General features: G+C 42.7%; 7 protein-coding genes across 21 annotated transcripts; 3 read left to right on the top strand and 4 right to left on the bottom strand.

Moving 5' to 3' along the window:
- Positions 1-3,678: 3,678 nt before the first annotated feature.
- On the bottom strand, positions 3,679-10,019 carry LOC139679679 (cytochrome P450 2K4-like). Its single transcript, XM_071571645.1, has 9 exons — positions 9,819-10,019; positions 8,238-8,400; positions 7,912-8,061; positions 7,467-7,627; positions 6,331-6,504; positions 5,660-5,801; positions 4,924-5,111; positions 4,326-4,467; positions 3,679-3,935 (listed from the first exon to the last, which is right to left on the bottom strand). Exons 1-9 carry the CDS (start codon positions 10,014-10,016, stop codon positions 3,748-3,750), a joined length of 1,506 nt encoding a protein of 501 aa, XP_071427746.1. The 5' UTR covers positions 10,017-10,019; the 3' UTR covers positions 3,679-3,747.
- Positions 10,020-17,015: 6,996 nt separating this feature from the next.
- COX19 (cytochrome c oxidase assembly factor COX19) lies at positions 17,016-19,080 on the top strand. Of its 5 annotated transcripts, none has more exons than XM_071571366.1 (4): positions 17,016-17,218; positions 17,325-17,436; positions 18,012-18,057; positions 18,571-18,667. In XM_071571366.1, the coding sequence occupies exons 1-4, from the start codon at positions 17,137-17,139 to the stop codon at positions 18,583-18,585; spliced, it is 255 nt and encodes an 84-aa protein (XP_071427467.1). In that variant the 5' UTR covers positions 17,016-17,136; the 3' UTR covers positions 18,586-18,667. The 5 variants fall into 5 exon arrangements, 4 of the variants coding, with proteins under 4 accessions (XP_071427467.1, XP_071427469.1, XP_071427466.1 ...); XR_011699208.1 differs by lacking the exon at positions 18,012-18,057 and adding an exon at positions 18,881-19,080 and having other exon boundaries at positions 17,018-17,218; positions 18,575-18,684; XM_071571365.1 differs by lacking the exon at positions 18,012-18,057 and adding an exon at positions 18,881-19,080 and having other exon boundaries at positions 17,019-17,218; positions 18,571-18,684.
- Positions 19,081-31,399: 12,319 nt separating this feature from the next.
- ADAP1 (ArfGAP with dual PH domains 1) lies at positions 31,400-81,707 on the top strand. Of its 2 annotated transcripts, none has more exons than XM_071571361.1 (11): positions 31,400-31,742; positions 40,945-41,075; positions 42,589-42,680; positions 51,531-51,613; positions 73,149-73,261; positions 75,079-75,225; positions 77,897-77,980; positions 78,858-78,920; positions 79,268-79,339; positions 79,765-79,993; positions 80,381-81,707. In XM_071571361.1, exons 1-11 carry the CDS (start codon positions 31,658-31,660, stop codon positions 80,407-80,409), a joined length of 1,128 nt encoding a protein of 375 aa, XP_071427462.1. In that variant the 5' UTR covers positions 31,400-31,657; the 3' UTR covers positions 80,410-81,707. The 2 variants fall into 2 exon arrangements, with proteins under 2 accessions (XP_071427462.1, XP_071427463.1); XM_071571362.1 differs by lacking the exon at positions 31,400-31,742 and adding an exon at positions 33,884-33,902.
- A 1,067-nt stretch (positions 81,708-82,774) lies between these two features.
- GET4 (guided entry of tail-anchored proteins factor 4) lies at positions 82,775-94,997 on the bottom strand. Its single transcript, XM_071571363.1, has 9 exons — positions 94,816-94,997; positions 90,444-90,522; positions 89,984-90,065; positions 89,523-89,672; positions 87,785-87,923; positions 85,778-85,918; positions 85,619-85,694; positions 85,386-85,458; positions 82,775-84,347 (listed from the first exon to the last, which is right to left on the bottom strand). The coding sequence occupies exons 1-9, from the start codon at positions 94,974-94,976 to the stop codon at positions 84,259-84,261; spliced, it is 990 nt and encodes a 329-aa protein (XP_071427464.1). The 5' UTR covers positions 94,977-94,997; the 3' UTR covers positions 82,775-84,258.
- Positions 94,998-95,552: 555 nt separating this feature from the next.
- SUN1 (Sad1 and UNC84 domain containing 1) lies at positions 95,553-127,814 on the bottom strand. Of its 9 annotated transcripts, none has more exons than XM_071571338.1 (23): positions 127,761-127,814; positions 117,385-117,481; positions 111,515-111,709; positions 110,996-111,186; positions 110,503-110,529; positions 110,226-110,417; positions 108,427-108,549; positions 107,358-107,441; positions 106,933-107,043; positions 105,468-105,566; positions 104,721-104,814; positions 104,545-104,603; positions 103,201-103,346; positions 102,839-103,063; positions 102,254-102,340; positions 101,886-101,929; positions 100,786-100,921; positions 99,921-100,175; positions 99,352-99,436; positions 98,827-98,942; positions 98,209-98,376; positions 97,705-97,797; positions 95,553-97,272 (listed from the first exon to the last, which is right to left on the bottom strand). In XM_071571338.1, exons 2-23 carry the CDS (start codon positions 117,459-117,461, stop codon positions 97,159-97,161), a joined length of 2,721 nt encoding a protein of 906 aa, XP_071427439.1. In that variant the 5' UTR covers positions 117,462-117,481; positions 127,761-127,814; the 3' UTR covers positions 95,553-97,158. The 9 variants fall into 9 exon arrangements, with proteins under 9 accessions (XP_071427439.1, XP_071427438.1, XP_071427436.1 ...); XM_071571337.1 differs by lacking the exon at positions 127,761-127,814 and adding an exon at positions 124,367-124,457; XM_071571335.1 differs by lacking the exon at positions 127,761-127,814 and adding an exon at positions 124,013-124,096.
- A 2,131-nt stretch (positions 127,815-129,945) lies between these two features.
- Positions 129,946-157,821, bottom strand: DNAAF5 (dynein axonemal assembly factor 5). The gene is made up of 13 exons (XM_071570711.1): positions 157,238-157,821; positions 156,483-156,667; positions 155,325-155,449; positions 154,831-154,946; positions 150,571-150,803; positions 147,937-148,149; positions 145,663-145,806; positions 141,634-141,802; positions 138,871-139,018; positions 134,819-134,969; positions 133,344-133,500; positions 131,335-131,526; positions 129,946-130,847 (listed from the first exon to the last, which is right to left on the bottom strand). The coding sequence occupies exons 1-13, from the start codon at positions 157,776-157,778 to the stop codon at positions 130,708-130,710; spliced, it is 2,514 nt and encodes an 837-aa protein (XP_071426812.1). The 5' UTR covers positions 157,779-157,821; the 3' UTR covers positions 129,946-130,707.
- Positions 157,822-159,965: 2,144 nt separating this feature from the next.
- PRKAR1B (protein kinase cAMP-dependent type I regulatory subunit beta) lies at positions 159,966-253,388 on the top strand. Of its 2 annotated transcripts, none has more exons than XM_071570713.1 (11): positions 159,966-160,178; positions 161,024-161,227; positions 170,714-170,884; positions 173,917-174,008; positions 211,990-212,051; positions 212,800-212,846; positions 220,589-220,747; positions 229,591-229,651; positions 233,180-233,301; positions 250,400-250,481; positions 250,906-253,388. In XM_071570713.1, the coding sequence occupies exons 2-11, from the start codon at positions 161,051-161,053 to the stop codon at positions 251,076-251,078; spliced, it is 1,146 nt and encodes a 381-aa protein (XP_071426814.1). In that variant the 5' UTR covers positions 159,966-160,178; positions 161,024-161,050; the 3' UTR covers positions 251,079-253,388. The 2 variants fall into 2 exon arrangements, with proteins under 2 accessions (XP_071426814.1, XP_071426813.1); XM_071570712.1 differs by having other exon boundaries at positions 160,098-160,178; positions 161,044-161,227.
- The last annotated feature ends 15,769 nt before the right edge of the window (positions 253,389-269,157 follow it).

Raw genomic sequence — 269,157 nt, 5'->3', positions numbered from 1 at the left:
GGCAGGGAAGGAAGATGACCTGATCCAGAGTGGGCATAGCTATGGTCAGCAGGGTCCCAGAGCAAATGGTGCTGGGTTGCACACTGAAGCTCTCTGTGTGGTGTGGAGATGTTACAGCACAACAGCCACCCAGAAGCAGAGGCAGTGAGTGTGTTGCAACATTTCTGGGGTTTATTTTTTTATTAGTTTCCAAGAAATGGGCTGGAGGCAATGGTTTCCCCCAGAGCATGCCTAGGATGACTCAACCATGCCTGCTCCAGTGAACGAAGAGGCAGAAGGGCTGTAAAGACAGGCAGGAAGAATCAGGGCTGGCACAGGGCACACAGCGTGGGCATTGTGATGAGAATTTGCACATGCTCTGCACCCTGGGCAAAATGTTTGTTCCTGCAGGATTTTCTTTGATCAGTAGAACCCTGTGGTGCAAAAGCTACGTGTTGCTGGCACTCTCCTGGTATTTCATCCTTGTCCTGGGAACCTCTGGTATCATAAAAAAGCCTTTCAGAAAGAGACTTAAATTATCTCTGAAAAGTCAGGGGGAGTGTATTGTGTTTTTTTCAAGCCAGGCTCTGAGTGCAATGCATTAAAATGACAAAGGTAAGTTAAACTCTTGCGATGACAAGAAATTCCTGTCTCAATAATGTGTCTGGTACGTGTTTCGCTCTGGAGCCGCGCTGCTACGTGCTCCCCTGCCTGAGCACACAGAGCTGAGCATAAAACACCTGCCAGGCTGACACTGCTCTGGGTGCATTCCTGGGGCAGCCGGGCCCCTTAAGGGTGCTCTTGGCCTTGTTGTCCCCCATCCCTCATGCCCACCTGGCATTCTGCCACTGCATGTGAACCGGGTGGTGCTGGTGAGGGTGTGGAGCATTGGGTATCGGCCACTTACAGTGCAATCACTGCTCTGCCAGAGACAACCTGGGGAGAGTAAAGCACCAACCCTGCATCCTTTAACTTAAATCCCCGCAGATCTCTCTGCCAGTCCCATTCTGGACCAGCAGTGCATCCAGGACTGCAGCCTCAGGTAACTCCTGATGGCTTTTACTGTGGTGAGTTCCTTGTAATCAAACGCAAGAGACACAGGGACCCCTGTAAGGGGCCACATCAGAGAGCCATGCAGAGGCATGTTCTGCCTCACACAGCAGTTGTGAATTTCTGGAGTTAGCAATTTAATTATTTCCTTTGAGCTCTTTGTGCCTATGAGTATTGCTCACTCTTTGTGTTGCTAAAGTTGTCCTGGCTACATGTGCTGTCCAGGGATCCCTGTGGGCACCTCTGAGGTGTGAGTGTATTGAAGGTGGTGCAGCCCAGCTTGATCAGTTTGACTCAAAATCAACTTCATATTGTAACACCAAATAGATGCACAGCACCAGGACAAAATATTTAATGATCAAGTAAGTGATAAGGTCAGGCTTGCAGTAGTTTGACTGCAAATAGAGCAACAGCAAAACAAAGGTAAGCAAGTACAGCAGCAAAGGCTTCCTTGTTGCACAGCTTGCCCAGCAGACTCCTTGAGCTTTAACAGGGAGCTGGCCCTGTGGTACAGCACGTGTACAAGTGCAATACCAGTACAAGTACAAGGTACAGTATAACAGAGTGCTGCTGTTAATTGTGTGAACTAAAGCTAGTGAGGAGAGTCAGTGGTCACCCTACTTTGTCATCTCTTCATATCCTTTCTCCTTTATTTCCTTCCATTTGCAGCACAGATCAGCTTTAGGTGACAGCAACTTTAGTTTTATGTTGTAGGTTTGCCATAACTGCTCTCTCAGTCTCTAGAACTTTCTATTTGTCCTTTTTTCGTGGCATTGTAATCTTCCTTCCCCACTTCCAAAACAACACAAAAGGATCTCCAGTGACCTAGTTCTCCCCAACCCACATGTGGTTTCCTGCCTATTTCATAGCACACAAAGCAGCCTCCTCTCCTGTACCTGCACCACTGTTCAGATTTCACACACATATCACACTTCCCTCAGTGGGTGTAGCCTTGCAGGTACAGTGAGTTGTTCCTACTCCTAATGGATGCTACATGAAATAAATCATTAATAGTAGTAATCAAACAGCTGCTCTAGGACACCTGAAGTGTCTGGGGTGTCCCCAGCTTCTCACAGAAATTCCCATACAACAAGTTAATGGTACAGGGTGAGCAAATTGGCAACAAAGTCTAACCTGCTTCTCCTTCCAGACTCTATTACCAGTTTTATGTCTGTTTTCACAATGACTGCATTGAAAATCCTATTAGCCTTGACAGGGATGCAGAATGTCTGCTGGCAGAATGTGAGCATTATCAGCTCTGGATTTCTAACTTTGGTTCCTACATAAGCAACCGAAGTACATTTTGCAAGCACCAAAATTTTGCTTTCAGTCTCATTGCAATGGCCCTGCTCCTGCTGTACTGGGCACATGTAACTCCCACGGGATCTCATGGCAGTGGTATGTGCTCAGCAGTGCAGGGTGATCACTTGCTCTGCCTGGACATCTTGCTGCCTATCCCTGACCAAAGACATGTCTGGAGAGGCAGACAACTTGAAACGCCAGGGACTTTGTATCTGGTGTAAAGCTAAAGACAGACTTCCTAAAGAGCTGAAGCTCCATTTCTGATCAAATGGAAAATACTGTCCCAATTCATCACAACACACCTGCTACATGAGACTGAAGTTTGGAATTAGGAGCCTGTGGATGTTGGTTCACCCTGCAGTCAATGGAGAGATTGAGCAATTAAAACTGTAGGGCAGTGAATGATCCCCTGAAGGATCCTCTTTCTTTGTGGGGGGTACAGTGAATCTAGAGAGGAACTACAGCTCCTGAGGTGCCAGTGGAGAAGAGGGCTGAGCCTCCCCCAGCTCTCTGATGGAGCGTGGCAGTCCTGCTGCCCAGACCCAGGCTCCAGTGCCCTCACACTGCCAGGGACTTTTGTCCCTTCAGCCACGCTGATTCAGGAACTCTTCACTTGCCATGGCTGGTAATTTTCTCCCAGTTTAGGGATCTAAGATGGCCCAAGAAGTGATTGGACAAATGCCAGAGCCAGAATGAAGCCAGAAGAGGTGAGGGAGTGGTAGAAATGCCTTTGTTAGCAGCAGCAGCAAGCTGCTAAATTGGTCTCACCATAAATAGGCTGTTCAGCATAAAGTACCTGGTGTGAGTTGGAATGAACCTACTTCCCAAACCTCTCAGATGTTTTCTGATAACTGTCCCGTGCGTGGGTCTTGGCATCAGCCCATGTTACACCCTCATGTCTGGGACTCTGTAATAAAGATAAGGCAGGTTGTATCACACAATGGAAGCTCAGTCTGGGGCTTAGCTGAACAACCATCCTGAGGAGATTTCTAGATCCATTAAGTGTCTGTTGTCTCCAGCTGGGCCATCAGTAATTAGCTCTGCTGTAGAGCTTGGACTTCGGGCTGAGAAATTCCCCGTGGAGGCTATCAGGGGGGAGCCTCTCATGGGTTACATCTATAGAGGAGACTTGAAGGCATTTCATTCTTTCAAACAGTCCTGAAAACAGCATCTCTGGTGTGCTGTTCCCAGAATGAATCACACTGTTTCTGAGAGCAGTATTCAAGGCTGTCTGAAGGGTTTGTGTTATAGAGGCGCCTCAAGAGCTGTAGGAGTGAATGGCATGAATGAGAAAAACCAGCAGGGCCTGGTGTCTTCCTTTCCCTAAATCTCAGATACAGACGGCTTTTCCCCCCTGTAACTCTAGACTTGCTTTCAAGCTTGAAGTGTTCACTACTCTAAGGCCATGTCATCTGATCATTCACAGGGCACAGCACAGACCAGGTGAGGCATGGGGGTCAAGGTAAAGCCAACATCAGCAGTGAGATCCAGGTCTGACTTATCCACTCCTGGAGGGGGTTGGAAAACAAATTTGCGGAGCAAGCCCGCAAAGAAGAGGAACAGCTCCATTTTGGCCAATCCTTCACCAAGGCAAGCCCTTCGTCCTGAAAACAACCAGGAGAGGAGTTAATGATCAGCGGTAGAACTCTTACTATTGATCTCTCAGACCTAAACTGGAGCTACAGTCTGTAAGAACAGGCTGTTGAGGTAGGAATTCTTTTCTTCCTTCTCTCTGTGTATTAGAGGTGCCACTGACTTGGTCTCAAGCTATACAGAGGGCTACAGGTGTATGAAATTATTCAGTGACTGTGAGTAAATCCGTATCTCAGAGATCTCCCAAAGAAGGGGTGGTTACCAACAGCAATGGTGGACATAAGAAATGACCAGAAATCCCTTATCCTCTGTTTTGTGTCCCTGTCTTTCATACTTCCTTGGAATCAGGGGGAACTACCATTAGCCTACCCCCAGGTGGTACACATACCCCCCCCTCTCACCTATGGAGAATGGAATAAATGCTTCTCTCCTAATGAAGTTCCCATTGGCATCCAGGAAATGGGAAGGGTTGAACTGATCCGGGGTTTTCCAGTGTAACTCGTCATTCAGAGCGGAAGTGAGCAGTGGAATGATCTCAGTACCCTGAAAGGGATCAAAGAAACTCACAGAAGAGGAGATTACTCTCCTAGTTGAGCCAGACTCCTGATTTTTTCCTGATGTGAAGAGGCAAATAAGACTAAGCTGTGACAAACAGAACTGGGGATGCTTCCCTGCCCTGTTCTGTAGGTGCTGTTTTATTTTTTGGACCACAAAAATTCCTTTCTTACAGTCAGATTTTTCAAGAAAGATACTGAAGTAGAGTCTCCACATTTGACATAAAAGATTCAAACCAGTGTAATTTAGTTATGATTATCCAAGATTCAAACAGCTGTAACAGACCACAGTCCATTGTATGTTCTAACGTTATCTGGGATCCAAAGGGTCACATCACAGATTAAACCATGCCTTATGGTGATTTTAGTTGTATCTTTTCTTTGTCTGCTTTAAAGAAAACTGTGAGGAATGTGTATAGCATAAGATGCTGGCCTCAAAGCTCACCTTAGGAATCACGTAGCCTCGGAAATTCACATCGGTGGGAGTTGATCGTGATACACCCATTGGGACAATATTGGCAAACCTTTGTATTTCATGTATCACTGCTTCTGTATAAGGCATTTTTTTCCGGTCCTCCAACTTAGGCAGCTCTCCTGGTTGAATGACATGGTTCATTTCTTCCTGAATCTTTCCTTGAAGGGAGGAAAGGATTAAGAAGGTGATAATAATCTTACCTTGCAACCGAAATGGCTTCCAATTTGGTAAAGATGAAGAAAAGGGAAAACTGTTGAGTATTTGGGAAGAGCAGAAATGGGTAAGTTAGGGCATGGTATGGCTCTTTCAGGTTGTGTTGTTGACCCAAGGGAGCTTGAATGGAGTCACTACAGTCCACCCCACCTCTGATTCTGACTACACACCTTTGTTACTCCATAACCTTCGACAGAAAGTAGATCAGAATCAGCTCCTGAGGAGACCTTTGGTGACGTAAGCCCATAGCCTGCAGGTAAATAATGATGGGGGAGTTTTACTGTAACTGTAGACTGCCCCTTAGCCTCTCCCACTTGGCTGGCTGGTTTATTGCAATCCAGCTGAAAAAAAATTCCTTTGTAAAGTCAAGAGTTGTTATCTGAGAGTACTCAGAATAATTACTCCAGGCAACACTGAATGAGTTCCACTCCCTTCCACAACCAAAGCCTCAAGCATGCAGCAGTATATTGTACAAGAGATGTGTCAGCCTTACTCTGAATTTCTGGGTACTTCATCATCAGAAGGAGCCCCCAGCGCACAGTTGTAGATGTAGTTTCAGTCCCAGCAGCAAAGAGGTCCAGGGTTGAAAACATCAGGTTTCCGTTGTCAAACATAGTGTGGGGTTTCTTCGACTCCTTCAAAACATACAGGTAATGGCCATAAGTTACAGCAAGTGATACCTGTGTGTGACTGTGTTGCCACCATTTTAATCTGCATTTTAGCTTTGACTCTAAACATGCTGGAAAATGAAACATTTAGTATTTTACCAATAAAGCCTATGCTGCATGGAATTTGTCTAGTTCCAAGCATATGGGCAATAGCCAGGTCAAGATATAAGATTAATTGGAATTTATTTACTGCAATGCAGTTTATCAGTGTGATATTTTTGCAGGAAGGTTTGGGATGATCTGCTCCTTAGGTGTGCAGAGTGGTAACTGACCTCACCCACGTGGGACATCTCAATAACTAGATCCCTCTAACCAGCAGTTTCAGTGGAACCATGGAGCGAGTCCAGCACAGCTCACTGTGAGTATAAGCTTTGATATGTCCTGTTCACTGCAGTTCTTCTGTTTCCACGCTCTCCCAGTCCCTGACAGATGGCCAGTCCTAAGAATAAGTCAGAGCTAAGAGAATAGAAAGACTCTGAGACTCAGCTTTAAGTACCTGTTGTTGCTTTACCAGAAAGGCATCAACAAAGCCTGTTAAGTCATTTTCATTAAGCTCCTCTTTGTGTTCCTGGAAGAGCTTCTGAAGAAAAGCGTTCAGTTCACTGATATTTTGTAGCACAGTCTTGGAAGCTCCAGAGAGAAATCCAAGGGATGGGTAGAAGTTATATAACTGTGGAGGATGAGAGCTCTGTTATTTGACATTTTGAACACATACTGGTATCTCAAATCACTGTGCTGGTCCTTTGTCCTATGCCCTGACAATTTAGGCTGTAGTTCTCCCACAATCACTTGTACAGCCCAAGCAGCTCTGGATTCCTGAAGAAACAGAATGTTCTGCTATGCCTCTGCATGAGTCTTTGCCATGACATTTGGGAGACTGACCAGCTTAACCTTTCAGGGCTTACAGGTGTGTACGTGGTGGGACAGAGGGTTTCAGGTGTGAAAGGTGGTAATGTGAGCATTGTACTTATTCCAGGAAAAGTCCTCAGGTGGAAGGTGGGAATGTGAGCGTTGTAATTATTTCAGGAAAGGTCCTCAGGTGTGTCACACCCTATGGCAGCAGAAAGGACTTGAACTGACCACCTCCACAGGGAGTGTTGCTCTGACCTGTGCTCTGGTGGTGCTTTTTGGGCTTAGCTAGGCTGGGGTTACAAATAGACCTCAGTGCAGCTCACTCTACTGGTGGTCAAAGCAGAAGATTTGTGTCAGGAAGGAACAGGTTTATATCAGCTATTAGTTTGCTAATGTTGAGTTTCAGTGGCTAAAATAAGAAAAAAAGAAGTTTGTCAAACCTGGTTCTAGGGGAAGCAGAACTAAAACAGTTATTACTGAAGGTGTGATATGAGAAGGCAGGTTTGACATTGTGTTTCTGCTCTTCAAAGAGGGTAAAGTTCCTTTCGTGAAGACTTTGGAGGGGTTTTTTTCTTTTACTAATAAGTTTCACAGACTAAGTGCAGGGGCCTGGAAATTCATGTGTTGCAGATACAGAACCACAGATCTGTTCTGTACAGCTGGGTGGCTGATAATGTTCTTGTTCTCAAGAAGCAAACTGTGGAATGCCGGGAGAACAAACATGGATAATCTGATATCCCCCAAAAATCTAAAAGTTAAAACACAAAACAAAGTTCTTACCAGTACCATAGGGGAGCCCAACAGCTTAGTATTTTGATTTATCAGCTTCAGCAAAGTTAGAAATACAGGATCATCATATTCAAACCTCTCTCCAAACAATATGGAGCAGATGACATTGGATACAGCATTGTTGAGTATCATTTTCGTATCAAATGGTTTCCCTGTGTTTCAAGCAAGGAAAACAAATGACAGTGTGACTGTGCTTTTTTCAGTCTGGTTTCCTATGGAAATTTAGTCCTGAGCTCCCAAAGAAAACTCATTCCCCACCCAGAATGCATAGCAGGTAATTCAGTTTCAGTGTTTTAAGGCCTCAGTTCAATAACCTACTGCAGTGTATCCTGAACTTTAACCATGAGATACCACTTGCTCAGAGTTAAACTTTCATTAATTTTTATTGTTCTGCTAGACCTGTTTTGTGTCTCTGGAGGAAAGTCTTGACACTCACCATGGTAGGATTCAAAATATTTGATAAGGGAATTTACTTCCTCCAGGATTCGGACCTCAAGGGTTCTCTTTCCCATTCCAAAATCTCGCAGTGTGGACAACGTAAATCTTCTCATAGTTTTCCACAGTTCTCCATGGCTGAATGCTATGCCTAAAATAAAGGTGTAACATCCCATGTTATCTGTTGTTCACAGACATTTGTAAAGCTTTCTTACACACTGGTACCTCTTACAGGTCACAAAAAGTGATCTGTAAGAGGGCAATACACTCTGCTGTAAGGATATACTGAACAAACTGCAAAACCTATCCAAGCAAAAGGTCAATTACCATTTCCTTGTGTCATTTTCCTAAATATGGGTATTTCTGCCCTCTCTCCAAATTCTTCAGCATGATTTAAAAGGGCATCCTTGATGGTTTCATATCCAGCCAGTACCACGACTTTCCTGGGTCCAAAATGCACAGTGAAGACATTGCCATATAACTTGGAGAGCTGTCAAGGTGAATAAAAATGTTCACTCAAAACCAGATCTGGACTCAAACTCTAGTACAAGCCACCTTAGGTGGTTTTTAGACCAAAAGGGGCCTCCTAGCCCTGCCTAAAGTCTCCAGGTGCTGCTGTAATTCAAATAATGAGCAATAGTTATCGATTGCCAGCATCTCAGCTTGCACCCTGTTTGCACAACAAGGTGTCTGCTATCACTGTTCCTATCAGAGGAGTCAATAAAATGCCATTGCATTCCTGTGGTGTTCTGTAGTAACAGGCCAGTGCAGAGATACCACCTTGGGAGTCTGGTAGGAGAATGCTGTGGCAGGCAGGCCTGTTTATTGTAATGCTGGTGACCTGAGGCAAGCAGGCGTGCACACACCTTTGAGGCTGAAGCCACAAACACTGCAAAACCAAAGCTAGACAATAACTCTTTCTTTCAGGACAGCACTTGTCTCTAATTATGGCAAGGTGCGTAGTGTTGCAGTCATTGCAAAATTATTTGCTGGCCACCAGAATCTTGAATCCAACTAGGAAGCATGTTCTTGTAGATAATGTCACAGGAGCACTAGGCTTGTATAGCAAATTAAATATGGATCATCTGTTACACAGAAAGGTGGCTTTGACAAGCTAATCATTCACTTGGTATTTTAGACTTCGTTTAAACACACTTCAAGCCACCAGCTCCAAATGTCTTCTTGTTTCTGATGTGCCTGGGTTACCATTTGCTATGCATTAGATACATTCCACAAATTGAATTTCAGATTAGAAGCAGCTCCTGTTATTACAACAGACAAATTGAATTTGTTTTCATCAAACGGTGGTTTGACGGCTTGGGAGATAACATGAACACTGGTTCTTTCATCCCTGGCAGCTCACAGAGTGTGTGGCAGAGCCAGGGGCAGGGAATCACAGATGCCTCTGAGCCATCCTTTGGCCATATCTTTGCATTAGTGCTTCTTGGCATCCACTCTGTTTTCACTCAGCAACAGAAGTATTGGATGTGGAAGGCCCAAAAGCCTAAATTAAGCTGCTTGGTAGATTATGGGAAATTAGTCTGGTGCTATCACATGACATTTGTATTATAAAATCCCCTAGTACTGTGAGAAATAGTTGCTCTTTCATACCATGTAGCCTCTGAAGGGCTTGAAACACCAACAATATGGAGCAGATTGCAAGGGATGGAGGTCTACATTGGAGCGTGTATAAAAGAAGGACTGTGTGTATTATATTAATATATATAGATATGGGTATGTACGTGTACACCTCTGAAGGTAGAGTCACTCTGCCAGCCTGCCTATAAACCAAATATCTCATTTCTGCCCTCCACGGAAAGCAAACAAAGCCACATCTCCATTTCTCTAGTTGCATTTCTCACTTCAGGAATTGCACATTTTTGCCCTCCCTGCTCACCCTTCCCCTACCTCTGTCAGTGACTGGAACGGCTTTTTCAGGTCCACCACATTCAGGTTTCCGATCAGAGGAAGAGGTCTTGGCCCAGGAGGCAAACTGCAACCTGACTTCTTCGAGCTGGTGAGAAAGTAAAGGAGAGCAAACAGCCCTGCTGCCAAACAGAGCAGTGAGCTGGAGCCCACGTACTGCAGGAAACTCTGCATGGCCATGTCCACATCCAAGTGTGGGCATGAGCATCATGGGGTCCCTTTATAGCCCTTCTGTCACTGCCTGAACACACCTTCTTGGGAATTGGCTAAACACAGAGAAAAGGGCTCTGTGGTCTTGTTTATGTTTATTTAGACCAGATGTACTTCATTATCCTGACAGATAAAACACTCTATTTTATTCTGAGCCATGGATTATCATAATCTGAAGCTCCTATTTCACATATAACACTGAAACAAGGTGTTTGTTTTCCAGTGAAAATCTATGTTATGGGCATGTTGTTTTCTACAAGATTTCAGGAGCAGAACTCAGGGACAAGACTCACGATGGATTGCTGTCACAGTGCCAGGTCACAGGACCCAGCTGGATCACTGGTGATGCAACAGAGAAACAGGACACAGGAGGAAAGTCCACAATAACACATGGCACAGGGTGCAGCTGGCAAGCAAGCCCTCAGGGAAGACAAGACTGACCATGGAGGAATTGGAATGGTGGTTGCATGAAGAGGTGCTAATTCAGGATTGCCGACGAGAGTAGTCCTGTTTACAGGTGACAGCCCTGATTCCCTTGGCTTTCCTGTCACCCCAGTAAAATCACCTTCCTGAGCAACACAGTGTTTTCATTGTCATTTTGTTGTTATTGATCTTTGTCCCAGAAATCCCCTACCAGCAATCCCAAATTGCCCCTGAAACCACTTCAGTCAGTATTTTGCAGTTTACTCTCTAGAGGACGGGGTGTCCATGGCTGGCTCTGTGTTTGGTGATGACTCTTTCTGTTTATGAGCAGATGCATGCAATAGTCTAGGAGAAGCCATCCCTTCCAGGCAATCCTTCTGCCTAGATTGGGAGAGATACTGAACCTTTGTAAGCTGGGAAGAGCCAGGATCACATTGCTGCTGGCCAGGCAGAGGATGGAGGCTGCCTGGGCAGCTGTTGCAGAGGGGGTGGCAGCTGGAGGAGCACAGAGGCAGCAGTTTTGGCCCTCCAGGTGCACTGAGTCATGCACCATGCCAGGGCAGGGGCCTGCAAGAGCCCACGTGCCTGGGCGAGAGCTCCCCCAAGAACCACCTACACCCTTTGCATCCTGGGGGGATGACAACAAAGCTGAAGTGATCATGAACAGAAGGCCACTGCTTGAAATGGTGGATCTGGGGGAAGGAGCTGATTTGCTGTTCTATCACATATTCTGAGCTGGGGATATTTTGCTCCCCAGTTGCAGATTCTGTCAGATTACTGGGCTGTGCTGCTATTCAGCCCTTTAGAAATCTTTAGTTTTAATAATATGTTCACTAGGATTCTTCAAGGCTCCCGGGTGCAGGCTCCACTGATGGGAAAATGATGATTATTTATTAATAATAATAAAAGTACATTAGCCGAAGGCAAGGGGAATCAATAAACTCTAACTAGATTGACATGAAAAAGGTGCCTGCACATCTGCCTGTTCTCCAAAGCTCGTTATCAGGACTGGAGTTTTTCACAAAGGGGAGCTTCCCTGTGGAGAAGAGGACTAGGCAGCGTGGGCAAAGAAAAGAGGGGAATGGATGGTCATGTCAGTTTCAAGATTTGCTACACAGCTATGAGGTCTTGTTCTGCACCCTCTTTTCCCAGACATTTCCAAGAATATCAGATTCCTCTCTGAGCAAATGGTGTGACCACTGTGACTCCTGACACCTTATAATATGCAGTAAGAGAGAGGAAAAAACTCTACATAGGGCCACTTCAGCAGCAGTGGAGGAAATCTGTTGTTTCTGTTTCAATATAGCTCTGTTGGAATGGACCTGGCTGCTGCCATAGCAAGCAAGAGCACCTTCCCGAGGGCTTCCAATCTGTTTCAAGCTTCAGGCTGTACCTGGTGACAATACAGGGTGAAACCCTTTCTTGAGTAGTGAGCCCACGGACCTGCAACCTGCTGGACGGGTGCATGCACTGTGGGAAATAATGGTGGAGCATTTCAGCAGGAGGGAACGATTGCAGTTTTAAAATATGGCCAGTCTGACGTCCTCATCTCCGCTTCTTCCTCACATACCTTGGCTTCTAGCATGAAATCCTGAACACAACCTACAATTGGTTTCTGGCTTGCAGGTGAGGCAACCCACACAGGACTGGGGAGAAAACGTTGCTCCCTGCTCACGTGTCTTTGTCTTTCTACCAGCCCAAGCCAGAACAGATACCATCTTAAGGTAAGCAGACTTTGTGGGCACAGCTCAGTTCCTCCTAGAAAATGAACCTGTACATTAAACAGCCACAGTAACTTCTGTGTGCTCATCTGGAGAAGGTCATATCATCCTCTAATGGGACACAGGTTAGCAATGCTACAGTAACCATAGGATAATGCAGGGAAAGAGTTATTATAAGGCCATAATTCAGTCAATGACGGCTGATAACATAATAAACCATGAGAGTGAACACCAAGTGCTTGTATGCCTTGCAAGGCTCTGCCACTGATTTACAGCCTCTGGAGATGCCTATCAGCCCATGCATTGTTATCAGGGGTATATAAAGCCTGAGCACACCCTATTAAACATTAACATTTTTAAAGACCCTGATGTGTTAAAACTCAGGCTGCTCCTTGCTAATGGATTTTGCTTGCCTTGACAAATGCCACTGCAAAAAGAAATCAAAAGCTTCCCGACTTTGACCTCTTTCAATTTTTCATCATTATTGCATTGTTTTATTGGATTACACCCACTTCTTCCCACTCTGAAAATCTGTATGTCTACAGGATTACTACATGTAGTGATCAGTATCTCAAGGGTTCACTGTGCTCATTTTTATACAAATAACTTGTTGATTTCTTTTCACTTATCTATGAAATCAGAGTGGGTTGCAAATCTGCTTTGGGAAGGAAGACTCCTGAAAAAATATGTATAAAAATCATTATTTCACTGCAAAAAAATGCCTAAGGTGAGAGTATTTCCCACTCCTGTTAAGCATTTACCATTCTTGGGAACTTTGGTGCTTTTAAAAGCCTTCTTATTGTACTGAATAGATGCAATTCTTTCATGAGTCTCATTCAGTGAAAAAATACATGGGGTATCCTGGAGTTTGGTGCTGATAATGTACTTTTTAATAGGCATAACTACAAAAACATTTGCAGTAAAAGCCCTTATGACTATAGCCAGAACCATGATCTTCCAGATTCCACAATTACACCAACAGATCGTGGCAGCCTGACCTGGGAAATCAGTATTGAGAAGGTTGAGTTATGAAGTGTTGATTTTCAAAATGCAACTGATCAAATCAAATGCCTTGTCATAGCTCCAAGGATTTTTTTTGTTCTACGTCTCTAGGTTCAGTCTATCTCAATGAAGTATTGCAGAAATTGTATTAATCCAAGAGAAATTTGGGGCAGATCATGGAGGGGGTTAGTTGGTAGGTATCTACAGTCCCAGGGTGCCAGCATCTTACTTCTGGGCCCCTGTCTTGATGCAGGTAGAGATGTGGATTTAGATATACCAGAACTGCAACTAGCAATGGAAGATAAAGGTTTGCTTTGCCTCTCAGTACAGTGTTACTATTTCTACAATGTTCCTCTCTACCCTGATAAGGCTTTGGCTCAGTAGTAACAGAAAATGAGCTATCACTCTATACATCTTTGTAGAGCACATAACATATTAAGGCCCTGACCTCAATGGCATGAAACTATGATTTCCCTGTAAGTGCAAAACAATAATATTTCATTAATCATCCACAACAGAAATCCCCGTTCCCCAGACTATTCTGGCAATATTCTGCATTTTTGCTTGTCTAGGAACCTGAATTAAAAGGGAGAAAAATGGTTTACAACAGCCTGTGGCAGTGATGTAGCAAGAGACCTTATGTAAGAGCTGGCGGCATGCTCGCCCTGCGAGGGTGAGGTGTAGAAATGAGTGATCCTGGAAGGATGTTTCTCTGAGGTGTGTTCTGTGCCTGGGCTGGGAACAGCAGTCTTAAGGGCACAAATTCCAGCATCTGAATGTGCTTGGTCTTGTTCATCCCATTAATTTCTTACAACTATCCCAAGACAAGCTACAAAATCCCCTAGTACTTTACTCAGAGCCTTTCATGGCTTGTCAGTAAATTATTTTCAAATTAACTACCTGATAATTTGAATCTGCAGGCTCTTAAAAGATGCAGTGTGGTGCAAGAAAGAAAATAATGGAAGTCACGGACTTTACCCTGCCCATAAAAAAGAAGAAAGGTTCTTCTCTGAAGCATTATTCGGTTTGGTGCTTCTGACAAGTAATGGTAAGTGTGTAACAACTCCTTCTGAAGAAATGTTTGTACAATGTCCACCAATAATGGAATAAGTTTTCAGCACTATCTGACAACATCGTAAAAGAACAAACAGTTTTTAAATATTACTCTAGTCCATAATTAATGACTCTTTAGTCCATAATTAATGAATAACAGCTCTGATTCAAACAAAGAATTTTTGGTTTTAAATCTATCAAGCTGTGTACCTTGAAAAAGGAAGATCCAAGATTTTCCCTAGTTTGGGAAGCTTTTTAATTTGAGCCTTCTAATTTTTGGAATCTCTCTTGTACAATGGGCACTTTTTTAGTGAAGAAGGTACTTCAGATTTTCCTGATGTTGTCAAAGTCTCTCAGTTATTTGAAAGATAATATGGGAAAAGCATTTAAGTCTCTGTTTGTGGCACTGCCCTTTGTGTCTCTGTTTTTATTGAATTTCCTTGGAACTGATTGGCTTAAACTGCAAAGGAGATTTTCTTTTTTTTTTCACATTGATTATCTAATGTGGGTTTCATTTGATCTCCTTGGGAAAAATACATCCTAAATTGCTAAAGCACGTGTATTAGGTTGTATGACAACATGTACCTTTAAAGGAAACTCTAGAGGACACAACTGGCATTTCCAATAAAAACATTAAGTAATCACAACCAAACACACCTGCTACTATATCTGACCTAAATGTGGGTAACTACAAATTTAAGACTCCAAAATCAGTTAAAGAATAGGTAATAAAAATATTTAAATATAATAAAATATAGCAAGTTGATATAGCCTTTGCCTAGAATTATGGAATTGTTTCGGTTGGAAAAGACCTTTAAGATCACAGAGACAGCAGTTCCCCCAGCACTGCCAAGGCCACCACTAAACTGTGTCCCTCATCACCACATCTACACTTCTTTTAAATCCCTCCAGAAAGGATGGTTCCACCACTGCCCTGGGCAGCCTGTTCCAGTGCTTCACAACCCTTTCTGAAAAGAAGTTTGTCTTAATATACACACTTCCACCCCACTGGGTGTCATCTACAAACTTACTGAGGGTGCACCAAAACCCCTCATCCAGATTGTTGCTGAAGATATTAAACAGAACTAGAATGGACTGTCACTGTCTGTCTGGGAGTAATTCTGCTGTGGGATTCCTGTACATTTTTTCTTTTGACTTCTTCCTTCATCACATGGTGAATCAGCAAGTCAACCACTGTGCCAGAAAGTTTTGAGCAGTTTCCTAAAATCAAATGCCTTGACATTGCAGTTAAACTTGTCCCGATGAACCAAAACTGCTTCTCTTCTGCTCAGTCCTCTGAGATCTGGGAGAGTTTGCTGCATGTATTTAGGAAAGAGGAGTATCTCCCTTTTACTGTTAAATGTTGTAACGAAGTCAATGCCATTTGTTGTAAAATAAAAACCATCTATTGTTCATAGCACCAAAAACCTAATAATAAAACCTTATATTTCAGACTGTTTAAACCAGTTGCTTATGTAATAGAACATGGTGTAATTTGCCATTTAGAATTTCAATACTGTAATAAGAAAGCAGTCAAAGCATAAGCAAAACACACTTTAAACAGGGCTGCAGGTAATATTTCCATAATGACTGTCCTTAAAAATTGAAGCTATTTTTTTCCAGTCTTGAATTCTTTCTACTTAGCTCAGTCATTTAATTAAAAGAAAGTCAACTTAAAACAGATGAAAGACTGTCTTAAACCATTTGCAGCTATAAGCAAAGAAGAAAAAAGACCAGTGTAATCCACTGGTCACACTCAGGTAGTTGAAATTAAGGACGTTTCTCATTCTCCTTTCAGGAGGAGATTGTGGATCTGCAGAGATTGTGCTGTCAACCTGCAGGCTATAGGGGTGTTATTCTTGGTCATCCATCCCAAGGATCTGAAAGTTCACCGTTTTCCAAACACCTGCCAAAAATTGCTTGGTTTTACTGGCATCATCAGGATGATGGGAAACCTCCTGCCCACCCATCGCTTGTAGGAGGCATTAAATAACCTGGTGCTGTCCATCAGGTTTGTGCACAGTGTTAAACCACGAGCGCTGACAAGGGATGAGTGAGCACATCCCTGCAGCTGATGGAGGAGTTCATGCCACAGGGATGGCTCCTCCAAACTCCTGCTGGGTTTCCAAGGGAAGTTGGTACTGCCTTCCTGCAAGTGCCATCCCCAGGGCTGTGGGATCACACCAGCCAGGGCTGGGTCCTGAAAAATGTGCTTTGAGTCAAGACCCTGTGCTGTCAGCAGCAGCAATTGGGGAACTTGTGCTTCATGGTGGAGGGGAAGGAGGAGCCCTGGACAGAAATGGGAGAGTCACTAAGGCTGGATCCTGCATGAAGGGATGTGCTGACACCAGGGTCTGAGTCTGGGTCTTTTCCTCTCCATCCCAAGTGCACAAACACCAAGGACAGACTGTTTTACCAGGCCCCAGACCATCACTGTCACCCACAAATCATTGAATCATGGAATATCCTGCGTTGGAAGGGATGCACAAGGATCATCCAAGTCCAACTCCTGGCCCTGGCCAGAACAGCCCTCAAGAATTATTCAGAGGGTTCAGAGGGGAATGAGGACAGCAGGATGGGGTTTTATGAGGAGGAATCGGTTTATTTCGCAGAGGGCGACGGATCCCTGGGTGCGGGAGGCGGGAACACCCCGGACCCGGCCCAACATGGCAGTCGGCGGCGTCTCCATGGTGACCAGCGCATCCCTGTGGTTGCCATGGCAACGCGGACGCCGTGCCATGGCGGGCGGCCCCGCCCCAGTCACGTGCGCGGTGCGTGCGCGCGGCTGCCCCCGGCGGCGGGACGGACCGAGGGACCGGGACGGGCACCGGGACAGGGACAGGGACCGAGACCGAGGGACTGTCCGCGCCCCCACAGCCCCCGTCGCCGACATGTCCACCGCCATGAACTTCAGCAGCAAGACCTTCACGCCGCGGCCGCCGGACAAGGGCGCCTTCCCTCTGGATCACTTCGGTGCGGTAACGCGGCCGGCCGGCCAGCTCCAGGCCTCCCTCCCTCCCTCCCTCCCGCTGTCCCCGCGGCCCCCGTGGGTAGCGCGGCCCCTCGCTGTGTGTTGCAGGGGAGTGCAGCGCCTTCAAGGAGCAGTTCATGGAGTGTCTCCGGCACAGCGGCTACGAGAGCGCGGCCTGCAGGCAGCGCGCCATGGCCTACCTGGAGTGCCGCATGGACAGGCGAGTGGCCCCGAGCGCCGGCCCTGCCCGGGACCCCGGGGGCACCTGGGGGCAGCCCGGTGGTACCCACGGCGGGGACGACCAGCCCGCAGGCTGTGCGGGATGGGGAAGGCAGCCCGTAGGCCTGCAGGATGCTCGTGTGCTTGAAGGTGTGGCATAACCAGGTTATTTGGCTTATTGTTCCATGTTATCCAGCCCGTATGGTGGGATAACAGCGAGACGTGGGCAGTTTCCATCCCGCACAATTTGAAGCTTTTTTTTTTGCCTTTTTTTGCAGCTGGACTTGTAACCTGCGTGGCTGCAGCTGGTGCTTTGCTCACCTCCTGCGTGGCCTTCTGTGCCAGCTCTGAGTGTGTCTTTAAGACCCTCGATAGGTGTTTGTATAACTTAACTATGAATTATCAGAGCCAGTGGTATTTCTCTTGCATATATTAATACAATTAAGTCTTAATCAATGCTGAGTTCAAGCAGTTTGGCCTGTTAGCCCCTTAGAACTATGTTTCAAGCAGGCAAGTTAAAAGTTTAACTTGTTCCTCAGTTCAAGTGAAAAAAGGTGTTGGTGTTTGGTTTTCCAGGAATGTTTCCACTCATGCATTGCTCTGCAGCGCTTCCTGTGCAGCGGTGAGTCAGGGGACTTTGGGAAATGCACGGATTTCCCTGTTTTAAGGAAAATACACTGCATGGACTGGTGGCAAGGAAGGCTGCAAATCAAAAACCAGTTTGAAAACCACTGCAGCAAAGTTTAGTGGCACCACCAATGCTGTTCTAAGTCACATTTACTTAAAAATGGCAATTCACTGTGACAAATGGCACAGCTAGAATTTTAAAAAGCTCTTATGCAGTCTGGTAAAGATAACCAGGTCAGTTTTTGAGGAAACTCTTATTCGGTATCTAAAATCAGGAAACAATGCATTTAATCAGAAAACCAATGTTAAGGAGAAAAAAAAATCCCTGAGTGTTGCTTTCCAAAAACTGAAATTTCTGAGGTCTTGCCAAACAGCAGTAACTCTTCTGAGATGTCTTTGATTTCTTTAGGGTAAATAATACTAAATGAAAAAGAGAATGCTGCTATTTTCTTGGTTATAGACTCTTTTCTCTAAAATGTTTTTTGTTGTTTTCTTCTTTTTGACTTAGACAGCTTATGGCTAACGAACCACTGGAAAAATTGGGATTTAAAGACCTGATAAAGAAGAAATCAGACGAAAAACCTGACAAGTCATGATGAAGACAGACAACTTTAGTCCTCATGTATGGAAAGCATAACTCTAAATGTAGTACATATTGTACGTTCTGTTCATATTGCAGTGGGAAGTGTTTCCTGAAGGAACCTTTGTTCCAAAGTTTAATTATCCTAAAATAAGACTATTTTTTTAAATGAGAAAGAGTACTGCCTTTGTCTACTTTACTCAAATATTTCTTAACTTCTTTCTTTTAATTTCTCTAGAGGGAAAACCGTTATTGCCTGAAGTGTTCTCCATGTCCCTGTAAGAACAGTGAAGTCTTATTTTGAAAGGACAAAAGTCCCAAACCAAACAGCCCTTTATTGTGTAGATCTTGAACTACTTATTAATCTTATGTGGGCAGCACTAATATGTTCACAGCAGTTACTTGTTAGGTGGAAATAAAGCTGTTGTGGTACTTGCAGATTGCCTTTCATTAAATACTGGTGTTAGTGCCCCTCTTTGGGGTGATCTCCTTCTCACCTTGCTGTGGAAGACACTTTGGCACTGTGGGGGTAGTTAGGGTGGGCTTTTTTCAGTCTTAAAATCTTCCATCGTTGTCAGGAGAGTATTTCTAGTTCCAGACACCAGTCAGGCAGTGATGCTGCTTTTATGTAGTGTGCCAGCAGTGTTTACCTAACTTCATCATTTAATTGGGAATCTTTTATTCTGAATACAATCATTTATCCAAGCAGAGCTGCCGTATGATTGTGGGGTTTAATATCTTTATGATGAAATCATTGTGAAGACAGAAATGGTATTTATTTGTGCACTAAGTTACAAAATATACAGGTACATAATGTGATTGGACAATTCTTTTAAAATCAAATGTTTTATATTAAAAACCAGGGTAGATCAGGAGTTAGCTGTCTAAGAAATCCAGTGTTTCTTTCCAAACCATGTGTTTGCAGCCTGGACATTGAGAAGGCCATGCAGCAGGTGAGCAACCAGCTCTGAGTATGTATTTAAGATCCCTGATAATTTTGTATAATTTAACCATGAATTACTAGAGCCAGTGGTATTTCTCTTACATGTAATAATGCAATTTCTTAATTGATGTTGAGTTCAAGCAGACATAATTTGGCCCTGTCACCCCTGCTTCTTCTTTTGGTTTGTTTTTGGTTTTAACCCAGTGACTCATTTCTCTGTGTAGCTGGCTCTTGAACATTCAGCTTTAGGGTCAGGGCCTGCAGACAGTGATACACACTCTGTTTGCCAGGGTAATTCTCCAACACTTCCCTCTTTATTTTGTGTCCCCTCTTTGATATGTCTCCCCTTCCTTGCTGTCTGCTTTTGCTTCTGCTTCTCTCCACTGTGCACCTGCTCATACTGAGCTCCAGGAAAGGGTGAAAGAACATTTTCTGCTCTTCATATTGATCACTGGAGCTGAGACTTAAATTGTTGCTCAGGTCTAATCTGATGGAACAGAGTGCACACAGCTCAGAGCAGGTTCCTGTTTGAAAAGAACATTCGTCTGCTGCTGCATATTTTTATTCTACTTCATTTTACTGTTCAAATTATATCCTTTGGTGAGATTAGTACATTTATAGAAAAGAAAGCAGAGATTGTATTGCTGCAATAGATATTAAAAGACTTTATATTAAACCACTGAACAAGAGCTTTCTTTCAGTGATACCAAGTTAGAATTAAAATAATCTCCAGCATCTTCAGAAGAAAGAAATCAAATTTCATGCTTCTGTGCTCCTTGAATATTATAAGGTGAAGTGAATTCCTGGTAGGTATGAAAACCCACCAAGGGTGGGGGAGTTATCTGGGCTGTTATCAGTGCTAGTTTCATTTTTTGGATGTTGCTCTGCACTGTCGTTTGGCCAAACAGTTCCTTCACGAGTTCAGTCCATGTTTTTCTGAGACATTGATACCAGCTCTGTCCTCTGGATTGTTCTGGAGTAAAAGGGGTGAAGTTTTTGAGGTGTCGAGTGGTTGCCACCCTAGCAGGGACTGCAGGGGTGAGAGGTTTGCACCTTTCACCAGCCCTAAGATCACATCATCATCCTGTCCAGATGCATAGGCACGTTTCATCCTGCTTCCCAGCACTGTCCCCTCATGCCAGGGCAAGAAAGCTGTGAATGGATAGTTGAAAATTCAGGGAGTGGGCAGAGGCACATATTTCCTGTAAACATTAGCTGGAGAAGAGAATATGTTCAGTGGGGCTGTAAGGTAAGCTCAGAGCTGGTGAGGGACATCAGACATTGGGACCTAATGCAACTGAGAAGTGGTGGGGAAAAAAGCCATTAATCAATGCCAAACCTGAGGCAAACAGTTTTCCCAGCTTGCTCTATGGGACAAGTCCCTACAACATCAGAGTCATCTGGGAGAATTCCCAGAATGCTCTTCAATTAACTCCCATCAACAAACAGATCATTAATTAATGATTAATTTAAAACCTCTTTATTTTAGCTCTGCTTGTGGTATCCAGTTATGTGCTCTATTAAAATGACAGCAGAGTACAAGCAAAAGGAACGCTGTGAGTTCATAACCATCTTTCCTGTGCCCATCCCAAGGAAGAACCTCTGCCACCAAACTGGGGAAAATCTGTATTCTGGAAACGCTGAGCTGAAGTGTGTGTGCTACAGGGGAGGCAGTTTGTCAAGGGCACTGATTGCTTCGTGGAGCTGTTTGGAGTTGATGAGCTGCTCTGCTGCGGGAGTGGTCCCACGCAAGTGCATTAATCTTCATGTGAGAAGCCTGCCAGGTGCTGCCTGAGCTGCTGTGAAGCTCCACCTGCTGACAGATCCGGTGAGCTGGAGACAGGCAAATGGTTGGGAAATGAGGTTCGGCTGGGATTGATGTACAGGCTTCCAGCCTGGATGTGCAGGTGTGGAAGGGATAGCCCAAAGCAAGAGAAAGTGGTGACTGTGTTGGAGTGAAGATCTATTTAAGCTGTTACCACAGCAATAGCAATAAGTGAGGGGGCTGCAATTGTCTTTTCTGTAGCTTTTCTTCAGCAAAGCCTCATTCACATGCTCTGCTGCTTGGGATCACTCCCAAGGAGTCCCCAGAGGGCTCTGGTTCAGCAGAGCTTTGCTGTTGGCACTGGGGAGAGCCTTGCCCACACATTCCCCCTTTCTTTGCTCATATTAAAATCCACTGAACCACAAAGAGCTTAACCTTGATCATGGCCGTTATTTACAGAGAGAACATTGCTGCAAGCCAGCCGTCGTCATGTCTTCCTGGGAGACCTTGAGCTCTAGGTGTATCTCTCCAAACAACTGCAGTGACCTGCAGAACAAGGAAGAAAGGGTTTAATAAACATTTCCAAAGCTCTGGGTGTGCTTTCACAGAAAATCCTACACAAAGCCTCCTGTGCTTGCTCTGGAAGTGGGCCATGGTCCAAAGTCCTTTGAGGGAGGACAATGAGCCTGTGCCTCTGTGCTGAGGAGGGATTGTTGCTGCATCTGCCACCTGAAATGGCAGATCTGGCCTAGCAGAAGGGTTGCATCTGTCAGCACCCGTTAGGGGAATGTTTGGGGTTGTGCACAGTCAGAGGCAGGCAGTGGGTGTAGCTGCTGACCTTCACACTTGGTCCTTTTTCAAAGCCGCCTTCCCAGTTTGTCCTGCCTGCTTCAAATCCAAGGAATTCCTTGTGGCTGGGCATTACACTTAAGGTCAGTAGTCACCCGCTTGGTTTCCTTTGGAAGACCATGGAGTTGCTGGCCTTTGCAGATGATTGGTTGCCCTTTAGGGCAGCAATTAAAACAGCTTCCTCTTAACTGGTGCTTTTGTAGTTTTGGTTTAACCCGTTCTAACAGCGAGTGAGAGAGAACTGGGGTTGAAGCATCTCTTAAATTTCACCTCATTGTCTCACTCCAAGGTGGCCTGGAGAGCGCTGAGAGGCAACAGCATTTTCACTGAGCCTCTGGAACAAAATGTGGGTTGTGAGACTTTGAGAGAAGGAGCAGCCTGCTCCCATCCAGAAAGTGTAGCATCACTTCTTCCTGTAGGCTCTCAAAGTGTCTTGGGTGTTCTGGTTCCACTGGAGAGCAGTATTCTTCTACATTTGTTATCCATAATTCCTGGGATGGGAATGATGCTTCTGCTAGAATGCAGAATATGTGGTAGCAAATCCAGTGATCCCAGAGGACTTAGCTACTTTTGTGCCTGGAGGAAATCCATTCTGGAAGAGATCCTTCTGCTAAAATGGGAATGTTGTGTACGGTATCAGGTTTCCCACAAAAATCAAAGCTCTGACTCAGATTAATTAAAAAAAGACTATTTGAAGTGGACATGCAAGGGTCCATTTCCCCTTCCAGGGTATTTCAATGAAAATTGGATGTCTGATTAATCTTATCCTGTTTTTTTTTCCTTAATGATTCTGCTTCTGTGAATAACTGGCAATGTTGCATTTTTTCAGGATGCAGCAGATTTTCTAGCTTACAGATTTCAAGACAAAATGCCTGCCTTCTGGAATGAAGGTGCCATATGGCTTGAAATGCATAATTGATCACTGCTCAAAATAGAAGATTCATAGAAAGTCACCTAGAAGTCCAATGCATGTGTGCAGGGCACTTAATAGGCCTTGATGCATTTTTTGTTTCCTGAGACTGATGATGATATAGGGAGAGGTTTTTATGGCTCCTCTTAGAGCTTCTGGTGCTTGTGCTCTCTCATTATTCTGGGAGATCTTGGGACTTGCATTAACAGGTGCATCAGTCTTATGCTTGCTGATTCCTGCTGGACTTGGCTGGATGAAAAACACCCCAGACAAGCCTGGCATTCACCATATAGCCCGACAAAGACCACAGTTATCTCTGGGAGTGTAAAACAGTTCAGTTCATCAAATCTGGTGGGCCGAATGCAGCCCTTGGTGTCCCACACTTCCCCACCTCGGGTGGGATGCCTGCACAAGCAGTCTTTCCCAGCTCCTACGCAGAGTGAGGTATGTTCCCACTGATGTGGGAGAGACATTGGGGTCTGTCTGGCTCTGTGTCCTGCTTCCTGGTACACCTTAGACCGCCTAGTATTGTGGATGCTGTTCTGGTCCTCATGAATTATGTTAAACTCTGATAGAAGCAGTGGGGGAAAGTTGCCTTGCCTAAAGAAAGCAGAGCAGGAAAGAAGGCAGGGCGACTACCCAAAATGATTCAGGCTTTTACTTCACCTTGATAGGTTTAAAAAGCAGGCAGTGGAGGTGCTTCTGCAGTCCCTTTGGGCAACTGAGTCCTTTGTCTATTTTAGTAACCTTCAAGGAGTTGGCAGCTCTGATTTCTGGAGAATTTCTAGTTTCTCACTGCTAGCAAGCCCTGCTCAGCAAGAACTTGCTCACACACTCAGTTCTGATCCTGCTTGCAGAGCTGCTAATCAAGGATAGCATGTGGGAAGGCAGCCACATGGAGGGAGTGCTCTGTGAGGGAGTCAGGCCCGGTTTTGTTTGCTCAATTTACATTTCTCTGTTACTAAACCATGTTCTGGGTTTCAGCAGGTTTTGGAAGCACTGAATCTCTCCTTAGTGGACGAGGTGGGAAAATGACAGCACTACAGAATCTGGGATACCAGGATGGCCCTGAGGATTTGATGTGATGCTATGTACTGCAGCCATCTGCTGCCAGTCTACCAAGGGCTTTTCTCCTCCAAGTTGCACTGGCAGCCCCAGGTAGCATGGATGGATGGATAGCCAAAAGCATTTTACCACACTGAGGAAACCAGGTGTTGGGCAGGCAGGCTCAAATGGGAAAAAAAAATTGCTGCTGCCACTCAGGATTGCAGAGAAGCTGCAGATCAGATCAGTGCTGAGAAAATTGCTGGTAACTCAGGATGCTGAAGCAGGCAGGAGCAAAACCCCCCACTGCTAAATGAGCCTTCACAGCCCCATGAACAAGCACCAAGTAGGAAATCCCAGGGGTGTAATAGGGCTGGCTGCTTGCATTCTGGGGTTGCCTCCCTGGGCTTTTGCTCTTTAGTGTGGAGGTGGGAGTTACACTGTGCTGACTTCAACCTCTGGACTTAGCAGGATGCCTTTAACCCCTCATCCTCACCACCTGTTGCTGCAGCCCAGCCAGAACAAAGCACACGCTCCAGGGTGTGCCTGTTTGGCACATCTCTGTGTGTGTTCAGAGGGTTGCTAAGGCAGCATAAGTCTGTCCCCCTGCCTTCAAATTTCTGTCTGATCTAGAGGTGTAGGTGTACCGTGTCCATGCAGCTCAATCCCAGAGCAGTATTCATATGGGAGAGCAGAGGCAAGGCCACGGATCAGGTGTTAACAGTCTGTGTGCACAGACATCAGTGTGAATGGTACAGGTGAGTGGAGTGTGGGTTTTAATTTAGTTCCCCCCCTCCCCAAACTGTGCTGAAGAGCCTGGTGGGAAGGAGGGACTGTCCACTGGCACCTGCAAGGACACAGCATGGAGGTGAACATTTCTGACAGGAGATACACCCTGACCTCTGTGAGGGGAGATGCTCAGTGTGTGTGTGCATGAGCAGCTCAGAGATGTCACAGGAACCAGATCACTGCAGAGCTCTGGTGACAGGAGGTGTGTGAGTTCTGGTCAAAGGAACAGAGACACTGAGGTCACTGGCTGGTGTAAAAGAACCAGGTAAGTGAAAAATGAGAGCATGTCTGGAACATCTACCTCCATCCTTCCAGCATGCATGGCAGGAGACTTGCAGGTGTGGTGGTGCCAGCTAGAAGGACTCATTTGAGCATTGAGATGTCTGGATTGATGGCTTTATTTCAGCTTATTTTAGCAAGTAATAGGCAGGGGGGTGATGTTTATCACTGAAACTGGAGCTGGCTGTACTTTAGATCACAGCTCTAATCGGTTGGACTGACTGGGACAGTAAATCACTTCAGCAGCACTAATAACACAGTGACGGGTGTAGTAAACCCTCTATTGCAGCAATAACCTGGTCCTGCTGGTTTGTTCACTCAGGTTAGTGCTTCTGCTCTGGTTTGTATATTAAATCTCCTTCACAAAAGTCACCTGGGTGGCTGCTCTGAGTCAGCCATGGAAATGGCTGTTCTCCTGCCATTCCCCAACCTGGCTGGGCTCTTTTTATAGCCTGCTATAAAATTGTTTATTTTTGCACCTGTTTAGAAAGGCTTTTTTGGCCACAGGGGTCTCATGATGTTGTTTTCATGGCTTCTGGAGCAGGGCTGCTCTGTTGTTACTAGAAATAATTGCTGTTAATTAATTCTTTGCTGATTTTTCTTTGGCAAAGCATACTGAAATAGATAAGTGAGCAGCATGCTCTGTATCTCGTTGTGGGAGCTTTTAGGAGGCATACAGTGACATCCAAACAATCCCATCAGTAGCCAGAGGAAGGGCAGGACATGGTCCTCAGCTTTCTGTGGACAAAGTTAATTGGGGCGAGGCTGAATTGCCATCTCTAGCTCTTTGACAGCTTCCTCCAGGCCATAATTTTAATCTCTTTCTAGAGAAAAACCGCAGCCTTGTTTCCATCTAGTGCTTTATTCAAATCAGGGTTGAGCAATGTTACAGAAAGCGATGTGGTCTCAGCTGTCTGAGCTGGACCAGCGGCTGAAGGCAGCAGTCTGTGATGTAAGACTGACTGCTGGGCCAATAATTGCAGTATTCTCTTCTGTGCCCTTTTAAAATGGGTTGTTCTTTTTCTTGGAGGGACTCAGACTCTGCTGCAGAGACTTTCACACCAGAAGTGAAGTGCTGGGCTTCAGCCCCTCTGACCTGGGATCGTGCCTGTAGCATCTCTAACATTCTCTTTGCTCTGGGATCCTGAAAGGATCAGCCACTGCTTCCCAGGAACGCAGAGCTGGCAGCGGCTGGCTGGGCTGCTTGTGTCCCCACCCTGGAATAGGGCATCATGCAGCCCAGTCACCTGCTTGAATGTCTCCCAGCTGTTCTTGGAAGGTTGAGCCATTTGAGCCAGGAAGAGATTAAATTATTGGAATTGAGCAAAAGCAATTTCCATGATAAATGCTTGCCCTGTGGTTTGCACATTGAACCTGTCCTGCTGTGTCTCTGACTCAGACTGAGTTGATGACGTTCTGCTCTGAATAATCACTTTGACTTTTCTTGGAGGAGCTGATACCCCGACATATGAATGTCTTCACACATATGTTGGCTTCCTCCATACTGAGATTCCACAGGCCTAAGGCTTTTAATTAGGATAAATCAGGAATAATGCTTAAAGCAGTGGTCTAGCACTGACGTAGCTGAATTATTGACTTCATTGGTGTAATTTCATCTTCTCTGAGAGCAGGAAAGAGCTAGTTACTAGGCTGTAGAAATCAGCATAACTCTAGCCAGGTGCCTGGTAGCTGCCATGGAACCAATTCCCTCCACTGCCCCCTCCATGTAATATTTTACATCATATGAAATGAATTTGGTAAAACAGCAACAGAACTGTTATAGAGCTGCTTTTTCTGGGTTGAGTTTTCCCTGTGTGCCATGGAGCAGACATACAAATATCCAACATCTTCAAGCTATCAATTACTCCCTCACTCTCTCTCTCAGATGTCTCTGGGCTCCCAACCATACTGGCTGAGCAACTAAGCAGCCCCTGCAACCACATACCGAATGCCAAATCAGCCCATTGCCGCAGTGAGCTGACCAAAGGCAGGCAGAAAGGAAACTGAAAGGACATCCTGAGCACATGACAGGCTGGTGGTTGGAGAACTTGCCTTTTTGTTGGCAGTATGGCTGTGAGAGATCAGTGATCAGCTCTAGGGTGTTGCAGAAACCTAAAAAAAAAAGGTGCTTAAGGAAATCAGCAGAGAGATTTTGTTCTGAACCCCCTTCTTGTCCTCATTCTCCCCATTTCTGCTCCCTTACAGAGAATCTCTGTGGTCTGATGTGCATGATGTTACCTGCATGACTATTAAATTATGGGAACAAGGAATCCCCTTTTTTCACACTGGGCTGCAACAGGGTTAACCACCCTGCAAATGGCATGAAACCCTCACCTGCAAATCACTCTGCAGTGAGGTACTTTTAGAGATGCACAACACTTGGCCTTTTTGAGTACTGGTGCAGGTGCAGAGCAGCTCTGCAGACACAGGACTTCACTCTGTTATTTCTGCACCCTCACATCATTTTCTCCTGCATCATCCTCTTCAACTTGACCAACACATCCTAACCATGAAAATGCAGCAAGTGTGCTTTTCCCCATATCACAGGAGAACCACAGGGTCCATACAGCAATTTGCTCAAAATCAGAGAAAGTTGGCATCAGAGTTGGATTTTCAGTTCAGGAGTTTTTAATTCCCCTGGTCTGAGCAATCTGATCTGTGGCATTCCTCCCTCCCAGCTGTACCCACTCTTGATTCAACTGGATAACCCAGAAAATAAGATACATAATTTTTTTAAAGAAAAACATCCAGGATTTAAGTTTCTTCCTGTTGTTTTTTTTTTCTTCTTGTTTTGAACAGGAAACCATACTGCAACGGAAATGAGCTGCTTTAGCATAGGTGCAGGTGGCCAGTGCTGTAGCTCGTTCACACAAACCTCCAGCTGCAAAAGCTGCCTCCCCTGTGGTGCTGAGGAAGCCTAGAGGATCCAGCCTGGTGTATCTGCTACTTCAGAGTTTTGCTTGAATGCAGTTGCAGTGGCATGAATTATTGATATTTCTGTTCAGGTTTGCTGTTCACGCAGGAATTTGTAATGCTTCCCCACCTTACTCTGTGAATGTGCTCCTGGGTCACACAAAGGGTTGTGTTTAACACCCTTTCACTTGCATGGTTGTGACATTGATTTAGCCATTTCAGGGCTGGGGCTGCAAAGTTAACTAAAGCCCAGTGTAAGCAGCTCTTTCCTAACAAAACAAGGTAGTCTCAGGGTGAAAGAAGCTAGTATGGAAGGGCAAGGAGAAGGTATAGTTATGTCTGTGCATTTTCAGAGTGTCAACACAAAGATGATGGAAAGGTTTCCTGGAATTTCTGAGCATTCTTTGCCCTGACCTCAGTATCTGGCATTTCCCGAGGCTGCCCTTGCTGCCACTGTGCTTAGCACCTCGAGAGATCACATTAATAAGGTCCGTTTCTAAGGCAACAACCTTGTGATTTAGAAAAGACTGAGTTAAAAGTATGCATGTTTACAAACAAACATATCTTACACATAAATATGTAAGTATATACATACATATGTATATAAATTTATATCAGACCTACAAGGCACTTAGCAGTGGAGAGACAGAAAGCATCTGAATGAGGGTGATGTATTGACAGTGACAACCTGTCTCCAGAGAGTTTGGCCAGAGACTTTGCAAGAAGTAGGAGCAAATTCATTTAGCATTCCCTGACAGGTCATACCCACATGCAAAGTGTGGGGCAAAGCTCAGAGGAGATGTTGACTTGTGTGGTTACAGGCAGGAGGGAACAGTCTCACGTGGACAAGCCTGAGCAGTGATGCTCATCAGCCTCCGTGAGCCTCTGCCAACCCTGCTGGGGCAAACTTTGCCCTTTACCTCTTGTGAGACTATAAACTCAGATGCTGTCCCTGCTCTACATCAGGAATCACAATCCTTAGAAGACAATGTCCATCAGGAGAGTCTCACTGCCTGCCCTGGATCAACATTGGGCCAATCAATACTGGGACAATACCCAACCTCTTAACCTTGAATAAACCAGGAGTAAATTTACAGAGATACTCTTGTATATGTGAGATTGGTTGAAGCCTTTGATTTTCCACTGAACAAGTTTATCTTCAATTCTGGCTCATTAAGTTCCAGCTTTTCTCCCTGTCTGTGTTCCCTCCACCCACGTGGGCTGTTTGTTTCCCCATGTGAAGTCTGGAGTAATTCTGATGAGATATAAATGCTGAGGATGCTGCTGATCGACCCTTGCTGGCTCTGCTCTCCTGCTCCTCCTGTCCTTTATGAAATGCTCCCCTTTCATCATTGACAACAGGCTCTGTTTTATTTGATTTTATTACAAGATATAAATTTCTGTCTGCAGCCCTGGCTTCCAGCACGCACAGGAGAGAGAGGAATTGCCTAGCAACCAGGAGAACAAAAAATTAAGAGAATCGATAAGTCTTAATGGAAACCTAAACAGAGACTTTCAAATCAAACCCCTTCTCTCCTCTCAGCCTCAGCCCATGGTAAGTTCATGATGATGTGCAGCATCCGGGCTATCACATGAAGCCTTCAGCAAGTGCCTCTTCTGGAAAACCCAGAGTGCAAATGAAAACCTGACCTAACTTGGGCTTAGGTAAAGCTCTGATCCTGTAAGCATTTACACTTCAAGCTTGAGCATAGCAGAGGTGTGGAGGATTAGGACTAAGATAATGTGCTGAGCTGGTTTCACTCAGAGGATGTTAGAAGTCAGTGCTCTGCTCCAGGTAAGTATTATTGACTCGGAGGCTGAACAAGGTGAGGTTTCTGGATGCAATAGCTCATCTTCCCCACAAAAGGCCTGGGTGTGGGATTGTGCCTTTGGTTAGCATGGGAATGAGTTTCCAGACATTATCAGCCTATGTGTGTAAAAGCAGCAAACCCAGTGCAATGCATGACATTGGGCAGAGTCAGCAAGGAACAGTCCAACATCAGTTTAAAAAAGTCAGAAATCAACCTAGTTACAGTGGCTTGTCTGGCAGCACAAATGCAAAGGTCATTTAGGAAAATGTATTCCAGGGAAGTGGGACAAATATAAATATATCAGGCCATGATCCTGCCTGTATTTAAGGGTGTATGCTATTTTCTCCCGCATACTGTTCTCTGGAACCTGCTCACACCTCTGTATTTTTGTAAGATCAAGATGGTGATTTCATTGTGGAAGTTTCCCAGGAGCTACTGGCAGACTCCTCCTGCAGATGTTCATGCACACCCTGAATCTCATGGGCAGCATGAACGACATGAGCTGAGCTTACAGGAGGGCTCTGCTTTGTTGGAGGAAGCAGAAAGTAATGATTTGAATGGGGGATTTGCTATGCAAAATCAAATTTTTTTCTATAAGGAGAGCTGTATGAACCACAAACTGGACATACCAGCATTGCAGGTGACCCATACCTGAGAGGAAGGTTTCAGCAGGAGTTAGGGCAGCAGCCTCGAGGCATAACTCTGTATCCCTCCTTGGCCAAAGGCTTCCCACTTCACCACCCTGAGTGACCCCCTAGTTCTTAGCTGGTAGAACAAGGACAGGAGCCTTGCCTGTAGGTAACATGAGATGCATGAGGGGCTGCAACCCTTGGTCCCATCAACACAGACATGACAAACCAGGGAAGCTGTGGTTCTTCCCCAGGGACGTTTTCTTCCCTGATGCTCCCTTGACACCATGGAGGGTGTGAAAAGTGTGGGAAGATGCTTGGAGGATGGTCCTGCCAAGACGCAGACGTGGAAGGTGGTGGTGATGTGTGGAAGGACAGCAGTGAAGGAGGAGCGTTTTGGAGCACGTGTGGCTACCAGTGAAACGTTCACAAGTACCCCCAGAGACGCTGATGTCAAAAAGGCTCCCCAAAAGTGCTGCCTATCAATATGTCAAGGCACTGGAATGGTGAGGCCCTGGCCAGTGAGGGTTGGGGGTCTTTGCGCCGGGGAGGTGGCAGCTTGCAGCACCTCGGTCCCCACCTCCCACTGCCCTGCCGCCTCTCACCCCACGACCGATCGCATCCCCTCCGCGGGATGCGCATCACCATCACCCCAAGTTAAACTAGGGTGGGGACCACTGAGCGCTGGGGACACCCGGAGGGACGGGACACCCTGAAGCTCGGGGACCCCCCAGGGTGGGACGGGGCGGCCCGGGCCACGAGCAGCCGCTGGAGGTCGCGGGGGAGCCGCCAGCCCCCGGAGCCCCGCGGGAGGCGGAACCGGCGGCGTGCCCGGCCGGGCGGCCCCAACAGCGGCGGGGACAGAGTCGCCCAGGGCAGCAGCAGCAGCGGCAGCAGCAGCAGCACCGCCCCGGCGCGGCGCGTCCCGGCGGCCGGAGAGGCGCGTTCAGCGTGCGCGGGGCGAGCGGGGCCGAATGGAGCCGCCCGGGCGCCGCCCGCCTCGCCAGCGCCCCCCGCCCGCGCCATGAGGCTGCCGTAGCGCGGCGGAGCGAGCGGAGCCCCGCGGAGCCGCCCGCCGCCCCCATGGCGAAGGAGAGGAGCAGGAAGGCGCTGGTGGAGCTGCTCCAGCGGCCGGGCAACGCGGCGTGCGCTGACTGCGCCGCCCCGGGTAAGGGCAGGGCAGGGCAGGGGAGGGGAGGCGGGGGGCGAGGGCGGCGGCCGCACCTGCACCTGTCCGCTCCGCTCCGCTCCGCTCCGCTCCGCACCGCATCGCGTGTCACAGTACCGCACCGCGCGGAGGCTGCCACGGCGCGAGGGGCTCTGCCCGCTGCGGGAGCGGCGGGGCTTGCGCCCCGCCGAGGGGGTGCCCGACGCCCCCCTCCTCACCCCGGGGGATGCAGCGGGGATGCTCTTCAGCCGGTGAAGGGATGCGCTGCCCTGCCGCGGTCCCCGCGGACCGGCCCCGGCCGAGGTTTCCCCAGTACCCCCCGCCCCGGCCCGGCTGCTCGCCCGGCTGTGAGCGCTGATGTCATCCCGGCGGGTCCCCGCGGGCTGCAGCGCTGCCGGGGCCGGTAGCCGGGGCTCTGCCGGGGATGCCCTGTGCTGCTGCGGGGGCGGCGTGTCCTCCGTGTCCCCTCGGCTGGTCCTGCCCTGTCAGTGAGCAAACAGAGGGGACTGCCAGAGGCATCGTTGCGGCCACCCTGCCGACCAACCTTTGCCCAACTGCCATCGATGGGTGCCTAAGCTAAGCAGGGAGCCGGGCTGGAATATCCACAGTCGTCTTCGTGCGCAGACTGGAGAAAATCTCGGCTGGGAACGTCTTCCTAGCCCTTTGGATAGTGAATTGTTGGGGTCAGGGTGTGATGCTCTTGCTGAGCAGGGTCTGCATGAGGCGGTGGGACCAGCCTTTGAGAACAACCTTAGAAAAATTGCAGACCAAGTAGCTTTTCTTTTTTTTTGGGGAAAAAAAAATCACCACATAGAAACACGTAAATTTGTATTAGCTTGAGCAGGATGGCTCTGAAGAGGTATGGAGAAAGGATGTCCTTCTCAGCCTATGTCATTCTATAGGTTAAAGAAAAACCCTACACTTAGCTGAATCTTATTTTCCCAGCTATTGATTTGTTCAGGATTTCAAGATCTATTGGATACCACTATCCAGCTCATACCGTTACTAAGGGTTTTATAGCCCTAATCTGCATCTCAGGACACTGCAGTTCACTTTCAGATGTGTTATGTCCCCCGGTACCCAGCTAGAAAGGACAAAGAACTTTCAGCACAGTGTGAAGGGCTTTGCAGCGCCACGCTGCTCTGCCTGCTCCCACCCATCTGCTGCCTGGTGCTGCTGTCTGACTGTACCAACCCACCTCTGAGGTGTCTTGCTGAGCACAGCTTGGGCTCGCTGAGTAGGTGTCTGCCTAAATTATTCCTTCCTGGAGAAAACTTTACAAACCTTGGCAATTTGGGTCTCTGGGATGATTCTCCCTCACCTTCTGCAAAATGGGAAGTTTCTCACTACTATCAAAGTGGAGATGAGGCTGTAGGACAGTAAAATAGCTCATTTCAGGGACAGAGAGTTGCTGGTACAGGCTCCAAAAGAGCTTGTAGATCAACAAACCTGTATTTTGCTTTTGGTGACATTTGCATACAGAGATGTCTTAGTGAATCTGAAACTTGAAGAGAATTTGGGCTGGTGGCTTTTGTAACACAAGATGTGCTATATTAATATCATTCAGCCTCTTCTGAACTCTTGTGGCATTGCATCCCTGGGACCAGTTCGTTGTTCATCAACCCAATTTCTTTAGTGACTACTTTGCTTCAGTTCCTTTGGCAAATGAGAGCTACTCATGCTGCTGTAGAGTGCTCATCTGCCCGGGGGTGACAATAACTTGAGATGCCCTGGGCTACTTAAGATATTAACTTGTGTCTGTAGTTGATAAAGAAAATGTTCTGCCTGAATTCAGTTATTCATCCTGGGCAGGTGTGGCAGGCCAGGTATTTCTGGGGATAAGGTAATGCAGGATAGACAGGATAGAGGTTAAGAGAGCCTCCAGAATGGGGTGCAAGTATGTTCTTTGCTGAGAAGTGGGACATAGAGAAGAAGGGAGATAAAGGTGAGAGGTGGAATCCGGTGGGCAGATGACACTGGAAAAGTACCAAAGCAGAGAAAATAAAGCGAGAAGGAAAGAAGTGGGAGGGTAATGAACAGAAGACGAGGAAGGCAGGGCGGACTTGTGCTTTCCCACATGTGAGTATCATCATAGGGCTGATCTGGTACAGCTGGGGAGGAAGTCAAAGGTCAGGATCCCTCATTATTTCTGCTTCTCAGGTGGGTGTGTGCCTTTCCCCGAAATCCCTAGTTAGTAGCTTAAGAGACAGCCATTTAGCTCAGGGATCCTGATAACAAAGAATAGGATGGATTGGAAATGTAATTGTCCGTTAGTCACTTTAATGTCTGTATTTAGAAGCCAGCTGGGTTTTCTTTTTCTAATGGAAATATTTGTTTTAGAAATCAGCCAGTCAGTGAAAGTTTGTTTCCATTGCCTGCTGTCAAAAAGGGTTATTTTCTTTTGTTACTGTTTTGGCATTTGGGAGAGGCTTAGTAGCCAGAACGCTGAAGTCACAGCTTGTCCCAGGTATTCTGTGTCTGTAACAAATCCCTGGGTTTCTGATGCAAAGAAACTCACAGTTTGGCATCGTTGAACCAAGCTGTGACCATGCAAGAATAAAGCTGAGGATGGATAGGGCACGTCGAGGGAGGCAGTGCTTTTCCTCCTGGGCTGTGTAAATGACTTCATCCCCCACAGGGTTATCACATCTCCTTGGGGAGATCCAGGCACTACCTGCTGCTTGCCTGGATCTGGGCCAGAATTTGCCACTTAATCATGATTGAGGATTATTTAAGTGGCCAAGTCCTGCAAGCCAGGCTGTTGAGTTTGAGATGTGAGTTCCTCTGGTCTGTGCACAGGATATGACCACTTGCAGCTGGGTGGAATGTGGTATTGAGTGTGATGTTCAGGAAGGTCAGATTTGGGTCTTTCCCATGACCAGTGTATGTGTCTGGCAGAAAAATCTCTTGTGCAAAAGTAGAGCTTCTGAAGAGTCTCCTGGATTTTGAGGACATGTCTCAGGTGGGGAGAACAGTCTTACAGTGGCCCTGGCCATGACATCTGGGAATGCAGAAAGGATGGTAAAGTAGAACATGAAAATTGAAGTGGAAAATAACCTGAGAGGTTACATTTTTCACTTGCAGGCTTTTTGTGTGTGTTTGGGTTTTTTAAAGTTTCTAGTTAGGTTTTTATTAATTGTATCTTTACAAAACCTTAAATTGCAGCAAAAGGTTATTTTGAATAAAAGACATTCTGGTTGGAAAAATGTCATCCATCTGTAATGAATAATGAGATTGCCTTGGTTACATCTTTGGAACTGACTTCTGGGGTAGGAGCCACTGTAATAAAGTCATTAGATGGGGCTTCTGGTCCCCTGTCATTATATACATCTGTGTCCTGGGTGTTGGTTTGCAGCATGTTTGTTTTGTGGGTTTAAAGCTGTGTTTCATAGTGAAGACAGCATGGTAAATGCAGTCTTAAGTGCAAACTGAGCAATGTTGCTGAATTGCTGGTGTGTAATGGCTCTCTGTGCATTAGAATAATCTTTTTTGCTTCAAGACTAATGTGGCAGTTCAGCCTTTTCTTTCCTAAATGATTCTTTGTCTCAGGCAATCTTTGCTCACATCATGAGATGGATGGTTATCTTAGGGCATAACAAGACCTTGAGTATTTCTCTCTTTACTCTGTTTTTCTGTGACTTAGTCTTGTGTTTCCATGGAGTGAGAATCATTTTGTATTGTAGGAAGACGGGGAGGCTCTGAAGACAGAAATGGAAATCCCATCAAAGCGATCCTGCAGTTTAAACCCTCTGGCAGCAGTTTACATGGCTTGTTATCATTTTCATCTTATTTAGGATGGATTACTGGGACATGGATCCGGGGTAACATCATCGGCCTCTGTGCCCGAAGCTCAGAGGGGGTGAGGGACACAGGAAGAGCAGAAGGCACACCCTGAAAGGGAGTCTGGTATTGGAGCTTTGTGCTGCAGAGCTGAACAGATCTGGTGCTTTGGTGTAACAGTACGTATAAAAGCCTCAGGGTGGGTGGTGTGTGGCTGAGGTGGTCATAAACACCTTTCCTCCAGGCCCAGCATCTTCTCAGTTCTAAGGCAGGTGAAGCTTTTCTGTTCCCTTGATGTCACCAAGTGAAGCTGGTGCTTAGAGGGAAACACATGAGTGCTGGGGATTACTTGATTTGCTCAGGATTAAGGAGGGCACTGAACAGATTTGATCTCAACCCTCTCCTTCCTCTATCCAACTGCTGTTCTTAAAAACCCAAATCTGGAAGGCAACTGAGTCATTGGGTCCTGCCTTGTGTTGCCATCTGCAGCACTCTCCCCATCCCCTCCGGGGAGTGATGGGGCTCTGCCTCGCAGCCTGTTCTCTCTCTTGCCCCCACTGCCTCCCACTGGAAAGCTGTTCTGGAACTCTGCCGCTCTAATGGCATGAAACAGGCTTTTCATGTTCGAGCTGAAAGTAGAAACTTGTTCCTGCACCTCCATTGTCCTCTCATTGAAATAGTGAATTTTTTTTTTATTTTTTATTTTTTGGAAACAAAGGAGGTTTAATGTGACGGTGTTTTCTGTCCGGTCCTGGTGTGTGGGCTGCCGACAGTGAGAGGGTGCTGCTGGAACCTGCCAGCTGAATTAAGAGACCTTGGCAAGTTTAGTGCCTTCACTGAAAAATTTTCCTGCTTAAAGAGGAGTGTTGGTGGGAGGCTGTTTGGCTTCAGTGTTAATGTATTTTATTGTTATTTTTCAGCATGCATGACCAGGGTCTGTTTATTAATCTCCTAATCTTTCCCTAAAGGAAATAGCTACAGAACTTTAGTGCTGAGCACAAGGTTCTCTGACTGGGCCATGTTGGAAATCAGCAGCAGCTGAGCAGCAAAGACTTTGTGCTTTTGTGGATCACATCAAAATCCCTGATTCTATCCCATATTGTTGATTTACCTTTCTAGTGCAGGGTAAAAAAGGTTTTGCCTACCTGGAGAGGTCCTTCTCTTCCTTCTCATCAGCTTTATCAGTTCAAACAGGAAAGAGATCAGGAAAATCCTTTGAATCTCCATCCCAACCAAACACCAGCTCCCACCCAGCTGGGGTGGCTGGGATGCAGCCAGACAGCTAATTAAAGGTCAAGCCATCATTTGTGTGCTGGAGAATGTGTTAAGGGTGTGTTGCTGTGCATTCTCACAGATGTTTGCCTTGGTCATCAATATTGTGCTGTATCTAGTGGTAACTGTAGTTTAAGGCAAAAGGTGGAGTGGGGGCATCCAGCTGAGTTTTGGAACTCCTGAGTTCTTGTGCTTGCCTTGTGTCTATTTTCAGCCTGTTGCCGCTCTACTTCATGGGATTTTACTTGGACTGATGGCATGTAGGGATTTTCAAACTGGAACCCTATGTTTATATTCTGGATACAGGAAATACCGATTATTTAGTAAAAAGAAAAATTACCATTGCGCTTCCAGTCTTTCTAGTTTGAATAATTGTCCTGTGTCTTCTGTTTGTCTTCTTCCTTAGTATTTCTCTGTCCTTGTTATTCCTTTTTTTTCTTATGTTCATGAACACTGTGTTCAAGCTGCAGAGTTCCCTGTTCTCTGTGCTGTGTGTTCCTGGGGCATATGGAAGCAAAAATGGCTGGGTGGGGAAGTTAATTTCTGAATTTAGCTGTGTCACCCGAGTGTTTTAGTTTTGTTTTGGATGCTTCTCTAATCTCTGGCTTTGCTTTCCCTCTCGGATCATTGAGATGGGAAAATACCAGCTCAATGCCCTTCTCCTAAGTTTCATTTAGCTTTGCTTGTTTCTTTAATTTTTAAAAGGAAGTTGACTCAAGTCTTTATTTTGGAAGTCATTATAACCTGTTTATAAGTGACCAGGAATCTCTAGCACATTGGGTAGTGAGCTTTTAGAGCTGGAATCAGTTGTTCAGGATAAGAGACTTTCCACATTTACAACACTGTATTTGGTTTAATATTCCCCTTGCTCCTGTTCATCTTTATTACTTTTGGCCTGAAATAATGGAATAAAATAATTTGTATGGAACTTAGGGCATACTGAAGAGTTTTCATTAGGCTTCACTGGTGTTTGCTCAAAACTCTGGAGGCTTAGGAAAAAAATAATCTTTTTTGAGCCGTGCCCAAAAAGTCCAGATTATGATGTATTGCTGTTTTGGTGTACTTTCTTTGGCCATGCCTGATTACTGAACTCTTTGGCCTTGCCATTTCTGGACTCTCAGTAATGTCCACCATGGAGAATGTGTTCCAGCTGTTGAAGTTTCTAGCACCAAGGTGGACTTCTCCCAGCTATGGAGAGCTCAGCTTGCCAGCCATGCAGCCTGGGATCACTAGTTCACTAATGGTGCTGCCCCCAAATATGCTTGTTTCATGTGAAGATGCTTATGAAAATTTATTTGCATGTTTGATAACATGTTGTCTTATCTCAAAACAACAGTGCAGTCATTTGAATGGTGGGAAGCTGCGATAACACCAAGGTCGGAGATCACTGGTGTTATTCATCCTGTTCCTGTTCTGAGAATTTTTCACGTTGATGATCTGGAGAGCAGAAATGAAGAGTGTGCATAAATACCCTGTGATACGATCCTGCTTTTGTTTTCTTAATTACACAAAGCTTGCCATGGTGTAGAGCCAGGGGGAGCATGTTTAAGAGTCTGGTCTGATGAAGATACTGTTGGTGTGAGGAGAACACTTTAAAGCCCAGGTGTGCTTCAAATCTGTTGCTTGAGGTGCTGTTTACCCAAGAAGAGACAGCTTGGGTATGAGCTGACTTGGTGTCCACTAGAACTGGAGTCTCCTCTAGAATCTTCTTGCAGGATGTTCTTTTATCTAAATGTGTCCTCATCCCTGGTTGGAGGAAAGCCTAATATCTCCTGGTCCTGTCACACAGAGCAGTGCAGGTAGTGAAGGGGTTACCTCTTTGAGAGGACTTTGGAAGCCTGAGTCCTGGAACTTGAAGACAACATCAAGAAATCCACCTGCATGTCTAAGATAAATCTGTTAAAATAAAACAGGCTTTGGGACTCCCAATAAAATCCGTTTTATTGGGCAGTGCATACTTTGATACCCATTTCCCTGGGTCGGGCAGTGCTTTGATCAGATCTCATTACACTGTAAAGGTCCGAAGCACAGTTATCCTGGAGCAGCTGTGCGGAGCAGAGGGAGTCAGTGGCCATTTAGCTCCCAGCTCCAGATTTTGATGCCATGGCTTTGTTATCGCTGCTCTGTGGCTGCTTCATCCTCTGGACACTTTCACCGTTCCTTGTTCCTGATCCTCTGCGTGGAAGTCGGCGATGGATGTTTGAATAAGAGACTCGGTGCTTTTGCCTTGCCCGTTGCCTCATTTTGTCCCCTGGGCTGCCACGGGACAGCAGAGCTGCACCTTGGACTGCTTGTGATAGGACTGTTGGCAAGTGCCAGACTTTGATTACAGCCATGTGTTTGGAAATTGGCAAGGACAACATGAGGAGTAGTTAAAAGCACAGAAACAGAAACATACATGAGTGTTCAAAACTCTTGGTTCTTGTTGCTCACCTAAAACTCAATAATGGGCCACAGTCTTTGTGGTTGGAATAAGTGAGGGTGACCTGGGGTGGGATGTGAAGCCAAGTCACTCAGTACTCACAGGTGGAGCAGGCAGGATGTGAGGATTGGGGCTGGTGGGGCAGAGGACCCTGTGTCCTCACTGGCACAGCTGGATGTGGGCGGCACTTGGCTGCTGCTGCCATGCCCTTAGATCAACCTGACTGGTTTTATATTTGCCAGGCTTGAGCTGTAGTCACTGGGGTCTGGCACAAGGATAGGAGACCATATGAAACAGAAGAAAACTCCTTTATTCATGTCTGCTGGTGCCAGCCCTGTGCCCAGGGAGCTGCGACTGATGGGACTTGTAACAGCTTGGGAAATTGCTCCTCTCTCCTGGGTGGGCACTCAGCCACGTCTGATGAAGCTGCTCATTTAGCTCTGGGGTTTATATCTGAGCAGAGCCACCTCTGGAGAACTGAATTGGTCTTCCCTGGGGTGTGCTGGGGGAGGCTGGTGGCTGTCCCTGTTGACAGGGCTGGTGGCAGCCCTTGGTACCCCCTCAGAGGAGGTGCTGTTCTGCCCCATGCCAGCTTGCTCCCTGCACCAACACAGCCAGAGCATTAAATATGTATAGGGAGGAGAAAGCGCATTCCCTTGCCTTTTATAAATAATTGCTGCGCTGTGAGGAGCATGTGTTTAGTGTAATTACTGCGGGGGAACAAACAGATGATGAGGATTTGTGAGAAGGGAAGACCTGCCCCTACCCCTCGACAACCTGTTGTGATGGGGCAGCTGAGAGACTCCCACCCCTGTGGGTTTGGGGAGGATGGGGTCAGGGGACATCCATGGGGGGGATTTAGTGGCTGACTTGGTGACTTGCAGGGAGGCTCTTTCTGCTGGGTTGCAGCTGGTTTCGCAGGCGCTGACATTTGCCAGTGGGAGTTCAAACAAAGATCCCTGTATTGGCTTTACTGATGTGGCAGTGCCAGGAACACTGGTGGATGTGTCCTGACCCCAGCCCCTGCCCTGCTCTGGCTCCTCTCTCGTCTCCCTGCTTCAGGCAGTGCCTTTCCCAAGGAGGAATTTGGAGGCAAGGGGCTTGTGTTTAAAGTGCTTTGTGTGAGACATTGGCTTGGGGCTGTAAACAGCGCGTGGTTTTGCTCAGAGAAAGTACAGAGCTGCCACTGGCAGCATTTTTCCATTAAGGAAAGGGCTGGAAACCTCCTGGCTGGAGGGCTGGGCTGCTGGGAGCCACAGCTGTGGGAGAAAAGTCTCTCTGAGGAGCACATATAATAAATAAATAAAAATAAGGCAAGGGAGCAGCATAGTGGTTTCCGTGAGCTGTTTGTTTTAATTTTCTGTTTTTGAAGTTTCCATTCCATCCAGTGTTTGGGTGGGATTTGCTAATGAAATATGGAATCATGTGAGCATGGAGTGAGTTTGGGAAGTATTGGGCACATACATTTGTCTGTATATTGGGGGTTTGTGAATAACAGCTGCATTGGAGATTGCAAATCTGTTAAGTTTTAGTTTAATTTGTACTACTATCAGTATGAACAAGGACACATCCTATTTTGCTTGTCTATTTATTTGATTGTTTTAGAATCAGGGAACTTGGACCTGGTGACTCCTGGACTCCCCTGACATGCCCTGTCCTGCCCTGTCTCTGCTTCCTCCTTCCCTGAATCTGAAAGATCATTCAATTCTCTTTCCTTCTTGGTTTCAGACCCAGACTGGGCATCCTACAGCCTAGGGATCTTCATCTGCTTGAACTGTTCAGGAATCCATCGCAATATTCCCCAGGTCAGCAAAGTGAAGTCAGTCCGCTTGGATGACTGGGATGATGCTCAAGTGGAGGTACGTGCACCTGGGGCTGGGAACCAGAGAGTTGGGGTCCTGCCCTTTAGAGTCCTTTCTAAAGATGTCACAACAAATTTGATTTCAGAAAACATGTCTAGATGATTCCTGAATATGGGAATGAGGTCTGTGATGCCGATTGAAATAGAATAGCTGTTTTGTGAAGAGGTTGTGGGGGTTTTCCCCACCTCTATAAAAATGTCAGTGAAATAGAGTGTGCAGAAATTATTAATTTTTCATGAATTGTCTTCTGTTTCTTGCATTATCTCTAGCCTAGCCTAGACCTCTAGTCTACCACCCCTGCCCAACTCAGATATTTCTGCCTTGTTCCTCTTGGTGCTGAAGACTCTTAAACTCACATCTTGAAAAACTGAACTCTCACAATATAAATTCTCTCTATCTATGCCACACACCTGCCGGATTTGAGTGATGCTGCCAAGGCCAGGCCTACCCGGGAAACCTTTGTGCTTTGACTGTTGGCGTCTTTAAAAGCATGAAGAACACTACCAGTCATTGATCTCTATCTTCTGTGGGTAGAATTGAGGTTTTTCTGAAAGCTACAGCTCATGGAGTCATGTGTTTTCTGATAAAAATAGGCCTTAATGTTGCATGGGTTTTTCCTTCTCTGATTTTGTTGGGGAATAGATTGAATATTTAAATGTGAGTAACTCAAAACCATGACAATAATGAAAAAAAGCTTAGCTCCTTGTTATGTTTGTATGCTTGGCTTTTGGCACAAAACAAAATGTATTTAGCACGGATGCCTGGAAAAGAATGGGCTTTTTACACTTCTAAAGTGACTTACATTAAATAAAATATATGAATGAGAAAATAAGTAGTTTTCTTTGCAGAGTTCTCGACTAGCCATTTGTATGCAAGATCAGAAATAAAAGAGGGCTGTCAGGGCAGATAAAATACATTTATTTATTGGAAAGGAGGGCTGTCAAGGCAGATAGAAGATTTGTTTGTTTATTTATTTATTTAGCTATTTGTCACTTTAAGCTCCTTTCTGAGGTTGCTGGCATGACTTTGCAAAAATAAAATTATCCTTTTGGCACAAGTCATGTGATCCAAAGCAAAGGATGTGTTGGCAGAGACTCTCACCTTGCTGGAGCTGTAGCACATGAAGACTTAAAGTTAGTGTCAGATTTTGCCCTCTGGTTACCTGATTTCTGTGCTGGATTCCCTGAGAACCATCTCATTCTCATGCCAGTGAGAAAATGTGCTGCTTTCTGCTCCTGTGGGAACTGGTGGGGGTCACTGTGACAAGAACCTGACCTCAGCATCATATTAGCCTGTAGGATCCCTGGCAACAATAATCAATATTAATTTCTGAGCCCAGGTTTACAGGCACAGTTTTTACAGCATCGCTTCTGTGCACAGTCCTGAGGAAACCTCTCAAAGTGAACAGGTGCCTCATCCCAATAATTTCATTACTCTGTAGAAGCAAAAGAGAATAAAGGAAAACACTGTTAACATTTTATAATTACTTCTGCTTTTTCTCTTTTTACAGTTTATGGCCTCGAATGGAAACAATGTAGCAAAAGCAAAATATGAATCTAAAATGCCACCGTTTTATTATAAGCCGACGTTTCTTGACTGTCAGTAAGTAAATACCTCTGCTGGTAAACAGCATTTATTTGTTTGTGCAGCTGCAGCCTCTGTAATTCTTCAGTTTTAGTAGAATTCTCTTTTTTTTAGCCACAAAGGAGGTTTCATTTATAAAAGGCCCTGAAAATACTTTTTCTTCTGCACACATATGGTAAAGTTTATACTACGTGTGGGATCTTATTTAATAAGTACAGTTGAGATGATGCAGGAAAGTCAATAGTTTGTCTGTTCCCCAGACTCTTCCAAGTTTCTACAAAAATGCTGATTTCTACCCATTGATTTCCTCTACCTTTTCAAATCACCCTCCTGCATCAAAACAGAGTTTGCTGATCTGTTGTGTGAGATGCTGCATTACTTGTAAAGCAAAAATGTTGGGGTTTGACGCCAAGGGAATGGATTTTCTTTTTTTTTTGGACCTAAATGAAAAATTATCTCCATGAAGGCAAGTAAAAGTATTTTCTCCCATACAATAGAGAATAAACCTCCATAGCAAGTTGGGGCGGACTTTGTAGACCCAGAGTGTGCTGCACCACCCAGGGCACAAGAAGATGAACTAAAATTGCTTTTTAGGGTTCTACTCAGTACCAAGTTGGTCTTTTTATCTTTGTGTAAGTGGCGATGCCTGGCCTGATGAATAAAACCCCACCCATTTAGGCAGTGTTCTGAGCTCCAGAATCCCAGCAGTTTGGCTGTGCCACTTTGAGATTTGTATGTGCTTCTGATGTCAGGGTTGGAAAAGCAAGACTTTTTTCCACCTCGTTGTCACTGGTAGGGGAAACACAATTCTAGAGATTTTAACTTTGTTTACTCTTAAGTTTCAGTTAAGTTCAATTAGATGCTGCCTATCTGATATTCAGGTTGTTCAGGAGCAGAGTCCTGGTTCTATCCCTTGCTACATCCCTGCCTGAGGGAGTGCAAAGCTTGGGCTGGAGGAGCCTGGCTGGAAGTGGGGCAGGTCCCTCTCCAGCTGGGGTGTCCTGAGATCTGGTTGCAAATCAGGTCAACTCCCCAATTCCCCTTGTGCGGGTCAGGCTGAGAGACAGCAAGAGCTGGTCCTGCACTCAGGCAGCTTGGAGACCACAAGCATTTTCATTCCTTCTGCTGTCAGGCTGGCAGAGGTGTCTGTGGCTGGTTCTGTGCTCGGCTGGTTTGGCTCTCTTGGATAATGCAGCTCAGGCTTTGCCGCTGTGATATTTTCCTCCCTCCATCCTACGCTGCGGTTGCACTCTGGGGAGCTTTGCCAAGCAGTGGCTGAGCTCCAGCCCCAGCCCTGCCAGAGCTGTCTGGGATCACACAGGGACTGTGCTGGGGTGGCTGTTCCATCCACAGCCCTTCCCAATCCCTGATGGAATGACATGCTGCTGGGCTGGTAACCTGTGAGAAACAGGAGCAGGAGAATTAAAGGATTTTTTTTTTGTTGTTATTGTTTCTTTTTTGTTATTTATTGATGGATTGATTCATTGGGAGGATGAGGAAAGGCCAGTCTTGTTGCAAGCAGCTGGAAGACTAATTTTTGACCCTTTTCTGGTCCCAACTTACACCTACTCTGCACTGGGATAATTAGCAGCCTTGCATGGCCTGATTTCTGAACTCAGCCTGGAGCTCCGCTCAGGAAAGTGTTCTCCAGACTGGTGCTGCTGGGTCTCTGCCATAGCATCAGGGTGCACTAGGATACACGTGACCTCTCTCAGTAGCAGATCTCCTCCTGACACTGCTGCAGTATCAGCAGCTGTGGACACATTACTTATTGGGGATGTCTCAAGGATGCTGTGCCAGGTTGTGTTTTTCTTTCCCCAGTTAGAGGCTCTGTGCCTTTCCACAGATGCATGCTAAACAAGTGCAGGGGAGTGCTGCTTTTTACAGGAATATATATTTAGCTTTTTCCCCGCCTCGCTGCAGTCCAGTCACTGCAATAGCATGAGCTGTTCCCTGCTCACAGTCCTGGGTGGCATCGCCGTGGATGGAACCTCCATCCAGCACTGGCACCGAGCCGTTGTGTTCTGACCCACGTTCTGCAGCATCAAGAGGTTTTGATGCTTCTAATTCCAACACCAGCATGTACTGGGCAGGTGCAGTGCCTGGGCAGGCTCTGGGAGCTGCCCTCAGCACAGCAGGATGCTGACATGACAGCCTTAACAAGGACAGGCTGTTGCTTCATTTGAAGCTTAATTTTGTAATGCTCCTTCTGGAATTCCTCTGCTTTGGTTGCATGAAGAATTGTGAAGTTCAGAGCAAGAGGGAAGAAGTGCTGCTGCAGCACCAGCTTGTCCTTTTTTCTTCTTGCCTACAATGTTGTGTTTGATTCCTTGGGAAATCCGTGGTCCTTCCCTGCTGCATTTGGCTTCTGTATCTTTCTGAAACCCCATTGTGGCTTCCTGGTTCTGTATGACCATTGATAAAGGTTAGAGTAGTTGAAGAGATGCTCTGGAACTGCTCAGGGAAAATTCACCAGCTGTTCACAGGCAAAAAGACCCCACTCAACCAAAAAAAAATCCTCTTCTGACCTTTCATCTCACCTTCTGTCTGCCAGCACCTTGACTCATGCCTCATGAGCAGTGAACAGAGCAGCCAACTTCTGTACCACTGGGGAGTCCCTGAGAGTGAAATGAGTCCCAGACTCTGGGATGTTCCTACACCACAGCAGTGTTGGCCCAAAGAGCCTTCGGTGAGGAACTTAAACCACAAACCCCCTCTTTGGATGGTCACGAGTGGTCGTGGCTCAGCTTTGTACACCACAGCAGCAGACTGAGAGCTGTAGAACAACCTTTCCTGGGGCAGATGCATTGGAAGCACATAGCTGAGTTTTGAGTCACCAGTGAGTAACAACATCACTCTTGAGTACAAACAAAGGAAAAAGGCTTTGGTCAGTCTTTTGCCTGGCTGAAAACTCCTAGAAGAAAGTGGAGATAATCTCTTGTTGGACTTTTACAGGACTGGAAGTACATCCATGTCCCTGCCAAATACTTACTGTCATTTTCTGTTGCCTTTTTGCTTGATTTTGGAATGCAAATCATCGTCCTGCAGAACTGGGTATGAGCTGCAGTGCATTGCTCTGCTCTTCTGTGCTTGGATAAGTGGGAGCTACATCTGCTCCTCATGCAGAACACTTCAGTGTACTGACTACCAGCACATTTCAGGACCTTTGTAGGAAAAATGGGGCAGACTGAAATGGCATGAGTTGTACTGGGTGGTTGTCTTATCTGGAACAAGATGATACATCATTCAGAGACAGGATGTATTCCAGTGAGGCTCACATCTTGAGGAGTCATCCATGGAGTCATCTAAAGAACAACAATTATTAGTGAAATGGCTTATTGTATTGATTAAAGTGTGCAGAGCGAAAATTACCAGGTAAATATCTAGATTTTTTTTTCTTTATTATTTAAAGTTTGCTTCATTTGGTAGAGGAGCTACCAAGCCCACCAGTTTGTCTGAAGACCAGTGTGGCCCCCTCCTCTCTCATGCATGGGGCACGATAGTCCGGTGCAATCTTCTCACCTGGTCTCCTCTTCCTCTGTTACCTCCTTTTCCTAGTCCTTTATACATAATAAGTTGTAATGGTTAATGTTCAGAGTGGTAAAATGAATTTTGCTCAGGCTCCTACTTATTATCCATGGCTTTCAAAAGTCCCTCATTTCTTGGGTGTGAAGCTGGAGGTGCTGCAGTGTGGCCTCTCGGAATGGCTGCTCATCAGTTCCCAAGTGGTGGAGCCTCTTGTGGTGGCTCAAACTGGGCACTCAGCCTTGGGAATTCTTAGTCTGGGAATTCTTTGTCTGAGCATCGCCCTGCAGTCAGCTGAGTGCTGAGATCTGCCCATTCCTTCAGTCCTGACTGGCCAAGGGGCTTTTTTCTCCTTGTTCATTTTTTCTTTGCTGTTAGCTTGTAAGCCTGTTAAATCATATCGATTCCTTTAATTTCCAAAGGAAATTGCTACAAGGTTAAGGTAGTACTGACACAGGCTGTTTCCTACATGTTTTCAGTCAGTGTTTAACCACTCTGAAAAATAGCATTGAGGTGAACTGGACCGTGCATGTAAAACAACCAAACCAAAAAGGAACCAGTTAGCGTTTTAATTGAAGATGTTGTGATTTGCATGCTCAAATTCAGCTTTAACTTCTCCAAATCCATAATGTAAGCGCTTTATGCCTTGATAGCCATAACCTCTGTCATTTTGCTCTCCTCCTGAGTTTGTTGTTGGGCACTGGTCCTGGTGGGGGCCTGGCACATCACTCCGGATGCTCTGCAGGCTGAGGTGATGCCCTGAGCACCTGGAAGAAGCCCCCCAGCTGTCTCATTACTCCACAAAGCCCTTTAAAAGCAAGTCCTCACAGCAAGGACTTACTAGATGGGAAGAGAGGGTGAAGCTAGACAGGCTTTTAGTCTACACTGCTGTAGCTCTCCTTGTTGTCTGACCAAAATAATTGGACTCAGACTTAAAATTTCATTAAAGCAGTTGTTTGATAGAAACTTGGCATAGCTGCATCCACCAAGCTGCCTGTGGAAAGCAGATTATTTTTTTTACTGGAAAAACCTCTGACAAATTCCAGAAGCTATAAATTAGGCTTTTGGAAATGGCATTCCTGGAGGACATTTGTTTCTTTTGTCTTTCTTGGACTTGATGGTGCCTCACAAGGATGCAATTAGAAAGTGGTAGTGTGTGGTGTTTGATGTCTTTTGGGCCACTTTCACCTCTGGCTGGGGTTTCTTGCCTGTCATACGTCTCCAAAAAGCTGCAGAGGCCATGCAGCCTGTGTGGTGTGTGCTCCATAGTGCAGCAGCCAGGCCAGCTGAGAGTCTTGGGAAATAATAAATTGGAGACCTGAATTTGGCTGGCCAGTGCTCCTCCACAGAGCACACTGAAGCCACGTGGACACAGTTTGATATTAAACTGCTTGAGCAGCTTTTCCTGTGGTGCTTTTTGCTGTGAGCAAAAGGCTTTGAGTAGGTGGGAACAAGATAAAACTGCTCCAGTGGCTTCTTCTGGAATCTTCCTTGCTGGCCCCTGGGCAGAGAGCCCTAGTTTTGTGTGGGTAGTCAGGCAAGCAAACAAGTGCCTACAATGAGGTTTGGAGCTCTTGGTGTTGGCAGTGTTTTGTCAGCCCCTGGACCTGCTGCCTCCTCGGTGAAGCCCAGTCTGATTCCATCTGGGGGAGTGAATTTTCCCTTATTCTGTTGGAAATGTGGATTTCCTTAGTGTTTTGTTTTGTTGGTGGTTTTTTTCTTTGCTCCCAGCTTTTTATCTTGATGATTACAAGGACTTTTCTCCTCTAATTGCCAAAAAGTGGCATGTTCCCTGTAATCAGCAGTCTGACAGACTTTAGGTGGGCTGTCAAAGCTTTTGGAGTCGATCCCAAAAGCTGTACATCTCCACAGTTTGGGAATGATGTGACAAACACAAATGGCATATTTGCTTAGTTGCTACATATTCCCATCACCAGAAATGCAGTAAAATACCAGGAGGCTGTTACTACAGTCCTTTCTGTTCACAGGACTCCTTTTGGAATCAAGGGTGGATTTGGATGGAGAGTCCTGTATTTAGCATGTGATGTCTGGCCTGGGTTATTTACACACATATTCACACATGGAAAAGTACATTTCAAATAAAACATAGCATTAGATATTTAAAGAAGCCCCTGAAGGCATACTGGAAATGAAATTAAGATCAGGTCTGAAGTCCACTGAAAACAGTGACAGTTTTCATACAATCCCTATATCATTTGAGGGTCTTGTGGATGGTCCCTCCCCCCAGTTGCTCTCAAATCCTGCAGATACCAGGACAGATTCCTGCTTCTGTTTGAATCAACAAAACTGTGCTAGTGAAACTGGGGTTTAACCCCAGGATCAAAAGCAACTTTTTATGGCAGGATTGCATCTAGTCCATGAGAGTGGCCAAGTTCCTGCTCAGCTTCTCCGTTGCACTGAAGGGAGATGGTGGACTCCTCACTGTCCTCGATGGGTTTCTGTTTTGGTTTCTTTTGCTGGAGTTGTTCTGCTTTCTATAAATAACCACTGGAGCTAAAGCTGCACCTACTGGCCCTGCAATGAGTTGTTCTAACTGTGGGCTGCTCTTGGTTTCCTGGGTTTTGGGAAACTATTGCTAAAGAGCTTGGGTTTGCGTTGATAAGGAAAGGGGAAGAATGTGTGATCTGTCCAAAAGTGCTTTCTGTGTACTGGGAAAGTGCCACGGCTGGAGTTCTGTGTGCCATGGGAGTTGCCATGGGGGCCACTTGTGTTCGGGTCCAGATGCTGGGAGAGGTTATCAGGAGCATTTTGCAGCTTCTCAGAATAGCCCCAGTGGCTGCCCAGTGTGTGCTCCCTTGCACAAAAGCTCTGGAGACATTGAACCACCGCTGTTGACAGTGCTGTGGGAAGTCAGTCCCTGCAGAGCAGTGTTCCCCAAGGCGTAAGCCCAGCAGAGTGTGTCTGTTGTAGGATCTGCATCATACAGCAAGAGTGTTTTCCCACTGCTGCACATGAATCTTAATTTATACTGTATTTAAACATCCATGCTGGAAGGCTGACTCTCAGAGACTCGGAGCAGCTGCAGCTCCTGCTGAATCCACTGACGTCAGGTGGTGTGAATTTTCATCCTCCTAGTTCAATCCCTAATCATCCTGTTGAAAAGGTCCAAGTTTGGCTTCAGTGCTAACAAGCTGTCTGCAGCAGCTGGGCTGGGAAAATTGCAAGAAGGGTAGCAAATTTAAGTATTTGTGTTGATTTTATGATTAAATTTTAGTAGCTTTGCTGATGAGCAACAGCCATATGGAAACAGACATTTAGATGCCACCCTTTGGGTCATCAGCCATCTCTGTTTGCAGACTACCATGTTGTGGATATTAGATCCAGAATCCAAGCATCCTCCTTGACCCAGAAGAGCCCCTTGGGATGCTGGATGGGGTTTGGACAACCCCATGGCAAGGGGTTGAAAGTAAATGACCTTTAAGGTCCCTTACAACCCAAACCATTCTAGGATTTTACAAAGTGCACCTGAACCTCCTGAGATGAACCAAAGACGGATTGTACTCAAACCAGAGTGTAGCACAAGGTGGCAACAGAAGGGAGATGGGTGTTCATCTTCAGAGTTCACAGTCAAACTTGCAGATGTGTGTGTAACAACTAAAGATCAGTCATGAAAACAGGAACAGAAGGGGGAAAGGCAGAATTGGTGCATTATTTCTATTACAGCAGAAGCTCACAGATGAGTTTTGGGTGCAGGGAAGTGATGGTGCTCCTTGAGCCTTGGGGGAGAAGGCTGGAACCCCAACTAAGGAGATGACACAATGGATGGAACAAAGTCTATAATTATTTCCTCCTTGATTGCCAAGAAACCAATCACAGCCACAGTTCTCATTGCATAGTTTCTTGCAGATTTGTTGACTTCATTTGCTGTACCTGCAGATGAATTCTCATAAGCCATGGTGGTATGTTTATCTTCTTTGAGCATTTCTGGGATGTGTCTGCTGAAAAGATACCAATGAGTTTGCATAATCAGCAAAAAAGAAAAGGTGATTAAGCATATGAACAGTTTTCATTGGCAGAGAAGCTGATGTGTTGAAGTGTGATGGTTTCATAGAACACTCCCAAAGCAGGGGGATCTTTTACTGTCTTTGGTGTAGGCTGCTCTGAAATGTCTGCTGTGAAGCTGGGATAACACATGCCTTTATTTCTGTGTGTGAGTTCTGCCTGCTTGGGCTATTTAGGTTCTAGGGCAATTAAACCATTTTTAACTGCACTTAGTTCTTGAAGGAATTTCTAGCATATTCTACATCAAAACTACTTAATTTGTTCCAGCACTCGTGCTAAAATAAAATAGCAAAAAATGTATTTATAATCTTGGGAGTATTTTTTCCTTTTTGTAAGTTAAGATGTTGGTGTGTAATCATCGGTATAATTTCAACATTAGAAGTAAAGGACTTTTAATCATCATATTTCCTGCTATGCATTATGGATTGCTTTTTTAGACTTAACCAGTACAGACTGTGAGTTTGGAAGAGGCTTGGCCAGGTGTGTTCTCACCACCTTGTGCTGTTTGGGTCCTGCATTCCAGCCTTTGTATCTTTACCCATTCATTTTCTCCTGGTCTTTTTGAGGCTTTTTCACTTTTCACACCCCAATTCCTTCCAAGAGGTCGGCCAGAGCCTGGGATATGACTGTTATATGTCTCTTTCATTTTGAAGAGGTCACCTCTCCCCTGAATTCCAGTTGTTCCCAGCTTGGGAACTGTGTGACACCCTTCAGCAAGCTCCATATTTACCGAGTCAACAGGTGTCACCTGTCCTTGGGCTGGGCTTCCCCTGGTCATTACAAGTGTGATTTTTATCTGACACATCACAATTTTTTGGAATAACTGTCCATACGTGACAAGGAGATGTTATCTCTGCATCTTTCACTGCCAAAAGGCCATCACATACACACATCACACCAGGCAGGCAACCTCAATTTCTGCTTTTGTATTTATGGCTTCCCTCTTGTGTATGTAGTTTGCTAGTTTTTTTCATGTACTGATCCTGTTCACTGAAGAAAATGGTCTGAGGAAATTAGGTTTAAAATAGTTTGGATACTGAGGAAGGTTTTTTTACAGTCTGATTGGGTGGGTGGGGATGGGCTGTTCTGCTAAATCTGTACATTGTATTAAATAAGTTTCCATTAAAATTGGATGTATAATGAAATGAATTGTTATTGTCCAACAGTAGGCAGAAGAAACCCTTGACTCCAGACTGTACAATGCAATTTTTGGAAGAGTTCTAAATCACAGTTGTATTTTGATTGAAGAATTAATGGTTCTGGATTCTTCCTTAGTGTATCTTGGACTATGTTTCCTTTCCTCTGTGTTTTTTTTTCCAGACTGCTGCGGGAGCAGTGGATCAGAGCCAAATATGAACGAAAAGAATTCATTCACAGCGAGAAGCAGGAGCCTTACTCTGCAGGTAGTGAAAGACACTTTTGGCAGATAAGTTTTTTGATATCCAGCACCTTCTATTTTCTTTGTCTCTGTTTTTATATGTTCTTTATATTGTTTATTGCTCGTATGTCATTAAGTAGGAGGAGTAAGCATGGTCTTTTGTGAACGATCCCTCCTGGTATTCCCCATATTTGATTGGGAATATTGAGAATTTTGATACCTGATGGAATTAAATCAGAGTCCTTCTGTTGACTTTCATGGACTGCTCACCAACAGCACATCAGGCAAAGTACCAGTGGGTTTGTTTCTGGTGAGTTAGTCAAGCAGTGGGTGGGATGATTTTCTTGCAGAAGGGCAGGATTTGAACAGGAGACCCACGGCTCGACTGCATTTGTTGTGTGGCTGCACCACCATAAGGGCCACATGCAAGTGCTTGAAACTGGCTGTGTATTTCTGTGCTATATGTAAGTGGCATTTAATTTATGCTGCATAATAAGTAGTTGACACCAGCTATGTGCTTGGATGACTCTGGAATAATTTTATTAGCAAAGACCATGCTGCAGATTAAAGGTTAAAATATTATTGTCATGATGCTTTTCAAGACTAATAACATGCAGGTAGCTCCAGCATTTTGCTGATATGGAAACTATAATTAAAGACTTATCTCATATATTCTCAATTTATGTTTAGAGCATTTCTGCTCTGCTATTTTGTATACATGAGGCATACACACACTGTGTGGGGAGTATCCATATTCATATAGAGAACATTATGCACAATTTTATTTTAGATTTTTCAAAGCAGTCTGTTGGAGTTGCACACATTCTATTAACAATAAAAAGATGTAGCTTGATTTCTTAGATAATTTTGGAAGGCTTTTGCCAATGTGTGTATAATGTTCACCCAGGAATATTGTTTCTAATTTCTACCTTACAACTTCTAGGTATAAAAGCTCAGATTCAACCACATACTTGAGGCAAATGCATAATTTTAAGCACAGGATTAGTCCTTTTGACTCCAAGAAGAGCATGTACCTGGTTAAAGTGAAGTAGGTGCTTCAGTGCTGTGTGGGAAGAAGGGCAGTGTGTTCTAAGCTCTCTGAAAGATATTACAAGAAGAGTTCAAAGGGGAGTTTATTTTAGCAGCATATTTTGTAGGTGTTCTTCAGTCATGTGGCTGCATAATATTTAACTGCACGGTGAAGTGATAGGGTTTTCTCCTCTCTCTTTGAAGTTCCAAAGCCATTAAATACAGAAGAAGTGAGGGGGGTAAGCCATTTTCAGCGAACAGTGCTTTCGTGAGGAGGAGGGGAAGGGAGACATTGTGTAGGCATTGTGTAGGTTGTGTGTGAGTGATTTTAGTTTGTATATTGTCTTTGAGAATTGCAATGTAGCTAAAATCCAGCACAGGAGCCATGCAAATGACCCTCTGCATCCAGGATGTCGTTTGTTGATCCATCTGGACAGTAAATTCCAAGGGGTCTTTGTCCAGGTGGTTCCTCCTTTGGGAAACCAGGTTGGTGTTACAATAAAACAAAGCTGGGGAAGCAGCAAACCTCCAGTGCCAACTTCTCTCTTCTGCTGCACCAGAGCAGCCTCCAGGTGTAGCTGCCCACCCGAACTTCACCCTATGCCAAAGAGTGCTCCTTCTTCCAGACTGTCATGCAGCTCAGTTGATGATGCTGTTTTCAGCTCTTGGGCTGCTGTGCTGGCAGTTGGTTGTTTTCCAGTGTTGTTCCCGAGAAGGGAGTTCAGGGAAAATCCCGTGTCCTGTCAGAAAGCAGCACAGTGAACATCACAGAATCCTTTAGGTTGTAAAAGACTTTTAATGTCATTGAGTTCAAATGTTAACCCAGCACTGCTACTACACCATGTCCTGTGTGCATTGAGGCAGTTCTTGCATCATTTAGGTGAAATGGGGGTGTTTTGTCGTTGTGTCATTCATGGTGCTGGACCACCAATTTGCCCAGGTGGTGTAAACCAGTGCCATGAAAGCCAGTCTGAATCACAACAATATACATTAGCCCTCCAAGACAGACTGGAGCGTGGTGCTTGCAGAAGGTCAGCCACTCCACACGTCCTGGCTCTGCCCTCCTCGCTGCTTGCAGGGGTTGGTGCAGCTCAGTGGTCTCACCAGCAGCTTGGAGGATGCACCCTGTGTGGGCTGGGCCTCCTGTGTCAGGTTATGGCAGGCTCAGCATGGCTGGGGACAGCAGAGGATCTGGGCTTTTGCTTTCTACTGTTGACCTGAATTATCTGTGAACATGAGGTGGGTCTAACACCAGGGTGCCCTTCTGCCCACCCCACATCAGCAGTGTCTCACTTGAGTGTATGTAAATCCCTGTTTCATCCTAATGCTGTCTCAGACCATTTTTTCTCACCATGCTGAATTCCCTGGAGCAGTGTTAGATTACCAGTTTGTAAGCATGAAACATTTTGTTGCTAATAGAGATGTCAGTATCCATTTTCTCATGTTTGTTGGAAGATTTAATTCCATTTTCCAATCCCAGGGGCTATTTTGCATTCTGATATTTGTTCAATAATTGCATAAAAAATAAGAACATGCTATATTTGAGTAGTTTTGAGTAACATCCTTTTCCAGGCAGTCTGACCAAACCCCGGTCAGAAATCCAATGTCTTTCAGAATATCCTTTGGGGAGAGACTGTCTGGAGCCTGTAGATGCCAAGCAGAAGCTATCACAGCCAAACTGACAGACTTAGGAGAAATGAGCCTCGGGACAGGAGTGTCAGATGTGCAGGTCAGAGCTGAGACAGTCAACAGGGAAACCTGGCAAGAGGATGCTGCAAACTTCAGCTGCTGGGAAAGGGTATAAATAAGAGGCAGTGTGGGATGCAAAGGCAACAGCTGCACCAAAATGCACCTTGTACAGCCCCAGACTACTGTAAAACATCTGCCTCATGAGATACAGAGTGATACGAGGCAGCAGAATCAGAATTGGGAAACACTCTTCCCATATGCAGAAATCCCCAGTCTGGGCACCGCTGAGCATTGAAATCAACCCTTGAGCTGAGCCCCAGGAGGATGATCCATGGCACTGGGTTCAGTCCCTAAGTTGGATCTCTCCTCTTGGGGATGTGCCTGTTGTACAAGTAGTCAAAGCCACTTACTCTCGGTAGGAGATTGCAGTGAAAATTTCTGTAAGGGAGTTTTTAGAGAGTTTCTTGCTCCCCCAGGAAGCCTTGGAGCACAAGCCCATTTGTGCCTTTCAGTTCCTTTGCCTCCTGTTAGTGTTCCAAACGCTGGTGGTTTCATTGTTAATGAGTGTATCAGCACCATTGATTTTAGTGCGAGGAGTCAGTTTGAGTTCAGATAGTGCAGAGAGATTAGTAAAACAGTGATGAAATGTTTCGGTGATCCACTATCGATTCTTAGATACACCCATTTATACATTTGAGCTCTTCATTCAGCTGAGCTAAATAATTTGTTTGCCCTAGCCAGACTATGAAACAAAACATTATTTACACCCCAGCAATCCCAATTAACACCATGGCCACATCCCTTCTAATAGCAAGCAGTACATCTGTTGCACAACAGCACAGAATGATACCAGGTTTGAGACTCTCACATTAACATGTTTCGGGTTGGCCTTACCCCTTCTGGTAAATGAACTGGTGAAATTACTGTCAGTCTTCAGCTAATTGTCCCTTTTAACAGTGTAATGGGGCATGGGTGCTGAATTCTCCTAGAAACAGGGGATGGCTGCAATTGCCATCAAAGTCTGGATCTGTAGCTCAAGGCAATCACCAGGATAGATAAATTTAAAAAATATTTTGATCAGTTTTAGAAAGCTTGGATGTTTTCCCCTGCTGTTGACAGACAAAAGTTATTCCAATGCTTCCCAAAAGTCCTGCTGAAAGTTAGTTCATTTGAGTGCTTTAGTTTTCTCTTAATCAAAGGGATTTATTGTAACCAAGGGAGACATGCAGGAAGCAAAACAAAACCGTATTTGCATGTGGCCAAGAGAGAGCAAAAGGGAGTTGTTTTCTCCTTGAACTTTAGCTTCACTGCTTTCATTCTTTAGTCATGGGAGGTTGGAGCTCCTCAGCTGATAAAATTGTCATAGGTCCCATGAGAACAGTGGAGGAATCCAGATTTACACCAGCTGAAGATTTAAACCCCCTCCTTTGGGGTGGACATTGAAGGACTCTTGATTATTTGCTGGGTAGTTCCATAGCTGGTGGAATGGCCTGCTGGGCTGCAGAGTAAGACAATATGTTGTTACTGCACCCTGAGATGGCCTGGGAGCTTCCACTGGAGCAGCAGAGAAAGCTGCAACATATAGACAAGATTTTGGGCATATTAGCAAAGTCAGTGATGATAAAGGCTTTAGGCTCCATTGGCTTGTGTTCCTGTATTTGTAGCACTATGAGCTAGATGTCATTGTCACTGTTTAAGTGAGCTCTGGTTTATTCAGGTACTTACCAAGGGTAGCATTTCTCTGAGGGTGCCTATTTGCTTGTACTATCTTCTGTCAGTACCCTAAGGAATACTTGGCTTATGTGTTATTTTGTATTTGTCTGTAAATATGATGACAAAATAAATTATGAGACATAAAAGAACACCCTAAAATAGTAAAATCTGTTAATATGCACTTTCCATTCCATGAGACTCTTGCATAATTTGGGCAGCAATCTGAATTAATTTTCCCCATCATTTGCACAGTTGGAAGGAGCTCTGACTGAAAAACACAAGAGAAAATGCATGGGACACAAAAACGTCCTTTCTCAGTGTGAGGAAGAGACCCTTATTAGCTCAGTCTGACCTGCAGTGATGTAATGCAGTTTATTTTGAGCCTGATCAGACAAAACAGTGAGCAGTGTTGAAGTTAAAACCCAATTACTTTAACTGACAGATCTCATCCTCTGCTGTCTCTTACCCAGTTTCGTCTGGCTAGTGGGGATCTGAGAGTGTCAGAATGACACCAGCTCTGCAATGTGTTTTTTCATAACCTTAGAAGCAAATTACAGGGCTCAGCTGTGCCCAGAGAGCAAACCAGTGCTAATGGCACCCTAAAAGGTCATGGGTTTTACTGCACATCAGACAGCCTGAAGAACTGAGCAGATAAATAAAGCATCACCGTGAGGGCTCCTGGTGCCCTTTGCTAAGCCCCTAACACATGTGGTCTTTAAGGAGATGCTCATGCAGAAAGAAGTGTGAAGCCACTTGAGAACCATCCCCTCAGTTTACTTTGTAAGCGCATGCAGTAAAACCTGGTGGTAGAGGTGATATGGGAAGAGGAGGTGTGGTGACTGTGTGGGTGGGATGGTGGGTGGCCAGGGCTGGGTGGGGTCTTCTGATCTGGGGTTGTTTGCAAGAAGGGAGGATGAGAGCGGAGAGGGCCTGCAGGCTCAGGGGAACAGGCCATCTTCTGTGCAGTCAGCAAGATTTTTGTGCTGCAAACTGCTGGGGATAATGTAGTGGAAGAGAGAATGTTGCTTCACGGGTGTTTTCTCCAGCACCCTTTCACATACACAGGCTGACCTGTGCCCATAAATCACTGCCTTGCAATACAGCCCGCTCAGGCTCGGCTGCAGCTCCCCTTCAGGGAAGGACAGTTGAACAAAAAGGGCCAAGTGTGCTGGTGAGAAGGTTTAAAGAAAGAGCAAAGTCTTAGTTCAGGGCACTCTAGCAGTATCAGGGTTGTGGCAGCAGGTTGTTCCTGGATGGGAACCTGGGGGGGGTTGTTGCTTTTATTTTCCCCTGCCCTATTCCTGCCTTGGCTGGGGTGAATCTGCATTGCTCCATCAATGCTTGTGCTGGTTTATGGTGTCTGAATGTCTTGAAGTGGGACACTGCTCCCTCCCATTGGACCTGCTCCGTGGCCAGAGCATTGTGCTGTGGGTAGGGAGACGTGATAGGGGTGATACATGGCTGTTGTGTGAAACCAGGTCCTTGCAAGTGGGACAATTGCCATAGGTGCTTCCTGTGGCATCTTTTAACTGCTAGTGAGACACAAGAAATGCATGTTAAGTAAAATAGTTGAATCGAAACTCTATTCTGGCTAAGATGTTATCAGCTAAATCAAAAGCTGCTTTGAGCACTGGGGTGGATTTGAGCCAGCTCATGTGTGTGGTCAGAATGGTAGCCAGCTGCCATTTCAGCTTCTCTCATGCAAACCAGCATGAAGATTCTTTCATTGTTTGGGTTTTTTTTTCTCCAAGTGCCACCCACTTCTTTGTCTTATGTTTCTCTCTTTATTTCCACTGACTCCAGGACAACTCTCCTGGCTTTTCCCAGGTGAAGGTCTGAGAGTGGTCAAGGTGATGCTTTGCTAAGCACTGTATAAACACAGAGTAGGATGGTGGTGTGGTTGAGTGTAAGGTGATAGCAGGCAGGTGCTGGCCCCTCAGAGAAAAAGAGGCAGTGCCCCACTACAAGGGTGGTTCTGCAGAACACAGGGATGAGAATGATTTTTTAAGTGTGTAAATTGTGTGTAAATTGTCCCATTGCTTTATAAGCAGGAAAGAGAGGCATGTTTAGCAACACAGCAAGCCACATCTGGCTGAAATTGTCCAAGATGCTGAGAAGCCGGAGGGGTAGGCGAATGAACGATGCTCACATAAGCCTTGGTTCCTTAGGAAACCAAACTCACAGGAGCTGTAAGAGAAACCAAGAGATAAAAGCAACCAATTCGAGGGTTATCAGCAACAACTCAATGGGCTTTGTCCAGGTACTGTACCACAGGAGAGTGTGGTGGTGCAGAGCAAGGTCACCTGCCTGGCTGGCCCCTCAGCAGTCTGTGAGTCATGGGATGCACTGGGGTGAACAGGAGCATCCCACTGCCTTTCAGGAGGTGTATGGTGTTTGGCTGCTTTGGCTTTGGTGTGTCTGCAGTAACGTGCCACCATTTCCATGCTGTGCCCGGACACTGGCATGGCTGTCGGTGTGAGGATGGGCATCCCTGGCCATGGTGTGGGGCAGAGCGCTGCCTCCCTCCTCTGACCTGACAAGGTAGAGAAAGACTTGAGCACTCTTTTTGGTTTTTTTCCCCCTTAAACCTTCTCTCCCTTCCCCCAGTCTCCTATGAGCTTACAACATCTCCTCATGCTAAAAATAGCCTTTGGTGTGAGTGCGGGCTGAGCGGAGCCGCTGTCGCTCTGCCTGCCCTTCGTTCCAGGGGCTGCGGCACAAACCGTGGGGCAGCCCCGGGAATGTTCAGTGCCGGAGCAGATCCACCAGTTGATGTCACTGGCTTTGGAGTGGCAGCTCGGAGTGGTTTGTAGCTGAGCAGTGAGCACTTTGTTAAGAAAAATCAGTTTATACTCTCTGCTAGCTGTTTGGTGTTGTAAGCAGTGGAGGAATCTCTGCAGAGCAATGTTTTGTATTAACGTACTCAAACCCAAGTGATGGCTGTGGAGGTATTTCTGGTGCGAGCAGTGGGGTTTGAAATGTCACTTTATAAACGCTAAGTCACATTAGACTGTGAATACCAGAATAAAAGCTTTAGTGCCACATAATGCTGCAAAATTATAAATGGCCCTTAAATCCCTGGCTGCATTATGTGTCTGTAAAGTGAATTGTACCATGCAAATAAAAGAGTTTTATTTTCCCCTCGTTCTGTTTTTTTGCTGGCATGTTTCCCATAATGCCAGTGAGTTGCCTCCTGACTTACACCATATATAGAAATGTAGAAAAGGCCTAATTATAACTGGCTCTTCTAATGTTTTTTGAATTGAACTTCCGAAAATACTGGCTGCATCTGTAATCTCAATCCAAAGGTCTGAGTTTTTCAGAAGTTTCTATGAGTATAAATCTCTATTTAACCTCAATGCAGATGTGGCTGATGGACAAACAGAGCTGTCAAAGCTTTAGCAGGCCTTGATCTTAGTGGGTAGAAAGGAATTTTCAATATAAAGAAATAAGTTAATTTATTTCTACTTATTAGCCTCAAAGAGAAGTTTCTGCTTGGCTCCGATTGCTTTTTAATGTCACTGTTATCTGATGCTAGTTGTAAAATGGATTAAATTCTCTTCTGATGCTTGAAAGGCTCAAGTATTAGAGCTGGTCTTTGAGAGGAACTTGGTAATTTTCTGCTCTGTCCCTTGCTGATGGGAAGTGCTTACTTTCATGATGGAGGGCGGCAGCGTGCATCTGGAAAATGCTGCTGTCGCGAGCTCTGTGGAGCATCCCTCACCGAGGGATGCTTTTTGGTACTGCTGTCTTAGCCCCTCTTTCCCATTCCTTTAAAGCACATCCCTCACAGACCTAGAGATGGAAATAAAAAATAATAGTAGCATGGTTAAAAAGCAAAAATCAGGGTAGCTTGGTGTTTTGTTGAAAATCCATGTTGACTTTGGTGAAGCAGAGATTTGGACATGAAAGGGGAGATGTTTTGTGGTAGGAAGTCATTACACCAGTTCCCTGCAGTGTGTGCTGGTGCTTGGTGTGCACGCTAGGATTGCATCACTGGTGCCTTCTGTTAAGTCACCCTTTCCAGTAAATTCTGAGCAGCCTGTTCCGATATTTGGCTGAACCAAAGCACCTGGTTTGGCTCTTAACAGAATTTCAGCAAAATTGTGTTACAAATCTCTGTACTCAGTCTTGCCCTTGTCTGTAAGGTCTTGGCTGCTGGGTCCCAAAGTCTGGCTGCATTTTCAGTCTTCCCAGCTGATACCAGGAGCAATCCCTCTGCTTGGCACTGGTACACCCTGGCAGTTTGCACCCTGGGGGACCTGGAGATGGGACTGATCTCTGAATGGCTGGATTTATGTCTGAATGAGGAGCCCAGGGTACAGGCACCTCTTTGGCATGACCTCTGCCCTGTCTCAGTGTCCCAGAGAGTAAAATGATTTGCATCACAGCCTGTGGCATTCAGGGACTGTACTGGGGAATTTGGCCTCTTGGCTGAGTTTTGCAGCCTGCCCTGAGCTTGATCCTGTTCAAGTTCTGCCGATGCTTCTCTTTGTGGTTGTTGCAGCCGTGGGGAGTATGGCAGGGTGGGATGTGGGAGGGCAGGCTGAGTGGCAGCAGGGCTCTGACCCTCTCCAAAAAGGGTGGAACCTCATCACTATTTGCTTTCCAAGTGAGCATAAGAGTCTTTTAGCATTTCAAGGGTGTGCAAGAGCATTATGTGCAGATTACATCCAGTGCTCTGGGTAATCTATAGATGCCCCGAAAAAGCAGCCCCTGCCCAGAGGCTGTCACCAGAAGGGATGCAGCAGAGGGCTGCGTGTGTGAGTGTCCAATAGAAACTCCAAACCCTTCAGTTCTCACAACACAGTACCAAGGTCACTGGAGGCTGATGTACTCTTGTCTGGAGGGGGTTAAAGCATGAGCATCCCTTCAGTGAGCAACCTTGCCTGGCACGGAAACCTCCTTCTCATGCTGCTGGAGGCACAGAGAGGCTTCTGTTCTCCGGGCACTGACGTCAGCTAGGACATGAGTCACGCTGGGAGCCAGGGTTGGTGGGCACTGGTCCCGCTGCCTCCCCACACCCTGGATGGTGCCTTGCTCAGTGGGTCTGAGCCCCCACACTTTGTCCTCAGCAGTGCAACACCTGGCATGTGTCAGGTGTGATGTTTGCAGTCCCAGAAGCAGGGTGTGATGCCCCAGTGGGTGGGTGTGAGGTCTGGCATCTGCATCCATGCCCTGGCACTTGTGCTGTGAATTTCAGGTACAGAAAAGGAAGACTAGGAGTTGGGTTTTTTCCCCCAAACTTTTGTCCAGTAGGGAGGAGTAGTTTAAGTTGAAGGGCTCTGGAAAAACATTGAAATGGTTGAAGGAGAAAAGTCTACAGAAAAGTATATTCAACTGAAACAGCACCACTGCTGATGCTCAACCTCCTTTTCAAGCCTTTCCAGTATAATCCTTTATGCTTTTAACATTGCACAACTCCATGTCAGGACTTGCTCCAAGAAACCTTTCTCCATCCTCCCCTTGGAGGTTTGAAGGAAATGTAGTCATTTCTTTAAAATAAATGAGTATTTCTTCTTCCTCAGTGTCTCCTGGCATTGCTACCGTGGGAAGGGGATGGGAGTGGGAGGTGATGCTGTGCAGGTCACTTGTGCTCTCTGCAGCCTCATCCAGAGCAGAGCAAAAACTCACACAACAGCCAGGGTGAAAAAATTTTGAGCTAAATTGCCTTGGAAGGAAAGGGATCCATTTTAAAGCATCCACTCAAGGAACAAGCAGCAGATCTATTCCCCAGCCAGACCAATGTCCTCTGCTGCAGCATCTCCAGTGGGTCCAGGCTGGGCTGTGGAGGGAATGAGCCCTCCTGGAGAGCTGCCTGTGGTGGGTCCTGCTCAGCCTCGCTCCATGTTAACAACTTCACAATACAAGTGATGTAAACATCAAACGTGGACTTTGCTGCACTAAAGACAAAGCACATCAAAGAGCTGTTTAACAAACTAAACTCGGGAGGAGGATGCACAGGGAGATCACAGTGTGTTTGTCTTATTTTTTCTTGTGCAAGGGGAGGCCAGTGGCAGGGACCCACCCGTGGCATCGTTCCCATGCCAGGATGCGCTGATGTTTCCACAGGATTGGCATCATATGACCAGAAGCTGGAGCAGCCTTTCAGTGCCTTCCAGGAGGGTTTGGAAGTGCTGATTCAGACACTGCCCAACCCCTCTGAAAGAGCACAGCTGCCTCCTGAGGCTCTGTTAGAATCAAAGGAACATGCTGCACCATTTCCCAGCCTTGCTAAGGAGGCACTGCACAAAGTCACCACCAGAAGGCAGAGGAAAGGGCTCCAAATGCAAAAGCCTTTCTTTTAGATTTAACTTTGGTGCATTTTTATTTTTTCTACCTCTCTGGGCCATGGCAGGAGGCCAGTGACTGCTGCTATGCTTTCCAGGAAATCCATGAACATTGCAGTGACAAAGTGATGGGGTGGTGAGGGATCTTACAGATAGCTGCTGTAGGAAGAAAGGCATCTAGCAAAGAGAAATACTCTGATGTCTTCAGCTCCCCTAAAAAAAAAAAAAAGCATTTAGGCAGCCAAAAATTGCAGGTGAGGACCTGTGGGTCTGAACTTGGAGTCGGAGGAGCAGTTGGCCAAGCAAGGCTTTGGCAGCTAGCTCTGGGAAGGGGGTAACACGCACCTTGAGTGAAAGCTGGATGTTCACAGCTAGTTTAGGAACCAGCTGTAATTTTAACAGCTGGTTCTGTCAAGCTGTCTTCAGCATAGCTCTGATCCAAGCTTCTATAATTAGCCAAAGAGCAGCAGCTCTCGTGCAAAAAGTAAGGCAGCAGCGATGCTCAATGCAGGGAAAGCAGAGCAATGTGGGAGTGAACCTTGCTGAAAGAGGTATGGGCTGCCCCAGGAAATTTCAAATAGTTGAAGGTTGCTCTTTTTTTCTCCATCTAAGCACTTTGTGCAAAATGTTTCATTAGGGTTTTTCCCCTCTCAAGAAACCACACCTAAGAAATGTTGCATTTTTGCATCATCCTTAACAGAATTATTTACATATGTTAACTCAAACCAAAAGCATTTAATTTGTGGTCAGTTTGAAGTCAATTGAATTTGTTGAATTAGTGCAGTTTCTCATGGGCAAGATGGTCTGAGCTCTTCCTCCCCTGGATTCCCTTGGCAGTTGAATGTTCTGCCTGTGTCTTGGAGTATGCTCTGGATGCTCCCTGGGGATACCCTGAACCGTGGGTGTTTCCTGGGAGAGTCAGGCCACCCAATGAGGATAGATTATAAGATCAAAAAATGTGGGAAACACCCCAACTATAATTACCATGACTCACTCCTGTCCTTGAGCTTTCCCTATTTGCGGTCAACTACCTTGAAATATTTTGATATTGCTCAGACTGTCTGTTCATGTTAGCTTGGGGGTTTACAGGCAATAAATGGACCTATACCAATTGGAGAGAGCTAAAGAGAAGTATAAGGTTGGTTCTCAGTGATAAACATCTCCTGAAAGAGTAGAACTATTCCTTTCCATTTCTGATGCTTTATGAAGGTTGTTCTGGTATTTCTCCTTGGTTTTGTACTGTGCACATTCACATTCCCTGTGCAGTGACACACAACCGAAAGGCTGGGGCATCTTTTTTCTTCTAATGGGAGGGGAATGGCTAGGAAGCAATATGATAACAAAGTGCATGGAAAAGGCTGTTTTCATGGCAACTCATCCTAGCTTAATTAAATTTCCACTAAAGAAAGATCCGCTTTACGTTGGAGACCTGTGCAGGGTCGAGCAGTTTCTGTCTCACGCCAGATAAAGAACATTTTTCAGGGTGAGGTCATGTCTTTTTCTGGAGTTTGCCAGAGATGTAGCTGGGTTAGATCAGCCTTGACTCAGAAGTAGGAGCATTCGCTGATGCTTCTTTCTTACCAACACCAGCACGTTTCTACCTGCTTTTTCCCCCATAGGGAGCTCACACAATTTTTCACCTTAAAATCTCTGATGCAGCAGGGAAGCCTCTGTAGCACAGGAGTTGTCCACTGCCCACTTCTTGGATGCTTACAGTAAATTGGACTGGGAGGTGCCTCCCCAGCTGGCTAAATAGGACTAGTTTTATAAATCCTGCTGCAATTGAGGTACAGAGAAAGCAGCCACCTCCAGTTTCATAATCAGGGCAGCCCATGAGGGACATGGTTATGTGGCACAGCAGTAACAAACAGTATATCCCCAAAATACCTACAAGACTAGAAGGCTGCTCCACAGGGAGTGAATTTCAAACTTTCATGCATTGCAGAGGCTGGAAGAAAGAATTTTAGCATAGCAAAGTCGATAGGAGTTTTGGTCAATGATTTATTGGGACAGAATTCAGCCTTAATTTATGTAATTCCAGTAGTTCATTAAGTGGGATTACACTGCTCTAAGGAACAGGGGTTGATAGTTTTGGAAAAATCAAGGTGTGCAAATGTCCTTGTGCAACCTGGAGGTTGTGGCTGCGCTGCCAAATGCTCCTCCCTCGATAGCACAGCTGCCAGAGCATCCTGTACTGGCTGATTTCTGGAACTGGCTCTCAAAATTCAGCTCCTGAAGTGAACTGCTGCACGGCTGTTATTTTGACTTAATACCTTGTGCCTGTCCTTAAACGCTTTCTCACCCAGCTCTCCATCCAAATCAGGCTTTGAGTGCTCTCACTGCTGCTAAATGGGATGAGCATCACACTGGGAACCTCCCAGCTTTCATCTGCCTTTTATTATAAAAGACTGGCTTCAAAAGATCAAAACCTGAAGGTTATTTACCTGCAACAGGGTTTTTTTCTGAGCAGCCAGCAGCTCCCAGGTGGGTATGCAGGGATGCCACTTGAAGAGGAAGCGTTTGATTTCCAAGTTAAATTAGATTCCACATTCAATTCTCAGTAACGCAAGTGCAAGGCTTCCAGTAAAGACATTTTCTGTAGCAAGGGGTTGTAACATCTCCCAGCAGATACAATCGAATTGCTCTGCAGCAGTCAGCTATGGTCTTATCTTTAATATGTAAACACTTGCTCAGTAACTAAGTTACCATGGAAGTTGAACTGTATCGGTGGTCAATTATAAGATAAACTGATAAAAAGGGAAGATGTGGCTGTGTCTCTACCAAACCTTACATGCCTGGAGCAATCAGCTGAATTGTATATTTTGGTGTTTTCTCCAGATATTTGTTCCCACGCAGCATTTTCCGGGGAGGTGAGTGTTCACTGGAAGGTCAGTATTACTCTCCTAAAGGATTTTTTTTTTTGCACCACCTTAACTTGCAGTCTCTTGCCCAGTGGCTGTCACCTCCTGTTGCCATGATTTTCCACTTTTCATCCCGCTGGTGACTTCCCTCGCTTTGCAGGGGCACCTCGGGGGTCTCCTTCCTGCCACACTCAGTCAGCACAAGGGGGAAAGTGATCCCATCTGAGATACCTTTGGGAGGATGAATGGCTGTGCTGTCTTTGTCACCTGAGAGCTGCTCCGCAGGGAATCATAACATGTGATTAAGGAAACCAGTTAAAAACAGCTTAGGAAGCTGGATTAGGTACATGATCTCTTATTATGGCTCCTTTTAGCTGACAACCCGGTGAAAGAAGGGGGGTCTGGATTACATGGGGCGACATCAGACCTGACGGGAGTGTTTTCTGACTGTTTGGCTTAGTGGTGTCATGTACAATTTTAATCAGATTTAAATAGTGGCAAACATCATAGGCTTAATGGATTTCAGCTTTATTATTGGGGCTTTGCTTGGAACCAATTTGGATTTTCAGCTGTGAGCCAGCAGTGAAGTGTATTTATTATGACATTAAATGGGACTGGAAACCCAGGGACAACCTTGCATTTAAATGCCACATGTGTGTGTGGGCAGACCTTGTCTTCTTTCTGTCAACCTCAGGACCTTGATGTGTAGTTAAGCTCAGTCCCAAGTTTTTTTCCATAGAGATGGTGCATTTGACTTCATCTTCCATATTGATCTGAGCAGCTGGGGAGCTGAACTAACATATTTTTCTATTACAGTGCTTCTGTTCCTCAAGATGAAGCAAGATGACAATGTCTTTTTGTAATGATCTGGAGAATTTGTTTTCTATGCTTGGCTTCAACCTTGAAGTCGTTCTACACATGATCTAAAATGGTCTCTGTCCTTTGTTTTAGGGGACATGGGTTGCTCACCTTGACTTTTCCATGGTGAGGCTTTACCTTGTTTTGGCTGTGCTGGTTTAGGGTGATTTATCCAGAGGAGAAGCAGTCACTGAGGACACCAACATCCATATTTCTGCAGAGACATGGCCTCCACATTGGCCCTTTTGGGGCATCTTTTTTACATTGCATGGGAGAAGATGCTTTGGAAGAAGTCAATATGGAAGGTGGTTTTGTAAAACACATTTGACTTTGCCCAGAGGACTGGAAATAGGAGACAGCCCTTTAGGTCCACCACTCAGGGACCGACCGATCTGGAGCTGTCAGAGACCAAAGCTACCATTTCATGCCAGTGGATCATTGAGGTCTGGTCAACTGGTTAGTGCTCTGGGTCCTCCATGAGGAGGAAAAGGGGAACATCGAAGCTTTTCTAGTTCCCCTTTATCAATAAAGGGAAATGAACGTGTGTTCCTTCTCCCTTGTGTTTTCTGTGCCACCTCACACCACCGACCTGAGGTTTCCTCTACTTCCAGCTCTAAGCTGAGCATAGTGATGGTATTTTCCCTTAGAAGGCCAAGGAGATGTCTGTATAGTGTTATCTGAATCATCTACTAAATCCTGGCTTTCTGTCTGATGTAGCCATTCAAGCGCTAATTGCCTTTGATTAAGTCAATCGTTTGCAGAGTGAGTGGGTTAATTGGGTATTGTGGAAGCAATCAGTCTCATCAGCTGCTTGCATCCATAGCTGAGGCTCCACAATGCAGCGGGACAATAATTGTTTTATGAGCTCCTGGAAGGCAGCAGAGGCAGACTGGATGGCAACAGGAAACCCTTCTCTGCAAAATGGCCTTTAGGAAAGGTAATTTGGATGCTAAGTGCTTATTAAGAGAGGACTGAGTGATTAATAGCAGGGAAATGTGCGTCTCTAAAACGTGTGTGCATGAGAAAATGGTTGGTGTGGGTGTCACGGTCTTGGGCTCCTTTGCCTGGCTGGGTGAGATGTGAGGGGGGTGTGTTGTCTTACCAGAGCTCCCTTAAGAGAGGTGAAGGGAGATCACTCCCTTCTCATGCCTTTGAGTGTGTCATAACAGGCACCAAGAGGTTATCTCCCAGGTGTCCTGAAGGCAGAGACTGGTTTGTAAGATCCCTGAATGCATCCTTGTTTGCTCCTTGCTGAGGCTTTGATTACTAAAGCACTAAACCGTGCATGAGCAGTAGCAGCTCTTGGTTGCTCCTCACCTGGTCAGTGCAGAACACGTGGGGGAAGGATGCCAATCTCATCAAGCCCTCCAGGTCCCCTCTGCACCTGGATCCTGGCATCTCCAACACGCCTGTATCTGCACTGCTGAACGTGGGACCAGCAGGAAGTGTATTTATCAGGAGATTACTGCAGAACTGTTTACAGGGAAGTTATAAACTACTCAGCGCAGCTGAAGACAGGGAAAAAAAGGCAAAAAAGCAAGCTACTGGTGCTGAGCAGGGGAGTGGTTGCAGCCTTGAGTGAAAGCTCTCAGGAGTTTAACCAACCTTGACCCTGCTTGCAGGAGGACTAGCTTATGCATGGGGAGGATCTGGACAGAGAGTGATGTTTCCACTCCCTGAGAAAATTTAGTATTTCTTGTTTTATAACTTTTATTGGAATGCAAAGGCTTAAAATATTCAAGTTGAAGTCATTGAAATATCTTGGTTTGGTGGTGGCTGAATGCTACAGGAAGAAATTTATTACAACTTAGAGCAATGAAAACAAACCATTTACAATGACACAGCTAAACAAAAGGCACATGGGTTTTTTGCAACCTTATTCAAAGTCCAGCCTGTAGGGAAAACAGAGAATGTGTCATGTTCTCCATCCAGCCCTCTGACTATGAATGGTGGGATTTATTTTGGAGGGAATGTCCTTCAGACTCCTTGTAAATAAAGGAGGTTATGACACTGGGGTCAGAGATGCTGTGGGATTCACCACTCAACTGCTCCAAATACTTATACAGCTCCTTAACCTCTCAGAGAAAGTGGGCACATCATGTCTAGTGAGTACCTATCCCCTGTTCTGCCTTAATTAATGCCTTACAATGCTAACAGAGCAGAGTCCTCAGCTTCTGGGACACAGAGGAGCAGTGATATATGCCCTGCAATTTCAGCAGCAAAGTGATGGAGTTGTATTTGAATCTTCTTCAGAGCTTTGAATTGGGGTCAATGCACTTTAACTGCTTAGAGGAAAGAAAACCTGCTTCTATAGGAGGAGATGCCTACCTGACCTCCAGAAAAATGGGATTGCCCTTGGATTTCTCACAGAAGTACATTTTTTTCTCCTATTTCAGCCTCCCATGCTTTGTATTGCAGTGAGATAAGAAGGCAAGATACCACACAGATGCATTTGGGCTTGGGTATGGTATTGGTTCTGTTGTTGTTGATTTTGGATACACTCTGGTTTCTCCTAAAAGCCTGGAACCAGACATGGTTTTACCACAGCCCTAGAAATGTTGCTTCTTTCCAGGTGAAACTGCAAAATAAAGTGCCAAAAGCCCCTAAGAACAAATGTGGTTTTAAGTTCCAGTTTATAATGCCTTACTTAGGATGACGGAAGCAAAGTCCGTAATTCTGGGTTTTGCCAGACAGTGGATCTTATTGTCCTCCTCCAGGAGGGTTTTTTGTTCTCTGAGAACAAAGGCTAAAACTGAACAAATAATCTGGGGTACTTCCTACAGTCTACATTCTCAGAGAAGAAAACCCCCCATCATTAACTAAGTATTGTAACAGCTTTCTGAGGTGGGGAAGTAGCAATGTCCCTCTTCTTAAGAAATGGGGAACTTGAACCAATTGCTGGCAGAAGTCAGATGGAAAGATGGTGGCTGCATCAGATTTGCTTGATATAAAATCCTCTCCTTTGCTTCCTCTGCAGCCTCTCAGACAGCAAGAAGGGTGGGCTACACTGGATCACCCAGTCCTGCCAGTTGTACAGGCTTGGCTTGAAGGAGCACCCACTAGTCCACCTGAGCTGAAATAAGGCCATGGGCTATCTTCTTTTCAGTAAACCAATGTGGTGACCCTGTTTTGCTTGTCCCCAGAGTTTTAGCTGTGGTGATGAAGTGAGTGTGGAAGTGCCAGTTCCTTGTTTTACCTTGGAAACTACGGGTCAAAAATACCCATTTGGGCTCTGTGGTTTCAGGTTGTATTACATTTCATTTGTTGGCTTTGTCACAACTGCTTTGGTGGGTCTTTGGCAAGTCACAGGTTTGTGCCAGAGCAGCTTGCAAAAGCAAGTGATTGATTTTGCAGCTTGGCAGGCAGCTGAAGCGATGCAGAAAACTTGACATCCAATCAGCAGCGGCACTAGAAAGCAAGAGTGGTATTTCTAAAGAGTGGCTCTAGGTGCTCTCCAGCAGGTCTTCTTCAGGTAGTCCTTCCTACAGTCACAATCCAGTGCTGGTGATCAGTGAGATGATGGCAAGTGGCTGCATCCTTTGTTCTGTACCTCTGGAGATTGTTGGTGACATGATCCAATTCTAGCAATCAGCAGGTGTTGTAGAGCTAGAGGCTGTTCAACTTCAGCACACGAACAGCCTTCAAAGAATCATAGAGTGGTTTGGGTTGGAAGGGACCCTAAAGACAAATCTAGTTCCAAACCCCTGCTGTGGGCAGGACATCTTCCACAGGTTGCTCCAAGCCCTGTCTGACCTGGTCTTGAACACTTCCAGGAATGGGGTATCCACAGCTTCTCTGGGCAACGGTGCCAGGGCCTTACCTGGATGTGGCCAGATAACTCTGAATACGAAGCTGTTGCTAAAGTAGTGCAGCTCACAGAGACAAGGATAAGAGGGGTTAGTTTCTGACTCTAATGCCCTCCTGTGTGAGATCCATTGCCTGTTCAGCTTCCTGCAGTTTTGTTTCTCAGCACCTTCTCTAGCTGTTTTCACAACCCTTTAGGTCAGGACATTGAGGACCTGTCTTGCTGACACACTGTTTGCCTGAGGAACCTGGGTGGGTTCATACTGGGTTCAAGTCCAGTTCACTGTGGTTTGCAGTGATCAGTGTTGACAGGGGTGCAGGCAGCAGGTTTGGACAGAGCAGAGTAGCAGCTCCTGAGGATGCAGCCCTGGAGGGAGGGAGGGGAAAAAGGAAAAATAATAAAAGAAGCAAGCAAAAATTTGTACTGAAGAACACTGAAATCAGCAGCTGGCTTTGTCAGAGCAGCCAGGAGCTCTTTTGCTGAGGCAATTGGTCTGGGAAGAGTTGGCATGTGAGGGATAACTCATAGCTGTGTTGGGTTTAATTCTTCCTTTGAGTGGAATTTGGATACTGTGTTTTGCTACAAAATGCTGGAAAGAGATCAAAATAACGAAATGTCCCTATGTAAGAGGGCAGGGAAAACTGAGTTTCCAGCCTGACTTCAACACTGACCCACAACCTTCTCCTGCGCAGCTCACCAAACCTCTTTGGGCTTCCTTTCCTTCATATATGCAGGGTTATGGTGCCCATCTGCCAGGTGGGCATTAGGAGGACTTCACAGATTTGCAATGATTTGTGATCATCTTTAGGGAGATGTAATTTTTTCTTCATCCCCTAAGTGCTAAGGATAATTGCAAAAAAAAAGGTGTTTTAGCAGGGAACAGATTTTACCAGGAATGTCTGCAACGTGCTTTGCCATTCAGATGTTTGTAATGAAACACTCAGGATGAGTGAACAGATGAGACCCACAGCCAGACTTGTGGAGCTGAGCTACTCTGAGGTGGAGCCACCACGAGCTGAGCTCTGTGTGCCCTGATGAGCTGACCAAAGCCTAGGTGGGTATTCCTGAAAGAAAAGATGGGTTTTCCTTCTCCATTACCCCCTGTTTGCATTTGGTGATGTCACTGTCCTCCTCATGTTGTCTCTCCTCTCTGTTTGATGCTGGTGTCCTTTCCTCCATGCCCAGCTCTCTCCAGCTCCCTACATGTCAGTGTTCCCTGAACGCCAGTGGAGAGGCTCTAAAACCATCTCTATTGTTCAGTGGTGTGAATAGCAGTGACTTTTGAAGTACTCTCCTGCTACTCCAATTGGCTTGCCATTGAAAATGCGCACCCTTCAGGAACAGAAACCACCTGTCCTTGGTTTCCAAACCACATGCTTTGAGACCAAGCTGCTTCATGTGCTGCCATTTAGGAGAGCAGTGGGCCATCGCCAGCCAGCAGAGCCCTGGCAGCAGCTCTGCCTCACACAAACAAATCTTGTATCTTACAAACATGTCAGCTGGAAATCAGCTCCTGCCTGTCTGTCTCCTGTCAGAGAGATATTGTTCCTATTGAGCTCCATCGTGTACAACCTGACATAGGGTGTGTAGTGGGTTTGTTGATAGAGCCTGGCAGGGAACAGCATCTGATTCTGCATCAGTCAGAGCTGCGGCTTCCCGGCAGTTCTGCCACAACAGCGATATGAGGGCAGCAGGCTGGGCCATTCCTGCACTGCTCTTGGATGCAACTGCCTTTGACTGGACTTCAGTGGCTTCCTTGGCTGCTTGGGGTAATCCTGCTCCCTGTGGATTCTTCTCTTTCTGACTCTGCATGTGCCCTCCAACAGGGCTTTTTGCAAGAAGAAGTACCCAGCAAACCCACAGTGGGGTAGGGTTGAATTGGGGGACTGAAGGAACTGGATCTGCTTCTGGCTTTGGGGAAGATGGTCCCAAGCTGGATGGGTGGATCAGAGAAAGAACTTCAGCCTTTCCATTCTCCTGATGTATCCAGTATTGGTCCCCTGAGGTACTGGGCTGGTGCACACAGGTGATGATGCTCGGATGGTGTGGTGCATTTCTCCTGCACTGGAGGGATGGAGAGGGCTCTGAAGTGGAAAGATTAGGTGGACAGTGGTGTGTTGTCACCAGATGCTGGTTTTGGTCATGGGATAACTGAGACTTTGGGCTGTCCCATCTGCATCTCCTGGCAGTGACATGGGCATGGTGGCTACTGGGCCTGCCTGGCTGTGGGGAGGGTGGATCTGGGGGAGTGCAGGCAGCAGGGGCTCCTGGATCTCATGGGAGGAGAGGTGCACGTTCTACTTGTGTTGGCTGACCCCAGGAGTGAGCTGGAATAATGCAAGAGGTGGGGTCCCTGCAGGCAGTCCCCAGATGAAAACACTCAGGCTGGTTCCTGGGTGGCAGCATCCAGTTGTTCAGGGGGGCAGGTTGAGCCCCTCCGTTTTAAAATCAAGTCCTGCTGCAGCACATGCCCTGTGTGGAATAAAGAGACAAAGGAAAGGCTGCTGACAGCTTTAAATATTTCCACCACTTCCATGCAGTTCAGCATGGCTCACATTCAGCATCAGCACAGGCTTGGCCATTGACCTTATTCGTGGCAGACAGCGATGACTTTGTCTGATGCTGAGTAAAGTCTCTTTGAGGAACTGGAGACAGTATTTGGTGTAGGATCTCACAAGTTCAGTAAAAGTCTGTGTGTGAAATTTTTTCTTGCTTTACGTTTTTATGTAATGGAAACATTTTATCTTCCTTGCAACTGTAGTGTCAATGTTGAGGAACTGGTGGAGGGATTTTTTTCTGCATCTTTTCCATCAGTGGTTTAAATCAAATTTGTATCAGGATAGACAAGTGAAAAAAGCAGGCTGCATGAGGAATTTCTGTACACCACTGGTTTGTAGCAGGCAGGTGAAGAAGAGGCTTTAATGTGCCACTTGGCATATTAAAAAAAAAGTTTAGCTACTATTTGGAGATTGTTACAAGACATAATTTTTAATTTGAAAATCCTCATTCCTGAGAGCCAGTAGCAAAAATTAAAAAGGGATGAAACTAAGAAAGGGAACACTTTCTGGATAATTATATCTTAAATTGGGTGTCTGAGCAAGGACATCTGAAGCACGAGCTGTTGGAAAAGAACAAGAGTGGAGTGAGAGGAGAAATCTGAAGGAGAAAGCCTATTTCATTCATGTGTCAAGGAAAACAACCACACACTTGGTCTGCTTAGTTCTGCAGTCAGGGCTCTTCTTGTTGTCTTTACCCTAATTCTTTTTTAAATACAGTGTTTTATCCCTGGTTCTCACCCATTCCTTTCTGCTGCAGGGTACCGAGAAGGATTTCTGTGGAAGAGAGGACGCGACAATGGGCAATTCTTAAGCCGAAAATTTGTGTTATCAGAGAGAGAAGGTGCACTGAAGTACTTCAACAAAAATGATGTGAGTACCTGGCTTTGCTGTGTGCAGGTCACAGCTGTAAGAGCATCTTTGAACAGGTGATTCCTGGGCACCAGTTTATTTGTACAGTTTCCATAAGCACTGAATCCCCAGTTACTGCATGGCAAGAACACGAGGTACAGCTCACTGCTCTCTTTAGCAGTGTTTGCTCTTGCTCCAACACCGCAGTCATGGTGAGGTGCCTCATCTGGACACTTCACTCTGTTGCCCTTCAAAGCCAATAAGGCTTTTCCCAAACAACTGGTGAAGGAGCTTTTCTCAGCTCTGGCTTTGCATCATCCAGCTGATGTGGGTTTCATATTGATGGATAGCTTGTGATGAAGCTGTCACCATCTCACAGTGGTCACTGGAGTCTGAATCCTCCTTTGCATGGCATGACATGCAGTCCAGAGGGAAAGCTCCCTGTTTTTCTATTCCCACATCAAGCAGTGTGAAAGCATTTGTTTTTTTCCCCCAGAGCACATTTAATTATTGTAAGTGATAAATGGAGTTGTTACCATGAAAATTGCATTTGTGATGAATGGATGGACACTCCACTGTTTTCTGCACCATGTGCTGGGGGAAGCCAAGGTGTTTTATCTGACCTTTGAATCTCCCCTGAACATCACAGCTGAGAGCAGCCCAGACCAAGCCACCAGCCAGTTTTCTCAAGTAGTTGATGCAGTTGTGGTGCCACGATGAGCCACTACGTGCAGAGGAGGGGATCATCCACCCGCACTTCTCTGTGGCTTTGATAGCACTGTCTTGTCCTTCAGCTCATTGTGTTACAGTGCAGTTGCATCTCATGGAGAGGACAGAGCCCATCCTACCAAGGGAGAACTGAAAGTCCCAGCAGCCTCATTCAGTCACTCTTGACTTCTCTGACAGTTTAAAGCTGTTTTGCTTCATTGTTGACCACAGCCATGGTGGGAACAGTGCTGTCTAGACATGTCCTCTTTGCTGGGATTTCCCCACCGTGGTCACCTACCACGGCTGTGTGTCCAGGCAAGTTCCAAAAATGGCACTTAATGTCTCTGCCAGCTCAAGACTTAGGCATGGTGCTGGGGACCACGGCATGGCCTTCTGATGGCCCCTGGCTGTGCCCTAAAACTGGTGTTACCAAGCTCCTGATCAGTGTTTGTTGGAATGTCTTATTCACACTTGCTGGTTTGCTTCTCAGTGCAGTCCTGAAGGGGTGGTAAACTTCTAAAGACATTTTGTGGGAAAATGAACAGCACTATGGTGTTACCTGCCACAGAGGCTGCAGCTGGAACGGTGCCTGGGACAGCCTGATCCAGGCTCTCTGTTGGGTTAACCCCCACAAGAGATGGGCTGTAAGAATTATATTTTCCCTCTGGAAAGAAAGATCCAATTTTGGAAGGCAAGAGGAGAAGTAGAGTCAGCAGCCAGTGGCTCATGTGGAAGGATGGGACCAGTGGGGACACGGACATGGTGCCCCTTCCAGCCAAGCACCCAGATGTGATGTTGGCAAGGGGAATAATTCTCCATCTTCTGGGACAAGGGTTAACTGGCAGTGGGTGCTGGAGATGCAGAAAGCAGGTCCTGGCCTGTTAACTAGCAGTCTGTAGGTCTTTTAGCATCTCAGTTGAATTTTACAAAAGAACAGAGCATTTTTCCAGGCTGGCAGGAAGGACTCAGTGATGCCTGAGGAAAGTCTCTGATATCACTAGGTAGTTTTGTGGGATGGGAATCAGGTCTTTTTAGCTAATGGCCTCAATCAGTTTTTTCTGACCAAGTGAACTGCTTTCTGGTTTGAAAGCCATTTTTCAGGTGTTTGCTCACTCAGCTGTGTTTTCCAGGCAAAAGAACCCAAAGCAATTATGAAGATTGAACATCTAAATGCAACTTTTCAGCCTGCAAAAATTGGGAACCCACATGGATTGCAGATCACTTACCTGAAGGACAATAGCACAAGGAATATCTTTGTCTATCACGAAGATGGCAAGGTGAGGGCACAGAGGTAACGAGATTTGGGTTGTGGTCCTGGGGCCCGATGCTGCCCAGAGCCAGCCTGTGGCACACCAGGCTCTAACTGAGTTGGAATTGCTGTGGAGAGAGGAAAGGATGAGGGCGCAGCATGCACAACCAGCTTGGACCACATTTGTCATATCCTTCCAAGCACAAAGGTGGCAAACCTTGTCTTTTAAGTAGCAAGATGCAAATGGAAGATATTGCTGTTCATCTGCTTGCATGTTGGAGTAGAGTATTTTTTAAGGGAGGCTCCTCTGTGCCCATAGAAGGAGATGGGATGGGTGGAACAATGAAAGATGAGGGGAGTCAATCCAAAGACTCACAAAAGGGGAGCAAACTGGATTGTAGGAGAAATGAGGAACTGTTGTTGTTCAGCCTGTCTCATACTTTATAAAATGCAAATTTTTATGTTTGTTTTGAAACAAATCCCATGGTTTGATACCTCTGAAGGGAGGTGTGAAAAAGAGGGTGAAAAGAGGGCTCATAGGTGGTCATATGTGGGTTCCAGAGCTCCAGCAGGGCTGCTCCTGAATTTACCCTCCTCTCCATCCACTCTGCCTGGTGAGATGTGCAAGTAGCATGGTGCAGGACAGGCACCACTTGTCACCAGGTGCTGCTTTAGCACAGCACAGTGTTGTTCAGGTCACTCCCTGAACAACACTCTCAGGTAACTCCCTGACTGCAATTTAAACCAGAATAAGAGGAAGAAGCTCTTTCCTGTGAAAGCTGCATGCCACCATGGTGCCTGTGTCTGTGGTTTGCTGGGCTTGGGCGGTTTGCTTAGCCAGGCTGTCAGGAGTGCAGTCAGGGTTGCACTGTGTTTTGGGTTTAGGGTGCTGAGGTTTTTGCTGGGGACTGGTGGAAGGAGCAGAGTTACTGGTCGCATGCAGTGGCTCCTGCCTTCGAGTTGGTGGTTTGGCAGGATATGCTCTCATGCCATCTGATAATGACATGTCTTTGGACTTCCCTGAAACTGGTCTGTCCCCTTGCCTGAGTGAGGGCTGCAAGAATATGAACCTCCTGGGGTAAGCTCCTGTCCTCTGGGACTGAAGGCTTCTCTAGGACTCACCTGTGGTCCCCTGCTGCCCTTTACTCCCTCTTGTGCTCCCCCAGCATCCCCAGTGTGTCCCTCTGTACTCCAGAGGTGCTGCTTCTCCCTAATCTAAAATGCTTGAGCCTGATTTAGGCTCCTGTCTCACATTTCATAGAATCACAAAATGGTTTGCGTTGAAAAGAACTTTAAAGACCATTTTATTCCAAACCCCTGCCATGGGCAGGGACGCCTTCCACTAGACCAGGCTGCTCCAAGCCCCATCAGACCTGGCCTTGAACACTTCCAGACATGGGGCAGCCACAGCTTCTCTGGGCAACCTGTGTCAGTGTCTTACCACTCTCCCAGGGAAGAATTTGACCAAATCCTATTTCTGGTGATTGGTGATCAATATCCCAAGAAGGAATTGACTGTTGGAAGTCAGTGAGAGGTTTCAGCCTCTGCTTTTCTGCATCACAATCAAGAAAGAGACCCACAGATAGATAAATACACATACAAATACATATCTATAGATATAAATAGCCATCCAGTTGATGATTGTATGACATATCAACCTTTTGACATTGCAGCTTATTACCTTCAGCCTGGTTTGGTCATCATTAACTTCACGAGTGAATTCCTCTCACTGATCCTCTTTGTGATGCTATCTGGGGTCTCCTTAGCTGCTTAGGGTAGAAAAGCAAGTGATAAGTGAGTAAAACCTCAGACAAGTAGGTCAGAGTTTTCCAAAATATTATCTGTGTATATGCTACTATGTTTTCATTTTGTTCCCTTCAACTTGGAGTAGCTTAACAAACCAAAGCAAAGCTTTTAAATATTTGAGGGTGTCTTTTTGCCACATTACACGATTTTGAGACACCCCCAATTCAACTCTTTAAAACTGAGATCTCAAAAATTTAACGTAAGGGCCTTTCCCCCACACCCCAACCATTTTTAAAGCATGAAAAGTTTAAATCTTCCCGAAGGCTGACGTCTCCTTTGATATGGTCTTTCTTACACTACAGCGACCTCACCTGAAAGGCTTGACAGTGTTTATTTTAGGATTAAGTCTGGCTCATTGAACATGTCCCTGACGTGTGAAGCTTCATGTGTGTTAGTGACAGCTGGACAGCTCAGCATCCCTCCCTCTCCTGCAGCTCAGCATCCCAGGGAGGGCAGCTGTTTATCTCCCTTCCAAGGTGCCTTTGCTTTGCCAACACCCTCAGACCACAAGGCAGTGTTTGAGAGCTCCCAGTGAGGATCACATGAAATTAATGTGGCATTTCTCAGTTAAACCTTCCAAGAGGCACCTGGTGTAATGCAAGCTCATGAGTCTCACCAGAGACAAATGAAAAAATGAGTTTAAAACTAAAGAAGTTACAAACCAGCTGTTTTGTAGGGTGGAAAAATGGAGACAGATTTTTGCCCTGTGCACATCTGGCAAGCCTGAGACAGCAGCTGGATTTACCTGTTTGCTGCATTCTGTATTTTTTAGAATTGCTGCTACACTGTGCCCTGACACTGGGGACATTTGTGGGAGAGATGAAATGCAGCAGGATCAGGTTATTTTGTGTGCAGACTACATTCATCACTGTGCTTTTCTTTCTTTTTATTAGGAAATAGTGGATTGGTTCAACGCCATCCGGGCAGCACGTTTCCATTACTTACAAGTGGCTTTCCCTGGAGCCAGTGATGCTGATGTGAGTGTTCCCGCAGTTTTGGTTGTTTGGGTTTTTTTGTTTTCTCCTCTTGCTCAGTTTTAGCATCTTGGTAACAAGCTGAAAAGCCTGGGGAGTGCTCAGTCCTTCAGAGCATTTGTTACAATTACTGGGCTGAATTGACTGTGGTGGGATGTCAAGCCCACGTGCAGCACCTGTTCCCAACATCCAGCCTTGGAAACCATGTGCACTCACACGTGTTCAGCTTCACAACATGAGTTGTGTGTGTGCGTAACTCCAGCACTGCCACGTGCTTTTCTGTTGCTGTAACACCAAAAAGCTGAAACAAAGGCTGGAAGGTAGGAAAGAGGAAGGCAGAAGGATGTCAGTGCCATAGCCAAGTCTCTGGATGAGTTCTTGTGTGCAGGGCAGCACAGCCTGACTCATGAATCTCTGTCTGTGTTTTCCGGGTGCTGGAGCTGCTAATTGTATTACCCTTTGCTAATGCAATTCCAGCGGCTGCACTGGCAGCCAGGGCTGTGGGTTGCAGTTGGTAACATCACTGGTGGTGGTTGTCATTGATTACTGTCTGCTACGCCCTTGACTGTAGATTTTGAAACCTAATTGCCTTCCCTGACTTCTGCCTGGGAGGGATCCAATTGTGGGCCAGGGTGGCTCCTTCCCTGGCTGCCCCAGCACCCTGGGGGTTCCTTTTGGCTGTGCTGGTGCAGTGGTCAAAGATGTTTCATGGTTGTGAACCTGCCTCTTCTGAGTGCTGTGAAGGAGCAGAACTGAATCACTCAGCCAGAGCCATGAGGTGGGCTCAGAGCTGGGAGCAGCTCAGTGTGGCTTTCCTTCCAGTGATCCCCCCAGCCCCTTCCACCTGACACTGCTCTCTTTTCTTTACACTTTGCTCCAGCTGGTGCCAAAGCTTTCTAGAAACTACCTGAAGGAAGGATACATGGAGAAAACGGGGCCAAAGGTAGGATGTGAAATATTTCTCATTCCCTCCAAACATGAGTCTTGCTCTGTACAGCCCTGAGAAGGGGTCACTGGTGGGACAGCCAACCCTTGGCATACATTTTCCTCATTAGGGAGCAAATTTAAAAAAAAAATCCAAAGCAACAGCACAAACTCACTGCCACTTCCTGCAAGCCCCCCCTGGCCCAAACCCTGGCTGTGGTGGCTTGTGACAGCCCAGAAACCACCTGTTCCCAACTCCTCCAGCCAACCAGGCTCCTCCAAATGCCTTGAGACTCCTGAATGGTGCCTGGTAAGAGAGAAGCTGTGCTGTTTCAGTGTGTAATTGAGCATTTTTTGACTCTTCAGCAAACAGAGGGATTCAAGAAGCGATGGTTCACCATGGATGACCGACGGCTCATGTATTTCAAAGATCCCCTGGTAAGATAAAGGTGTCTGGTCTGCCTGTTGGGAATTGTCTGCAATAATAATACTAGTAAAAATAAGAATAATAGTAATAATAATAGTAATAATCTGCAGTGAAGCTCAGGCTGGTGGGAGAGCCAAGAGGGCATGGAATTGTCACTGCTTGGTGACTCTTCCTGGTGTCCAGGAGGCAGTAGACCGGTGCATGGATACTCACCAAAAATTCTTTAGAAGTTCTGTCCATTGGACATTCTACCTTGGGTTTTGGCTCCCTAGTGTTGGTGCTGTATTGTGGGTACCCCTGGGGGATGAGCAGGGGTGCACGGGGTGGCTGCTGCTGTTGGGGTTTGGTTAATGGGACTTGTGGCTGATGCAGAGTGAGCCGTGTCCCAGTGCTCCCTTCACACTCACACCTGCCTGACTGCTCTGCTGTCTCCTAGGATGCCTTTGCTAGAGGGGAAGTTTTTATTGGGAGCAAGGAAAACAGCTACAAGGTGCTGGAAGGACTCCCACCCTCCACGCAGGGAAACCACTGGCAGCACGGGATAACCATCGTCACCCCGGATCGGAAATTCCTCTTCGCCTGCGAGACAGAGGATGACCAGCTGGAGTGGATTACGACCTTTCAGAAAGTGATAAGCCGGCCGATGCTGCCTCAGGAATACGCAGGTGTGTCTCCTGGTGGGGGCTGGATGCCAGCCTTGGCTCTGCTGTTCCCCATGTGTTGGAGGATGGGATGGCTGGAGTGGCATTGGGGATGCAACAACTCCTGTGTGATGTGAGTGGGGCAGCCCATGAAGGATGCCCAGGGGAAGATACAGGCTGTTTGAGCAGGGAGAGGTTCATGCTGGGAGGAGGAGGAGGATGGTATCCTTTCCCTCTTCATTGCTTCTGGTATGATGTCTGTGGTGCTGTAAGGATCAATCATACAGTTGTAAGAATAATCGGAGCCAAGGAGTATCAGCAAGACAAGAACCATTAGCAGGGTGGGCTTTTGCAGGGCCTGCCAGTGCTTATCCTGATTTTAACTTTAATTTCTCTGCTTTTTCCTTTTAGTGGAAGCCCATTTCAAGCATAAACCTTAGCTGGGACTGGCTGGGCAGACCTGAGGAGTGAGCTTCTGTTTACAACACAACGTGGTTTTATTTGAAATGTTAAAAATAATTAATAATAATAATAACAGTAATAATAATAATACTACTTCCCTTTCCCCTCATCATTCACTTGATCATGTCAGAAACCGAGAAGGACAGCAGTGGAACTTTGGAGAAGATGCTGATCCAGCTTGACATTCACCTCTGTAGCTGCTCCACGGGATGGAACAGGTGGTCCTGCCACTCCATCACCTCACACCTGCTGAAAGGGGTGTCCCACCTGGCTTCAGCAGCATGGCAAAGACTGTTGGTGGCACATCCCAGGGAGAAATGGGGCTTTTTTCCCCATGTGCAGGTCCCTGGGTGCTGGAGCTGAGCATATCCACAGTCCCAGCTGGCTGCCAGCCCTTTTGGGGGGGCTGCGAGTCCCGTAGCGGTGACATCCTCGTGGGATGGGAAATGGCAGCCTGGAAACACCTGAAATGGTGCTGTGCACAATGGCTGGGCCTTCCGGTGGCATGGGGGTAAAATGATATGCAAATTACCTCCCTCGGGAGTGGTGGTGATGCCAGACCCAGATAGGATCAAATGGGATTCAGAAATAGAGGAAATGGGCATCAGCAGCCTTTTTACTGCTTAATGAGGGGCAGGGAGGAGGGGACTCAGTCGGGACAGAGCAGTGTTGCCCCAGCCCTGCAGCCCTGCAAGGGAGACCAACCCATGCAGTGATGCCAGGAAAGCAGAGCTTTGGGGGCCAGGCCTGTGCTCTACTCCCTGGGTCATTCCAGTTTCAAGGTTTCGAGGTGATTGCAGCCTTTTGGGAGCCCCGTATGGAGTTGGGAGGGTTGAGTTTTAGGTGCAGTTTTGCTGACAGGCACATCAAGGCCTGTCTCAGCCCACCCCCAGCAGGTATGTCCTTTCTCCAGTCTTAGTGGTTGCTCTTTTTTCCCCTAATAATTCTCTCAATTTTTTTTGTTGATTTTTTTTTTCTGCCAAAAAGAAAAAGCTGCTTGAAGTGACGTTTCAGCACGGTGTTGAGCACTTACAATTCCTGCAGTCGGGGCGGGCGGGCTGGGACCTGCACACCAGGTGCTGGATTTTTACCCCAAAGTGACATTTCTGGTGTCCACGGAAGGACCAGCCCCAGACATGGACCCGTCCAACGCGTTCCTTAGGTTGGTGTGTGTAACTGAGAGCATCTCATCGGCTGTGTTGCATTTGTTCTGTCACTGGTAAGACAACTGTGGTACTAAATGTCATTTGAACCAATAAATTATTATTATGTCAGAGCCGTGGCTGTGTAGTGCTGGGCAAGGGAGGGAGGGGTTGTTCTGGAAACAAGTAGGTGCTGGTGCTGGCAGAGCCCTGGGGGTGTGGGACACCCACAAAACCATCTGCCCCACCCTGGGCTGCTCCATGTGGTGTTGGTGAGGGAGAAGCTGCACACACATATACCAGGTGAATACATTTCATGTAAACTACACACATGGTTATTATTTAATATATTATTTGTGTATATGTGTGTATTATATAGTGTATGTTTTATATATTTTCTCTGTAATACTCCTATATGTATGCACACAGATACACAAAAGAGGGCTAGTTCTTAGAAATATAGAAATAAATTTTATGAAAGAGTTTTTGACTATTCACAGGCACAACTATAAACTGCATAGGAGATGGAGCATAATATATAATACATGTGTGTATGTATGAACTGTTCATATGCACACATGCATGTACATATGTAGCACTCAGACATACAAATTTAATTTACAAATATATAAATGTATTTCATAAATCTATGTATACATTTTTGTCATTGCAATTTTATGAAATATGTAATTATGTATTATATAGACATGTGCATGCTTTTTGTATAAGTGTGTAATTTATAAACACAAATGTAAGAGGAACATATTGCATATGAACAGATGTTTATCCATATGCACATGTGTATGTATAACTATAATTATATATTTAATTTATATTAAAAGTATTTATGAATATATATGTTATACACACACACTCTCACTCATCCTTACTTACTAACCCAGGCATGGCAGAAGCAGGGAGAGGACAGACTGGACTCACTGTTTGTGTTTATAACTAGCTGTAAAGATTGTTTTGTGTGCACGTATAATTAAGAATTATATAAATTATATGCCATACAATTGTTTATTATCTTCACAAAAAGCTATTCATATGTCTGTGTATTTACACAAACATAATCTCCCCTTGGGTCATATATGCAGGACACAGGAAGGGACATTGCTGCTGGACACCTGTGGATACCCTACCCAAGAGAGGTACACTCCTGGCAGCCAAAGGCAATGAAATGACATGGTTCTAAATCTGCTGATATCCCAGATCATTTATTAAATGTCTACAGCACCATCCGGGGTAGGCAGTTCTTCCCTGAACTTGCTACAAATCAAAGCAATCCACATCTTCTCTAGACATTTCAATAACCCCCTAGAATTATGCCTTCATTGCACAAAGGTGAAGCTGCAGCACTGAGGGCTGGATGACCCACAGTCAAATGCAGAGTGGAAAAAAAACAGCAAGAAAAGTAAAATCTCTGCATGGAAATCTCTCAGAAAGTAGCACTATTGCACATCCTGGTATAAAGTGTTTATTTTGAGACTTCACAATTAACACAAAGTCTTCCTGTCAATGTCTTTTTTTTCATACAGTCAATAAATTTGTATTAATCCCTCCCCCATGCATGATTGCTGTTTATTAATCTAAGCTTCTTATTTTCATCATGAAAAAATAAAGTGTTTCCCCACCCTTTCATCTGTTCCCTGCACCAGACTGTGCTGCATTACAGAGGAGATGGAGAATGGCTATGCCTACTGCTGGGGGTGAAGTTACTCCATTATTTATTGATTTATTCTTTTTAACAGAAAGTGTTAAATGAATCAATCACCCAAGAAAAATAAATATATCATAAAGGACGAGCAGTTCTGCAGTATCCCTTTTCTTTACACACAGCTCAGTTCAAACACATACACTGCTCACAGCAAACTGTCATTCACTGTCCTGCCATCACCTGTACGTTGTTGTGAACTTACACTGACAAATAACCTGTCCCAGAGTAGAGCCACAGGCCAGAGGTATCTTAGATGCCAAATGGAAGCCAATTACCTACATTCCACTGATGGACTTTTACTCAAGAGCAATTCAATCTTGTGCTTTTTCAGGAAGTATCAGCTAAAAACACACAGATGGGCTCAGCCAGAGCCAGACCTTGGGGAGAGGTAAAGGCAGTATGAAGGGGGTGTATGTTACTCATGGCAGTGGAAGCAACTTTTTGTACCATTGTCTCTTGAATGTGCATCTGAAATTATGTTGCTTGGCTTGTCTTGCAGTACTTTTGGCACCAGCCTCGCAAATAAATTATTCAATTGCTCCCCCTGCATTTTGAGATCTTCCTTGGAGAGGGCAGAGGTCAAGGAGGCTTTCTCATAACAGAGACGGTATTGGGCAGGCCGTGAAGGACAAGACCCATGTTTATGCTTTATTGAATTACTGTGCAAAAGGGAATACTGCATCAGAAACCGTAGAAGACTAGATTTTAATCAGTCACCAGCCGCTGCATCGGAAACCCACTAACAATTGCTCCGATTGGTTCATTTGGCTACTTTTTGTTGGTTTCTTTCTTTGTTTTTTTACATAAATAATATAGACCGACATTATAAACATTTCAGCAACCATTTCTAAAAGACCAGAGGAGCCCTTTTAGGCACCAAGAAACAACCTCAGGATTCAAATTCCAAAAGTGTCTTTGGAGTCATCGAATCATCAGATTTACACGGCACCCAACGACAACAACATTCAGTCGAGCTCGATAGGACTGCTGTCTTCCTGACCCTCTTCTGTGTCATCATCTTCCCCAGTTCCCATCAGACTGTTTAAAAGATTTCCTAGAATAAAATACAGGACAGTCAAATTCACTAGTTTTAACTAATCTTCCATCCTGTTAGGGTACAGATTTCTACAAGAAACCCAAAACCAAACAAAAAAACTCAAACAAACAAAAAATCAAGAACACCAAAAAACCCTATTTTTTGAAGACAGTAGTACTCCCACATTGGTTTCCATAAAGAATATTGATTCAGGAAGTATTGATACTGTTTATGTTTACTGTTATGTTTACTGTTTCTGTATTGATACAGAATATTGATACTGTTTCTTCTCTAAGAACACACTGGAAGAACTCACCGAAGTTACATATTTATGGCCTACATTTGCACCCCGAGGGAAAAGCACACCCAACCAAATGAGCAGCAGTGAAACTCTCAAAAAACAGTCTGCATCACGCTGCAAAAAACTTATTCAAGATTCAAATACATTTATGTATTCTCCCTGTTTTATTTAATTGAAAGGTGCCTGAATTGCTTAAAAGCAAATCACAGATGGTAAAAACACGATGCTCATGTTTTTCATCAGACTTTGGGTATCAGTGAATTGACAGTTGTAGATAAAGCTTTAGTCAGTTTACAAATAAAGACGCTTAGTTCTGAAGGAAAAACATTCAATTCTATTCACAAGCCAGGAAATGAGGGTTGAAATTCCCTATTCCTTTTCTTTTCTTGTAGAAGGACAGCATTAGAACCCTACCAAAGGCCAGACTTAAGGAAAATCAGCCACTGACGTCTGAGGAAATTAAGCTTTAACACCAGTAAGATGCTTCTTTACATTAGGAAGTTATACCATAATGTCAAAAATTAACCGTAACAGTCATTTATGTGCTTCTCCCCTTCTCAGAGGTGAAAGGTCTACTAACTTCACTAAACTAACATCACATGCAACCAATCAATCTTGTACTCTATAGCAGGGACTGTTTCTCCAGGCTATGAAAAGAATTATAAATTCATTTAAACAGATTATCTGCTTCCAGCACAGATGTTTTATCTAAGTCACTGCTCAATAGCCAGGTGGTACCTACAAACCAACCTTACCTAGCAATCCTCCGTAGGACGAGGTCTGCTTGGGCGGAACACCAAAGAAAAGCTGTCCTATTCTATCTAGGTACTGAAATGACACAAGATGAAGAAAAATGTCAGTTACTATACTGGTGGAAATACTATGGGTAGCAGTCACACCAACCTCTATTTACAAGTCGCAAAAAAGGAAACAATCAGCTATTATTTAACTAATTCAGTAGGTTAAACCCCATTTATGAGTAACTCACCTCATTATACATGGGATCTCTTTTCAGTGACGGTTGATACTGTTCACACAATACTGTAAATACTGTTAGTTTTCCTCTAGAAAGGAAACAACGAAAAATGTAATCTCAGTAACAACTGAAAAAGAAACCAAGAACAACATGACAGAAATCAGACTGTACCCATCGACGGCCAACAACAGAAACCAGATGAAGTTTAGCAGTGGTTGAACAAAGGGTGGACCCTTCTCTATCGAAGGATGTTTCTGTGTGTATGTTGTAAAAACGACTGATGCGCTGGTCTTATTTTTTAAGCAGAGAAATCTGAAAAAGGAAAGAATGAGGCAAATTAAAAACAAAAGGCAGAGAAATAGTTTCACACGCAGAAAGAACAAGGGAAGCCAAAAGATCAACTATCTATTTCATTTGTGCATAGAGGCCATCTCAGGCTTAAACTGATAGCAAACCCCTGGCAGAGATGTACCTCTTTGGGAATGGTCTGGCCATCAACTGAGGAAGGAGGAAATCACTACTAGAATAAAGTGGAATAGGCAGGTTGGGCGGGACAGTAGACATTAAAGAATGTGTTTAACCAGGATCTAAACAGATTGTACACAGGATAGTTACCAATAGAGGGCATCAATTTAATCAAAATGTGGAAAGACTACCCTGTAATTCACATTAAACATGATACTGTGTTTACTGGTCCAGAGATTACTGTGTTGAGATAAAAACCAAATTAAAGACTCATCCACTACAAAACACATCTCCTTTTATTATGTGTCTGTCAGTGTCCAACAACTCTGTCATTCTATTAGCATCACTTCAGAATAATGTGGCATTAGGACCACTAATAAGTTTGACACACATGCCTACAAGTCTCATAATAAAACTACACTTCAAGCTCCCAAGCCATTTGTCCCCAGCCAACAGATCAATCTCCCAAACCAATCAAATCTTTGTTCAGTTCCAGTTAATTTCACTGGCAATCTCTGCAAGTCCCATTGGTCTAACTGGCCTTTATCTGGGACAAATGCTGCCAGCAAGCACTAGGAAGGCTGCCATGAGCACCCTTCCCAGTTTGTGATGGCAGGCTGGCCTCTAATTCTGCACCCTCACATGTGCAAGGGCTTGGGGCTCTTTTGCCTCACTGCTAGGCAAGGAACTGCAACTATTTTCATTGAAGTGCTGTGTAAGAGGATTTAGCACAGCATTTGAGATATGGGCCAGTAAAGGATGCTGTATAAACACTGAAAAAATAATCTCTTACTCTTAACTTCTGCCCAGAATTTCCCCCCCTTCAGAACAAAGCCCCATGAAATTGTTTAGGAGTCCTGCATATACTGGATTTCCATAAAGGATTTGAGCTACTGCTCAAAATCACAGCAATCTATAGCAACCAGCTATGGAAAGGAGGACAAGTCTGATATGACAGCTCAGTGCTGCCAAAAGAGAGACAAACTCGCTCTCACCTCCTCCCTCTCCCCCAACACCTACTCTCTCCCTGACTCTCTGCCACACAGTCCTGTCTCCACCTCCTCCTCAGACTCCTCCATGAGCTGCTTTCCCTGACTGAAGAAAGCCATCAGCTGATTAAACACAGTAAAACTGGCTTTGTCAACCTTCATTTTACATGAGCTCTGCAAAAGCACATAATAGCTTGCATTCCCACCTCCTACAAAATAAATGCCTAAAGTAAATGAGAGGCAGCAGTGTCACACTGAAAGCCACAGTGCTGCTGCTCAAGGATGAGGGTGACCAGGACAAATTGTCTCTGAGGACGGGTCTGAGAGCAAGAACTGTGCTAAAGCTAAATACAGAGCCTGCTTTGGTCCAGTCTTTGTGAGAACATAGAGGTAAGCCCTAACTAGACATAAAGTGGTGTTAACAAAGCTAAGAATTGTGCTTTCAGGGTCAAACAGATTGCATTAATTCTTCAGGCAATTAACAGGATTTCAGGTTTCAACCTTAACATGTTGCTTTCTTTTTCCCAGTCTGACCAATTTAACACGTCAGTTTTCAGAAGATATTCTCCTGTTGTTACTGCACAAAATGACTTTCAGAAGCTCTGGCCAGTTTCACAGTATCTTTTGAAAACGATGTGTGGTTAACCTACAGTTATCAGGATTAAACTGGCCCCAAACACAATGTTATCTCAGCAAAATACTTGTACAGAAGTTTAACACCTACTGTAGTACTGCCTGAGCTACAAACATGTCCACCTCGCTGCGATATCCGCGGGACGAGGAATATTCTACCAGCATATTTGCACAGCCCTCACCATCTGTGGAGTGCAAGAAGTGATACCGAGATTCACTATAGTTTTGCTCTAGAAAAAGAAAAAAGAAAATGGCTTTTTAGAAATCAGTTCATCATACCTGAATGTAAAACCAAAATTTATTAAGCTTGTACTTTCTTTACTAGCTGATAAAAGAGCTACACACATGGTATATAAACAAGACAACTGGTAAAAAGTTTATAAGTTACAGACATTTTATAAAGGGAGATAATAATGAATTTTATCTAAAATATATCTGAGCAACTGCTATTAAATACAGTTTATTCTGTGCCAGCTACCACTGGCTTGAACTTTGGTCATATCATTTTATCTAACTGCATGCTGACACTTCACTTGCTCTCCTAAGTTCTCAGGAATCGAGAAATTCCATATTAGACCTCGTGCACCAAGAAGTCAAACAGCACCTTCAGTGTCCTTTTTTCTAAGTGCACAGAAAGGAGGCATTTCCTATTTTTAGCTTAGCCCACTCTTGCTATAAAAATTAAAATTACTTCCATATGCTGAAGAGAACAGCAATTATACAGGAAAAAGGTGTAAGAAATGGCAATGATTTGTTAGAACTTGAAGCAAAGCGTCGGGCAAAATCACTGCAATGACAGAACCAGAGAGCTGCTAACTTTTGGAATTTGACAGCTTTGTTTTAAAAATCTGAGCCTTTTCTGATGCAACTCAAAGAAACACAGACGAAGGAAATGCAGGCGTTTTGCTCTTCAAGAGAACAGTGAGCACACAGCTGTAAAACGGGGATTTTTACTTTCAGAATGCTACTGTTTCTTACCCTAATTCTAGCTCAGCTTCTAACATAATGCTTTGAGGAAAATCCTCCCTTTCTGGCTAACCTAAGTCCATGGGAGCAGCTATGGGATTGCCTACGGCACACAGACAGGCAATGAGCTGCAGTGTTGACCATTACTGGGTCAGGGGTGTTACATGAAACCACTGATATCCCTTGGCAGCTACTGGAAAATGCAAAATAAACAATCATCTTACACAGTTACTCATGAGAAACCACAGAACAAATGGCATGTATTCAACAGTTCTCAATCACCTTTGTTATGTTTTGAATGCAAGACTTTAAAAGCTGGCTATCATCTGCAATTAAAATAATTATTTAGAGCATTTTGTGTTTATCTTACATCACATCACAAGTGATAAAACAGTTCATAAATCAAAGGCAAGAGCATTCATTCTGGAATAAGCTTGCTGGCCAGCTCCTCAAAAAGTACTTATTTACAGTTTAGACTGTTTTGGATGCCAGGTGATGTACTTCAATCTTTGTCATGTTTAGCCAACATTTAAAAACCAGAAAACCTCACCAACACAACAGCTTAGCTAGCCAGCAATTTTCCTCCTAATGACATAATCAAACTAAGTCAACTAAAGCATCAATCTGCCATTTACAGAGAACCTTACATTTGTTTTGGGTTTTGCACTCATACAGAATCACAGCTCCATTTTTATTGTTAGTAACATTAAGATAATGTTATTGCAAAAATTAGATAATAGCAGAACTCAATCAAGCATTTCCATCTCAGCTTCCTTAGATTATTTCTGAAGTAGATCTCTTAAAATATCTTGCTTTCCACATTTTCAAAGGAAAACACAAAAAAGCCAGTTGATTTCTCTTACCTTTCCACAGGGTAATAGCTAGTAACTGGTGTAGTTTGGGATGTCCAAGTTTTCCTGATCCCCCACTAGACCATTTTAGTGCTCTGGATACAAAAGCCACTCTTTCAGGAGAATTTGGATCCATTAAACTAAACAATTTAGCCAGGTTTTCTAGAAGCAATAAGATTCAAAAATATTTAGCATTAAGAGAAATAAGATGATCTGCTGCTTTCAGTACATTATTTATAAAACACATCTTTAAGACAGGCAGCAATGTTAGTTCCAATATGCCCAGAAAGTTATCAGGAATCCATTACTCTCTAATGAAGTTTCCCCCCAGTCCATTTCCATGGGGAAGGTAACCCTGAGCCTATGGGAATTCATCCAAAAAGGATTGCAGCTTTCAAGACTATTAACAACAGTCACTGTGCAGGGAAAGCACAGCTAAAACACCATCAAACAGAGCACAAAGGTCACCTCACCTAAAAGATCTTCTGCTACTTTTGCGTCCGATTTCTCCAAAGACTCCAAAACCAGCATGGACAGATCAGCAGCGCTGTTTTGCTGCAAAACAGACACACATCAGCCAGGATTTTGGCAGCAGTAGGTTTAATACTTTTATCAACATCTACAGCTAAGGCACAGAATCAAGTCTCAGCCTTCCCTTATAAAAAAAATTATAGTAATTTGATGGCACCAAAAGAGAAGTCTCCAGGAAAGCAAAATACAGTTATTGTTTGGATGGTCACAAACACTTGTGCTGCATGTTCCAGTTTGGCATAATCCTCCTTTGTGGAGAAAGGCTCAACAAAGAGACAAAACAAAAGATTACAAAGCAATTAGCCCAAACATTTACCCCTGAGAACTCACCATTCATCTCTCAATATCTTGGAATAACCACCCCCTACCACCCAAACCACACACACAAACCCAGTGACTTACCTGGTTATGACTGAAGAACAGTAAAGCCCCTGAATACATTAGTTCTCTTGCTTCTGCATGTTTTCCTTGTGACATATACCTGAAAAAATATCAAAGCCATGATAAAAGTTACCACAAAGTTAGTTGTCTATGCTTAGTTATACATTAAGGATTAAACGATCCCTAAAATTTAAAATAAAAGCCACAAGAAATTTATTTTTAAATCAAGTTAGTTTCAATAATGATGTAGCTTTAACTGCAAGTTACAATTTGTTTTCCTCTCCAAACTTCATGGAATAAAACAAAGAACATAAGAATGAAAACAGAGCTACAAATATGATCTGGGCTGTAACAAAGAAAAGAGAATGATGCCAGGAGTTCACCTGAGGAAAAGGTACCAATGCACTGAACTACACCACTCAGAAGTCAATTGAGAGCCTTTACCAAAGCCATCCTAGTGAAACAATTTTTGGAACAACCCCTGGAGAGCTCACGCACCCAGCACTGTTCAAGTGACTCCAGCACTCTCCTCGCTCATACCTCCTTTCCACTGGTTTAATTCTCTCTGACCTTTACAACTCTGACATCAGCCCACAGTCCTCTGCTGAACCAAAGGATCTTGTCTCTAGTAGGACAAACACACCCAGCAAGATTCACCATGAAACACTTCCAAATAAACAAAATATTAACACCTCAAAACACACCTGCTGCAGCTTCCACCATCCTTACTTAAAGAGTTAACCAAGAAATGAGGAATGAAAGAATTCGTTCCAAACGGTTACTGTAGCAGCCTCTGACCACTGATTGCAGCCTCCTGCACATCATCACTGTCAGTAACTAAAGCTCTTGGAGAGTCACAGCTGTAGGTTGTAAGCACAGCATTTCCCATAAAAGCAGCTCAGGTGTGGCAGCAGACATAATTTCCAAATTCCATTTCTCTTAACTGCTTCTCCAAAAGTCTGTTCTCAGTAGGGAACAACAGCAGCTGATTTGGTCATATCAGCAGAGATAAGCTGGCCACGCTGCTTTGGTACCTGCAGTGCTTGGTTTGTCCTCTGTGCCACACCTGGTTGGGCTGTGCCCGTGTCACCCCTTCCCACTCCCTGGGGGTCAGGGCAGTCCCTCTGCTCCTGCAGCCCTAGGGTCCCCCAAAGTGACCCAAAGCCCAGGGGTGCCCATGGGGTAACAGAGGGGTTGGTGTCTCTGGGGGTGAAGCAGCCAGAGGGTGGAGAGACAACGAGGACACCCCAAAGCTCTTGTGCCGCACCTGAGATTCCTGTCACATGTGACAGCTCCAGGAACAGGCCCTACTGGTAACATCACACAGACAACAAACAAGGGAGGAGCCAACACTCCCATCCTGCTCACCAGCTCCCAAAACCACCAAGGTCTTCCAGGCATATCAGCGAACTGAAATAATGGACAGCAGCACACTGGTGGTGTTTTGGAGTAAGTTTTCTCAACATTTTGGATGTGCAACCAGCACGGTAAATGTTCTGCATGTGGGTCAAACAGATCTGCTGCTGCAACGTTTTCATAGCTGGGCTCACATCCAGGTCTGTTTCTAGGAGTTTGACACCGTGTGGATCCACTTCCACAAATTCTACTTCCAGTAGATTCACAATGCTGTTTGAGAGCTCCTAATCTGGGAATTATTAGAGAAGATACTAAAAATTGCTGGAAGAGTTTTACAATATAAAATAAATTTTCAAGAGTTGGGGTTCTTTTAAGAACTTTTATTAGAAAAGTTTCTTTTCATAAAAATAAATATTAATGGCACTGCTCTAAATGGCATTTAGAACAAGAGAAATCCTGGAACATATTATTCATACCAGAATAATGATCAGCAAGTGTCAGGAAAATAGAAATTGATGTAACAAGGATGTTACTCTTGGAAGTTTGACTCAGTCACCAAATCATGAAGAGAGAAGAGTTCAGCCCAGCCAGGCTGTGGACTGACACTCCTGTTCAGAGGAGCTGAGGGTCAAGTAGGAACAGCAGTTTTTCCACCTGCTCTGTGGATCACAAGGAGGGATAATAACTCTGCAGGAGGCAGGCTTATGGTAATCTTTCCTCCTCCACTTCTCCTCCTCCTTCACTCTCAAATACATCTCAGTGTATGAAACTGAGTCAGGATTTCAAGTTTAACCTCTGAGAGACCAGAGCAGTGTTTTACAGGCTGGTGTGTTTAAAAGCACTGGCTATCCTAATCACAATTCCAGAGCTGAGGTCATCCCAACCTGTGGGAACAAGTCTCTGGAAAAATGCTGATATTTAACACGTTTTACAGAGGACTATCCAGCACTCTCTTTTGGGCACTGTGACTTTCCAAACAAGTTTCACAGTCACATTCCACCTTTTTGCCTAGAAGGAAGGCCTTTTCCTAGCCATGCAAATGTCACTTTTTCATTTAACTGAGCACCTCATTTCACTCACATTTAAAATGGAACAGGCAGGATTTTTGATTCCAAATTAATTCAGGAAGGCTTAAGCAAAGTATGTGAGTTAATACATCCAGAAGACTGGAGGAGAAGTGACCTGCTAAGCCAAGACTTCTTGCACCACTGCAGACACCACATCACATAATCCCTACTATAAAATAGGCCAGGCTTTGTCTTAAATTTAGATTTATTTCCAAATACAATTTAAGTCTTAAGGACTGGATGCTGCCTCACTGATCCCATCAGAGGGTTATGGCAGAATGAACTGCTTTAATTTGATGGTGCTGGTACACAGGGCAGAGCAGGGCAAGCTGTCTGGTGTACAGTGGAGACAGAAGTAGGACTGTGCATCAAGGACTTCTTTCCCTGACTGCAATTTTTCTGTGCTTTTTCACAGGCCTGTTCTCATCCTAACTCAGATCAGGTCTGAAGACAGGAGGCACAAGACAGGGGAGGTGGTGTCCAGTTCTGGGCCTCTCTCTTCAGGAAAGACATTGAGGGGCTGGAGTGAGTCAGGAGTAGGGAATGGAGCTGGGGAAGGGTCTGGAGCACAAGTCTGATGAGAAGCAGCTGAGGGAACTGGGGAGGCTCAGCATGGAGTAAAGGAGGCTCAGGGAGGAACTTCGTGCTCTCAGCAACTCCCTAACAGGAGGGTGGAACCAGGTGGGGGTCAGGCTCTGCTCCCAGGAAAAAAGTGACAGGACAAGAGGAAACAGCCTTAAGGGGAGGTTCAGGTTGAACATCAATAGAAATTTCTTCACAAAAAGGGTGGTCAAGCATTGGAATGGGCTGCCCAGGGATGTGGTGGAGTTACACACCCTGGAACGGTTCAAGAAACAACTGGATGTGTTCTGGTCTAGCTGACAAGGTGGTGATTGGTCAAAGATTGGACTTGCTGACCTAAGAGGCCTTTTCCAAGCCAACTGATTCTGTGAAGGCAGTTTACCCTCCTGTCCTCTCCCAGGCAGATCACAAGGGAACAAATCTGGGACCAACCAAGGAAACCACTGGAACAAACACCTTATTCTGTGTGTCTGAACACACGGGCCCACATTTTAAATTCTGATGAGAGAAAGGGTGAATCTGTGAGTTAGAGTGGATGCGAAAAATAAAACCTAGGAAAGTTTTGCAATAAAAATAATTTCCTTATGATGTTAAGAGGCAGTAGTAACAGTCCTGAATAAACGGCCAGGTCTGCTCTATTTAGTCACTGTCATGTATACAAATACTGTCATGTATACAAATACTACATCACGTGAAACTTATTCTTAAAAACTCCCTCGTGCAGGGAAATATAAGCTGACCCTTTTCCTTCCTGACCGCGGCACCAGGATGGCTGTGCTGTGCAGCAAAGCAGCCTCGTGTCAACAACAGCAAACGTTCCAAGGCCGCCAACAGCCCGTGGCTGACATTTACACTGGGCTGGCAGCGAGAGCTCAGCTCCAGGACGGCCCCGCGGCCCGGGCGAGCCCAGAGCCGAGCCCCAGGGGATGCCCGCGGGGGCCTCATTCGGCCTCCCCGGAACGTGGAGCCGCCGAGAGACGTTCGGGGACAGGGGGAGTAAATTCCGCCCTGCCCGCGACCTCTGCGCAGTTTAACGCAACAACCCCGCGCGTCACCGGGACGGTGCCCGGGGCAGGACACCGGGCAGGGGCTCTGCCGTGCCCCGCCGCTCCCTCAGCCGAGCTGGGGTCGGGGTTCCCCCTCCAGCCCCTCTCCGAGCCGCCGGGCCGGGCCAGGGGGACTCTCCGGCCCCTCCGGCCGTCGCTCCCCCGGCCCGGCCCGGGCCCCGCCGCGCCCGCCCCACCCCGCCCCCCCGCGGGCCAATCAGAGAGCGGCACGCGGTGAGTGGCAGCCGTGTTGGCCAATGGGGGGCAGCGGCGGGGCCCGGTGCGTGGGAAGGCTCTGGAAGGCCGCGCGGGGGGGGCGCAGCGGGCCCGGTTCGGCCCTACCTGAAGAACAGTGTCCGGTACATCTGGTGCGCCTCGTAGTAGTCGCCCTTCTCGACGCTGGCGCGCAGCTTCCCCTCCACGCGCTGCACGCCGCCGCGGTTCCTGCCGCCGCCGCCGCCTTTCGCGGCTTCCTGCTCCGCCGCCATGATCGCCGCCGCCATCAGCGCGGAGCACGGGGAGGGGAGGTGGCGCGCGGGGCGCATGCGCGCACAGCGCCGGCCCCTCGCTGCCCGGCTTCCGCCCGCTCGGACGGCGGCCCGCGAGGCTCATTCCGCGCGGCGCGGGCGGTAACGGCCCCGCGAAGGGCCATAAAGGGGCTGATAAAGGTTCAGGGAGCGGCGGAACGTGACAAAACACGGATCGGTGGCTCTTGGAGCGCAGCAAAAAGGGGCTGGGCGCTGCTCTGGCTCAGGGACATAGGCAGGGCTGGGGGACCGGAATTACACCAACCCCGACACCTTCCACATCACATGGTGGAAAAGTCACCCAGCAAACAGGAATGGGGCTTTTCTTCAAGAGTTTCAGTGTGATTATCTGCCCAACACGTGCTGCTCCTGCACCTCTCCCCCCGAGCTTCGTGCCCTGACTGACCCTCCCGTGCTCATCCAGCACCCTGAGAGTCAATGATGCTCCTCAGGGAGGGGAGAAAGTGGAAATTAGTGTCTGTCCTCACTTACGCAAGCAGCTGATGAAAATTAAAAAATTACAGAAAAGAATTTCTTGTTTCAAGTATTACATGCACTTTCAAAAATTAAAACTCTTTATTTAAACATCTCAATAGCATCTTGTCAGTTTGGAGGCAGCAAAGAATAACAGACATTTTGAAAAGCATTTACAAAAATACATTGCACAAAGTCCTATCTTGCTTTTTTAAAAAATAAGTTAGTGTTATTCAAAATATTCCCCCCTCAGCTACCTAATTTCAATTTATACAGGATAATTCTAATTTTAAATATGTAACCTATAGTATGAAAACACCTGTACACGTCATCTACTCCTCTGCGTACACCATGGGTTCTGTCTCTAAGTCAAGTGGAAAAAACCAGTTCTTCACATGAAGACTTTTGTATTTAAACATTCGAGGACTGTTGTGCAACATACATAACTCTATTCAGAAAACCAGTCAGCAGGTCCATGTGGTAACAGTTCTGTGTAACTACAAAATGCACTAGGAACAGCGAGATAAAAATTCGGCTTACAAGTAAAGTTCAGGAATCTTTTCTGAAAAAGGACCTTCGAAGCAGCAATGCTAAGGGGGCAGTATGCAGTTTCATCTTGTTCTACATGGAAATGCTGCTTCTGAGAGCAGCTCTAATCATCTCACACCCAACTAAGGCTTCTGGGGAGGATCAGGAATGCCCGTGTTCGCACACAGCAGCGCTGAGCACAAGTCCCTCTTGTAAGTGTGACGTTCAGAGAATTACTTCAGTCCTGCTTTCCACACACTGAATTCCCACAGTACAACATTTATGGGGTGTAACAATGAACCAGTTTAAGGAATTATTTTCCCAAAGAGATTGCTTTTTGACAAACAAATATTGTTCAGTTGCTGTATACCAATGTTTACAGAGCAATTTTAGGTTTATCAGCTCCAATTCAGTCAGTCAGTACATCAAGGTCGATTTGCAATTAACATTAAAAAAGAACAAACTGGCCAAGTTGCCATGGTAAAATACCTTAATATAACTTCAGTTACTGAAAGTTATCCCTGACTTTTAAAGCAATTCACGGCCACAAATAACAGTAAAGCACTCTCAGTCGCTGGTGTTTAAACTGGTTTTGGTTGTGTTAGCTTTCCCTGACAGTAGTATTTATTATATGCAACATGTATCAAAGAAGCCCTTTTGGATCCACCGAAAAGGTCAAAACCAAGGGTCAACTGAAGGACACCTTTAGCCACAGTCAGTGTCAAAATGTACCAGTTTTTGGCTTTTGGTGCCAAACTAGAAGGATACAGTTAAGACCTGGATTAAAAAAGAACAGATTCCTAGTTGCAGAAAGTGTGGTTTATTCTTTTAAAAAACCCCTATACATTCATTTGTAATAAAATATGTATCACCTGTTTGCCAACTGGGCTTTATGAACCAGAGCTGTTTGCATGCATTATTTCCCTCAGCATGGACACAGAAACATGAAGCGAACTGGCAATTACAAGCCGAGCATTAGAGCAAATAAAAATTGGGGTTTTTTTCTACATTTCTGCTGACAGTCTTCTGCCTTTATCAGAGGACCAACAGTTCTGCAGTGTGTATCTTACATCCTCATCCTTTACAGGTTCCAGTGTTCGAGGCTCTCCGGTATATACAGATTAAGAACGAAATGTACAACGAGCTGTAGTGTGCATTACTCGGCAGGTTTCCCGTGCACTCTGAACCGATAAAGGCAGGTGTACTCTGCATGGCCCCAGTTAGAGAAAATTCTCAGCTCCACTATCTGGAATGCATCTTCAATTTCCTCCTGCAGAAGGAAAAAGCAAACACACAACCCAGAGTTAGGTTTTCCGGTATAAACAGCTGCAACTGAAGCTTTCTTGGGTTCCTGCAACTACCAACAGTCATTAACAGCTAAGTCATGGCTTGGGAATTTTCTGCCTCTCTGAACAGAACCTTCCTGGCTTACAATTATTTATTTATAAGTGAGTCAGAAGCAGCATGAAACAGACTCTTCATTTGTTTAGCAACTTCACACCATTTGTGACTAGATGGGAACAGTCCTTCCTTCCTTCTTATCTATTTAGGCCATTAGTTTTGAGGGAGATGCTTTTTATTTTCTGTGGTTGTGTGCAATGAGCAGTGAAAGGAGAGTGCCCCATTCTCAGTTGGGCCCTGTAGAATCTGAGGTAGAAAGTATCTTTCTCCTGACACTTTAAACTTTATAATCCAGACTTACCATCACTGGAAACATCTGCAGTGGTTCTCCATCTTGATCATACACATACTCTCCCAGAAGCTTGCCTTCTTCTTGATATTCATCATCTAGACCCTGTAACGACAGGATAAAGAGTTTTGCTTCCATCAAAAACCAAGTCAAAACAAAACTAGAAGCATGTCTACACAATAGAGTATCAACAGACAGCACTCAGAAGTCTATCAGACCAGGAGAAGGAGGACAGATGAAACAAAGTGTATGAAAGAACTAGATCAAATTAAAAAACATCTTCTCCCTCCAAAAGTGTTTACTGTTGTGTACAGCAACCAAAACAACTGCCTCAAAATAGTTTTAACACTTCTTATTCCTAATCTCCCATCTTATTAAAAATACATTCAACTTTAGGGGCAACAACTAAAACATTTTACCATTTTCTTAGATGTCCTCCCCCAAGTTATTAATTTTCAAGGTATTTAATACAAATACTCTTTATGCATACAAACATAAATTCAGAGACAGACTTACATATACTGCAAAATTCCTAGGAGCACTGGTGATATTTCCTGTTGGTGACAGTGTTTTTGGTATGTGTTCCACTGTAAAGGCAGTTGGATAGATCTTCATTGACAGTCTCACTACAAGATAGCCCTGTGATCCTTTGAAAGCCCAGCAGTTTCCTGGATACACTTCCGGCTAGACAGGAGGAAGATGAAGACAACAAGACGGGACACAACAACCAAAACAACACTGTAAGTGTTCTGTATTGATTATTTTTATTGTAATGAAGAGTTTTAATGAATTCTGAATTCTTGGGGACAGTCTTAGAGAGCAAGTGGCAGAAATCATCTCTTTGGTGGAACTCTTCAGGAAGATACCACATCCCCCTGATCTCCCAGCAGTGTTTAGAAAATCACTTCTCAACAGAAACCCTCCCAGTGCTCACACTTCACACAAGTCCAATGCACCACCCAAGCCTCCTATCAAGGCCTACATTTTGCTAGAGTAGGACTTCAGCTGTGTCCAGGGACTAACAGAAGTCCCTCTTAGGAACACAGAAACACCCAGCAACCAAAAAACCCTCAAAAATCAAACCACTCAACACAAAGTAACATTGCTGAATTTGTTTACTTGGCCTTTAATTACCTGAATCACCACTCTGGGAGACTGAGAGAAGTACCACAAAGGAATTCCAAAGAGGCTAATTAATGCTGTCTTGGTCTCATAGGTTTCAGAACAGCGAGTACTCAGAATGCTGCCACCTCAAAAGAGATAGATCAGGTTAGCAGATATGAAAGTCTTCAGGCAGAAATGAGTGACTAGTGACATTTATATAGAGCTTAATGAATACCAGATTAAATATATTTTTAAGATCTAATAATTTTCTGGGGATATAAAACTTCTATCAAGTACAATGTTATTTTAAGAATATGACAAAGGTTTTTTATTTCTTTCTTATATCAGGTTTAGTCATGCTGAGAACTGTTCTACCCCTGTCCATGCACACCTAGGCTGATATATGGCCCTGTAAACAACATGTCAGATTCCTGTGGGTTGATGATCAGGTAATGTACAAGAGAGCTCTACTAACCTATAGTCTTCATTGTAAGGTTTCTAGTAAATACTACTAAAAACATGAACAGGAAAAATGGCGTTTTCTCTACAATTTACCTCCAGATTCCAAGGCAAAATCTACCATCCCAGTCTTGTCTTGAGAGTAGAGTTTCAGTGCATTGTTTACAATCATCTGTGCTTGCTATTGGAGAATGGAAAGAGAAATATTTTAATAAGATCAAGAGATAAAATAATTGATATATACTTTTTTGTGACATTGCAAGCATCTTTTAGAGATGCTGCACTTCATCACAGGTCTTTGAAAGCCTCTGTCAAGACAGAGGCCCTTTGTAATGCATGCTTGTGTGCCTTAAAATACAAATTCACACTGCATCTTGACCTGTTTCCTTTAAAAGTTGAATTATTTCCCCTATCTTCTCAAACTGCATTTCTTTGGTATCCTTGTTTCTTGGTAATTCTTCAGTGTAAGATAACACACTTTGAAAAACAAACATTCACAACAGGCAACAAGCAGTGCTGTAAGAATACACTTGATAGAGCATTTTCTGTAGTTCTCATTTCAACTAATGCTTCTAAAATCATGAATATTTATGCTGACAGTCATGCTCCACAAAATGCCCATAAAAGAACTCTTTACAGTTTAACTTTTGAGAACTCCAACTCACCGCTTCCGTGATCCCAGAAATCCCTGCGTTAGTCACAGCATTTGTGACTACTTCAGATGTCAGTTTTTCGTTTGTGACAGACATATGGAGAGTGATATTCTTGAGGATCTGCAACTCTAAATCCCGCAGCAAAGTCTGCAGATCACTTTTGCTCACAAAATTGGATGTAAGCCACTGGAGAAGTGAATCGGGAAGCTCTTCTTGATGATCACCAAAAAGCAACAGCCTGACAGATTCTTTGACCTGGGCATCTACCTAGTAGAAGCCATTAACAATTATAATAGAAATTATTAGTTTTCATAAACTGTTAAGTAATACTTATACATACATATATATGAATGTAACAGGCATATAGCTAGACCATCTTTGAGTGCAATCACAAGATGGTATTTAAATTGGTAATTAAGATTATCAAATTTGATAATCCCATATCAATACTTACTATTGTATTTTGTTGCCTATGTTCTAGTCAGACCTTTTAAATACTTCAAAAGAACTTGAGCATGACATTTTTTAAAAACAGCTCTCATGTAAGAAACCCTACTTGCTTTTACATAAGTTTCTTTCCCATATTTCCATGGGTTAGCAAAATACATTGATAAGATTAGCAAAGCACTGCACAGAGAACTGACATTGCATCACAACTTAAATGCCAACCATTGCCCTGTAGAAAACAAGCCATAAACTTGTCTAGCAGTGTTACATACAAAGGGAAAAATGAACAGTGCCCCTACATAAAACACTATCATACTTAAGATTAATACCACCCCCATGCTACTTGTTGCAGTGCATTTCAAGAAAGTTAGTGAACACAATTAAGGAATACCAAATTTTACAAAATAATTACAGAAGTTGCAGAACCTACTTTTTCATGAATGACATCTATTTTCTCACAACTCGTCTTCACATTTTCCCCAGATAACAGCTCCAATTTTATCTGAGATAACTCTAGTTCCAGCATTTTAATCTTGGACATAAGTTGACTATATTGATCATCATCTCTGAGAAAAACAAGGAGTCAATAATTAGGAAAGAGTAGTTTGAATCCAAAGGTATGAGAATGTACTTGTCTAATACAAAGTGCTTTCCTAGTTTGGTTATTCACTAGTTCTTTGAAGATGGTATTTTAGGCATACATAGAATTAATATATTCAAAGCAAAGTATTTTGAAGTTGTGGACAAATCCAGCAGTGAAGACTTCAGACCATCACCAGGCTGACAAGATAACTCAAACACATATAGATTTTGGGGAATTTAAATGTTTCCATCAAACCAGAGTCTGCCACTGGTTAGAGTGAGTTTCAGGCCACCTTACTCAAACCAGGGTAACTTCAGAGGAAGTGTTGAGTTTAAGCAGCATCTCACATATGATCCATATAGATCAGTGTTCAGTGCATGTTATGGAAAAAGAGATCAGCCATAACTCTAAAGCTATTTAAATGACAATTCAGAAAAGAAGCATTTCTTTCCCTCTTCTAAATGGGGAAACTACGTAATGAAGTGCTGAAGTTTTAATCCCAGTATTATACCATACATGGCTGGAAAGAAGTAGAGTTGACAAGCCAAAAACAGAGACTAAAGTCAGAATTGATACAAATCAAGAACTTAAATATAAAGTCCATTCAAAATAGTTACTGTATACTTCACTAAGTGATCTGAGGGAAAATTCTAATGCATTTATAAGAGGATGAGAAGCCGCTTATTCTCCTCCACCCTATAAACAGCTTTCTCTAGGGAAACCACAGTTGTAGGGGTGCCCCACAGTGGAGGTGGGTCTTGTGCTGATGTTCAGCATCACAGTTGAAATCTACAGTAAGATAAAAGTGCTCTGGCTGACAATACAAACTCTCAGGGTCAGTTAACTCACACAAGAAAGAACTGTGTTACTGGAAAGAACAACACACGAGTCACTGTCAGTTTGCATCAGGACTGAAAAAACAAAATATATATGAAAAGTACTCATACCTCACTGTTTTTGCTTTGGCAATGTCAAGCTCCTTCTGGATGTCCTAAAAAATACAAAAGTAACTTTTAACATATACAAAGAAACAAGTGACAGGAAGAAGATAAAGAATGTTGCAATTATGTTTTGCCTCTATATAATAAGGTTTTATTCCAAATAGAAACTGCCCCACTGGTCAAGAGAACAATTTTTAAACTTTGGACCAAAACCCTCTCCAAGAAGGGGGAACAAAAACACAAACAAGTTTTGAGACTTAAAGAACTGTAATAGCCAGAGTAAAGAAAACTGGTGTTTGGGATAGCAAGTAAACTTAGTCCATTTTATCAACAGGTTACAACTAGAACAAGTCAGCAAAGCTAAGTTTCAATACCTTGGATTCAGCAGAGAGTTTTCTAAGAAGGTCTTCCAGCGCCAGGATGCGCAACTCATGTTCTTCATGTAAAGCCAAGAAGTCAGTCTTAAAAAACAGGGAAGAAAAAGGGGTGTTTTCTTTTGGAGTACAAATACCATAACTGATATTTTCTGCAAACCATTATTTTCATTCCATTCTGTGAATGTTTAAGTGATTTATCCTGCAGGCATTGTGAGAAATTACAGAATCTGTAATAAATATAGAAGTCTGATTCAGCAGTAGTAGGGGTTATGCAGAGGGAAATTTACCACAAAATCCCTGCTTTGTCACTAGTCCTTCCTATAGTCTCCTTTATCTGTATGGAGACAGGACAAATCCAGCTACTTTTCAGCAATGTAAGAATCTACTTTAGGCCACCTGCCTGGAATTAATCCTTTGTCAGCAACAACAAAGGAGGAACAAATGCCCATGCCTACTCCCAGGCATTTACTACCTATTGGTTAATTCTGTAGCAGAAAAAGAATCCTCCAGTCAAATTGCTAACAAACTGTATTAGTAAAACAGAATGCTTTGATAAATATCAGGAAGCATTAACTATCTTACCTTTTCCTCCAATTTCATCTCTTCAAGATATTGAGTCATCACCTTTTTTATTAAACTCAATGTCTCACTTTTGTCATTTGTCTTGGGAACCTGATCTTGAAGATTATGGAGTAGAAGCATCATTTTGTTATATTCTTCATTACGGTTGTGGCATCTGTCAGACATGATAGCCATTTGCTTTTCCAGCTCACTTATACGACCAAAATCAAAGATGTTTATGGGATCCTAAGGTATAAAGATGATTTTTTTAATATATATAAATTACCCCTATGTATCGAGTAGTTATTGCAAAATACTGAAGGTACAGGAATCAAGAAGTCTTAAAATACATGCAAGTTCTTCCCTACACTGTTCTTCCTTACCTTTGGAGGTTGCACAGAATGAAAAGAATCATCCTGTGGTTTAGGAACACGAATGGACTCATCTGTTCTCTGTATTCTGTCAATTCTTGTCCAGTTCAATGGAGGTAACAATGAAATTAAGCCATCAAACCCCCAGAACCACATACCTAGCACAGAAACAAAATGCAATGTGTTCAAAAGAATTCTCCCTTCAGACTGCTTATATCTACAAACTCCTTATTTAAAGACACAAGCTACCTTCAGTTTGCAAGACAGGTGCCACACAATGAACACAACTCCAGTCTAAACAAAAATCGCCGTGAGGCAGCTTTCAAATTTTTAACGTAAGCACTCAAGAGTATCAGGGAGCATCCATCAGTACCACTGACACAGTTGCAAGGCTGACAACTTGTGCTCTTTTAAATATATATATATACACACACACACATATATGTATGTGTCTATATACGATAGTGTAACCTTAATCTTACTACTGCTTCCCTGGCACCTCGATCACATTTTCTAATTAAGACAGGCCATGAAGGCAGGTATAAATATTGCTTTTTATCTCCATGGAAAATATATTGCCTTATACCCCAATTACTACATACCACATTGCAAAAGAGCTAATAAAAGTTGGGAGGAAACTTAGGCTTCTATGGAAATAAAACAGCATTTCACAAGATTACACTCATTTTTGCAATATCTTAGTGAGAAGTAGCAGTATTTTCTACACAAGATAAATTCTTCCTTCCTTATTCACTCTAGTACAGAGGGCTTTCAAACTCCACAGCAGGTTTCTGAGAAGATTCATCTTCTCCACAAAATAGCTGCAAGTTTTTAGGACACAAAGACATGAAACATTTTCAGAAATGGCTCAGCACTTTATGTAATTATTTTAAACTGAATTTATTTCAAAGTTGACAGCTGGTCTGAAACACAACCTACTAACCAATCTAAAGTTAACAGTATCTTAAGCAACTAAAACATGTTCTAGAACAAAGGAAAGACCTAGGATGAGTTGGAAAAAGAATTTAACCACACTTTTATTGAGGCTGACAACAATCAAAGCAATCATCACACAGCCTACTCTTTCTCTGCTACTCCCATGAAGGGAGGTAAAGAAAAAAGGACTTCAGTGCATTTACTTAACTCAGCCACTCTCTCTAGAGCTCAATGCAACTCAATCAAAGGTATTCCTTTCATGGCAAGGGGAAAGCTCATTGACCTGTCAGCACTCCTAGTGACCTGTTCACAAATTTGGTCTTTTTTGCTTCTGCATGTTCTTTATAAACCAAGTAAAAATACTATTTTGGAATAGTTGTAGTACACACACCAATTTGTATTTTAATTAAATTGACATACCTAGGAGAAACAGGAGTGGGATAAGAAACAGTAATGACTTGTAGTTCTTTGGAAGGCATCTAGAAAAAGAGAGAGGAAAGTTTACAAGAAACAATACATTTACCATAATTTATTGTTTTATATTACAACTGGGTAAATAATTTGCTCACAAACCAATTTTTTCAAAGGATACATACCTTCTTACAAGAAACACCTTGAGCAAAGACATCAGAGTAACAAGTTGACAGCACCCAGTTCTAAGCAACCTGTACATGCCAGAAGCTGCCCTCCCTAGAAGACAGAATGTAGGAGTGTGAAATATAATTACTGCAGCACATGTTCAAAGACACCAAGCAGAGGGATATGCAGCTGTAGACAACAATGCTTTGCAGAGTGGAGAAATGCACAAGTGCAGGCAATGCATGCAGCTTATTGACATCTAGGTATCACAGCATTGCAACATCAGCTACTCAACAAAACCAACAGCCATGCAACAAGGTGAAGTGCTCATTTGTTATGACAATGCTGTCTTGCTAGAAAGTCAGTGTTAATGTTTTAACACAAGTTATCACGCACTGGAGACCTCAGTATGTTTCAAGAAATGAATTATTAGCACATCAGTTTTTGGTAAGAGGAACGTCAATACAGGAATGACTGCCAAACCAAACACACCCCATTGCTCTTGACACCCCACATTCACTGCAATTCACACACTCATTCCCTCATGAAACAGTCTGATTAGTCTCCCGTTATGTCTGTGAACAGAAACATAACCCTCTCATTAAGTATAATTTGGTCAATAAAGGAAGTGAAGTAGCACATGCAATTCAAGATACAAAAGTTACAGCATAAGCACAGCTGAATTAGTGTAAGGCACACACTGCAGATTCCTAGTTTGTCAAAAGGAGCAGGCAAGGCACACACACACGGATTAGAATAGTAACCTGGAGAAAGAATGGCCAGCCAAAGTAGAGACACCGCCTTCTGAGACACAAGCCATCCTGTAGCTCCCACTGTTTGCAACATGTGAAGCATAAAGTAACCTAGATCATAACAAATTAACTCCATGTGGTAACTGACACAAATGACAGGAAGGTTCTTTTCAGTACATGCAGTAAAACACTCAATCCTCTGCCCATTACATGTTCTGCAGAGTTTTAAACCATACCTTTCAGTAAACTCAAATTTGGTTCTTCACTACTTTAAAGCAAAGCAAGCCACCAATAAACAGAAAGCCAAGTAAAACCAACACGATTTAGAAACTGAATTCTCATGAACAGAGATACAGAATGAAAAACAACATCTGAGCAGTTAGAATATTACGTTTTGAAAATCAAAGTTTACATTTTGTTACATTTTATCTAACAATCCCATGCAAAGTGTAGCAGAGAATAGCAAGAGTACTACCATAAAAACAAGCTTTAAGCACATCATCACTTTAAAAGCACCTTATTTGTTCAAAATTATACACTAACTCTGTTATCTGGGTTACTGTGCAGACACAGGAACAATTAAAATTTTTAAATTCCAGATCTAAGAAATGGATAAATAATAGAAAGTATTTCCTACTAAAAGTTACAAGCAGTAAATTTTCATTAAGCTGAGTGTTCCAAGGACATTCAGCATGACAGTTTTGTATCTCTTAAGGAGAACAAAACCACCAGCATCAAACCCCCCACCAACACACTATATAAAACTTAAAGCCTGCTAAGGCCAACAATTACTAAATCCAAGACTAGGACTGGTTGTTCTACAAAACAAACTACTTAGTATATGTTTAGAAAATAATCCTACATTTTTATATTAGCAGATATGTCTGGGTTAATCTGAGGGATTATAGATATACCAACCCAATGTTATGTAAATCATTTAGGTGACTGAAGTGTCTCAAATCATTTTCCTTTGCTGAATAAAGAGCACTCAACAGATCCTTGATGTCTCTGTCATTCAAGCAAGGGAACGCTCATCTCACAGGGCAGATTCTATCCCTATATAAGATTCCTGTAAAAATTGACTATCACTAGAACAAAAATAAAATGTTAAAACCCCTTTATTCAAATAATCTGCATACCAATACCTCATATGTTGCTTTCATTTAAGTGCACCTTTTCAACCTATCCAGCATATAGATCTCCCCAAAGTGCAATAAATGAATGATCTGACTCATTCTTTCTAACATCCAAGGTGTACACTATTCCTACACCTTGTTTTTACTAATAGGTAAGCAGCCTGCCAAGCTTGTAGAAAAGGAAGATGAGAGCAAGAAGGCAGAAAGGAAAGGTCTTAAGTAAGTTAGTTTCCTAGGCAAGAAAGAAGGAAGGGAAAAAACCCCACCCCAAACACAAAACATGTATTAACATTGTGAGATTGTGATGCAAAATAAAAGCAAACAAAAAGGTCCAAGTCAACCTGCAGAAGAAAAGGTGTGCCAAATGGTCCTTGCTACCCTTTTAGCCCATGAGGATTGCATGTGGTCTGTGGTGTACATTTCAAGATGTTTCTTCCCCTTACAGTCATCACCTGTTGGTTGTGGTAACAGTTGATTAATGGGACAAAACCAACATCAAGCCAAGATTGTTACAAGATAACTTGAAGAAGTCTATTTCACAATATCGGTTATCAGACCAAAAAGCTCTAAGGAAATTCAGTGGAATAAAACTTCCTTGGGGAACAGCTACAGTACAACAGGAGATCACCAGTCACCCCCTACATGTAAGCACAAACCATACATTCACTTTGTAGCTCCCAGAGTGTCACGGGGTGTCTGATACTATTACAGCAACAACTTGGTGTACAGCCCAAGGCTGAGAGACAACATTAATCACTATACTTACATATTGATTCCTCATTCACACCAAGATGTCTATCTTCTCTATAAAAGTCCTTTACATTCATGCTTCCACAGTAGTCTGAGTGAGCTGCAAAACATTCAAAAAGCACATAAGTAATCTAATTCTCAAGTTCAAAGCCTTTCATGTATGCAGATTTTAGCTAAACTGGCTTGTTGGTTCACTGTTAAAATCAGGTTACTCACAAGAAATATGAAAAATGGTTGAGGAAGAAGCCTGCTCTGTGCAATCTTATTTTTTCTTCTTTAAATATCAGGGGACCTCCTGGTTTGAAAATCTTTTCTGCTTCTTTTCAGATGGCAAAGTTTGTAAAAAAACCCAAACCCCTAAGTAACAACCCATCAAGTAAGTCCTTGTTTCCACCATTCTGTCAAATGGGCCAACCATGACATTTTTGTGTTGGTTTTAACAGAGTTGTAAAAGAAGGAGACAGAAGCATTAGCAAGTTACAAGGATCTGAATAGAGAGAACAGAGAGAGCAAAGTTTTACTCACACACAAAAATCAGTTATTTTCTGGTTATGGCAAGTTAGCTTCACTCTCAGAGCATGTATTATAGAAGAGAAAGCACCAAAGAAGAAAAAGTAATGTTTTCAGAGAAAACAAGACATGGTTTACAGTAGTGCAGTGATGACGGCAGTTTTAGTTTGCAAAGATCTAATGAAGCTTTAAGTGCACAGCAGGTTTAAGGGTAACAAGATAGACCCAAAGACAATGAAAAATTAGGATTTGACACTATCACGTCAGTTTTTAAAAATCAACTTAAGCTTCTCAGTTTAAATATTACCCTCTACCACCTTCTAGTGAAAATCAACATGAATTCGAACGTTAATACCAATATTGTACATGAGAGTCCTGATACTTTCAAAACGGAGGGGAGGTATGGAAAGTGTAGTAAAATTGAGGTAATAATAAAAAGGGAGAAAGACAGGAGCCAGCCAAAAGATTATAGAAGAAAAACACCACAGTGCCAAAGATGAAGACCATAAGAAAGAAAAACCAATGCACATACTCTGGCTTTGTCTAGAGACTTAAGAAGACAACTGAAAAGGTACCTTTGTATTCATAACCCAGCTTCAGCAAAACCATTTGAAATAGTTGCACTAATAGTGATGCAAAAGATGCTGCAGTATGTTTGACCCATCGCAGAATCTTACTCATGTAGTAATAGGTTCCTCCTATTGAAAAAAACAGTGTGAATACAAATTATTCATCCATAGAAAGATGTACTTCTGTTCTCTGGTCACCATTAGCTTGTGTAAGAGTGAGGATGAAGCAAAGAAAGCCTTTGTTGAGCGAAGACTATGAAACTTTAGCCAGTGTGGTTTGAAAAGTCTGGATGTATTAGATATGACATCAAAGCTTTTGTAAGAACCACACATCCCAGGGATAAGGACTTCAAGGCAAAATGTATGACTTTAGCAAGAACACCTTTGCTTAGTGAGAATGCAGAACTCTAAATAGCAATGAATTCCTTGCTTACAGATCAATGATGTGAGCTGCTGATACTGACTGTGGGTCTCAGCTCCAAGGAGACAAACTACATTCTTATTTTGGATTTGAAAGGGTGAGGACTCTTCACTACCTTATGCTGCTGCTACATTAGAGGAAGTTCCTATAGTGGTCTGCCTGAAGTGCTAGAGACACACCCAGAAACAGAATAAAGCCACAGTCCAGCACTGCTGCTTTCCTAGACAGTCACACTCCAAAAACCTGCCATTTGTGTGGCCCCTTCCCCTATCATTGTTTAATCCAAACTTCCAAATTTAATCCCAACTTCTAGGTTAAAGTGCAAAGGAATTTACAGAGATGAGTAAAATTCTCTTATGTGAACACAAACTCAGGAGCACAGAAAAGAGTTTTCATGCAGTGTCACTTTAAGTAGTTGATAGTGACAAGTCAAAAGAATTCCAACCTGTGCTACATGGTAACTAAAGAGAAATACTTGCTTTGAAGCATTTGAAGCCATATCTTACAGCCCAAACAAATCGATTTCTTGCAACTGAAGACACTTCATTGAAGAATAACAAAACTACAGAATTCTAAAATTGTTCCTTTCTAATTCAAGGTCATTTAAGAAACAAATAATTTGTGGTAACTGAGGACTACCAACAATCGAGAAACTCAAGATGCTGTGCAAGAGGCAGGCAGACAAGTCCAGACATTGAAGGCAACAATCCACTGAATGCAGATTGTCTTGGAGAGGCAGAACACAGACTCATTTTGTTTTCAAGCTTTTGGAATGTAGTCACTAGGAAGACTATTTGGAATCAAGTTTTTTCCCTTTAGAGTTGAGTCTTTCATATAGAGGTTTACCTTCTAGAAACACTCTAGAAAGCTGCAGTGTTAAATGAGGAGAAAAAAAGTTAAGCAGGAGTAGAAAGGCCTCAAGAGATTTCCTGGATAGCAGAAGCACTGCAAAGTAACAATTCTGCTGAATCTTGAAAGTGCAAATCATGTAAGGGATAAAAAGTAGTAAAACAAAAAGCATAGAAAGTTTCAGTCTGAAAACCAGGACCAAATACTTCACAGACAGACTCACATACATCTGGTATCAGATCTGGAGATTCTTACAACCCGTGCTGGTGCACCAAATAATTTTATACCTTAAGATACCAGAACATTTTCATTTTGTAATTGTTTAATTCCTACAGCAGCACTGAAAATCAGTAGATAATTATGTATTAGAAACTGACAAATAAATAAAATTTCAACTGATACAGAAAAGGTATTTCATACAAGCTGGTCTTGAGAATACCATTATTGGCAACTTTATCAGTGCTTGAATAACACTACATGGAAACCAAACCAACTGAACTGCACAGCAGATGGAACACAAGGGACAGTCACTTACTAGACGCACGTTTCTGGCTCCTGTCCCGAGTGTAAACTGTGGAGGGTGCCAGGTGAGCCGCTGAGTACGCCGTGAGGACCTCCTTGCGCTCGGACAGCATGCTGCAGTCGCTGCACGTGTAGCCGTTCATGGGGGGCGGCGCCTCCGCTCCTGCTATGTCACCATTGCCCTGCAGCAGCGTGGTGTCACTCCCTGCCAAACCCAGAGCACCCACATCAGCACTGCCAGCACCAGTCACACAGAAGGGATGTGGAAAGGAAAAGTAAAGTGTAGTTACCTTTGGGGTCACCTTCTTCATCAAGACCTTCAAAGGAAAAACAAAAAATTTGGTCCCAGATAAGAGACAGACCTGCATTCAACTACAGTATTTGACATAAACTCAAGTTAAAAGTCCCCCTAATTTTAAGACTTCAAAGAAAGTCACCTTATGATTAGCATTTAACATACAGTACTCTGGGTGTCTTTTGAAGAAAGTAATGATAGGAGATAATTACAGTGTTGCAACACAAAAATGTATATGTTTGCTGGCATATTAACTTCACAGTACAACGTCTTGATGTTAAGCACGCCAGTAAATTAAGTAAATCAAAACACTGGACCACAAATTTCCAGTGAGCATCTTAGCAACCAGACAACTACAGCAGAGGTGTAAGTGCACACACGTTTGAGGAGAGGACGGAGATCAGGCAGAGAAAAGACCATAAATTTAAACACACCAAACCAAAAGCAGTTTCCACAATTTGATACAATAAACAGCAATCATTGCCTACCCCAGAAATGATCAACTTCTGTCTGCTCTCGAATCAAAGACTCATCCAATACAGTGGATACCATTGATGTATCACTGGCATGGCTATTGAAACTGCTCTGGCTAAAAATAGATGAGCTGGACAGATCTTTCCTTGGCGTCTGTCTTACACTGCCAGGTTGTTTATTCACACTTCTGCGTTGCTTTACCATCCTAGGAAACAAAGCAAAGACAAGTAAGACACAGCACTAAAGGCACAAATTTCTGTTAATCTCTTACATTATTAAGGAATTAACAGTCATTTCAACACTGATGTAAACAGAACAAATCAGGTTTAAAAGGAAATCCTCACCTTGAAGCACCTGTATTTTTGCAAAGATTTCATTGCAAACCACACAATGAATAGAAATTTCAAGGTACAGCAGTAAATACTGAGAACAAACAATGACACAGCAGGGGACCTGTCTGCATTACTGTGTTCAAACAGTAAGTCTCAGGATTCCAACCCACAAATTAACTTGTCATGATTAAAAATGCTTACTGAGAAGACTGTTCTCTGAAGGACATGGGTCTGGTGTACGCGCTGTCGTGAATGGAATCCCTCCGTCCATCCTCTGACTTACTGTATCCTCCAGCTGCCAACCGTAAACTACGCCGGGACATCCTTGGGGAATCAAATACTGGATCTATTTTGTTTTCAGTCTCAAAATCCAAAGCAGATGAAGAATAACTTGAACTGCAGTAAAATAAAAACAGTGAAGTTACTAGGGGAATTTTCAGCCTGGTAACAAACATGCCCTTCAAGCTCATCTGTTTCCACAAAAAGCAGTTTATTCAGGCTTATGGTGCAATTTTCACAAGATATGCCACGTAACCCAAGCAATCTAGACATGTGAAGATACTCAAGGTTCTCCCAAGCAATTAATATCACGACTTTTACAACTGAAAGCAAATCACAGAAGGAAAGAAACAACTACCATGGAAACCACATTTGAAGTTTAGCCAGAGCAAGTATTCATTCTTTTGGGACAAACTTGAGAGTGGAATCCATATGAGACAGTTTCTTCACCACTCCCAGCAGCAAATCATAACACACTCTTTGTTGAAAAGATCAATTTTTAGTCAAAGTTTATTTTTGTACATTTTTTGTTTGCAAAATCCTTGTTTTGAGAACCAAAGATTTCTATGCCACATTACTCTGAGTTTCCATCTCTCAGCAAGTAGGAACTTCCTTCCTTTAAGATACTTAACAACTTTCCTACTTCAACTACATCAGTTTAACTACCATTACTTTTTTTTAAAAAAAGTGGCTTAAAAAGGTATCTTAATTTAATGCAAATCATTAGAAATATTTAACTTTAAACAAACAAAAAATGTTTAGAGACTTCAATCTGTTTTTCTCCACAGAGGCAAGTTATGCATAGATAACTTTCATATCATTAACCTGGAAACTCCACATTTTGACATGTGATTGTCCCAGAACCTCCATGAAAACTTACAGTGAAGACAAACCAGCAACAAAAGGCAGACACAAACAGATTAAACTGAGCAGCCTGTAAGAAATACATTTACTAAAGCAGAAGTTTAGACTGAGGCAGAATTCTCACTAATACTAACAACCCAGGGAAACATTCAGTTATGTAAGTGAGCACAGGCTGTTGCACAGAGCATTGCACAGCAGGTCAGGCTCTGGAACCACTCAGCGCTGTGACCCACAGCATCCAAACGCCAACTGCCCTAGGCCAGCTTTTGTAGGGACTCTTATTCCCTCTCTGGCCAAAAGTATATACACAGATATAATAGCAGTTACTTCACTATTCCTGGGGGCTTTCATTTGTTATTTTAAAAGAAGAGCTGAACCAGGTATTGTTATCAACAGCAGCTCCTTATCCCCAAAACTCCCCCCAAAAACATGCAAGCAAATTGGATCTGAATGAGTAGATTCTACTGTGCAATCTGTATTTGAAATTGAATGTTTCCCTTTAAAAATACATATAAACAGCTACTAAAAAATGATATTTGTGCAAAAATATTTTAATGGAAATAGTTTTCTTATACAACCATTAAAGATCTCAGAACATCACAAAGCCATAGTAAGATATGTATTGTATTACTCTGGCATACAAGTAAATTAACATCAGAAGGCCTTGGAACTACATTTACAGTAATGATGAAATTCTGACAAGACGGTGCTTTTGAAGCAAGTTTCTTCATTGCTCCCCAATGCAAAGTAAAGCACACAAGACAGAACTGTGTCAGAGCACACAAACTGCATGTCTTTCAGCTAAAAAACTAACCCTGACAGCAAATTGCAGGCAAACATCTCATGGCTCCAGCAGCAGCTGGGCATTCACAGGGCCAGACCAGAATCTGTCCAAAGTAACTTCTTCCATTGCTCAGAGGTGCACAGATTTGATGGCAGGTGTTTGGCACTGTGTGCAGGATCTTACTGGTCTGCCCTGCTCATGCTGACACGTGCAGTGCAACCCTGTGCAAGGCGGGAGCCTGAGCACAGCTCACAACAAACTCAGGATACACTGCTATTTACATCAGGCTTATTAAGCCCTGCTTGCATTTGGCTGGAAGGCAGAGAAGAAATGACAAGTTTTCTCATGTACTTACCTAACTGTAGACTAAAGGACACAGTACTTCTGAAAACTGTAAAAATTAAGGATAGATGACTCACATACTGACAGATGTGAAGTGGAAATACGGGTTAAATGAGGCTCCTCCTGTTGTTATTCTGAAAGGGTCAGAGCCACAACAGTTTCCTATTGAGTCCCTCCCTAAACAGTTGTTTCAGAACCCAGTTTTGCTATTTACACTTGCCACTATGCATTTGCTTTTCTTCATCTTCTCCCAACGTTTCTTACAGATACTCAATTCACAGGAACACAAAGTACACAGAACAAGCTGACAGCTGTGACCAGCCTCAATTTGTTTCTGTTTATGAACACTTGCTGTTACCAAGTATCTCAATGAGCATTTATATCAATGTGGCTTGAATACAGAGCTTGGAGTTGGGCTCCACTCTCTAAAAAAGTAAATACTAAAGAATCACAGTATCTTTTCCCCTTTAAACAAAAAGAGATTGTCTTTCATTTACATAGGATTATAATTCTCCTCACATTATCTGTCCTCTGTCAGTAGGACAGTACCTAGAAGTCTCCTAACTTGCCATCTCACTTTCCATGCTTTGGAATGTGGCCTTTTTTCTTCTAACAAAAAGATTACAGTAAATAAAAACACATTGTCTTTCCTTCTGCGGGCCAGAAATGAACCTGTACACTGATAATACTCCTGTGCAATATGTACAGCTAACCAAGAAACATCGAAAGGTGGGATGCAATTAGCCTACACTTTTAGGTAACCTGTGTAAGCAGTGAGGACTCTGGTTCCTTCCCCCAACAAACAGCTCCTGTGCCTGCTGGCAGGGCTGCTGACTGGATCTAGTCTTACATTTCCAGCTTCCATCACCTTGATACCTCCCTCACATGAACTTCTACAGAATAAGAATGTCCTAGACTTCAGTGAGTTTTCAAGTTATAAATATCTAAGTGGAATGAGAATGAGGTCTGCAAATTTAGCATACCTATAGCTTTGTTCTGAGGGACCTTAAATGTCATTTATTTATTTATAGGTATGCCTTAGAATGAAAAGGGTAGTGATGTCCTTGATTGTTCAAGATAACAGATAAATGCAATATACCTCGAGAACTACAGCTAAACAGACATCTTCTGACATGGACACAGGTACACAAGCAGTAGACAAACGTTCACTTGCTTTGTGACCAGCGCTTTACTTACACCAAGCAACCAAGCACAGACACTATCTTGAGTTGTTTAGTTATTGCTTCCATCAATCCCAGAACATACATAAAACCCCCTAAGGATTTTATTCAACAACTTTGCAGAAAGTTACATCCTGATTGAATTCTCTGACACAGAAAAAGAAAAAAAAACAAACTGAATTCTTATTGATTTAATCCATATTTGTGAATGCTAAAGGCACCCAAACTGACAACACAGCTTAGAAGATGACAGTGACTAAAAGGAAAGATCAGCCTTAAGAGGGGGGTGTAAATGATATGTTGACAAGTGGGTGAGATTCACAAGTTTGACTTGCATTTGGAGGAGGATAAAGATTATTTAGGTATATCAGTTTAATGTTTTTCTGATTTGGGCTGAAGGACTAAAAGCACAAAGCTGAAACACTACAGTTATGAACAGGCAGTAATTCCAGTGAGTATTAATATAGGTTCTATTAATAAGTCATAGCCAACTCTATTAATAGCTTTGTGGTATCAAACTTCCCTGCACTGCTTTCTGCAGGGCTACGGGCACAAGCCAATTTTTTAAAAGAAACTCTCAGGCAGATTTTGTAAAAATTGAATTGTCGAAGACAGAACAAACCAGACTGGAATATAAGCAAAACAAACCCAAGTAAGGGGAGAGAAGGAATGAACTTCAACATGAAAATATTTCTGATTAGCAACTCTCCCTTTCCTCGGATTCCTCAAACATTGCTGACCCAGGGCAGGAAGAGCTACAGTAATACAGGGGCATCCTGCACAGACTCAGCAAGGAGACACAGAGTGAGACTCTGCTCAAAAGACTGTAGTTTACACTCCTGACATCCTGAAAGCACTGTCAGGTCAGTGTACCAAGTCATCTTCCCCCATTATTTTAATATATGGGGCTTCACAGAATTTTTCATAAGGAAATTTTAAAGAAAGTGCTTGCCAGCCCTTCCTTTCTACACAAGGAAGAATTACAATGAATACATACAAACCAGTTTAACTATATTTGCCTTCTTTAAGTCAGTTATTAAACTTCAGATTATCCAGCTCTATCTATATCTGGATACCTATGCCTAATACACTTTAACATGGCAAAATGGTAAATTACAAAGTTTCAAGGCACACAACCCTCCCTCTTCATAAGTTCTCTGTTTTGCAAAACAACAGTCTACATTTATGCAGGAAGACAAATACTCCAGTTGTCTTCTACACAAATCCCACCATAGTCTTAATGAACTATCCTCCAGATGTCCAATAGGATTTATCATTCTGCATCTTCCTTTCTTCTTGCCCACAGTTTTGTTGGGATATGAGCTTTGGATATGAACACCACAGGAGCAAAGATTAACCCGCCAGGAGTTACAATATTTCAGCTACTCTCTAAGGTACGTTTGCAAAACAGAGGTAACTGAAACATCTCAGTAATACAGTAGTGAAACTGTTGTCCTATACAGGGCACATAAATCATATTTCATTGCCTGCTTTCCTTCATCTTAGTAAACCCACTTATACTCAACAAACATTTTACAAATGGTTTTCATAAGATTCACAAAGAATTGCAATTCAACTGATGCAACACAAAACACATCACATTTTGCAACACCAGCAACATCAGGCTGTCGTTAAAAAACCCAAGAAACCATGGCCCCCACCAACAAACTGGCAATGCTACAGTTTACAGCACACAAAAGCAAGAGGATTAAGTCAGTGATCTCTTAATTCTACAGTTTTGCCAACTTCTGTTTTGTTGGCAAGTAGTCAAGTGTTCTCCAATTTACATACCATTTTAATATGCAATAGATAATAATGACTTACAGATACAGAAGAGAAAGACAATCTCACACTGCAACCCAATGCACAATCATTTTTTTAAACTTATAATTAGCTAAACCAGTAACTCAGGCTCACTGATATATACCTGTTTCAAAATACAACTACTAACTCAACATCAGGAAAAGCTTGATAGATCAAGACAGCAATCTGCTTTATTAATACTAAAAATCTCAAATGGGCATCACATTTATTCTGAATACCTAATACAAAAACTAGCAAAAAGTGTTAGTTTTTAGAAAACCGAAGTGATTTAAGAAAAACAATCTAATAATAGTCAGTTTAATAAAAAGATACAAGAAAAAACAAGTTCATTAGAGCACAGATTTTACATTCACACAACAAACAGTTTTGCTAAAAAAAGCAATCAATATGTTACTTCCAGCCAAGTTCCACATTAGCAGCAATGAGCGCACATCAATCAGTGTTTTAAAGTGAAAATAGTCCCAAGCCACAAAAGAAAGAACACACAGAAGTTATAAGACACGAAACATCTAAGAATTTTGATGACATATTTATAGAAATCAAACAGCAGTTGTAGCTAGGCGGGAACAAGTTATTCATAGCAACTAATAAACACTGAGTCATTATCTTAGTCATTGTCCTCTTAGCTCAACACATTTTCTTTCCTCCATGGAGGACACAGCAGTTGTTTTCAAACCACGCTAGATAAAGCACACTCCTTCAAACAAGTCAGTTACTTACCATGCAAGCTAAACTCTCCAGAGTGAGCAACATTCAGAGAACATACAGTTTCTCTACAAGAAGAAGAGAGTTCTCACCTGAGTGCATATGTATAGCCAGTGTTCTCTGGCAGACAATGGGGAGGAGTGTACGTGTGTAGACGTGAAAAGTCCATGTTGGCTGTTTCAAATCATACTGTAAAAGGTGAAAATAAAGTAATGCAATGACTTGAAGTTACGTAAAGTCAACGTAGGAGCCCTTGCACTGTTCAGCCTGTGTTAGTATTGAAATAAAAGAGCTGTTACCAGAACCATGGAGCTCTCAGTGTTGGAGCAGCATTGCTGCTAATGCCAGATAGCCCTTATCACTGCAGGAAGCTTGGGGTATTTCTGACTGAGACTTCTTTATGATACTCTATTTTCAGCTATTTCCGAGTTCTCTGGAACACTACTGGAATAGGAGCCAAGCTCTTATCACAGCTACACTACAACACTTCCACAGGAACCAAGTTATGCTGGCATCCCCAAAAGCTAAGCACAAAAATCTTAGAAACTACACAGCCACATTTCACAGATCTCTTCACAATGAGTTTTGCACTGAGGGCCCACTGGGCCAAGCACAGGCTGCTCTGTGCACCAGCTAAGCATAATGCAGATGAAACTTGAGACAAGTTTTTACATACTGTCAAATCATTTCACTCTACAACCTTTGAGCAACACCCACTAAGCTGCAAGGGAGTATCCTTCATTTCACATAAAATTGTAATATGTGGTATTGGTTAATTTATTCCTATCATTAAAACCACTGAATACACACCCTGGCAGAAGAGCCAACTGCAAAATGACTCATAGGGCTAGAATTAGGCACATTTTCCAGAGTGCCATCCACTTCCAAAAAAACCTCCCAAACCAAAACTACCAAGTCAAAATCATCCAAGCAATACTTGTAAAACTTTCCATGAAGTCTTTGAAAGGTATGACAGCTTTAGGAACAAAATAAAAACTGATGCTGTATCAACAAACTTGCAGGGCTGCATGGGGACTATTTGTGGTATTACAAACAATTTGACTTTTAAGCTCAAAATATTTTCAAAATCCTTGAGTTCTTCTCAGTTTTATTAGCCACAAGAGAAGTTTTGCTTTTCTAGAAAAGATTCTCTAGCAATAGATTATGTGTGGTCAACAAAAAGGGATTTGCATGGTTAGCAAAGCAGAATCCTGGCTATTTTCAGATTATCTACAGCTCCTGTTTCAAGGGCAGTAAAAGATATTCCACACATCTGTGATGACATACCTAAACTAGGGTAAAAATATCCCCAGCTACACTCTAATTCTTATAATCAAAACATCAAGTGTCTCATTTTGGAGGTGCACTTTCCTGTGCTGAAATAAGAGCTGTCATTTGTACAGCTACATATACAAAAGAGAGAGGGACAAAATGAAGTGTGACAGGTACATGTACAAGCAGCTCAAAAAGAAATCTGTACACGTAACATTAAAATGCTCTTAGTCAGTCCATCTTCAGCCTCCAAATCAGTAAGGCAGGCAGGTATTTCCATTACTACTGAAGACAGTTTCCTTCTTGTTTTCACACAAATAAAACTTACAGGCCTACACACTGTAGCTTTCTGAACCCAAGCCCCTCCCATGCATTTGTGGGGTTAATGAAAAATAAGGTCTCACTTCTGCTATTTACTTTTTTTTTTTTTAGTATTATAGAATGCATTTCCTGTAAGTGTATTTCTCTACACTCACTTCATTTGTCCCAGAGCCATAATGCTTTCACTGGCTCGTATGTAAAATTTGTTGTTTGTTTAGAGGAAGCTTAAATCAGTAGTGCGGAAGTATTAGCAAAGCACTCTCATTCTCTTGCTAGAATAAGCAGCAAATTCTGCTACAATACATAACAACTGCTGCCTGACTTTATCAACAAATAAGAGCTCAATTTAGCACATAGGAAATGGGGACCAGACAGCAATGGGTCTCCAGTAACAGAAGTGGAAATACACTGAATTTCAAGATGAAGGATGTTGATAATATATCAGGTAACACTTGCTTTAAAGAACAGCAAAATATATTTCTCCTAAATATGCCTACTGAAATTCAAAACTAAGATTAAGGTTGATCTGTTTGAATTGGTGCATCCAAATTAGGATTTTTAATACACAAGCTACGGAAACCTCTTGCTTAGTTTCCACTGGAGCTAGTGTGTGTACTGAGCACACATCATTTAATCACAAAACCTGTTTTAAACTGGCAACTCAGTAGCTGATACAATCCTTTTGACACGATGCGAGTGAGCTTTGAGCAGCTCCCCAGCTCCTCCCCATCTCTGCTGCCCACATGGGCAGGGCAACGGCCCACTTTGAAAAACAACATATTGGCTCATTTTCTCTCCTATTCTCTCCCCTTCACCACCAGTTCTCTGTTTACTTGACTTCTGAAGACATCAAATGCTAGAATTTAAATATTATTTCTTATTTGATAAGAGTTTAATTGTATCATTAAGTTATTATAGATAAAATAGGTACTTGCCAATGGCAGTGCTGACTGCAAAGCCTCAGAGGGATCCATGTGTAGGTCTATTAATGGCCAGTTTTCACAGCACCGACCTCCCCAGTAAAGGTATCAGGTTTGCCATCTCAACACCACACTCAGAAATCACTCTTAGAAGATTTAAGCGGTTGGTTTGATTCACTGTTTGTCTGATGCTCTAAAATCAATTCAGACTCAAGGGGGAAAACCTTTACTGAACTTTTCATGCAACAACACAGGCCTGACTTAAAAGAGAACTGAAAAATCATCTTCAGAGATGACCACTACAATTTTCAAAAATGGGCACCTAAAATTTACTGTGAAAGTGGATTTTTTTTTAAACCTGGATATTAGTTCAACAGCTTAATTTTAGTTATTCATCTCTTCAAAACAAGTGATCAACCTAATTAATTTAAAAATATTCTATACACTTATTATGGAACAGGGGTGGGTAGGTGGAGGACAGTAACTCCCTCTAATTTGTTCACTCATGTTTAACAGCACTCCACCTTCCAGGTATTAGCATTCCTCTTGCTTATGAAACTTTCACACACAACTGGAACAGAAAGAGACATGCTAATAAACTATGTTGAAAATCTAAAAATCACAAAACTTGGCAGAGCACCTGGGAGGTAGACACAGTACTCAGTTCCAGTTTGAACACTTCTGGGTGCCCAGCACATTTCTGATTTAGGTACCACAGACCTGTCTGAACTCAGATCCACATAGATTTTTAGCATCAGATGTGCTGCAAGCATTACCAGGCCCAATATTTTTTGCTTCTTCAGCAGCCCATAAACATCTATTTCTAGGCCCTAATGGATGTATAGTGCAAGAATTAAGCATGTAGTTATACAAAAACCCCAAGTAATCAGTATACTTTAATAAACCCACCCAAATTAAAGAGAATTTATTCTCTTAATTTAAAATTAAGGAGAAGCACACATTTCTGCTAGAATGCAAGGGGACACTAGATGGGCCTCAGCTTACAAGCCAACTTTCATGATCCTGCAGAGGAAACAAATGGATTATTTGGGTTTTTCTGGGAAGCAGACAACAACAATTATCTCAAGTCTCATCTCTCCCTTACAATTCAACTGACTCAATGTTACAATAAATCAGCACAGTAGAAGGGAAGGAGAAGACAGATTCTAAGTCAGAACACAAGGAAGCACTGGGACTCCTGCAATCAGTGCAGCAGAATTTACCTTCATTCAGGGACCCTTGGATGTCTCTAAAGGACTCTGAGGCATCTGAGTGACAGGAGGCTGCCCACTACCTTGTAGGCCTGTTTTATCTGACATGCACTTTCCAAACCAGCCAGCCTCAACAAAACCCCCAGTGCCACAGCTTTCTGTACCATCCTGGCTGCCAGCAAAAGCCATGAGATGCTCCACGAGTGGCCTTTACTGGCCTTTAGGCACAGAACCGCCACGAGGCAAGCGGAGCAGAACCAAACACTGAACATGCACTACAAATACCTTGCAAGGACTGAGACAAATCCTCACTTACGACTTTTGAGGTACATAAACAGACTTTCACAAACATACTGTCTAGGCAGTTCCTCAGGAACACCCTTTATCACAAAGGAAGTGGTTAATTGCCACTTCACAAATGGGACCCTGGCAGAGTAGAAATACTCACCAAAGTCTGTTAGAGAATGAGAAAATCTACAAGACAGCATGTCTTATTTTTTACATCACAAGAAGTAAAAAATTATTTAAAGTCTAAGAGATATGTTGGCAGTACTATTCACCTAGAACCCATGCTACCCTATACCTTTCAAAGCCAACTAAGCTTAAGTCACTATGATTTAACACAGTAATGCCACTAATGCTAAGCAGACTTTTGGGCAAATTATTAAGAACAATGAAACTGGAATATGCAACTCCATCAAGTCCTGAGAGCAAGCCATTTTTTAAATTTGTAATTTCGATTTTTATTTTCTTCTATTATTGAGAAGAACAAATAAAATCCCTATTTTTTGTTTCAAAAGCTGAATTCCCAAGTAAATATCCTCCACAAAGGATGTTTCCACATACCAAATTAAGTACTAGTTTAAACAGGCTGAAGAGCAAAGAGCTCCAAGCTAAATCAACATTTTATTAAAACATACATTCATAGAATATTATTGTTCCTTTAAAAGAGCAAGACAAAAGCAAACAAACACGAAAATCCCAATCAATATAATTGGTATTTTAGAGGAAACGTTACCATTGAGCATTATGGCACAAACCCCCAAAGACAGGAGTCAAACCGTAGCGCTATTAACAAACCCCAGGCTCATCACAAAGCAGCGACACCGCGTATTCACATTTATGTACCTCTTGAAACGCTTTTTAAAAGGGAGGCTGACGGAACCCAGCCACACGCTCAGCCGTGGTGAAACAATCAGCGCGCCTGTTCATTGTTTACACACCGGGCCCGGGAGCCGAACACACCATTTCCCGGCCCGGGCGCCCGCGGGGTCCGCGCTGGGGGCTCCGCTCGGGGCCGCCCCCGCAGCCGGCCCGGGGCTCAGGGCGCGCTCCCGGCGGGCGGGACATGCTGTTCCATGGATCCCAAAATGGCTTCCGGCCTCAACAAAGCCCGCAGGATCGAGGGATCCGGCCCGGCCCCCGCGCTCCCCGTCACTCGCGGAGTTTGAATTCACTGGAGGCGGCGGCGCTGCCAAACCCACCGCCTTTAACCCCTGCGGGGCCGCGGCCCCGGCACACAACAAAAGGCGTGTTCTGCCTCCCGTGTCACGGTCCTGAGCGCTTCACCTGCCCAATGAAACACCTCCAGTGTTAACTATCAAATTAAAACCCAGCACCTTACTCTTTATAACCAACACCTACAGCCGAATGGCTAAAATGCCCACAACTTATAATCACCAACTCACAAGTCAGCCAAATATATTGAAAGATATATATATAGACAGATACAAATATATCTATATATACACACACAAATCACATCTACTAACACATCAACGTAAAAAACCTACTAAGCTTGTCAATAAAACGCTCTTGTCCAAATCACTTACAACAAAACCCCCTGCAACTCACTTCCACAACACTGGCATGAAAACCAGCAAACAGTAATTCACACCCCTCGTGTAAAACCGCGAACTGGACATTAAGGTCAAGTTGTAAATTCAACAGAAGTAAAAGCCGGGAATAGTCAGTTGCAAAGCACTGAAACAGAACATTTTTTTTTAATGAGCAAAGATTTCACTTTCTTTTTGTGTAATATTAAACTGAAAACCAGACGGTGGGATGGGGGGGGGGATTGCAAGTGCTGCAGACACTGAATTTGCTAGCTAAGGTTTTCCTTCCCTATAACATCAACAATACATCTTAAAATAAAATAAGGTAAAATAAGGCAAACCAAATACTTTTTCTCCCCAGCAGACATAAAACATCTGGAGCCTATCACGAAACAGGTGCTGCCTCCAAAGAGTTCCGTGTTTCGGGCACTCCCAGCCCTGCGGTCACTGAAGAGCTGCCAAACGTGACCACCACATGCGGAACACAGCTCAGTACGGGCACCACACCGAGAACACCACATTTTACTGTAAAAACACGAGCAGTCACTCTGCCGGCGAGCGATGCCAAACTCTTTCACAGTAACCCAGCCTGTTTAACAACACTCCCCAGAGAAGCTGCTCGCAGGCACCAGCTGCCCCCAGGTGACAGCGGGGGACGGTGGGAACAGGTTTGCCTCCCTGTGCTGCCCAGACCAGACCACAACACCCATCACAGCACCATACCTTTGCACCAGGGCTCGGCACTCCCCACACTTATCAGTTCGCTTTCAGTCAGGGCGGAAAGCTGCAGGTTATAGTTTCCTCTGACAAGGAAATCCTCCAGGTGTCGGGCCAGGGGGCAGCCGAGCAGGGCGGGTTTCCCTCCCAGCGCCGACCCGCAGAACTCGGGGCTAACGAGGGGCCGGCGTTCGCCCGCAGCGCTTCACGCCCCGCTGCCTCCCCCGCACTGCCGCCCGGGGAAGGCCGCACGGAGGGACACGGCGCCCCGAAGGGGCCCCGCGCGGCGCCACACGCGGCCCTGCCCGGCGGGAAGAGGCGGCGGCGGGACCGGTGACCGCGGGCGGTTGGCAACGGCCAGGGCGGGCTGAGCGCTGCGAGGGCGGGCGGGGGGAGCGCGGCCTGAGCCTTGAGCGACGCGGAGGTCGGGGAGCGGGGGTTTACCTGTGAGCGGTGCAGCGAAAGGCAGGCGGAGCCGGTGGCCGCGGCAGCAGCTGCGGCGGCGGCGGCAGAGATTGCCCGGGCCCCGCCCGCTTTGCCGGGGCCGCCGGGAGTGCCCGCCCCGCCCGCTCGGCGCGTGCCGCCAGCGCCCCCTCAGCGCCCGCCCCGCGCGGCCCCTCACGCGGGCCGGGGCCGCCTCCTCCTCCTCCTCTTCCTCCTCCTCCGGCTCCCCTCGGAGTCTCCCCGCGGCGTTTCCCGCCCCCGACAGCGGCCACAGCCAGGCCTGCCTCAGCCTCGCCTTGCCCCTCCGCAAAATGGAGCCTCCGGAGCGAGCAGTGAAGAGATGGGGAGAGTTACCTCAGATTTTCACTCCGGCCTGTGTTGCTTGACACACTGACTTTCCCTCCCTGTGTTTACATATTTTCCCTCGCTGTTTCCTTCCCACTCTGCCTTTTCGCGATTTTCTTTCCCTTTTATCTGCTGTTCTCCGCTCAGACTGGTGCTAGCGCAGCACCCCCGGCTGGGCTGCCCGGTGGGACTGAGGCGCTTCGGCTGCACCTGCGCTGTCCAAACGAGGCTCAGCGATGCCAACACCGGGTTATGGAAACCTCTGGATCATGGAATGATTTGCGTTGGAGGAGACCTTAGAGCCCATCCAGTTCCAGCCCCCTACAACAAGCTGGGACATCCCCTCCCTGCACGAGGTTACTCCAAGCTCCATCCAAGCCGGCCTTGAGCACTTCCCGGAATGGAGCTGGCTCTTGGCAGGGAAAAAACCAAGTCCCATTGTGTAAATATTTGGAGAACGTATGCAAATACGTTGAATTTGAAGCCTGTGCCTGAGACACGTTTTGTTGAGCCTTCAGTCTTCCTGAGCCCGCAGTTCTGTGGGCCTGGCCAATGCTGAGCTGTGGGTAGGGACGGTACAATGGCAGGGAACGGAATAGCGAATGTGTCACTTGGGAAAGGGGAATCAGGCCATGAATTGTTATTTACTTGTGTGTGAGAAATGACTCAGCTTGCTGGGAAAGACTGGGTAATAAGTATGTAATTATCAAATAATCCAAGTGTTTGGATACAAAGTGGGTGAAAGCTAATCCTTAAGAAACAGAGATGCAAGATAAAGAAATTTACTTAAGGTGTTGACTGATGTCGATGCAGCACTGATTTTGGGCAATTGCTGTTTCTTTTAGAAGAGCTTTGCTCCGGCTATGTGACAATTTCAAGATGCTGCAGCCAAAGCTGAGCTGACACAAGTGCGAGGTTTGGCCAGACGTGCAGCCCCTCACCAGTTGCCTCCTTTCTGCATGTGGCTGAGTATTTTGTAGAATCAGTTTTCTGATCACTCCTCTCTTTCTGTACTTATTCCGCACCTGTTTTCCTGTCCTTAGAGCAGATAATGTTTATAGGCTTAAGATAGTCAGGGCAAAATCACCTCTTAAATCTCCCTGAAATTCCTTGGTGGTGAGACCAGGCCTTTTCAGGGATGTTTCCCCGCTTGTTCCCCAGGAGCCCAGGCAGGGCAGGCAGCGCTCAGCTCTGGCAGGACAAGGCACGTCCCTCTCCCTGGGCACTGCTCCAGCTCCCCGCACTGCTCTGACTTGTCCTGAGCAGTTGTTTTTCCATCACGACCAGGCCAAGAGGCTGGATGGAGGACGATGACTTAAGCTCAGCTTTCCCTCCACTCCACAGCTAAGAGGAGCAATAGAATATTTTTTTAGCTTCAAGGATTTAAGGGAATCTTGTTCAGATGTCCTGGTTTTGTTAAAAGAAGCTGGTACACACAGGGAGTTAATTTTTCCGCTTTTCAGAAGAAACTGCTCTGAGGCAAACAGAAATTCTTTCAAAGTTTCTCAGCATCCAACAACGAGCTCTGAATGTAAAGTGGGCTCACTTCATTTTATTGTCTAAGCTGAAGTGTGTAGAAAAGTTGTCAATAAGAATAAAAATTGATCATGTTAAAAATCGTTGTTTTAACATTGTAGAAGGCAGCTAAGAATTTAGGGGGGAAAAAAGCTTTTCTAACTGACACCAGGTACAGGGAAACTGCAATACAAGGGCAAACCAATCCAAGGTCCACATTTCTCTAGTTCTACCTCTTCTTCCCTTCCCATGGCAATTCCCATATTACTGCTCTCTTCCTTCCCACCATGACTCCCATTCCCAGTGCACTCCTGCAGTCACACCTAGCAAACCTGTTCTGCTCCACATTCTGGTCTTTGCTATCAAAAGGGGCAAGTCCCCATAACTATTGAAGGTGCAAATGGACTGTGACAGAAACCAGTGCAGTGATGTATTTCTGACTGGTAGCACTGGGTCTGGGCATGGCATGCTGCTGCACAGGTTGGAAGTGTGGTGACCTTTATGTCCATGGCTGGGGAGATGGTCAGATATATGTGTTAGTATGAAAATTGCCTAGAATAGCTGGAAATCTGATTTCTTTCTCATTAAAGTTTCTCACCCTCTGCATCCCTTAATGGTTAAGCTCCCCAGGGCCCTTTCCCTACACCGTCACTCTCAGCCACAGGTAAGGAGTGCTCTGTACAGAGGAATTAGGTTACCAGGTAAAGGGGGCTGCAAAGCACTTCAAGTCAGTTTTGCCACTAGATCTCCATCGTCCTGACTTACAGGGGATTTCAGACATTAACAAGAAAAGCCGATTACACTCAAGGCAGACCAGCAGAGCAGCCGTTCTCCTCACAGCTCTCATCTGCTGCTTCAGCTCAGTTACTGCTTCTCTGGGGGATTGATCCCAGTAAATGGACACAAGCTTGTTAACTGTAATTTTTGTTGATCCTTCAGCTGCCTAATAATGAAGATTTTTGTGCTTTATTTTTGTGTCTTTTTAAAACAGGGTTAGACCTGCACATGAAGGACTGAGACATGGAGCAGTCCTTGGTGTATCCACCGGGACCAGGACCAGCTCTGATCTGCTCTTTTAGCCAACACCTCACTTTTCCATGCAGGAATCCTAAGACAGATTCTGCAAACGAAACAGAAACTTGGCTCCTCTCAAAACAGCATTTGTCTTCCAAGGCCAAGATGTTACTTTGTATCTGGGGCAATGTTCTAGTGTGTTTGTTTTGTGCAGACAAGGGGCTTCCCCAGCAAGATAACCAGAACTCTAACCTCTATATATAGAACTAGAGTTATTATACTATAATAACATATGTATAGTAAATAAATAAATAAACTTCTACTATAATGACAAAAATAGCTATTATGGTTATACTATACTATAATAGGATAGTTTTACTATAATAGTATGTAGTAAAACTGTACTATGTATTATATTAGTTCTTTCTGGTAACTCCCATTTTTAACTGAGAAGTTATTATACTGTAGCAGCTAAAGTTCTATATGTAGAAATTAGCGCTCTATAATAACTCTCCAGCCATAACTGGAGCTGAGTCTCTGAGAGCAGGCTGCCAACAGACACACAGAGGTGCCTTAGTGCACCTTCTCCATGGGCCAACATGACTCAATGCACCTGCAGACTCCCTGTCTGCAATCCACCAAAAGCATTTCTAAGGAAACCTGCAAGGACCCACATGGATGAGAAGTGGATGGATCTGGAACATACTTTACATACACAACCCCAGCCCCAGCCTCTCCTAAAAATGCTCTCTGATTGCAGACCTTCTCTCCAAGTCTAGGTGCCTTCTCAATGTCTAAATAATGGAATCTATTTAAAATAGTTAACAAGTATTTAGAAGAGTCTATGTTCAGTTAGACAAATGCATGCACTTACCAAAATCCCTTTGTTTTGCTGAGAATCCAAGTCCCAGGATCCTCCACAAGAGGTCTTCTAGCTTACAAGGATGAAGACAGAGGCACATCTGTTCGTCACAGGAAGGGCAGGGCTAAAGAGTGCTTATCTAAAGTGTCTGAAAGTTTGAGATAAACATTCTGCCCCCCAAAATTGTCCTTGCTTAGAAGTTATGTAATGCATATAGTTCTAGTGACATTCTGTAATGAACACAAATTGAGTACCTACAATACCTCATTGGCAAAATAGGGAAAAAAATTGTACATTTCAATTGTGTTCCTACTGATACAGTAAAAGATTGAAGCTGAAAAAGTTGAGCCTCAAAGAAAATAACTTTAAAATCCACCTTCCACAGAAGACTCAAGAGTAGTGTGTTTTTGTAAGGTATTTGAGAAATTTGGGCTATAAATTGAAGTGGTAAAGTGTAAGCAGGGTCAGCATATTATCAAGTGATATGCCCAGAAGATTTTCTAATAAAAGGACTCAGTGGCAGATACTTATTTTGTCTCACACACACAAACAAGATCGGGCTGGTTTTTAACATGTCTCTAGAAGGACTAGTAGAATACTCAATTCAACAAGCTCTCCTGGCTCTGAAAAAAAAGCTGGTTTGGTGGATGATGCGGTGATTTTTCTTTGGGAGGCATCCCACAATGGACTGGTCTGAAAGATAACAAAATGTTCAACATATGGAGAAAAAAATTTTCCCAGCCTGCTGAAGATATCAAGCTTGATGAATACTTCAGCTCTTACTATCTGTGTACCCACTTTAGAACATCTTGAAAAACTTTAGACTAGATTCCACTTCACCCAAGAATGTTCTCTTCTCTAATCCCACATTTGATGTTGGGTTTGCAAACACTTCGTTAGAACATGAGGGTAATTAAAAGCACCTGCCCAACATTTCTACTGCAGTATCATGAAACTGCAGTCAGTGGTAAAAGGATCTAAATTTTGTCAACATAGGAAGGTAAAAATAACATGTCAGTAGTAGTGTTGTTAAATAGGATTTATTTGGAGGACTTTCAAGAGAACTTTACCATAAGAACTGGGTTCTTGCTGCTGAAGTGAAACTTTAGGTTGTATTGGAAGAATGCTGCTTTGAAGTGTTTTGAAATGCTACTTTTTTAGAGAACAAGGGCTCTGCTCGGATAGTAACATTCCACTCAAATTAAATTGGCTTTCCAATCATTGATTAGAGTAAGGAAAAAATTGCATGGGATCACAGAATAGCTGAGGCTGGAAGAGGCCCCTGAGATGTTGCAGTCCCACTCCTGCCCCATAGGCTCACATAGAACAGGTTTCCCAGGACGGTGTTAAGTCAGGTTTTGAATATCTCCAAGGCTGAAGATTCCACAACCACTTTCCTCTATGTAATGTTTTCTAGGGATATTTACTTCACTCACATTGCACCTTCTATGAATTTCAGCTGCCCCTCCAGTTACAGTGAGTTAAATAGTTAATAGTTTTTAGTCAACTAAAACACTGCTCAATACAGGAACAGTCATACTTTGGCTTTTTATTAAAAGAAAAGTCAACTTCAAAGAGAGTACAAAGGATCTAAAATGAGTATCCTATTCTACAGGAATGCACAATAGCTTTTGGATCCATAAGGAACTACTCAGTTATTCTGTATGGTCAGTATTACTGCCCCTTTATGGAGCATGTTCAAAGCAACCTTGTATTTTGTGGAGAAGTGGCCAGAAGTTTGTTTGACTTTGCTTTTAAGCTGGGAATAAGAGTTATCCTGTGTGTGTAATCTGTCTCAAATATTTCTTTGAGAATGCAAGTAGATATTGCTGTAAACAGATCATGGGTTTGTTAACAATTATGTCACAAGCCTGAAAAGGTAAAGTTAGGTCAGAAGGACAAACAAACACAAGGACTTCCTACAGCACACGAAGTATGAGCAACCCCCACTGAGTCTGTTTTTAGACTCAATACAAAGCCAAGACACTTGGGAATTAGAAACCAAAGAGCACTTTCTGTCTGTAATACAAATAATTAACCCCCCCCATATCAGCATCCTGATTTTCCATGATTTGTGTGTGCAATTAATATACAGCATGCTGCCCCACAATGATGTAGACAAGCAGCTGAGAATACAAGAAACTCATACACTACAAAGGTATTGAACCCCCGCCCACCAAACAAATCAGGCTTTAGGTTAAAGTTGCAGAATTTAATTTCAAAGCAATATGCAAACAAATGTTGCTTGCTTTCAAGGCACAATGGTATAAACATACAAACTGCAATTGGATATAATTTGTACAAAAATATAAATACTGTTAATCTAAATGACAAAACAGCACATTTCCTCCCATGTGTAAACCTTAATTAAAAGAAATTCAGCTTTACTCTCAGTCATGAAATGTAATACAATAACAACAAAAACTATTATTTTAGTGACACCTACTATGTCCCTATTACAACACCATAAATATGAGACCATTCTAAATGTTGCTGCTTTATGCAAGAGAAGTTTGGCTGGTTTTTTTTTCTTATAAAACTGATCCTCACAGACCTGACTCCGCAAAATCTGATTTTTTCCAGGGTTTGAAATCCTCCTGGAAAGACTGAGTCCTTGCTTTATTACATTAATTACTTTGACATTAAATTACTACTTTGTTAGATAATCTTTCTCAATTATAAATAGCATTAAATTCCTGAAAAAGCATTCCTCCTTTAAACCTTGTATCTGAAAAACTTCCAATGCAAAGCAAATTGAAACATTGTTTTATTGCTAACAAAGAACCATTCAAACAGCAAAGAACGGAGAATTGTGCCAGCTTGACTTTTAAATGAGACAACAGTGAACTTAGAAAATAAAACCAATCTACTCAGCCTTTCTTAAGCAAAAGAAAATACAAAAGTAATCCAGGTCATACAGATTTCACATCAGTCCACTAAAGAGAATCTCAGCAGTGATTCATAAAGCTGATTCCTTGGCTGACTGAATGTGATGTAGTAGTTGATTACAATAGACTGGTGTTTGATGCTTATGTACAACGCCTTCAATTTCTCTCACAAGCACATCTGGATATAAAATGCTTCCTTCCTTTAAAACTTCTGTAAAACAAAAATATGTTTTATAAATCATTATCTGCTCTGTGTTTCTCTATCCAAGTTCCCTCAAAGTAGCTGAAACTGAACCTAGAAATTGCTGTTCTACAAGCAGCGCAGCGCTGACAACCCGATCCCTCCCTCCCCCATTTGCTGAGGTCTGTATTTCATGTTTTTGAACACAAGCTGACACACTAATGAATTCCAGAGAGCCCATCAGGCAGGCTGGGATATGGTCACATCCTGCAATGGTGGGACTCTACGCTCCATATCCTGTTTACCATCTATAAAGTCTCCAGTAGTTCAGCTGCCCTGATATTTCCCCCTGGTGAACACTGAACAAAACTACATTCTGCACACAGGTAAAAGGTCAGAGCTCATACTTACTGAAACGCAAAGCAAAACTCCTCTACCTGTATGTGTACCTTCATAGAACACTCAGAATTATGATTTAAAAAGCATTGTTCAAAATACACATGACTGAAAATCTTACCTAGGACTGCATTTTGGAGATTTTGATCTGGGTCATCAAGATGTATCAACAGTTCTTGGTACAGAAACTCAATATGACCTTCCATTGCGGATTTCACATCACTGTCCTTTAAGCACTTAAACCAATTAGCCAAGGTGTGAGCAGCTGCCAGTCGTACATCACATGAAGCATCATCCAGACGCTTTAAAACCTCTGAAACGGAGAATATAAATAACCAAACAGCTCTGTGAAAGGGGGAGTTAACTTGTGCATTTGAAAAAACAAATGTATCCTGTCATCATTAAAATTATTGTTGTATTTGTGACATATTTCCATCTTTTGAACATGATGAATACATGTATCACATTGCTCTTAAAAGCACATAGTGCATTGTAATTGGATTGTTATGTTGTTAAAAACATTAATAACAGACATATACAGGAGTATTTACATTAAGTGAACATTCTCTAGCACTCCTAAAAAGGTACTATGAACATCTATTCATGCATGACAGAACTACATAATTTAAGTATTTCTATTCTCTACAAAGCACAGTATTTCTATCAAATGTTACGGTTTCAGTGAATAACTGCACTGCAGACTAACTGAACATGCAAGAAGCAAAGTTATACTTTAACAATTGTCTGATCATGTATTTCTCCAAAGTAAAAATGTTTGTTGTTGGATTTCTACTGCACCATGTAAGAAAAAGTATCAGTTATGAAGATGCTGAGTTTGGGAAAGTCTGATTTATCTGTATATATGAGAACATAAATTCTGGTTCATATATGTACATAGAATGTACTTCTCCTGATTCAGGGTTTAGCATTTAAACTTAATCCTAAGAAGCATTACAGATCCTCACTCCATTTTACAGTACAGCAGTCTAGATCAGGGTTTTCTTTGTTTCTTGTTTGGCTTTTTTTTTTAGATAAAAAGCCAACCCCACCACCTATTCAAGTCTATTTATGGTACACTGAAATGGTTTGCTCTTGGCCCTCAAACACAGCACACAGAACAATGTGACTTCCATTTATATACTGCAGTACTGTTCTGCTCTCACTATACTTAGCACATTATTTCATATAGACTAAACTCCAAAGCCATGCAGATGAAGTACTGGCAAGTCCTGCACAGACTGAAATATTGAGTGAAGTTCCATCTAGTGGTCTAATAGATAATGACATTGGGAATATTGCTCAGTTCCTCCAAACTGGGAGTGAGAACATTTCCAAAGGACAAGAACTTGTCTGTAATGCTCTTCAGTAAAATGAAAAACTTCCACTAAAACTTGCTACAGGAAGGCCTTGCAAGTGCTGTTGGAGTCACACTCAGCAATGCCTGCTCAGGTGTTTAACACCTGGAGTTTCTAGAATGTGTCTGTGTCCTTTATACATTTTAAGCAGCCTCTCTTAGCAGTTTGAGATCATGCCTCAGTCTCTGCAGGATTAAGACATTAAGTTGCCTCTCATGCACTAAGATGCTGCTAATGGTATGCTTCTCTGCAGCACTTTACTTTTTTCATTTCCTTTGTATCTACAAAATTATGCTCTGGGGGAGAACTACCCAAATAGTTAAAATACCCACTAAGAGAACACAAATAGCATTAGAATATGTCCATGCAAGTGAAATAAGAAGGGCTGAGAAATTACATAAAATCTGCCCCTGTTTGTACCTCAAACTGTTTAAAGGCTTTTTGCTCTTCCTGTGAGATTAAAGCAAGATGCCACAGTGACATGCAGCAATATTTGTAATTTCCTCGTCTGTGTTAGTGCTTTCACTGCTGAAGGCTGCAGTGAATCTGCAGGTGACATGGACAACCTCCACAGTGAATCCTAAAGCCATACAGCAAATCTGCCAGCTGCTCCAGTACGATGCTCTTCACCCTTAAAAGCTGAGCTAACTGTGATACTTGGGGTAAAAAAAGCACATGTAATTCTTCAACATGAAGATCTTGATAAAAAACCCACCCCAAACCAGAAAACAAAAACAAAACTCCCCCCTCCAGTCGACTAAACCTTTGCACTTACCTGTGTAAGTGTTCTTAAATTTATCTTCATCAAACTGCTTCCCACAGGCTTTTAAAAAATTGTCAACAATACGACAAGCCATCAGTCGAGTGATTTTAGAGTCCTCATCCATGGAAGCAATAACTTGGGGCATTAGCTCATCTATGACTTTTAAGATCTACAGTTAATAGGAAAAGCATAGAAGAGTAACAGCTTTTCAGTCACTCTAAAACAATATTCTTAGTGGTTAGAGCAGTTACCACTAGCTGTGGCAGATTCTGGTTTGCTTAGTTTAAAAAGTTACCTATAAAAGTTATTCTGAAAATCTCAGAAGTTACACAGCTCTATTTTTGCCGCTAAGCTTGCTTGGAAAATGAAAATCCACCAGTCTATCATCCAGCTCATGAATGCTCAGTATACATGCAGATGAACTTTATGTAACTTACTTTTAAAAGCTTTAAAACTTACTCGGCTGTAAAAAAAACCCTAAAAACTGTTGCCAGGTTTTAACCAAATCGGAGCCGAGGATCACACGTCCGTACCAGGAGATGGCGCTCCGGCTCTGACAGGGAGCGGCTTTGGGATGTGCTGGCGAGGGTCGGAATTTGACTTTGTTACATACATTTTCCATCCATTAATGTAAAACAGGCATTAAGGCACCGGTTCATAATAAAATGCTTAACAAGAACAGTAATCTCTGATTCCAATGTTTTCGTATGTGTGAACTCAACTAGTTATGTGTGTTTAGGCACTTTTTTCTGTTACAAAGACAATAGATTATGAACATTTAATAATACTTTAATTCAATTTACTTCTAAAAAAATCCCCTTATATTTAAAATACTTCCATCACGTCATTTCCAAATGCTACTTTTGTTAGCAAAGACCCTTCAGAAACCTTCTCAGATTCAATTAATACTTAATCACTGGTGGGTGACATCTCTGTGTGTGGACTCCTTGCCAGCTCTCCACTTCAGTTTCTACAGATATTCTTCACATTCCATCTCAATTCCTCCTTCCCTTTCCAGGAATCTTTTGGATTTTATGTTTTTTCCCCTAAATGGACCTATGGGCTCCAAGGCAACCAGACAGCTTGTCTTTGCCACGTGACACAGTAGCATGTCCTGCCTGGTTCCAGTGCTGCTGCACAGGCACAGGCTATGGGTCCAACGATGTCAAGTAGCCAAATTGTTGTGTTAATAGTGGGCAATAGTTTCTGCTACAGAATTGATGTTATCTTAGAAAAAATATCTACAAAATTTGATGCTGGTCAGTTCTACAGGTCAGCATATTGCTGGTCTCAGGTCTCTTACCAAGATATCATCATCCCTCCACTGATTGTTTGAGTTATTAATATTCAATTACAATTAATGAATTTTATTATGAAAACTGTCCATCCAAAAAAAGTCTTACTCTAAGGTTTATTCTTTTTCCCCCCCTTGCATTCATTTTGTTTTCCTGCCTAAGATTTCAAAGGATGAGGAAGAGAGAATTTACCTCTTTTGGTGAAAGCATTTCACAGTGGATGAGAGCCCAAAGGCACAATACAGCTGTAGCACGGATGGCAGCTGCTGTTCTTCCAGCATGCCACTGCAGATTAGGAGCCAGGATGTCTTTTATCACAGTCTCAAGGTAGCTAGGGAACAGCCTGAAGCCAAAAATAAGAAAGCAAAATAAAGGTTCATGAGAAAGTGATAAAGAGACTGACAGGATGTAAAAGAGAATTTTCTGTCATAGAAACATAGGCAGAAACAGAGGGGAAAAAGACTCAAAAATAAAAATCATATCAGCCAATATGATCGTAATTATGTGATAAGATTTTAATAACTTAATTTTTCTAGATAATATTTAAACAAATACCTAACATTCATGGAAGGGGGAGGTTAGACTTTCTCCCACTTCAGACAATATCCATGACTCACTGTTATCTTGGTAAACTACTTACCTTCTCTGTGTCTCACTTGCTCTGTCTGTGAAGTGGAGATAACACACCCCATGTGAGTGCTGTGAGGATTCAGTAATATCTGTGAGGCCCTTTTGAGACTGTCCAGTGGAAAGTATTTATAATGTCAGAAGTATGAATGCCATTGATGACACCTGAACTCCTGCAGGAAGCCTACACAGAGTATTTCAGCTCTCCCTTGGCTCAGAAACTCATCTCTCTGGGATGAGAGGAGTATAGAATTTTCAGATGGTGCCAGTCCCTATGCTAGATTCTTTTTTTAACAAACACAAATTACTGATATTTTTGTTGATGCTTTTTCCTCCTCCTTTATTGACTATTGTGCTAAGAGTTGCTGTAAGAGTCAGTAATTGTAATAAGCAGGATTCCCTCACACCCATTTAATTCCAGCTTCAACAATTTTAAATTAAGAGAAAAAGATATGGATCTTACACATAATTAATTGATACTTTACTGCATCAAACAGACATTAGTGCCTGGCTGTGGCCAGTAACTGGGGCTCAGGTTATTCCCTGCCTTACAAAACGGCTGGCAGCATCCAGAGACTGGCAAGTAACAGACCAGGTCTACCCTGATTCCTGTCCCATTCTGTTCAAACTGTGACCACCTGAGTGCCAAACAGCACATCCCCACCCTGGTGCTTGACAGAAGGGGAAGAAGCTGTTGTTGACTTTATTAAGAGTCCTGCACTTCCAGGATGAGTACATGGCCCTTTCATGAATGTGCCAAGCCACAGAAGGAACAGAGCAGGTATATGTCAACAACTGTAATTAAGCACTTAAAAAAAATCCATACAAAATCATCCACCATGGATAATCCAGAAATTAAAAATTCCATAATAATATTGTATCAGTGTAATAAGAAATGTAATTGTAGCTACTTCTTTCCTATAACTACCATTTATACACTGCAGGTAGTCCATGTTATCCAGGTATAACCTGCTGCCAGGCTTTAGTTATCTACTAACACATAAACACCTGCAAATCTCTACCTCTAACATGATGAAAATAGATACACTTGGCTGCTGCTTTGCCCTGTGGCAAGGAGTCCTGGTTATCTGAGGAAGACAGAGATCCAGCTACTCCTGCTTCCTGTCAGCAGATGGCACTTAAGTAATAACAAGAAATCTGACATCCCATTGGACACAACTAAATTTATAAAACCTCTTAGATCTATTACTTTAAACACATTCTTGAGAATTAATAATTATCTATTACAAAAGTTGCTGACAAAAATATAACTCATGATCACCATCCTTCCAAATTTCCTTTTGGTTTCAAAACTAAAAGCAGCTCTCTGCTATCTGTGCTATCTGATCAGTAGCTGCTTCTGGTTTTAATAAAACCTTTTGCTAAAATGTAACAAAAATGATCTGCAAAACACAGAGGTGAATTCCACCAGCACTATGTTAACCATAATGCTGTGCTATTTGTGAGAATGTTTGTTCCAGCACCTTGAAATAGAATCAGTAAAGCAGCATCTGGCAATTATCTGACTTAATCATGTCAGACTCAAAGAAAATTAGATGACCCACAACTGTGTTTAGCAGAATAACCAAAAGCCTTCCTATCTAAGCTGTTAGAATCATTTTAAGGAGCTAAACAAATTACTGCCAGCAGTGAATTTAATAGTGCAACTGCAACTTAGTGCTACTTCCCAACACTATCTCTCATTACCATTAAGATGTATTTTTGCTGCTGGTGATGCAATTAAATTCTCCTTCTTTCCATTTTCAGATCTTATTGTTGTAAATCTGTGTAACTTAATTCTAAAAGTGAGTAATTTCCATGAAAAAACATATCCTGCCTATGCTGTTTGTTGTACAGAGTTGAGACTTTATTATCAACTGGATATGAAAGAACTAAAACATGATCTGTGCAGACAATAATACCCAGACTTTATGCAGATAAACAAAGCAGAGCTTGGGTTTGCATTAAAATTGCTACCTCCATTTATGGATTTCTATACTTAAGCTTTCATTCCATGGTAATTAGTTTTTGTAAATTTTTGTTTATGACACTGTCGTGCCTTGCTTTTTATGTTTATGAATTGTTGTGGGGGGTTTTTTGTTTTGTTTTGTTTTTTATCTGTATGTTGTTGGGGTTTTTGTCAAACTTAACATCCTAAATCCAGGTAATTCAAAACAAAATTGGATTTGCTTTCACAAATCAAAACCTCCAAAAATGTTTTGCAAACAACTCTTCAAACACAAAAACTTCACTTTACTTCCTAATGAAAGCATTTGCTGTGACAATCATAAGTAGGATCAAGACTTCAAAGAGTGATTTAGCTGCTTCTACTGCTTTTTAGTTTTGAAGATAAATCTACTGGTACAATTCATGGCTTTGCTCTTGCTCTCAGAGGACAGAGAGCCTCATTATGAGCTGGACTGGACCATTCTTAGCCAGAAGTGATCCCTCATAAAAACAGGTCTATTACCCTCCCTGGATGTATCTCATGCTGACAAAGGCCATTCACTTACACTGCCCTAAGCCAAACAACTCCCACCAGTGCAGGGTGCAGAGCTGGTGTGAGGTGTGGCCACACTCCCTGGGAACATTACTCTGACACACATTTTTCTATTTTTTTCCCCACTGATAATTTCCCTTTCCTGAAAATACGAATGAAGCTGGAGGTTCATTGCACTGAGTTTCTTTTTCCCCTCTTTGGCTCCATTATTTACACACATGACCAGGTTGTAGATGCAAGATTTTGTTAGGCATCCTATTTATGTGTGGTCCTGCACTGATCTGCTGTCTCTGTTGGCACTCCCTACATGATCTAACTTAATATACTTACCTGAGCACTTCAGAGACTTTGAGACAAAGAAGTGCTACCAATCCTACTGTACAGATGAGAAACAAAGAATGAATGAAGAAATCCTTCCTCCTGCTGAGCCACCCAAGTCAGGAACATACTGTACCATGTAATGTACATGTCCTACTGCTTAGATGCAGACACAATGATTTTAAGACTGAAATACATTATTACACACTTAATAAGCATTACTGTTGTGTTCAGGGCATCACAGAACCCATGAGATGACATTTCTTTGCTCCAAGGTCTTTGCATTCTGTTAGATATAAATTAGCTGACAACAGTCACATCCTGGAACATTTAAAACAGTTTTCAAAGCACTTTTATTTTCAGGGAGATAATCTAGCATATCTAGATTAATCTTGTAACTACCACTCAATTACATGATTATTTAAACAAGTAATCTACTGACAACAAAGATGTTTCTTATATGAATAGGGAATTTAATACTGGATCTTGAAAATACAGAAACAAGTAACAGCACACTTCACACAAAAGCTTTCAATTAAAAAGGTAGGTAGACTACAGTGGAGAAAGGCCAGACTTCCATTTATTTATATATTTTTAAAAAATGATTGCACTCTGCCCTTCTAATCATCGTTAAAAAGTACAGCAAGAAAAATATGCTGTAAAGATGGTGGGAAAGTCTTTCTTCTCCCAGACATGCCAACACGGGCACAGTTATAGGGGTTAAATAACTACCATGGTCATTACTTCTTAATGCCACTGCAGTGTTCAAATAGCTGTGTGAAATCAGACCTCCACTTACCCCTGAGAATTGATGGTGTCACTTGCTTTCTGGAACAATTGTGATAAAACAGTAAAAACTTTTAATCGCATCTGGGGATCTTTGTTTGGCTCCAGACATGTCTTCAGAATGAGAATAAACTCCTCGAGAGCTTCACCTATGACAGGACCTAGAAAGCAAACATGTAAAGCTTATTTCAGACTACTAATAAGTTCTATTTAAATGTTTAACATCTGACTGCATTAAAGTAGTACTTAGCTTTTCACTCTTGCATGGCAGCTGTTGAAGTATCCCTGTTACATTTTACAGGTGGTGCACAAATACCCAGACCAACTCCTCATGGGCTCAGGTACCCAGTTTTGGCCATGGCAGGGTGGTGCTCCCTTGAGATCTGTTTCCCCACATCTCATTTAGTCAGCTTGCTATTGCTGTACCACATTTACCCAGAGAAGCTGTGGATGCCCCATCCCTGGAAGTGTTCAAGGCCAGCCTGGAAGGAGCTCTGAGCAACCTGGTCTAGTGGAAGGTGTCCCTACAGGGCGTTGGATGAGATGGTCTTTAAGGTCCCTTCCAACCCAAACTATTATATCATTCCCTGATTCTATGTAACATGGGCATATCCATGACACCCACTAGTTTCTGGGACCATCAGCACAAGAGGACATTTTGGATGGAGGATTAATGCTGTTCCTACATAACTCTGGAAGTCTAAGGCTATGCACAAAGTTTTGGCTTTATCAAACTTATTGAAAAATTATTCTGAATCTACACCTCTCTACAGCAGCATTAACTATACTTTTTATTTCTGTCAAGTTTTTTCACATGCAGCATTCAAGGAAGGATGTTCATCGCTCCTGAAGGCACAGGAAAGGGCATGTTTGAAAGGACAGCAGCAGCATTCTTTCTCCATGTTTAAACAATGCTTATTTACAAGAGAATCTAAAATATGATGAATTTTAGGAGTTATTTGAAATAAAAATATTTTCTAAAATAATTCTTTAGTTTGTTTATATTTTCACACCTGTGATGAATTATGCTTTTACCTCTAAACAAGAAACAAACAAAACCATAAGCTGTTATCCCAACATTTTTAGAAATTATTTTCCCAAAACTGAAGGAAGTTTGTGCTTTCTCCTTGATAGTGATTAACATCTGCATGGTTTTAAAGAGGAAGAATACACAGAGACTCCACACATGCTTTATTCTGCAAGCTTCTAGCTGAGCAATGCTCTTCCTGCTCTATTTTTGCAATAAACTGGTCTAGGAACTTCAGTTTTGCATCCTTCAGATGCACATTCCATTCAACTCCAGTCACTCAGAAAGTCTTCCCAGAAGGAGACATAACACTGGCATTTCTGATGACAAGAATATTCTTCACACATGGAATGGGCAGATTGAAGTATTCAAGATTCCAAAACAAGTTCAATAGCATTTAATAATATCTGGAAATTTAATGTTTAAAATAATAATCAAAACTCCCCAAATCTTCACTGTCTAGACTGAAGCAATACAGGGTGTTGAACTGCAGTTTGCTAAATGTCTGTGCCAACAAATAGGTCTTTATTTTCACAGCATTTATTCAATATACATCGCTTCATGTGAGTTCTGAGACATTCACAAGATACTACTATTATATCAAACTGATAACAGCAAACTCAACAGATGGAAAATAAACAAAATAAACTACATCACTAATTTCAGCTTAAGCATATGTTCCTAAAAAACAGCAAAAACTGAGAAATGTGAAATGAGTAAAGTTGATTAAATTGATTAAAACCAACATTATGTGTGGGAATGAAAAGAAAGAAAAAAAATAGCTCTAGGAGCTGCTGTTTCAGACAGAAAACACAGACAATAGCATATTACCAGTGTTGGGTGCAAGCCAAAATGTTTGCCCAGACATTTGATGATTTATTTAGCATTAAGGAAAACAGAGACAACTGTCTAGAAGTCCCTCAGTCATGGAAATGGGAGCACAAATATATAGAGGAGTTGGCCTCTCGGATCTTGCACTGAAAAAACTTTTTGTTCTTTCCATAGATGAGAAACAGAAAAAGTGCTTATGTGGGTTGCTGCACAAACCAGCAAGTGCGTGCTTCATGTAGGTTTGATGAGGGTTTTTTTGAGTTTCAAAGATTAAATGCAGAAGATACAGTCCCTGAAAACACACTCATCCACATTTAACTGCCTGCAGTAGCCACAATGATACTTCACCTGCAGCTGAAGTGACTTTGTTCAACTCACACAAAGACAAATAAACAGAACTTTCCATTCTAATAATCTTAAAACGTGTGTCTGGGTGAAAAGAGCTGCCTGTCACCATGTCCCCTGCTGTAGATGTGACCTGGAGAGCTGTGTCAGAGGGATGTTCACTATGCAGGACTGAAGGTATGTGAAACCTACACTAAAGTGTTTCACTAATCTCTACACAGCAATTTGTTGATGAACAACAGTGAGGAAGTGTTTGTTACAGAAAGTTCGTATCCTCTGAAAGACTAGTTAGAAAAAATAGATACATTTTTGGACACATAAACTACCTCAGTTCGTCTCCCTTTAATCGTCACCTATTTCATTTACCTGGAAGTGCACTTTTCCATAAGTGCTTTTAACTGGCTCCTTCCAGCCAAAGTCTTTTGAATATGAACTGCTTCAACATTTGTTTTGCTTTCCATCATATTCTTGTGAAGTTTCTGAATATTACACTGTTCATTACAAAACACAACCTGGCTGCAGGCTATGGAGATTGAGACTTTATTGTTTTTAGAACTACTAGATAAGCTGTACCTGAGTGGGTTGCAATGACCTCTAACTGTAGCACCTCTGGAGAATAGCAGGTCCACCCATCACATGACACTGAAACCCACTCCATGAGCTGAGTTATGTGCTGCTTGTAGAGACAATGAAAACTATCCATTTGCTGCACTTCAGCTAATGAAGACATTGTTTTCTCCACCTGTTAAAACAGAGACAGGATACTTTAACTGAAGCAATGCTAATTAAAAACTCCCAAACTTTTGAGACTCATACTATAAGAACAGAAGGGACACAAGAAGATTTTCATAGTTTCTACTTAATCAAGATGGGAGTTTAATGTCTGCTTATACTACATCCATTAACTCTTACTTGAAGTGAAACATTTGTCCTGATTCCAAAATGAAATCATGAGGAACACAGCAACCTAACAGCAAAAGGAGAGTCTCTAATCCATGTGCAGACCTATCCAAAAACCAACCACATCATAAAAAAGGCTCTTAGTGGTTTTAAAGACATAGTGATTTTTGTCCTTAATTTAAGAATTATTTAGAACATTAACATAGGGGGAATTTCTCACAATCCCATCTAGCAGGCTATGGCAACTTCTAAAAACTGTTGCTGTTGCAGGTCAGAGAAGACATGGCATTTCCCCTCTTCCCCTTCCTCCCCTCCAGTTTAGTTATGCAAGACAATTTCTCTTTACAGTAGCTGGGCAGGATCATTTTGAAATTCTCCACTTCTGTTGCTTAGAAAGTACCAAAATTCACTGTTATGTCAGAAATATCTTCTCCACATTTGCAGTTAGACTTTTCCTTGAGACATGCAAATAAAACATGTACAAATGAAACATGTAAAAAGAAGTACTAAATGAATTCCAGACGTGATCATGCTTGGCAAGGAAGCCTATAGGTTTTCTTAATCACTTGCAGCAGATGTATTTCAAAGGAAAGGAAAATTTGCTTTAACAGTTCCTGAAGGCATCTACCAGAAGCATAAAACTTCTCCAGGGAAGAGATTAAAAGCAGGGTGGAAGCAGCATCTACAGTCTTAGTGATTTCAGTAGACAGTGAATCAAGGATGGGGAGCAAGACACTGTCAGAAACCCCACTAAGGAATAACATGCACTGCCAGCATGGCCAGTTCCAGCAGGGAAAGATGTAGTGCAGAGCTCTGAGTGACATCATTTCACTCTCAGTACTTCAGTAGAACTACAAATTGTGCTCATAGTTTTAATATTTTTAAGCTGAACTCAACCACACAAGTTAGCTGGAACATGTCTAGGACCTTTAGACTCTTACAGACTAATCACTTGCCAGACAAAGATGTTTTTATGGTAGTACCAGATGTGGAGAAAATAAATGAGAATTCTAGGGAAAAAAAAATATAAATCAGGACTTGCTAAGGACAAAGGTTACTCGTTAGGCAGGTTTGCCTGCCCCAAGCACAATAGATTTCTCCTTTCTGGAAGCATTCTACCAGCCAGCCAAAACAACTCAGATAAATGAGTATTTTCCATATAAGTTATTTGTAAATTAATTGGAACATTTTGCAGAATGTGTCAAGCCAGAAACTGTTCCCCATTATCAATCCCACCATAGTCCACAGGATTTTTTTCTTTGAACAAGAGATACAAAATAATACATTGTTTAGATATTATTTAAAATGAACTTTCAGTGGTTGCAAAATTGCAATTAAAAAGAGAGAATAAATTAAATATACCTGTAGACTGATGCATACCTTCTCATTAAGAAGCATCTCACAGTAACATAAAAATAAATAGCAAAGGTGATTTTCTTTCCTCTATTTGAAAACTAACAAGTTTAATGATACATTATTTTCATGCTAACATTCAGCATGTGCCAAAAGAAGAGCCAAGATAGCACAGGGCACTGGTAATGAAACAAATCCTTATCTTTAGGTCACCAGTTAAATCACTGACAAGCTCAAATCATGCTTAGCAGACTCACAGCTGATACAGCTGCAGTCTCTTTGGGGCTGTAAACCACTCTCCTGCTCGTGCCACCACCGTGCTCAGTTGGTGGTCTTGGCCTGTTGATTCAGCCCCAAGCAACCAGAAACGTAATGGACACAAATCAGGCAAGAGCTGAGTGTTCACCATCAGGTCACATCAGTTGTGATCCCCACTATCTCGGTGATCTCCTGTCCCCTTACAGTCAAGCCTGAATTGAAGTTCTACAATGCTAATTTTTGGATAATTTATGTTTTTACTCAAAATCTTTTGATCCTGAATACAGATTTCTTTTCCAAACAACAAATTCATACTTGTACAGCAGCTGTAATACTTTTGTTCTATATGTTCCTAAGCTATTTTAACAGGGACTTCTTGCCTCCTGCAAGCTGTGCAGCTCACTTTGAAGTTTCAGAACAGTCAGTAACTGGAGAAAAAAATTCAAGCCATATTTGTCTTTGTGGAAATTTTGAAATATTGCAATTATGTAATCTCACTGCCAGACTTTCTATGTGTCTAGTTGAAGAAAGTCTAATGAGAAAAAGGATTCTTATCCAAAGTATTGTCAACTTAAAAAATCATCTGCAACTGCAGGAACCTCTTAAACCTTTAATAATCTCAGAAGATTAACTCTTTCATATATGAAAATTAGGATTTATCACTATGAAACTGCTTTCTCTGTAGGAGTATGAAGTTGTAAGGTTTTAAATGAATATTGCTGAGTTTATAGTCCACTGCAGGGACAAATAGACAACATAACACAAAACTTACCAGATTCATCTGTCCAAGACTTACTTGGACAGACTTTTTGTCTGAAAAAAAGCCCCAAGCAAACAAACAAAAACTGCAACCCCTCCAAAATCCCACTCTTGCACTGGCTGTCCATTAGACAGATCATCATCCCAACCCTCTTTGACCTGCAAAGTCTTTTCAGTACTTGTTTCAAGCTTTGTTCTACTTTATTTCCTTCAGAATACCTTATGCCTCCTCAGAGGCAGCCTGTCAGCTCTGGGGCCATAAATACTGATGCTACACAGGCCTTTGGAATACCATGCCTGGAAGCAAGAGAAAAGGAAGCAGAATAGTCACCACATTTAAGGTGTGTGTTTGAAAAAAGACAACTGGGATAGGTCATAATTGTACTGCACGAGAATAGCTTGCTGATTTATATGATATTTAGCTTGGGGAAGAAAGAGGAAGAGAGAAATAAGAGGGTGAGATAATTCTGAGCCAAAACCCCCTCATCTATTATCCAGGCATGTACAGCTGTCCTTGATTTTAAAGCATTCCTGTGACATTTAAACTTTTGTTTCTGGTGGGGAGGTAAAAAGGTCAACTACTGTAAAATCAGTCTGATTTCTGGCTAAAGATCAAAAAATGACTATGAAACCATCAATTTTTAAGGCTAGTACTGCTCTTGATCTCTCAGTGAATTGTTCCTTATTCGTCAGAAAATAAATTTCAGGTTTTTGCTGTGTATAACCAAATATGCACTGGCCAGTAACTTATATCCACCTAAAAAGTAAATAGAAACAATCAGCACTCCCAGCATGCCCAAGGTTTTCCAGAATCCAATGACAATCACAAACTCTTGGACACTTCCTGGGCAAAAACTTTACCTGAACTGTGGCCCAGTGATTAATGCCCACCCCAGTAAAGTGCTCTTCTAGGCCAATGTCTGCCCCCATACAACTCGGAGCTTCCCATGCTCCAGTAATACACCTCAAGCCACATATTCTGAAATCTAACCCAAACATACGTAAAAAAAAAATTCTAGTTGTAAGTGCAGCCTATACACCTACCCTGGGTGCTTTTGACCACAAAATGTACCTGAATTCTAGGGTTCTTCTTGGAACCAGCATGCATTCCAACTCTACAAGCCTCTAATCAAACGTATGAAGATATATAATTCTACAGGCTCTGAACTTCTGGTATCAACCACATAGAGTCTGTACAGTGAGAGATGCACAACCTTGGACTTGCCACAAGCTGTTACTCCTGACAAAGAATTATAGCTCTGTTTAGACAAACTGTCTTATGAATAGTAAAAGTCAGAAACATAATAAAGTATTAAACCAGTCATAGCTTACCTTTTCTTTTAGGTCCTGAGAGGATGGTATTGCCATTATGGTCACCAAAACCTTCATCAGCTGCAAGTTAATTTCTCTGCAGTCTTCCTGGCACACGTCAATCAATGCTTGTACACAACAAAGCAACTGCTCCATATATAATACCTTTTTTAAATAAAAGCATACAGTTATTATGTGTTCTTAGAATATATAACATTCTCTTTAAGAGATGGGTAATGACAGTAATAAAATCTGAGCACTGTATAATCCCCTACATTGGTAACATACTGATAATTTCATGTTAGTTCTTCTGATTATCTGCATTCTACTTTTTATGGAACACAATATAATCTTCCTCCCACACTGTCTGTTTTTATTTACCTTGTCCTGTTAGTAAAATAAATGACCCTGCTCTTAATCACACAATGGGTCCAATGGTGAATGGTGAATAAAAACATCAAAGCATTTTGGAGTGCTTGCTGATAGTACTTTCTCTTTCTGAAGTGCAATTTGTTAATTAACAATGTATTTGTTACAACTCTTTGAAATATTATTCCATGTTTGACTATTTTGGATGAACAGTGACAGCTAAATACATAAGAAACCAAGAAACCCCGAGCAGTTGCTTTTATCTCAGCCAATTTATCTCATTTGATGCAATATAATTCATGTTATCTTGATCCAACTGATACCAGTTGAAGTCAATACTGTTGTCAGTTTGCCATGACTTCTATGATAAAGTGCATCAGATATTCATGGAGCTGTCAGTGAACAGAAGGGCCATTGTTACCAATTTACTTCAAAAAAATAAATCAAGTCTAGGAATAGGTTAGCTATAAATGTTATTAATCTCATGGACATGGTCAATCCTTAGCCAAACAGTGTCTGTGCAGCATTCACTGGCTAAAATAGAGAAAGATTGTTTTCCAAGACTAAAGGCTAGAACAATTCCCCCAAACCTTCAGCTGCAGATGGATCTGACTCCTGCAGCTAATGCCAAATGGAAGTGGTAAGCTTAAACCTCACAGCAATTTTGCAGATGTACTTCAGGGAGTTGTGATTTGAACAATCAGGTTACAGTGCTTCCACTTATATGAGTTCCTAATCATCACAGGCTTCGTGGAGATTAAGGTTAATTCCTGCATCACTGGTACATATTCCATTAGGGAAGAAACCTAATGAGGGAAGAACTTCAAACATATATCTTACATTGGCTCAAAAAGACAATTAGACCAGATTCAGGCTGCACACATGAATAACTGTTTTAAGGGGAAGCCTGCATCTGACATGAAGTCAGAGCTTCTGAAGGCACAGCACTGGCCCTTTTTTGGTCATCTTAACAGCACAGGCCTAACACACTTCTAGTGGAATGAAAGCCAAGATTTCAGTTGTAGGGAAAATTATAGGGATTCCTCTTGTGCATCTTTAACAGACCTATTTCTACATTTGAGTAAGTGAAGGGGAAAAAAAGTCCTGCAAGTTCAAAAATCCCCATTCCATGTTGAAGAGAATCTCTTACCTCTCTATATAGCAATTGATGCATATTCTTCAAATGCTAAAATAAAAATGGTCTTCAGGCCCAGCCATTAATGAAGGACATACTCGGGAGTGAAGTTCTAATTTAAAAAGGTCTTCCTTCTAGATTGTCACTTATAGAGAAGCAACCAGTCCCAAAACTTTATAAAGGGTGCTCCTAAATGTATACATAAAGTACTGGTACCTTTCTTTTAAAATGGAAAATAAGAATGCAAAACAAAAATAAGTTGCATTCAGAAGGAATCTTTCTTAGGAAACTGACATGGCAATTACAATGGACTATGAAAAATCTTCAGTCAATTCTACTGATGAGGATGGAAATATATGATCTTATTTGGATTGTGAACACAAGGAATTTCAAAATATATGTTAAACTCTGTCTCAGGATCAGCCAAGGAAGCCCTCTGTTAGTACAGTACTTTACTAAACAGCTGCTTCTCTCCCTGCCATGCCTCTTCATTTTCCTGTCACTATGTGTAGCCTTCTATGGCAGTTCTCCAGCTTGAACCCACATCTGCTGTGAGGATGGACTGTTAGTAAGTTTTTGGAAATAGCAGATTTGCCCAGGAGACCACAGCATGGCCCAGGGAGGACAAGGAATCTCCTGTTTTTTCTCAAACACACATCCACAACTATAACCTGAGATAGGGTGGGGAAGGTGTGCAAGGGACAGATAAGAATGGGAGCATTTAGGGAGAACAAGGGATAAAAACATGTTGGTAAAACCTGTAGCCTGCTGTGTTTTTCAGCTTTCCTTACCTCTCCAGATCGCTGACAAACCCCAGCTTGTGACAGTGTGTTGCCAAGCTGGGCCACATAAGGCTGTAAGATTTCTTTTGGGCTCCCTCGAATCACTGCAGCCAGAACCATCACACAGGAGGGTTTGGGTGTCTGCCCAAAGGCTGAGGTGATTAATTTCAAAGACACTTTAGGGCTGACAAATGTTCCAATCAATTCTGCTGCTTTCACACTCTGAAAAAGGAACAGGAAAACTTGAGGATTTTCCTGAAAACACAAAGACCATTCAACATATCATGGGCTTTTTCTTTTTATGATTCCAGCTGTTACTTTAAGTGCTCCAGCAGTTGCCTTGTAGGCCTTTTCCACTCGCTCAGTAATGATTATATGCATGAAGAAATTTTCTTGACGTGTTCAGTAAGCACATAATAAGGCATGCAAGCACCCTTCTCATCAGACAAACTTCCATGAGAAAGCAGTGCACAGAAATGAAGTGTACAACTCTCAGCATAATAAAATTTCTAGTTTAGAAGAACCAGATGTTGCAGATTTAGTGGTTTAGCATTTTGTCCTCCAAATGCTGTTCCAAGGCTTGCTCTTAATGGACCCACCCCCCACCTATTAAAAGCTGAAAGTAGAAAAACATGAAAGAGGAATTTATTGTTACTGTACTGTATCTTGAACCTGACATTACATATCTGGTTCAGTGTGGAAGCACTTCCATGGGGGGAACTGCCCACTGCTTCCATCTCTTACTGCTTTAAATGAAAAGGCTTAAATTGTTATTTATTCCCTGTGATACTGGCACCCTTTGATCCCATTCCTGCCTTGCAGACATATCAGTGAGTTGTATTTCATAAGAAATGCCACTGCACCAGAGCTTGCTGCCTGACTGATGCCCAATGTCTACAATCATGTGCATGAATAAACAAAATACAATCAACTACTGCACCACTACCTGTGCAACAGGTTCTTCCCAGCCCATGTGTTTAATGGTTGGCTCATTTCCCCAAACATGAAAGCTTATCTCCCTTTGTATATTATTTTTAGTCTAGTGATTTAGCCATGGATTTTTAATTGCACCTAATTAATACTTGAATCATGCTAATTTTTTAGTCTCAACGGAAGAACATAGCCATGAGTTCTATAGTTTAAATCTGCACTATTTATAGCTGTTTCCTGTCACAAAGAGGAGGGCTCAAAGGAGTTGTAACATACTCTATGTAGATGTGAATCCTGTCCTCTTCCATATTTGCTATAGAGAAAGAAAAAGACTCTTACTGGTCTGAAAACTGAAAAACACAATTAAGCAATTCAAAAATACAAATTGATACATTTGTACGGATCAATTTACTAATTTTAACAGGAGAAAAAGAAAACAATAAGGAAGAAAAAAAGGATAAAAGACCATCTGGTCTTTTGTCCATCTCATTTGGTATGACTAGGCTGCAGAAAGACATGGACATTTTCCACGTTGGTGGCTGCTCTGAAATGGGTCCTACATTGAGAAACTACAGAGGACGTTATCACAGTACCCTGGAAGCAGCATCAGTAAGAGATAAAAGGCATTCACAAAGACAAGTTGTTGTGTGTTTATGTTTTGGCACAAAGAAAAGTACCATTAAATACCAAAATTATCTCCTAATTAGGAATAAATCTCTAGGAAGCACCTGCAAAATTAGTGGTGGAATTCCAAGAAAGAGACAAGTATAGTCAATAAAAGGCAAGGGAAAACTATGTGCTGCTTGAACACACACTTTTGAATTTAGATCTACAGCAATAAGCATGTGATAGGAAATTTGACCAGGACAGCAGGACTATGTGGCTTTATAGTCCTAATTATTTAAGTTTTGTTATAGCCCAGCTGACAGCAGGAATCTAAAGAAAAGCCTGATTTAGGGTAGGCCATTTGGTTGGACTCCTTGTAAGCAGAACACATTCTTCCAATTTTCCAAGGCAATAAAACTTGTAGCTTTAAAGTGAGTTACGTGGATTTTTTTTGTTTGTTATACATATGTTCTCTTCCTAGTGTAGAAATATGAATAGAAGATTTTATCTTAAAACTGTAAAAGCATTTCTAGCACCTGTCTTTCTTTTGCTAAATTTATCTAATGTCTTCAACTACATCTGTTTTACTGATTTGTTGATCAAAGTGTTGAAAGCATTAACTGTTAGAAACATTAAACTAATTATTCCTCACAAATTACCAGCATTTCCCAGGCATTAAGTCAGGGCTTCAAAAACTGAATATGGGTATCACATGGAATAAACACACCACAATATATAGTTGGATTATGGATCAGGGGGAGATAAGTGAAATTAACTTGAAAGGGCATGACCTGCACATTTCTTTTACATTGAATTTATTACCTCAAGGCTTTTATACTTTAATCCATTGCTTATGGTTTTTAGAGAGGTCATTATCAATGCTTCATGGAGTTGGCATATGAACTGAAGTTTAAATACCTTTGCTATTGGTCTTCTACATTTATTTTATCATAGTTGGTAAGTATAATGTTCATAATGTCCCCTAAAAACCTGAGCCTGATCCTTCAGCCATTTCCAGTGACCTATGGTAAGGTCAACCTTCAGAAGTCAGATTCAGGACTATAAAGGAGAGAGTCTTTATTCAGTGTACAAAGAAATCAAACTTACATTTTTAACCACATCACTTTCTTCATCCAAGCATGACTGGTACAAAGTTCTAAGCAGCAGCTCCATGTGCTGTGTGATGTGATCCTCTGCATGCAGCAATAATGTGTACAGGAGCTGGGATGCTTTTACCCTTGTGCTCACAACCCAGTCTGTTATATCGTGACAGAGACCTGGCAGAATTTTGGAGAGGTTTCTTGACACAAGTTCCCGACAACCTAGTCCTGGTCGAGTCACTAGAAGGTACAATCAAAAACAAGATGAAAGGAAGTATCAAAGGAAAAGCCAATGCAAACTAATCCTCAGAAAAGTTTAAAAGTTTCAAGGTAAGAGCTCTGGGTATCTGCTTCAGTATAGAACAAAATATTCCAAATGCGGGTGAGAAATTTACGTGGGCAAGTTGCATTTCTTCAATATATATTGCAGACTTTAAAATTCATCCAGCTCTTTGTAAATTTATGTATTTATTATGTGTTTATTAAATGTTTTAAAATGTTTACAGAAGGGGAAGAGAAAGAGAACTTAAGTTAATGTGTGACATTATCCATTTAAGAAAATACAGTGTAATAATTTCCTTTTAATTTTTATAGCAACACAAATCCCGTTTTAAAAAACAAACTAAAACACACAGAGATAAATAAAAGAAAGACTTTTGCATGCAAATGTTGTGGTATTACTGAGTTAAGTATCATTTGGATTGGGAAAGAAAGGCAGAAGTCACAAGTAGTACAGAGGACATGAGCTACAGTAAAGCAGACAATGTCAATTGTGCCCTCTAAAGGAAAAGGTTAAAAGTGTATCTGGCAAATTGAAAGCAGAAAGGGCACTAACCATGGCTTTGTACAGGTGCTGTGTAATAGATCAGGCCAACAAATTGATAGTATTTTAAAAAAACACAGCTATTGTATGATCTCTTTTCTAAGGCCTTTTCAGGAAGGGCTGCTCACTGATGTGCCTCTTCAATCTCTCAAGAATTATATAACACAATTAAATTGGTATAAAAGATGAGACAGGGGTTGGGGGGGAGGAATTCATATATAATTTTTCTTAAGACTGAATTTAATTGCAAAGACTTTGTGGAAAGTGGAGGTTTGTTGTTATCTTTTGTTTTTAAACAGAACCCTGAAGTGTTACAAATACTTATCTCCTACCTCAGTAAAGGATGCAGATTTCTAGAGAACTAATACGTTCACCTTCCCCAACAAATGCCTACTGTCCTGTCTTGGTAACCATCAAATTTACACCTGAGTTCATCTATAAATCACTGAGACTCAGAGAAGCAACTGGATCAATGTAACAGGCAACAGTCAAAGCTCCACTTCTATACTTTAAACACAAAGCTCTGACAGCCCTTTCCAAAAAACAACAATAAACATTTTTAGTGACTTTCTTCCTACAGTAATTCTTTTTCTTTACACTGTATATGCTTATATAAACAAAATCTGAACAGTTGTTTTTCAAGAACATCCACTTCATAATTGCCACTCATAATGTTCTCACGCTGTTTTAAGAAAGAGACATCTTTCATTATGAAGTGTCAAAAAACACTCAATGTGAGTGCATTTTTTATTTCCAATATAGAGCTCTCCATAAATGCTTAGGAAGAAAATGACTGAGCTGTCTGAGGATATTTTTCTACACTGACCAGTGTAACTACAAATGCTATAAGGAAAACTGACTAAAGTAAATGGCCTGAAGAATTCAAAAGGCTTATAAATGCCTATGAAATACCTAGAGTAGGGAAAAAATAAAATTCAAGCATCAGGACATGAATTGCTGCTTCTTGTGTCAATGGTCCAGAACATTTTGGATTATGAAAACTGACAACAAATACCAAAAGGTCAAATAAAGGAATCAGCTTGAGACAGCGAATACAGACTGTGCATCCTATTTGACTTCAGGCAGAATTTTGTTTGAAGAATTTGGACCATTCTTTATCAGCAATTCCTTCATTTCAGATGTTCAAATGCAGGTATTTATCCCTGTAGCTACTTCTGTCAAAGACTTCCCTGCTATAAACTGTCTGCACCTGTGTCCTAAGGCCATGCCTGCTGTGGCTCAGGGGAAGCTGTTCAGCTCGGGGGTGACACCAGGTATGGGGTCTGACTCTGCTCTTCCTCTGACCTGCTGGATCAGTCACTGTGAGATCAAAGCAGGGGGGCTCCTATGGCAGGTCCATTAGTTTGACAGTTGGACAAAGATAGGTAAGTAAAACCTACTATAAACTCACAGTCGTAAAAAGACATTCCAGAACATTAAATAAGTCAGAACAAATGGCAACAAAGTATTAATATACATCACTATCATGTTAAAAAAAAATCCCTAACACAAATCCCCCTCCCAAAAAACCAAACCAACCAACAACAAAGAAACAACCAAGCCCAAATGTTTGTGGAGAGCAAACAGAGAGGAAGGACATATATAATAAAAACCATCCATATACAGCCTGTGGTAGGAACACCACAAATTATTACTTGAAACTGAGCTATATTAATGTCTCTGATAAAATTTCATATCTGTAAGATTAATCCTGTGATTTTCTTCTCTCTTATCACAAAAAGCCTGATTGATAAAAAGATACCACTTGGAACCAAAGATAAATAGTAAGAAATGGTATCTTAAAGTCACCATTAACTTGGGACTCAAGTCCAAAATTATCAGGTCATTTCTTAAAAATATTCTTCAGTTACATGTGGACATATATAAATACACACACACACACATCACATTCAAGCCTCAACGGCATCATTCAACCAAGAAAAATGCAAGAAAAATCAATTAAATGTGGGGCTGGAATGTTGCCCAAAGACATAAGGCATGTTTATTGTGCTAAGATGATTATTTTGGAAAGCACATATTATTTATTTATGAGATAATTGATAGACATCACTCTAAAAAGCCCCAATCAAACAGCATACAAAACAAAAACCCCAAAACACACCTAGAGAAAACTGACCAAGACAACACTGTCAGCTGTACAAATGGTAATCTCTGTTCCAAGGAAAAGGATTAAGCCTTTTATGACCTTCACTATATCATGGTCATTGCAAAATAAGTGGAATTTAGACACTCAGCTTCGTCACTTTATATATGTTAAAAGATTCTCTGAGTGCCAGAAAAAGAAATAAGTTTCTGCCATCACTAGTGGAAGTAAAAGCATTCTTTGGAATTTACAAACCCCTGAGGTAGAATTATATATTAAATAAGGTGGAAAGAAAAAAAAATTGGAAAGGATGACAGATCAGCTTGCCTGTCTTCAAAGCTAAACAGTTCTGTCAAACCAGTCACCATTATGAAGTGCTTCCCCTTTCATTCAAGCATTACTGAGTAAAACAACTTTAAGGAAAAAAAAAAAGAAGTGTAATTTCAAAGAAGAAAGGACGGCGGAACCCAGTGTCATGGAAAGGATTTTGCTGCTGGGTATTGTGTGATGTGATTGTCATGTAGGCACAAGTCAAGCATGAACCTGTTCTTTCACACCAAAAGAGTTTTTGTTCTGTTAAGTACGAGTGTAGAAATCAATAAATGAGCCAGTTAAACCTTCTCTCTCACCAACTCCCATGTGCATATTTTTAAACATTAACTTCATGAACCCGAGACAGGAAACAAGCTTCAAGCTACTGCAAACATAATGTTTTAAAGCAACTATAAATCATATGGTACTAAAAAGTAATCTGACCATTCTGCATATCTTGTGTATAATACACATTTTGTGTATAATAAAGGAAATTACTCTGGTCCCACATTCTTCATGGACACTGCCAGATTGGTACATCCCAGTGTCTCACAGAGAAGTCTGAGATAATTTTACTGCAAATTTTTCTTCCATACCAATTATGTGGGTCATTAATGCTGTGATCAGTTCTCATTATCCAAGAACTCTGCTCATGGGTTCTTTTACCCTGCCTTCCTTTCCAAGTCATCTCTGTGCCCACTGTGCACCTGGCTGCTGGCTGATGTAGAACTTTCTGCTGTTTCTGCACCATCTTTTCTCAACATAGGCAGTCTCATTTACTTTACCAAAAATGCATTTTTGGAGTAATGAAAAAAGTAGTTATTGAACAAACTTTTTAAAAAAATTAAATTTAATATAAATAATTTTATATACATAAATTATATATACTTTTATATTTGCCATCCCTATACATTAACTACCATTACACCTTGTAGTGAATATTACACATCTTGCTCTGCTGTCATTACTGCACTGCAGGTCTCGGAGATTATTCAGGAACCAAAAACCACTTTCAGTGCAACACTCACCTTCTTCGGGATAATGAGGTGGTGAAACACTAAAATCCATCTTATCCTTCAAATCTTCTTCATTCTCCTTCTCCCACTGCAAGCCTATTTTTTCCCAATAAGTCCAAGCCACTTTCCTAGATATAAAGTAAGAGTTTTATAACATCACGGCCCCAAAAGAAAAACATTTTAAAATGAGACTTCTGGAAAAGCTGACTCCTTAAATCCAGCTGGAAGTACAGAAAGCATTCCTGCCATTTAACTCAGGCACATTAAGTGGAAAGTTGATACTTTTGTACTCAGTGGTCTCTTCCAAAGGACAATTCTCTCTGTCTGCTCCTGTCTCTTTCACACTTACATGAATGTAGCATAAAGTTACACTAACACTTTGGATTTCAGAAAGAGCAAAAAAACAAAAATGGGGGTTTTGTCCTCCAAGCAAGACACCTGTGAACACAGGACCACTTCCATGTGTGACACCTATTTAAGGGGAAAAAGAAAAGTGTTCTGCTTACATATTTTCAGGAATTTCGTCACTAAAGCTGCCAAGTAACAAAGGGATCAACTTGTGAAAATATGAGTATCTATCTCGTAGGTGCAACAGCCATTCTCCAATGACAGTTGTTACAGCGTGGCGTACCTACAGGGACACAAAAACACTGTATGTCAGGAAAATAACATGAAAAAATCCCAACAGAATTTGCTTTCTGTCTATATGATTTGGTAAAGCACACCAACCCTTTCAGAAGAAATTACAAGAATCCAGGATTTCCCCACTTGCAGGAAGCATCTTAAGTTACATGCAAGGTATCACTCTTTTTTTCTCTCTCTGGCTTAGACTGTTTGCTGCACAAAAGCACAACTCTGAGAGGAAGACAAGATACAGACTGAACTCGGAGAACTAAATTGTCATGATTAATATGTTCCTGAGAATGTAAGAAATGTACATTTCTCTGCAATTTGTAGCTTTCCAAGCACATATCCAGAAGACAATTTTCTCTGTTCACTACAAAGGAATGATTAAGGTAATTGTAAAATTACTACCTCAATTGCATCTTACAAAGGGACCAATTCCATGTTTGTTTAGTGTCTGAAAAGGTTGAAGAATCAAGCCCCAGACAGATATGACAGAGAATTTAAGAGAGAATAGAAGGAACCCATTGAAATCAAAAGGTTCCTATAATTTTCAGCACCCTGCAGAATTTGAGAGCAGCAGAACAGGCAGCTGGACAAGTCACCAGCCTTGAGTTTGGATAGTTTACAACTGACAAAGCTTGTATGGGAAATTGTTCTGGTTTCGGCTGGACAGAGTTCATCTTCTTCTGGTAGCTGCTCTAGTGCTGTTCTCTGCGTTTATTATGAGAATGGTGCTGATAACACACGGATGTTTAGCTGTTCCTCAGCAGAGCTTACTCTTAGTCAAGGACTTTTAGTGAGGAGCTGCACAAAGACCTGGAGGGACAAACGCCGGGACAGGTAACCTGAACTGGGAGAGAGCAAGGGGCTGTGTGGTATTTAATTTCTGTCTGGGATTAAACCACAAGAGACATATTTACTTATCTCAACCGAATGAATGGAAGCTGAAAAATGGGGGAGGAGGGAGTGAAACAAAAAAAACCCACCCTGAAACAGATTTAAAATAAACCCAGAGAAAAGAAAGAAGAAAAGCACACCTTGGGAATCTCATCAAATAACCTCTGGGCCAGATGAGACAGAACATCATCCACAGACTTTCCATTCCCAAACTGTATCACTGCTCCAGTAGCCTGAATCACATCAACACGAACTCTGTAGTGCTGGTGTGAAATTGTCTGCATTAAAGGTTTTATCAGAGATTCTGATTGCATGTGGAAGTGCTCTGTTAGGGTAGAAAGACAGAAACATCAACCATGTGAGCTGTCATCGTGAGTGGCATCCTTGCCCATGGCAGGGGGTTTGAATTAGATGATCTTCAAGGTCCCTTCCAACCCAAACCATTCTGTGATTCTGTGTAGTATGGACATGCCCATGACTCCCATTAGGTGCTGGGACCAGTAGCACAAGATGACATTTTGGGTGGACTGATGCATTTGGGTGGGGGATTAACGTCATTGCATGATTCTATGTCTTTATGTGGGTGACAGATCTGGAGTAACATCATTTCTGTAACACTGCGAACAGCAGCTCGACTACTGTTGCTGCAGATAATGCAGTAGGCGGATTTAACTCTATACTGTATCAGAGCTGACCTAACTCCTCCTCCCGCTGTCACCTACATGTAACAGCTCAGCCTCCACTCCTACCATGGCTCTTCTCCAACAGATCCTCCAAATTCTGCAAAGCACACCCATGAGGGTGTGTGCGACTTCTCATTTCTCTCACTGTCCCCATCCCCCGGGACTCGCAGCTTGCACCATCCCACCGCTCCCTGCCCATCCCTGGGCCGCACCTGGCACGGCCTGGGCACAGGCCACCGCACACCTGCAACTCTCCCGCCTGACCTCGGCATAGTGGTCGAGGAGGGTGGTCTGGAGGACGCGAACGATGTCGCCGAGGTAGGGGGCCGTGGCGGGCCCGCAGCGCTGCAGGAGGAGGCTCAGCAGCTGGACGAGGCCGAGCCGCAGCTCCTCGCTGGGTTCCGTGCCCGGCGGCGGGCACAGCCGCTGGGCCAGCACCGGCAGCAGCACGGGCAGCGCCTCGCAGGGCCGCTCGCCGTGGCTAAGCCCGTGGCGGAGCAGCTGCAGGGCGAGCTCCCGGCACCGCTCGGCCGCGTCCCCCGCCAGGCACCGCGACAGCGGCCGCAGCAGCCGTGCCGCGAACACCTCCTGCAGCACCGCGCCCGGCAGCGCCCGGCCCCGCAGCTCCGCGCCGATGGCCTCCAGCGCCCGCAGCCGCGCCGCCCGCCCGCAGTCGGGCTGCTGGAGGAGGCTCAGGGGCCGGGACAGCGCCTGGGTCAGCTCGGCCGCCTCGGCCGCCTCGGCCCCCGCCATGTTCCCGCACCGCGGCGCGGCCGCGTCGCCAGGGACGCGCAGGGGCTTTGCGACGGAGAATGCGCTTTACGGCCGGGCCGGGCACTGCGCGGGGGAGCGGGACGGTGAAGGGACAGCGATGGTGAGAGGGGACAGGGACAGAGTGAGGGGAGCGGGACAGAGAGAGGGAAGAGGGACAGAGTGAGGGGAGCGGAACAGAGTGAGGGGAGCGGCACAGAGTGAGGGGAGCGGCACAGAGTGAGGGGACAGGGACAGAGTGAGGGGGGACAGCGAGGGGGTGCAGGGATGGTGAGGGAACAGAGACAGAGAGAGGGGACAGGGTCAGAATAAGGTGACTGACAGAGAGTGAGGACAGGGACAGAGCGGGGTGACAGAGGACAGAGACAGAGGACTGGGACAGGGAACAGGGCCAGGGGCAGCCCCTCCGCCCCTCTCCCCGCGCCCCTCGCAGAGCACAGGGGAGGCCGCAGTAGGTTCGGTGGGTTCAGCAGGTTCAGCCGGTACCGGCAAGGGAGGGACCCGCTGTTGTATCCCATCAAGAGATGGGAGCGTGGGAGAGCCCCGGGGGCGGTGCAAGGGCCGAGGAGAATGGGAAAGCTCCGGCCCGGGCCACTTTCACTTGTATCCCTCTTTCTGTGTTTTCTCCCTGCAGGGATCCATAGGCACTGGCAGGAAGTCACCAGTTTCTGTAACAGTGTTCTATACTTTGTAGCGTTCATTTGTATTAGTTAACATGTCTACATATATATATACATACTGTGTTCATACTGTACTTACATGTATTTAACACAACCTAATGTGTTGTGTTCTGTTCTGGTGACTGCAATGAACACCCAGCAAACCAAAGGGACCTTTTCTTGAGTGATCAAACAATTTAAAATGCAATAAACTACAGAACTAATTAAAATTACTCTTTTATAAAAGCCCTGTGTTTACCAGAGGAGTTTATTCCCTTGTTATGCTGCTCCTAGCTTGAGTGTGAGCCTTCAAAGTCCTTTTTCACTCTTTATTCTGTGGGAACCACGAGTGTGAATTCCCTGGGAACAGAGGAATTGTGTACATTGGAGTATTCCTGACAACACGTGCTGGCCAATGGCAAAGTCTCAGCTGTGACCACCCTCCTCATGGCCTTGCACGAAGATGCTGCTGGGTGTAATGGCTTAGCTTTAAATACCCAAGGACAGAGCTGGTGAGCAACCCTTCCAGGTGCTTCCTGAGCTGTGGGTACAGCAGGATGTACAGATCTTGTGCCTCAACTCTATAGCCTGTTCTTCATGGCCAGACTGTTAGTCCTTTGTGGCCAGGCTGTTCCTTCACAGTCAGCCCATCATCCTCCATGGCCAGGCTGTCCCTTACAGCCAGGCTGCCCTTCCTGGCCATCCCACACTTCATGACTAGGCTGTTGTCCTTGATGACCGTGCCTGTTCTTCATGTTCTGGCCACTCTTCACACCTAGACTGTTCTTTGTAACCAGACTGTTGTCCTTCATGGCCAAGTTGTCCTGCAAGGCTTGACACCTTTCACATACCTTTCACAACCAGGCTGCCCTTGGTGGCCGTGCTCATCCTTCATGGTCAGGCCACGTTTCATGGCCAGTATGTTGCTTTTCATGACTAAATTCTCCTCCATGGACAGGCCACCTTTTACATCCAGGCTGCCCTCAGTGACCAGGCCTATCCTTCATGGCCAGATCATTGTCCATTGTGGCCAGCCTGTACTTAATGGCCAGCCTGGGCTTAGACTACCATGCCCTGTGTGTCCATGCAGGTCGGTGCAGAGCGGAGCGGTGCTGGACGGGTCGGTGTGGTGCAAAGCAGGTCGGTGCGGTGCAGAACGGGTCGGTGCGGTGCAGAACGGGTCGGTGCGGTGAGGAGCGGGTCGGTGCGGTGCGGAGCGGGTCGGTGCGGTGCAGAACGGGTCGGTGCGGTGAGGAGCGGGTCGGCGCGGTGCAGAACGGGTCGGTGCGGTGAGGAGCGGGTCGGTGCGGTGCAGAACGGGTCGGTGCGGTGCAAAGCGGGTCGGTGCGGTGCAGAACGGGTCGGTGCGGTGAGGAGCGGGTCGGTGCGGTGCAGAACGGGTCGGTGCGGTACAAAGCGGGTCGGTGCGGTGCAGAACGGGTCGGTGCGGTCCGTGCCGCCTCTCGGCGGAGGTGGCGGAGAAGCCGCGCCCGCCGGGGAGTGACGGCGGCGGCACTTCCTGCGGGCGAGCGGCGGCGGGGCCGGAGCCGGAGCCTTTGTGCGGGAGCGGGAGGAGGTCCCCGCGGCGCCGGCAGGAGGGCAGGAGCGGAGGCGGCGGCGGCAGCGGCTGCAGTGCGGGTACCGGCAAGAGAGCCCCTTCCTTCGCCTCCAGCGCCGGCAAGGACAGCGAAGGCGCCGCCGCTCAGCCGGCTCCAAACACCAGGTATGGACCGGCCCCTGCGATCCCGAGGCCCGGCGGCGGGTCAGAGGCAGGGGCAGAGGCAGGGGCAGGGGCAGGCGCAGGGGCAGGGGCAGGGCAGGGGCGGTCGATCTGCCTGGCCGGGCCCGGGGGATGCGCTGCCGCGGGGGCCGCCCGGCCGGGCCCGGGGCTCCTCCCGGGGCCTGCCTCGCACAGCCCCGCACAGCCCCGCGCAGCTCCCGGGACCCCCCGGCCCGAGCAAGGTCGTCTGGGGCCGGGTTAAAGCTGCCCTAGCGGTTTGGGGCTCGTAACAGAGCGGTCATAACCTCGCTGGGGGAAATACAGAGGGTTTGGGGTTGTTCTCCCCCCAGTCACCAAACTTCTCTTTGGGGGGCTTTGCCCGCTCCTCCCCAGCTCCCCCGGGGCCGGGAATGGTCGCTTGCTGGGAAAGGGGGAGATGCTGAAACTGACCGAAAATCCCTGTGCAGCGGAGAGCGGGGATTCTGGTGACAGGGAGGGAGTTCCCATGGGGATAGAAAAGCAAGGCTTTACGCCATCATTTAATAGCTGTCTTTGAAACTCCTGGCCTCGTAGGGTTAATTACACTGTTTGTTTTGGTTTTCTTTCCCCGAAGATTAATCACTGTCTAGGAGTTAAAATCCTCTTTTTGTACTTACTGGGATGTTGTTCTTACAAAGATGACACAGTTCAGCATTTCCACATAAAACCCTAGAACATTAAAACGTTCAGATTCAGTAGCTCTTGAATAGGCAACAGGCATTATTAAAATGTATTGCTCCTTCAGATCTCTCTGACAAAGAATTGGGGGACTGTCTCTTATCTCTTTCTTTCACCATTTTCTTACCTAGGTCTGTTTTTTGTTTACAAGCCTGAAGATGGCTGCTGCTGCTTCCTGCAATGTGGAAGAAGATGAGAGCCTGAAGGGATGTGAACTCTATGTTCAGAAACACAATATCCAACAGATTCTAAAAGAGTGCATTGTAAACCTTTGCATAGCAAAGCCAGACCGACCCATGAAGTTCCTCAGAGAACACTTTGAAAAATTAGAAAAGGTTAGTGATTTTCAGGTGACTTTCCATTTTCCATTTCCAAACTGAAAAAGATTGTTCAAAAAGTTTCAAATGTTTTTGGTATATTTTTTCTTTCAAATTTTAAGTTATCAGGCAACTGTGATAAAGCAGACTGTTAGAAGAAATGAAACCATCTCTTCATTTGCTAGCGTCTTCTGTAATATTGGCTATTTAGAATGTTTTCTGTGTTACACCAAGATTATAATTCCTCGTCAAACTGCACTTGTTAAGAATGACCTGAATTGTTATGGGAATACTTTGTGTTGTGATACATGTTGTCCTGAACTTTTATCTATGGGAAGAACCTGCCTGTGGGTGCAAAAGTTGTTGTTCCCTGTTTATTCCAGTGTCAGGTGATACAATTTTCCCTTCCTCTAAAACTGAACAAAATCAGGGAACCGGCAAGTTCTGAAAACCATTGAATAGTTTGCTATTTAATTTCACTGCTCTCTCGCATCCTCAGTGCTTATCCCAGGATTCTCTGACAAGGTATGCATTCCAAGACACCTCACTTGCTGTGACTGTCTTCAGCAGCAGCATAGAGGGGGAAACATTCCCAGGCAAATTCTTACTATAGCCTATGGGTGTATTTGCAGGAAGAGCATGTCCTGTGAGCACAGCTTTTTTCTGGGAATGGGATTCATCCAGAAATAAATGGGAGGACAGGGCAAGTTGATGGTTATACAAGTCCTCAGTCTGCCAGAGAATTTATTCATATCCTTAATTTAAGAAGAGGATTATTTGCCTTTTTTTTTTTAAGGAAACAGCTACAGTTTGTGAGCTTAAGAGATAAGTTTTATGTAGCTTCTTCTTCAAGAGGCAGAATTTTATAAGGACAGTAAGAACAATACTAACGAGTAATTAATGCATAAAGCTGATTTATTACCAGTGATGTAAAACATTTCATATATCTCACTGTCTGTTTTTCAGACACGTTTTTTAATGCATGAAATTATATAGTCTTTCATTTAATCTATTATTTCCCAAACAACAGAATTTTGTAGGACATGGATGCAAACACAGGAGGATGCAAACACAGAAGCTGATGGCTATCACTTGTCTCAAAATGGAAGGAAATGATTTAGAAACCACCAGTCTCGAGACATCAAATGCAGTTATTATCATACTGACTGTGGGAGGAAACAATCTTGGCACTGCCTCTAGGGCAGCCTGGGGGCTAAGCATGCTGAGCCTGAAGGCTTTAGACTGCTTCTGGAGGTTCCCAGCACTGTAATTCTTGTTCCTACAACAGTTTGACTTCCTTGTCCAGCCATCTCTCAGGGCTTTCTTGGGGTGCTGTGGAGGATTTTCTGCTGCAGAGTAATATTTTGACTTTGTTTGTTTCATAGTAAGAGTTGAAGGAAAGTTTGTAAACATAGAGAAATCCTTCAGGAAGTTTTATCCTGTTTTTATACACTTGTCATATACAGGTACTTTGAAGAATCCTAATGGAATTGTGAATTTAGCAGTTGTTCATTAGATTTTTGTATGTAAGCGAGCAATACCAATTTGGTGCATTTGCTCTTAGCTCCTTCAGTTTTGGTCCTGTGTGGGGAGAGGAATGAAGATCTTTGGGTTTAAACATGATTTTCTCAACAAAGTCATGCATTTTTCCACCTAAGTGTGGTATTTTGGGTTTATTTTCCAAACTCATTAAAATAGACAACACGTTCCACTGAAGAGAGCAGTAGAATAACAGTTTATCTGTCATAAAATTATGTGGGCAGTTTAGAGATGAGGTGTAGGATATTTTTCAAGTGGTTAAAAAAGGAACTCATGATAAATATGTAGAGCTTGATCCACAGTAATGTAGTGGATCTACCTCAGAGGTGAATAAAAAAAGAGCTAATTTTGCTAATTCTTAACTTCATCTCATAAAATCAACTCATAAAAGCAAAATTTATTATGATATGCAAGATCAGACCAGATCATAAATGCTTTTCTCCTCACTTCTGATGACATCAGAGTTGAGTCCATTGCCTTCAGCCCACATCTGTGCTGCTAAATTAAAATGGGTCGGGGACTGACCCCTAACCCCAAGACAGTGACTGGCCTCAACCATAATTCTTAGGTCTAACAGGTCTAGGAGCAGGTTTGTTTTGGCAGGAGTCAGTAGGAGCAGCTGAGAACAGAGCCAGGGAATGAGCTAATGCTTGAGGGATGTGGACTGTCTTGGGCTAGTGCTCAGGTCCATGGCTGGGCCACTTTTTATTTCACAGTATGGACGTGGCCTGAGAGGGCTGTAGAGTGAGAACATGAATAAATACTTACTAATGAAGTGCTGGAGATTGAGGTTTGATGTTGGATTCTGCAGTCATCGTTTTCAGCTGGAGGCGTGCCCAGGTTAGAAAGAAACGCCTGATGCCTTTCTAAATTCGCAGTTTATTTGTATCAAGTACAATATTAAAAGACATAACTCTGAAATGTAGGAGAACTTTAATAGATTTTTTCTCTTCACTTAATACTGGCAGGACCTTCATGTCTTTGGATGCCAGTAATTGCTCAGAACCAACCTTTATTTCTGTATACTGAAGTTTGCAAGTTGGTTTTCATATGCTGTAACCTACAGACTTCAAGATGACATCTACTCTGATCACATTAACGTTACTTTGTAAAAATCTCTAACATGCCCTTGAGCACAGAAAATAGTTGAAAACAGTTCAGATACTTTAGATTTTAGAAACTGTAATGTTTTCTTTGAATAGTTTGTTTACATTTCCCTGTGACTCTATAGAATTTCTTGTTGGTGGATGAGGTGAGAAAAGCCTTTCCCTTTGGGGCATTAATTGGCTTTTTTAAAGTGGGAGAATAGATGTTAGCTAAGAAATTGTGACATTATTTAATAGCTGTAATTAAGTCCTGTTTACTTGAGGACTAAAAAAGGCATAGCAGAAAAAACAGAGAAGCCATATTTTATCTCTGGTTCTTACTTGATGTTAAAAAAGTGAATTACTGGGAAGTTACAGGCAAAGCTTTGGATTTTCAGCCATACTGAAACTCAAAACTTTCATTAGTGTCAGGCTGTTTAGTGCCATGATTTTGTGATCAAAGGTGGAGCTGTCTTGCCAGGCTAAGCTCGACTGTTGTTCAGCAGTAAAAAATTAGAATAAAGAGTAGATCTAATGAAGAAAATGGCACAAAAAAAGGGGAGGCAGCAGGAATCTGCAGGATATGTTTAGGCATTGCTTAGTGCTTTGCTGAAGGCATTTTGCACACTGTGTGTTTCAGAGCAGTGGCTTTGCTGGCTGAGCTGGGCTTTGCTGGTACTTTCTGGACCTGAGCTCTCTCCAGATCCCTTTTGTTGACCTCAGCACATACAGAAAATATTGTGTTGCTCTAATAAAATTACTGTCTTGTATTGTGGTGGATTGGCAGTGTTTTTACGAGTGCAGGTGTCTTAAGATACCATTGGAAAGAGAATTTTAGGAAAGCCTGGACTGAACCATTTGTTATTAAATAAATTGTGCTGCCCTGCGTCGCTCTCCCTGGTGGCATTGGGCAGTACTGCACAGAGGGCTTGTGAGGCAGGTTTGCTGTGAACTGGCATAGGAAAGAAAGTGTGTACTAAACTACAAATTAATTCAGTGTAGTAAAATACACTTCATTTATTTATCATAAACAGTTTCAGAACCAAAGCTATTTGAGCATCAACATCTGAGCATTAGGTTTGTCTTCTGCAACAGTATTCTCTCTCAGGATTTACATTTTGCCACAAAAAGAAATTTTTCAATCAGTGATTTCCACCAGAATCTGTCCCAGCCAATAAAATTCACTCTTAAAGTACAGGTGATCATGCTAAGTATAACTTATTCCTTTCAGATAGGCTGGGGAGAGGTTCTGGATTGGAAAGAAAATCCTGTGGAGGAAAAGCAATAGAAAAATTGCATAACTAAGCAGTTTCCTAAAGACTAACAAGACAAATGTTTCTATATCTTTCAAAGCTTGAAAAGCTGTTGAGGGGCATGTGTTTGGTGGTCAAAAATGAGGGTAAAGCATGTGGGAACGTACCTGAGCTACCTGAGACACTGATAGAAGCACAACAGTCGGAGCACCAGGTACCCTTGCTGTGTGACTGTGTTTCTGAGCAGGCTTGGGCACCCTCTGCTCCTGCCTCTCCTGTGATATCAGTACTGGGAAGAGCTGGATGAAAATCAGCTGTGGTGGGATCTCTGTGATTGTTGTAGTCAGCCCCAGGCAGTGTGTGAGAGGTATCAAAAATAGGGTCTGTGTTTTGTAACAGAACCTCTCTTACTTTACTGTGAGGAGTGTGTAAGTAGGGAAGAGGTGGTGATGGGTTGAGATACTGAAGACACTGGGGAGAGGGGAAAAAAAGAAGTGTTAACAAATTGCAGGAGGTAAAAGGATGCCAGCAAAGGGGTCTGAAGAAGGTCAGTGATACAGTCTGAGTGTCATCAGAGTTGGCGGATTTTTGGCCAGAGAATTTTGCTTAGATTGGAAACTGGGAATGAGCTGAGATGCAGAGAGGCCACAGAGGATTCTATAATTGTAATCAAAGTGCTGGATAACTATGAGTGGGTAAACACGTTAGTGGGAGGGGTAGATGTTAAAGATATTTCTTAGAGATTCTGTGGGAGAAAACACAGTGTGTCACTTGGGGAAGGCAGTGGAACAACAGTTGGGATTGTGTGAATAATCTCTGATGACAAGGCTGAATGATCATAAAGATTGTCATGGCAAAGATAAGACTGGAAAGGACATTAAGACCTTCCAAACTTTTCAGCTTTCAGTGATGGCATCAGTTGGTCCTGTGGTTCCAGCAAAGCAAAGTGCTTTGTCTTTGGCCTTTATTGGTTGCTATCAATCATCACGTCAGTTTCCAGGAGCAGTAGGTGGGTGTTAGAAACCTTCCTGGATTGAGAGCATCTCCTCTGGGTCAATTCCAGTGCAAAGAGAGATTAGTTAGCTGTGCATGAACTGTACATCCTGCATATTTTTTGTGGATAATCCATGTCTGTCAGTCAGAAAACTTTGAGTGCACTGGAGGGGGAAAAAAAAATCATTCAGAGTGTACCTAGTGTTGTTGCTTTTGAATGCAATAAATTCATCGTAGAAAGCAGAGTAGAAATTGTGAACAGTGATACCAAACATCTGATTTGCTTTATAAAAGTCTCCTTGCAATGTTGTTGTAAAGCTGAACAGTGATTTGGAGCCTCCTTAGGTGCTGTCCTTCCTTCAACTCGACTGAGTTTCCAGGTGGTGACAAACACTGAAAGGAGAGACTGGGAGAGGAACTGCTGGAAGGGAATTTCTGTTTAGAAATGCTCCACTTGATAGAGAAGAAAGCTTCTGGGTTAGAAAGTGTGTGAGCTCTTTAGTGGCAGTCTGAAAAGATGGATACACCTAAAAACTGTCTCAGCATTGGGGCTGCTTCATTTGCAGTGTTGAAACTCTAAAAACTTGCGGAAATAGTTGGGAAAGGCGATGACCCATATGCTGAGGACAGCATGCTAAATTCCTGTGTGTTACACCTCAGCCTCTTGCAGCACATGTCTTTGCTGAAGGTGGGCATTCAAAAGATAAATGGGTCAGTGCAGTTGTAGTTATTGGTTCTTCTTCCTTTCAATTTGAGGCAACTAGTGTGTTTTGTTTCCTTTCCAGTTTGTTATCACTGGAGTCAGTAATGGTATTCCAGTTTCACTCTCCATCTCTCCCAGAAACCCCAAGAAAGACTTTTCACAACTGTAGCTGGGGTTTTGGTCACTGGTGACATGGTTTGAACAGAAATGGGATTAGATTATGTATATGTGAAATGCAGTGTCATTGCCACATGGCAATGTTGGTTTGTAGGTTTGGTGTGTGTTGATAGATTGTTGTGTTGGACTTTGGCAGTGTTGGTGGTGCACACCTGGTCCCCTGCTGCCACTTAAGACTTGCTAAATTATGTGAGATGTGCACTGGGGCTGGCAAATGTGACAAATGGACAGCATGAGACTTGAGTCTTTAACTGCAGCCAAAACCTGAGCAAGGTCACCCAAAAATGGCACCAGACCACAGTCTGGGTCAGACCCTACATGTCTTGCAAGTCAGGAGCTTCTCCACTGAAGGAGTGAAGGTTCTGGTGTGAAGGGAACAAGTCCCTCAAAGGAACTTGGTCAAAGGCAATTACACTGTCGTGCAGTTGTGTCTTCCATGTACTTTCTCATTTTAAGGTGGACATAATTGTCAATATGGTTGTGAAATATCAGTGCCATCAGAAAAGAGAGAGAGAGGGGGATAGATATTGCTTGTTGTCATGACAACAAGAGATGATGAGGTGTTTACTTGATATTGAGTTCTGCACAAGGATTCACATCAAGCCGCATCTGAAGATCAGTGTTCCAAGAACTATTCTTCAGACACTTAATTTCTCCTTTAAAATATTGGCTGTATTTGTGCAGTTTTACCCCAGGATATATGGAAGACGGCTCTCTGGAAGCTTAACCCAGGACAGAGCACACGCTTTTATTTCCAAAAGGCACGCTTTAGTTCAGGAATGGGGATCCTACCTAGACTCCAAATAGCGGCGTATGGAAAAGCCAGCCAGTCAACTGTCTGCTGTTTATATAAAAGGAGTTTGTAGTGAAGAGACTTCCTTTTAAAATGAATCACACAGTAACTCACTTTTATAATCCTTTAATATCTTTCTGGCTTCTAAAAGTGTTTAAGAGCATGCTTTGTAGTATTAATTTTATTTCACTGAGCTTTCTTTTGTATATAAATCTGTGCTGGGGCAGAGGAGGTATTATTTATTAATTCCTTGGAAGTGCCTTTTATGCAATGTGTACTGAAAAAGAAGTGTGTATTTGATATTCAAATGGGGCAAACTACTGCCCTTCTCTCTGAGTAAATATGCTGTGTATAAAAAGAACTGTGTAAGTGCTGCAAACCATTAGTTAACTGACTGCCCTCTTGTTGTACTTTTAGTGTTCTTTCAGCTGCTACTGTTCAGAAAGTTGCAGTTAATTCTATGAAGAAGGTGCATTTGGTTGTGTTCATTTAATATAAGCAGAGAACTTGGACACTCTCAAAGAGATGCATAAGCTTCAATAGTCAATAATGTTATTTGAAATTCTTCAGTCATAACTTGTTCTTAATCATTAGATATTAAATAAAATGATAATATATAGCACATATTTGTTTTTGAAATATTTGTGTTTCTACAAGTGTTTGAGTTTAGTTAAGGAATCTAGAGACAGAGAGGAGTAGGGAAGAAGTTAGAATGCTTAAATAGGACTTGCAGTTCTTACATGATACAAAAATCTAGCTGAGTCATTTTTTAACATATCTAGTGCTGCTATTTGAAATTTGAATGTAAAATGAAAAAGTTTCAGTAACGATTTAATATGCATGAAGGCAGAGTTTTTTTCTGGTTTTGTTTTTCTTTTTTTGTTACAGCACCTGGCTCAACTGTGTTATGGCTTGGGAGTCGTGGTTTTATAATATCAATTTTAAAAACCCCATGTGATCTCAGAAAGAACTTGTCACTTTTTGAGGCAGGTCATGATCTTGAAGAGTCAGATCTTTAACCAGCCCTCTACATTTTATCTCTGAGCTTGTCTCCTAAATATTTCAGTAGTCCCTTATTCAAAACAAGAGTGTGTGACTTGTTACTTTGAGTCATGCAGCAGGGGAAGCACTGGTTAGTTATTTATTTCAGGGAGAAATAGTGCATCAAAGACTGGTGTCAAAGGCTTCTTAGGTTTGTAAGAGGGGCAGGATCAGTGATGGTCAGAAAAGAAAGTGGACTAAGACCAGTAAAGACAAGTGGCATGACTGGATTTGTCAGACATTTGTAAACATCAATGGCAAAACATATATTAATAATTGGTTTTTCTTGCAAGCTTAAAACGCATGAACTTGTGCCAGTTTCCTGTACTGCGCCTTTCTGGTGCCATACCTGATGAGTTACTGATAACTCATTTCCTCTATCAGGGAGACCAACTGGCTCTGTTGGTAATCTGCCACTTGTCTAGTGCTGGTGCTCCCAGATGCACCCTCCTCCACTGACTCCATATCTTAGCTATGATTGGAAAGTCTCATAGGAAATTTGCTGTATAAGACTGAGGCCAGGTTCTGGCATCCCTGTGGAAGGAATGTTGGTTTATGGGGTGTGCAGGGAGCTCAGCATTGCTGTGTTTTCTTTTGGGTAGGCTGAAATGCTGCTGATCTGAATTGTCTGAGAAGCACTGGAGTTGTTCAGGGAGCCATTGGATGATAACTGGATACTTGTACATCGATCAGCATAACACTGAGGCTGTCAGGGTGTGGGTTTTGCCTGTGGCAATATAGGAGATGACAGCAAATAAAATCCTGGGCTACTGGTGCACCAGACAGCCTTCTTACAGTGCTTGTGTCTCTCCTGCATGTGCCCTTTGCTTTCCTGTATCAGACAAACTGAGAACAGGACATGTGGTCCATTCCCAACTCTGGTTCTCCCCTGTCTTTGGAGAGGGTCAGCAAAGACTAGAACGAACCAGCCAAGAAGGCACTGGAGAAGTAGCGAGGGCCGTGTGGTGTGTTGTGGGCAGGATGTCAGGCTGAGAGGGAGCCAGGGGGTAAGAAGGTGGTCTGGGTCTGAGCAGACAGGCTGAGGAATGCAAAGGGAATTTTACTCCTTTTCCTCAAATCCCATGAAGCAGATGGGACTCTGGAAAAATAGTATAATTGTGGGTAATCTTGTTTGTCTCACTTTAGAAGTCAAATTCAGCATATGAATTGGCGAAGTCTTGCAACTCTGACCTCCTTTATTGAAGGTTTTCTATACTGTTTCTTGCTCTAGTTACTCTCTCTACAGGGATTCCCCTTCCTATTTTATTTTCCATTCCGTGAGCATGAAATTTGGAGAATAACCTCTGTATTGTCCAGCTGGTACTGGGCCAGTCATCATTTCTCATAGCCCTCTGGAGACTACCTTGAATCTTACTTGGTTGGAAGTAGTCCCATTGATTGTAAATCTGTTATATGGCAGAAATTCTGGAGTAGGGACCATCTTTGTTGTTTCTGGAGATACCTTGCAAAGCAGAGCAAGATGAAGAAACCTTTCTAATATATTGATGTGTGACTTCTGATATGTTGTCTGTACAAGAGACAAAGACACATACAAACCAACTGAGAAAATAACACTATGCTGTTGGAAAGTAAGCAAAAGAGGCTTCTTGTTTTGCTTTCTCAGCCAGGAGTAGCTGCAAAGATACTCCTGCAGTTTATATACATTGGTTTCCATTATGTGTAAGAAAGAGTTGAATAGGTCAAGTACTGGAGAGGTGATACCTGTGCACACATTGCAGTTAAGGCTGCTCACATGAAATCTTTAATTTTCTTTCAGCAGTAGACATTTGTGAATTGACAGTCATCCAAACACAGAAGTGAAGGGATGGCTGATAGTCATAAAAGAAGAGTGAACTGAGTATATCCAGCAAGTGAGCTACATGGGTAAGAGATGTTTTATTGTCTCTTTTTGCCTTGCAGGAAGAATGCAAACAGATCCTGGCTCGGCAGAAATCCAGTTCCCAGTCTGATTCTCATGATGATGAGATTTCCCCTCCTCCTCCCAACCCAGTGGTAAAAGCCCGGCGCAGGAGAGGGGGGGTCAGTGCAGAAGTGTACACTGAGGAGGATGCTGTTTCTTATGTCAGAAAGGTAATGTGTTACCATCTCTCTGATTCTGAGAGGTACAGGACAATCGAATGACTCACATTTGGCTCATGATTTGAACTTGTGTCAGGCTGGCATGGGCACAGCTTGACCATCTTCACACTCAAATTCTTTTGCTGCCTCCTTGACTAAGTGCTTTCACCATCAGTGAGGCTTCAGCACTCTCTGTTCTCTCCTTTGTGAGATGTGTTGCTCATCTGTTTTCCCATCTAACAGTGTCAGTAACCCTCAGTTGTTTTCTTGATAATCACTGTTGTCATCATCCTTGAGTTTGGTCAGAACCTCACACTTTTGGAGAGCAGCTTTTCTATTGCTGCATTTCCTGCTTTTGTTTTTCCCCAAAAGTAAATTTTAGCTCAAGTTTTGTTCTAATCTAAGCCATTTAGGTTTTCTAGACCATTTAGGCATGCAGTTCCCTATGTTAATTTGGTACCACCTAACCCATGGATTTTGGAAATCTGTTGACCATACTTGGGCAATTTTATGTGCCCATTGTCTTTGAAGAAATGCCAATCCCAAATGAGGTAATTGCTTCACTAGGAGCTCTAATTTGAGCTTCTATTCTTTTAACTGCCTTTTCCACAAAAGTGTCTAGCTATGTTATGCCTTTGATATCTCTTAATAACTCTGAAAAATATTTTGAAGCTGGCTAAATCTTTCAAAGTTTATTAAAAGAGAGACATTACAATAGCATATGTCATGTTTGTTTAGGGAACCAGGCTTAAAATATATTTCATAAGGTTGAGAGATGCTACTAATGTGCTTTTGTGCACGCCTGGAGTAGCTTTAACTCAAAGAGGTTTTTCTTTATGGGAATACATTTTGTCAGTCACTGTTTTTTTGGCAGAATACTTTTTGCCTTTGCAGTCAGATGTGCTTTTATCATCTGCTTATGAGACAAGTTCACTGGCTGCTCTGGGCATTTCTGTCCCAAGAAACAAAGGAGAGCCATTCATCCTGCAAACCAGTATGGAGGAGTATTCTTGTGGCAGTTAAATAAATCTTGCATGTATAGAGCAAATTTTAGCAGCACTGTGGTCAAGCTATTAATGCCCTGCACTATTAAAAAACTTGCGTGATACTTCAAAAACCACTTTCAAACACTTTCCTTTCTGTGCCATTTGCAATATTTCCCTAAAAAAACTTGCATGAAGAGATCACATTTGTTTGTGCCTATTATCTGACTTTTCTGAAAATCAAAGGAAATATTCCTTCCCACCCCCTGAGTAATTCCTTTATGTTTATAATGGAACCTGAAACTAACTTTGTTTTCTTCAGATTTTTGAAAGTCATGCCGTTAAGTCCAGACAGTAGCAAGGGTAGGTAAGAACCAAAAACAGCAACAGAAATCATATGTTGTGAGATCTGGGATTAGGGCTGTTATGATTTTAATTTCTTAGGAACTGACTGAGCTTAAATAATAAAAATGTAGAGGGTGGTTTCTTGTAAGGCTGAAGATACTGCAAGGAATATAGAACTAGGATTAGGAGGGTTTGTGTCAGTGCTTTGTCTTCTGCCATAAGCAAATGAATCCCATGGTGACAGATTTCTGGAATACAGAAATAAAGGTAGACACTGAAAGAACAAATCATGAAACAAATTTAAAAGGGTAAAAAACAAGGCAAAGGTTGTGTTAGACTATTGAAAACAGATGAAATTTTAGATAGTAGTCAGGAAAAACCTCTGGCTTGAATTCAGGTGTTGGATAGAAGCACATCTGGGTCATAAGCCAATTTGAAGGATCCCTTGAAGAGGAGAGCTATAGAATGAGTAGTGCTAAAGGCAATGCAGTGAGTTATGTCACCAGAGAGAAAATCCAAAGAGATTTAGCTCACTGATTTGAGCAAGCACATGGCACAGCTCCATTCTGGGGAGCATAGAGGAAGATCCCTGCAGAGGGTTATTTTATTGCTCCATTCCTGCACTAGAGAAAGCAGTATTTGTCAACACATCTGGCATAACATAACTAACAACTAACAGAACAGGAATCTTGCTCTAAAGAGAGTTATTGGCTAGAAGAGAAGATTCAGTGATTACTTGGAAGAGTGATATAAGAAATGGTCAAGTGATTCTTCCCAGCCCTTGATTTTGGTCAGAGGCCTCGTTACATCTAAAGAATCCCTCCTCTGGTTTGTATGCCCCTGCCCCAACAGACCCACAAAGCTTTGTGTCTTTCATTGCTGCAAATTTACACTGAAAAAGGTGAGTCTGTGGCATTTTGGAATCATCCAGAAAGGTTGGAGTTGAGTGTCTTAGTGATTTGATTATCTACTCTTCTGGCTCATCAGCAGTAAGTGGAACAGCTCAGGTTTGGGACTGCAATTCAATCCAGTGTTCATTTGATAGGGTAAAAACCAAGGATAAGACACTGGCCCGTTTAACATTGAGGAATTGAAACTTTTAGATAAAGTAGATTGCATATCACTCTGATATAAATATGCAGTTTGTACATATATACTTCTCTAGACTTAATTTGAGTAGCCTAATGACTACAGCAGTCAATACAAATGACATTTGAAGACAGAGTTCAACTTTAGATCTTCACAATGCAGTATTTCCCCATGAGCTAAATGTAGATAACTCTTTGTGAGAACTGGTTCTACATCAGTTTTACCTTTTACCTAAAAAACTGTTGCTAATTAAAAATAGGTCACTTCTGATACTTGTTTTGAGGGAAGAAGAATATGAAATACATTTTCCTCAGTCCAAGAGATTTGAAAGGAGACTACACAGCTGCCAGTACCTGCTAATTATAGTATTTTACGGGTAGCCTTCTTCCCATTTATCCCTGATCCTGTATTTCTGTTCTAGGTGTCGTTTTGAGAACATAAATTCTTACCCTCACATTATCAAAACTGCAATTCACTACTTTCGTTGTAGCTGTGTATTATAGCCTGTGTCAGTGTTTGAAATCAAATTGCATCCATTTTCTTGAGTCATGTAATTTTCTGTACATTTCATGATCTATGAAGAAATACAACCAGGTATGTAATTACTCTTCATTCTTTTCTCCACAGGTTATTCCAAAGGACTATAAAACTATGACTGCTCTGGCAAAGGCCATCTCCAAGAACGTGCTCTTTGCTCATCTTGATGACAATGAACGAAGGTATGAGATGCTTTATGATTTAAAGAAATATCTTGGTCTGAGGACAAGAAATTAAATTAAATTTTAACTCAGGGTTTAAAACTACCGTCACTGATGCATTTGAGTCATACTAGGTGAACCTGAAACACATGGTAGAGGGTAAAATCACAAGCTAAAAAGTACAAGAACAGGTGTTAGAATGTATTCAGACATATCTAAAATTTTCAGATCAGCTGTCCCTGATGAACTTTATTCTATATTACTTAAAGAATTGGCTAAAGCAACTCAGAAGCATTTGTCATTACTTCTGGGAACTTGGGAAAGTGCTGAAGGAGTGGGAAAGAAAAAGCATAATGTCTTTAAAAAGGTAAAATAGAATTACAGGCAAATTATTTTGTTCTTTGCAAAACTGGAACAGACAAATTATGTATAAGCACCTGAAGGAGATCAAGAAGTTCAGTTGCAGCCAATGTGACTTTTAAAAACTTGAAAATATCTCTCTAGAACTGAGTAGCAAGTTGTGTAGCTGGGAAATTGACAATGGAGGCCAAACAGCTTAACTTCTAGTAATGGTTTTGGCATTAATGTGTATGATGGTTTAATAGAAATACAAGGGAAGCATCATTGAGTCTGCAAAAGTGGTTGGATTGCCATACCAAGTAGCAGTTATCACTGATCCATCATCCTAGTAGAAAGACACATTGAAGTGTGGGAGAGGTTGGTCTGCTTTTCATCATTATTGTCATTAGTGACCTCGGTGGAACAGACAGTAAGTATTGAGTTTTTAGATGACATGAGGATGAGAAGGGTTGCTAAAACATTTGGAGAAAGGAGTAGAATTCAGAATTATACTGACAAGGTGAGGAAATATTCTAGTTAAAGCAGCGTGGATTGTCAGTGAGTCAAGTGCAGAATCCTTAGGCAGGAAGAAGACTTTTGTAACTATAAGACATGTTTGTAGTTTTGGTAGTTTCTTAAAAAACTATGTGGAGCTTATTGTGACTCGTCATCTGAATAATAGTCATTAATGTCAAGCTGTTTTGAAAATACTAATGTTTTACTGGGGTACATAAACAGAACATGCAGGACAAGTCCTGGTGTTGGATAGATTTCAGCTGGAACAGTGTCCAGTTTGGGCACTGAACTTCAAGAATAAACAGTTGGAGGAAGTTCATGGAAGAGTGGTGGGAATGATCACAGACCTAGATAACATCACTTCTGAAGAAAGAATGAGATTGATTGCCCTGCAGAATAAAAGTTGGGGCAGAGGGATGCAATAATAGCTTCTAATTGTGTGTGAATAATAATATATGAGGAATAAACTGCTGTGTGGGCCAGAGGGTAAAGAATAACAGATTTAAAGTGCAGTAGGAGAGAGTCAAATTAGATCTCCCTGAGTGCCTGGGTAAGTTGTGTAGTCATTTGAGGCCATTAAGAACAGATTAGACTGTGGTCTGCCAGGAATGACATAAGCAGTGTCAGTCCTGCCTTGCAGCAGATTGTGATGTCGGGAGGTCCTTGCCAACCCCGCTTTTCTGTGCTTCTTTGGTTAAAAAGGGCAAAACCTTTGTCTATACTGATGGTTTTAGTTCTGGCAGAGCAGCAGCAGCACAGTCCTTCAGTGGGACTACTCAAATGCTTGCAGTCAAAGCACGTTCCAACTGTGCAAATTTTGCTGCTTCTTGCAGATGTTTACACAGTTTAATTACTTTACAATCTTAATAATACCACGTTAACATGGAGATTTCTTGAGTAATTAGAAGAGGATTAACTTTGCACATTTCTTCTAGCTTTTTCACCCACAGCAGAAAATTCTTGTACAGAACTGCTATAAATCCTGATTATACTGTCAGCATGCTGGCATGACAGGCACTGAAAGGATAGGTTTTAGGGCTGGAAGAGGGACATTGCAGTAATATGTTATCAAAGCAGAGAGAGAGATAAAAACTGAAGGAATAGTTCTTTTTCTTGCATTGACCAGGTGTTTTCTGCTGTCAAAAGGTTTAGAAACTTCTGGGTTGTGCACTGGAGGAAATTCAGTTCTATACCATCTCCCTGCTTTGGGATGTGTCGAGGGGTCTCATTCAAGCCCCATGACAAGCACAGGAGGGTAATGCTGACACTGAGAGAAGGAAAAAAAGGAACTCACAGAAGGAAGCATAGATTCTGCTCTGCAGACAGGATTGCAATGAACGAACAAATTGTTCTCTTTTTGCATTTAACTGAGCTCACTCTTGACATCATGGTATTGCCCTTGTCTGGTTGCATTTGCCAAGCATGGAGAAGTCAGCAAGCTGGAGCAGACCATTGCTATCACTTCTTGTCTGCATCTTGTTGATGCAGATAGGAAGTTCAGTAAAACAAGTGGTATAGGACATCTTTTGAGTTCTGGGATTGGTGGAAAGCTAGGCAGAGCTATTTTATTTTCTGTGCGGCAATGGTGGTGTTTATTGGTTTGAGTTTATTTTTGCCATTGCTTTCTACACTGAAGACAGTATAATTTTTTAATCTAATTTCATCATTGCCCAAAATGTAGGTGGTGTTCAGGTATGAGAAGGATGGACTAGCAGGGCTTAATTCCTCGTTTTCAATGGATGACTGTTACATTTTTCCTTCTCTGAAAATATATTTGTTACTCTGCTCTATGGCTGTGCCATCCATGTGAGCTGCGTTGCACTTGCCTGTTTGGCAGCTGGGAAGCCCTTTATGTCTGACATAAACCCATATTTACAAAGGCAGAGTGTAGTATATGATCTCTGTGTCAGATATTCCATATGAATGATTGATTGCATGAGAAGTCATGCTGAAGTTAAGACAAACAAATATCTTTTTGCGCTGGTGCCTGAAATATCTTTCTCCAAGTCTTATTTTAGATCACATCTTTTCTTGTGCCATGCTTCAAACAGGGTTACCATCTGTGTCCTGCACACACACAGTGAGTCTCTGGTGTAAAATGATACTGAAAAGTGCAATAAAAGGGAAACTGTAACTTCAACAGCACTAAAAGCAGCAGAACTAGTTACCAGGAACTTTTGCCAAACTCTTCAAAAGTTGCTAATATTGCAAAGAATAGTGTAGCTCGGCAGAGTGATGTGGCAGTCCAATGTTTTCTCATGGGACTTTTCCATGACTTCAGTCAGGTCTTGATTAAACTCTGGAGTAAGGTCCTAGTTCTCTCAAAGTCAGTGGCAAAATGCCCATTATCTGAACTGGGTGTGTGCTTTTAACTGGAAATGAGCTGCTGTTCTCATTTGCATAACAAAGAATGCATAACTTTTTAGTTGTGTTTCCACACATGGGCACCTGATGTATGTTTTATGTGGTTCTTCCTTTTCCTAGAGCTGCCCTGTTACATGCTAACTGACAGCAAGCCCTCGGATTTACATGGATATATCACATACTCATTATCCAAAACTTTATTTAATTGATAGGGAATTATCTGTAAAATGTTAAAGCACTATCAGGACTTCACAAAATTAATTTCTTATTGTGTTTTAATAGGTATAGGTATATTTAATGGCTCGATTTTTATTGCTTTTTAAAAGACTGCACATATAACAAAAATACTGCACTATATTAAAAGTTTCTGTTAAATACTCACAGGCAGTGTAAGTATTAATAAGCTCTGGGGGAAAAAGGAATGTTAAGAGGGTGATGAATTTAATTATGAACTAAACAGCATAATGACTGCAGAGGATGCACGGATGTGTACCAGTGTGTCTACCTTTGAGCTCATCCTTGTCTTGTAATCAGCCCAAACTCAGTTGCAGTCTTTCAGAGGAACTTTATGTCATATGTGCATTGATGGGGTTTTGTTCCCTGGCTGGGAGGTGGGACAGCCCTTTCACTTCATTTCAGGCTTTGATGTCTTTACTCTGCAGTTAGGATGTATTTAGTGCCTGGGTAGTGAAGCTTGGATGTGATAATGCTGTGAATATTACCTTACAAATCCCCAGGCATGTGTGCTGTAACTTCTCTATCTTTTTCTCCTCCACCACATCTGATGATATAGGGTTTGTTCATATGTTCACATGGGGGGTTTGACCTTTGTTCTGTGTTTCTTCTGTACTCTCCTTCTTTTGTGACTCCAGTCAACAACTCTTGGAAGAGATGGCTCTCAAAGGGTTTTTTTAGGTGGGCAGTGGAGCATGTTAGTTAAGTTCACATGTGACCTCAGCAAGAAGTTCTGGGAAAGCATTAGTTCATACTGATGTGCAAACAGCCTGCAGAAGCTTTGGAGATGGTCACCAAGGGGACAGTTTTCCCAGGCAGAGAGCGTTCTAAAGACCTGCTAGTTATGATCATCAGCAATCCCTAGTCTTGGCTTGGTGCTCACCAAAGCCTTACATATATGTGCAAAACAGCTTCTGAAGGAGCTCATTGCAGCACAGAACAAGTTCTGATGCAGAAGACCAGGCTGTGCACCCAGAAGAATTAGGAATTGCTCTGCAGTCTGTTCAAGGATGAACCAGCCTGGAGAGAAGACACTTGTGGAGGTGGACCTACAGCCAGGTAAGAGGCGTTCACCCTCTCTTCTGTTTTACTGGGAAAAGTGAAATGACTGTGAGGCATTTTTGCATTAGAAATACAAAATTATTTTTTATAGGTGATATTCTTTGCAACAGTTTATCTTTAATGTCAATTGAGGACAGAGGTGTTGTTTTTCTGCTCTTCATTGCCCTTGTCATCCAAGAGGAAGTTCCAGCAAAACTGAAAAAAATTGAACAAAATCCTTGATTATGGCATTTATACCTAATAAAAACACCTCAAAGGTGAAATACAGACTTTGCAGAAATGCTTATTTCAGAAAGTGCATTTCTATCTTTGTAATGTCCCTCCACAATGCTGGTAAGAAGTTACACATAATAACATTTCAGTGTTGTCTTTGGTGGCCTGTGCTAGAGATTTTAATGTTTGGATAAGGGTAAGAATTTCCTTGCAGATCTTATCCCTCCTGGTTCAAATGTGGTCTCATGATTCAGATCCATTCTGCAGACCATTAAGAGTTTGCATAAACTTTCCCCCTTCTTTAGGGCTGTGACATCTGAGTTTTGCATGTGGGAAAGATCAGCCGGGGGTGGTGCCACTGCCCTCTCTGCTGCTCTGGCTCCGGTCAGGCAGGGAAGGATTTGTGTCTATGCAAAGATAGAATTACACCCATAACTTGGCAGCATTTCATTTCCTCTCCCACTCTTGGATATCCAGCAGATTAATGTCCTCTGAGGCCTCCTAGTTGTGAAATGGTGTATAAAGTCCAAATTGGTGACAAGGGGCCAGTCTGGTTGACTTAATCTCTTCTAACCCAACAGTGTAGCTACTGAGATTTTTTTATCATTCAGCGTATAGTGCTGGTATACAAGTACACCCCCTTGGCTCTGTTGAAAAGTAAAGGGGAAACAAAAGGAAGAAATTGTTCATTTTTCTTCTGTGGATAAAAATAAACAGTATTTTTTCAACATTTCATTGACAGGATGTTCTATCTCTACTGGACAGGGACAGCCACTGAGAGGGGCAGTGAGGAAGTTCAGAGGTGACCCACTCTGGTAATGGAAGTTGGAACCAAAGCTGACGATTGTCAAGGAGGAGAAGGAAATGTAACTGAAGCATAATCAGTAAGGGAGAGAGCAGGACTGAGAGCAGCAGAAGTGAGTGTCTCTCCTACTTTCAGGATGTCACCAATGCCTGTCTGCTCTGCTGAGTCATGAGCCGCATCTTCCAGGCCCTGTCCAGAAGCTTGGTGGTCTCCTGGCCACAAAAGGAAGTGGAAGAGTTATCACCATATCTCTATGTAACTGCCATGTAAAACTTGTTCATCAAGGAGTAAAGAGTAGATACATATTTAGCTAATGTCATAATTTTTAGAAGCATTTTTTATTTATGTACAGGCAGATACCCTGCCTGCAACAGCTTTTAGAATACTTCTGTGTATTTTATTACTTGGATCAATTATAAATTTGTTTCGGTGAACAGTATACTGGTGTGAGACTGCTTTGGAAACAAGAAAATTGTATTTAATGCTTTTACTAAAATCCTGACCACTTATAAAGGCACAAAAAAAGTACCAGCAAAAGAAATGAATGAACTTAACTGAAGATAAAACTGCTGTATTTATCCCAGCAGCACAGTGTTGCATTTATTCTTGGGTGTTCCCTGTATGGCAAATGTAGGAGAATAAAGTGCATTTTTTATCATCTATGCTTGCTGTGGCCAAGATATAAAGGTGAACATTGGCACGTGTGCTGGATGTGCAGGCCAACCAAGATTTTCTTCAGCAAAAATCCTTATGCTTTTCCCAGCATCCTCCCAGACACTGTGGAAGGCGTATGCTACTGTGGTGCTGCAGATAAAATTGGAGACAAGTTGCAGATCCCATCATCTCGCTGCTTGCATTTCAGAAAAATGTTCTGTTACCTTCTTACAAGTGTGTTTTAAGTAACCTGTGTGCTGCAATTCAGGCAGTTTTATAAGCCATGATCAGTGGCAAAGTGGGGTACTGGGTGTAAACGTAGCACTGCTTGGAAGACATTCCTGCCCAAATTAAGACTTCTTGAATATCAAAACATAATGATGTTCTTAAAATGTGTTAAGGGCTGCCACAGAGGAGAAATGAGTTATTACGTATCTCTGTCCTCTGAAGACAAAACCTCAGAATGAAGCTTAAATCATAAAAGTTGGATGTAAACTATACACATGGTAACAATTTCCGGGCTAAGGATACTTAAATAGATTGCAGGATCTAGAATTGTTGAGAACAGATTAGGCAAATCTCTTTGAACATAATTTAGTTTGTCTTGTGTTTGGATAGGAGAAGTCTCTCTACTTTCGTCATTCTTGGATCTTCAGTAGTGGGAAACTCACTATGCAGTTTTGTTTTCTCTTTTTATTTATTTGAAGACTTATTGTTATTTTGCTCATCTTCTGTTTTCTAAGCTGCATGAATCCAATTCTCCCCATCTTCCTTTGCAGACCAGATTCCTCAGACCACTGAGGAGTTGTCAGCTCTCTTAATTGCTCCTTGTCTTTCTTGCTTCTTCAAATTTTTCCCAGCAATGAGATGTTTTTGACTCCTACTTAACACTGCAATCACTGGATCCTTTCCTGCAGAAATGCTTCCTTGGCAGTGAATCTTTATCGTGTATTTATGCCATTGGTCACCCCTACCCTCAAACAGCTACAACTTAGCTGTTGTGTCTTTATTGAAAGTGTATCTATTATCTCAGACTATTTCTACAATTGTAATAATTTTGCATCCTAATGTTTTTCAAAGTGCTTGCAGCTCCTTTGCAGCAAGGTATTGTCTGCAAATTCACAAAAGACACTCTTTTTCTGGGTCAGCAATGACTTTGGGTTTTTTTTCCCAATACTGGCATAATTTATCATGAGAAAAATGGTTTTCCATAGCTAACAGATGAATTTTAGTTGCTGTCCTGTTGATCTCATATTAAAATCTTCTTGAAACTTCTGGTGATTAGCAAATTTCAAGGACATAATTATTGCTATAAGCTTTATTCACTTGTGCATAATGCCATGTTTTATTAAAGCACTGGCTGCAAGCCAGCTGGAAAGCCTCATATATGTGAAAGAAACTTAAGACGGCACCATTCAGGAGCAAGATATTTTAGAAACAGGATGCCACAGCTATGACATATTCATTACACATCCTGTGTTTTCCTTGCATTTGTAACTTAACTCTTTTGTTAAAAAACAAACACAGATTTAGCTTCTGCCCATACTTCAGAAATGCCTACAGGATGCAGAAGAGTGCAAGAAAAGTTCTCTTCCCATGACACTGCATTAGTATTTCTCTCCAGGAGTCCATGTTCTGCCAAACACACATGGATGTTAAGGGGGAATAGATGAGAGATAAAAAGAATAAAAGATGAGGGAGAAATTGCCCACTAAAGCATTACAGAGCAGGGATCAAAGGGCTTGTTGAGTCCGTAACATGGCTTCCTTGGGTTATATTAGGATTTATTGTGAACAGAGTTGGACAGGTTTCTTCCCCCTCCTTTTTGGGAGTAGCAAAAGAGAGAGGAGATGCAGCATCATCCCAATGAACACTGTGCAGGTACATCCTGTGCAGGTTGTAAAGGTGTGAATGCTCCACCTGTGCTGGCACTCCAGAGTGTGGTCAGCAGACAGTGGTAGCCTGGTGGCAGAGGGGGTATGAATATACAAGTTGTATGCACATGTAACAGGTTTGGTACAGAAGAAAGTGATGCACAACATCACTGTATGGGAGATTTTTTACTGATCCTCAGTCCTGTTGGATGATTAGTCTGTCCAGTGAATTCTGCTTGTAAGCAAACCAAAAGAGGAACTCCAATCAACCAAGGCACAGTAAACAAAACTTTTCTTCTTTGGGTAACACTGAAATATTTTCCAGGTAAACTCCCTGGAAATCCAGCTTTTTTTTTGTGCCTTTTATGCCTTGTTTGTGGCCTTTATTCCTCATGGTATTTAAAAGTGTGTGTTTGACTGTGAATTGTTCCACTGACTTGCTATGGATGTCAAAGGAACTATTCATGTGTTTAAATGGAAGCACATTCAGTCCTGCTGAACTGGAGCTTGCCAATGAGGAATACTGCTTAAACTAGAAAAAAAGTTATGGATTTTGGAGACAAGAATCATCTGGCAGCAGAGATGGAAATGAAACCAGGTAGAATTGCCCAGCCACTTGGAAAATAAATGATCCAATTCTCCGTTGAAGGATTAGCTATGAATTTAGCACTGACTTTATTTTCCAGTACATCCATCTCATTTATCCAAGAATTATTGTCTTTAATTACCATTTGTGGTGCCTGCAGGCAACAGTCTTTAAATTAGTTATGCAAAGTTCTGCTCTCAGCAGTCACCAGGAGATTGTATCTGCTTTGGTATCAGTCCCCTTACAACAGCCTGACAGCATCAGACTCTGTACTAGGGATGTACTTTTTGTGATGTCAGTATTTAGCCTGGTAGGTAGGTAAGTCTCTTAAACAGAACTAAAAGCACAAACATTTTGTATTTGTGGATATTTTTATCTTGAGAAACAAATACTGTCAGTTCATAGCTCTTTAGAGGTTGTGATTCACCCTCAGTGTTTTGTGAGACAGTTTATACTCTTCATCACAAATACTGGCGGCGCCAATGCCTAATGGTGGTTATTTTTAATTCTGCATAAAGCACTGGTTTACATATGGGCAGTATGTCACCCATTCTGAAAAACAGAGTTAAAGCAGAGAAGTTATTTACATAAATCATTTTTAGATCCAGAAAAATAGCCTGAGGCAAATAGTACTTGTGCATGTTCATGAAAAAGCTTGAATCTAAACTTATCTTTTTCTATATAGAATAGAAAAATTATGACAACTGCTGAATTTAACAGGCCTTGTAAAATTTTTCTACCACTGCAATATATATGACCGTGCCTTTTTGTGCTTCTTTACACAACAATTAGCTGGCAGTGGTTCTGAAAATACATTACTCAGTGCTAAGGCTCTGCAGAATTAAACACAAAGGTTGAATAAAAGAACATCCCCTCTTCTCAGCAAGTCTTTGTCGTCTACATCAGAGCAGCTGGAAGCAGTAATTTGTCTTTGTGCATGGACGCAGAAGTGGTTATTTCAACTAAAGCTCTTTAAAATGCTGCTTCCTTTATTTTTGTCCCCAGAAGGGTTGTAGGTAACCTGTCAACAGTTACTCCCACTCTAATAAGTCTTCATTAGGTGACTGATTCTGCAGCCCTGCATGGCTTTGAAAGCCTGCATGTCTTCGAGAGGAGGTATTACCGGTACCGGTACTGAAGGATCAACTCTATGATTAAGTTGCTTAGTTATGCATTTAGAAGAGGATGTTCAAAGGGTTTAAAGGAACCAGATACTCGCGTTGATTGATATATAGTGGGAAGTGAATGTTGAACTCCTGTAAGGTTCTCTTGCAAATCCCTGTCTTATGTTCTCAATGGCTAGACCTGTGCATTTCCATTATGAGATGACATCTGCTTAGTAACACTGTGCTTGGAAAGACAGAAGGAAACTGACCTTCAAACAAAAAGTATTCTATAATACTCTGAGGTTTAGTGATGTTTTCTCTTCTGTATAGAAAGAGTGGATTCAGCTCAACAACCAGATGAAATTTCTCTGTCATTCCAGTGCACTTAATGGAAATACCAAGTGCAAGTTATTTGACTGTTAGGCTGCTAACTCTCTTTTAACAAAAAAAAAACCCAAAACAAAAGCAACCCTGACAAACCCAAACAATGATTTAGTTCTTGTTTTACAAGTTCCTTACTAAAGACTTTGACCTGAAGTACATCACATCTTGTGAGGTAACAGCTGGTCTATCATTGTCTTTGGAAAAAAGTAACAGTTGCTAACATTTCAAGAAACAAAGATGGTCTTTGAATCAACTGGAACAGCTGTAAGAGACTGACACACCATGCACTGTCAGCTGCTAAATTCAGATATTCAGACTGCCCGAAACAGGATACTTTAACCCTTTGGCAGCACCAGATTCCTTTTCTCTCTGTTTTTCTTTTTTAAAAAAGGCAGAAAAAGAAATTGAGTTTTCAGTTTGCGTTTTGCATCCAGAAATTAAAAAAAAACCCAAACCCCAAGCCATCACTTTCTTTTATAGGGATTTTATTTTTCATATTTATTCAACTTCTGATTTATAAGTCATCCAATGATGTGGTTGTTGACAGCTGAAATTAGTATTAGAAAAGTATAATGTGCTTCTCTGTTGGTGCATTAAAAAGAAAAATATAATACTGCATAGCCAAAAAACAGTGTCAGATGCTATTTTAAGGCACTCAGCATCTTTCCAATTTCGTATGTGGAGATTGCATTTAGTTTAACGAAGCAGAATGAAGATGAATTTATCGTATCTAAGAGGGAAAGGTAAGTGATAGTAACGGTCTCTTTAACAGACAGAGGCATGTGAGATCCAAAAGCTGGTGGATGAAGTTGGGCACATTCAGACTGGAAAAGTTTAGTTTTTCTTTTTCGAGTGATCAGGGAACTGATCCATAAATTAAATTAGCTTGGGATGTGACAGATTTTTCCATTGCTTGAAACCTTCAGATCAAACTTGGCTCTCTGCTGTTGCTGGTTCTTGCAGTACTTTCTGAAGTGCTCCAGAATACTGTAGGCTTTTTCTCAAAGATGGCAAAATGTGATGACATGAAAATTTATTTCACTTAATGAAGAGTCAGCAGCCATCTCTTGTGAGCAAAGCACTTGTATGGCTTTGGTACGCCTGAAAGCCAAGCTCTTGCAACTTGGAGCCTGACTGATTTTTGGAAGCCTGAAATAGGCACATACTGGGACTCCTGCTAGACTATTGTTTTAGTTCAGTTACAAAGGACAGGGTATTATGTAGGAGCCTCTGAGATGATGTAGCCTGTGTTAGATGGTATCAGGAAAGCTGTGCACAGCATGGCTGATCCTGCTGCTGATGGGGAAGGTGAAGCACCCAGTGAGTGGTACCTGGAGCCCTCTGCTCTGCTGATCAGCCAGAGAGATGCTGCCTCAGCACTGATCACTCTCTTTTCTTGAGCCACATTGGCTCAAGCTTCTTCCTGAGTGATTTACTTCAGTATTCCCAAGCAGTGCATAGTGATGGCTTCTTATAAAAACTGTTTTACTGATCACATCTAACCTACTTTCTTGTGCCCTTCACTGCTTATCCTGCACCCTCTGAGTAACTTCAAGATTGGTAACCATCAGCACTGTTTGCAGAATCCAGTTTATTCTTCTGTTTGTGGAAATGACTGTGTGAAAAAAAATAGATTCATACCATGACCCCAGAGGATTTGAAAGGTCTTTGCTCATGTGAATTAATGTTGTAGAGTAAAGGCTGAGACATAAATTGAATAATTTTTCAGATGTGATAATTGAGGTAATCAGATAAACTGCTCAATCTAGAGCTTTAATTCTCATTAATAGGAAATCACTTTACTGTCCTGATAGTCTGTTTTATATTTACAGTTAATATAAGGTCCACATAAAGGCTACACCTCCTGACAGCCCTCTCTGCGTTTACAATAAAAGACCAAGTCTGCTGTCATTAAGCCAAATTCCAGCTCTGTTTTCCACATCTTTGTATTTTTCATCTGTCTGATATTCTGAGAAATATGTTTGTCATGAAAAGTCAGGAAGAAACAAGAGAAACAAAACAACAGATTTACATATATTCTGAATTTAATGCTGTCATTTTATTCTTTGTTGAAAGGATTGTAAGGAGACTTTGCTGCTACCTTTGAATTGCTTGCTCTTCTTTTTCCCAGCAGAGGCACATCATTATCTTATGAGGTGAATGGGAATTACTTTTCAGAATCCAGAAATAGACTTTGGCCTTTTGACATCCTAATAATTCCCAGAACAGCCAACTGAACCTTCACCATGATAGACTGGATTTGCTATATTAAAATATTGTAGCAATGCCCTGATTTCAAGTCCTGACAGTTTCATCACTGCAGCTGACCCATGTTCCTCATACAGCTGCTTTCTGCAACGCGGTTACAACATCAGTGCAGATTTTCCTTTGCTTTTAGAAACTTGGTTTAAAATAGTGACAAGCTGTGTTTTGTCCAAGCTTACCTACTGTTCTTTAATGGTATGTCATGTATCCTGTTTCTTCTCTTATTTATTAGATCCTGTGCTTTGACTAGAACTCATTTCCAAGAATATTAAATTATTGTTCTATTATTAGAGCACAAGGTTTGATTCCTTGACAGGTTGACAAGAGCTCTGCAACACTTTGCAGGAACAGCCCTTTACAGTCAAAACTGTCCTCAGCAGTGTCGGTTTACCCTGGTATGGAAATATAGTTGAAATCAAGCTGCTGAGTTCTGCAGTGTGTTGTGGCATCTGGGACTTAATGCTCTCCTTTTCACAGTCACCCCACAATCTGATGCTGCCTGTCATCTTCAGAGCAGTAGCTACGAACACACATCTTTTTAATGCCTGATCCCTTACATACACATCTTAATTGAGTTCTTCATGAATTCCAACATCTATCAAGTTTCTTGGCCACCATATAGCATATTAATGTAGGCTAATGGTCGTCTGCCTTCTGCCATTTGTTGGTAATACATAAATTGCATTTAGACCAGAAAGACAACAAACCTACTAATTTGGTGCACTTTGGGATCTTCCTTTTGTTGCAGGGTTTGTTTTTTTTCACAGATTTGTTGTTTTCACTTACTGTGCTCTTTGGCTCTCAGAGTTCCTTCCTCTTCTGATTTAGGATTATTAACCAAATTCAGCACTCAGGGTCACTTAATGTGCTCAGTGTACACTCTTTTTAATTACTTGGACTGTATATAATAATGTCAGAAAATTTTGATTTCTTTTCCAGCACCTTCCTGTGGGAACAATTGCCTTATGAATACAGTTATTGTGAATGGGAATGATACAGTTTTAGAATAGTTTCATTTTCAAAGGATGTTTTCATGGAAAACAACAACGGAGAGTCTGCAAACAGTTCCTTTCTTCCTTCCAAGACTAAGTGTTAGGAATCAGATTAGAGCACCAGATATATGGAAGAAAATAGTGATACTGTTCTCAGATTCCAGAGCCATATCTTAAAGCCCAGGAGTGAGATAATGAACAATTTAAGAGAAGGTTACCTAGAGCTCATTTCTACTAAGTTTCTCCACATCTCTTGTTTATATCTTTTATTTGTTTTGTTGTTCTGTTCCAGTGTCGTAGTGACACCCTCTGGCAACGGCAGGATACTTTCCTTGCCATTAGGGAGCTCTTCAGCAATCGAGGAGCAACCTCAAGGGAAAGGCATGGGCGTGCCATGTCCTTCCTTCCCTCACAGTTGGTTTGGCTGAAGGTTAAAATTCACACATGTGAAGTTAAAATCAATGCTGCACTTGATGGTTGATTGATACAAATTAATGTACCATGTAATAAATAGCATTGGGCAGCTTTTCTTCTGGTGAGGAGCTTGAAAATCCTCCCTTTGTACTTAAATTGATTTGTTTGCACCAGCTCCGAAGCACACTCTTCTTTTCTGTCATGCAGGCTCAGAGCAAAGCCTTGCCATGCTCTGGCTGTGGTGTGGCTTGCACCAGAACAGAGATGACTCACTGATCCCTCATACCTGTGAAATAACACAGGTTTTTGAAGATGGAAAAGCTACTGGGAGTTGTTTGCCCACTGTTAATTTTGTGGTTTGCAGTGGGAATGCTTTTATTTGTGCTGTCTTACATGATGGGTCACAAAATGCAAACTTCTCACAGCTGACATTTTTCCAGGCAGTATAAAGAGAAAAACCAGGGAGCTGTTGAGGCAGAGCTGCAAAGTGGGGTAGCTGAGACTTAAAGAAAGGCATTAAGGTGCCTAAGTTCTATTAAAATCAAGGTATTGGAGAATACTTAATGTTTTTTGTCATATTTTGCATGTCTGCAGGGCAAGCTCGTAGTACAGAACTACTTAAATGGTCAAGTTGGGGCAAAGCAACTCCCTGTCTGCAGCAGCACAAGGATCTGTGCCAGGTAACTCTCTGGTCTTCCCAACAGCCTGAATTAGCCCAGACACAGATGTTTGTGCTGCTGGACTCAAGCAAAGCTGAAGACTTGCTAGAGAAATCTCTGTGGATAAATGGGCAGTGGAGGTTCTCAGATAAAAAATTTAAGTCCTATTCATGGCTCTGTCCCATAAGGCCTTTTATTGACCTGCTTGGAATGAGCCCTTCCCAATCCCATGGCAGTGACTGAGCTGTCCTGTACTGATTCTGTGGACTCTGAGTTTGGATATAAGGGCTTCTCAGTATCATGATGAAATATGAGGGTCTGGCTCAGCTTCTGAGAGCAGCCGTGGTTGTATCTGCCACCTGGGGTCACTGTGATCAAGGTTATTAAAAAGGAGAGGTATGAAGTTACAAAGAAAATGTAAGAAGTAAAAAATGTACTTTCCAACCCAAACTCCTGGAGGCTAAAATTGAGATTGCCACAAGTATACAAATTAGTTGAAATTTTTATTGTGTGTGAAAAGATGAAGGCCTATACCTTGGTGTGTAATCAGAAGTCTGTTTTAACAGGGCAGGGATTTGTGTAAAGCAAGACCTGAACTACCACAAGAAAGGCATTATCTCTCCTAGACCTTTCTTACTGCATTTTGTCTTAGCTCTTCTACCAGTTGGCTCCTACAGTGTGTTACAACTGACTTTGAAGGCCCTTTTAGCAGTGTAGTTTTGTGGCTACAAAATCTTCAGTGCTGATCTTGTTTAACATTGGAATTACTGCACATGTCTGAGCATCTGTTTATATTATTTATACACGTATTATAGGTGAGTCTAATAGATATTTTGCATCCACACCCATCTTACAGAATTTCTTAAGTGTGCTATTAATTAAACCTTTGTCTCAGGTAACCCCACATGATATATTATGTACCAGCAGTACTTCTTAAAAGCACTTTAGCTGAATTTTCAAGCTTAAAGTTGTCAAAATCTGTGTTTATGTTAAACCTCCTCAGAATACTGTGTGGACGTAAATCTTTCTGTGGAGGTGCTGCACTGTGAGAGAGAAAGGGCACTTTGTGCTGGGAAAAGAACAGCTCCAGAGGATGCAAATGCTACTTCAAACCCCATGTGTTGTCAGAGCAGCCCTGAAGTGTGTGAGCTGCTTGGAAGTTGAATATCCCTGATGCTCTTTGAGAGGTGTCTCTAACAGCAGCTGCAAAATTGCTGCCTCATAGTCTGAAAGAGAAAGTCAAAGCTAAAGCACTAAGACACAGAAACCCTCTTTCCACCCTATTCTGTTCACCGATCCTTTTATAAAGACCTGTAGGTACCCAGAGAACAGACCTGTGCTGCTGTGCCTGCCACTGGGTGGCCTCCATTGGTGCTGAAGAAGATAACGCACATCTATGTAGTATAACTTTTTTTTTTCTTAGCTAAACATTCCTGAAACTTCAAGACAATGGAACTGTATAAGACATTGCATGGAATTCAGCCTGTTCTTTAGTATGAAAAATTGGTAAATCCATATTTTGAACCTTTTTTTGTCCTTATTAATTGGAAATTATGTGTATCATAGAACCACAGAATGATTAATGTTGAAAGGGACCTTAAATACCATTTTGTTCCAACCTTCCTGCCATGACACCTTCAACTAGACCAGGCTGCTTCATGCCCCATCCAACCTGATCTTAAACACTTACAGGGGTGGGGCAGCTACAACTTCTCTGGGCAACATGTTCCAGTGCCTCAAAACCCTCATAGGAGAGAATGTCTGTATCATTTCCTTATAATATGTATAATTTCCTTAATGCTCTGTGAATTTGTTTGGATAAGTACTTCTGTTACAGGTATAGTTGAAGGAGAATAGGATGGAAAAAACAGCAGTAGTGCTCATAGCAGTGTTTCTTCATAGCTCTTTGCAAGTGAAAACGTCCCTTCTTTGCAATGCTGAAGGTTTATAGAGTCAGAATTGCCTTATTCCTCTGCCTTTGCAAATGAACTTTGTATCACTGGCACCACCTCTAAATAAAATTATTTTGCATCTTTTGTAATTACATGATCTTTAAAGCATCTCTCAGGACCACATTTTAGTCCTATTATAATCAGTGTTCTTTGGAGTAATTAATTATGTATATCATCATGAGGTCAGAATCAGAACATTATGTTTTCATCTCTTATAGTGAGATAGCTCCTCATACATCCCATCATGCTGCTGTACACATAATTAGTACTATATGAAGAATATAAATTAACACGTTAGTTTCGATGGGAATGTTGATGAGATTGGAAAGGCGTCATTAATATGCTCAATAGTGCAAAATAACACTTCTGATTTTAGCTTCCTTTGCTTTTCTTTTCAACTAGTTAAGCTAAAAATACAGCACAGCTGCTTTCCCTTTACACATGTGAAAATGCGTGGAATGTGAAGTAAGAGAGAGAATAGCAACCCTTTGGGTGAGAAAACGTGAGGTTCAGTGATGAGACACCAGGCTCTGTCTCCTCAGGGGAGCAGGGCTAAAGGAGGGCTCAGGGGTGGAAGCACTGCAGCCTTTCCACAGTCGCACACAGCAGGGTGGGTTCTCTTACTGGCTGATGAGGTTCAAGATAAATTGCTGACTCCACTTGGAGATGCCGCTGCACTTCTTCCTTCTCTAAGGCCTAAGGAGTTTTAAGCACTGTTGAACTCTTCTAGTGCCTGCAACACACATGGTTTAGTCCTCAGTTAACTGCTGCTAATGGATCAGATAGAAGATTTAGGCAGAAATAGAAGATCCTTACGGATGTAAATCCATATGTATTAATGACATCTAACTGTGTTAAGTCTCAGGACAAAGGAGAATCCAGCTATAGGACCTGATCTGCAGCTTGATAGAAACTCTCAGCAGAAGACTAGTAGAAAGGATGAATAGCAGTGAAAAGCAAACAGTGGAAAGCTTTGTGAGGTATATTTATTTTAATAGCAATTTACTCTTAAAACGTCCTCTTTGCCTGATGTGCTCTGGGCTTTATATTAAGAAGGGCAAGGAACCATTATCTGTGTTGAACACTTTTTGGATATCCTTTGCTATTGTGGTTGATGAATGAAATTACAAAGTGAGTATCTGATCCTGAAAGTGGATCTCTGCAAACCAGCTCTTATAAACTGGAGGAGCTCAGTGGACATCACTGGGAGCTGCTACAGGAAGGAGGATTAGATGATATTAAATTGGCGGCCAAAGTAAAGGAGCTGTCGACTGGGAGTAAAACAAGAGAAAATATTGGTAGGAGAGAATTAAATTGTGCTGTTAGATAGCTCCTTTGTAAAACTAACTCAATCAGAAAGTCACTAATTAGTTTTTACAAATTCTGGGAGTGGTTTATACTTGGCTGCCTTTCATAGTTACTTGAAGTCTCATATAAAGTAGAGTTTATTTCTAATGTGTTTGAATTAATGTTTTCTTGTCTGCTTTTTCCTATCCTTATCTTTGTTGATTGAATATGCAGGAGAATAATATTGCAGCAGTGCAAAATTGCATAGATTGCAAGTGTATGACTTTAAACCCAGTATATTTTTTAACTGTCATTTTGAAAATTTCCTTTTTTTTCTTACAGTTTTCTTAGTGTTTTTTAGTCCTTTGCTCCCAGATTCGGCCTCTTGGTTGTGACCCAGCTGGCATGAAAAATCAGCATAATTAAAAGTCATATATTAAAGCAACTATATAACAGTTTTCTTTTCTGAAATGCAAATGACAGATAAGAGAAGACTCACCCATGTTTACTCTGTACATTGCTTGAAAAAAATCCATCTATTGCACTCAGAGATTTGGTGCTGGTAGGACATTGCAGTTATGTTTTTTTGAAAACTCAGGGTTTAACTTGGATAACGCTTTTAGTTCCTGACTTCCAATACTGATTATAATTTCTGGTCAACTTGGATTCTCTTTCTATCTCTATTTCCATGGAATTCACAGTGATGCCACTCTGCCTTTCTCTCTTAAATCCATTGGGTTTACATTCTGGTAATTTTCCACGTTTCTCCTCCTCCCGGCCCTCAGCCCTTTGCCTCACAGCTCTCTTCCACTTTGCAATTTCTGATTTATTTCTGGCACCTGTTCAATTTCAGAAAAAAATAACTCTAGCCTATTAGTCTTGAAAGGAAATATAAATTCCATTTTTATCAACATTCGTCAATTAAAATCTGATATTGTACAGCCTGTTTATAAATAACTTGACTATTCCAAATTTATGTTGATAATACCTTATACCATTCATTCCATAATATAACACTTTCATGTGGCAGATGAGGAGAGATGTTTCTGTGAGACTATATAAATTTACAAGTACAGAAATAAAGTCCATTGACTAACCCCAGTGTCACACTCGCTGTGTGTATGCTCACACTTACACACAGGTGCATATAAGTTGCTTTGAAAGATGAACTTGTATATGATTATCTGATAAGATATAAAACTGAAGCCTGAAATCTGGGCTGATCTCCTGAGTTTTGGTTCAGGGCCAGATTCTGGAAAACGATTTGAGTTCCGATTCAGGCACAATCCCCTGAATATGTTTTTCTGGCAATATTTTTGAGAACAGCTGGTCTTTTCACATTTTTTCCATTTGGGCTAGAAATCTTAAGAAAGTAACCAAGATGCCACTGAAATACTGCTGTTTGCTGCTCTCTGAAAGGAAAATGTAGCCCACATACATGGAGCCGTAATTTTGGCATTTTTCTCTGGTGTATTTCAAAGCTCTAGATGATAGATAATGACATTAAGGAGAGTGAGTTGAAGTTAATTGCAAAGCATTGCTTATTAGGTTTGAAAGAGATATAATCACAGGGCATTCTAATTCCTTAAGACACTGATTAATATAACAGCTACAGAGAAAAAACTGGCAGGGAATACGTTTCTAGGGAGTTTGCAGGATTGCTGGTTTATGCATTTTCTTTTACAGCCTACACAGTTGGAGATAATTCAGAATCTTACTGTTTAAGAGTACGCCAAGTATCTAAAATCTTGTGACCATATTTAGGGATGGATGAAATGTTTTGGTAAAATAGCTCACGCTCCCCTACACATGCCCATATTTCTGTCCAGCCTTTAGACCGGTGAAAGGAAGAAACAGGAGACCTCAGAGATTTCCTTTGCCTTTCTTGTAATCCACCAGCTGGGTGTTAATGATCTCACGCTGCTTATTCCAGTACCCAAACATCTGCCTTCCCCCTGGACTTGGTTGAATCACCCAGTGCCTTTACCAGTTGCTGTGTTCGTCCACAACTCTGTTTTGGTTTAATCATCCCATTACTTGAAGCTGAAGAAACACTTTGTGGCATGTGGCACTGGTTTGTTCTGCATCTCATCCAAGGTGATGCTGGGCTATGCCAAGAAGGATTTACTCCTTGCAAGGGTGGAAGAATGGGGGGGAAATTCAGAAGTTATGGGAATGATAGCATTTTTGGGGGCTTGCATCCTTTTTTCTTGCTGTCCCTCTGGTATTGACCTTTCCCAGTTACTGTCATCCTATGTCCATCCAGCATGTTTGTGGGGATAAAGGCTATCTGCATCTCTGGTGGGAATGTGCAAAGTATGGAGAGGGATGGAGCAGGGTAAAAATGACATTTATTAGCACATAGATTAAAGGCTGAGGAAGGATGTTTGGGGGAAAGGCAGTCCCAAGATATATCTGTAATAATGAAATTCTTACAGTAGTCTCAGACAATCTGCTCCCAGTATGTACCAGGACATACAGCATTACCCATGGCTGTGCCAAGAGCCTGAACTCCACACAGCTCCTGACAGTCGGGAATTCTGCACAGCACATGCAGTTGGACGGATTCTCTGGCTCTAATTGGCATCTGGAGGATGCTTGAAAAACTCCTAAAGCAGGCAAAATAGAGCAGGCATCGGCTAGAGAGGAGGTGGATTCTGAAAGCTACCAGTGGCAGAATGGGAAGATTGTTTTTGAAGAACAAGATGTCTCATTCCTGACCCCGTCACCTTCCGTGCGAGCCAGGGGGAGAGCACTGATGCCAATCCAATAGGCATGCTCAGCAGATGTCCAAGTCTCTGGTTTATATCCAGTGATACTAAAGGTTGTTTATAAAGGCAAGACGTTATTGTTTTGAGTGTTTGGCACTGCCTCTCATCTTTTTAAAAGTTGAGAGGAACAAATCTGATGAGGTTTCCAGTTATTTTGTCTCAGTTACAAGAATAGGCTGCAGAAATCTGTGTGTCTTCTCTGACAGTGATCCTGCCCTTGTTTTACTCTTTGTAGCCCTGCTTGGAAACATCTTTTTGCCTGTCCTTGGAAATGCAATCTCAAAGGGTTCTCTTGAATCACCGAGTTCAGCCATCTGATAATGTAGAAAACCAAGTCATATTATCCCTCATATAACCTAAAAGATGTTTTTGTTTTCTCCAGTTTATTGGGCTACAGTTGTTGGAAAGCTGCTCCACAACACTGCTGTTCCCATGGCAAGAGAGCATCTCACTTTCCAGACTAAATGTTTATATGTGTTGATTTTCATGGGTTTGTTGTCCATTAGTTGAAGTAACTCTCTTTCAATTCCGTTGTTCACCCCTACCCTTGCCTGTCATCTCTATGTACCTATAAATTAAAATGGTATCTGTTCTTTACTTATCCTACTGTAAATGATTCATACTCTTTTCTTCTTTTCTAAAAGATAGGCTCTCCATTGCCCCTTATTGCCCCAGAATACCTTTTTCTGTATCTTTTCTTGATCAAATGCATCTCATTTCTTTGTTTCTTGGTGGATTAGAATTGTGCACAGCATTGAAGTGATAATTTACAGAAGTGCTTTTTACAATGGCATTAACACTTCCTTGCTCACTTAAAGTGACCCAGTTTACACTGATATGGGGTTGTTTTGCCTTTTTCCCAGCCAAGGGTTAAAAGGGTGACTTACAGTTATCCAGTGGTTTAATGAATTCAGATTAAAGTAGAAATTGGTGCTGTAACTTCAACATGCATGGCCTTTCATGTTAGATTACTGAAGTTCAATCCAACTTTATTACTTCAGTCATCAAAAGCATCCTCTGTGCAATCCCTCCGAACACATCATCTCCACTTCTTAGGACTGGGCCTTGAAATATTCTTAATGGAATTACCTCTGGGCTTGTTCTTCCACTTCCAATATCAACTGTTGTTAATCTACCTTAAATTATTGCCTAAAACACATTATGGTTCTTCTTCCTAATCAACTTTCCCATTTTAGCCAGCACTTTGCCTCCTAGCAGTGAACCTGCCTGCTTGAAGAACTGATTGATTTATCTTGTCTAGAATATCAGTTATCAAATAAAGGGAGAAAGCAGATATTGCAGTGTCTCATTTTTTCAATTGCCTCTCTGACTTCATTATTCTTGACTTAAAAATTTGTTTTCAAGTCTCATATTACTGAGGTTGAATTAATGGTGAATCTATAGCTGCCCAGGTTACCTTGGGATGATATCAATCCACAGACATCAAAGATGATGAACAAAGTGCCTTTTAGTTCAGTCTTTTCTGAGTTGATTAATAAAAGGTCACTCATCCACACTGCAGTCCTGATTTCACATTAAAAAAAAAATACACTTTCCTGAGCTTTTCACGATGAGAATTTCACATTGTGGGATGTCTGACAAATTTAGTTTTCAACTGCATGAAAATTAACATTGAGGCTTTCTCCTCCTCAAAATGCTGGTGGAATAGACAGTATATTTACAAATTTCTATTTCTAATTAAAACAAATGAAACTGAAAGACATTTGTGCTTTTCCTTTTTTTCTCCTAGCAGGTAATTGAGTCACTACTTCTCTTAAAATCTCTTCCAAAACCTTTCTCATTATTTCCTCATAATTTTGCATGCTGTGAAATAATAACCATACAAAATATTCCAGCATATATATGAGTTCACCATATAAAATATATACAGTATTAGATTAAGAACTCAGAGTGGGATTTTCACAGTAACCAAAAGAACTCCATTTTTAAGGAAATTTTTTTGGCACTATTTCAAAGAGAAATTGCCATTAAATGTAAATATTCTGAATATTGTAATTATTATCCCTGTTCACTAATAGTCCTTTTTAGAGCATCCTCAGAGGGGTAAATAGTTCACAAGAAACAAAATCTGCCTGTTCTGGACACAGATTCTGCTCAAAGGAGACAGCAGTCCTTTTGCTGAGCTTTTTAAAGTTGTGCTCATTAATTGAGTCTATTTTGGCATCATATTTTTCCTGAACAGGACTGTTCTGAAATTATCAGTTCTTCTGAAAACCCATAAATGTGAATTTTTGGCTTTTAATTTTGAAAATCCTGGCTATAAGTTTTATATAGTGGTTCTGTCTGTCGAGAGAACACTTAACCAGAGATCTCATCTGGATTTAGAAGACGGAGTACAAAGACATTTTGTCTTTTGCTTGTCAGTTTATTATCTTTCATGTTCCAATTTTTGTATAGTTGAAAATCGCTTTTCCTTTCTTTGCAAGCAAAGAAATAAATCCTGCTTAAGGCTGCAGTTGTTCTGCTGTTCCTTGAATTACTAAGAACATTAATAAAATTCAATGAAATACAAAGTGCTCATGTTAATGAGAGTTCAGAGGCTTCTAAAATATTTGGAGCAATAATATTTCATGGATTATTTTGGAGTACTCTTTGTAGAGGTCAACTGTGATATGATCACTGAAACCTGTGGCTACATTGGAGCCTTAGGAAACCTGTGTGAAAATAAACCACATGGCTTTGATGGACCAAAGGAGCCAGCAGGAAATAAGGGCAGAACTATACACCCACTGCTGAACACTGATGGCATGAGAGAGGCCATTAAAACAAGTAATATAAATGAGCCTGAGCTGGCTATAAGACCTGCAAGGTGATTAATGCCTGTGGTGACAAGTTGGAGGCATAGGAGGAGATTAAAGATTAAGTTAAAGGTAAGAGTGCTAACAGGCCTTTTCCTGCCCACTGCTTCTAATTGCTCTTCCTTCCTGCAAATCCAGTGGCCAGCACTGCATGCACAGCACCACATTCCTCCATGAGACTTGTCAGGCAAGAAGATAAATTAAATATATATTTTTAGAGCACTTTGTTCTGTCTTTTCTGCCATTTTTTATTTTGTTCTTTTCTCCTTGATTTCCTTTTTTTCTTTATTCTTTTTAGCCTGTTCTGTCATCCCTTGTGTACATAGCTAAAAATTCAGAAGTCACGTGGGAGCTGCCCTTGTTGGCTTTAGGCAGTATTGGGATAGTGAGGGTAGATTGGTCCAAACCAGAGACCAACTGCCCAGACTGGTGCAGTTGGCAGAGGAGAGACCACCAGGAAGCACAGGCAAGGACTGCAAATTTCTCTCACTTGGCTTTCCAAAACAATTGTTCAAAGAACAAGGAAAACATTGAGTATCAGAAAGCCCAGTCTCCTGAACCACTAAGGCTTAGTTGTAGCGTATCTACTGCCTTATTTGCAGAAGGTTTTAACACTTGACCTGAAAAGTCAACAAAAGAATCACCATCTCCCATCTTAATAAATTAAGTTCTATCTTCTCTAATCACTTCCTACAAACACACAAAGTCATCTGTTTCCTTTTGCCTTAGATCTTGTATAATGTTTGGAGGAAGAAGGTCTACTTTTGTCAGCACCCCTGTTAAATTTATTTGCATTTCTAGTTCAAGGAAAAAGCCTATAACTCTGAAAGTCATCCAATGCTTTTATTTATTTATTTTGCTCGGTTTGATTGATACATCTTTGTTCTTAGCTCATACAAAACTGACCACAAATACAGTAAAAGTGCTTCTTTGTTAAAACACTTGCAGAATATCCAGGTGTTCCCCTCTTGTGCTTGTCTCACATGGGAAGAAACTTGACCTTAGATGAAGGTACATTGAATTCAGGAGTGCTCCATCTGAAATCTTTCTGGCTGATAAGTCCAGAGCTTGAAAAATATTCAGACTACTTTGCTGCATGTTATTCTGCTTCTTGAGTTACAAGCAAGGGTTCTCAAGCCAAGATGGAAATAGGACAGGTAGTCTGAAATCCCTTTGTGTCTTTACCTTTACCTCAGTGGGCACAGAGAGTCACTTGGAGAAGCAGAAATGCCACCCTAAGATATCATCACAGGTCACATATGCAAATAGATGCCTCTTAACACTGGCCCCTAATTGTTCATTGGTTCTTTCTGGCATAATTAAGAAAACATGCTGTAAAAATGAGGTTGATAATCATTCTTGCAAGGAATTTGTAGATATACTTGTGTCTATGAGTGTACATATACATATATTTATTCATTTCATGTTTCATAGGCCACCAAGATTTATTGTCCTTTGTAGTAAATATTGACCTTGGATTTATCTCAGTCATTGTTTACCTCTTAGGCCAATAAATCTTGAGGTTCACCTTAACAGAAGTCAATATCTGCTTAGTGTTCAGCTCCATCATTAATATAAATATTTTAGTGACCTTTGCATGTATTAGTCTATTTTTTAAAGTCAACTCAGTGTTACAAATCCTATGGCACACCAGTAATTTATTTTTCAGATGTTTGTTCATTTAAGAATTTTTTCACAGCCTCTGATGTTCCTGTTGAGCTGTTGCAGAAAGTTTGAGGTGCGTTTTCTGAGGAGAATCTCAGGAATGTGAGTGCTGTGTCCAGTGCAGAGGGAGGTGGCCCATTCTACCTGTGTATATTTGTGTGGGTCATCACGTCTTTACCTACTACCATGGTATGAGCAGTTCTTTGACTGCTGTCTCTTCTCTGGGCTTTTCTCAAGACTTTCTTTGTATGAGCAAATCTTTCTGAGATCAAGTGTTTGCTTTTCTGTATCTGTCACTGAGTTTAGGGTTAACAGGGACCTTTAGACCAACTAGTCCAACCTTTTTATCTCCCACCATCTTTATCTCCTCTATTGAAGAAATACTTTTTGCCTCCTTCCGACTCCCTTCTCTTTTGACCCTCACTGAGTGAAATTTCTCTGCAGTGCCCTTATTAAAGTTTTCCTTTTTAATTGCATTTGATTTGGTGTGATAACATCTCAGGCTACATTAAACTGAAGTGTCCCAAAGGAGTGTTGCTTTGTGAATCTCTCCGGGCTGTCCCCTCCAAACGCACACAGACATTGCCCTTTTCTGCCATATATGCTTAGACATAAGCATTGCATCTGAATGTTATCTCGAGCCATTCACCCATGGGTGGGGTCCCTCCTGATGTCCTCCTCCTGAAAAGTGAGATGCAAAGTGAAGTCTAAAGGTTTATGACTTCTTCCCACCTCCTCTGACCTCAGGAGTATGGTAAAGAAGCCTGTGATGTGGGTCCATGAGTTGTGAAACCCTCTCTTTAAAATAAAGCAGCCTGAAGGCTCCAGGATGGTTACTTAATTCAGGCACTGAGCTCAAAATTTTCCTTGTTATCATTATTACTGCACCACAAAGCACATATATATAATACTCGTGGTTACAAACCACTTCACCAGCACAGATAAGAGAGATGTTCTTCATCCTAGAATGTTCTCACTCCAAATCCCTAATTCTACCACCCCCTTTTCATTGAATTACTCCTTTTATTCCAACTTAAGAGTGTTGACTGTTCACATGGATAAAAGCTTGCAGGGTTAAACCCTTTATGAGCCAATAGAAAATGTTCTGTGTGTGTGGAGAGGATTCTATTATCTGTTATAAAGGTGCTGCTGCAGTAAATGGTTTAAAAACATTGTGCTATGGAGACTTCTGATCCCTGTCACATGAAAAGGCATAAATGTCAGACCAGGGATTTATATGAATATTCCTTGAAGAGAAGCAAAGACAAGGAATTAGTTGTTCTCTTGTCCTATTTATTCCCTTTAATTGGATTTATTTTTAAGTGGGCTTTAGTATAGAAATTTCTGCTTCATTTCTTTATTGTATTTTGGAATTTCAAATCAACACAGATAAAACCTGCTTGCCCTACATTAAAAAATGCATTTAAACCAGTGGAGATATGTTCCTTAAAGAGCAAAATCTTCTGGTTTTTTAAACTATTTTTTAAACCTAACCTGAATCAGTTCTTCATTTACAGACAGAGTATTTCAAGGTGCTAGTGTTGGAACAGTTCACAGCAGCAAACACAGCCAGGAGTCAAGATTCAGAGCAATTATAGCTCCTGATACATCATGTCTTTGAGGGAAGGAACTGTGAAGCATTTTTTTTCCAGAGGGATGTGTGTGCTACAGGCCACATCGTAGCTGGTTCATGCAAGAGACCTGATAGAGCAAGTACAGCACTTGGCTGGTTTTCGGTGCATGCCTCCAAGTCAGACTGAAGAGCAGCTCACTGTTGTCAACCTTTGATTCATAGAGTTGTGTAAATGGGCAAAAAATTCCTTTCTGTCATGCCAGAGGCCAAATTAAACAGAAATCTGTAAACTGGGAGGGTTATTTAGTTGGGAGGAAGCAACATGAGTCGTGTGATAATGTACTCCTGCAAGGTTTTTTTTGCAATTTGTTTCGGGGCTGAGTTTGTCCTTATTTATTTAATGCCATAAAATATAATTCTTTCTGCTGAGAAACTGTTTAAAAATTACACTGGCATGAAAGCAGACACAGAGTAAGCAGAGCCAAGCAAAGGTGTTTGAAAGTTTGGACTACGAGTGACCACAAATGTCTGCCTTAATACAAATCCACCAGCCTGCCTGGCAAATTCTTCTTGTTCCCTTTCAACCAGGCATTTAAAAAATGTACTGCAGATAGGCAGGAAGGCATATACAACACTGATTTCCCCCCCTCTCCCATCCCAGCTATGCTAATGAAAGCCCAGCATAGCTGAGATTTCCAGATCTGCTATCGCTGTGGAAAGATAAAAGCAGAGCCGTGCTCGTTGCATTGCAGAATTTAATGTTGGGCACTCGTGATTTTTGTAATGTTTGCAGCAGAATGCGGAAGAAAGAGGTTAGTGCAGTGTTTGCTGGGCAGGGTTTAGAAACACAGTGAACTGCTGGGGAATGAGTGCTGGGAGGTTGGAAGGAGCAGGTGTTGCTGCCAGGGATGTTGCTGGGGCTCTTCATGATGTCTTTGATGTACATTGTAGTGGTTAGTGAAGACTCAGAAGGAAAATTAATAAGAAAGATGGAATGAAGTAATGTAACAGCCTCTGAATTTATTTCCATAGGTATGAAGAAAGTGTGCCCTTAGGTCTGTGTTTGTGCATCTATAGATTTAAGCTCTTTGTGCTTAAAAAGCTCCTTTTCCTTCGGAGCCCTGCAAATACAGACCACTTAAGAAAACATGCATGTATCATCTGATCTAATCAATCTCTATTTTCTTCTTCTTTGAATTAGTGGAGCTGTAAAAAATGAAGCTGCTTAATTGCGATAGTTCACTGAAAACTCCTACAAAAGAAGTATTTATTGTCTGGGGAAATTTTATCTCTAGTTCATTTTATTGTGGAAGATTCTATCTCGGAAATGCTGTGAATCACAGATGAAGGGGAGTAATGATGAACTTAGGGAAAACATAAGGAAAATGTGTGGGTGTACGGGTTTGCACATGTCTGTAAGCTATAATAGATATGCAAATAGAAAACCAAGCGCTTGTGGACATGTGGTTTTGTGTCAGATGTGAGTTTTATTCATCAGCTCTTTAATGCTAGATTTACACACTTTTAAAAAATCATTCTGACTCATTCTAGAGAACCTTTATCAGCTATTTTATAATGATTTCATTTACCGATCCAATTATAAACTAAATTGAAATCTATCTGCTAACACAGGTTAAAGTGTTTTTATTATACACAGCTGTTTGATATCTCCAGGTGTGGGAGCACACAACAAGGGTGGAAATTAATTAAGCAAGATGTGGGAGATGGCTGCAGCCGTATGTTATGAGCTTGTCAGCCAGAGCAGGCGCGTGTCAAACACTGCTTGATTAGTTGCAGCACACGCAGAGTGACTTGAAGCTACAACTCTGCAAAGCCTTAGCCTCAGTCTCTCCTTGCTCCCAAGCTTTTCCAGTTGCACTTTATATTAATACATATATTATCAGGATTATCCCAGGAGTTTCCTGATGTACTAAACTATCTTATTTGAACAAAACCTCCTCTAAATGTATTTATTGAGCATCTTGTAGTTCTTTAAGATCATATTATTCTTTAGCATCTTTAGCATTCTTGGAGTATTCTGATTTTTATGTTAAAGGCAAGGGCCACCAGGCACAAAGGGTAGAGATTTTAGCCTAATAACTAATAATTCCTTTCTGGTTTTGTGCTGATACAGTTGCCAAGCAGAGGTGCTGCCTTGTGACACTCGAGCCTTTCTCTGGGTGCACAAGCTATAGCCATAAAAATAGTGTGTAGAAGCAGTAAGTATATGATTGGAAGGAACAATTATAATTATCAAATGCCATTTATTTTTCCTTTATTTATAGAAAACTGTTAGAAGTGATTCCTTCACAGAGTGAAAAAAAAAAAGAAAAAAATTAAAATAGGTTAATATCATGTTCACGTCCAAGTTCAACAACCACATCAGTTTGTGTGTAGACATTCTGTGAATAGGAAAATTGAGTGAATTACTGGAATACAATTTTCTCTATCAAAAATTTGCTAATCATAGGGTTACAAGAAAACACAGATATATGTAATTTCATTTTCATAAAAGAATGTTGTCCATCTTAATCTGAAAAGCAAACCAAAAAATGCTATTCCTGTTGGTGGGGAGATATTCCTCTTCACTGCATCATGTGAATGTGAGGTAATGTGCATAGTATGGTTTTGTTCATATTTACTTATGTTTACATGTGCAATACAATTCATTATAGTTTATTATTGAAAATAATTTCCTGTGTTCCTGTATAGAGATATCCCTAGGGATATATGTTCCTTGTTCCTGTGATGAGGGGCATCTTCTCTATCAGATTGCATAATGTACATTTCCAACTGCAACTCTTCAGGAGCTCTTTAAATCTCAGCTTATACTATTGTATTTTCAGGCACCTTCAGCTGTAGTAACTATGGAACTGGGACACATGATCAGAGATCTAATCAGAGCCATTTGCCAAGGGCTTCTTCATCTGTATTACCTGATTCCTGAAGCAAGGATGGGGAATGCATAGTGACTCTCCAGCTTCATTGGGATAGTCCAGAAGAGGGAGCTTGAAATTAAAGAGAGAAGGGATTTAAAAGTACCAGAAGGAATAAATTGTTCAAATATGGGGACTTTGTTGTGGTCACCCTTTATCACTGGTGGAATTTGCTTCATATTAATAACAACAGGGACTTGTTTTGGGGATAACAATTACTCTTGTGATGTGTTTCAGTCCCAGCAGAAGCAATTTTCTTTCAGTTTGCTAAGTTAAAATGTTTATTCTTTCAACTATTAAGTTAAAATGCTTTTTTTTCCCAGCATAGTATCCTCCATTGCTTTTCCGGAATTTTGAGAAGAATGACAAGTAATTAACTGTGAGAAAAATGTAAATCATATACTCATGTGGGACTTACAGGGCCATCCTTCTCTTTAATCAGTTCCAATACACCAGCCTCATTTTGGGGACCCCAGGGTTGAATTTGGCCCACTTTGTCTAAAGTATAGGGTTTGTCATTGTGCTAAGCCTTTGCCTGGGCCACTTCTATGCTATGATGCCAGTGCATACAAATAACACCTTTGACTTTGTTACAGTGCCCGTTCATGCTTCAAATATGATGTATTTGGAGCTTTCTCAAAATAAAAGCTTCAGTGAAGTATTCCCACAGCAAACCAGAAAGAAGCCTGTACAGCCTACAATGTGTGTTTCTCTATATCTATATAAATGTATCTGTACATTCTAAGCAAGTAGAAAGTGTATTTTAATGACCCAAGTTTCTCTGGGGTTGGTTTTTTCTTTCTTGTCTGTTTTTCTTTTGGCATTTAAGTTCCTCTCTCATCTTGAATCTGAGTTCCAAGATGAAAATCTTGAGAATACTTGCCCACAGGAAAAAAAGAAATCTGATTGTTCAACTGAAACAGCATTTTTAACAATGCCTTATTTTGATTTTAACTTACTACTAAGAAATGTAATTTTGAAGTAATTTCATAGTGAAAAGTAGATCCTCTGAAGATGTCACAGTAGGACAATTAGACAGTTTCAAAACTTTTAAAACATTTTAAATGGCAAATGACATCAGCTGTTTTCCACAGGAAAATTCAGTTTCAGCAAACTGGTTTTCCCCTCCCCAAAATCATATTACCCAGTTTCTAATCAAGGCCTCCTGGTATGCACAGCCTTGTTGATGAGCAGTGGTATTAGTGATGGGAAGTTGGGATGTGGCCTCTTTGCAATTATTCATGCAGAAGGGCAGATATTCCTACACCAGGACACAGAGAGCATATTTTCCGTGCATTATGCATGGGATTTTCTCCAGCTGGCCTCCTGACTCACACTCCCCTGCCTCCCCCGTGTCTGCGGCTGGGCCCAGGACCACCTCATCCCTCCCACTGGGAGCAGCTCCGTGCCAAGCCTTGGGCTCCCGGCAGGTGGACGGGGCTCCCAGACATCCCTGCTCCAACCTCCTGCTCAAAGAGTTGGCTGCTCTGACCCAGAGCCTTGCCCAGCTTGGAAACAATCCCCTTCCCTGGGCCCCTCTTCCAGTGCTTGACCACCCTCATAGCAATTTTATTTCTTCTGTTCCCATTTGCCTCTTGTCTTAACAGCAATAAAATCTCCCTGATTGTGTTTTCAGAAGACACCAGACACAGTTCTCTCACCTTCTTTGCACCTGCTGCGTGCTCTGGACCCTGAAGCATTTTGGTGGCCACTGTGGACTGGCTGTTTGTCAGTGTGTTTCTTTTATAGGAAAGCCCAAAGCTGGCCGTGGTACTCCAGGCTGCCCAACAAGGGCTGAACAGAGGAAAAGAATCAATTCTTTCACCCAGGGCTTGGCAGTATGACTTCAATGAAGTGATGCATCTGAGAGGTGGGAGGAAAAGAGGCCGAAGCAGTGGGGTAGAGTGTGGGATTGGACCTTTTCATTCTTGAGCCACAAGGTTTGGCCCCTTTTCTTTACCTCTTATTGCAGTAACCTATGCAGATAATTTCCCAGATGAAGATCCCTGCAGAAACTCTCTCTAAAAGCTGTTGTTAACATGTGGCAGATGATGTGACCCATTGGCACGTAGATGTGTAGAGTCTGTAAAATGAATTGTTGTGCCACTCATAAAATTGTATTCCATTCATTGACTATAATAATTAATGAACCTATGAAAGGAGTTCATAAAACAGTAAAATGGAAATTTTTCACAGAAATAGAAGATGACAAATTTTTTATTTCTTTCACATGTCTGTTAGTTGAACTTGTGACTTAATAAGTGTTATGGAATTAGACATGGACTTTAATGTTAATATGCCATTCACAATGTCTCCTCATGTCCAGTTTCAAAGACTTATATAGTCATTATGGTAAAATTAATGTGTGCCTTAATTGCAGTAATAACTAATTGTTGGCCATTATAATGAAGAAATTAAATATTCTAAATTGTTAATAGCTTTGCATGCTGCTATAATTAATTTGTTGCTGTCCTAACAGGAAAAGAAATTAAGAAGCAGATGGGTAGTGTTTTGGTTAAGGATTCAGTACTGACTCTTTCTTAGGTGCATGCCTGTGACACCACATATTTGATTATAACAATTGTAAGCTTGGAGCTGTTGGTTTTAAATAGCTCTGAAAGGGAATCTTTTATTTTACTTGCATGCATTACCTTTATTCTCAGTAGTCAGTAAATCACAGCAGTAGCTCTTGGTGGTTTCAGTATTGTACATCAGCAGGACTCGCAGCATTCCTAGGAACAAGCAGAATGGATTGAAGCCTTATACGTAGAGACAGAACCTTGTAGAGACCCTTGCAATTTATTCAGTGGTAAAGTGTTTATTCCTTCACTATACGGATGTTTATGGAAGCCAGTTTGGTTTGAATTCTGTGCTCTTCATCCTTGTAGAGCAGGAGAAACTGTTGTTAGAACAATTGCTAGAAAGTTGTTGTCTTTTCAGGAAATGAATCATAAAATCTTAGACATAGACAAGAAGACCCCATACAACCCCCCACCATTTCAGAAATCTTAAAAGAGTACCCAGATAGTACCCAGACATAAGAGCTACAGCTGAAGGAGGGTGGAGTTACTATCAACTCTGTTTACTAAACTGTACAGGTATGTAAGTAGGAAAGGTTTAAAATGTTTGAATCCTCCTGCTAGGGCAGCCTCATTCCAAGAAAATGTTGTGTGTCTTTTGTTGAATTATGCCAGAACAGCTCCATATCTTTTAAAGCTGTCCTCAACAACACAGGGCTGGCTTTGTTTTGCTAGAGAGATAGCAAAAGAAGAAAAAACTCTGCATAGCACACACATTGACGGCTTTCTGAGGCTGCCTGCACAATGAAATTGCTCTGATTGAACTCTTGACAAATTATAACCTGCAGGTATAAGGAGGATTTTCCATTTTGGCCTAACACGTATACATTTCGTCTCTTCCATTTTTCCTTCCCTGCAATGCATTCAGCACAGCAAGGGCTGGAAAGAAATCTGATTGTGAAACTGATAAATTGTCTTACATAGTTTCCCTATTTTGGCCATTGCCATGGTCTGGTTCTGAAAGTGCTTGGAATTCTCTTTCTCTCCCTTTGTTTTAACAAGCTTCTTCTCAGTTGCCTATTGCCAGTGCTATATTACCCACAGTGCACATCATTTTTTTTCTATCTCCTATTCTATGTTGACTCCAAGCAGCCTCGGTGTAAAAGCAGATGAGATGATTTATTTTTATCACTCATTTTTTAATCATGAGAAAGAGAACCCCTTGGCCCTACCCTCTCCACTGACTTCCTCTAGCACAGGCATTTGCTTCTTGGCAAATGGGGTCTCTAAAATGCTGAATTAAATCAGCAAAGTGTTTCATCATCTTTACTTCGCAGTGACTGTGATAGATTTTTTTTTCTGGTCTAAATAGCTGCAGTCTCATTGGTTTGAGTGGAGTTTGCCTTCTTGGCATGAGAAAGAAATTGGCTCAACCTGGCCAGGTGGCCAAGAGTCATCAGAGATGCCAGACAGTGGAGGATCAGCCCTTGTGATTCCAGGTCTGATCACATTTGTTTGCAATTCCATGTACACTTATGGAAGACACTTTATGTGTTAAAACTTGCTACAAGTCTTTGATATCTTTGACCTTTTAAAAAAAGTCTTTTAAATTTTGGTATTCCCTAAGAAGACAGCTGGTATTTTTTGATTAAATAGATAGAGATTTCATGTCTAAACGCATTTCTTGGTTTCACTTTGTTGGACTAGTTCACTGCTCTCTGTATGTTCTCTGCTGCTCACAATCTTTTTTGTGATTTGTTTTTGAATGATACTATTGAGTCTACAAAGAATTAAACATGCAGAATTCCCCCTGGAAAACATTAGTGATGTCCTGCTAGCACGTCCCTTTGGATCCAAACGTGGATATTCAGTACATACAGTCCCACCTGCGACTACATTTCCAAGCCAAAAATCTGCCCTTGATACCTTTTTATTGGAACAAATACCTGACTCCAAGTGCCACAAATAAGCAGATACACATCCTCTGGGGGGAGGTAGGGAAGCTGTAAAAAAATTACAAAGCCTGTCAAAAGCTTTGGCTCTGGAGAGGGTGAGAAAGAACCCTCCAAGGGCTGATGCTGAGCCCAGGACACACTGGGTGCAGAACATCCCTCTTGCTCTATTGCAGCTCTCTTGGTTGCAGTCTCATGAAACAACAGCTTAAATACCAGAACTGGTGCCCTATTTTCTTCATCCATCACCTGAATAAGTCATCTGGAAAGAGGGCAAACGATACATTGTCAACAAAATGAACAAAACCCTCTGAGCAGTTTTCACTTACAGCACAATCATAAAAATCCTGGCAAAAAATCAAACCATTTCCATATCAGTTGAGCACAAAGCATTGCGAGCACGGTCGATGTCAACAGTGCAGGGGCAGGAGACAGAGGCTGCTGTGTTCTTGGTGCTGCTGCTCAGACAGAAGATGAAATCATGGTAGTTCAACATTTGAAGGCTTAACTACTGATTTTCTGGCTTTCTATTTGTGCTGTAGTAAAACCTGCTTGAAAAAACTTAGTTACTGGGAATGTGTTTGCATGTGTTTGGCCCTACTTATTTAACAAAAACTTCAAACCCAACTACCTACTTTTGCAGAGGTGTAGAAGAGCCTAGGTACGATCTGTGCTCGGTGGTGGGATGGCTGCAGCACTATGTTTGTAAGGGCTGTTTTTTACTGTAATGGCCAGAGAATGATTTTGGATGTCTCATAAACAGGTGTGTGGTACAGGAAAAAACAACAGACCATATTTTTGGCCTTGGCTGTATTGTTTATGCCTTTAGCAAGTGCCTCTACTCAACTTATTCAGTATCTAAATGGCTGGAACTGAATATGGAGCATCAGACCTTTATTGGGGAGGTGGAAAAATGTGTTTATTGCATTTCAGATTTTGGCTTGATTCAGGAACAATTTTTTCAGATTTTCAAAGTATTTTGGTATGTTGATCCTTGTGATATTTTTATTTATTTCAGACACTGAGGATAAAGGCAGTAAGAAAAAATTTCCAAACAGATTCTACACTTGGTCTGAATTAAATCAAAAGGCAGATTTCATACAGGGACATTGAGCATTTGGTACTTTAGGAGATGATAATTTCCAGAAGGGTGGTTTTCTTTGCTGGTATTCTGAATGGCCCAGTTCTTGGCTGCCAGACTTGTAGGCTGAGAAACTTTGAGGCTGCCTGCTGATCCATATCATTGGAGATCTGAGGATGTTTAATGAATCTCAAATTGAGCATCCAAAAGCAGAAACACTCCGACTCATTAATCACTGTGAGAGATCTTGGCGTAACTGTATCAGTTAAGAACAATAATTCCCTAGTAGGAAAGAAACATCAAGATGTGTTGTCAGTGACAGTTGTGGTATTATTGGTCACTAATATTTATAACAAGACATGCCCTTGTTTCACTTTGGAGTTGTAAATCAACATCACCACTATTTTGGGTACCTTGTATGTCTGTGTGTTCCTGTGTAATTCAGACTAATGTTGGATGATATGTCCTTTCAAAGATCTCTTTAAAAATCCAAGTTTTGGTCTTTTAAGATTAAATCTTCATTGAAATAAGATTGACTTCACCCCATCATATATGGGGTGTTAGAATATTTACACCTAAATTCTACTATACAGAAGAATATTAGTGTAAACCTGCTATTGCTGCTAATAGACTTTGGGTTCATTGCACTGTCAGCTGAAAGTTTTAGTCTGTGAGTTTTAAAGAGGGTTTTTTTTGATAAAAAAAGGTGGTGTATAAGTGAAGTGTGGAACATTTAGGAGAAGGGTGCAGTGCTATACATAATTTATTGGGCACTGTTTGTTAAGTTATAAATAAAATACAGGAATAAAACAAGGATGAAAGGGTGAAACTGTGTAGCTATTTCCTCTGTATTTCTGTTTAAAAACAAACAAAAAAAGTGGTTTCCAAGTTTGTTCCAACAGCACATTTTGGTTTGGATATTGATATTCACTCTGTTGTACCTATTTTTGCATCTTTCACATTGAAGACTTTCTTCTCTACACAGAGTGCCTTTTCCTCAATAAATTTTCTGCAGACTGCAGGGCTGTTCTCAGAGCTTGGTGAGGTGCCCCAGCACAGCCAAGGGGAAACTACAGGGAGGCAAATGAGCCTCTGTCATACTGAATTCCCAGGTCCCAGAGCTGCTGCAAAACAACTTGACTTGCCTCATGGACAAAGTCCCTTGGTGGCTGTTCCAGATCAGCACCAGCCAGCGTGGTGGCTTCCCCCATCTCACTGGAATCTCAGGTCTAGGTGGAGGGTTGGCTCAGGGACCAGCTCCAGAGATTTGTCTATACTGAGCAGATGCTTTCTGCCAACAGAGTAGTCCCTTGACCTGGGGAAATGCTGAACCCATCTAAGACCACAAAAAAGAGTTTAGTGGATTTAAGAATATGGTCCATAGACTTTTCAAAGCAATTTATTATAGATCTTTGCATTGGTGCTCAGAACAAGGTGAGAAAGAGGTTTCTCTTTGATGCATTGGAGCAGGTTTTGTATCCGTGGTGGAGGTGTTTCCTGAATGTGAGTAGGAATAGCACAGAGTGGGCCTGATGAAACAACAGGGGTAAAATATATAATTTTGTTATATATAGGTCATGGCTGAGCATCCGTTGCAGGTGCAGGGAGGTACCTGGTTTGAAATCCCCCAGTTCTCCTACAAACAGTGCTGACACAGAGCTATGATACTGAGCAAAAACATTCAGACTCCTAAAGAGGAAAGACATGAGCAATTTGAACTTAGAAGTGAAACATTTCCTAGAACTGAGCCTGAATAAAGTCTGGAACATTTGAACAGGAAATAAGCTAATAATGGGATTTTACAATATGCATTTCCCATATAAGGCATTGAAATGTAGCATAGATTTCATGGGTTTGTTTGCTGATCTTCTGGCTATATTGATGAAGATTTTGGGTTTCCTCACTGATTGTGCTCTGTTATGATTGTGAGTACTTTGCTCCATTCCAAGCTGAAGTGTTTCGTCTTGCTGCTGTTGGTGGTGGTCCCTGGATGGACCATTCCTGGCCAGACCCGGGAAGAGGCTAGTTAACAATTTCCTCTTGCTGCCTTTTGTTTGTGTTGGGGAGCTATTTCCTTTGGCGCTTGAGACTGATGCATAGGAGCGGAAGAGAGGTGGGGAGCGCCCGTCTTGATGTGGTTCATGCTTCTGAAAATAAGTTCCCCAAAATCTGATGTGGGGAAAGGAAGCCCTGGCTCCACAGAGCCTGCTGTCTCCCTCAATAAACAAAGGACTGGATTTGGGCAAGTTGCCCAAAGTGTTGGTGCAGGGTGTGTTCCCGTCCTTACTGCTCTGCCTGGCCTTTTAAGGCTATGTGACAGTGTGCTGGAGACATGGCAAGGTGTGTAATTCAGCCGTGATTAATGAGCACAAGGCTCTTCTGCAGCTCCCCTCTTTCTGTAGCATCGCTCAGATTCCCTTCTCACAAGCAATTCACTGAGATTTTCAGAGTTTGGCCTCTTCTGCTCTGAGAGTGCAATCTCCTGCCAGCCCTTATGCTGCATTAATTTAGAGCCATCTACCTTTCCAAGTGTGTTCTGTACTGTGGAACAGGTTTTGCTTGTAACTGTGAGGCCAGATGTTCAGAGGAGGAGAGCTCCTGTTTGGGCATCTGGCAATCACTGCTGGGACACAGACCCATCACAGCTGAAATCTGAAGTCTCTCAGCTTAGACAGGGCAATACTCAGGCTGACTAGTTTATGCAGGGCTGTAAGAAGTGCCTTTCTGCATATAATTCAGGAGTTCTTTCAAAATAGCACGCACTGAATAATGGTCTCGCTTAGTTTTAAACCACAGCTTGTGCATAACTAGTTATTTTGATTCCTTGCCAAGCAGGGATTCACTTTCCAATTACAGCTAAAATTTTCCTTTTTGTTTTCTGCAAAATCTGCTAATGAAGGCTAAGTAAACAACCAAGGTAGGTTTACTGGCTAGATAAGAAATAGGTCTGATTTATTAATAAATGCTTTTTTTTTTTCAGTGACATATTCGATGCCATGTTCCCTGTCACACACATTGCAGGAGAGACAGTCATACAACAGGGTAATGCTTCCTGTCATCTTTCCTCCTTTATGTTTGCTAAGGTTGTATAATTCACATCTCACTATTTGAGATTTCACCCTCTTTGCTTAATGGGAAGAATGACCATATTCCAGAAGCATCTGAGTGTGCAGATATATGTTAAGTTCACAGCTGCAGGTCTTTTGCTGCACATACAGAGGTCTCCTACAAAACCACACTAGTACCTCTCCAGAGTTTCAAAGTGCTACAGTTAAATGTAGATAAATGGCACTCAAATTAAACTCTTCATTCCTTAGCTGAAGATAGTCAGGAAGTAAACCCTAGCTCAGAATGCATAAGGGTGGCACAGGCTAGCTGAGAGTAATTAGAGATGGAAAATATTTTTATGGTTGTTGGGAATATTCAACACCTCATTGTGCTGTATCAGAGTTATCACACTTGGCAACTTACCTGCATGCCTGCAGCACGTTGTGGAGGACTCCATTACCCTCAGGCTATATTATCTTGTGTGTTTACACTGAATGAAGTGTTGAATCAATCAAAAGAGGTAAATTAATGCAATTGAAAGATATTAATAGCAAGAAATCAGAGCGATACTTTGATTTATGAAGGCAAATAGGCAAAGATGTTTCAGAAAATTAATCTCTCTGTAAGTAATCTGGTGTACAAACCTGTGCAAATATGTACGGGATTAAATACAGGGACAGGAAGTTATTGAATAGCTTGGCAGACCTTCAGGAAACAATCACCTTTTGTATTTTGCTTCCAGGTGATGAAGGAGACAACTTCTATGTGATTGACCAAGGCGAGGTGGATGTAAGTACACTCTTGCAGTACAATATTTATTTTGAAGCTTCGTAATAAAACTGTGTGCTTTGGCACGCAGCTTGAGCCAGCCATGTGCTGTGGTTCTGACTCCTTTCTTCTTGAACTAGATTTCACAGCTTTTGTTTCATTACTCTGCTTTTGTTGTGTTAAGTCATTTGTTCATAATTTTAAAATTGGCATGTTTTACATCCTGGCTTGTTTGTCCATTCTGAGCAGGAAAATATGGTATCAAACCCAAGCAAATGACATTATCTTCAGAGCCCTAACCACACCTGGAGGTGTGCAGTCTTTGGCAGAGCAGGCCACCATGCTGGAATGCACTCGAGGGTTTAGATCAGCCACAAGGAAAATATTTTCTTTAATCAGTTAGCTTAGCTCATGTGTTGTTTGGTTTTTGTTTTTTTGGTTTTTTTTCACAAATTGAGATACAGCCTCAGGCAGTGAGTTTCATCTTAGAAACCTTAATTTGCTTTTAAAATTAGCCCCAAATATATGAACAATGCAGGATATTAATAAAGCAAGGATTATTATAAGTGCAAAGTGATCTGTTAGACCACAAAATATTTGCAGGAGAACACAGTGGTTTAATCAGCAAGTCTTTGAAAAGAAGCTTCTTTCTAAACCTGCCTTCCAAATCATAAACTATTCACCTCTTATCGTTTTTATTCTGTATGAAACTCACCCTTTTGCAGTTTTGCTACAAGTTCCTACACACATCTTACATATTCACAGTTGTTGGGTAGGACAGGATTGCTCATTAGCAACTTTACTCTTCAGAATGCCCACGTGAGTTTTGTTTGGCATATTTAAAGAAGAAGGTGATTTATTTTAAACCCAGGCAGGAGGCATAGAGTTATTTTAGTGAAAGTTATTTTTTTTAGCAGTCTGTTTGTGTGAGGAGACCATCTAATTGGTATTGTTGGGAATTGAGAAACCTCACATGCTGCCTCTGCCTCTGGAAGTTGCTCCTCAGGAAATCCGTCTGACTCACTGTTCCTATCAGATGTACGTCTCAGTAGCAAACATTGCCACATCCACAGGGCCAGAAAATAAAAGAGCAATATTTATAGAACAGTGTTAAAATTTAGTTTTAAAATAATTGGTCAGGGACTGATAGGGAGCTTAATGAGTTCACTGGCTCTGAGTCAGACCGACAAACACTCGCAAATGCACATGTTGAAGTTATAGATTAATCCTCTTTAAAAATAATTTGTCCTCACTCAGAACCTTTAGGAAAGCTTTCTTCAGCCTTTGACTCAGAGATAGTGAGGGATTGAATGACATCTGAAAACAGTCAGCAACCCCTAGCAATTAATTGCAAAAGAGATATTATTCCATATGCACATATTGCTCTTCCAAAGCACTGACAAAATGGGGTTTCATTGAGTGGACTGTACCTTTGATTTCATGGACATTCTCAATCCCTAATCCCCTAAAATCAGCCTATAGCTGCTAGGACAGATCAAAATGGACAGATCCACGTAATGCCATCCTGATACTTCTCAGACACATGTAGAGACATGACCTCTGGGAGAAATACTTCCTGACAAGACTTAAAAATGTAATTTGGACTGAGCTTATTCCAGAGACGACCAAAGCTCCTGACCATGTAAGTCTTGCCAAAGTCTTTTGTGACCAGCTCTCCTGCTGTTTCACTTCATCCTGCTGCACCTTAGCCCTGGTCCCCCCATCTCCTCAGCTCGGTGCTTTCTCCTTCCTGAGCTTTTCCTAAAACTTTGGCCAAAACACACCCTGAATTCCAGTGCAAGATGCTGTTTAAGGCCCAGGGCATTTTGCTTGTCCAGAAGCTACACCCTGGTAGCTACAGGAGTTCCTTACATGAACTGCCCTGCTGGGAAGCTGCAGGGAGATGATCCCATTTTCCTCTCCAGAGCAAGTCTGTCCCAGGGCCATTAGTCCATACTAACTTGCTCCAGTGTAGGCAGCAGCTCCCAGGCCCTTTGGGCCTGCACTATCACAGTGTATCTAGTGCTCCCCAAAGGAGTCCTTCTACTTTCTGGGCAGAACTGCTCAAGTCCTTGTTGTCTGAAGGAACTCCAGACCTCTAGTAAGCGAGCTGCAGTTCATTTAAGCCTTGCCAGAGAGTTTTTTGGCACACTTCCACACTTCTCCATGAAAAAAAGCAACTTGGAGTGTAGACAATTGACCCTGAGACTTGGAGCCTCGAGCCATTTTCTGCCTGGTTCAGCTGGTGTTGGCATGTGCATGGAGGCTTTAACCCCTGGCCAGGCTCTCTGCTGTCATTACTTCCCTGATCTCCTTGGAAGTGGCAGGTATTCCAGGAGGGGTGGATTCAAGGGCTGTTTAATCTGAGAGCATCATGAATGATAAGCACACAGATTTTCTGTGCACATGCAAAGATACACATGAAGGAGGTTGCAAATGCCATCACAAAATTCCTACCCCCGGAAAAAAGTCATGGCAAAACTGAAAAAAACCCCCAATAAAATCTGTCGACCAAGCAACCAAAACCAAACAGAAACCACTAATAAAGTGAGAATAACAAAGTCAGTGTGTGGTGTTTTGAGTTTAAAAAGCTGCAGCATTTAAAAGTAATTTTTGCTGGACTTTTGGCATAGCCAACCCAAAGAGCAAGTAAGAGCTTTCTAATATTTTCCCTTACAAAACAGTATGAGTCAAATTAGAAGTACAATAAATTATTTTTAGTATAATAACATTTACCTCTTACATCTTCTTAGAGTGTGAACAAGCCCTGATAACCCAGAATAAAGTATCTATACATTTTCTTCTTGGTATTACCATGATCAAACAAAGGAGACTCCAAACCCTTCCATTGGGAAGCACATCGGACATGGACTGTGGGCCAAGGGAAGGGCACAAATTTTTCTATGTAAAAGAAAGAATTTTAGAATCAGAAAGAGGTGGGTCATGGAAAAGCTGAGGTTTTCCTCTCATATCCTGTATTGCACAAATCAGGTATACTTTGACCAAATCTGGCACTGGGTGAGAAAGGACATTATCACGTTATCAGTCACAGTCTTCCTCCTGAGCACATCAGGGTTGAGGAGAATTGTTAACTCATGACCTGTCCCTGCAGATGGGTAAAATGTTCACTAGGTAGATGATGGCACAAACTTTGAAGTCTTAGAGGTCAATTGTCTACTGGAAGCTTTCCTGCTCAGACAAATGGGAACGTGTGCCAAAAAGTAGCTGGCAGAGCTTTAATTACAGTTTCCAGTAAAGATGTTGAAAGTACCTGCTAAAATATGACTTGCAAAAATCTCTAATCCATATTTCTAAATATAAAATTACTTCCTGTTTGTTATTTTAATCTCGTAACCTCACATTTTTTACTTTAAAAAGCACTGCCGACTACTCTTTTCAAACAGATGTCTTTTTTTTAGACTCAGCAACTTCCTATTCTATTTAGTGTCACAGCAACTTTCTCTACAGGCATTCTCAGGTTTTCTTCTTGTAAAACAACAGCAGCCGAACTGTAGTATGGTGAAAATCAAAATGAAAACTTTTCAGTGTTTTTTTAAAAGTAGGTTCTGTATTTACTGTATAAATCTCCATGTGAAGCTCTTTAAAAGTATTGTGGACAATAAATAAAATTATCTCTTGATTGTAGGTCAAATCTTCTTGAAGCCCTTATTTGTATATACAAACTGTCTGATTTGTATATACAAAGATGAAAATGGGATCTTTTTTATGTGAGAATACTGCTGGATTTTAAAACTGGTTATATTTTATGGGTAGATTCTATAGATTGCTTCTGGCTTGAATTCTTCCATCATCAATGATTTTAATTTCAAATAGAAATTTGAAGCAGAACATTTAAAAGTTGGGAGTTTTTCAACTTGAATTTTTAAGAATTCTTAAGGCAGTCTCCAAGTTTATATATTCAAATTCAAACTACAAATAAAACACTGTCTTTATTTGATAAAACTACCCACATATAAATACCCTTCTTGTCTAAGGCTTGTTTATTTTTCCAAGAATAAATAAAACTCATCTTCTTGTTTGGATAACAAATATTAAGTCTTGACAAGACACAAAACACAAATTGCAAACAGATCCAAGGGAGGGGTTTAAGATGTAAGAGTTGCAATGCCTGGAACAAATTTGATTGTCCACAGAGATCAGAAAGGGGCAGCAAAAAAAAAAAAAGGGGGGGGGGTAGAAATTAACTTGAAATCAACAATACAAATTAAAAGAAAGATAAATTTCCAGGGCAGCTCAGAGACAGACATTCATATCCTGCCTTCAAAGTAAAATGGCTGCATCACTGCTCAGGGCAAAGTCCTTTTCTGCATCTCTGAAGAACATGAAGACCAGTGAGGCTGAGATCCATTCCTGTTGCATTGCGCGTTGTATGGCTCTGATCTTCTCTCACAGTCGGTGCCCATGGATATCACAGCCTGTGAAGAAAGGAACTACTGGTGTTCCACAGGAGATTTTTCCCATTTGCTTCCTAAGAAATAATGACATGAACCAAGTTGTGTGATTCTCAAACCTGCAAAAACTGCAGAGTTCATACTACAATAGGCATGTAAAGTACTTTTGATCTGTGGAAAGTAGGTGGCTCTAAGGACTTGGTCTTATTTAGGCATCTGAAGTTCTGCTTTCCTCTTCAGCTGCATGAGAGAAGGTTCCAGCTCTTACAGAGCTGTGATTGACAGGTCAGGTGACAATTAGGACTAATTCATTTATGTACTTGCCACTTTGGGGAGAGTTCACAGATGCCTAAAACTGGCTGAGCCAAAACCTCAGCCCAGCATTTTTTAGGATAAATAAGGAGATCATCTGAGCTGCTGCCATATAACATTGGCTTTCATAAGCTGTTCTGAGCCTAAAATAGCTTTGCTTCCCACACCTTACGAACAGAGCTACTTTCCTTTCTACTTCTTTTTCTAAAATCTCTTTTAAAGGGTTCTGAACTCTGTTAGAGGGCAGGATGGCTTTGTAGTGTGCCATCAGTGCACTTTAACTTCATCATAAAGACAAAAGTTGATTGTTGACTTAGGCCTTTGCAGAGAATGGTGCAATGGTTTTCCTTCTTACTCTCAAGCTGTTTTCTCTTTCAGAGATCGATATTCAAAATGACATTTTTATTGGGGGAGTGAATGCTGGGCCCAAAGACTGTCAGATCAGTGATTTGGTTTCACCTCAGAGTACTTTGAACCTGACACCCTCAGGGTGGACGAATGACCATTTGCATAAACTGTTCAAGGCGAGATGTCAAACATGTTTTGAAGAGCCTTGTCAAGGAAGACAGCAAAATTAAAGGAGTCTTAGAGCAGAGTAGTAGCCTCTTTTTATAACAACTGTGCAGCATTAAATGTCCATCCTTCACTTGCTCAAAGTTGAGTTTTACCAGTGTAATTCCCTTCTCTGGGCTGCAGTCACACCCTGCCTGCTGCTTTAACAGAAGTGCCACCATATTGCTTGAAAAATATGTGTTGGAATGAGTTTTATTTCCTGCTTATAATTCAGACCTTTCTGCAATAACAAAGTCTGTGTTTTTCAACAAAAGAACATATAGAAACACATGTATTTTTGATGTGCTAAAAAAGAGTCAAGGGTACCATGTCAGTTGACATTCAGGATGTGGTCCCAAAACTCATTGGCGTTATTAGATTTTTGCCATCATCCCTGAGACTTTTTACTGGGAACACATGGATTACTGTGCTGTAGCAAACCCTGAGTCCATCCAATGAAATTCCCACACTAGGAAGGTTTCCCTACAGTCAAATATGCATCTGGACAATTTTGCAATGAATTAATAGAGTTTAGAAATGTTTATACATTCTCATTATGTTACAAGCCTTTCAGAGTCCTTGTTTTATTCATCCATTTCTCCTGCTTCTCTCACACACAAAAAAAAAAAATCCAGGAGCTTCAGAATTACTTGCTTGTTTCACCAACAAAGTGCTTGGGTTTGCTTGGCTTTTTAAAAAATTTCTTTTTTTTTTTTTTGCTTTCATTTTTTCATCATGAGGAGAATTAAAACTAGATTCAATGTTCTGTGAGGTTTTCTTTCAGTAGTGAGTCCAAAAGTTTGAAAGGAAAGGTTGTTGCTATTCTCTTGTGTGATATTTTCCTGTGTGACATTCATTCTGTCATGGTGAAGAAATGAAGCTATACCTTTTGTGGCTTGAGCTGTTTCTTGGCAGTCTGCTACCACCTGCTTGTTTGGGATTATTTTTACCCTTTAGTTTTCAGCCCCTTGATGTTCCAGGAGCACCAGGAGCCACCACATTCCCTGGAGTTCAGCAATGATGCTAATGCTGCTCCTTTTCAGCTGATACTCAAGAGGTCTCTTGATCAGCTGAACTGCTCTGTGGCCTCATTTATCTCCTACTGAACCAGCATTTCACTGACCTCAGTAGGAGATGGAGCAAATCTTAATTGAATATTGTGAAGAGAAATTGGGTTTGAATCCAGCTGTATTTTGTAATATGCCTTTTCATCATAAAATGAGAGTAGAAATAAATTAATGCTGACAGGTTGTTGAATTTTGACCACAGTTCATTTATTTTGGTCACCATCTTTTCTCATGCCCAGCTTGAACACAGCTCCAATTCATGTATTTTTTAAAACCTGCTAGTTCATTACTCAGTAATTGGTGTTAGGTGATGATCTTTGCCTTTGCAATACTTTTCTGCTTAAGATGAGGATACCTTCCTATTTTCTTCATATTATTTTTCTTCACAGAACTTCCAAACAAATGCAATTAATTGTTGATTTCTGCTGTTACTGGTCTGTAACAGATTGGGATATATTCTGCACAGGGTATAAGCACCCAGGCTTTCCTTCCCTCCAAACTCACAGACACATTAACAGAATTAAAAGGGTTTATTGTGTTGTTTGCAGCAGCAAGCTGTAGAATGCACAGTCCACACCAGCCTTTGCATACACTGTCATGTCTCATGAGCTTTATTGTCCTTGAGCAGAGAGGAAAATCCAGCCCAGTGGAAGGCACCTGCACCAGGCCCCTTCCTCTAGTGAAGGTTTCACATAGCACTCAAGAGTAGGAATTCTTCTTGAATTAAACATAATCCAGGAAAAATATAGTGAGAGTGGCACTGAACCATACCATGTTCCAAGAGTTACCTAAACACACTGTGGGTCACAGTTCTGTAGAGCTGATGATAAAAACAAAGGATAATTCTGCAAAGAGCTTCTCAAGTCCAAAGCACTCAGTTGTCTTCACTAAGGGAGAAGGAGATAGTTATATTTAAATGGTGGTTGGAGGCACTAGGCTTAGGGAAGAAAAAAAAATGTTTCTTTTCAAGAGATATTTCCTTGTTTTGACTGTTTTTCATTTCATGGCCGTGATGCTTTTCAGCAGCCCTCATTACACATATCAACAAATCTCCTTCCTTTCAAGTCTGACAGTGTTAATAAAAAGCCAAAGTTGTGACAGTTCTGCTTGTTGACTGCCTGAGCCTTGAACACAAGAGGGAAAATGTGATGCCAGTTAACCATGGGAGCTGAAAACTTGGAGAGTAAATACAGTCATTGTACTGAAGCAAGACAACTTGAAATTCTGTCCACAGAACAGGTTGTTGCCCTCTTTGGGGACCAACTGCAGAAAGTGCGACACTCTTGTTTTCCCTCTGTGTCCCCAGCACTGACAATTAGAAAGGAAATTGCTGACAGCCTTTTAGGTAACTGGCAGTAGGAGAACTGCAACTCAGCCCCCAGACTGCTCTTACTTCTTGTTTTGTCTTGTGCTCTGGTAGGTTTATGTCAACGGGGAGTGGGTCACCAGCATTGGGGAAGGAGGCAGCTTCGGGGAGCTGGCGCTGATCTATGGAACACCACGGGCTGCCACTGTCAAGGCCAAGACAGACCTGAAGCTCTGGGGCATTGACAGAGACAGCTACAGACGCATTCTCATGGTAAGTTTATTGAGAAGGGCTTGTCTATGGAGTTATTTTTTACTTTCTTTTGTAGCGCCAGCACTTCTGTGTTCAGAGTACTCTGGTGATAGAAGGCTGTGCAGTCTGTGCTTCTACACAAAAGAGAGCGGACATGACACAAACATTGAGTAACTGAACTAAGTGAACTGAAAGAAAAGGGGACAGGATTCAGCAGAAAGAGGCTGAGTCAGAAATTCAACTGAATAACATTATGCATAACTGTTATACATGAATGAAAACCTCAGGAGGCCTCAAAGAGCCACCATGACTACTCAAATCCTCTCCTTATCCTGAGCCTTGAAATGTCTCTCAGCAGCACCCCTTGCCTGTGAAGTCTCTGTCTGAACTTGTGCTATATTCCTCAAAGCAGGTGATAGAAAGTAAACCCAGCTCCACTAAAATAGTAAAGAAGTCCTGGTTGGACTGTGCCCTCCCCCTGCATTAACCAGCACTCAGCCACATGTACCATGGGATGGGAGCTGGAGAGTCCCTGCTAATGATTCATTGCTCTGCTCCTTTCAAACTCCCTCATCCCTGCAGCAAAGCTCAACAGACTTTGTGGCACCTGGGGTGTGTGTGAGCTTATGGATTTGATGTTGGTTCTTGAGTGGTGAGTTTATAATGGAAACTTTGACAGATAATTAACTTCAGCAAAGTCATAACTTTTTTATGAGTTTGTTTCCAATGTCCATGTGCATATCTTCCTTCTCCATGAAATCTTCCTTTCTTTTTGATAATTAACAGACATAACTATGTAAAGCTTCTTTCTCAATAGGACTTTTTTTCTAAAAGCTGCATTGTTCCATTCTGATCTGAAGGAAATGACACTATTTTCTCAGACTAATAAAGGAGTGGGCATTTTGAGATTATCTATATTTCCAGTGGATGTCATGAAAACAGAAAAATTAGAAAAGGAATTGAGTAGATTTTACACTTAAATGATTAGTTTCTTAAGCAACAGAGTGTAAGAGTGATCTTTATTTATCCTATTGGATGTCTGTGTGATCATTGCTGGTGTTCATTCTGTATTTCATGGGCTGAGTTCTGTGTCACATAAACAAAATACACACTGACATCTAGGAGAGCACATCTGATGGAAATTTACTCTATTCCAAAATATTCAGCCTGATGGCTCCAAGACAAAACAGAGGAATAATGATGAGAAATATCTGTTTCTCTCTCGTGGGTAAGCAGGGTGAATAGTTTTGAAAGCTTCCCAGTGCAGGGAAGCAGGCAGAGTATTTATAAAAGATATTTCTAAAATATCGATCAGGAGAATTTCTAAAGAGATTTAAGAGGCACATCCAATGTATTTGTCCCATGTCCTATATGGAGGTAATGGAAGGGTGTCTGGGATAACTGCTGTGGTGAACCTGTGCTATGAAGAAGAATCCAAAATGCAAAAGAGAAGGAATGTAGGAGGAAAATAAATGTCAGGACAAGACACATATTCCTTGGCTTTTTAAGCAGAAACACAGGCTTCATGGCCTAGAGGTGATTTCAGTGTTTGTGTTGATGGAACAGAACCAGTGGTACCTCACATCATCCAGCCCTGGGAGCTCTCAGGTTTGGAAATGTGTCCCTTATCATCTGATAACACCCTTCAGAAGATGATTATTTGCTGCAGAGACAGAATTTTGCTAAAAGGATTTAAAGTACTAAGTGGAAAAAGACTGTGTTTTTAATGCTACCTTTAGTCAGACATACAACTTGAATATCCTGGATGTACTTCTATTTGATTCTACTGTAGTGCTAAGTGCTTTTCAAATTAATTTGCATGTTCTCCAGACCAGTGACTGCTGTACCTTACCTAGCAAGCTCAGTTTCTGCAGTTGATGAGACCTTTAAATTAACATGGATGTGTTTCCTCTCCCTCTGTCTCTCCTTGTTAAGTTTTTTTTTTGCAGTTGGGGCCATTAAAAATTGGTGGTCTGTTACCTTGCTTTAGATACACAGACAGCATGATTGTAGTATTCCCAATACTCAGACTGGAACTATTTCAAGTAGCATGGTGAATTCATTGCTGCAGGTATAGAAAATGTCCAATTTTCAATGCTGCCCATGGTGGATGCAATTTACCCATCCAAACTACATGAGTCCTGTCATCTTGCCATTTATTTGTAGGTGCAGGGTGGATAATTTCTTTGCTGTAGGTGAAATGAGACACCTGTCTTTGTGCAGTCATGTGAGGGCAGGTTACAGTGGCTCTCTGCACATTTCCTCAAGCCTAAGAATTAATTACATCATGTTTCAGTGCCTACATTTCATACTTGAAGTGAACTCCACCATTACAGGGCTGGTTTTGCTGTGCTCAGTTTCAAGATGTATTAAGTAGCTGCCTTTTAAGTCCCAGAAACATGATGTCCTGCCATTTAATCTCTAACTGGGTATTTTAGATATAGGAATGCTTCTGCCTTTAAATAAAAGGTAGTAATGCTTAGGATATCTTTTGAAATATATAATTTAAGATGGTAAACTTGGGAGTGAGCAAGTTTTTCTTTTTTTTTTTTTAATTTTCTGGTTGCAAATTCACTTGTCCAAGGGATCAATGACCTTTTTCTCCCAAAGATATGTTTTTTCTGTGGCCAGATAAAGCCCCTCCATAACCTGAGTTAGTTATTTCTCTTGTCTGCATTCCTTCCCTGCCGTGACCAACCCCGTGTTTTCTCAGTCTAGTGTTGAAATTTTATTCGAGTTGTAAATATTTATTTGCAAATCATGCCTTCAGATCCACACTTGCCAAAAAGATTTTATCCTGTCTTGAGACACTTGACTCTCCACCTCGTTTCTCCTTGCAGGCACTGATTTGGTTCTTTGCTTTGCATTTAGTAATTTCTGGTTTTTATTTCTGCTTAGTGCCATTTTCCCCACTTATGTGTCTCATTGATCCTGGTTTATGGTATGAATAAAATGCATTTCAAGAAACTTGGAGTTTGGGTTTTACTTTTTATGGATGGACAAAGCCTGATGCAGAAAGTTCCTGCTGGCTTTTAGTTACACTTGCCATCCATTTATTACTTAGCCTGTCTCCAAGGAAGTTTGTTAAAACAGATATGTTTCTTTATATTTCATTGTCTCAGCTTAGGTACCCTGATATCTTGAATGTCACATTCAGGTTTGTTTTAGCAGCTGTGATGATTGTAAATGTTGGGATAGGTCTTTCTGTCAGGATACGCAGTGAAATTACTTGACTTTCACTGCAGTCCTTGACAAAGTATTACACCATGAAATTCGTTGTACTAGATGGGTTACAAAAAACCACTTCAACGTGTTCCCCCTGTGGTACGTTTACAAATTATCTGTCCATCTGTGTGTTCCATTTATTTCATAAAATAATCTGTCCTGAGTCACATAGTTTTCACTCCGTTGCAAATTTTTTTATGTGTATGTTCTCTGTGTGTGAACACACAAGCACAGACATCCACATTTGTGTATATATTCAATATTTATTTACTTACATTCTTCTGGGAGAGATGCAAAGGATTTTTTTGCCACAGGCTTCTCATGGAATTCAGTTGCTGCTCTCTTCTTTGCAATTTGGATTCAAGAGCATCACGGAATGGGGAACATCCCAGGGTAGTACAATATTTGTATTCTAAATATAGCAAATACCACAAATACCAGAGAAGCAAATGTCTGTATCCCAACATCAGATTGATCCCCTAGACAATTCAGTTCCCAGACTGAGAAAATTTGAAGTATTAATTTCTTGTAATTTCTTCTTGATTCAGGATAATTGAACTATCCTCTAGTTCCCATGGTCCAAGATACCTGGCTCTGAAAGTGGAGTTGTACAGGATACAATACTTTTGCCTATTTGGCAAACTTTGCTCATAGAAAGTGAGTTGTAATATTGGCATATAAATCATGACAAATCAAGGTTAGTCAGTTCCTGATGTTACACAATTTTATTTATGCTATTTTGAGTTTCTTCTGCAGTCTTTTCCCAGCTTTGAACCTGAGAACAAATTCTCTAACAAGTGCTTTTTCCCTGCTCAGATAAAATGAAGTCAGAGGGGCTTTTTGTTGCCATTAAATGTAGGTTGTGTGGTGACCAGAGCATAGAGCAAATCTGAAGGCTGCAACCCATCCGACATCTGTGGAATAAAGCACGAGGATCATGTGGACTGATTTGCTGAGGATCATGGCCAGTATGCACAGGGGCTCTTTCTTTCATGCTCCTGTGAGAATTCACACCCAAAGCATCATTCAGGATTGGGTTGTGCAGGGATTCTGTGGTGCTGCAGCAGTGCAGAGGGTCAGTCTGGCACCTCCTGCCAGGGTAACTCTTTATTTGAAACTTGAGTCATGCTTTGCTGCTTGGTAGATATTTGCTTGGCTTCTTACTGAAAGTGGGAATTTCTAGGAAGGACCCAATCTACCCACCTGAAAAAATGAAGCAAGAAAGGAGACACAAAGAGCGCTGGAGGGACAAAGAAAGACCAGACTGGAGGAGTGGGAAGAAAAAAAGGGAAGAAAACAAAGAAGGTGAAGAAGTGGCAGTTGGAAAGGAGATGAAATAGATGTTGAATACGATCTCAAAAAGACCTGTTACAATCTCTGGGGGTTCATTATTGCCAGCCTGTGGATTGCTTAAGCTAAGCCTAAGGCTTGCTACATTAAGTAGTCCTAAAACTGGCTTGGAGCCCTTTTCTGTGTGGATTTGACAAATGCGAGTGATCTCGTTTCTCCTCAGGACTGTCTCAGGGAGGAGCACTGAGGCTTGGAATATTAACGAGGCTTCGTAGTTAATGGGAACCACTGTCTTTAAGGAGATGAGCTTGAGCATGACAGCTCAGAACCAGGGAGAAAGTGAACAAAGGAAAGGGGGGAGAGGGAGAAGCAGCGACTATTGAAATAAGATATTAATAGGCTAGAAAAAAAGCAGAATTAATAAAGACTGTTTAAAACATGCTATTAAGAGCCCTGCCAGTGCAGAATTATTCATGTACATTTACTATTGTTTTTATCTGGCTTAAGCAGTAAAATTTTTACCTCTTCCCTTGGGAAATGGCTCTGCAAGAGAATAATTCCTGAATTGGGAAAACTTTTTTGATACTGATTTTAAATTAGATTTTCTTATTTTTTTCCTGTTACTTTGAGGTATGTCAAGTTATGCTGTACTGAATTGCCCTCTCTTTCTGTCATATATCTGTAGATTATTACCACTCTCTACCTAAAACCTTGCCATAGTGCATGCCAGCTATGAGGATGACATACCTGTGATCCCAGTGCCAATGCAACCAATACAGGCTGAATTTGTTTTGCTCCTTCCTTATCAGCTCTCCCTGAGTGTTTTAGCATTTCTTCAAGCTCTGTTGGATTTGGGAGCACATTTCTGGAGAAGAGGTACCGAGACAGAATGTAACACACCAGGGGCCGTCACATCTGAGCCACGGAGATGGAGCCTCTAAACTTCATTCCTGGATGATATCTTTGCATGTACAGACCAAAATAGCCTTGGCTGAGTTCTTGTTGCAGTCTGATGCAGGTCTCACCTACTGTCTGTAAATCTCTTTCAGCTTTACAACTTTCAGGTCTTCAGTTTGTCAAACATCTCTGCTTTGGATTTTTTTTCTTAGCTGCTTTTTTCAAATGGAAGCTCATTCTATTATTTTCTAGCCCCATTTCTAATGTCTCCAGGTCCTTTCTTGTTATTTTCCTGCTATGGCAAGGTTTCATAGCATCTCATGGTCTGTAGATATTGTTACTGTCTGATTTGTTGCTGCTTCTAGAAGATCCATGAAAATATTGCATGAGAACAGATTCAGCACATGTCCCAGGGAATGCACTGGGCTGGCACTTCTCTTATGAGTGGAGGTTGTGATGGTGTTCATACCTGTGGCCTCAGCAATTTGGGTAAAGCAACTAGACCAGATGAAACAAGTATAAAAGGACATCACGAGTCAGAGATGACCTTAAGCCTATGGGATAGGAGGAGAGGGGAATATAAGGCTGGTCAAGGAAGGTGGGAAGGAACTAGGTGATCTCTAAGGCCCCTTCCAATCCAAGCCACTCTATGATTCTGTGATTCTATGTTCTCTCTCTCTGTTTCATAGGAGAAAAGATGGTTAATACCAATGGAAATAAGCACATACTTTGGTTGGTTGTAAGAGTCCTATAGCTGGGTTATTTCTAGCTTACATTAGAATACTGATCTCTCAAAATCCTTCCCCTCACTCTCCTTGTGAAACCTTGAGCAGGAAAACACATTCAAGTGAAAACAATGTATGTGAGCATGAGCCAGGCTTCTCCTGTCTGGAATTAAAAATGGGATCTGGTTGTGCCAATTGAGATTCAGCCTTGGGCGCTCTGAAAAGGCAGAGAAAGCTTCTGTGCCTGCCTGGGCACCCTGAGGTAAAGCTCTGCTGTCGGGTGTCTCTGTTGTTTGTCTCCTCCAGGAGAGAGGGAGGGATGGATGGAGCCATCCTGCAGACTGAGTCAGGAGCCATGAACTGAGTCACCTTTGGTTTCAGTGCACGTGCTGGCAAACAGGAGTCCTAAGGCTCAGTCACTTGTTCTTCAGTGGGCTCATGTTGTCCCTAACCTTTGTGGGATCATCCTGAGGCAGAGGATATTTAATGCACAGTGTATTTGTGCATTGAGTGGAGTCCTACTCAGGTGCTAGATATTATCACAATACTAAACATTTTAGTAGCACATTTCATTAATTCTGTCCACTGCAGTTTTGCTTTTGCACTTGCCTTCACTGTGGATTCTGTACTGCTGCCCTGGCTTAGTTTAGCCAAGACATATCACACCTGTTTTCCTGTAGGAAGTGATGGGTTCTTCCTCTCTGGGCCAGGTGGGATGCCTGCAATTCCTACCTTCCTGGGTCTCTCTAAATACTCGAAGCTGTGGTCAGGTGTCACTTATGGCTACTGATTACTGCTTCTTAAAATTCATCTGTGTCCGCAAGTCATTTAAAAAGCATTTTCCACATCTCCCCCCGGGTGTCTCAGCCCATCAAACTAAACCACCAATCTGGTTTTCCACAGCTGTCAATTTTGCTGGTCTCGTTTCCACTCGATTGCAGGGAGGAAAGCAACAACTGTGCAGTGTCCAGTTTTCCATTCTTTGTCTCGCAGTGAGCTGTCAGGAGCTGGCGTGGTTTGCAGAGCCTCCTGCGTTTGAAGTTCTTAATTTTTTTTCTTTCTGGCACTTCAAATGCTCTCGGGGCCCCCCGAGGTTGAGAACCAAGTTTGTCAGACAGAGAGGTCAGACAGGGGTTAGCGATGCTATCGCTGAGGAGAACTGTCATCACCAGACTCGGAAATTATGAACGGGGTGTGGAGGGGGAGGCCTCGGTAGCTGGTGCTGCTGCTGAGCCAGAGCCACCTGGGGAGAGTGGCAGCTCCTGATGGTGCTGCGGCTGTTCTGGAGCAGGGGTGGCCTCAGGAGAGGGGCACAAATGGGAGTTGTCCCCAGAGGAGAGCACCTGGCAGCTCCAGCTGGTGCTGTGTCCAAAGCTGGAGCCAAAGCCTGTTGGTGTTGGTGGAAGGATTCGTGTTCCTCTGAAGGTCATTGCAGTCCACCTGCACAGCATGTGTAGGAAGGAGGAGGATGTTTTACTTCTTAGTTATATCACTGCACTTGAGCCCACCAGCCTTTCCCTTTTTCTTGCTTAAAGCACTTCTGAATGCTCTCACAGTGGAGGACAAAATGTTTATTCTATTTTCCTTTCTCTATCCTCACTTTATACCTCTGCTACCAACATTTACAGGTGCTCACTTGGAGATGAAAGAATAGAGAAGTGGCTTTTTCTATGGAAAACACTGACATTTGCTTCTGTCTTCTCTGCCTAGCCTGTGAATAAATTACATCTTTATTTGCCTTTTCTTGAGAAGATGAATGCGTCATCCTTGTGTTGTGCCTTGCAGATTTGACAGTAGGCACCAGGCAGCCTTCGACATCCACAGGGAATCTGCCCAGGCAGAAACTTGTGGGGTGTCATCAGTGTGGGACAAACTGCACAGTACCAAGGCACAGCCTGGAGTTTCTCTTTGGTACTGGGGACGATTTTCTTTTCAAGTTATTTGTGTCACTGCAGAAGAAATTAAGGACAATTTTTTTTTAATTGATAAAACTGCATAATAATTATTCCTACATGAATTGCCTTCCCAAATGTGTGCTGGAATGGTGACTTAGGGTTTCTTTCTTGGTGATCAAATGTTATATAAGCAGAAGGTGTCTTGGTAACTTATCACACAACAAAATCTGAGTAGAATAGGGAATGACTGTGCTGGTGGCTGCACATACATTGATGGATTGTCTACCCCAAAATGCTTAAATCCTGTTAAAATAATATTATTAATAGATTGCTCAGCAGTAACAAAAGATACAACACTGTACAGGATATTACAGATAAACACTCTTGGCGTTAAAGTATTTTTAACCTAAAAAGATGGGATCCATGAGGGGAACATTTTAAGTTTTATCCTACTTTGTAATTGCAAATTCCCTTCCAGTAGGGCCTCATTGGCAGTGAGATATATATTGAATTATCTGAACAGTTAATTGAAGCTCAGGCTTTAAAATGAGTGCCTGTAAATAATGGATACAATTCATCCACAGTGTCCAGTAACACCAGTGAAGTCAGTGAAATTACACCAGGATTGAATTTGAGTCCTTCTGTCTTTGCTTATCAGCAATACAACTTGCCCAGACATTTTACGGGGAAAGCTTTGCCCGAGGCTGTTTACACTGGCTATGCTTAGGAGTTGGAAGGGGAGGGAAGAGAAAAAAAGAGCAGCTGTAGGAAGAAATCACAAAAATACTTTGTGTAACGTTCTGCCTCCTTTTTCTCTCTGCTGTAATAACAGGGCAGCACGCTGAGGAAGCGCAAGATGTATGAAGAATTCCTGAGCAAGGTCTCCATTTTGGGTCAGTTGCCCTTTGGAACTTGGCTGTTATTTCCTCGGGTGTGCGTGTTGGCAGAATGAATTTCGGTCTTTGATGGCACAATGAAAGCAATGGTGCTCAAACAGAAGGGCTCACGGTGTGTTGTTCTGAAGGAATGAAAGTGTAAAGGACCCTTTTTAGGACTTGTTTTTCTCAATCTTCACCATGCACTGAACAGTGTTTGAAGCACACATTAAACACAGGAGCAGGCACGCACCTTTTGGTAGCTGCTGCTCAGGAAAGATCATATGGATAGAGCAGAAAGCAGTGCAGAGATAAAAATATGTCATAAAGTCCAGTTACATCCTTCCAGGGGACAGGTGAGAAGCTTTTTCCTGCCAGAATACTGTGTTTATGTGTACTAAACAAACTAACCTTACAAATCAAAACGGACTGATCCTTTTTTCCTCAGTGCATTTTACAGCCCCCGTCTCACATTCTTAAAACATCTGTTTAGCTTCTTGTCCTTGGATTTTGTTTCCCTTTGATTAATGTGATAGCCACGAAATTTGGACATGTTCTTGATGGCCTTCAGTAGGAAAAACAACAAACCCATAATGCCTGACCAATCAATCACCATTAGGAGAACAAAAGCCTCTAATAAGGAGACAGTGTTAGACAGTACAATGAGTTGTTGATTCTGTAGGAGAAACATGTTTTTGCTGGGGCTGTTTGGAAAAAACAGTTCAGGATTCATTTGCTATATAATTAAAGCATTTGTATTTCTACTTATAATAATAATGGTTCTTGTTTATGGTATTCACCTGCCATTCGAGCTGAGGTACCTGAAATGTGAGTGTCTCAGTGAGAATATACTTGAACTTCTAAGAGGTGCTATCCATGAACTTTTCAATTATATTTGTGTGCTTAAAGTAAGGCCAAGTATGTTTCTGACTTATTAATGAAGTTTCCATCATTTAAAAGCTTTCTTTTATGCTTAATTTAAATCTTCCTAAATTAAGAGCACAAATTATACCAAATTACAATGAGTATTTAAAGAAAAAAGGATCTGTGCACCTGCACTAATGAGGAGCAATTACAACAATGAGACATCTCAAAGCAATTTCAGAGTAGAAAGGTTATTCAGAGATGTGCTTCCTTAAACATGTGGTTTGCAATGTAATTATAGCCTAATTTGTAGTGTGGCTTTTGAATCTCAGTAAAAAAAGCAGAGGGACTCCAAGATTTGAACCTTTTTTTAAGTACAGAAAAGCAATGAACAAAATAACACATCACTGCAGGAACATGGAAATTTAGGTGAAATATGTAAGGATCTATTTGACATGTCTAAATAGTAGATGACACCTGGGAAGCAGAAAGTTATTTTAGAAACCTCAACATGTCACTGAAAAGTCAACTCCACTTCATCCTTTAATGTGGTCACTACTCTGTGATTTCCTGGTGGAAAAACCTCTACCTGCTTCTTATATATATATTTTTTTTCCCCAGGCCTGTCTGGTGTCTGTAATTATCCATATAAGTGTATGAGTCACATTTTTATTTAATTCTAAGGATTTTTTTAGATTATCAGTTGCTGCTTATAGTGCATTGAACAATATATGAAAAAACTAATTGTTTTAAATCTTTCTTCTGGAGTTTAATTTAATATAAAACCATTAATTGATATGTACAATGTAGAAATTGCAAAAAAATTGCATGTGGTCTACTTTATTTGATGCTTAACTTCAACTCTGCAACTGAAACTTGTAGAATATTCTATATAATGCTTGTTTGCAAGAATTATTAACTAATAATGTATTTGCAGTGGTACAATTCCCTTAGACAACAGAGAGACACTTCGTGACTAAAGCTAGATTTAGCTTTGAATTTTTCATAAGGCCAACTGGAGAAGAAGTTTCAAGAGACTCTTTCTTTTCATTGTTAATTACTGCGTTCTTAAAAAAAAAAGCGCCTTCTCTAGTCTGTATGAAAATGTTTGATGCTTATTTTTAGTCAAACAGAGCAGTTTTTGAGTGTTGCATTGGCAATATGGGCTTGGCCTATGACATTAATGCTTCTGCAGCAAAGGTCACAAACACACCAGGGAAGTGCTTTAGTGATTATAGGTGGGAAAAATGTTAGAAACAATTTCACCAACAGCAACAGAAAAATGTTAGAAACAATAATTTCACCAACAGCAACAGAAAGAGACATAAAACCACAAAGAGATGTGTCAACCAACTCAAAACTTACCTTTGGTGCATTGAGCACTTTGATATGGTTTTGTTACCAGTGTACCCTTCTGAGCTCAGCAAAAGGGCTTTTTAACTTCTAAAGAACAACTCTTTCACCCTCACACAATACTTCTAAGCAATATTTTGAACAAAATGGGGAAAACAGATTCTGATAGAACAGCACAGATCAAATCCTGATATCAGAAACCATCTCTTGATTTACATTAGTTCAATAATTCATAATAAGTAGGAATCAGCAGAGCTCTGGAACATGAATTTTAGCCCAGCTTTTTGAGGCAATGAAGGTTAAATCATTGTATTATCTGTTGCTTTTAATAACTTTTAAACCTGTAATTTTTCAGTCAAACCTGATAAAAGTACAAAAGTTCAAGTACAATTCATTATCTTGAATTCTCATGCAAATGGGTACTGGAGAGAGACACAGGTGGCACCTTTGTGAGGGCAGGACAGAGAATTCATCCCTTAGCAGAGGCAGGAGGAGGAGAGCAGTGGACAGTGAGCAGTCCTGAATGTGCCCTGTGCAGGCTGTCCTTTGCCATGTAGGTACCACAGGGAATATGGGGCAGGTGCAGGTGGGTGATGAGGACCCCAGGCCACAAGAAGCAGGGATGTGTTGGCTCCGTTACTCCTAAAACACACAGGTAATTTTTTCTTATTAGTTTACTTCGAAGTTTTATAACTTTTCTAAGTGGGGGAATAAAAAGGAAAATTTGCAATCTGTCCTGCTGGAAAGCGAAGCAGAGGTTGCACTTCAAACATCCATAAATCTGGATGCCTCTGGTCTTGCTGCCACTCGTGCCACCAGGGTCTGGCCCCTGGCTCTGGTGGCATGTGGTCTCACCCACAAGAGTCATCTCTGACATCAGTGCCCTGCATCACTTATCTGCAGCCCATCAGGAGCCAGATGGGAGCAGCTCTGATGAAAAGGCACTAGGACTTGTCCTGACATCTGGTATGGGATGTGGTAAGAGAATCTTGGTGCTCCCATATCCCTGGTATTTCCAAACAGCTCCTCAGCTGCTCCAATCCACGGCAGCATCAGGGCACTGTGTGTCAGATCGCAGGCGTAGGGAAACGGAGCCAACTTTTCCTGTCCAACTTTTAAGATTACTATCTAGGTGATTACTAAAGTGTAAGACACAATGAATAAATACATTCATGTTTCACAACTGGAGGTTCGTGCAAAGTGCCTGGATGAAAGAAATGTTTCTTTTATAACAGAACCAGGCATGGCAGAGCTGTCAGTTTAGATATGAATCTTCAGCCAAAGTTAGAGTATTTTTATAATATAGCTTTATGATCTTCAATATTTTAGAGTCCCTGGACAAATGGGAGCGGCTGACAGTGGCTGATGCACTGGAACCTGTCCAGTTTGAAGATGGAGAAAAAATTGTTGTTCAGGGAGAGCCTGGTGATGACTTCTTCATTATTACAGAGGTAAGATTGGCATCCTGATAAGCTCTGTCATTTCCTGGTAAAGATCAAGGCTGTGTATTAAAGACATTTGGTTTCAGTTCCAGCTCTTACTTCAGCATAAATCTAACTCCACTTAACCCAGGAGACCTACTCGAAATTCAAATGAATTCAGAGACCAGTTCCATGGAATTGTCTTAAGAGCAACGATCTTATTTCCAGTAAATTGAAAATGCAGAGGAATTTTGAGGTGTGTCTGATGTCTTTAATGTTTGAAGGTTTGTTTTCTGCAGGAGATTTTTCTAGCTCCAAATTGCCAATACTTAAGCAGGGCTGGCCAGCCACACAGTGCATTGATCGTTGTTCCCAAAGGGACTTACAGGGGATATCACAAACGGGCATCTGTAAACTGGAGCAGGAGAGCTGATCAGAAAATGGATAATTTGTTCTTTGTTTTGCCTTAAACTCAGTCCAAATGGCTGAGCCATTTTCTTGTTTACTCTCACACAGGCAGACAGATCTGTCAGGCAGCTGAAAATGCTGACATCTTTTTGGGAGATTATCTGACACTTCAGTTCCACCATCTCACTTCTGCAAACAGATGCTGACGGGGTTTTTCCTCCCTCTCTGACATAAATATTTGGATCCTTGGTATCTCATACAAATAGCAAGGCACTGTGATGTAACAAGTTATAAAAAGGTATTAGAGAGACTCAGACTGAATAACAAGAGAATATTAGGATATGATTGTCTATGGATTGAAGTGGGAGCTTTTCAGCACCAGCTGTGACTGTTCATACACAAATATATAGACTAGGAATGGCCAACATTTGGCTGTGTGGTGACAGTTCCAGTGCACATGCCAGGCTGTGACCAGCAATGGGGCAGTGGTGGCACAAGGACCTGGGAGGTAATTGGAATCCCTCGCTGTGGGTTAAGGTGGGTTAGATGGATGTAAGAAGCTGCTGCCTTTGTGTTGCCTAGGAATACAGTTCAATGTATGCAACTCTGGTCCATCAGGCTGCTTTGCTGGGATGTTATTGAAGAGGAAAGAGATCCTGCCCTGCTCAAGAGATAAAGGGCTGGTACAGCTCCTGTTCCAGATGGTTTCGAGGCCAACAGGCTTTGCTTTGCTTGCTCCTTATCTGTGGATTTTTGGACAGGTGCCTCTGTCTAAGGCAGCCAGAACTTGGTTCATAATCAATGTCTAACACTTAAAATTCTATCCGTGTTTCCTCTTGAGTGTTGAAAATACGTATTTGATTTATGAACATAGTTTCTCTTTGATGCTTACAAAATTGTCAGTGCAAGTAACTGCACCCGTCCATCACACTTCAGGAACATTAAATATGTGACAAGCACTATCCCTTCAAAACAATAATGTCAGAATAAAAGGGACTAGATATTAAGGAATCTTTTTTGTTAAGAAGATACTTAGTATATAAGAAAAATTTAGGAAATACAAGTTTTTTCATAAATATGGAATTTGTATTTCTTCTAGTGTTACTAAATGTGCTGTTATTCTTTGCAGCAGCATGAGACTAGGAAAACCTAATTTTCTTAGTCATCAAAACCCATGTGGAAAATTGGCAGCTTGCATAAGAGTTACACCAAGGGCCTTTATTTTCCCCCTCTTACTGAAACAACTGTTAAGACTTGAATGGGTAGAAAAGCATGAACACTGCATACTGGATAAAGTATCTTCTCATCTCATCCTTCCAATTTAAATCTGACATAGTTTCTCACTTTGGAAATTGCATATATGTTTCTACTTTAAAGGATGAACATCCAGTATCAGCTATTTCTTGTGCTGCAGTAGTATTTCTGCCTGTTCACATACAGTTTAAGCTTTGTATTCTAAACCTGATTTCACAGGAGTTTACATCTTTGATGTTAAACTTTTCTGCAGGAAAATTGCTGCGAGTCACCAGGAACACATTTATTCTACAGCCTGGTTGAAAGTAGTTTTGGCTGGTTTGTTGTCACAATATGTTGAAAAGCCATTAGCTTCTTTCATATGCTTTTTGATGGTTGTGGCCTTATGATCCAAAACAGTAGAAATGCAGCCAATTTGTTTGGCTGCTGTATAAGTGGAAACCATTTCATATATCACCAGCAGCCTCCCTTGGAGCACAGCATGTCCAGCAGTACAAATAACTTTGCAACATAATTTTTGGGCAAGGTACTCATCTGCCTTTTTATTTACTCATTTTGCATTTTGATGCAGTCCAGAAAGCCAGTTGTATCCTGGACTATGTCAAAACCAGCGTGGCCAGCAGGTCAAAGGAGGGGATTCTGTCCCTCTGCTCTGCAGAGGAGTCCACCAAGGTGATCAGAGGGATGGAACACCTCTCCTGTGAGGAAAGGCTGAGAGAACTGGGATTGTTCAGCCTGGAGGAGAGAAGCTTTGGGATGAACAAACTGCAGCCTTCCAGTACCAGAAGGGAGCTAACAAGGAAGATGGAGAGGGACTATTTACAAGGGCCTGGAGTGACAGAACAAGGGGGAAAGGCTTCACACTGAAATAGTGTAGGTTTAGATTACAGATTAGGAAGAAATTCTTCTCTGTGAGGATGGCAAGGCCCTGGCACAGGTTGCCAAGAGAAGCTGTGGCTGCCCCATCCCTGGAAGTGTTCAAGGCCAGATTGGATGGGGCTTGGAGCAACCTGGTCTAGTGGAAAGTGTACCTGTCCAGGGCAGGGGTTTGGAACAAGATGACCTTTAAGGTCCCTTCCAACCAAAACCATGCTATGATCCTATGATTTATTATAAACCACAATCTCATGGCATGTTTTAGACAAATAGTTATTAATTTATAAAACTTTGGTGCACCAGCATTCTAGATACTGGTTCCAAGTGGAATCTTGTGACTCCTATCATAAAAGCTTCTCTAAGACACCCAGGACTCACACATGGATTTAAAATTGCTAGTACAGTTTTGTATGAACTTCATAAATTAGTCATTATTCTCTGGTGAGCCATGCTGCCTTCCCCTGTGACATCCCTTTGGGAACCATCCTGTAAGTTCATTGGTCCTGCCAAAGAACACAACCTAGGAGTCAATTGGCACATTCAGGATTTGCAGGTTGAAGAGAAACCATTAAACCCTTTTGAAAGGGAGACTTATGGCCCCAGTGATAATCATAACAGCAATTCCTGCTTTAAACCAGGAATATCATCCTGGTTACTATGGACAAGTATATTTAGTCTCCCTCCTCTGTCAAGCAAACACATTCACCTTTTCTCTGTGCTTCTTAGCATAACTTATTTTTTCCATGGTTTTCTGTCCACCAACTTATCCCCAGTGTTGCACAGGTTATTTGGGGTGCAGGATATTTGGAGTGCAGACTGTATGCATGGAAATGCTACAGTGCCCCTTGGACAGCAAGGCTGCAGCAGGAGCTCAGCCAAATTATTAGAATAACAGAAAATGTGCACAGGGAAGAATCACAGGAAACCAGAGCTTTTCAAGTTCACTGCTCACTAACCTCTTTATGGTTAATTTTTTGTTAAAATGTCTAATGAAAGAAGAATTACTCTGAGATTCCAGGACAGCTACAGTTCTTCTGCCATTCTAAATCTTCACAGGCACCAGTAAGATGTTTTACTTGCAGTAGGTTAGGTGCTTTTCCATTTAAATCTCAAGCAGCCTTCAACAAGATTTAGTTTTAATTTTTGAAGGCTGTGATTTTTTCCAGAGATAGAATTATTGTAATGTTTATACCATTTCCTTAGTTTGAAGATAGGATCAGAAGTGAATGTCTGCTTACAAAAGGAAAGCAGCGACTTCTGTGAGATTGATTTACTGCACATGAAACTGGTAATTAAAAAAAAAAAAAAGAAAAAAAGAAGCAGCCCTGCAGTTTCTGTATTTTCAGATATTTCCAGGTCTTACTTTCCCACTATGGTTTTCACACAACAAACTCGGGCTTTCCCAGACCAGACAGATGTGGAATGTATCTGCTGGATTCCAAGGTCATGGAATTATCCCATATGAGATTCCTGGCACAGAGGTGAAAAACTTTAAGCACCATGAAACAATTGTTGCCATAAAGAATTATATTTTGGCAAGAGTAAATCATAACAGATGTACGGTTTCTAACAAATAAATTTGCAGTTGTGTCCTACACTGCCACACTGTGTACCCAGCAGCGGGGAGGATTTATTCATCTGACTTCAGATAACGCAAATATTTTTAGCTAGCATTTTAAAGTGGTAGATGCAAAGGCATGTGAGCTTTGTGGAGTTAAAAGTTCCACTAAATGAAATGCCAGTTTAAGAGGGGCTGATTTTGTTTCTGACTCGAGCTTTGCCACTGACTCCAGCTCTAACAGTAGTTCAAACTAGTGTAGTCGTGCTGTGAAACTGGAAAGAAAAGAGGGGTTTGCTGTTGTCTAGGTTACTGAGGAAGGTAGTGACAATAGTATTAAAAATAGTGGTTATGATCATGTACCACTCTCTCAAGTTCAGCTTCCAACTTGGCTGGGTGGCACAATACCTCGAAGTCTGCAACACAGCTGCCAAAAATGCAGGGACCTGCAGCCGTGAAGTGCCCTGCTGGGTTTCCCAGCTCCCAGCCCTCCCCATGTCGGATCACTCGGATCACTTGTCATGACCGAGCACCGTATATGGCACACGGATACTGTCATGGGACCCCACCGGCTGCGCTCAGGGAGTCTTTTATTCTCAGCTGCACACTGAGAGCTTGCTGAACTGCTGCCATATGGCCCTAATGCTCATAAAGTTTGACATGGTTTAAGAAAAATGTGTGCAGAGACACAAACGTGCACAGGTGTAGGAGGAGAGAATGGCAAAAGGTTTCTCAGAGGGCCACACTGAGCCCGAAGAGCACAGCTTGTAAAAGCCCTTTAAATGTGCTCTCTGCAGCCTGTCATCTCCTCCGAGGACAGGTTGGTTTAAGTGGCGCAGAAAGCATAGAAATAAAACTGCATGAGAAGTAAAACATTTCCAATTAATAGCTGGTCAGGCTGCCCAGCAATAGCATTCAGCAGCCTAAAAATAAAAGACCTAAAAATAGAAGATAATTCACAGGAGACAACTCAAGGAGAAATGGACCCATGGTATTAAGTAGTTTGGCATCAGATTTTTGGTTTTAATTTTAAAAATGAGTATATTTAATTGCAGGTGAGTGGTAGGTTACAAGGGGGTTGTTGCACCATCCTCTGTAACTCCTTTGTGAAAAGCACTTCAAAAAAGCTCAGGATTTGTGTTCATTATTATTCTGCTGGTTATAGAGGAGGCAGAGTCAGGGCATCTGATTTTTAGTCTCACCTTTCCAGTTTCTGGGCAGAACATTACCCTCCCTGTTTCCCCATCAGTGGGAATAATCCTAATGACACCTCATAAAGATGAGCAAAAAATTAATGGGAGAAGGCATAAATACCTGTCCCTAGTGAAACCAGGCAATGGGAATAGCAAAGTTGACAAATAATAGGAAAAAAAAAATCATTCCTAGTGCAGCAGTCCTTTTAGAATTACTGCATAGAGCTGCCTCATTGACAGAAATGAACCAAATTAATTGCTAATGATTATTTGTGCAGCAGCATCCCTGGCTGATCACATTGGAAACAGCCCAGTAATCCTTGGGGGGGCTGTTCCTTTCATGCTGCTGTTGACATTTCAAGTCAGGGCCACAAACTGGCTCCGGTCTGGGCAGGATCTGCTGCGAGTTCTTGCCGAGAGTGTACTTGAGATACTGTCCTTAGGTGAAATCAGTGTTTCCAGCCCCGCTGACACTCTTGGCACGCTACAGGGCGTCTCTGCACAGATGCAGTTCAAATCCTTGTTAGGTGGAACAGTGTTTGTAAACTCTCCCTACCATGGAAACGTGCACCAGCAGCGGAAGGGCCGTGGTCGGGCTCGGAAGGGCACCCCATCCTGCATGGAATTGGGTCTTTCTGTAGGAAAAGTCGACTTGAGCCTTAAATTGCACAACAAGCATCTGAAGATTTATGATTTAAAAGCTCCTTAAGAAGGAAAAGAAAAAAGAGAAAAATAATAGCCCGATTGTTTCCTGCCCTAAATTGTTGCTCTTTGACATTCTAACCTAAGAGAGACCCCTTTGGCACCTACCCCTGCAACAGGCAGGGGAACTACAAAGTAAACTTCTTCCGTAGGGATAATGAAGTCACTGCCTTAGGCACACTCTGCTATCACACCTGATAATCTTTTTAAAACACAGTGCGATTAATTATTAATTAGGAAGATGAATGTTGTCTAGAAAAGAAGTTTCAAAGGCTGCAATCTGAACTGCTTAGTGTTACTAGGATTTTGTTGATACCGAAAATGTTTGTCAAAGGCAGTCTGCAGCGACTCCTAATGTGCCCAATAAACAAAATATACCGAATAAACAGAGCCAGCAGGCACCAGGGCTCTGTACTCTGCTTATTTTTAACTGCAGAGACATTGTTTCCCACAGACCTCTTACAGGAAAGGGATGTTCGATTTTCTTGATATCACCCAGTTGTGCTGGAGAAATGCAGTTCCATTGGCACTGCTGCAAAGTTCCTCTCTGTTCAAGATCCATTTTTAATGGCCAGCTGACACCAAAGATAGGAAGTTAGGTGTGTGATTGGGTCCCATCCTGACCAGGGATGGAGGTGAAGTATTTTGGCGTCAAAGGGACAAAAAGGTCTGCTTAGTCCAACTCTTGTTAAACTCAGTTTAATTTTGAGTTTCATGGGTAGTGGATCAGGCTGCATGTCCGTGCAGTATCATGGGACAGTTTTTCATAGGAAGCAACTGTCTGCTCCCTTTCTTTATCCTACCAGCCACAGAGGACATGTCAGTGACTGCAGCTTTTGGCCTTTCCTTCCAACTCTTTCCAGCCTCACTAATAACCACTTATGGTGAACTCTGCAAAATCTGAACCCTCAGAAGTGATGGATGATGGAGCATTTTATTAAGAATTTTGTGAAACTTCAGCTTAACCAGTATTTCTAGTTTATTTTAGATATTTGCAGATTTTGTTCCTTGTTTGTGACAGAAACCAGGACAACTGTATGTAAATTCTGAGAGTTGCTATGAACCCAGAGAATGGAGAATAATATATAATAGTTTAAAAATGTACAGTTGAAAAAATACCGTCAAACCCAGTCATGACTCAATCTTGAGTCCACAACCAGAATTAAGTCCTCTTGCCTCATACTTCTCCAGGACCATCAAGATCAGAGAGCTTTTATTTTCCTATAATAAAGGTTTTTGAAAAAGAGGTCTGATGGGAAGCAAAACAGTATAAAAGCAATGTACACATCCAATAGTTTGTGATGGAAAAGAATTTTCACCTGGATTGGCCCATTCACATAGTATGAGATAAATAATTTTATAATTAAGTAATTTTAAGAGTTGTAATAACTGTGGTATATAACCTTTTAACCAGCTTATTCAATCTTAGCCACATGAACATCTCATGAACTTCATGGGGTTTATCCTCACCACACTTGTATGGTGAGGTGTGTGGAGCAGCCTCTGTGGTACATACTATGATTCAAAGCACAGGAACAAGAATTAAATAGTTCTTTGTTCCTGCTGAAAACAATCCATGGCAGTTAGACAGCTTGAAGGTCTGGACCTTCATGATTTTGCTCATGGAAGGTCTAAGGAAGAGCAGCAGTGTCAGCCCTGTATCCTGCATCCCATCATTAAACAGACCATCCTTATTCCTTTGGGTTAAATTTTAACACGCAAAAATGATGGGTGTTATTTTCTACTGCGGGTTGTGTGGAAGCCACTTGCATTTGTATTGCTGACAGAAATCTGTTGATTTCTTCACTTGTTTCTGTAGAAAAGTCTTTCATAAATCAAAGGTTGGCAAACAATAAAAATCCAAGATTATTTACTGGCTAAAGGAATATTTTCAGTGTCTTTGGCTACATAGTTCAAAGTATTTGTCTTCTCTTGGAAAGTAGCCCTAGAACTGCTGATCCTTAGCTCTAACTTAAAAGCTGTCCCAGGAATGATACTATCAGCAGTCCCTGAGGGCTGAAAGGGCAGCTGAGGAGTGATGTGCTGGTGGTCTTCCAGGGTACTAGGAATTAGGACATTGGTTATGTCAGCATCATGAGGTACACACAGGACTTGCTGTGTTACTCTGTGTCTTTGGGAGATTGGTAAACCCAGGTCTTGAGGCAAAACCCTGGGAAGGATGCAGTGTAGCCATAATATTCCAAAAGACTTAGAAGCACTTTTCCCAATCTCTCTTGTGCACACCCTATACCCAGCACACACAGAGAAATAAAGTGTATGACTGCTTCCCCAGTTCATTTTTGACATGACAACTTGTGTAGGAGTCTTCAGTCTCATTCAGCTGTAATTCAAAACATCTGATTTGTAAACACATAAAATTGAAGTTTATGCTGGAATGACAGACACACCCTGGCCTCTACCACTATAGGATACATGGAAATCTGGGAGCTGGTTTGAGAAGTAAAACTCAAAGTTAGTAATTGGCAGTTTCATTCTTAATACACGCATGCTCCATTTGAATTGCCATAAAAATCAGAGTGCAAGATTTTCTCTGTGTTTTAAACAGCCTGTGACTTCTTAGTGAGCTGTTTTAGGGAATCATTGGTGCTCTTTAGTGCTGTCCAGAAGTATCTTCCTACCAGTGGAGTCTACAAGAGCATTAAAGGTTCCCAGGTAATGAAAGACCTCTCCATGGGAGCAAGGAGAGCAGCACAAGCTGTTTACCCCTCAAGGTTTTCAGGAGGTTCTCAGTAACCCCATAAGCTCCTTTGGCATTGAAGACTGAGCTCACAGGCCCTGATTCAAAGCATTTACTCAGTGTGAGCAAGAACTTTATGGCTCGAGGCATGTTAAATCTGAACTGAAATTAAAGGTCCATGCTGTGCCAGGAGCTGGGAACTCTGTCCTGAGGAGATCTTTGTCTTCAAGCAAAAACACTGCAATATAAACAAGACCTGAAATACAGTGGTGCCCAACCTGGTGCAAGAGAAGTGAATTTCCTAATCCCTGCTGATGTTCATCCTTTTCTCTGGACCATGGTAAAGTTGTCCCTTAGTGGAATGTCATTTGTCTTTCCTCTGCAAAGATACCATTGAGATGGCTGCAGATTTGCTGCAACAATAAACCCCTCAGGGCTCCTTCATTAGTTGTGCAGTGTGAATTTTCTGGAGCATGTAAGACCCTTTTCAGCGTGCTCCATGATGAGGCAACTTTGAGTTTGTGATGTTTTTTCTTCTGAATTTCAGAATTTGGTCCTTTGAACACACAAGATTCACCAACTGAAAGAGAGCTTTCTGTGGGGGATTTTACTGATCTCTGCAATGCTCTCTTCTTCTCCCACTTTGCTCCAAGTTTTCTTTCTTGCTCAGAAGCTGCTGCCCTTGCTGGCCACAGCTGCTCTCCCAGCCCTGGTCACAGCATTAGCTAAGAGACTTTAATGACAGTGTCTGTCTCAGCCTTTTGCTTGGTCTGGTTACTTCAGCATCTACAGAATGTTTTCACAAAGAAGCAGATGGTGGTAGGAGTAATTGGGCCGGAAAACAACATTAACAGCTAAAAACGATTTTCACCAGAAAGGATTTTGTGGGCAGGGTGAGGGAGGTTCAGCACTGTTTTCATGTTTTCTCTCCCATACGTTCACCCCTGCCCTGGCTGTAGGTGGTAGCGCTCTGTGCTTCTGCTTCCACGAGATGAGCCCTGTCAGGTCAGTCACAAATATGAACAGTTGATGAATAACCCATTATAGAGTCACTTTTATGTTGACTCAGTGGACGTTTCCTGGCTTCAGAGAGAGTTGAGATAATGGCTAGCTTTGTAGAAAGAAAGAATCTCTAAAATGCAACATTTTTTTCCTTTGTGACTTTTATTGCTTTGTACGCTGACATGTCTGAGGGAGGAAAACAGGGCCTTGTTGCCAATAATGCTTGGCACAGACGGTCTTTAAAATCTGGCACCAGGATGAATATTAATTCAGTTGTTTTCCCACAGAAGCTACAGATTAGTCAAGGCCAAGTATCACTGAGATGATTCATTAAAACCAACATCTGAGCCCACCTTTCTTGAGTGGATCTGCTCCTTGTCACCCCTGCAACAGGTGACTAAATGTGTCATTAAAGTGGCAGCTAAAATCCCAGAGTGGAGTAAAGATACAAATGCCAAGGAGCCCCAAAGGCTGTGGTGCAACTGCTTCCCAGATTTCTGGGCATGGAGCCAGGACAACTAGCCAAGGAGAATCACGCCCCAGGCAAGGGGTTCCTCCTATAGCTCAGAGCTGGTATCCTTATCCCTCTGTCACCATTCCCTTACTTCCCAGGCTTCCCAGTCCCAGTTGGCAGCTGGTGGTATGAAGAAGCATGGGGCTACCATGGCATGGAGGCTGTGGTGTCCCTCCATCTTATGATGGGGGATGATGATGATGACAAGGAAGCTGTGAGTCTCCCAACATATATAAATGCCTCTATTGGACACCTGTGTGATCTAGACTGCTTTTAGTTCTGCCACTGTGGCTCAAGGGCAATATTTTGAAGTCAAACAACTGTAAAACTTAAAGTTTTCCTTCTGAAAAGCCTTTCAACAGAAAAGTCTTAACAAAACTCCTCCAATTATTTATTCTTTGTGCAAAACCCACCTTATTTCACCTCCTTATTGCAGGGCTCTCTATGCATGAAGCAAATTGCAATTGCAGTGTATTCCACTTCTTTGGCTTTTCACTGTGTTTACTGATCTCTCTCTGCCTCAATCTTGCCTTCTTCCATCTAATAATAACTTCTTTTACTTCAAGGGGCTTACATAGGTACAGCACAGTTTTAATGCAGATTGTATCAAAGAAACACTGAAGGGGAAGATTGTCTAAAGTACTGCAATAGAAGGATGAACAAAACGATTGAAAAGGTCTTCCCATGTCAGACATCTATGATTTTAAATACTGAACCATCAAGACAAAGGCATTTCCTGGTGATTAATGATGGGCTGGGTGTAGTCATGTCTGGGCCTTAACCCTGGCCTCCCATATATCCCTAGGAAATGCCCTGTGGCTGCTGTTTTAAGCTACACTTGGCTTATGATTGATTGTCTTTTTTGAAAGCACCTTAATGTTTGTGGCTATTTTGGTGACTGCTCTAGACAGCTTTGTTCCTCTCTCTCAGGCCTGGGTGCTACCCCTGAACTAATATAAATGTGTCTAAATAGCAGAGAGCTGGAAGTTTAGGCATACATAGGGCAGCCTGATGCAGGTTGTGTGATATCAGTCTGATGTGTAGGACCCCTGCCAGCTGGGCAATGGCAGGGACTTTCCATCCCTGCTAGATTTTGGTGTGCTTTGTTATTATTGAGAATTAGGGCCAGTAGGATTATGATGCATTAGTGTATTATTGACAATGCAATGATCATCATAGTCACTGATGCTGCAGTTGTTGCAGTGTAAAGGTGATTTTGTCAGCACTGCTCTCCAAAGGAGACTGGGTGGGTATCAGGGTGCACAACTCATTACTCTACTGTTCCCTTTAGAGCTTGTCTGACCTTGCATTATTAATCCTAACCATATTCCCAAGATGCTGACTTTCTGAAAATCCCCCAAAAATAGGGCAACTCCAAGTTTACTGAGTCACAACCACATTTAAAAAGCTGGACATGTAAAATGTCGCCTGTTTGTTCTCAAAAGCTCTCAGTAGCTCATTGGCTTGGCCATAGCCTTACACTTTATGTGTATTGAGCCCTAGTGGATGCAGGAAAGAACCCACTTGCTGGACATAAACAAAGCCACCACTTTTTCAGTCAGTGAAAACCTGGGGCTGCTCTTGCTCTTGTAGCCTGTACTCTCCCATCCCCACAGGCTCATCATCAACCATAGTCATGAGAGGAAAGTTTGCCAAACATGGACCAAAGTTGTTTGAGGTTTCACATCAGACAACTGAACTGATTTAAATTATTGGTTTTTTAAAGTGGAGGGTTAGACAGATCTCCCAGATTCACCAGGCAATCACTGTTTCATAGCATCATGGAATGGTTTGGACTGAAAGGGACCTTAAAGATCATCTAGTTCCAACCCCCAGGAATTTCCAGGAATTTTGTAGCATTGGGAGTTGTAGCTTTTGACTCTCCTTAATTTAAGGTAATGATTTGGAGATGCTCTATGAATGGTTTATTGCATGCATGACCCACTAAGCAGGCAGATATAATTAAATAAGATGCAACTTACTATGTTGTACTTATTACAGTGTAAGAACATGGCCCAGACAGTGTTTGCAGGCAGGGTAATGGTGTATTTTATTAGCTACACCGGGAGAAACAGGTAACCTGAAGAAAGGCATGTGTGCCCAAAAGCTCTTCTGCCTTTTCTAGCTATGCTTGTTGGTCTAATAAAATGTATTACTTCCACAAACCTCACCTTGCCTGCAATTCAATAAAATACTCCCAGGATCATACTGTGTGACAGATCTTTTAATTCATTTCAGATCTGCTGTAGCTCCCATCCAGTCTCTCTGCTTCACCGTGTGAGCAGGAGCATTTTGTTCCACTGTATAGCCCCTTCCTTTGGCTTTTGTAGTAATTTTGCAGAGATTTAATAGTGGCATACAATGAGGGTTTATGTGACCATGGAGTGGGGGGGAACTTATCTTTTGAATGCGTGAATTATGGAGTGTGCAGATTAACAAAGTGAGAAAGAGCAAAAGTATGTTCATAACTGCAACTGATGGAGTTAATGGCAATCGCAGATGGATCAGCCTGACCTTTCCATCTCTAATTCCATAGACTGCACTGCTCTTTGTAGTGGGTGGTGAAGAGGAAAATAAAATAGGCTAGAAAAACTTTCTAAGCTCAAAACTAGGATAAAAATGTAACATTTTGAGGCCATGGGGAAAAAAAGTCTTCTGCACTTTTTTTAAAGAAGAGCAGTTAGTAAAAAAAAGTATGAAATAAAAATGGAAATAGAAGAGGTAACTTCCTGCTTATGAAAATTGACATTATTTTCTTATGATTGTAATAATTTTTTCCTTTTTAATAATTATCTTTTATCACCAATGGAGCTTCATCAGATTCGTTACTGATTGCTATATCTTTAAAATGGGTGGTTAGACCAGCAAAATCGATCGATCAACATGACTAATTTTAAATCAAAAAGTTTCTAGAACAGTGCTGGTTTTCCCATCCTATGCCCTGCCCTTGGTGAAGCTCATCCTGCACATCCTGTCCCACTCAGGGATAACACGGGCTACCACATTTTGCCTTGTGCTGCCTGGGAGTGATCCCATCTGATCCACTGAGCTGGAATACAGTATTTCAATTTTTAGCATCATGAATCATACTTGCCTTTTGTAGCCAGGCTACTTCAGCCAACTGCTGGCTATAGGATTCACACCTAAATATAAACCCAGGGCTCCTGAAACAATTAGTGCTTGTAAGTATCTGTAGAATATGGCCTGGGAATCTCAGTGTTGATCCAGATGGACTGCTGTCTTTACACCGTAGGATGTCTCATTCATCCATAGAGTCTAAGAGTTTAAAAGTAAAACATCTATCAAAATCTCATTACTTTGGAGAGGATGGGAGCTCATGGATTATAAACCTCAATTTATTTTTTATATCTTAAATTATGGTGCCATATCTAAGCCATAAATTTTTACAAACCAAACTGCTGATGCATTTGAAGGAGTCAAATAAACACTCCCAGCACTGTGCTGGGGCAGTGACAGAGGGAGCCGGCAGGTGCGTGGGGTGAGGGTGGCAGAGAGCTGGTGATGGCACATTGCTTTGGGAACTCCTACTTTTGTTTTTTTTGCAATAAGATGCCTGTATTTACTTGGAGGAGAGGAGAGAAGGTTAATGATATCGGTTCCTGGGAATACAGGCACTCCCCAGTGACTGAAAGGGAATATTCCTGGATCCCCCAAAGATCATAACTTCACTCCCAAGTGTCTGCTAGCAGAAAGACATGCCTGTCTGCCTTCAGTTTAATATTGTCACAAAGGTCTGATTTATTAAACGGTGTCAAACTTCTCGACAGTCTTTGAGCCTGTGCTCTGTAGGGTTTGCTTGGTGAAGTAGGAGGCTGAAATGGCTATGAGTTCACAAGGCAGTATTTTAAAATGGGCAGCACTGAACAGCTCAATCCTGCAAATCTAGGATCAGGCAGTTTGTTTCAGAGATTTATCTTGCCAAGTTTTGTGTGTTATTTAAGGAAAAATCTTTTTCACTGAGACCAAATGTATTTGGGATTGAGAGTGATAAGCCCCTGAATGCTTGCTAGATAATGCCCACACCTCCCAGGACACAGCTCAGGGGATTTATTCAGCCCTATCATTTCTAGGAGGTGGGGTTTGCTAAAGCACAAGAAGGATAGAAAGCTCAAAAACTTAATCAGAAAGATCTAACAACTAAAGTAAAATGAAATACATCCATGAAACCTGTGATGAGGGCAGGGGTAGGGGTCAACACTAAATTCATTTGGTATGATAACCTCATTAAATATTAGGGTAATAAAGAATTGTTCCTGTAGTGATTTATTCTGTATTATTTTATTCTGCATTATTTAATTTCTGTATTATTTTTTGCCCCAGTTACACTGTTGGTCTACAATTGTACTCTTCCTCTAACACAGTCAGAGTAGCGTTGATTCCAGAGATAAGACACACAAAGTGAAGGTGATACAGACAGACAATTATAAATACATCTTCTTTGTTTCACGGGGTGGACAGTCTTCCCGTGAAGGTCACTCTGACAATGCTCCAGGATGTACTTGTGGAGCTGGTGGCTGGTGCAACGAGAGGCCAAGCAGTGTAATCAGAACTGACATCTGGGTGCTCGCTGTCAGAGGTTCAGGAAACTTGTTTTGCTCTGTGATAGACCTGTTCTCACTGGGCAACGGGAAAAGCCTATGTGACTGTTAAAACAAGAGTGGAAAAATATGTATCTGGAATATGCATTGCTTTATCCTGCCAAGCCAAGTGTTTATTGTGGAGGCCAGACACATCTGTCCTTCTCCAACAGATATCATGGTGTTTCTTGGATTAAAAAGACCGACTGTAGTGGAACAGTGGAAGAAATTGCTTCAGAAGACTGACTTATTGGAGTCCTATATCATATGGACCTTGTCAGAAAAATATTAGCCACAATAAAAACTGACACTCAGGGAGATGAAAGCAATATTGCTTGATATTGTGATTACCTTTATGGCAACGTGTTTAAGGTGAGCAGTGGGGAGCTGAGTCCTTCCTTTGTTTGACCTAGGCAGTCACTATGATTGCTTCAGGGACTTTTTGTTTTGTTTTGTTTTACGTAATAAAACATCTGCAATAAAAGATTAAAAAAGAAATAGTTTGGGGAAAGAGAGTGGAGACAAGGATTGCAGACAGCTATTTGGGTCAAGGGGTTAGGTTTTTGCCAGGCTCCAGATGGGGATGGAGAGGACAACAAGGGCTGGAAGCGATTCTGAAGCTGAATCCATCTACACCACACAGGCAATGAGAACAGCATCAATTTAGTGACCTGCACCTGATCTGAAGTTTGGCAAGAGAGAGGTTGATACATGCATTAGTCTCTGTGTGGGGTATTTCTGAGAACACTGCATGTGAATGTGTGTCTGTTCTGAAAGCTGCAGTAACTGTGGGTAACAACGTTCCTCAGACATCTTTGCATTTTCATGCTCTTGCAGATTTAGTGGGAGATTTTGGGAAACAGCAGCTTTGGTGGAATAATTTACTTTTATCAAGGATAAGGACTTTTTGCTGGAAACTTGACAGAAGAAATCAGATTTACCTCTGCATTCATATAGCACAGAAGTTAACCTAGAGTGGCTCAGCACTTTGTAAAGTATATGGGCTCAAAAATAACCCTGTTATGAAATAGGACATGGTGCAATAAAGGGGTGTTACAGCAGCTTAGTTGTGCTTGTTCTAAAGGAAGCAAATTAAGATCATTTGCTACATAATAGTGGATAATCTGCAGCTCTGGGTTATTCCTGGCCCCCCAGTCCTAGAAAAGCAAAAGGCAGCCTTGAAGCAGCTCTGACAATGTTTGGGATACTATAGGATGTGTTTAAACACAGTGCAAAAGTGAAGGGCTGCTTCTACAGTGTGCTGAGCACCTTGAGCTGCATTGAAGCCAAGGTGTTTTGGAGCGACTCTCACTCTGCCACCATACCTGGAGATGCACAAGTTTCTTTTGGTGGAAAGAGGCTGCAGGATATTGGCAGCCAGTGAATGTGCACTGAATACTCTGCACTGGAGGGAGGTTTATATTTTTCAGTTAAAATCGAAGTATGTTAACATTTTGCCTTTCCCTATGCTCTTGGTTTGGACTCAGAAGATTCAGAATACTCATATGTTATTGTAATATTTTTCCCAGAAAAGCAGATACCTTCTCTGCTCCTCTACAAAAGCTTTGTGCCACAATAATTTAAGATTTCCTCCAGGTCAGAATATTTCTGCATGTAAAACCTCTTTGAACGTTAAAATAGACTGTAACTGAGTTTTGACATGCATTAGCACGTGTCAGGTACAGCAGTTTTTAAGGGCAGTGGAGACAAGACACATTCCATCTCTCCAGTGACTGACTCACAGGTGTCCAGATCACTACAGGCCACGAGCAGGCAAAGCCACTAAAAAAAATAAAATAAATCACGCCTTGTTGCAGCAAGCATTAAAAACTCCTTTTACCACCCATTTCAGCAATAGATCAGGTGAGGAATAAACTCTAGTTGATTTCTTACAAAATTATGTCCCAGAATTGTGTCTGGGAAAATGGCCTTTTTATTCCTTTTAATGTAAATCTTTTCTCTTGTAAGGTTCTGCATCCACCCAGAACATATTTTTAAATTACATCAAAGTATACATTTGCACAGCGTGATGTGCTTTAGTTAAAGAGGAGTTCCTGGGTTCTATCCTGTTTCTCTTCTCTTTATGAGCTGAATATGTGTGCATCCAAACAATTCATAACAAAGAAATTGTTTGCTGTACTGACGGATTTTTTAAAATCTTTAATTCTTTTCATTCTTTTATCAGGAATTGACTGAAATTGTCATATCTCCCATAGCAGAACTGAAGGAGTGTGACACACAGAATGAAATACTCGGGATTGGATACTTTTTGAAGCAGAACAGGTTTGAGGAAAGCCAGCTGACTCTCTGCACTTCTCTTCCCAGGGCACAGCTTCCGTCCTGCAGCGCAGGTCTGACAACGAGGAGTACGTTGAAGTTGGAAGACTTGGTCCATCAGATTATTTTGGTAAGAAAATTCATCTAAGTGTGGTTTAGAAAGACAGGCATGTCAGGATCAAGTAGTTATTGTCTTAATTAGTGTTCTCCTCTCACATGCAAAAGGTTATGTGCAGGTCAGCTGCTGCTTTCAGCAGTAGTGAGAGATTTCAGGGAAGCTGAATCCATTCCTTGGTTTCCACCAGTGAGGCTGACAGGAGACAGATCCAGAATCAGCAAAACAGTCTGAAAGCATTTGTTTTCAAAGGCATTTTACACGCATGCATTATGCATGTGTAATGCATTTGTACTGTCAACAGAATTATGTAAAGTGTCTATCAAGAGATATATAAAGGGAGATGTTCTACAAGCAAAGCAACCGGATGGTGGCTGGAATATACACCCTCTGACAGAGAGGCACAGGGTGTGTGACAGAGTGTGTTTCCCTGTTCCAGGTGAGATAGCCCTGCTGCTCAACCGGCCCCGGGCTGCCACGGTGGTGGCACGTGGCCCCCTGAAGTGTGTGAAGCTGGATCGGCCCCGCTTCGAACGGGTGCTCGGCCCTTGCTCCGAGATCCTCAAGAGAAACATTCAGAGATACAACAGTTTCATTTCACTCACCGTCTAAGTGATTCCTCTGGAAAGCTGCCTTTGTGTGACCTTGTGCACTTAAATTTGCTCCGTGCAGCTCCGTAGCTTTATGAAGAAAAAAAAAAGTGTGCATTTTACTTGTATTTTTTCTGTTTGTGTCACATATTGGATGTCAGCTCAAATCTCATGTATCATAGAAGTGGGAAGATAACTGTTTGGATAAGACTAGCTTTGGGGAAGATTGGGGCTCTTTTGGGCTCTTGGCTTGCAGACATTTTAACCTGTTGTTGGTTCATATAGCTTATAACTGTGGGTTTAACTATTTTAAATACACATGAATTTCTGTTTTCCTTATTATCTTTAAAGTTGGTCTTATCCACCTTTTGTCAAGCTTCTTTGATCAAGTGATGTGAAAGGTGTCCCTGCCCATGGCAGGTGGTTGGAACTACATGGTGTTTCAAGTCCCTTCCAACCCAAACCAGTCTGTGATTCTGTGATATCTCTCTGTCACTTCTAAAAGACTTTCACTGGTTATGGACTGGAGGGTTCTGAAATCCCATGGAGTAAATGGCAGTTGTGCAGTTTAAGGGGAGGGTTGGAGTAAAATTTTGATCATTCCAGCAAGCCAGGAAAAAGTAGAGCTTCTGAATGATTTTTTTTGTGGCTTAGATATAGGGGCCATATTCCTCCATGTCACAAACACTTTTGGGTCTGCTTTGTAGGATGTGCTGAGGTGAACAGCCTGCTCCAGTCTTCTGGGTGAAGAGGTCAAGGGACAATGTTTTTTAAGAATTCAAATGCAGCCTTTAGGACCTAAGTTGTTTGTCCTTAACTATTTTTAAATGAGGGTTTGCATTAGAGCCCTTACAAATTCAGTGGGAACTTCTCTGTTGAATTAAGTGAACTTCAAAACTCAGCAATGTCCTCAGTCACTTCTCTGAACATCGTATGAAATGCTGAAGAGATGGTGCACATCAGGGACAAATACAGCAGCTGGTTTTTAATAAAATCCACTTACCTAAATTCAAATGCCTTCCTTTTAGTATATGACTAAATTTTAGAATTTTTAAAGATTTTCAGAAAACCAAATACGTGCTACAAAATGCTGCCTCTCCTCCAAAAGACAGGTATTGTATAACAAAGAGCACCAGAATCCTCAAGCCCAGGTCCCTCCAGGGTCCCACAGCCTCGCTGGCAGTCATTGCTGCCCTACCTAGACATGGGACTCCTCCTAAAAGGAGCTTTTTGCAGATCCCCTGAGGGTGAGGATCTGCACAGCCCTCAAGGATGGGATCCTTGGGATGATGCTTTGCAAAGCTTTTCCTTTGCAGGTGAACTTGTTGCCAGCAGCAGCAAAGCTCTGCATCTCAGCCACTGCCTGCTCTTCAGTTGGGGCAAAACTTAATTTCTTCTTTACAATAACATTCTTCTGAGTAAATACAAATTTTCTGTACCTTTGATATGCCAAAGGTTGTGCGGTGGAAATATGGCATCAATCTCCCTTTTGAAACTAGAGGTGTAGGTGAACTTGGCTAAACGGCTAAAATTACTCCTTCTGGCACACAATGTACTTTCTTCTTTGGAATTAACAAATACTAACTTGACACTTTCCTGTTGGCTCCCACCAAGGGCCCAATATTGCAGTAGCTGCCTGCAGTGGTTCTCACAGAGCTAAAAGCTTCTCAGCTTCTTGCTCCTCTCATCACTTAAAGGTGCTTAATTTATTTCAGCATAATTTCAGTGGTCCCTTTAGTGTATATTCGTTGCTGCTATTTATTATGATTATGTTATGCTTCTTGCACGTGTTATTAAATATGACCATTCACAGTTTCCAGCCGTGCAATTTTTAGCACATACATTTATATAGGCAGACCCCCATTCTAAATAGATAGCTCAGTGTATACGCATTTGCTTATTTGCTGCACTGTTTTTGTATTCTCTTGTGCAATTTTTAAAAGAAATATTTTTTAAAGTTACCAGTCACTCAAGTCCATTCTTTTACTTATTGTGTTTCCGTTGTGTTGGTAAAAAAACTGTGAGTGTTTCACGTAATATGCAAGACACATCTCTTGTCAAACACCAAGTATTAGCCTCACTGTTTAGAAGTTACTCAAGCACACAGACACACTGCAGATTCTTTGCTTTAAACCTTTACAGCTCATGGAAAATACATTTGAATTATGGTTCTGTTATAAGCAATCTCAAGAGAAGTGTAACTGTTTAACACCAGGGTTCCTGTGCTTTAAAGAGGAACAAAATCATATTCAGTGATGTTTTAAAGACAATTGTAATATTTGCAGTGGATGATGGGACAGGATTGCAGTATGAATAAAATTCTTCTACATTATATGTGGCCGTTGTGGGTTTATTACTAATGGAAGTCTGTGTCAGTAAATATGTTGTAGTTAAAATCCGCATATCATCAAAAGTTTGAACTCTACTGAAAATAATCAGATGCAAAGGGACAAAAAATAGACCAAGATTCCCAGTGCTATATATAGTAATGGAAACCAAACTGGTTTTGTGGAGGATTAGCATGAAGAAAAATATTTCTTCTGTTTAAATGTAACCATATATGTCTATATAAAGAAAAAAGGGGTTCAAGGTGTCTCTTGGACTTTCCTGTTGTTGTACAGGTGCCAGATTTGAAACTCTCAGGACTGCTGCTGAATCTGTTGCATGGCCAGCAAGGGAGACCTGGGGAAAACCAGGCTCTTTCCTTCCAAAACACAACTGTTGCTCCTTTTCCCCAGTATCATAGGCAAAGCCCTGACTGAACCAGGGATCTCTCCCAATCCTTCCTCTCAACTTCTGGCCACACATGAATTTTTTGAAGCACAGCTGCCCTGGGACTGAAGCACAACCCAATTTTTGGCACCAGAGATGTACTGTGCTGCTGCCATGGCTTGTGTTCCTGCTGTGGGCTGGCCAAGAACTACACTGAGGACAACTTCTGAGAGAAGGCAGAGTCTCCAAAGGAACCACCTGTACCTCATGCATCAGGGTAGAGGCATGGGCTGAAGGACTGGAGATCATGGGTGCTGGGTGAGGAAGAGGTGTTTGGTGTGTTGGTGGTGCCACACTACCTGCCAGAACTCTGGGTGGCCACATCAGCAGGTGTGCTGTGGGCCAAGCTTGGCTCCAGAGCTGGAGCCAACACCCCAGAGCAGCAGGCAGCTGCCTCACTCCATGCACCCCAGAGCAGTGGCCTCACTCCATGCAGCTTCTCTGTGGTGGCCCCTGCACAGGAATCTTGGGCGTCTCCCGGCATCCAAGGGCTGTCCAGCTTTCCGTTTTTGGAGTGTGTTATTTTTCCCCCCTTTGGTATGATTCAGGAGGGAAGGACTGGTCTTTCCAGAGAATTACTCACATTATGTAGTAATCAAAAGTGACCACTCTCTCTGAGGTCCTTCCAGAAGGACATTACCAGCCCACGCTCCCCAGAAAAGAGCATCTCACCACTCCTCATTGTCATTCCTTTTTTGGTTGGTTTTAATTGTGTTGCAGCCATTTCAGGACTCTGGAGACAAAAGAAAAGACTTTTTTTTTTAATAGAAGCTAATTGCACCTCAGGTTTTTACAAGGCCCCTGTGGCTGACCAGTCTTTGGTGTGTGTATCACATTACTCTCAGCTCGCTCAGGCATTCCCACTGCTTCTTGGCACCGAGTGCCTAAATTCATGGAGTCTTATGAACTCCATGAGTCCTTGATCATCAAGCAAGCACAGCCTGACATCATGTTACCTGTTAAGGTATTGGTGGGAAACAAGAGCTGTTGGAGAACCAAGTAACCCCAGTGTACAGCAGTTGGGCTGTTGGCTGCTGGGTTGTTCTTCCTGTGGTAAGTGGTCTTTGGAAGTGGAGTCACCACACAAAGGGTGACATTTCTCCTGTTGTGAAGGCTGCGCAAGGTATATGGATCCCATTCAGTTTTAAGTCTTAAATGATGCATAAAATCCTTTCACTGACCTACTTATAGAAGAGATTGTGTTTGTTCTTTGTCCCCATTTCTGTATAGCAGAGAGAATATTATCTTGTGCAGAGGCAACACCATGGTGACCTCCTTAAAGAGAGCCAGAGATCCCACTGCCTGCTGCTCTTTGCAATGCCACAGGGTATACACAGTCACTGCAACTGCAGCAGCGTCCCCGGGGACTGTTGCAGGTGGATGGGACTTAGCAGAGTAGTAGGACTGAGTAGGTGACTCTGAGCACCAACCAGTTTAAAAAGCCTCACACTTAATATTCCAAAGACCAGTTCACTATGCAGAGGCTGAATTATCTAATCTTAACATTGCCAGGCATGTTTTTTAAACTTGTTTCTAATGATTTGGCAACTCTGACTGGAGCTTCAAGTGCACACAACTGCTCAGAAACTCATAAGAGCATTTCCAGCCAGAGTCACTTCTGTAGGTCCCTCTTCCCTCCAGAGAAGAACATATTTGGATACAAGCATATGTGTAGCCTTGAAAAATCAATGTTACAGGAACACATTGGCTTGGATGCTCCTCCTCCTCCAGGGATTTCTCCATGGCTCTTTGCTGCTCTGCAGAGTTGTATCTGGGATGCAGCACTCACACAACAAGCTGGCCTTTTCTCTGGAAATGCTGCCTGGCCAAAGGAGCTGGCATCTGCAGCCATCTGGTATTTTTCTGAAGGCTGAGTATTAATTTTTTTTTTGTGCTTGATTAGGCTCCCATACCAGAGTGATTCTTCTTATTTCTAAAAGTCTGGATTCAGTTTTTAGAAAACAGGCTGCACTTTCCCTGGGCAAGGAAAGCAAAGTGTTGAGCATCTCCTTGAGCTGCTCTGACTCCTGTCTCAGATGTGCATGGGTAACTTTTCACCTTTGAGTGCACCAGCCCCTCCCTAGCTGTGCTTTCATTCTTGTTTCAAGTCACTCTCTACACAAGTATCACAGAGAGCCTTCACAGCCCAGACCAGCAGCAGCACACGTCCCATGTAGTTGTGCTTCAGCAATTTTAAGTGTGCAGAGTTCTCTTTAAAAGAGTTGTGAGATCTTACAGAGGAAAAATATAATCATTTTGCCCAAGAAGACTGATCCTATTCCAGTATAAACTGCCTCCAAATGTGGAACAGTGGCATGCCATGTTGCTGCATGGGCCAGCAGTGCTGAATGAATTGGCAGGTGCTGTGCTGCTCTGTGATCTCTGGGAGCTGGGCTGTGAGAATGCTGCTCCTCTACTCAGAGCTTTGGTTTGAAGCTGAGAGGGTTGGTTTGCCAAAAAAGTGCCCCTCACCCAAGCCCCAGTGGGATAATGGAGCTTCATGCTGCCAAAACTCACTGGGTGCAGTCACCTTGCCCTCAGTGGGTGCTGACAGCCCTTCCCAGAGCTGGCAGTTGGACACGGGATGTATAGACTGATGATGAGGTAGGGAATTTCTCACCACTGCCTGCTGTTACTGGTGCTCTGGATGTTCATACTGCTGGCTCCAGGGAAATCAAGCCTTTCTGGGAAGTGGCTACTCCCTATCCTCTTTATACAGAAAATGTATTGTTATTATTTGAAAGCACTTTTGTATTGCCCTTAGACTACAAGCATGGCAATTGTTCCATTAGAAGACATCATGGTGCATAGCAGTGAAATACGATGTACAGTACCATGCAGTATGTATTTTCCAGATAAACTGGGAAAACAGTGAAATGGATCTGCAAAGTGGGGGTACAATAGCTGCTTTGCATTCCTCCACATGTGTGGAATTTATGTGCGCCACAGAGTGACTCTGTTTGGTTACCATGTGTTTATGATGATCGGATGATCAGTTGTGTTTCTCGCCGGTTTCTTTTTCTCAGTTTTACTCATGGGCCAAGCACAAAGTCCCAGCAACTTCAGACTGAACGTAGCAATGAATTAGTGCTGGCTAAACCCTCCCACCATTTATTTCCACTACCACAGCAAGAGGGAACAGACTTCACAGCTGAAAAACACAAGGGATTGTTTCTCCCTCTCAACCAGGGGCAGCTCAAGCAGTTTGCCAGATACAAGTAGTTGGCTGTGTGTGCAGACTCTGGGTTATTTGATTGAGACTTCCTAGCCTGGAGGTGAATCTCCACACCCTACCCTGCCTGGGGAGCCAAGGGTGCCGTGGGAGTAGGGAGATGTGTCAATGCTCACAGTTTAACTTGCGTAAGTAAGGACAACTCTGGAAATCGCTGCCAGAGGAGAATCTGCATTTCTCAGCGACAGCTCTTGCAGAGATGGAGAAGCCCTGGTCTTGGCCCTGCCAGGAGAAAGGAGTCATGCCCTCACATATGGTTCATGTGGCTCTTGGCGAGGCTGAAGGTGTCTGGGAAAGCAACAGAGCTGCTCCCCACCCTGGAAAGCCTATAGGCAACCACAGCACCATGAGCTTTGCTCCATGGGCCAAATTCCCATGAGATGGCAGGATGGTTCATATCCTTGACACATATCCAGTAAAGCATCACACCCTCTCCTATTGCCTTGCATTTCTGGCTCTTAGCCCAGGATTTAGCTTTCAGAGAATAACAGTATTAGCCAAGGAGGGCTTTTTAAACCTTGGATTTGCAGAGGGCAGGAGAAGGTACCAAAATGGACAGAGGTTCCCGAGGAACACAAGAACCAGCCCAACAAAGGCGCTCTTGTGCGAGCGGAGAGATGCAGCAGAACCTGTGTCCGGATGAAAGCAGCCCTATCAAAATAGCCATAAACAAACCCGCCTCCTCTGCTACAGAAAAGCTGTTGTGCCAGGAGCATATTAAATTGTATATGCTTTTTCTCAAGGCAAAAGAATTGCAGCAGTGACGGCAGCTGTGTGTGCTGGAGCTGAGCCACTGTGTTCAACTCGTGAAGGCCTTGCTGAGGACGGGGTGGGGGAAGGACTGTGGATGAATGTATTATTCAGAGGGACCCACACTGAAATGATCTACCGGCACTGGGGATGTGTGGAAGGGGAAAAAAGTGATTGCCCTAACACCAAAAGCTGATGCATTTGCCAGAGGGCAGCAGAGGTGATAGGCCAGGTCCCCTCCCAGACTGGGAGCTGTGGTCCTGCTGGTGTTGCTGTTTGTGGGATGAAGCAAGGTATGTTTTGCCCTCCACAGGTTTCCCTCAGGAGGTTCTTGGTCTCAGCCTCCAGAAGGAGAGCTGGGCTGCAGCCACTGCTCTGCCCTGGATGGAGGAGCAGGTTGCAGGCAAGGGGGGGCCCATCCTGCCCAGTGAGGAGCAGGGAGCTGCAGGCAACCCCATCCTGCATGTCAGTTGGCTCTGCTGATTGCCACCTGGCTGGTCCCAGGTGTGGTGGATAAATGGGAAATAAAGTAGTCTCATACCCACAGGAGTTTCTCCTGGCAGGGCTGTTCCCTGCCTGGCACCTGCCTATGTCCTGGAGAGACAGGGTGCAGAGGGCTTGGGACTTAACCACACTGCAGCCAGAACCTTGTATCCTTGAGGCCACCTCTGCATAATTTTGAGAGGGCTTGGAGGGATCCCTCTGTAACCTCTGAATGTTGGTGCACTGTGAACAGCCACAGAATGGGATTTCATCACCATTCACACTGCCTCTGCCATGTGTGAGCTGAGTCTCCCAGCCAAGCTCGTTGCTCATTTGGTTGGAGGAAGATCCCCAAGTTTGCTGCTCAGGCTTTGCCCTTCGCTCCTTGGGCTATTAGAGGTCCAAGCTTGGACCTTGCAGCCCAGAGGAGACATACCTGTCTCTAGGATGCCCACATCACCCAGAGACTCTCTGCGAAGTATGGTATCTAAAATCTTTCTCCACCTTTAGCTGCAACTCCCATGTGAGCAAAGTTGATCTGTGAATAAAGGATACGGGATAATTTCCTATTCCTCCCAAAATTTAGAAACATCGAGAAAACTAGCAGAATGCCTTCCTTATTACCTCAGGAGCATGCTAGGTAGAGGCACCTTCTGTAGATCTCCTTAGGAGGAGTGAAATAAAACAGAATAAATTCAGAAAGGATGACTTCTGTGCAGACACCTTGCAGGTGCCTCATCAAAGATCAGTTTATCCCCAGGTGATACAGTTCAAAGGCTGCAGCAAGAAAATAGGAGAGAAGATCCTGACACCCATCTCAGTTTAAATTCAGTCACTGCAGCTGTCCCATTCTTTAAGGCAGAAGAGGAAATTTATGGCTCTCCTGCAATGCGAGTTATGCTGTGAGCACCCACAAGGTAAATGCCCTTTTGTGCCTGAATCCCTTCCCTATCTGAAGCCACTGCATACAGAGGGCTAACATGATTCAGTGAAAGAAAACCCATTCAGGTTGCTTTTTAAGCAGATTACAGCAGATTAGCTGACTAATCTATATGAAATCCTCTCTCCAACAATTTCAAACTGTAAACAAATCCAGCCACTTTTGCATTGCGCATAAATATTTACTGTGGATTATATGAAGATTAACTTCAAATTATATTTGCAACAAAGGTTTTATTTTGCAACTTGCTACCTTTAGTAATGTAAAACCCTTGAAAAGAAATATACCTTTCACAATGCATGAATTAAGGCCCATCAGCTGTACAATAGCATCTACCAGAGCATGTACACAACCAGAAACTGAGTATACCACTGCCAACAGAAGAAGGAAACCAATAATAAAAGCTACTGGTGCCAAATAAAAATGCCTGGTATTATCATAACACGGAAATAAGATCTTCCCCAGAAGATCTAATTTGGTGTTAGTAGCTGTCACATTGCTGCTACTCACAATTGGTTTTTCACTTGCAGAAAAAAGCTGTGCAAGGTTTGCAAGCAAAGGATGTTTAGTATTCTGAGACCTTGCCCTCCTTGGGCAGTCAGTGGGGTTACACCTGGCCCTGCTCACTGTCCAGGTGGCTGGTGAGAATTGAGGCAGCCTCTCTGAGAGAGCAGTTCTTCTTCCTGAAGATTTGGGGTTCTCATTGTATCTCGATCTTATCTCCAGCCATATGGGGAAACCTCAGAGCCACCAGGTCAATGCTTCAGAGGCTGCTGCTCAACCTGGTGAGGTCCCCACAAGTACAGTGACTGATTCCTGAATTTCAAATGCCACCAGGGAAGGGGGAGGTGGTAATCATTGTCTGTGTCATATGGCTTGCAGAGGAGGGAACCAAATGGTTGCAGACTGACATCTCTTGCTGACCATATCACTTGTAGCTGAATCTCAGCAGCAGATACCCCACTCCAGGACAGCAAGAGAGGGAGAAGGGCGTTCCCAGAGCACCTTTTCATCCCAAAGAACAGCAGGCCAGATGCCACTGCTGAGGAACTACATGCAAAAGCCAGATGCATATTTGGCAGCACGTCATGCTCCAAATAGGATGTTTCAGGATCGCACCAGCCTGCCTGCACTGCTGGCCATGGGGCCATGCCTAAGGGTGTCCAGGCTGGACAGCTTTGGTACTGCTGCTCCATGAGGAGCAAAGCAGGCCTTGCACAGTGTTTGGTTGGGACATGCAGAATGTTGTGTCTATCAGAGCAGTGAAGGAATGCTCAGTTTACAAGACAATGGCTTTTTAGGAAGCCAGAAAAAGTTAAACAACCTTCCCAGATGGCAGATCGTCCCTTTCCACCCTTTGTATAATTAGGGCAGCTCCATACTCCTATAAAGAGATGATCTGTTTAATATAAGAGATTTCCAAAGTCTTAGTAAATGAGTATCTGAGAACTGGCTTCTGATGTGGTTTATGTTCTTTTTGATAGATTTAGGTTATGGGAATGTTGGTTACAGAGGCAGTGAGTGATTCATGCTGAAACCATCCGGGTGCCATCTGATCCATGCTGTCCACCCGAAGGTAGAGGGAGGCTGCAGCCTGCTCTGTGTTAGTGCCTGCAGTTCAAGCTGCTCATTTTAAGTTATAATTGCAGAAAAAAAATTACTGCATCAGAGAAAAGGAAAGGGCCGCATTTTGCAGAGAGAGGTAATCCTCACCAAAGCAACATTTCCATAGCAAACTGGGGTCTGACAGTGATGCCTCAGGACCTCAAACTGCTGTGCTCTGTGTAAGAAGCTGTACTGGCACCTTAGAAAAAATGGTCTCCCTGGAGAGCCTCTGGCTGCTGCTTGTTGAGCACAAAGCAACACACAGGAGCCAGTTGCTCTGCGCTACTGCCCACCTTGGAGTGGTCTTGGAAAACATCAGTTCCCCACAGACTGCAGCTTTCTCTCAGTAGTACTTGCAGGATCAAGCCCTTGTGAGAAACAGCATTCTCCTCTACATTTTTTTCCTATGGTCAAGCATTTGGAAATCCTGTCTCCATCTGAAGAACATCAAAGCAAGCAAAAGGGCAGAGATTGGGCTCTGAAAAACCTCAAGGGAGAGCTGCCCTGCAGAGAAGGACTGTAGTCCTCCAGTCTTTGTGTGCTCCCTGGAGACTATGTTCCATCATGGGGCCCTTTTTGCCTGGCTGGGGCTGGCCCTTACTGCTGCCCAGGCTGCCAGCTGAAAATCCACTCCCAGACAAACCTCAGGACTGCATCAGGAGAGCAGGTACTGAGTGTGGGAGATTGGGTGGACAAAGCCATGGAGCACACTGTTGGGCAGCGGTGAAGGGCTCGCTGTCATCCAGCTGCCTTGCAGCACATCTCTGTGCTCACTCCTGTCACAAAGGCAGGAATCTGGGAAGCAGAGAAACTCCTCACCAAAATTCATGGATTCCCACTGGACTTGCATAACTTCTCCAGGACTTGTGTGAGAGCAGGGTGAGGCCATGAGCCAAGAGCTTTGCAGTATCACATACCTTTGTTGCCATGTAATAAGCAGAAGACTCAAGGATACTATATTTGTTTGCAGGTTTTCCCCTCTCTATTCCTCGTGTTTCGGCTGTACATAAACCCAGAAGGAAAGTTTGGATCATTTTTATATCAGATTTGTAGGCGAATTATGGGGGTTCCTTGACCACTTACTCTCAGTAATGCCCAAATGCAAAGTGCCTGGGATCAGTGGCTTGTGTGGGCATCAGGAAAGCCCTTGCAATGGGATAGGAGGCTGCAATGGGATAGGACGCAAGCACTGGGGGCAGCTGCTCCAGCCCATTGAGCCCTTTGGGTGACATGGGTGCACCAGGGCTGTGCTGGACAGCCTGGAGTGTCCCCTCCAGTGAAGCCCCACCTCTGCCACCTGTTATCATTGAATCATAGAACATCCTGAGTTAAAAGGACCCATTCTGGGTCACCAAGTCCAACCCCTGGCCCATCACAGGACAGCCCCAAGAATCACACCACATGCCTGAGAGCATTGTCCAAACACCTCTTGAGCTCTGGCAAGCTTGGTGCTGTGACCACTGCCTTGGGGAGCCTGTTCAGTGCCCAACCACCTTTTGGGTGAAGAACCTTTTCCTATTATCCACCCTAAACCTTCCCTGACACAGCTTCATAGCATTTTGCAGTGTTTTGCTGACTGTGCATCTGCAGTTAGTTCACAAACCCCATTTCACTGCAGCTCCTTCACTTGCTGATTGGGAGGGAAAACAGCTGCAGCAGGAGGAGGGACAGGTATCTTTCCTCACTCAGTGTCCCTGTTCTATCACAGGCTGGTGGCCTTGGCTGAAGGCTGACCCTCCAGATAATCAGGCACCGACGAACCCTCCCTGGGTTGGTGGAGCTCTGGCCAAAGAGTAGCGCCAGCAGCTCCTGCCCGAGATAAGGCAGTGTGCTTTCAGGATTTATTGCCTTTATCCCCATTTACTGCCAGCCTGAATGTTTCAATTATCTTTTTCTGTGGTGGCATTTCCCTAACAAGCAGCGTTATTTTGTTGCTGCTGTTTCAGCCGGGACAGACAGGGCCTTGTTTTCCAAACATGACACACATACATTGAAAAGCGAGCGGGCGATGGCAAAGCATATTTGGTCTGCCTTGGTGCTCTGACCTCTCGCTCATCACCTCAGCCCCATAAATCTAGCAAAGGAGCCATTCTTAGCCCTTTAGAAATGCATCCTGTTTCCTCTGCAAGGGACTCATGATTTAATTGCTGACCTTACCAAGTAATACCCCTAATTCATTCACTCTGAGTTTCTTAGAAGTTAATCTACTGCTCAGCTTGACTCTCTTGAGGCAAATTCAGCCTTGGGGCAACTTCACCCATAGCTGGGATTAACTCTAGCACCAGCTTTAGCCTATGGATCCTGCTTTTTGGTTCAGGCAGCATCTCAAATTGCTTATTGGCATTGGATGGTTGTTTTCAAGATCTCACATAGCTCCAAGTTCTCCTCTCCAATGCTGCATGTGCTGATAACAAGCCATGTTAGCTAATCCTCCATCAGGATTCATAAAGTCAGAAGAAAAACCTGGTACAAAAATTGTTCATCACAGTTTGTTCTGCAGTACAAAAGGTCATTCTGGCTGAATAGTTTGTCAGAAAATTTCCATTTGGTGTGAAAGTTTTTCAGAGAAAAATATGAATTTCTCTTCTGTGATAATTAGAATATTTCAGTTTTCAATAGCTGCCAACTGTCCCCTGCACCACAGTGCAGGGCAAGATGCAAACACAAAAGGTCACTTTCTCCAAGAGTGCTCATGAAAAGTGTCTCCAGCAGCCCTTCCTGTGACCCTGAGCTATCCATTACCTGCTGAATCCCCTCCAGACAGTCTCTAGACCAGCACAGCACCCTCGTCATTCCAGCTCCCACAGGCAGCACACAGACTTCCAGAGGGCACAACCAGGGTGGTGTTAACTGGGGGAGGATTATCTGTATCTGAGTTCCACACAGCAATGTACAAAATTAGATTGTTAAAGGGAAGAAAAGCAGAAATATAAACTGATGAGAGCTTGCCTTATTTAGCTGCCAAATATGATCCTTTGGCATTAGCAGATTAACCTAAAAAAAATCTGGCCTCTGGTTTTTAATCCATTTCACATCCCACCCATCATTACAGATGAGGCTGTTGGCAGACCTGGATATGTGTCTGAAGCCATGGGACCAGTGAATGTCCTCAGCAGGCGATGTGGGTGTCACGTGAGGTCCTGGAAAAACTCCATCACCCTTCCACTGAGCAGGGTGTGATGGAGATGGTGCTGGGGTGAGAGCGGGTGGATCCGAGCTCTGATTTCAGCCCAGGCACCAGGTGGGGAAAGAGAACTAATCAACACAAGGCAGGAGGCTGCTGCACCACTGTGCCCAGTAAGGATGTTTGATGTGCTTCAGTCCAAGCAAAGTCACAGGCTGCCAATCACCCAAGATGTGTGAGACCATCCCAGTGGAGTCCCAGGAGAGACCTGTCTGTCCACCATGCAACACATACCCCTGAACACAGCCTTGCAACAGCCTTTGGGAGCCAACATGCTTCATTTTGCCAGCAGAAAAACGCTTGCAACCTCAGTTCCCAGAAGGGAATGACTCAAGGAATGTCTTTTGGCCAAAGGGTGGAAATGGATCAAATCTTCACATTTGCCCCCAGTGGTTCAGGTCTGCTGGGTGCTGGGCAGGTGAGGGAGGGAGGGCTCTCTGTGGAACAGGGTTCGCCTGGAGCTGCTGCTAAACTAATTTTTTAATGCAGCATTTTCAATTATTTCCTACTCACTTGATACGCCACCAAAAGAGATCCAGTTCTCCCCTGTTTTAGCCTCTGCTGAAACCCTCAGACCACATCTTCTCCTATAACAAAAAGTATGTGGAATTGGCTAAAAAAGAAACATTCCTGTTCTCACAACACTTAAAAAAAATCTACTCCTTTCCTAAAGAAAAATAGCACTTATAAGACTTTATAAAACTGCTTCTGTCCAGAAGACTCCTGCGTCAGCTTTAACCATTGCTGTGCCAAGCCTCACTATGAATTATTAATCATTCCAAAATAGCTGCTGAAAAAAGAAGCAAAAAGTTCGATGCATATGGCAGAATTTATTTTGATCTCACTGAAAGTCCTTTAAGGGCTTGGGGCAGGATGAGGGAATGACAAAGATGTAGGGATGCAGGCAGGAACTCATGGCCTGACAGGGGGAACATGGGATGCCTTCCTGGACTCTGGGAGTTACTGTGAATGGGAGAAGGAGAGAGAGGGGAAAACAAGCAGCAAGCTGAACTTGCAAATGTTTCTGGCATGAAATCATGAGGGCAAATGCAGAGCTATCCGCCCACCAGCACATGTGTGGAGCTGCCACTTTATGGGGACAGTCCTATATATATATATGTATATGTGTATATGTAAGGGAGCAAAGGAAAAGGAGAGGGGCTGTCATGGGCTTCTCACCCAGAGGAGAAGGCTCATGGGCCTGCTGCACTATCCCAGTGCTGTGCAACAGCAGATGCTAAAAGGTAACAAGCGTGTTAGGGTGAAACCTGGGTAAAAGCACTATTTGCAGCAATGTGGTGACTCCAGGAAGGTGCCCGGCCCCTATGGATGGAGATGGTTTGTGGTGCTTTGTGCCCAGCCATGGGATGACCCTGTCCCTGCAGTGCAGATCTTTGTGCCCAGCCGTGGGGTGACTCTGTCCCTGCAGTGAGGGTGGTTTGTGCCCAGCCATGGGGTGACCCTGTCCCTGCAGTGCAGATCTTTGTGCCCAGCCGTGGGGTGACTCTGTCCCTGCAGTGAGGGTGGTTTGTGCCCAGCCGTGGAGTGACCCTGTCTCTGCAGTGCTGGCGGGAGCAGAGCTGAACAGATTCTGTGCCTCAGTTGCGGGGGAGTGTTGGGAAAACCGCACCCAAGCAGAGCTGCTGGAAAGAGAAGGACATTTTGTTGTGAAGGGGTTTTTCTTCTTCTTCTTAAGATTTTTTTTTCCTTTCCAAGCTGCATTTCTTTGAGAGTCTTTGTGGACAGTGTGGGCAGAGCCAAGTGGAAGGAATTTAAAGGGAGAAGCCAGTTCAGGGTCACGGCCTGATAGGCGAATATAAACCAAACAGTTGTGGATGGTACGAAGCAGCTCCCTGGGGCTGACGCAGAGCTGTGGGCATGTGGTGTCAGACTGGCTGTTGGGGCTGTGGAGAGCAGTGTGCTGGATGGCCATGGGCATCCCATGGCCAGAAGCACTGGGGAAGGTGTGAGAAGCCAAAACAAGGACCACAGCACAGGAAGGACCTAGACAGGGTGGCAAGGCAGGGCAGCAACCCACAGAACAAGGAGTCTCTTTGCAGCACAAGTGTGATGAGGAGCAGCTGAGGGAAGTGAGAGCGTTCAGCCCAGAGAAAAGGAGGCTCAGGGAGACCTTCTCTTCTTGCTTTCTACAACTCCCTGAAAGGAGAGCATAGCCAGGTGTGGGTCAGTCTCTTCTCCAGGGTAACAAGAGATAGGACAAGAGAAAATGGCCTCAAGTTGTGTCAGGAGATCTTTAGTTTGAATATTAGAAAACATTTCTTCACCAAAAGGGTTGTCCAACACTGGAACAGGCTGCCCAGGGAAGTGGAGTCACTGATCCTGGAGGGATTTAAAAGTGTAGGTGTGGCACTTGGGAACATAGTTTAGTGGCCTTGGCAGTGCTGGGTTAACAGACTCGATCATCTTAGGGGTCTTTTCCAACAGTAATGATTCTGTGATTCTAACAAGCCTGACCGAGCTGATTTGGTCTTGGCCCTTAAGCTGTGGAGGGAGTTCCTCGGCAGCTTTCCAGTGGGGGCAAGGGGAATCTGGGAGAGAGCAGCTGAGTGAACATGGGCTGAGGAGACACAACATCCACGCTAAGAAGCTTTGCAGGAAAAAGCAGTTGTTTCCTCTGTTGCCTTCTCATACACTTGAAGACTATACCAGTAAGGGGTTTGACCCTATCAGATTATTATGGCTTTAGTAAATGAAACTTGGAAGGCTGGATTGCGTTTCTCCTGCTCAGTGTGTAATGACCTTAGTGCCATTGCAGAGTCACCTCTTCTCTGGCACCTGCTTCTTTCCAATTCCTGCACAGCAAGGTTAGACAATAACCATCAGCAGGAAGGAAGGCTGTACCACAAGAAATTATAGCTTTGTTTAGTATGGCTTTAGGCTACTGTGTGCATGACCAGATTTTGTTCTCACACTTAGGGACACTCCAAACACAAATTCCATACTTGCTTCTTACTCTTTCTACTGACACTTTGGCAAAGTATCCCTCACCTCCAAGGAGTCTCTCACCACGTACACATGGGACAGTCAGACCTCTGGGACTGCAGAGTTACAGTTTTCATAAGATTTAGCAATGAGGCAATTTTAAAAAAGGCTTGAAAGATAATTTGGGAGAGAAGGAAATGTTTTCCCTGCGGAAGCTGGCCAGGTCGGCAAAGCTGCAATTAGAATTTCCCTTGCCACTCTGTGCATGAGTACTGCTAGTGTCACCTGTGTGCAGCAAGTGACATTTCCCTCTGGTTTGAGAGACACCTACATACTTCCTCAGGCCTTCCAGCCAAAGCAGGGGGTGTTTATAGGGGAAGTTTTTCTGGCATGACCATACATACACTAGAAGTTGGACTAGCCCATAAAGTTCACTGTGGATCAGAGCTGCATGTTGGAGTGGTGATGTCGAGGTTACAGATTCCATCACTGACTCCCAATCTTGAGCCATCTGGCTCCCTATCACTATTTTATCTTTCTCAAGTGCTGTGAATGCAGAGGCCCTGCTCTAGTGTGATGGCATTTTGAATTAAATCGACAGCCAATTCGGGTTATGCAACCATGAAACAAAGAAACAAAAGCCCCTCCCAGCAAAAGGTGTCTGACAACACTTATGGGAGTAGGTGGCTCAAGGCCTTCAGGGGAAATTCCAGATGGATGGGAAAGTAGCAGTGATACAGCAAACCCCTAGAGAGGGTGGGACCATGGGCACATGGCGAACCACCAGAGGAGCTGTGGTTATGAGATCAGATGGACGGCCTGGGGAAAGTCAGAGATGTGTGGAAAGCCAGTGGGCAGCTCACACTGATTCGAGATAAGCATGAGATGGGAAGGGTGGGGTAAGGCAAACTCCAAAAGACTAAATGCTTGCTTAATGCCGGGAAAAGAAGCAGGTCCATCCTAATGATGTCACTGGGTTAGTCATGCTCCTAAGTGCTGGCTTGAATCTGGGCTGTGTTTGACCCTGCTGCTCCATCCCTCAGGAAACCAGGATTGAGCAAGACCACACATCACCAGCACACCTCCAAAGGGAAGTGATTAAGCCATGAATAAGAGATCCACCAGCTGTTGTGCTTTGTGTGTGTGCATACACCATGGAACTACTGCAAAAAGCTAAACCTAGGGCCAAGAAAGCCTGGGACCAAAGGTGAGACCTCCACGAAGGACCATGACAATAACTACACGACTAAAAGCATGAGCAATGGAAACAGACACCACACTAGCATGGATGTTTGAATTTGGCATGTTAATTTTAAACAAAGGAGGATAGAAGAGTATTTTTCAAATCCTCCTCATTAAGTACTGCCCCCAGCTCCCACTTCAGTGGGAGCTGAACTCATACACATCTTTGATGCCCTTAGAAATTTCAACCTAACTTTAGTATCAGTCCTACAAAGACAGTTGGGGGTTTTTTGTTGTTGTTGTTTTGGTTTGGTTTAGGGTTTTTTTTGTAGAAGTCTGTGATGGCTGGCTTTGATTCAGCCCTTCCTTGTTTCTGAACAGCTTTCATGCCTGGCCACAGCATCATTTAAAGTCATTGATAATTACAATAGAAGACTAATCCCTGAAGACTTCTAACACTGGCTTCTGTAAAAACAGGCCTTTACATGGAGTGTTGCTAAGGGCACATATTTTCCTCAGTGGATTTGGACTTGGACTTGCAGTCTGCATTCAGAGTAGAAGTGAAGCAGGAACTCAAATAGCATCGGTCCCTGATCTGGCCTTTTTCACGTCCACAGCAGCCACTATGAGCATCCAGAGTTGAAATAGTGGTATTCCCCTCCAGCAGCCCTCATGGCATCTGACTGTGCTCTGGGGCTGTCATAGTGTGTTGGAGCAGCTGGGGCTGGCTGGCTGCAGCTTTCATGCTCCCTGGCATCCACAGAAACTGAGGCAGGAAAGATATGGCAGAAGATGGAGAAAATAAAGAGATGGAGGTAATCTGGAAACCACAAATTAGGGAAAGAATGTGCAAGAACAAGGGGAAAAATGCAGTGAGAAGAAGAAAGAAAAAAAGTCACAGAAAGGAACCTCAGTAGTAACCACCGTGATACAAACAGAAGCAGTTTGAGGTTTGTATGTATTGTGGCTGGGCTGTTGCCCACGGTATTTAACTTCACAAACTAACCCGG

The sequence above is a fragment of the Pithys albifrons genome, chromosome 16 (assembly GCF_047495875.1).
Source record: "Pithys albifrons albifrons isolate INPA30051 chromosome 16, PitAlb_v1, whole genome shotgun sequence".
NCBI lineage: Eukaryota > Metazoa > Chordata > Aves > Passeriformes > Thamnophilidae > Pithys > Pithys albifrons.
The sequence above is the reverse complement of the archived record's forward strand: the minus strand, read 5'-3'. Positions and strand labels throughout refer to the sequence as shown.

Coding starts and splice junctions, on each gene's coding strand:
- LOC139679679 (XM_071571645.1), bottom strand. CDS start 10,016: ATGGCCATGCAGAGTTTCCTGCAGTACGTGGGCTCCAGCTCACTGCTC. Junction 8,401..9,818: donor CGTTCCAGTCACTGACAGAG/GTAGGGGAAGGG, acceptor TCACCTTGACAG/CTCTCCAAGTTATATGGCAA. Junction 5,802..6,330: donor TTCTGGTAAAGCAACAACAG/GTACTTAAAGCT, acceptor TATGTTTTGAAG/GAGTCGAAGAAACCCCACAC.
- COX19 (XM_071571365.1), top strand. CDS start 17,137: ATGTCCACCGCCATGAACTTCAGCAGCAAGACCTTCACGCCGCGGCCG. Junction 17,219..17,324: donor CTTCCCTCTGGATCACTTCG/GTGCGGTAACGC, acceptor TGTGTGTTGCAG/GGGAGTGCAGCGCCTTCAAG. Junction 17,437..18,570: donor CTGGAGTGCCGCATGGACAG/GCGAGTGGCCCC, acceptor TTTTTGACTTAG/ACAGCTTATGGCTAACGAAC.
- ADAP1 (XM_071571361.1), top strand. CDS start 31,658: ATGGCGAAGGAGAGGAGCAGGAAGGCGCTGGTGGAGCTGCTCCAGCGG. Junction 75,226..77,896: donor TCTATCACGAAGATGGCAAG/GTGAGGGCACAG, acceptor TCTTTTTATTAG/GAAATAGTGGATTGGTTCAA. Junction 77,981..78,857: donor CTGGAGCCAGTGATGCTGAT/GTGAGTGTTCCC, acceptor ACTTTGCTCCAG/CTGGTGCCAAAGCTTTCTAG.
- GET4 (XM_071571363.1), bottom strand. CDS start 94,976: ATGGCGGCGGCGATCATGGCGGCGGAGCAGGAAGCCGCGAAAGGCGGC. Junction 87,924..89,522: donor AGCTATTACCCTGTGGAAAG/GTAAGAGAAATC, acceptor TTCTTTTTCTAG/AGCAAAACTATAGTGAATCT. Junction 84,348..85,385: donor GTCCTACGGAGGATTGCTAG/GTAAGGTTGGTT, acceptor ATTTTATTCTAG/GAAATCTTTTAAACAGTCTG.
- SUN1 (XM_071571338.1), bottom strand. CDS start 117,461: ATGGACTTTTCACGTCTACACACGTACACTCCTCCCCATTGTCTGCCA. Junction 103,347..104,544: donor CCCACTCCTGTTTCTCCTAG/GTATGTCAATTT, acceptor TTTCTGTGCTAG/GTATGTGGTTCTGGGGGTTT. Junction 97,798..98,208: donor CTAGGAATTTTGCAGTATAT/GTAAGTCTGTCT, acceptor CTGTCGTTACAG/GGTCTAGATGATGAATATCA.
- DNAAF5 (XM_071570711.1), bottom strand. CDS start 157,778: ATGGCGGGGGCCGAGGCGGCCGAGGCGGCCGAGCTGACCCAGGCGCTG. Junction 156,668..157,237: donor CTGTGCCCAGGCCGTGCCAG/GTGCGGCCCAGG, acceptor CTACCCTAACAG/AGCACTTCCACATGCAATCA. Junction 133,501..134,818: donor AAATGCTTTCACCAAAAGAG/GTAAATTCTCTC, acceptor TATTAACTGTAG/ATCTTAAAAGTCATAGATGA.
- PRKAR1B (XM_071570713.1), top strand. CDS start 161,051: ATGGCTGCTGCTGCTTCCTGCAATGTGGAAGAAGATGAGAGCCTGAAG. Junction 212,052..212,799: donor AGAGACAGTCATACAACAGG/GTAATGCTTCCT, acceptor TTTTGCTTCCAG/GTGATGAAGGAGACAACTTC. Junction 250,482..250,905: donor TGGTCCATCAGATTATTTTG/GTAAGAAAATTC, acceptor TCCCTGTTCCAG/GTGAGATAGCCCTGCTGCTC.